At 39.8% G+C, this 288,358-nt stretch overlaps 3 protein-coding genes across 3 annotated transcripts; all 3 read right to left on the bottom strand.

The window, feature by feature from the left end:
• Positions 1-144,470: 144,470 nt before the first annotated feature.
• Positions 144,471-244,228, bottom strand: COL12A1 (collagen type XII alpha 1 chain; the record flags this gene model as incomplete). The annotated part of the gene is made up of 65 exons (XM_082480976.1): positions 144,471-144,687; positions 147,054-147,224; positions 148,274-148,342; positions 149,438-149,626; positions 151,228-151,294; positions 151,404-151,439; positions 157,926-157,997; positions 158,786-158,839; positions 160,174-160,227; positions 161,657-161,710; positions 163,693-163,788; positions 164,308-164,361; positions 165,208-165,294; positions 165,917-165,994; positions 167,178-167,327; positions 172,310-172,419; positions 172,805-172,947; positions 175,112-175,250; positions 175,342-175,380; positions 176,248-176,412; positions 178,972-179,115; positions 179,303-179,426; positions 181,409-181,548; positions 182,097-182,171; positions 182,640-182,786; positions 183,253-183,369; positions 184,174-184,320; positions 184,939-185,058; positions 185,251-185,380; positions 186,919-187,061; positions 187,995-188,124; positions 189,136-189,278; positions 189,970-190,099; positions 191,251-191,390; positions 192,289-192,418; positions 195,641-195,783; positions 196,087-196,113; positions 196,215-196,347; positions 196,628-196,767; positions 198,144-198,273; positions 199,034-199,173; positions 200,024-200,153; positions 200,423-200,568; positions 201,630-201,759; positions 202,964-203,103; positions 203,729-203,875; positions 204,066-204,230; positions 204,784-204,903; positions 204,991-205,140; positions 207,832-207,953; positions 208,673-208,865; positions 211,218-211,484; positions 213,369-213,638; positions 224,651-224,923; positions 225,858-226,130; positions 228,431-228,703; positions 230,055-230,657; positions 230,877-231,167; positions 232,012-232,185; positions 232,624-232,788; positions 232,902-233,165; positions 233,819-233,875; positions 234,784-234,927; positions 235,684-235,800; positions 244,156-244,228. 65 exons carry the CDS (start codon positions 244,226-244,228, stop codon positions 144,506-144,508), a joined length of 9,369 nt encoding a protein of 3,122 aa, XP_082337102.1. The 3' UTR covers positions 144,471-144,505.
• Positions 244,229-263,808: 19,580 nt separating this feature from the next.
• COX7A2 (cytochrome c oxidase subunit 7A2) lies at positions 263,809-267,812 on the bottom strand. The gene is made up of 4 exons (XM_082481147.1): positions 267,757-267,812; positions 266,418-266,507; positions 264,890-264,974; positions 263,809-264,015 (listed from the first exon to the last, which is right to left on the bottom strand). The coding sequence occupies exons 1-4, from the start codon at positions 267,772-267,774 to the stop codon at positions 263,957-263,959; spliced, it is 252 nt and encodes an 83-aa protein (XP_082337273.1). The 5' UTR covers positions 267,775-267,812; the 3' UTR covers positions 263,809-263,956.
• A 5,440-nt stretch (positions 267,813-273,252) lies between these two features.
• Positions 273,253-286,526, bottom strand: TMEM30A (transmembrane protein 30A; the record flags this gene model as incomplete). Its single annotated transcript, XM_082481610.1, has 7 exons — positions 273,253-275,333; positions 276,259-276,465; positions 277,873-278,016; positions 278,493-278,580; positions 279,661-279,768; positions 280,427-280,543; positions 286,245-286,526. 7 exons carry the CDS (start codon positions 286,524-286,526, stop codon positions 275,140-275,142), a joined length of 1,140 nt encoding a protein of 379 aa, XP_082337736.1. The 3' UTR covers positions 273,253-275,139.
• Positions 286,527-288,358: the final 1,832 nt, after the last annotated feature.

The raw sequence follows: 288,358 nt of genomic DNA, 5'->3' as shown, positions 1-288,358 counted from the left end.
TTTTTTCCAAGAGTGCACTGCATAGTTTATGCCTGAATGCTTAAAGATAACTGTTTTATAGATTTACTGGTCACACAGGAGCTAAGAGACCTTCATTTTATATGGCAGAGCTGCTGGATGGATGTTGTTTATGCGATAGTTTCTGTTTTGGTATTTGTTTCTGACATCTTTTCAATAGATGTACTAACTTTCCAGGCATGCTGCAAATTGTTTCTATTCTCACAGAATTTTCTGAAAGAAAGAAGAAAAAGTATTGAAGAATCAGTTTATGAGATTTGATGCAATGGGAAGAAAAATTGTATCTAATTGTCCCCACCTCTGTCCCACCCTTCCTTGGAAAGATGAGTGCAGAGCAGCCTTAAGGGAGCGGAAAAACAGGTCATTTTAGACACTACTAAACTGGCATAAGAAAGTCTTGCAATTTGCATGTTGTTACAAGTCAAGGAGCAAGGCAAGTCTCTGCTTTTTAGTCTCTTCTCACAAGAATGAAGCACACAAAAATCAACTTCCCTCTCATGCACAGTATTTCAGTGTAAATTTGCAATTTTAATTTACAAATTCTGCACATCGCTTACAAAACCTGTTCATTCTGCCTCCACCCAAGCAGTGGACTTCACCCAGAATTTGCTTTCTCTTCATATTTTGATGCTTCTACTACTCTTCCTCTTAACCTAGCCAATTGCAAAAACAATACTTCATCTGAAAAAGCTAAAACATTTAAGCTGTTTTTTTAAGGTTAGTTACTGCTTTTCATTTTAAACATTCTCTTCCCTGTCTTTTTCTTAACATCAGAAGAAATGGCTAAAGACAAACTTGTAAACGTCAAACTGTTATGGAAAATAAGTTATATATTTGAGAGATCAATGACTTACTCCAGCATGGCCAGCAGAATTGTACTTAAAGTGAAGGCAGATGCAATTCCACTAACACAGAAGAATTAGAATTTCCTTATAGCCTTTCCCATGCACATGAAGACAAAAAACATGGATTTCAGGTGATACTAATACATGAAATAAAACAAAAGAATGCAAGTAACTTAATGTCCAGGTAGATGAGAGCAGAAAATAAAACGGACCGGTTCTTTTTGATTCACCCATAATATAAAGTGAGATTACTTCAGGCACTGTCAGGAAAATACGTAAAACTCATGTTAAGGACTGAATAGCTGTGTTATATACCAGCTTAGGAGAAAAGGAAGCAAGGATGTAAAGCCTATCCCAAATCTTGACTCAATGAGATAGAATGCTCTCCAGCTCTTTCTCTTAGTTATCTGCCTACAGGTTAGAGTATGTCTATGAGGTGGGTAAAAAGCTGAAAATTATTTGGAGGGTATTACTGTAGCTTTATGATACCCGTAGCGCAGCTTGTCAGGGCATTCAGTGCCAATTTCACGTAGGCGTAATACTTCAGTGGAACTTGTAATGAGTCTCTGCTCAATGACATTCATCTTTTATATCGGTAATGAAAAGTACAGGTTTGTGCAATGAAACATAGGTAACCAAGTATCATACTTCCGGATGAAACCAGGTCATTGCACTAGATTAGTTTTACACGGAGTTGCCTGCTTTTCTATTGATTTTGCAATCTGCTGAGCCTGGTTTAGTACATCAGGTTTTAGCAAGTGTTTTAGCAGTGAATTACCTGTGAATCATAGTTTAGATGAAAGCTAAGTGGCTCTGTCCCTGGACCTTGATATTCCTAAGCTTATGGGGATCTAGGCTGAAAAGCTGTATTGGGTTTATGCGACAAGGTTTTGGTAGCGGAGAGCTGCAGGGGTCACCTCTGTGAGAAGAGGCCAGGAGCTTCTCCCATGTCAGATAGAGCCCATTTCAGCCAGCTCGAAGATGGACCCACCTCTGGCCAAAGCGGGGCTCATCAGCGACACTGGTGGCACCTCTGTGATAACATACTTAAGAAAGGACAAAAAAAGCTGTGCGGATGTGTGAGACAGAAGAGTGAGAGAATGTGAGAAAAACAATCCTGTAGACAAATAAGTTAGGGGTGAGGAGGTGGAGAGGGAAGAAGGAGGGGGAAGAGGTTCTCTAGGCACCTGAGCAGAGATTTTCCTGCAGCCCGGGGTGAAGAACACGGTGAAGCAGGTTGTCTCCATGCAACCCATGGAGGACAACAATGGAGCAGATATACCCACACATTAGTGTGTGGAGGACTCCATGCTGCAGTAGGTGGATATGCCCTGAAGGAAGCCACAGCTCATGGAGAGTCCATGCTGGAGCAGGCTCCTGGCAGGAGCTGTGGGCTTGGTTGGCACCTGGCATACAGTCAAAATTAACCCACCACAAAAGCACAGACTGATTGGTAATTTGATTGGTTGTCATATATCATGACTTGTGGCAATAATTTAATGGAGGTAACTTAGTTGGGTTTTAAGGCAGAGGAGGCTGAAATCTGCCTAGACTAGAATGTAAGTGCAATTGTCTGAATGCGTCCCTGAAGCACTTTAGGAGTCTACAAAAATTACTCGGGCACTCTAAAACAGATGTAGGCAGGACTTGTTCTTCATAAACTACTAATGCAAAAAAATTGTAAGGTTTCAGAGAAGTTTCAAGTAGACCTTGGGTGGAGCAGTTTTTTCAGTGCCAGGATGAAATTTCCAGCTAAATCCAGAGAGATGCATGATAACCACTCTGCTCATCTTTGTTAGCTGGAACAGGAAAAGCAATGACTTTAACGGATGCATCTATGCCCAGTATACCTTTAAAAAAAAATCTACAGATTTGGGGAAGCATATGACTTGCTTTTATAGATCCTGAAGCATCTTAAAGTAAAGAGGGTTACATTCCTATAGAGGTTGGCATCTAGAAGTTATTTGTCTAAGCCTGTTTTTCTAGTCAAGAGAGAAAACATTTCAGAGGGCTATTAATTTTACCTTAGCATAATGTGAATTAATTAAACATTGCAAAGGGAGTTTAGAATAATGTGGATGGAAATGACTACCTTTCGGCTACTTTGGAGTAGGTGAATTAAATCCCATCCTAAAAAACTTAAGATAAGGATTTCTTAAGTTTAATCTAGAATGTGAAATTCCAAATTCTAAACCCAGACAAACAGAAAGATCTGAAAAATAATCAGTTTTCTTCCAGGTTTCTGTGTAGTATAACATTCCTTTCTCTTACAAGGATAATCTTATTGAAATCACTGTATCTTCTGTGTGTCAAATTCAACTCTGGCTCAACTTTGCTAGTAATTAAAAAAAAAAATATTACCTTTTATAGGGGTTTTTACTGTCTGTTAATTCAATAAAAATGAACAGGATACAGAAAGTAAATTTTCTTATTCTAGTGCAATTCTCTTTGCTCCATAATCTAACGCCAAATAATATTATTAAATATTTTAGTATATGCATTCATCAGTGCCTTACAAAATGGCTCAACCTCAATAGGGATAAGCAATTGCCAGAATGGTAAATTCTGAATACATTTATTCTCTGATACGAATACATATATTCTCTGATATGAATACATATTCAGTAGAAGAGAAAGTTTATTCAGTGGAAACAGGTGGAAATTTTCTGGATGGGCAAATCTATACTCAGTTAAAAATGTTTTCCATTTTGATTTACACAAATATATGGTACAAAGTGGACAGAATGACTAGGACATCAACACAATGAGCTTGTTGAACCATAGTACCATACGTCCTGGTTTGAGGTAAAATAGAACCAATTTTGTTCAGTAACTTTGTTTCTTAGCTGGGCCTCTCTAACTACAGAAATTAACTGCGTATTGTGCAGACAGTGTTCACTCTCTCAGAGTGATAAGACCTATGTTTATAGCTGATGCCCAGGCATGGGGTGCAGAGAGGCTCTTGCTGATCCTTATTGCTCTAACCCCCAAGGCCAACCAACTTTGGTATTTGCCCCGTTGGAGGGTCGGAAGCGGAAAAGCATAGTGGGGTCCCACCTTCAGGGAGGAGAGGACAGGACAGGTGACCCAAAACTGACCAACAGGGTATTCCATCCCATCTGCCTCATGCTCAGTATAAAAGCTGAGGGATCAAAGGGTCAGAGCCTCTTCCTTCAATGGCCGACATCTGAGCAGGACTCTGTTCGTCTGTCTGTGATCCCGATCCTGAATGCAGATCTGGAATCCAGTTCCTGTCCCTCACTGAGTCCAGCCTGGGACTGCCCCGGTGCCAGCCGGTGTCGTGATTGTCATCTCGGGAGCTTGATAGGGTTTTGTATATATTTCATTATTTCTTTTTATTTTATTATTAATATTTCATTAAAGTAGTTTAGTTCCTTCTAAACTCATAAGTCTCTTTTTCCTCCTCTGCCTCTCTCTTTGAAGGGGGGTAGAGGGGAGCATCTGTCTGTCCCGTCTGGGGTCCCCCATGTCCCCAGTCACGGATTTTGGCCTAAACCACGACACCATAGTATAAAAACACAGACTTGTTACCTGAAATACCATAATACCTTCCAAATTTGGTTAAAGAATAGACTTTTCATCATTTAAAAAGGCAGCGCCAGATATTCTCCATCAAGGTATTACAGACCACAAGAATGTGCTCTTGTCTGAGGTCCTGAAGGGTTTGTATGTGTCATCCTTGACACTCAGCGTGTATGAAATGACACAAAGACAGGAAGGTGATTCTGGCTGTAGAGCTACAAGTATGTAAAAGATACCCAACTGATAACTGGTCTTTTAACCTAGCCCATACAGAAGGATGCTTGATGTTTCATACTGCTTTTGAAAGATGAGGATTAAGAGAACAGTGTCCAAGGTTCTGTCTGGAGAAGGCAAAAGCAAAGCTAGTAGAGAGGGTACTGGAAAAAAAGATAGCACTCTTTTGTCCTACTAATAAATTGGTAGTCCAGGTTAAATATGCAAATGTCTGTATTTCAGGTATGTTCTTAGTCCTCTATCTTACTCTTCCCCTCCAATTGGAAAACAGGGTGATACTGCTGTTAAATGTGTTTTTTTCCTGTGCAGCTAAACAGGCACACTCACATTTTTCTTTCCCACCCAGGCCCAGGCTTCCTAAAGCCCTGGGTGAGGCTGTTCCCGAAGGCCATTCACAGCGAATAGTCACCAGGCCTGCACAAACTTCACACTTGAGACTTGAGCTACAGTTTTAGATTTATAAAGCTGTATGAGCATTTCTGTACAAAATGAGTGCCACAAGGTTCTCTCCCAGCTCCGGGTGTTAATTAATCTATCTGGGGTGGCGTGCTAATGAATTACGTTACCACTCATACTCAAAGCAGATTTGATCTCCCATAGTGATGTATCACAACGTGTTCTTATCTCTTGTAACCTACCTGACTATTAGTGACACCATCTTTCTTTTCATGCGTCCTGACAGTTTGTTCCAGCTGCAGATGTCAAGCTAAATGTCAACACAATTAAATATTTAGCCTGCTGGTTCATTTTCTCAGCAAAAGGCCCACTGCACTGCAATATGTATCCCCTGGGGCTGCAGTACAAAGCCCATTTCTTTGTTCAAGATGATTAGATGGGGTAATGAAGTTTTGAGATATATAACTTCCCTTCTTAGAGAACAGATTACAAATGGAAATGTATATGTCTGACTACTAAGAAATTTAGTCTGAAATATAAATAATAAGCATCTTTAAAATGTGAAATTATAGTCCAATATTTTCATGTCAAAAATAGTAGATGCTTATTTGCTGTTATTTCACTGCATTGTATCAGGATGAAATATAAAAATCTTGACCAACCTTCACAGTAAAAGTAATCTTTTTAAAACAACTCGGGCAATCAAAAGTTTTACATACTATGTACTTTATTTAATCTGTTACTATAATTACCTTGCTTTTAGAAGAAAATGCTACCTCAAATGAGGAAGCCAGGATGCATTATTTATCAAAAGGTCAATCAAAATATTGATATCTTTTAAACTTTTTCTGTTTATAATTGAGAAATTTGGTGACACTCACTTTTCTCAGGAACACTTGTTTTTTCAGACACCAATACTTCTTGAAAATGCCTCAGCTGACCAAATAGTCCTGACCAGAGATAAAATTTTTCCACACTGTCAGTAAAGACTGATTTGAGTTTTCTCCTACTTATATCTTTTTTAAACAGTGATTATAATTAGATATTCAATCTTTTTTTGGTCTTCTTTCTCACACAACATGAAAAGAGAGAGAGCTGTTTTCTATTACTGGCTTCCATATGACATGTGTGACAAAGTATTCGTTTTTTATTTCCTGTCATGATAGTCCACCATTTTCCAGTTCCTTTAGTTTGACTTACATCACATACAACATGGTTACATTTTCATTATTTGAATAACATCTTTGATTTTCTTCTGTCCTTAAATGACATAAATTATAAACAAATGATATTACAAGCACAGCTGTGTGGCTCTCTTTCTTTTTCTTTAAATAGATGCTTTTTAGCTTTTCTATCATTTAGCAGAATCTTTTATAAGGATTTTGATTAAATCCCTACAGTTAAGTATACTACCGATGTTTTTTCTGACCCCATGCTCCTTTATTGATAGTAATAAGTAACAGCTTTTTCATGCAATATTTTCTACTAATAACACAAAAAGTCCAGATTTAAAAAAGAAAAAAGTTAGATAACCATAGACAGGGTAATACAGTTGCTGCACAAAAATATACAAAACATGAAAAAGGAAGTGAAGAAGGCTTTCTTTTGCACTGTTCCTCTTCTGCAGACTTAATAAAAGCAGACAGTAAAAAACTACTAATTTAGAATTAAATACAGTTCAAACCTGCCTACAATTCTGTAGAGGAGCTGTGTTCTTCTCTGGGAAATGAATAACTACAAAAAATGTGTTTGAATTTATGAAAGTACACAAAGGCTTATAATGGAGAAAAGCTACCAAGTCTTTATTTAATATTATGGTTAAAATGGGCTTTGGCCAACTTCCAGATCCCAGATTATAGTCTACTAAATTTAACTGGTGCATGCTGGATAAAACTCATTAGCTCAACAGAATTATAAATGCTTCAATTTATTCCTTGTTGAAGTATAAGTATGTCCTTTCCCCCTTGATGTGCTTTCAGAGTGTGCATCCTGGAGATCCCCTTTTATTTGAGCTGTATTTTTACTAAAATCATCTCAAGCCCTTAACAGGTAACTGAGTGAAAAATAAAGTGGCTCTCAAATTTTTCAAAGAATGGTAACTTTAAATATTTGGAACAGATGTTGGATTAAATGGTGCTGTAAAATTAATTATAGAAACCAATATCAAACAGCCTCCATCTTTGTTCTTTATGTTCCACATTCCTCCTTTTCTCTTTCATGTTTTATAAAAGCTCTCATTAAATATCTTTTTCTAAGACAGCAAAGGACATGAGCAGCCAATTTTAGTTAAATTATACTTCAGAGACTTCTTGCTCTCGTTTTATATTTATAGGTTCATAAACATTGACACAGCACAATACTGTATTCAACACTAAACTAATTTACATTATAGGGAAACTTCTCTTCTGAAGTACATTTTCAGTACAGTAAGTGAAATATTAGTTGTCACACTTTACAAACTTCTTTTATCTATATTAATATTGATTACTATGAATAAAGTCCAGAATTATGTGTTCGGTTATGTGCTAAAAGGTTCATCTCCACTCAGACACAAGAGCACAGAGGTACAACGGTGGGCAGGGGATCACCAATAACCCCATCAGAGACAAGAGCCCCCTACCCGGTCTTCCCCAGGATGTCCCAGGAGATCTGTCGTCTAAGTTGAAATCCAGTATCTTGAAAAACATCAAATATGGACTTTGTAAAATACATCTATTTTTCCTTATCGTGAGTTGCCATCTTTTTATGCTACGCATGAGCTATTTTGACTAAGATGAATGACTTCAAGGATTTTTATCTCTAGACTGCTGCTATGTTTATTTCTGTGGTTTCTGTGCAATAGCAAATGTCCTTTTATTTGCCATTACATTTTTGCAATGTGTGAAAGATATTCCATCCACAGTCTGAACACTGTGTCATTGACACAAGTACTGTTAAAGTTATGGCATGAACAACATGCTTCCTCTGTTTTGTTTCATACTCTTTTGACTTTTATGTACATTTCTAGATTTACTAAAATAAAGTGACCACATTTCTCTCCTCCTTATTCTGTATTACAGTTGAAAAGAATACACCAATCTGCCCTCCCAGCAGGTGTTTCTCAGTTGCACTCTGCTTTTCTGCTCTGCACTTATTCTCCCTTCTCCCAAGCACATTACCTTTCCAATAAATGTTAATCTGATGTGCCCAAGCCTTCGCTGCATACCTGCCTTCTAAAGCTATGTAAGTTTGCTCTTTTGCTGTTGCGTTCAACCTCCCAATGCGCATCAACCTAGTTTTTGACCACACCTCTTTGTTTTACCGCGTGCCTAGTGCAACTTTCATCTGCCCTTCAGATGTCACATATGCCCTAGCTAATAGTTTTTCCAAAGTCAAATTGCCTGTATTTAGTCATTTTTCTTGTAGCTATTTTGAGCTAAATCATATGAAGAACCATTCCCTCAACTTGCCAACTCCATCAATGAATACAGTGTTCTCTTATGAACTGTATAGAGGTTACCTATTCCTCAGACGTTTCATCTCAGAATGTCTTTCTATGGAGTTATTTTTCCCACATCCTGAAATCAAAAGTCTCAAGTAACCTGTCTAGAATTTTTTTGTGGGCTTCCTCAAATATTTTTTCTTTGGGATTCAACTTTGCATCTGTTTTAGGTCACAGAAGGAGGAATTTGGTTAACTTTATTCACCAGTCTCATTCTTGCAGTGTTTCCAGTATTTAATTCCATAGGCTGATTGCTTCTGGTGTCAGTCTGAAGATAAGACATGCCACCAGTGCCTGTCTTGTACTAGACTGATGGCAGGAATGGGGACCCACAGAGGAAAAAGTAAAGTAAACAGGATCTGATTAAGACTCTCTTAAAGCATGTACTAATCTCAGTTCAGTTAAGCAGGAAACTATCTTAGATTTAACTCCCTCACCTATTTTAAAGGCATAGATCATTACTCACTTCACCATTCATGACACTATGCAAATACTACGTAGCTGACACATTGGACATATTTATCAGATAATTATAATCTAAACATTTATTCTTGAGTCTTACTCATTTTCCAGTCCTAATGAAAATTTCATGCCTTTTGATCTGCTTATGTGATGCAGTCAAGGAAAGGAAATATTTTAGATTTAATTTTCATAATGAATACAAGTATAATAACCTGCTTTTCTTGCTAAAAATACTGTGAACAACATTATTAATCATATTAAAATAAATCTCCTATTTTAAATTTCTTAATTTTCTAGTATTTTATTTTCAAATTCTTCATTCTACCTATGACCCTTGCATTGAATGGAGATACTGTGGAGATTAGTTAGATCCACCACTTCTAACTATTCTGTCTCAACATACATGTTCCATGCATACTGTTTAATTTACAGGAAATAGAAAGCTGCATAAACTGTACTGACTTTCAGGTTCTAGAAAGGTATTTAGGAAATTGAAATTTTATATGGTTAGAGGTTTTGTGTGAGTAACAGATCATGAGTAACTGATTCTGATAGGAGGGGGAATGGCTTTAAACTGGAAGAGGGCAGGTTCAGATTAAACAATAGGAAGAAGTTTTTCACTTTGAGGGTGGTAAGGCACTGGAACAGGTTGCCCAGGGAGGTTGTTGAGGCCCCAACCCTAAAGGTGTTCAAGGCCAGGCGGCCTTGGGCAACCTAGTCTAGTGGGAGGTGTCCCTGCCTATGGCAGGGGTGTTGGAACTTGATCTTCAAGGTCCTTTCCAACATAAACCATTCTATGATTCTATGATCTATGATTCTATGATCTTCAAGAATATTCTATTGAAAATATGAAAATGAAGTGTGCATACTTTACAGTGGATTAATAAAAAAAATTTCTTTTGCTTTTTGATGTCTTTTATATTTGAATTTTATTTGCATACACTTCCATTTAAATGAAACTTACCCTGAAAATTATTATTTTTCTGTGAGGAAAAAATAGTTTTACATTTAGTTAACAAGACTGTAACTCAGACTCTAGTGCCATGTAATTGCCGTCAGTTCATTACTAAATGAAACCAAATGTTAGACTATACATACACATTTCCAACTGATCAATTCTTACTAACAAAGCATCCTGTTATCACCTTTCAGAGTTCTCTTGAACAGCACTTTTGTACATGCTTCAAGTAGATTCTACCATCTGAATCCAATTCTGTACCATGAACTTTGGCGAGCTGGTGAAAATTGAAGATTAGGTTTCTTTCTCCCCAGGTGTAATATAATTCTCCCTGCTTTGAACCATTTTCTTTTTGGACTACTAAAATTGCATGTTTACTCTTGCCAAAACTCTACTGGAAAGGGGAAAATAAAGAGGGACATGATAATCATGCAGATTATAACAAACATGAAGCTAATATTTGCAGACACTAGCAAGCTAACAAGAAGGGTTGCACTTCTTTGCCAGTTTAGATGAACAGCAAGATTTGCACTGGGGAAAGTAAGCAGGGAATTCTAGGACCTCTAGTAGTTCCCAGAAGGCATGAGCACACTGGCAGTATTACAAATCACACTTACCAGCTCACTTCAGTGAATATTCTCTCAGTAAGGGTACTACTTACCTCCATTTGGCCCTGGTCAAGCAAAATCTATTGTTCTAGTCTCCAGTTTCTACCTGGCAAGCTCTCCCTCATGAATAATTATTCTTTTTAGGATCATATGACTCAGTGCTGAATTCAGTCTCCCCTTTATTTTACCTTTCCATCCATGCTTCCCTTTGCCGTTTGCCTTTACTCTCCTCCACCTTCACCTCTGCATACTTTGTCTTTTGCTCCTGATCCAGTCTCACCATCCTGTTATCTTCGAGTGTCTTCACTAGGGACATAAATAGGGTGGTTTATCTTCTTAAATTCTGACAGAATATCCCATCATTCTGTCATGGATTTCAGGTGAAAAAGGGTACACAAATGAGATTTCGGGGAAATTATGTGAACAAAAGACTTCCGTCAAAGACCCGTGATCCCTGTCCTCTAAATTAGTACGTGTGTGGTCTTGTGCTGCTTAAACAACTGTGATTCCAGTTATAAATAGAAATTCAAGCAATACTCAGCCTCATTAAAGGTGTCGGTTAGTGCAATGGTAACATCAAATCAGGACGTTACTTGCTGGATGGCCTGCAAATAATGTTGAACCAAAAAAAAATAGGACTGCACACTGCAGAAATTTGAAACTTGGGTGCCTTTAATTAAATGATAACATGGTTTGTCTAGCCCAGGAAGAGGGGGAGCACAAACTGCCATTAAGTTTTCCCTTGACAACATTTTTCAAGTTGATTCAGAATATTTGGGGTTTGAAATCAGGAAAATCTAGGAAGTCATGTGACCTTTCCAGAAACTTTCTTTTTTCCGTCAAGCCAGACAAAAATGCCTTGAAATTGAAAACTAAATTATACTTCTTCCTACCATTTTTCCAAGTTTTGAAAGTCTGTATTAGATTTATTTCGAAGGAAAACTGGAGTCACCTTAACTTTTACTCAGTTTTTCCATCTGATGAGTCAAGACCAGTTCAGGTTACGAACTGAACAAGCCTTGTGGTTTGATTAATTCCTGTTTCCCTGTGATCAGTTTAAAAACCCACCACACTATTCATAAGAGTCAGTCAATGAAAACTACATGCCAGAATTAACTGTATGGATATTGTTTGTCAGACTACATTGACTTATCAACCTGCACTTTACCTTATCTACATAAGTGGGATAAGGGGCTCACATTCACATCCATTAACACAAATTAAAACCATAATTTGCAAGTTATTTGTCAAAAGAGTTGTGTGTGTTTGGTTTAATTGGCTGTATTTGTCTGTGTAGTTTAAATACAGCCATAAGTCAAAGACACTTTTTACTGCCTTAAAGGAAAACTGCATATGACTTAATGCAAGCAGAATACTTTTAGTGATATTCAGAAAACAAATCATCTGCACTGTTGAACAAGAGCCAGGAGCATGTAGGGTACATGGCATTTCAACAGAGAATTACCAACTGCTCCCACTTAGGCACTACCATTGCCAGCTTCTCACACAGGCTATCCTAAAACAAATGCCTGGGTTATTCTTCTTCCAGATGCCTCCCTGGTACACACAACCCTATCCAAGCACGTGTGAAAAGTGACACGTGTTGAATCTCATTCACAAAAGGCCCTCCACACTTGTACTGGAACACTTCACCGAACATGGGTTTTCATTTCTAACACTCATTTTGCTCTCCAGGGAATCATGCTGTTATATTTCAGGCCTGGTTTATATCACTATAGTCATAATCAAAATTATTGCTTCAGTCTGAGAGTTTAAAACATTTGTTAAACATAGCTAATGGTGCATGACTGCATGAAAGCTGGATTCTTCATATCATATTTCAGGTGGAGAATCTGAAAACCTATTTCAGTAACAGTCCCAACGCCAACACACACATCATAAAATCTTTCTGCTTACTGCTAACAACAGTGGTTTTAGAGAGTCATCTTTCTCCCACCAAATTCACAAACAGGAGAATTTTTGGCTTTAGTGATCCATGGTGATCCCAGTTCCTAAATAAAAAAATCTACTTCTCTTTGGACTTAAATAGGATTGAGAGAGTGAGAGAATGAGAGAGCAAAAACATGAGTGAGAGTCAGAGAAATTACCTGCTTTTTTTTTTATTTGTGGACCAACAAACAAGAGGCTAGTACAAAGGGCATGACGAAAATTAAGAGGAGAAGGTTTACTTCCTGGCTTAGACTGGTATTTCTTTAAAACTTGGGGAACTTTGAATCTCAGGTCCTTTTCTGAATTCCCATCTCCTAGTGCGGTGCTGGGAGAATAAATTTCCCTGAGGCTGGATAGGACCATGTGGAAACCAGTAAGGAAAATCTCCACCCTTACAAAGATGAGCACACTTGAAGCCAATAACTTCCAAACAATCAATCCCCAGTGAACAACCACAAAGGCAAACAATGGGGTAAAGATACTTCTTCCCCAAATCCATCATAAAAGTGGCAAGTACCTCTCAGTTTATAAATAACCATTTGCATGTTTAGAAATCTTTATGAGCACGAACAAGGGATTATAGGCAGTCTAGGAGATCACAGTAGAGAACAGTGGTGCTGAGAGGAGCAAATGATGGGTCTAAGGACTTGCCTAAACCCTTATTTCTTACAAGGGGATTAAAATGATGTTATTATAATTGTGCCTAAAATGCAGTCATCTTATTTATACTGGTTGCTCAGCGTGCCTGTTCAGTGGATAGATACAGTCATCTTCAAATGGCAATGTACCTTGTCTTGAGACAGATGTCAAAAGCCTGCAGGCTAAGCCATCTGGTGGACATGGTTGTCTCTCCATTCACAACAGGCAGAGCTTAGGCAACCAGCTAAGAGTGCATGCCCTAGCTTTTAGGTGGCTTGTGTTTAATGAGATGAACCTTGACCCTGATCACCATTTTGCAAGCTTCCAAAAGCACAAAAAGCACAAAAGCTTGCTGAGCTTTTTTTTTTTTTTTTTTGTAGTCTAATTTGAACCCTTCACTAACAGTATCTTGTTGTTCAGCACCTGACTACCAAAATGTAAAGCTTCACCATTTATGGCCATCAGACGAGGATCTGACTTTAAGATCAATAAAGCTGACATTAATCAAAGATTTTATGATTTATCTGTTGTCCACTTGACTAGTATAGTGTATAAAAGACATGGTATGGCACAAAACAGAAACAGTGTGAATACTCAGCTTAAAGGTTTGTTAGAAATTTGAAACTGAACCTTTTTGAGAAAACCTGAACCAAGAGATGGCTCAGGTTTAAGAGGCGCACCACCAGCACTGTATATGGAAACACAATGCTGCACAACAACATGGAAGATTATATGGTTTGCACCACTCCTTTTTAGTAAGAATTCTATTTAACTTGAAGTCTGGACAGTTTTATTATTATTACTATCAACATCCGATAACAAAGAGAAGCAGCATACTCCTAAACAAAACTCCCATCCCTATCTCTTCTAAGAGAAAATTTAGAGAACCAAAATTAAAATATAAGGCAAGAAAGATTTTGGCTTTATTTTCACATGAAAACGATACCCTATTTAGAGCTGCTACTGCTTCTTCTGGCTTCTAGCCAAGCCCTTAAAATGATGAGCAGCTATATTTATATTTTATGGCTCTTTAGTACTACAGCATTGTACATTACTACCAGAAAGTCAGAAAACACAGAGTTACAAATCATGAAGTGGAGGGGGTTGTGAAGCCTGCACCATACCTTATTTAGGTATTCAGCAGCAAAGGGAACAGTGTAAGATCTATAGCTGCTGACCTCAGGCAGACACCAGTTGCCTTCATCAGGTTTTTAATGAATAGAAAAAGGGCTTTACATTTGACATCCTTGTTGAACTTTAGCATTGCAGAGGTGTCAGAGAGAGGGAGAAGACGTATTATCAAAAGGTAAAGTACTTCTGGGTCAAAGTCAACATTTTAAACTTGATAGGTAGCTCCCAGTATAGCCTACTCATACTAATGATAGGTAACTCCAGTATAGCCCACTCCCACCGTATTCAGCTTTAGTGCAGCCTCACCTTGATACTATGTGCAGTTCTGGGTCCCACAACTTCAAATGATGTAAATGTCCTTGAATGTGTCCTGATGAGGGCAACAAAACTGGTGAAGGGGCTGGAAGGAATGTCCTATAAGGAGCAGCAAAGGACTTTGGGCTTGTCTAGTTTGGAGAAAAGGAGGCTGAGGGGCGACCTCATTCATCTCTACATCTTCCCGAGGAGGGGGAGAGGGAGGTGCTGAGCTCTTCTCCCTGGTATCCAGTGAGAGGACACATGGGAATAGTTCAAAGCCGCACTAGGGGAGGTCCAGACTGGACATTAGGAAGCATTTCTTTACTGAGAGGGTGGTCAAACACTGGAACAGACTTCATAGAGAGGTGGTTGATATCCTAAGGCTGTCAGTGTTTAAGAGGCATTTGGACAATGCCCTTAATAACATGCTTTAACTTTTGGTCAGCCCTGAAGTGGTCAGGCAGTTGGACTAGATCATCATTGTAGGTCCCTTTCAACTGAAATTATTCTATTCTATTCTATTCTATTCTATTCTATTCTATTCTATCCTATCCTATCCTATCCTATCCTATCCTATCCTAAGAAGACTAGGGAAAATGTAGGCCCACTGATGAATGAAACAGGTGCCCTAGTGGTGGAGGACGCAGAGAAGGCAGAGTTACTGAATGCCTTCTTTTCTTCGGTCTTCACTGCTAAAGCTGTCCCTCATGAATCCCACCCTCTGAAGGCAAAAGGGGAGGTCTGGAGAGTGGAAGATTTTCCCTCAGTTGAAGAGGACCGGGTCAGAGACCACTTGGCCAAGCTGGACATTCATAAGTCCATGGGCCCTGATGGCATGCATCCGCGAGTGCTGAGAGAGCTGGCGGATGTTATTGCTAGACCACTCTCCATCGTCTTTGAACGGTCATGGAGAACAGGAGAGGTGCCTGAGGACTGGAGGAAGGCCGACATCACTCCAATCTTCAAAAAAGGCAAGAAGGAGGACCCAGGGAACTACAGACCGGTTAGTCTCACCTCTGTCCCTGGGAAGGTATTGGAGCGACTCATTCTGGATGTCATCTCCAATCACGTTGAGGAACAGGAAGTTATTGGAAGTGGTCAACATGGATTTACCAAGGGTAAATCGTGCTTGACCAATCTGATAGCTTTCTATGATGTTATAACTGGTTGGCTGGATGAGGGGAAAGTCGTGGATGTCATCTACCTTGACTTTAGCAAGGCTTTTGACACTGTCTCCCATGACATCCTCATTAGGAAGATGAGGAAGTATGGGCTAGATGAGGTGACAGTGAGGTGGATTGAGAGTTGGCTGCGGGACAGGACTCAGAGGGTTGTGATCAGTGGCACAGAGTCTAGTTGGAGGCCTGTAACCAGTGGAGTCCCCCAGGGGTCAATACTTGGTCCTATTTTGTTTAATATATTCATTAATGACCTGGATGAGGGGACAGAGTGTATCCTCAGCAAGTTTGCTGATGATACCAAACTGGGTGGGGTGGCTGACACCCCAGAGGGCCATGCTGCCATCCAGCGTGACCTGGACAGGCTGGAGAGCTGGGCAGAGAAGAACCTAATGAGGTTCAACAAAACCAAGTGCAAGGTCCTGCACCTGGGGAGGAAGAATGCTAGGCACCAGTACAGGTTAGGGCTGACCTGCTGGGAGATAGCTTGGAGGAGAAGGATCTGGGGGTTGTGGTAGACAGTAAATTATCCATGGCCCAGCAATGTGCCCTTGTCGCCAAAAAGGCCAATGGAATCCTGGGCTGCATAGGGAAGAGTGTGGCCAGTAGGTCGAGGGAGGTCATTCTCCCCCTCTACTCGGCACTGGTGAGGCCACAACTGGAATACTGTGTCCAGTTTTGGGCTCCCCAGTTCAAGAGGGACAGGGAACTGCTGGAGCGAGTCCAGCGAAGGGCAACTAAGATGATTAAGGGCTTGGAGCACCTCCCTTATGAGGAAAGGCTGAGAGAGCTGGGACTCTTTAGCCTGGAGAAGAGAAGGCTGAGGGGAGACCTGATTATGGCATACAAATATCTAAAGGGTGGGTTGAAGGAGGATGGAGCCAGGCTCTTTTCATTGGTTCCAAGTGACAGGACGAGGGGCAATGGGCACAAGTTAGAACACAGGAAGTTCCGTTCAAATACACGGAAACAGTTCTTTACGGTTCGGGTGACAGAGCACTGGAACAGGCTGCCCAGGGAGGTTGTGGAGTCCCCTTCCCTGGAGATTTTCAAGACCCGCCTGGATGCAGTCCTGAGTAATGTGCTCTAGGCAATCCTGCTTTAGCAGGAGAGTTGGACTAGATGATCTCTAGAGGTCCCTTCCAACTCTGATAATTCTGTGATTCTAATGGAGTGAGATAGGGAAATGTTCTCCTGTGGTATATAGGACATTAACTGCATTGAGTCTGGAGATGAAAAGCAGCATCAAGGATTCGGATTACAAGCTCAGGAGGGATCTCCATGAAAAATAGATAATTACAGTATTATATTCTGTTAGAGATACAGGAACTCACATTCTGCACCAAGTTGCTGAAGATATTCAAGTGTATGCCCTGGACAGAACATTTAAATGCTGCAAGCATAAAGGCACATGATGAGTTTACCTTGGCTGGATGCCAGGTGCCCACCAAGCCCCTCTATCACTCCACTTCCTCAGCTGGACAGGGGAGACAAAATATAACAAAAGGCTGGTGGGTGGAGATAAGGACAGGGAGAGATTACTCAGCAATTACCATCACTGGCAAAACAGACTCGACCTGGGGAAATTAATTTAATTTATTGCCAATTAGAAGCCAGAGTAGGGTAATAAGGAAAAAAACCCAAATCTTAAAACACCTCCTCTCACCCCTGCCTTCTTCCCGGGCTCAGCTTCACTCATGATTTCTCTACCTCCTCCCCACAGCGGTGCAGGGGGATGGAGAATGGGGAATGGGGGTTATGGTCAGTTCATCACACAATGCTTCTGCTGCTCCTTCCTCCTCAGTGGGAGGACTCCTCACACTCTTTCCCTGCTTCAGATGGGGTCCCTCCCACTGGAGACAGTTCTCCATGAACTTTTCCAATGTAAATCCTTCCCACAGGCTGCAGTTCTTCACAAACTGCTCCAGCACGGGCTTCCCACAGGGTCACAGCCTCCTTCAAGCATCCACCTGCTCTGCCATGGGGTCCCACAGATGGATATCTGCTCCACTGTTAAGTTCCATGGGCTGCAGGTGGACAGCCTGCCTCACCATGTTCTTCACCGCGAGCTGGAGGGCAATATCTGTTGTGGCAGCTGGAGCACCTCCTCCCCCTCCTTCTTCACCGACCTTGGTGTCTGCCGAGGTAATTCTCTCACTTTTCTCTCCTGGTTGTTGTCGCGCATTTTGGTGGGTCTTTTTCCCACCTTAAATATATTGTCACAGAGGTTCTACCACCACCGCTGATGGGCTCAGTCTCGGCCAGCTGCAGGTCTGTCTTGGAGCATTGGCGCTGTCAGACATGGGGGAAGCTTCTAGCAGCTTCTCAGAGAAGTCACCTCTGTAGCCTCCCCGCTGCCAAACCTTGCCACGCAAACCCAGTACAAGGCAAGGTGGCAATACGTGCTTTGATCTCTTCTGCTTCACTCCATTGCCCCACATATTAAAGACTGTACTACAGAAAATTTTGAACAAGTGATCACTCTCAGACTGACAGTAATTTGACAGCCTGTAAAATACAGGGAAGCTGTCAATTGATCTTAGATGCTCCTTTGATTTCTATGTATTTACACAATGAGATATAGATTCTCTTGGTCACTCCCTTTTTCCTAAATATTTGTGAGCTAGTCAGGGACCTGAGAACATCTCAAAGTGAAAAGTGACACTAACATCTCAGGAGAAGTGTTTAAGGCACAGGCAAGTTCTCTGTTGGACTCAAAAAGTGATCTATATCATATGGTTTAAGCCATAGAAGTACCATTTTATTCTTTCTATAATTTCTTTCAAAAGCAGTCGAATGTGAATCACTGCTGTGAATGAAAATGGCATTCACAGTATAAGTGACAAGCCATAGTTTTCCTCTGTCTATGTAAAACCTTTGTATTTGTTCACTCTTCCACCTCGATTCCCCTTGTACAAAAATAGTCCAATCTGGTTTGTTGCTTGTTTGTGCAAAAAAATTTATCAAGACTGATAAACTGAGAAGTGTTCAATGATTCTAAATTAAACTCCTTGTTCCAAATGCTCCACAGTTTGGCAAGATGTCAGCTGATGTCCATTTCTCCATCTGAACTTTGACTCTGATGATGAGCTTTTGCAGATCCCAAAACTAACAATGATACAAACATTTGATGTTGTCTTTACAGATAAACTCATAAATGCACTACATTGCCACCTAATTAATCTCTTTTTTTTTGTTGTTTAAATAAATGCTGAAAAATAATTGCTATTTCTATTGAAAGCATCTTAAAGACAATTCATAAAATTTTCTTCCTATCCATGCAGCTACATTTATTGGATGTGGGAAAAAAACACAAAGGTAAGATTTTCTTACATCTGTCATAAGAACACTGAAAATAGGAAAACAGTTACTGTGATTAGATAAGGAGCATAAAGCAAACAAAAGGTAAAAGAAAAAAATGTGGATTTTTTTCTCTTTCTACAGCATTTTTAGTTTCATTTTACCCAGGGACACAGCCAATAACAACTTGTCTCATCTGGCAGATCAGAGTGTTTTGTCCAGCCATCCATTTGGTCTCTGGGGAAAAAAAGGATCAGCTAATTTTCCATACTTGGATGAAGCTATTTGTGATAACCTAGTTAGTCATGGGAGTTGCCTAGCATTTTTTCAGTGAGTCTGAGAAACTATATCCAGTTCCAGATATCTCACTGAAGAAATAGAAGTATCATTTGGTGTTTTGCTGTGACTCTCAGGTCCAGATTGTACCATGGAGTCAAGTCAACATCACATCCCGAAAGCATGGAATGAACATTATTGGGAATGCGCCACAAGGATAACTCTGTGCTTTAACCTAATTCTAACCTGCTTCATCATCACTCATTTGACGGTAAATGGTGGGTTGGAATTTTTATTAATAGATATAGTTACACATGAAACTTACATACAAAAATTTCCAGATGTTAAGTATGTAATTTTCATAAAGAACTGTGTTTACAGAAAAATGACAGTGAAGTCCAAAGTTGCACATACTCTTCTTGACAACATTCATGTTTTCAAAAAATTGGCTTATAGTCTATTTCTTTTATGCTCTGTTTAATAGAGTCCTAAATTTGATATATACCACAATTTAGAATTACTCATTAACACATTTAATGAGGTATTAAGATTTATTCTTTCCAAAGTTTATATTTTATTCTTTGCCCAACTTCTTCAGATAAAAACTGGTTTGCATAATTTTAACTGCATGCATATTTAGCCGTTTGCCCAATTCTATATGCAGTTTACTCATAGAAAGTAAAATCTGAAGAAGGAATAGGTGGACACTAAGCAAGTGGAGAGACTAACTTTTTGTGTGTATCGAAATGAAGGAATTAGTCATTATATTAGTCCCAGTTTCTTTTTTATGGTATTTAAAGAACACAATGTTGAAGAGATTCCCTCTGTTACTAAGTCACACCCCATGTTATTGCAGGTAGTTGGACCACCTAATCCTTTTCATAGGCTGATGAAGCCACAGGGTACGGCCGCCGTTCTACCTATGCTTTCTCAGTCCTTATTCCTACTGCAGCAGGTGCAGGAATATGGTGAATGTATGACAAGAGGAATGAAACAGACATCACTTATTTCCGTTGGCCTTCAAAAAAGAGCATAGTCTGGAGTTCCTGGGGTTTAAGAGATGCCTCCACTTCTGTAAAATACAGTCCCACATATACATTTACATTAAACTGTTACTTTGTTCTAAATTTTTGCTCTGTAAGATGGCATTTTTGGCTCTGCATCACTGGATCCCAGTTGCCTTCCAGCACAAACATACTCGCTTTGCAAGTAAAAATATTTTTCCAGTTGCTAGGATGGCAAACAGCGTAGGAACTGAAAACTCAGGCTATTGCAGACATACTGTGGCTAGCGTGATGAAAAGATTCACTTTATTTCCTTTTTCCAAAGCTTCTTACCTCCTGCTTAACTGTCCCCTTGTGGCCACTGAACACCAGATCTTAGAGTTCTGAAAAGGTTGTGGTGACAAAACCCGAGTCAGGACTTCCATTAACGAAGAACATACGACAGGATGAAATATCAGTACAAAGTAAATATAAATGACCATATAAAGAATAGGAAGTGTTGCCTCTGACAAAAATCCATTCTGCCCTTTTTAGAAATTCAGCAGCTACTCTTTCAGCTTTCTTGAATTAGCAAGATCACATGTAATCCTTCAGGAATTCAGGAGGCTGTCTTCCTTAGCTTTCGTTCTACAGAGAGAGAATCTCGTGGAAACACTGGTGATTCTTACATTCAGATGTTTGGTTTTTATTAAATATAGAATTTATTAAAGATCCACCTGTTGATATAACGAGATAAAGTCCATTCTAAGAGGTAATTCCTGGTCTTTTATCACCAGAATACTTTTGAAAGTTTCTTGTTCAAATCTCAGTCTGTGTCTTTTGGTGCCCCCCATGGATGGGATCAAATGACCCCCCTGGGCTTTCCTGTGTTCAGTACTTTGGCAGTTTGGCTCAGTGCTTCCAGTCAAAATCTCAGTTCCAATCTTCTTAATTCAGGAGGTCTTGCCACTTAGGAATAAAAGCTCCTAGATGAGCAGAAGCGCTTGAGGTAACAGACTTCATACTATTTACAGCCTGCTATTGGAAGAATTGAGCCTAGTTTCTTGAGGCATTCATCAATTTACCAATCACAAATTACATGGCTATAAGCATTTGGGAGGGAAAAAATAATTTTATTATTTTTGTCACACATACTGCTTTACCACACTTTCTGTTTGTCTAAGCACAATTGCACCTCCTCAAAATCACATTAGACTTCTGACATGATGTATCTATGTAGTTCCTATTTAACTCTACAAAAATTATTAATCTAAAAAGATGTTGAAGTGGGGATAATGTCTTCCCGAGATCTCTTGTATAAATTTTGTTACCAGTGTGTTTTTGCCTCTAACCAGAAATCTGCTTACGCCACACAAATGATGCTGGAAATCAGATGCTGCTGAGAGTCATCAGATGGAGCTATTTCTACCTTTCGTTTCTGATGTTTCCCACACCCTTGTCCATATGAGCTTTTTGTTGTCTTTGTGTCAAATATGGCCCTTCAAGTAAGAAAACATTGCTGCTATGGACTTAACCTGAATTTCTTTATGATGTATGTTAATCAACTACCTGCAAATCTATTGTGTTCCTGAATTTCCACAGTGCTTCTCTTTGGGTCGCTTGTGTGCTGGAACCAGGTTTCACATTATTTTGCTGCTTGCTCTTGTCAGTTTTCTAGCAGGGTCAAATGGCTTGCTTGTCTGGTTGCCCCTCCCCTTTCACATTTCTGCAAGGAAGATGTTAGTTTATTGGATTTTTATTCAAATGAAATTTTTAGGTGCCTGAGGTTATAGAACCACAATCTCTTAGGCTGAGACAAAGCCTAACACCAACTCAGATGTAATAGCCTAAAACCATTAAAAAAGAAATGGGCAAATATAGCAAGGCTCAAAGAAATTCAATTTTACGACACTCTTGCCTTCTCATTACATGTCCTATCACATGTTTATTACACATCCTGTTACATTAAATAATCAATCTGAGCAGTCACACCTAATATCTGAAAACAAAGATTTTCTGACTTGTGCATCACTGAAGCGGGACAAAGATCCAGCAGGACATATTGTGCCACTGGCTTCATGTACCAGCTCTGTTATTTTCAAATTCTGCTTTTTGTCAGGGTTTTGTGACACCCGGTTCCAATGAGCTCCACAAGCGCAGCCAAGAAGAATGGGTCCCTTTGGGAGCTTAGTCGGCTTTTTGGTGTGGTAAATGTAATAAAGGAACTCACTCAGATTTCCCAAGATATGTTTGAGAGCCAAATACTAAACATTGGCTTTTGTCATTCAGACAAAACCAACAAGCTACATATAAGAGGTAACCTCATAGGGTCGCTTTTTGAATAAAGTACGCTTTCTGTGGAAGGCATTCTTTTTCCTAATATATCTTTTTGATACTTTGTGTGATTTATAATGTAAATGTTTGTTTTTCACATTAGCAATATCAGTGTGAAACATGTACTGCAAAGAAAAAAACTTTTTTCCAAGATTTTCATCTGAGCAGCTTTCGTAACAATACCATCATTTTTGTCTTATATGTACAATACCAGTAACCATCCCCCACATAAAAACAAATTACATGATTTTTAACAGAATATCACAGTATCACAGTATCACAGTATGCTAGGGATTGGAAGGGACCTCAAAAGATCATCTAGTCCAATCCCCCTGTTGGAGCAGGAACACCTAGATGAGGTTGCACAGGAAGGCGTCCAGGCGAGTTTTGAATGTCTCCAGAGAAGGAGACTCCACAACCTCCCTGGGCAGCCTGTTCCAGTGCTCTGTCACCCTCACTGAGAAGTTTCTTCTCAAATTTAAGTGGAACCTCTTGTGTTCCAGCTTGAATCCATTACCCCTTGTCCTATCATTGGTCGCTACTGAGAAGAGCCTGGCTCCATCCTCATGACATTCCCCCTTTATATATTTATAAACGCTAATAAGATCACCAATATATATATAAGATCACCAAATATAGTTTGAGTTTCATTTTAACTTTTTACCTTCAAAATTATATAAACAATAAATATCTCCAGTCTCTTTCAGAGGCTGATAAAAACTCTGAAGTTCCTCCCCATACTTGTTTTATCCTCTCTTTCTTCTGGTATATTTGCGATCAGTGCTCCTCAGCATAACATGAGATATATAACAGGTATAGAATGAGCAGCACGCCAATATGCAGAGGAGGAACAGCAAACAGCAAATGTTTTTTACCTTCTTGAAGGTCTTATAAGATCCATAAAATTTCAATTGGAGAAATGTGGTGACAATAACGTTTGCTATTCATGCCTACAGCAAATATTTCTAGCTCACAACTTGTAAAATAAAAAGAAAATTTCAGCATTGGATGAAGCATCAGAAAATATGGCATGTGCTCTCAAGAGATGATCTCTCTTAATTGTGATATATCTTAAAAGAAAATACAGAACTCTTATGGGATTCAAAATACTTTCCTGAAAACAGTCATATCAGAAGAGCAGAGAAATTGTGGAGACATATTATCAGGAGTAGACACTGAAACATTGCAACACTTTCAACCACGCTTTTCAGCAAGACTCATAGACTGATAGAGGATAATTTGTTCACTTCCTAAAATGTCTCCATTTTCTGCATGGGTCTTTCCTGTTGGCCTTGCTTAAGACCAAAGTTAAGAAAAAACATGGTTTCCACAAACAACAAAAATGTGGTGAAAAGAAATTTTGGTATTTTATTTTTTCTAGATGTAGCCAATACCATCACAAATATGTCCAAGTGCCAGCTAGATATCTGTACCCAAATAAACAACTGCCTGTTCCACAAGGGACCAGCCAACACTGAAGACACTCTTCAGTGGAAAAAGATACAGTATTCAAGAAGGTTGCTGAGAAACCTCTTGTTACACCTTGAATCATCAATAAGTCATTGCCAATGCAGAGAAGGGTACTGCTTTAAATTGGATGCCACAAAAAGCCCATGGATAGATCACGTCAGATTGTTTTACAAGAGAAGAAATTATTCTCTGTTCAAGCAGAATACAAAATAGAACTACAAATTTCAATAGAACAAATTATATCCTATTTCATAAGTACCCACTCACCTTCTGAATGAACTTTAAGATTTATTCAGTCTTACCTGAAGTGTAAATTCATATATCTGTTCCATCTTAGCCTCACTGGGAAATGGAAGTAAAAACTAATTCTTTTTACTGAAATGAGACAAATTAATTTCAAATAATAGAACAAACTTTATTTTAGCAATGACCTGAGATAATTAAATGGTGATGCGAAAATATTTGGTTTACCTCCTTTGAGTCTGTTTTCTCTTAACCATATCAGCCAACTCTGTGGCATCAGAAAATTAACATATTTTCTTAAAAAGCCAAAGGAATGTGACACAAATATGCAAATAACAAAAGTCAAAACTACATCGCTTGGACAGTATTTTAAGAACCAGGCATTATAATGATGAGAAGGAAGCAGGAGCTGGGAAAGGTCAACAAGGCAAAACTTGAGCAAATCTTTCTATAGCCACCACAGACGTGAAGTAACTTGTAAATAAGCTAGTGTCAAACTAATTGGGTTACATATGACTTACAGTCCAATGCAGTAACAAGCATGCTGTGAGCTAGTTTGTTATTTCTCAAGCAGCTTTAACAACTTATTTTAAGATTTTTGTTACTGTAAGTAGCTTGCAGTATCTACCTGAGCTTTGTCAGTGTAAGGCTTGGATATCTTTACATTCAGCTGTAAATACACTAATGGAGAAATGAAGCTGAAAAATCCATTTGAATGGGAGAGCTGGATCGATGTTTCAGATTAAAAAAAAGATGCAAAGGGAGCAAATATTAAGAAAGGTAATCACTTGAAATGGGTGTTTTCAACCAGGAGGGTGGAAAATTCTTAGGATGAGAAGAATGAGAAGCAAGAGGCAAAATCATTCAGGAAATACTTATGGAAGAAAAGATGATAGATGTTGGATAACAGCGTCAGATGAGATGGTATTGAAAAGAGGAAGAACAGAGCAGATGGGATGACTGGAAATTGTACTAATAAGGAAGAAGCAGCCCAATACTTCCACTAGTATGACATTCCAGAGTTGGAGTATGAGAACAAAAGAGGCTTCCCTCACAGAAGCGAGCTACATGGGCACTATCAGGAAGCGTGATACAGGTTCTGATCTGTTCCCTAATTTTGGTTTACTAACAGTACAACGTATTAGCAAGTGATACAGCTTCATCGAGGTACTATGAAAATCAGTTAAACAATGTCTTTAATTACGCAAATCTCTTTTATCTTCAGCCATTGGGCCTGGTCTTCATATTTTAAATACAGAAATTGTAAATAAAATAAGCACTGAATTAAAGCATACCAATTAGCATGTTAATCCTTTCATTTGGCATTTCAAATTGTAATCCATTAATTTCCTAGAACACAGCAATTAGAAAGAAGAAATAACTGAACTGCTTCTATAAACATTTTTGCTTATGAGGTTGCAAATATAAATGCATAGTTTGGTAGCAAGTCTAGGAATCAAAAGTTCTTGCCCCCATTTCTAGCTGTGATATGTCTCCTTTGTAACTTTAGCAAATTATTTGTGCCTCAGCTTTCGTGCTTGGTACTTGTGATAATAAATAATCTGGTCACATCATTTATGAGAGTCATAACAGTGGGAGGGAGTGGTCTCCATGACATTCCAAAGTGAGAATGAGGAGGCTGCAGCTGTTTCTGAGGAGTCAAGCAGGAGCAGACACTGGTGAAGAGAAATTGATGCAATTTTATACTGGGACGTCATCGTTCACCTCAAAATGTAATCCCAGCTAAGTGCTCTGTTTATACATTCTCATGATGCTTAAAAATTGCCTAAGTAGAAAACCTCTGGTGACCTTCACTGACAAGATCCATGCATATAAATTCACAAAAAGTATATATGGTCCTGCCTAGTCTCCCTCTGTCCAGACATTGGATCACGGCACTATGCCTCTACTGCCCGGCCCCAAGTTTACCCAGGTAACAAGTGGGGCATGCGGCAGAGAGAGGAGCGGGAAGGCAGGCCTCAATCCTACAATTCACGTAGAGCTATTTTAACCAAAAAGAATAATTCATCATTCTCTTATTACTCAGAGACTTGGGAAGCTGCCATTTTGTCTGGCACACAAGTAAATTCAAAAGCTGAAACAGAAAAAGATAAACGCAGCTGATGAAAACTTCTGCTGTCATTTACTTGAAATTTTCATTTACTTAAGAAACTTAACATTCTCCGCTGAGTGGAGTAATTCCTGGCTTATCCAAGTTAAATGAGAGAAGAACTGGACCTCGTGAGACTAGCTGGAAATGTTTTACGGATGTATGTTTCAAAAAGGTACACACTCAAAACAAACAGCCCCAGATGCTCTTCTTGATACCAAGGAAAGTTAAACTTTGTGATCATTTGTTTAATTTGGTTCACTCAAGCAAAAAGAAAATAGAGGATTAATCCTTCAGTCATAGTCTTAGTCATCATTGTTTGTCATACGCATCCAAAAAACCAAGCAAAAAGACCAGAAAATTAAGCAAAGCAATACCAAAGATAGAAAACAGATAAATTCAAAATGCGGTCACAGCAGAATCCTATGGTATCTAAGTTTCTTGGGGTTTTGTTGTTTGTTGTTTTTGTTTGTTTGTTTGTTTTTAATTTGTGCAGATGTTTTCAGTGTGCAGCAGATTGGCTCATGGTTTGTTTGCAGAAAACTATCAGTCTTGTAATGCTCTCTTAAGCAATAGGGAAAGTTACACCTAATAAAGGAAATTATTATTAGCAACTTAATCTTGCTTTAGTGAAGAAGGGAAGGGAAGGGAAGGGAAGGGAAGGGAAGGGAAGGGAAGGGAAGGGAAGGGAAGGGAAGGGAAGGGAAGGGAAGGGAAGGGAAGGGAAGGGAAGGGAAGGGAAGGGAAGGGAAGGGAAGGGAAGGGAAGGGAAGGGAAGGGAAGGGAAGGGAAGGGAAGGGAAGGGAAGGGAAGGGAAGGGAAGGGAAGGGAAGGGAAGGGAAGGGAAGGGAAGGGAAGGGAAGGGAAGGGAAGGGAAGGGAAGGGAAGGGAAGGGAAGGGAAGGGAAGGGAAGGGAAGGGAAGGGAAGGGAAGGGAAGGGAAGGGAAGGGAAGGGAAGGGAAGGGAAGGGAAGGGAAGGGAAGGGAAGGGAAGGGAAGGGAAGGGAAGGGAAGGGAAGGGAAGGGAAGGGAAGGGAAGGGAAGGGAAGGGAAGGGAAGGGAAGGGAAGGGAAGGGAAGGGAAGGGAAGGGAAGGGAAGGGTCTATTTGCATTCCTAATATATAAAATAACAGAAAATTGATGTATTTTAGGGCTGGAACACTATTGCTGGACTTGATTCTCCTTTTATTTTGACCTACATATGCAGAGCTATCACTTCATACAGAACTCAGAACCAATACCCTTCACAACCAGAACTCTAAATTTCAAGACTCCATTTCTGTGGTTTGTCTTAAAATATTTTCCTCTATTTGTTACATCAGGACCAAAGGATTTTACAAAATTATGTGCTGGATGTTAAAGAAGAAAAATGTATCCAAGAGACAAACATCTTGTGTTTCATTGCTTTATGTTTAGTTTTCTATAAAAATGTGCATTTGAGCTGCTAAATAGCTCTCCTGAAAGATTTCACATGATATAAAACGAGTAAGATACATATTATCTCATGAGATAATAATGAACTGAACAGTCCTTGTCAGTTCTTTCTCATACTTATTTTACAGGCTGCTAATTTTTTTTATCTGTGTGGTTTATGTGCACGCAAATCATCAGCAATCAGTGTATGAATCTATGGAGTTATAAACTCCAATATATTTCCAATATGTCAAGGCTTAATGCCAGCAAGGAGATTCTTTACTAGTAGGTGTCTAAAAAGCAGACTGCAAGGCAATATGCCTTCCAGAAGAAGACTTCCAGACCGAAAGGCAAAATGCCAGCATGAAAATCAAGTCGATACTGGTTCTTAACATAGTTCCCCATCATCCAGACTCCCACTCCTCCCTCTGCTGTGCTAACATCTCTCCAGAAGGGAATACAATTTTAAAAATCCAGCATACAATTGCATGTAGAGAAATGTCTGCATTTGACATGAACACACTAGATCACATACCATTGGTACCATATCAGTAACTGTAAAGTTCCTGTGTTAAAATATGCCACTCAGACAATCAAGATAAGCATAAACAAGCAGGATAACTCAGGAATGCTATTAAAGAAGTAGACTTTATCTGTGTTTGTACGCAGTGTGCAAAACCAGCTATTTAGCATTATGGACAATATTCCCAGCTAAGTGAAGTGAAACCAGTGGAGTTTTTAGTCCAGAAAACTGCTGGAATGTCTCAGCTCATTCCTGAGGCAACACATGCTTCCACATTCCTCTTCCACCTTCCTTCTCTCTCCCCTACCCTAGTGAGATCCTGGGGCTTTCTACCACGCAGAGCAATGAAAGACCAGTAAGCCCCATTTCAGCCCTCTATTAAAGTGAAGATTAGTGTGAAGGGTAAACTGATGAGGGCCTTAAGGTGCTTCTTCTTGGACTGTAGATTAACCAACGTCATTGGTGCCAGAAACATCTGACAGAGGTTTTCACACCAGGGTATGAGGCAGGCAGGGGTGGGATTTTACCCATTGATGCTTGACCTTGTGGGACTGGTGATGTTTATAATGGCATGTATGGAAAGATACAGTGACGCAGAGCAGCAGCAAACTGCATTTGCCAGAGACCATTTGCCTGTACTAGAAACGTGGAAACATTGCTGACTGCAGCAGCAGCAGCTGCCAGTTGGCAGAGTGGAACATCTTGGAACAGCAGAGGCATTTGTGTCCCTTTCTGCTCTACCATTTCAGCTCTAACCCCTATCCATCTCCCCCATCCCCAAAACAGGAGTTTCTTGGTGGTAGAATTTAAATCTTGCTTCCAATGCTGAGAAACTCTGAGCTGCTCTGCTGGCGAGATGGTTTTCTGTGGGACTGCCTAGCAACTAGAAGCCAAATGATGCTATCTCTTTTATTGCATTTGCCAAGTTCAAGATGAAAGCTGGAAGAATTATTTTGGGGGGGATTTATTGCAATAATAATACCACACTGAATTTGGTTGGCATACGACTTTTTAAACTGTAGAAGAGTTCTAAACCCTATAAAATGATGGTAATAATGGAAACGATGAAGGCTGCCATGATATGCCAATTCTCTTTGGAACTGATACTTATTCTTAAACAGCCTCAGTGTTCCACCGTAGCGACCCTGCTCGGTTAGGCCATTCCAGACAGGGCTCCTGTAAAGTATGTGACTCCTTGACGTCTGTTTCAAATTTATTTTTATTTTCTGAGTAGGCTGAGCGAGTGTCTGTTCAGATTAAAATAGCAACCAGAGCAGGTTTTACCTACATTTAGTCTTACAATTCTGACAGCTTAATCCCCTAAAGTTTTGGAGGGTTTTTTAACTGGTTTACTTTGGAGGACTGAGAACAGGTAATCTATCTGGAATCAGGAAACGATTATCTGAAATTGTAACAGGAAGCATACTTATAAGAGAGTTTCCTCTGAATTGACAAAAAAAGAAATGAAAACCTAAATATTATTTGTTTTCTTCTTTAAATATGGATCCAAGTGCATAAATTTCCATTGTCTTTTCTTGTAACATTGTATGTAATTAATTGTGCAATGATTAGAAGGCAGTCTTCTATTTCAGCTGTGCATAAAATCACACAATCACTTTTTTCCACTTTATTGGAAATTATTTAAAAATACTCTTCAAAAAAAAGTATTACAGTTGCAAATCTGAAAATCAAAATTTTAAAAATGCTGAAGTTAATTTTGCTCAATCATCCTTAACTTATTCCAGTAATATATGCATGCAGTATCTTCTGTTTAGTCTCCATTAACGAGAGCTTGCCCAAAATCTTCTAAGAGCTTTGCAGCAGTGAGTTTGTAAGATGAAGACAGGAGGGTCAAGAAGCCACTGTGAAGATGGAAGCAATGAAAGGAATCCATCTCCTGGTCTTCTGGAGGCCAGCACAGGGCCATTGTTGCCCTGAAAAGAGTTGCAGTGGTTGAGGCAAAAGGTTTTTTGATTCACAGTCCCCTTCTACAGGTCTCATTAGACTTCTACACCTTTGTGACACCAGTTATGATCAAAGAGCTGTTTCTCATCTTTAGAAGGGTCAGATAGAAACAGCATGGGCCCTTTTACAAGGTGAGCACATCTTGCATTGTCCCTAACATGTGGATTTACATGGGGCTGTGAACGCAAACCGATTACAAACTGTTTCTTTGTTACTGGGACACAGACTCTCCTAGACACAGGCCCCAAGTGAGAGTGGAATTAGGAGCTGTGGTCTTTTACATAACACACACCTTTCCTGAATCTGCTTGCTTGTTTGAAGCAAAATTATATCAACATGCTGAAGAATTTTAAATAAAAATTCAGAAAGAAGTATAATTGCTAAAACCACAGAGCAATAAGAGGCACTAAATTCCAGGTTGTTACAGAATATATTTCAATCTTTCTAGTGTCCAGAGACAAAAGAAGGCTTCCAAGAAATAGAGCCCATCCTCTCCCAAATATTCATGCAGCGCTCCAGAATTAAACTAATGTTGGGTTTCAGTGGACAAGTTGTATCATCCCCAGTTTGCCTTTATCCCTAGGCTATAGGTTTTACAATCTTTGCCCGACACCTGCTTCTAACTTAATCATTTATTATCCAGCATTTTTCCCATGTAACCATATGCACTGTTTATTTTTCCAAACTTTTCTCCAAACAGTTTAAATTGCTTTCCGAGTATCAGTCTATACTTTCAGAGCTGGGATGTTGGGTTTTTTTCCAGCTGAACTAAGAAACACCAAGAACACTTTTTTTCTCCTTCCCTCCTTTTCTCTGTTCCTGGTTAGAAATCGAAGCACAGAACGGGTCTTTCTACAAAACCCTACCCAAAGATTTAGAGGCTGATAGGCCATCCAGCCCAGCTCCTTGCACTGTGGTTTAACAGGTTAAGTATTCCTTTCTGGATTACTCATTATTAAAGCCACCAATTACTCATTATTAAAGCCACCAATTAAATAAAGAAAGGGTTTTTGAACCATTTGTTTGGTCTGTGCAAAGAAGACCAGCATTCATCTAGCTTGTGGACTATGTTTATTAGGACCTCTTCCGCACACCCCTAGTGGTAACTGTCCTGCCATCTACGTGCCACTTTTTGCAAGGAGGATGGGATTTTGCCGCTGCTGGGCACAGCTCCCATCCTATGGAGGTTCTGTGTTCTCACAGAACTAATGAAACTCCCTTATTTTTCCAAGTGCCATAGAAGAGGTGCTGCAGATATGGTTCTGAAGGTAGAATTTGCTCTCAGAAGAACCTTCTCTTGACTGATTTGATTGCAGCCTTGGATAAAGTCTAATGTGGGGGGAAAAAAAAAAAAAAAACTGTTCGGTTTTGTATACGTTTGTCCTGTTGGGCTTGGGGAGAATCTGGAGTTTGAAAGGCTGCTGCACAGCTTGCCATCATCACTAAAGTGTCAGAAGTAATTACAGGATCCTTTAAAATAGCTAAAGATGGACTAAATATAATAAGATCCTCTGACCATTTCTTCCACGTCATCAGTAACCCTAACTATTCTTTCCTTTTTGTTAGAGTAGTTCTTTCCATTCTTTCCTCACCTGTATCCAACACAGACCACAATTCAGATTTTTCCTAAGGAGCTTCCAGTCTAGCCATTTTTCTATAAAATCTGGCTGTAATTTATTTATTCTTCTCCTAAGGCCTCATTTCCTGCCTTTTCTCACTACCGCATTGTGCAAAAGATGATGTAACATGTCTATTCTTAACCTCAGCTATGTCTGTGACACAGTTCTTTTTTTCATGCTAGGGGACTTAGCTACGTATGTTAGCTTTTTCCAGACATAAGTCTATTTCTTTTCCTTCTTCTGCCCCTCAGTATTTTCTCAGAAACTAGGAATGTGGCCTAAATGCCATTTATTTTTTTCTTGTCCTTACTGAACTGTTGCCACATTAAACTATTTGCTATTATAGATATTACAGTAAGCCTCAGGAGCTCACTGAAATATAGTCTCTACAATGCTTTGTTTTGTACAAATGCAGTTCCTTCTCTAACAGGCTTTTCCCACTGCATAGACAAGAGACAAAGGGAAGGGAAAGGGACAGAATATGCAGAAGACTGAGACCAGTGATGGTACGCAAACAGGTGCATTAGCTCCTTTTCTTTGCTAACTTCAGATGTGTCTTCATTAGAAGGGCAATTAGTTAACAAGCAAATGGAAGACAAGACAAGGCAAAGGCAAGGCAAGGCAAGGCAAGGCAAGGCAGAGAGATCTTCAGGTGAAAAGTGCCTGTTGGGGATTTTATTCCAGGGAATCTGAAGGGATTGTACACATACTGAATCTCAGAATAGGTACAACAGTGCCTTTTAAGACTTAAAATAGCATCCGAGTTCGCATTTTCAGCCGTGTATGTGTACGCTGCTTCCATTCTGATGTAATCAGAATAATCTTTTCTCAAAAGGGAGACGATCTACAAGGGATACAAGGTTCAGCTGAATTTTGCATTAAAAATTCTGCATGCTTACAAATTGCAATCTGGCTGCCAGCAGCAGGGCTAATTTTCCAGTAATTGGTTTTAACAGAAGTTGTTCAGGAGATAATAATGGCTACAAAGGGACTGTGACGTAGCCATAACCAGCATTTGCTAGTAAATCAAGCATGCTGGTCTCACACACTGAAATTTCTATACACAGGCTCTGTGCACTGGTCTGGCTCTAGAACTTGCCCTACTCCCTCTTCACCAAAATTAACAAACCAAGATCATCAACTGACTTTACAAAAATGCACAGCAAATTACTACTAAAGTGTTCATGACTGAGTACAAATCAGCGTTACCCTATTTTGTTTCTTCTCCAGCATCCTCTCCAAATGTGCTTGAGCACTCCCAGCACATGGACACCTCTGAGCACCTAACTGGGAGGAAAAGCACAGTCCCCCCTCAGAGCCAAGCAGAATCCTCAGTTCTTGGGTACAGGCCCAAGAGAAGAGCAGAAGGGCATGCCTACTGTAAAGCATATGATCAGTCCCATGAAAATCAGTGGTGCTTAAAGTTAATCGTAGTTTCGAGTTCTTTGCTGGACCAAGTGTTAAGCCAGGGATTTGTCAGTTCAAATATCTAAGCTGATCTCCACTACCAGTGTCTCAGGAAATAAGAAGTGACTTCTCAGCGAAGACCACACAAAGTCAAATTTAAAGTGCAGACAAGAGAGTGCAAAAAGACAACCTACAGAAGAATGTGACCAGATATAAATGAAGTTAAGACAAATTTTGAACTCTTACATCAACACAAACATAATTTCTTTTTTTTTTTTTTTGAAGCATTTAATCCAATTTTTTTAGGGTGAAAAGTTATTTTTACTTGTTTATAAATTTCTGTTTACCAAAAGCCAGCTATATAATCAACGAAATAGAAGTCCTCTGCAACTGCAAATAAATAAATAAAGTTAAATTAAACAAACACATAAATAAAAGCAACAATGAAAGCTAAATGAGCAACCTGAAGCCATTCCAACTCTAAGTCATACTAACATTTTCACCAAAAGCAAATTTTAAAGAACAGACCCATTTTATAAAGGGACCCAACTGCCAACTTTGTAAATGAAGCAAATGAAGTTGGAATGAAATATTGTGCATTTAATCTTTCTGAGAGAAAAATCATCTAAAGTACAGCTGGAATTTCTCCAGCCATGAAATATCTATGCTGTCCTTAATCCAGTAGAGTAATTTTCCCAACAATAAATACAGTATATGAGTAAACATGGTCTTTTACGTGTCTTCAACTTCAGTGTTTCATGAGCGGCTAAAAGGAATATTCAGAATAACTATGATTAATATAGAATAGTGCAACTCAGCCAGTGTAACGAGATGAGGGTCTGTTGTTGGGAACACTTGGAGAAAAGGTGAGACAAGAGCTGAATGTTCCACAACGCTTCTATGAGGTTTACTTTATAGACAAATACACCAGCAAACACGGCTATGTGTTTGCCATACACGAGCCGATGAAAATAAAAACAGAGCATTGGACTGAAGAAGGAAGAAGAGAGTACATTTTTTAATTCATGTATGTATCTGAATGTTCCTCAAGATTAAATCACCTGTCCTGTTAGGATTTCAATGCCTGGACATGGCTTCCTGGAGGACTTTCTCCACAACATGTTACAGGTGCTGAGGTGAAGCTGACTGGTCTGTAGTTCCTGATTTCTCCTTCTCTGAAGATGATTCATGCCTTTTGGAAGATGGGTGCAATGTTTGCCTTGCCATTGTTCATCAGCAGCGGAGACCAGCCTTGCAAGGACCTCAACCATTTCACCATGTGGCACCCCAACTGGTCCCATGGACTTAAATATGTTCAGTTTACTCAAGCTGTGCCAGCACTATCCTCTTTTACCACAGGTAGTGTCTCCCACCCCCCAGTTTTGCTACCAAGCAGAGACCTGTGAGGCCCCAGACTAACTATAGTGCCTTGTGTTCATTCCTGTAGCTGCATTACCTTTCCAGTCCTCAGTGGCAGAGCAAACTTTGTCAGTGTATATAAATAAAGCTTCTTCCTTTCTGAAGGTCATCATTCATAAGATTCCTTCTTCCTTTTATCCACTATACATCTTCTCTCTTTCCTATGCACCTTTAGACAAAGGGAATTTTCCTGATTATCCTGTCAAAAGAGCTAGTCTGTGTTAGATGTGATATATGAATATCAACTTCAGTGTCAGTAACTGAAAACCTATTCAAAACATAATAAATATCTCACATTGGGGATTCCTCATGTCTTATTGCTAGACAATCGCTTATTTTCAATGTTATATTCTGTCCTATTTGAATTAATATCACAGGTGTTGAAGCAGCATAATATTTTCATGCTCTAATAGTAGTTTGCCTATTCATTTTTAAGAAGTTATTTTTTAATTTTTTGGAGAATAAAAAATTGTAGTTTGATATGGAAAACCAAGGAAAAAAAAACTTGCTTCGTTACCTGATACAGAAATTAAATAAAATGTTTTCTTTTTAAAAATCAATAATAATTTTCTGCTGCTTATTAAACAGCAGAAACCCACCTGTAACTAAGGAGAAAATATATTCCCAAAGAGGTTCTAAATGTCATAGAAAAGAAACTGAGCAGAACTCTCCTAACCTCTTCTACATTATATATGGGTTGCACCAGGGTGCATATGTTATTGCATGCACCTGCAATACCTGTCTCAAAAATAAGATTAGACAAATTACACCCCATGCAGCAATAACACTGGTCTTCGTTTTACAGTACTCCATATATTTCCTCTTTGTAGCCAACTTATTCTTTGTGAGATGGAGTTAGATCATCAATGCACTCTTGTTTGCATCTGTGAATATGTCAAACTGTCCATTCTGAAAGAGTGAAGATGGCATACTAAGGTCGTTATACAAGTCTTAAGACATTATCATACCGAACAACATATTTCTGAGAAGTGATTTTTTAAAAGCTTTTTACTACACAAACCACACCAGTTGGGAGTAAAAAAAATAAAAAGTATAAGTATATAGTCTGTGGTTAAATGCTTGACTGCAGATTTTGTTCATGATCTCATGATCTTCACACGTGCACACTTAGGGTGAGCTCCTGGCTGTAAAGAGCCAAATTTTTACCATCATTTTCTTCACATTTGTCATGCAATGACAAGCGCTTTTCATGCCCAAAATAAGTTACTATGTCATGAGTCAGGGGTGATAAACATCAGGTTTTTATGCCTGCTTATCCATTGAACCTGCCAAACTGCAGAGGTCATTCTGTTAAAACATACAGTGTTCTAGCATGAACTAATAGACTTATGCAAGTTTCATACTTACAGCAGTTTTGTTGGTTTAGAGTATCTGTACTTAATCAGATAGGAAAAGTGAGCTTGTACGAGCCTGCCAGTTTAGAAGCTGTGTATGGTAATATTTTTGGATGATCTATTAGACATCTACCAGAGCCATCACCTAAATTTGAAAATTACCTATACTACCACCTGGACAAGCAACTGGGTAGGAAGCTGATGAAATAGTCCTCTGGTATTCTCAGAAATCCCTTCTGTTCCATGAGTAAAAGAAGAAAAAAAGGCAGTATCTACTACAAATGAAAATTTGATTTATGTGAGTAGAGAGAGAAATGTGTAGTTTGGGCAGAAGTGTATCATTTGCCAGAAAGAGATCATCGTACAAATCAGATGGTTCTTTTCTCTGCAGCAAAGATTAGCCAGAAAGGTTTTGAAGCTACCTAAACAGAGCAGAATAATAGCATTGTCATTACTGGGTCACAACAATCCCATGCAGTGTTACAGGCTTGGGGCGGAGTGGCTGGAATGCTGCCCGGCAGGAAGGGACCTGGGGGTGTTGGTGGACAGATAGCTGAATATGAGCCAGCAGTGTGCCCAGGTGGCCAAGAAGGCCAACAGCATCCTGGCCTGCATCAGGAATAGTGTGCTGAGCAGATCTAGGGAAGTGATCATCCCCCTGTACTCGGCACTGGTGAGGCCCCACCTCGAGTACTGCGTTCAGTTTTGGGCCCCTCACTACATTGAGGTGTTGGAGTGTGTCCAGTGAAGGGCTACAAAGCTGGTGAGGGGTCTGGAGGACAAATCTTATGAGGAACAACTGAGGGAATTGGGGTTGTTTAGCCTGAGGAAGAGGAGGCTGAGGGGAGATATCACCCTCTACAAGTACCTAAAAGGAGGTTGTAGAGAGGTGGGGGCTGACCTCTTCTCCATGGTGACAAGTAATAGGACAAGAGGAAATGAGTTCAAGTTATGTCACGGGAGGTTTAGATTGGATATTAGGAAACATTTTTTCACTTAAAGGGTTATTAAACCTTGGAATAGGCTGCTCAGGGAGGTGGTGGATTCGCCATCCCTGGAGGTGTTTAAAAAAAGGGTAGATGTTGTACTTTGGGACATGGTTTAGAAGTGTTTTTTGTCAGGATAGGTTAATGGTTGGACTTGATGATCTTAAAGGTCCTTTCAAACCTCAGCAATTGTATGATTCTATGATTGTAGTACACCAAGCTATAGACAAGGAATTTGTGACCTCATAATAAGAACAGGAGGAAGACATAGAAACATAGAACCACAGAATGGTTTAGCTTGGAAAGAACCTTGAAGATCATAGAGTTCCAACCACCCTGCCATAGGTAGGGACATCTCCCACTAGACCAGGTTGCACGAGGCCACATCCAGACTGGCCTTGGACACCTCCAGGGATGGGGCCTCAACAGCCTCTCTGGGCAACCTCTTCCAGTGCCTTACCACACTCAAAAGCGAAAAACTTCTTCCTAATGTTCAATCTGAACCTGCCCTCTTCCAGTTTAAAGCCATTCACCCTCGTCCTATCGCTACATGCCCTAGTAAACAGTCCTTCCCCAGCTCTCCTGTAGGCCCCCTTTAGGTACTGGAAGGCCACAATAAGAACTCCCTGGAGCCTTCTCTTCTCCAGGCTCAACAGCCCCAACTCTTTCAGCTTCTCCTCATAGCAGAGGTGCTCCAGCCCTCGGATCATCCTCAAGGCTCTCCTCTGGACCCACTCCAACAGGTCCACATCCTTCTTGTGCTGAGCATTCCAAAGCTGGATGCAGTGCTCCAGGTAGGGTCTCATGAGAGCAGAGTAGAGGGGCAGAATCACCTCCTTTGACCTGCTGGCCACACTTCTTTTGATGCAGCCCAGGATACAGTTGGCCTTCTGGGCTGCGATCACACACTACTGGCTCATGTTGAGTTTCTCGTCATCAGCACCCCCAGGTCCTTCTCCTCAGGGCTACTCTCCAGCCATTCCCTGCCCAGCCTGTATTTGTGCTTGGGATTTCCCCGACCCAGATGTAAGACCTTGCACTTGGCCTTGTTGAACTGCATGAAGTTGGCTTGGGCCCACCTCTCCAGCGTGTCCAGGTCCTTCTGGATGGCATCACTCCCCTCCGGCGTGTCTACCTCACCAAACAGCTTGGTATCATCGGCAAACTGCTGAGGGTGCACTCAACCCCACTGTCCATGTCGCCGACAAAGATGTTGAACAGTACAGGTCCCAGTACCAACCCCTGAGGAACACCACTCGTCACCGCTCTCTACTTGGACATCGAGCTGTTGACCGCAACTCTTTGAGTGCAACTGTCCGGCCAGTTCTTCATCCACCAAGTGGTCCATTTGTCGAATCCACGTCTCTTCAGTTTAGAGACCAGGATATCATGTGGGACGTTGTCAAACACTTTACACAAGTCCAAGTAGATGACATCAGTTGGTCTTCCCGTGTCCACTGCCACTGTAACCCCTTTGTAGAAGGCCACCAAATTTGTCAGGCATGACCTGCCCTTGGTGAAGCCATTCTGGCTGTCACCAATCACCTCCTTGTTTTCTACGTGCCTCAGCAGAGTTTCCAGGAGGATCTGCTCCATGACCTTGCCAGGCACAGAGGTGAGACTGACTGGCCTGTAGTTCCCTGGGTCTTCCTTCTTTAACATCTATACACCAGTGCTGGGAGTCTAGGCTGTTGCCATGATGAATGGCACAGAGATGTCCATGTGTGGGAAGGACTACAGAGCAGGTAGTGCTGCAAATGCCAAGAGGAATCTTATTGCATGAATATTGTGACTAATACTGTAATTTGCCTTTAGAAAATAGAATGACTGGAAGGATGAGGGAGAGGAAGTAACAGTTCACACCAAAGATCCTGCAGCCACAGACAACTCCAAACACTACACTATGAAAGTTTATGAACAGAAGTTCTAATTAACAAAACTAAAGAAGGCACCGTTCTGTTACAATCTTAATCTTTCATGCACTGTGCAAAGTGCTCCTTAAACCACAGCTGAGATGCAGTGGGAAGAAAACCAGTGTTACCAAGAGTGACTTCAACTCAAGGAGTCTTTGCTGGACATGTTGAGTAGCCAAGAGCAGACAGCATGCGGTAACTTGGTATTTGGGCGTTATTCTTACTGGCAGAGATGGGGCAATTACTTACCTAAAAAAAGATGCCAGTGATCTTAACCTAGTCAGATTTCTGTTACAAGAACAGAACACAGCACTAACCCATTATCAGGATACCTGGACCCTGAAGTGGTCACTTTTACCAAATTTGAAGCAACTGATGATAACTGACAAAGCATATGTTTTTAATGTGGTGTGTTTTAATAAAACCCAGAAATTGTTCATGGATATCCTATTGGGTATCCCATAAACCACAATCCCAAGGACATGGAAAAAGGTTATTCTGGATAGAAGGGCAGCGTAGTTAAAAGGAGATGTTGAAGGCCTGATAAAACAGAAGGAAAGCTAATATTGAGAGGACTGGATTACAGGTACACGTCCATCTAAATGGCTCTGGCAAAAAAAAATGAATTACAATGCAGAAATGACCAAAAGAAGCACGAGGTTGTATGTATCCCAGATGCTGTTGCTGCTGTAATAGCAAGTTTACCATGTGTAGCAAAGAAAGAAGTAAAGGAACATCTGTTGAAATTAAACATTTGCAAATCAACAGGCCCAGATAACTGACACCCAAGAGCCCTAAGAAAACCAGCTGGGAGCTTTCAGAACAACTCATGCAATATTTAACAAGTCCTGGGAAACTGAAGAAATTCCAAGTGATTGGGTAACTATAAATGCAGTTCCACTATTTAAACAGGGTAAAATGAATAATCCTGTGATTTACAAACCAGTTAGCCTAACTTATAGGAAGCTTAAAGTAAAGAAATTTAAATAGATTCATAGATATGTGCAAATAAACACAAAACATGGAATTTAAATAAGCCAACATTGTTCACAGACAAAAGACTTGTCAGAAATAAATTTGTGGTTGTTATTGACAGCAGTACAAATCTGGTTTCCAAAAGCAATGTCACTGACATAGTATATTTGGAAGATAACAAATTCCAATGTTTTACAGTCAGTATTTGACTTATTACTATATGACATTTTCAATATTGCATTATACACTAATAGCAGGACAAAAATTAAATTAATTGAAAGCTGTCTTGTTGACAGAACTCAACATACAGTTTTCAAAGATAATATGTAAAAGAGAAAGGATTGTGAATAAGAAAAGTTCTTGGATCAGGCTGGCAAGTATTTTTATCTTATCAAATCTTTCTGGTAACAATAAAAATTAAAAAAAATTGGCATGGCAGTAAGTAATGAGCACAAGTAACTGACACAAACTATTCTAGATAATTTTCTGAAATTGTTAGAATACAACCAGATGTGTTCAATACAACTGAACAAAATGTATTATCTCTGGGAACATACCATGGAAGCTATGGAGCAGGGTGCAATTTTTTCAGAGTAGAAAACAATGATGCAAAGTGAGATGTATGGTACTGCCACGTTGGAAAATGCTTAGTTCACCTACTTTAAACAAATCAGGATGGAAGTAGTTTATTGATTTATTAGTGACGCGTAATTTGCCAGTCATCAGTGAACTATGTATCAGCATCAGCTATACAGCGTAAACCGCCTGACCTTCACGTGGAGATGTGGGTGCTCCAGCTGTGCATGCAGCCCTGCTGCTGCCAGTACCCCACTAAGGCCCCACTGTGGGCAGGTGTTCCATGTACACCCCAAAGAGTGGTTCCCCCATGCCACCCCTGTGCTGTGGGTCCCTAGCTGGGTGTAGGCTGTCCCTGTGCTCCACATGCTGTGGGGTAATGTATGGCTGTGCCCACCAGGGTCACTGCTCCTCCTCCCACTCCAAGGCTTCTCCCAATACCCCATTACAGGCGTTAATGCTCCTGTGACACTGATTCTTGAGTTGTGAAGACTTTGTTTCCAAAGTCTCTGAAATTCACTGAATATTCTTTAATTGGTTTATTTTCATCTTTTTCTTTAACATAATCGGTTTGGGGCAAACTCTCTCTCAGTTTTGGGTGTCCCATCGCGTACGCCGTTACCCTCCCATACCAGGCATTGTTATCAGGCAATTTTGTCCTGGATTTTGTCAAAGATTTCAAGAGTGCCATAAAAATGGTCTAGAGTTGTAAAAGATCTTTTGCCATGTGTGCTTGAGGCAGCCTAACAGCAGACGTGGAATTAAACGCTGACAGAGTTGTCCAAGGGTCACAGTGGAGAGACATTTGGTTGGAATTTTTGAGGAAAAAATGACTGTAATGTTTTAAAAAACATGGTTTGTTTTCTGCCTGCTTCAGGTGAAGGCAGAGTCGAGATGTTTGGCTAGGACAACCCTTTCTAGCACTACAGTGTAGCATTCATGTCTTCATAGCCTAATAATATAAATTCTTAGGTTCAGAGGGTCAGTAGTAATTATATAAGATGACTCATAAATGAGGAGAATTTGGATTAAATATTTTTTCTCTTTCTCTACAGCATCAGACATTGATCACAGAGTGCTAACCTTAGAGCTGAAGACTGCAGCATCTTGAAAAAGACAGATCTGTGTTCAGCTGTGCATCCAGAAACCTCCCAGGTGCCTGACTGAAGTATGCTGCACAAATTTTATACTGGTGACTGGTTCTCTTTTTTTGGAAGGAGATTTTTTTTCCCTTAGCAAGCTTTCCCCTCCTTCTGTAGCCTGACTTACCATTCAGTGATCATCTGGAATCTCATATCTGACTCACTGACACCATTTATATTAATCTCAGCTATTTTGTCACTATCGATAGAATATTGGTCTCTTCTGTTGTTTTTTTTTTTAATGTCTACTGAAGCTTTACCAAAAAGAGTGGAGCATTTGGGTGGAATTACTTGGTCTGTAATATATATATATTAAATTTAGGAAACTTTGGAGTTCTTCTTAATATTAATATTTGTGAAAATTTCTATGAAAGCATCAATCAGTCTTAAAATCAGAAAATAATTAAAAGGCTTGATGAAAAATAGGCAATGGTTCTGATGTCACAAAATAAAGAATTTGGGAAGCCTGGAATATAAATCAGAAGAAGAAACTACTCGGTTTCACTTAAATGAGCACAGATGGTCAAAGCGAGCACTACTCTGTAAGAAAAGCTTTGCCAGAAAAAATAGTGATAAAATACTGTTTACACTACGATAGCGGGTGGCGGGGTTTTTTAATTCTGCAAGCGCATATCCTCATCTGAGACATAACCAACAGCCCATAAAGAATTAGAGGCTTTGGATCAGTCTCAAAATCATTGGGCATAAATGACAATATTCATTATTAACTGTGTAATATTATTCCGTATTTGAGTAACGAGAGTTGAACAGGGAAATGCCAAGAAGAAACCAGAGATCTCATCAGCCATATGATTATAGTGATTTGTGACATGGAGGGGAATTGCAGTAAACAGCAGGCAACAAAGAACAGGATGTGCTAGCGAAACAGTGGGACAAACAAAATATTTGAAACTAGAAAAATAGCAAAAGAAGAAATCAGAAGGAAAAAAACAGTTTTTACAAGTCAATAAGCAATGCTGGAGTGAATTTGTCTAAAATTCTGAATTTTAGTCTCAGATTTTTGGCTGGGTTTGGATATTTCATACCTGAAAGTGTTCATTTTAAATTTTCCTCTAAAGAAAAATAACTTATATGAGTAGCCGTTGTGTATTAGTTAACACTATCAGTGCTATTATATGCTTAGTCTATGGGAACCTAGCGATTTGAGAACATTTAATCTTAAGAAACAGAGCCTCAGGGCCATCGTTGAAATATTTCACATCAGAAGTATCATCTATTGAATTCCTCCTGTTAGATCCTAAAAGCATTGATAAGTAACTGATGGAGGATTTCTTCCTATTCATTTACCTTTCACTGAAAATCACTAAGGTTTTTCCTTGTTCTAACTTCATGTTTAAAAGCAACTTTACTATCTTTTGCTCAATCAATCATCAGTATGACATCACATTCCTTATTAATTACCTTATAAATTCACTTTAATTCATATTTTTTGATATTTACATCTCTTTTCCTTATTCTTCAGGTACTCTTTCTTCATATTCTCCTTGTCTCTTTTTAGAAGGATGGCTGCTCACCTGAAGTAAATTTTTGCAGTTCTCGTTTTGGGGTATTTTGTAGGATAAAATGGAAGAGATTTTGGTTTTCAATGCTGTTCCCTATTTTAAGTTTGAAAACTCAATTGTTTGTGCTATATTCTGTGCTATAGTCTATAAGCAGCCAATATAGAGTTTCCCCTGAAAATTTTACAGTTTGGTGCTGTTGGCAGCTTTTTAGAGCCTTTCTCTGCAAGGCACACAAGAGGGAATCTAAGGCTGCCCCTACCCTGATGTGGAGTCCCAACACTGACCACAGTGTATTAGCTGACTTCTACATTGGTGAAGCCAAGGGATACTGATGGTAGGCTGCCTGCATCCATTCAACCTGCCCAGAGGATCTCACAGCCCCTTGATAACTATTCTAGATGGTTTTCCCCCTCTGCAATGCTCCTTGCTTCAACTTAGGCGACTCTACAACTACAATTCAAATTCAACCCAGCAACCCTGACCTCCTGTTCTACATGATCTGAACGGACTTTCTGTGTGTGGCTGATTTGCCTGGCGTGATAAGGCTTACACCTTTTGTCACCACTCAGGTCACTTGTACCCAACGGAGCCAGGCAATCAAGCCGTTCTTGACCAATATACTGAGAAAAGGCAGGGTTGTCCAAGCAGCAACATTTCACCTTCCCACTCAGGTGTTGGTTGCAATTTTATGTCAGAGAGAGAGAAGCATTGCAGGCAGGATTACATCATCCTGTAGAAATGAGATGACCAGGAATGGGTCCAAAACATCTGGCTATCCTCAACTGTATCCCCGAGGTCATAAAAGAGTTCAGTAACTGCAGCAGGGCAACAGGCAGGATATGCATTGTCTGACACACGGTGCATATGGCTGCCTGAAACGCAAGGATACTCATTCATACTCCAAGTCTCTGTTAATCATCATGAAAATTTCTTACACCATGATAGGTTACACTGGCTGAGTACCTGACACCTGTTTCCGGAACCAAGGTGACTTCACTACCACCAATGCAACTTTCTTTCATTATGAACATCTTCATCTACATGTACACTTCAATTTTAAGTGCTTAGTTAAAATATTCCTGGCAGATACCTGTTTAACCAATCCTTAAAAGGCTCTAACAATGTAGACAAGTATTACACAACCTTTTTAAGCAATCTATCTCGGTATTTCACTATCCTTAGAAAGTTTTTCCTAATGTCTAGCCTAAGTCTCCTTTGCTGTAGTTTAAGCCAATTATTTCTTACTCTATCCACTACTGATATATTCCCTTTCATTTGGAATTTTTAATATCTGAAGTCTGTTATCATGTTTCACATCAGTCTTCCCTTCTCTAGACCAAACTGAAATGTTTACATCTTTCCTCATCCATTATATTATATAGCCTCCAACTATTCTCACTGCTCTTCTTTTTCAAACCGACCTACACCTGTCTTAAAGTATAGTTCCCTAAGTGGAGGCAGTGGTCCAGCTAAGGTGGTGCTAATGCTACACTGAGCAGAAGAATTTCTTCATATGTTTTACAAAAAACATGACTATACAGTCTGGTATTCAGCTTGCCTTCCCTACTACATGCTGTGATTTTGTTGATTCATCTCCAGCTATGATCCACTACAACCTTGGGATCCTTCTCTGCAGAACCATTAGGCAGCCAGTTGTTTCACATCCTCCGCTTACGAAGCTGACAATTCCTGGCTAAATATAGAGCTCTTTTGCTTATCCTTACTGAATCACATCCTATTTTTCTCATATCTCCTCTTCACTTTGTCAAGGTCCTGGCTATATTCTAACCTTGTCCTCTACTGTGCTATTCCAGCTTGCTGTTGTCTGCAAATGTAATAAAGATGTTCTTTCTTCCATCATTCATGTCATTAATGAAAATATTGACTAGTGCCAGAAAAGTTGTATAGTCCTGGACACAGGACAAAACTTCTTTCTTTATTTAAGTGGATTGACAGTCAGCTTCTTTTGCTCTCTGTCTAGGATCAATCACTGAGATAAACAGTCTAAATATTGTCTGTATTGACTATGTCATTAGCAGTAAACCATACAAATTCTCCTAGGAATAATTTTATTTTATACTTGCTTAGCGCTTGCATTATATCTTAGCACTGAGGCCTCTGAACTAAAACTTTTTGCCTTTCTTAGACCCATTATCAAGATTTGCATACCACACCAGTTGGACGTCTTTTCCATTCTTCAGATTTGAATTCCTGTGTGTCTAGTTTGGACATCTAGACTAGACACTCAAATTTAGTTGCCTATATTTCAAGGGAATATTTCCACTGCTTACTTTTCTTCTGAGGCATGCCTCAACATACCTAAACATTCATGTAAATAATTGTGTACTTTTGTGTATTAGTTTTTCTCCAGTTACGCTACTTTTCCTCAACAAGTTCACAGGTTTCTTCAACTTATTGCTCCACAGATTAAACTACCTTTCAAAACTAATCCAAGCAGATTCAGCTGCTTTGCATTTGGTCTGCTCTTCTTTAGATCAAAATGTCATCTATTCAGACATTACAATCCTCTATGGCATAAAAAAAAAAAAAATATATGTATTTTGTAATTAAAGAATCCAGGGCCAAAAGGAATTCCAGTAGGATCTTTAGGAAAGAGTGAATTCTAATTTTCTAAGAACAGCTCTCAGAAGGCTCAAGTAAAAGTAGAATCATAGAACCATAGAACCACAGAATGGTTTAGGTTGGAAAGAACCTTGAAGATCATAGAGTTCCAACCACCCTGCCATAGGTAGGGACATCTCCCACTAGACCAGGTTGCACGAGACCACATCCAGACTGGCCTTGGACACCTCCAGGGATGGGGCCTCAACAGCCTCTCTGGGCAACCTCTTCCAGTGCCTTACCACACTCAAAAGTGAAAAACTTCTTCCTAATGTTTAGTCTCAACCTGCCCTCTTCCGGTTTAAAGCCATTCACCCTCGTCCTATTGCTACATGCCATAGTAAAAAGTCTTTCCCCAGCTCTCCTGTAGGCCCCCTTTAGGTACTGGAAGGCCACAATAAGAACTCCCTGGAGCCTTCTCTTCTCCAGGCTCAACAGCCCCAACTCTTTCAGCTTCTCCTCATAGCAGAGGTGCTCCAGCCCTCGGGATCATCCTCAAGGCTCTCCTCTGGACCCACTCCAACAGGTCCACATCCTTCTTGTGCTGAGCATTCCAAAGCTGGATGCAGTGCTCCAGGTAGGGTCCCAAGAGAGCAGAGGGGCAGAATCACCTCCTTTGACCTGCTGGCCATGCTTCTTCTGATGCAGTCCAGGATACAGTTGGCCTTCTGGGCTGCGATCACACATTGCTGGCTCATGTTGAGCTTCTCGTCAATCAGCACCCCCAGGTCCTTCTCCTCAGGGCTGCTCTACAGCCATTCCCTGCCCAGCCTGTATTTGTGCTTGGGATTTCCCCGACCCAGATGTAAGACCTTGCACTTGGCCTTGTTGAACTGCATGAAGTTGGCTTGGGCCCACCTCTCCAGCGTGTCCAGGTCCTTCTGGATGGCATCCCTCCCCTCCAGCGTGTCTACCTCGCCAAACAGCTTGGTATCATCGGCAAACTGCTGAGGGTGCACTCGACCCCACTGCATGTCACCGACAAAGATTTTGAACAGTACAGGTCCCAGTACCAACCCCTGAGGAACACCACTCGTCACCGCTCTCCACTTGGACATCGAGCCGTTGACCGCAACTCTTTGAGTGTGACTGTCCAGCCAGTTCTTTCAAGTGGTCCATTTGTCGAATCCACGTCTCTTCAGTTTAGAGACCAGGATATCATGTGGGACGTTGTCAAACACTTTACACAAGTCCAAGTAGATGACATCAGTTGGTCTTCCCTTGTCCCTGCCGTTGTAACCCCTTTGTAGAAGGCCACCAAATTTGTCAAATATTTGTCACTGACCATCTAACTAGATATTCATTCTCCTTTTTCTATTGCAAAGATTTACATTCTTTATATTTTATTGGTATTTTGAAGTGAATGTATGTGTCTGTACAAATACATAGTCAAAGACTTCTGTCTTTTTTTTAAATAGTTCCCACCAAGTTTATCGACACTGTGGGTCTCATGCATTTCTCTCTGTCAATATATGGTTTCACCCCTTGTATTAGTTGAAATTTCATAAAATTATTTTTCATTTACATACTGCAGAACATCATCAAACTTTCCCAGTCATTCTGGTTCCACACCACTACTTCTCCCAGCCTGCCAATGAGTCAGAAATTGATCTAAATAACAGGAACCCTTTCTCCTGCTACGACGATAAATTTATTTTTTCTCATTTGCTATTCTCAGCCTGTTTAGCTGATAGTGACAATTGTGCTATTGTGAGATGATGACATTCATGTCAAGATTTGTGCAGCTCTGAAAAAATCATGCAGCTTCAAAAAGTACATACCAAACCACCAGAGGATAATCCCAAAGCATAATCAGCAGCTCAGACTACAGCAAGAGCTGGCTTCATGATGAAACAGGATGTTAAAATTTTCAACTGCAAGTTTATGTCCCGGAAGAGCAAACGTCCAAGATTTTCATCCTACTGAAAGAAGGGCTTTACCATGATCTGATGCAAATAGGATAGGTGACTTGCTATTCAGAACCTGGCTGTGCACCAAATCATGATAAGATGGAAGAGACATATGATACTCAGCAGCACATAAAAGTGTAAGCAGAGCTTTTTACAGCAGATGGGTTTGGTGCTGAAAGATTCAGAAAAGAAAGGAAGTTTTAAAACAATTAATGACTCCTTCCACTCGTCACAACTTAAAATGACAAGGAATCCATAATGAGATCAACCACACAGGAGTGCAAAGAAACCTGGAGCTGGCTAGAGATTTATTTTATTGGCCTCGAGCCGTGTGAGCGGTAGAGAGGAAATGTCAGACAAGTGAGGATTGTTTCAGAAGAAAGGCTAAAAGTGAGATGGCTGCCAAGCCGTTCCACAAGGGAGATCAAAAGTGGAATTGTTGGAGGGGGTTCATACAGGTGGGGTAATCCCACAAGTGATGACTAGCGTTCAAAAAAAGAAAATTCTTTTCTTGATTTGAGTTCGCAAACTTAGATGGAGAACTTTGAAACTCAAAGAGCATGCTTCAAAATCACAGGAAAAAAACAGTATAGCATCTTCTGAAATGATACCTCTGTGACATTTCTTGCACGTTCACTAGTTCTTACCACAAAGTCCAAGATAGCCATTACAGGCAAACACGCTGGATACCAGAAAAGAGGAACTGCTTAATGTAAACCATTTGGAGTACTCTGAGCTCTATTCAGACTAGCTCCTGCACCTACAATGGAGTGGATTATACAGTTGGAATTTAAACTTAAGAGAGTATTAGCTGCCATCCAGGGCTGCTAGACCCTACTTTTCATACTGAAAAATTCTTCAGTGGCTGTAATACAGGAACCAGGCATTCTCAGTTTTAAACCCCTGCAGGAAAGGACTTCTAAAAGTCCAATATTGCCTTCATTTCTAGGAAAATGCCCAATTCATCAGACTGTTCAGAAGCATAGCTGGTGAAGAAGTTGGAGCTACGGGAGACTCACTATCTCCACTGCAGAAACTGTGTCACTCTGCAGAAATAAATACAGAGTGTGTGCAAGAACCAGAGATACAAAATGGAAACAGAAGAGTACTCAATGATGAGAATACTCCCTGGGAATTCCTGAGTTTTTATGCCATGAGCTTTGCATCAAAGACTCAGAAAATAAAAGTCTTGAAGGACACAGACTAAGAGGGAAACAAGAGTATCACTTTACAAAGTTGTACAGTGTTCAAGGCACATACTGAAGTCCTGTGCCCTAATACACAGCAGAAGTGTTATTTAACGCAAATACTGGCACAGCCCCTCCTCTTTCTTACATCCTGTGACTCGTCAATAGCCGGGAGCTTCAAAGGGAAACTCCAGGTTGGTTTCTTTACTTACCGATGCTGGCTCCCTTCCGACACACTGCTGAAACTAACAGATTTTCTGCCCGGAGGCAAATTACATTTAGCTGCTAGCAGAAAATATCTGTGCCAAAGAGGACAGTGTTTTGAAATAGTAGAAAGTCAACAGGAAGACAATTAGGCTATTGTGATTATATTGAAGGGTTCTGGATAGACAGAATACGGCCTACCTATAGGTGTTTATGTGAAATGCATGTTGTGTTTCTGTTCTGTGTTTATAATACTATGACTGATTTCAATTAATGCTGGCAACATGAAGACAATTTATTCATGTTTATGTGGAGTTTCATGTTGCCTGCCAAGTTCCTTTTCTTTTTTCTTTTTTTTTTTTAATTTACCTTTAAATACATTCCTTAAAATTTGCTGTTCAAAAGATACAAAATTAAAAAGACATCGTGATTTATCTAAGATGGTTACAACCCAAACATTAATACTGAAACCTTTAAACAACATATTTTTCTTCATGAGTTCCTGTACACTGGTGTTTGTTTGACCTTTGTTAGTATGTTTTATGGGCTGAAAAACACTATGACCAACTATATTCCCCTTTCTAAGTCATGTTAATTTCAATAAGAGATTGATAAGTAAATAATTCAGCAAGGTTGAATTTGTATAGCTCACAAGTTGGATTTAGCATTCCAAAATATTCTTTCTTGACCTATTCCAGGTCAAATTTGCTACATCGGTGCTATTAAAAAAAAAGAAAATAAAATTTAAAAAATCCAAAGCCAACAACAAAATAAAACACATTTAAAAAACAAAACCACAGAAAATCAGCATTATATATTATCTAATGCATTTCCATCCACTACTTTTACATGAATTCAAGGTTACCCAAGTTAACTATGAAAGTTCACTATCAAAGTTCAGTTTTCTAGTTATTTTTATTAATTTCTTTCCTGACAGTTTGCTAAATAGCGTATCAGGCACAGACACAGATATTTCTTATATTTGACAAGATCTTGAGATGCCAGCGATAGCAATTGTACCTCTCATGGGCAAATTCTTACTGTAAAGACACAGATTGTAGGGAATGATTGTACTACAGCTAAAGGTAGTTTCATTTAAGTCCTGCAGAAAGTAATAGGAACCATCGTACTTGAGGAAGATTTCATTAGGTTTGAAGCAATAAATCAGAGATCATGTGAGATTCAGAAAAACTCTCAACCAAATCTCGTAAGACATGTAATAAAATAACTAGTTGGCAACAACCTTGATCCATCTCATAAACTTTAGATAAATATGAACAGCTGTAGATAGTGTAATTAAATAGATTGGGGAGTTTATTTCCCAAGAAATCATTCTGAGAATCAGAATTATATACAGACCCCTTGAAATCTAATTGATTTTTGAAACAATTAAAAAATACTTTAAAGCTTTTTCTCCTCTGAGGTTTTTCTAAGTATACCTTCCTGTTCTGAAATATTTTTCACTCTCTTATGACTATATGAAATATTAATTTTACAATTATAAAGGAGAATAGCTTTTCTAAAGAGTAAACAGTGAAGCTGAGTATAAACAGAGTCCTATCCAAAATATCGGTGGAAATTTCCCTAAAAATAAGAGAAATAAAATCGTCCTTTAATCACTTTCAGTTACAGCAACTTTAACTGTGACTCAGGGCAATAGGTGGTTAAAAGTCCAGAACTTTTTAAGAAAGAGAAGTTAAAGGTGTAATAAAGAATTAAAAGAGAAGAGAACCAGAGAAAATCAGGAACACACTGTTGAAGCCACTGGAGCCATTTTCTGAAGTCTGCTGTGCTATTGAGATTATCTTCACAGGGATCTGGAGGCCATACATTTTTAGGAACAGAAAATAATCCGAAGACAAGTTATTGTAGCATTGTGTAATGTCAAAAGTTGGGAATATTCCTTTACTTAGCTATTCCAGCAGTTCGGTCATCCTAAGTAAAATGTTACGAAATAAAACATGCTTTTAGCATTTTTCATATGCTTACCTCTTTCATGTGTTTTTGATGCATTTTTTTTCTAAAATTGTGCTTCTACAAAAACAGAACTACACAAATAGAATTTCATTAAAACATGGGTTAGAAAATACATAGCTGTCTGTCGGCTTCCCATATGAGCTAAAAGGCTCATCTTGGGCCAATAAAGAAAATTTTTAAAGGGTGAAAAATTATGGAGATTTCCTTTCCTCCAATGTTTCTGTGCTAGAACAGACAAACATGAGTTTTGTCCTCAGCTGGGCTGAAATATATCAGACAAATGACTAACATAAAAAGAAGCTGCCCATCCATTGGAACACCTCTGAAGTCTGAAGTCTAAAACAAAGATTCATGGCAACTACATGAAATCACTTCAAGAACTGGCAAAGGTGCTGATCCTCAGTCAGGGTTATTCAAAAGTAATGGAATTTAGGAAAGGCTGTCTATTCTGGGAAGCTGGAAGAAGATCTAGAGAGCATTTTAGTGCTCCAAGAATAATCTTGTTGTCTAAATTCAAAGTACTCGTCAATTGAAAGTTCATGTTTGGGGGGATCTTTTAATTATCTTTTAGTCCATCTAGCGCACTTATGTACTTGAGACACCCTGCACACCTGTAGCCTTATCTAGTTGACTTGTCATGCATTAATGTCTTTTGCAATTATTTGAACTCCCTCTCCAACACGAAGCTGCAACCCAGAAAGTCATTACTGCAACTGTGTCTCTTGTACATCCTTACACGTGAGGTGTGTTTATAGCATATTTCTCTGAGATGAGGTGAAAAAATGATGATAAGTTACCACCTTTCAGGTGGCATGGACAGCTGATCTTCTTTTACGACTTTCTTTTTGCGTATGTGTTCTATTTTGCCTGAACTACTAAACAACAGATTGTGCTGGAAAAACATTCACTTTCCATACCTCTTGTTGATGCTGGAACCATGGACAGTCAAAACCACAGTGGCAATGGGTGTTTAACTTAATATTGTAATGACTCAGGAACTTTGCTGGAAAGTCAGAGAGGTGCAGTTCCAGTCATTGTTCTCTTCAGTGTTTCTGTTTTTATCCAGTGATGGTCTGAAGTAAAACACACAAACAGTTCTGGGCAAGTGGCCCAGGAGCCAAGCTTTTCCAAAAGCGAAGTGAGTTCTCTAACCACTAAGTTACAAAGCTAGTCTGTTCTCCTTGTGCATTCCTGTCTGTACCATAGCCCAGCATCACCCAGAGTGAGGACTGCTTGTCATGCAAAATGTTGGGTAACTGGTACATTTCCTGGTCTGAAAGCCAGGTCTCCTGCTTCCTGGACAAGTACTCTAGTTGTCAGACCAGCGGCTAAAAGCTCTTAATTAGATACTGGGATGTGGTCACCTAAATCCTGTAAGTGGTTTCACCCTCTGATGTGTAGTTTTGCTAAGATGCCAAAGTTCATACCAAAAATGAGTTTCAGGTACACCCCTTTTGGGATTTGGGGGGGGGGGGGGGCTGACCTGACATACTAAAACACAATAAAAATTAAGGGGGTGATTTCCTCAGGTGTAGGAATTAGGCCCCTAATTCATGACAGGTTACAAGAAAAATTACCACACCTAGGGACACTTCTCGGTTTAGGAATTTCTGTATATCCCTATAACCACTAGAGTTCATGTCTTAACAATACCACCCTGCAAAACCACATGTGCCATTTTCACAAGCTTTCCCTCAAAAAAAGTTTTTTTCCGGAGATATAACAATAAAACCATACTTGAGAAAGCAGCGTAACCACTGGAGAAATGAAAATTAGTGTTTATTCACTTGGAACGAATGCCATTTTTCTAGTTTATGTGGCAGCCAGGTACAATGGCAATACCTTTGAATATAAAAGGTGCTACATAGCTAGCTTTTACCATAATTCAAATGCAAATTCATACGTCAGTGTGAATAAAGAAACTTCACATATTCATCTCTCCTATGAATTATGTCATCATTCATTACTGTACCTATGTTATGACAAAAACTGATTGAATAGTTATGTTAATTGATATTGTTGGCTAGACTCTTCTTTTAACCAGACTTTTCATCTATATCTCCGACACTCCATTTTCCACTTGCACATAGTGAGGCTCTGACCCTAGGAGAATCTATTTGTGCCTGTGGTTATGTGGTTGCCACACCTAAGCGAAAGAAACATATAAAAAATTTCCTGGATCCATACCAACAATTTTCTTTTGAGAATGTCTGGAAATGGTAATTAAGAGTAGGCCAGAAAAGAATCTTTCATTGTAACAAGTCTAAATTTCACTGTTTCAAATTAAAAAAACCTGCTGGAGACCGCAATCACGTCCTTCCAGTAACACTAAAGGAAGGAACGATTAAATGCCCCTTGTTGAGCAAAACAAGGATATAATGAAAGCCATGGCCCAAACCAAACTGAAGGAAAATACAGGGGCCAGGAATTAATTAGTAAAGCTATTTGTAGTCATTTGTCAAAAGGAGTTGAGAAGCATCCAGTGGACAGGAAGAAACTGAGGAGGCTTCAAAACAACCAGTGAGAGTGTAAACTTGAAAGAAAAGAAGACAAAGTGGGAAAAGGAGTTTCTGGGGTAGAGCACTTGGGTAGAAATTTAGGCTGAGAAAGCAAAGCAAAGGAATTCCCCTAGGTGTCTTTTTCTTACCGTGTTATGGAAAACAGAATTTTGTGTATGGGATTTGGTAAATTATTGCATGAAAGAAACCAATAATTCTAACATAAATTTGTCTTAATAAAAACAATAAACAAAGCCCCAAGTATTGGCCAGTTTCTTGGGCCAAGTAAATGACTGCAATTTAGTTCTTCAGGGAGTTTACATTGTATTTCCTCTCCTGATTCCTCAACCCAATGTGATTGTACAATCTCAGAGTAACTTTTTGACAAGCGTGTGACTCATGCGTATGCACTTCTGTCATCGTTGCACAGTTGAAGAAAGTGGAGCCACAATACTCTTCTCATCTCCTCTGCTTCAGCTCCCAGGGAGAAGGTGTGGAACAGAGCTTTAAACTATGTAGTTGCATCAGCCTGAAGTGAAAAATGACAAAATGCAACTTGGACAAAGGAGACAGATAGTTACAGAAAAGGTTTCTCTGTACATCTGTTATTAAGAGAGGAAAGGAGTGAACACGAACTTTTCCACTTAATGTTTTCGCTTCAGGAGACTGAAATGAAGATGAGTCCTTCTTTCCATTCTTAAATAATATGAGCAGTTAAAGTCTTCCTCCTGCTCCCATCAAATTTATGAAGCTCCCATAGAATTCAGTTGTTGAAGATCAAGTTATCAGTGCCTGACAAGACCCAGAATTTGGAAAATTGCCATTTATCAAGACATGAAATGCCACTGATGATGATGAATTGCATCTAGGGGAGCAGCCCAGTAGCTGGAGTTTGTCCTTTTTGTGCCTAGCACTTTATCTTGTCCTTGAAAAAGCTTCAACCCCTCCTAGGCAACTGTTAGCCATACATAGATGGAGTTACTTTGCATCCATAACTATAAATATAGTTGGTGATTTTCCCACATTAAAATGTTCCTAGACAATTCATATTTCACAATGTACTAACGATAACTGCTTTTGCCAACACTGGGCATCCAGTTTACAGTAATGTCATGCAGACCATATTTCACTAATTTGTGTGTGAGATGTCATTCTTGTATGAGGCTGTTGAAAAGTTTGTTTGACCATCCTATTGTCCCCATTCTCTATACAAATGAACTTGTCAAAGGATCATTTACTTGGGTGTGACTTGTTAGCAATAGAACTATACTAGCTGGTTTTTGGAATCTTGTTGTACTGTAAGATCATCTCAGTGTTCAGAAATCAGCTGCACCAACATCCTTCTGGACAATGAAGTTTAGAAAATCAACCAGGATCTTCTTGTCCTATTTCTGAAGTCCTATATCTGCCCTCCTCAGTTCTCAGGATCTACTCCATCATTCTCTAATTCTTAAGAGATTGCCTTAGGTAGTCCTTTAAATGCTATTTGTCTTTAATTTATCTCATCATATCTATAAAATTTTTTGTCAAAATGCACATTGACTAAATTGAAACACACCAAATTATATTGTAAATGTTGCAGACGAGGATTTGGAAGGGAGGGTGACAGTGACTGTGACAAGAACAGAACCCTCTGGGAGTAATGACCTGCACCAGTCATCACCACCATTAGCAGACTTATTACTTGCTTCAGTTATTTGTGCTCCCTATAATTAAAAAAAATAATAGTTTATTGCAGAAGCATAAGGCACTGCCCTTGTATATGCTATTTTTGTAAAAAAAAAAAAAAAAAGCTAATTTTGAAAAAGGTGTAAGTTTCTTATAATATTCAACTCCGGTGTTGGTTCTGTTTAAAGAGTTGTGGCCTATTATATAATTTCTATTTCTTAATTATTATTGTCACAATTATTAAATTGAGGATGTTAGGTTGTGGGCCTGTATAAGTAGGAATACAGTGGTGTGACACAATAATGGAAGCTAGGAAGGCCTCGAGCAGAATATAATCATTTCAGCTGGTATTTAGTTTGGTGGTTTGGTAGTAATATGCCCATGCTGATGATGGTGTTTACTACTTCATGGACAATTAGGAATTCCTGATCAAAGTCCATACCACACAAATATGATTGCTTGCATCTCAGCTGAGATGATAGACAGTTCATTTTATTAAGCTGCTTTTTGCTTTTCATCCAACAACAAATTAAATTTGGTTTTAATAATTATAGGTTCCTGCAGATCATTTATCTTGGTATGCTGTGAAAATGATCCTTTGATGGTAAGTTAATTCATTTACCTGCTTAGCAAGCATTCAGGCAACATTTTCTTCCAACTTGTTCTCGCTTGTGATCCAGAGGAAACCCATCAGGGTTAAATTTGAAGATTTATGTGCTGATTACTCTTTCAACCAAAGGAGTGGATTTATTAAGAATCCTCTTTCTTTCTCTGTACAAAAGCAACATTTTTCCATTCAAACAAAAGCACATGTGATCAAGTCTCAGTTGATACAAATTCTTTTTATACCATAAACTTCCCCTAAGTTTTGGCCATGAGTCAGAGTATTTGTTGTTGAACTGAGTTTGGTGTAGAAGTCAGTTTATTCTATTATTTCATTAGATAAAGGTAACTCCACGAAACTTTTATACAATGGGCTTTTTTATCTCTGCCTGTCTGGTAAAATTCTAAATGATCATACCAGCCAAAAAGGAAAGCACTTTTCCTGGGGGTAGCACTGCTTTTCTTCGTACATCTTCAAATGTAACTGGCTGATTACCTCTAAGACAAAGATGAGAAATCAGTCCCCACATCTTGAAAGTAGGATACAATTTATTTTATTCTTTTCCTTATTGCCTACCATTTAATTTCTCTTGGGCCAAAGGCAAAGACCTGTATACTGATAAAGAGTTGAATATCTCTTGCTGGAGCCCTCCTCTTCAATGGCCACTCAAGCAGGATTCAGCCATGCCACCTCTGCATCTAATGCCATTTTAGACCACCAGAAATGTCCCATTTAGCAACCAGCTCCACTCCAGAAGGACACAAGCATCCCCTCTACCCAACTATGTCATAGAGGCTAGCTCCGTCTCTCTTACAGCAGTACTGGTGGTCAGAAATTGAGTTGGATACAACACGCAAAGTTAAAATACGGCATCTAGTCCATCTAACCTGAGAACCTAATTTGTGTCTTAATCTAGGCAGAAAATACCTATATTTCCTATTCAGGCAATAGAGGTAGATGAGCTCTTGAAGGACAACATTATTACTGTTTATCTCTACATAGGCACCTAAGTTACAGAGGCTGCAATCTACCCTAAGTTTATAAAATAAGACCATTTTCTCACATCAGGACACTGGGAAGCAGACAGAGGCAACAGTATCTTTTTTAAAATGTCACAAATTCAAAACATTTATGTGAAAAGCAGTTGTTGGCTTTCTTTCACTTGAGGGAATATGTCCTCCTGTAGTGACCTCGAACTGTTAAAGACGTCTTAAAGGACAGAATACATAAAAGTCAAGCTTCTGCTATAGGCATTTGAGGAATAGTTTCCCCAAAAAACATATTTTCACAAAGTGTGAAGTAGAATAGCATTGTCCAATATTCATTTCATTCTCATTCTGGCCACATCAGTATCAAATGAAGTCTTTAAATAACACAGAGAAGTGAAATGTCTTTTTGTGCATATATAATGCAGAATTTTATCTTCCATTTTATTGATGCATGTGACTTTTAATTTTCTTTGTTGCACAGGGTTTTTTTTTCACCAGGTATTCAGCAATTCAGCTATGGCTCCTAGTGAAATGATAACACATCAGAAAATTCCTACAGTCTAATTTTGTAACTCTGTAGCAATGTTTTTTTTTATCTTGATCAGTTCTATTTCCATCAAGTGAGAGAATAGGCACCCAAGAAAAAACAGCCTCATCTGATGGAAGTGTATTACTTCCACCAGCAAGTACTCAAAAATTAGACCTTAATCGAAGAAACAGTCACAGAATTTTTTAAAAAACCTTAAAAAAATTCCATACTGTGTGAAATTTGAATGTACTAGAACGTAAATACATGGCTCTGAACCCAGACATCCAGATTTAGCAAAGTACTTGTTTCTCTCTGCTGGCCAAAACTCTAATGCCTCTTTAGTGCCAATAATTGTTAAAGTGCATTCTTTTACATTTTAAAGTAGGAAACCATTATCCTTCTTCCCCCTGTCTCTGAGTTATCCCATATCCAATAAATAATCAATTTCTGTTAAAATTTTGCTTTAAATTAAAAAAAAAAAAAAAGTACAGATCATCATTTTATAGTGAAAAAAAAAAGCTTATAAGCCAAAATAGTCTTCCCATTAAAATGTCTCAGATGTTTGCTACTGCCTAGACAGTCATGGATTTTTTGCAATATAATGAATTTCTGCTAGAAAAACATCAGTGATCAGAAAGTATTGCATTTGCCCCATAATTACTGACTCTTGTCAAAAGTTTGGTATTCATTTAAAGCTTACAGCACATCATTTAGAAAACAGGTTCTTTCAGAGATACTTTTCCATTTCACGGAGCCTGTTTGGCATTGTATCACAGTGTCCCTCAAATTTTTATCTGACAAGACCCATATGTGCCATCACCATCATTTAACCAATGGGTTGTTGTGGCATAAGCAGCCCTTGGGCACAGCACAGATCTGAGTCGTGGTCTGACAGTGATATCCCAGGTATATTGGTATCCTGCCCTCTGCCTGGACAAATTACAACCACATTGTAGTTTTAGATTCATAGAAATGTGCATATACAGACATTTTTTCAGACTTATTTTGTGAGGATGTGCTATATAGCTTGCACTAATTCTCAGGGATCAGTCTTTTTACTACGTCCAAGGAGCAAATTCTGTACCTCTCTTACTCTTCCCAGGGCTGCGTTTTGAAGAAGTTTAATGAACTCATGCATTCTAATAGAGTTTTAAAGATAAAATACTACTATAAAGAATAAATAAATCACAAACAAAAAGAACAACAGAGAAAAAAAATACAGAAATTATGAGCTTATGCAGAGCTGGCTCATACTCAAAAAAGCCAGTATTCCCAATGGTTGAGATTTCACTCCAGAAACTCTTGCAATCACATCCTTGATTTCTTATATCCTTGAAAGGATGATGGAAAGAGGCAGGTTATTAAATACAGGAGCATTTCTGTTGAAACACGTCTAGGCAGACCTTTAAAGCTATAGAGATGACAGAGAAAATAGGTAAGAGGCAGTAGCACTAACTTTACACCAATTAATTGCTGCCACATTTCCAGTTCTGTGAACTCAACAACAAAGGAATTATATTGTGTAGGAATTTGTTACACTTTTTTATTAAAGGTGTGTTCATTTATTTCTTTTTGTTAATAACTACATATAGATTTCTTTTGCATTTGCAAAAACAGCTCTTAGGTGTTCAAAATGCACCTTTAACAAAATACTTGATGGCAATGGCCCATCAGAAAAATTTTGTGCTATCATGTTCTTTCCTCAAAAGGTGCTTTATGTTTGTGGTTGCAATTATCCTACTCCTTAGTTATCTTCATTTCTAAGGATGGATAGTTGACAATGTTTTTCACTGCAGGGCTTCATTTTTGTGGTGGCTATACTTTGTACAGCAACTTTGCATCTTTTCAGATCAGTGTAGTTAGAGAAACAGCACTAAGCTCAGTGTATATATCCAGAAAAGGGAGGTTGTTTTTTTTTTTTAAAGTAATTTTACAGATAAATAAACCAATGTGAAAAAAAAAATAACAAGCCTAAGTCACAGAACAAACTGAAGTGGATGTCTTCTCTGGTAACAGGTCCTTAACTGCTGGAACCACAGAAATCTCAGGGACTATTATCAATGACCCTATCAGAGTCTATCTGCTATGAGCACTCCGAGTGCTGTAACGATCAAACTAATCCATCTCCTTCACTCCAGCTGAGCTGCAGAGAACCCTCTAGGGCATGTAAGACCCTACATGTTCAGGTATGTGAAGCCGTGCAGGCTGTATGAGGTGTGCACTAGATGCCTGCAAGGCATTCATGAGTCAGAAGACAGTGATTTATTGATATGAGACTTGCCAAGATGTCTTACTCTGGTGCAGACATTGCCAAAGGTTATAAAAGCCCTTCCATATCTAGCTGCTGTCTACACACCTCCTGTCTACACAACTCTATACATTAGTCCCTCCCTTATTCCCAGTGGAGTGGAGGAAATGAGAGCTGAAATGCAGCATCAAGAGGTGGCCAAGTTGGTAGCTCAAGAGAGAGACCCAGAAAACTCCTAAGAGAGGAATAATTTAAATTATCTCTTATTTTTAACACGTGAAAATCTTCAAAAGTTGGAATAACTACTGCTCTGAATATAGTGGCTTCTGCAGGGAAGCAAAATACACTGCTCATTAGTATGCATGAAACCACGAAATTTTTTATTTGCTGGTGAAAAGGCAAAGATGGGTCAATACTGCTGTAGTTGACATTGATATTTGAGTGCAATAGGTGAATTGCTACTGGAAGTCTTATCAATAATGTTTACCAGTCTGGGATTGCTTACAGAATTCATAACCTCATAGAATCAGAATAGTTAGAGTTGGAATGGACCTTAAAGATCATCTAGTTCCAACACCCCTGCCATGGGCAAGAGCACCTCCCACTAGACCAGGTTGCCCAAAACCCATCCAAACTGGCCTTGAACATTTCCAGGCATAGGACATCCACAACCTCTCTGGGCAACCTGTTCCAGTGTCTCGCCACCCTCAGAGTAAAGAATTTCTTCCTAATACCTAATCTAAATCTACCGTCTTTCAGTTTAAAACCTTTACCCCTCATCCTATCACTACACTCCCTGATAAAGAGTCCCTCCCCATCTTTGCTGTAGACCCCCTTTAGGTACTGGAAGGCCACTATAAGGTCTCCCCAGGGCCTTCTCTTCTCCAGGCTGAACAACCCCAACTCTCTCATTCTGTCTTCATAGGAGAGGTGCTTTAGGCCTCTGATCATCTTTGTGGCCCTCCGATCATCTTTGTGGCCCTCCTCTGGACTTGCTCCAACAGGTCCATGTCAATTCAGCCTATTGTGTTAGGAAAATTAAATACCATTTATCCCTATATATCCCTGTCCATTTTCAGTGTAAATGGCACATTTCCTGGGTCTGCAAGGCACATCTCAGTAAGTATATGTGATATACTTACATGATACGCCACCTGGCATATCCTCAGAGGGCTTAGGATAAAAATAGCATGCTGTCTGGATGTGGTCCTGAGCAACTGACTCTAGGTAGCCCTGCTTGAGCAGTTGAGTTGGATAAGGTGACTTCCAGAAGTCCCTTCCAATCTCAACCATTCTGTGATTCTGTGAACGTCTCAAAAGTTATCACTTTCAGCTTTGTAGAACTTGAAGGGTTATTACTAAAACTAAGTATGATTTATTTACCATCGTACAATGACCAAAGAGATTTGCTTTGCTAAGGTCGCCTGAGTAAGGGTGTAGACATGAGAAAATAAGCAATATCCATCAGTTGAGTTTTTGTATTTGGCTTGGGCAACTTTACTCTTTCCTGGGTACACTGATTATGTAGCCAACACTGTTATCACTGCCTTGGGAAGAACAAAGGGAGGTCTGAGAAGGAGAGGCCACAGAAAATAGGACCTATGGGGACCTCAAGAAATCATCTAGTTCATTTGTCTTCTCTAAAGGAGGATCAACAATACAGTATCATCCTTAAATGGAGTTCACCCATTCTCTTTTTAGACCTTGAAGCTACCACAACCTCCCTGTGCTCTATTCAACAGTATATCACTGTTGTTTCCTTTTCTCTCCCTGATATCAACTTAAATCTTTGTCTTTAGAGTTTACCTCACCACCTCTTGTCCTAACCCATCTGGCATGAGGAACAGTCTACTCCCTACCTTATATTAGTGATCATCTAGCCTTTGCCTCTCTAAACATCCCACATTCCATCAATTCTTCTTCATAGGCCATGGCTTTTCAGATGTTTTATCATTTTCACTGCTTTCTTCTGGGATTTCTTGAGCTTATCTACCTCTTTCTTGAAGCGCAAGGGCCAGAAGTGAACGTGGTGTTCCAGTAGAGACTCTTGTGCTGCCTATATAGCAGAAGGATCACTTCACATTTTATATATCCAATATTACTGCTCATACCTTCCTGCTTGGTATTTGCTTTTTCCAGATCTGCATGATATTGCAGATTCATAGTCAATGCATGGTGGTTATTTTCTAAATTCAGTATTTTCCACTTGTTCTAACCACAACAGCAAACTCTTTTTTGCTAATTTCCCAACTTCTAGAGGACTTTTGGGATGTTGACTCTCTTTGACTGGATTAGACTGCATCCCAAACTGTTACATAAGTTTAGATGTTTAGATGAGATGAACATAGTTAAACTCTTTGCAATTATCCCTAGTGAACAACATCCTTTTTCAGAAAGTATCTCTAATATCAGTTATTTCTGAGTTCTCACCCTGTCCTACAGTTCTTTAGCTTCTCTCATTTTGGCACAATTTCTGGTTTTAATAAACATATATGTTATTCAAACACAAAACTGTTCAGTAAGTAATGAAATGTGAATAGCTTTGAGGACAGGAAATACTCAGTCCATCCATCCTTCCATTTTGACATTGGACCATTGACAGCTGTTCTATGTGTGTTTCTTCCAGCCAATTTTGCACCACTTTCTGATTATTTCCTATTGACCACACTTCCTTCATTGCTTAAGAAAATATTATGAAACAGTGTGAAAACCGTTAATAAAGCTGGGTAATATCACACTTACCTCATCTCCTATCCACAAAGTTTATTATCCCTTCCCAGAATGACTTTAAATGGATTTAAAATATCTTGTTCTTCATACATCTATTTTGGTTCTAGTATTGATTCAAGGCTTAAATAACTGAGACACCATGCCTTGTGTTTCCAGTTCAAAATGGTCACAATTGGTGTAAGGGGTCCAATACTAGATATATCAAACTTACAGCCCAGCTGTATCTGCATCTCGCTGCAGATACAGTATCCTCCACTGCACCCGTACTATGAAGTCTGGAGGGCTCCCACCTCTGTGTCTCTCTCCAACCACTTTCTGCATATGACATCCCCAGCTTTTTTTTCCTGCCTCTCCATGCCTGCCTCCATGCAAAGGCAAGGCAGGATCCTGGTTGGAAAGGGGCTGGAGTGTGGTCCAGTAGGTGCCCTACCCTTACAGACTGGGGGACTGGCACAGTGTAGTTTCTCACACCAGCAATCCTCTCTTGTTGGCAGACACAGTCACTGCTCACAGGGTGCAGGTCCCCTTGGTGACTACTCAGTCATTCTGACTCATTGAGCTTCCCTGGTATGTGTGGCACTGCACACCTGCAGAAATCATGACCAGGGCCTCTGGATTTCTCACTATGTCCTGGTGCCACATATTCATCATCTTTTTATCTTCTAAGTGTTTGTATCCAGAAATAAAAGCTTTTATGACTGGTCTATAGTTCTTTGGGGTTTTCCACATATTTCTCTTCTTTAAGAAAGGCATCACAAGATCCTTTCTGCAGCTTTGTATAATTTCAACCTCTTTTCACAATTTTTCAAAGGAAATCATTAATGCCTGCGCAGTCATGGATCTCACCTGGTGCAAGAATGCCAATTTGGAAACTCCTAAGGCAGGAAGAAACAGCATAGATTTATCATAAGCAATGTCATTATAAATAATTCCTTAGAGCAAGCACACCATCTGCTTTTCTGTGCCCCGCCAGCTTTCATAGCTCTGATGGGAGAGGCTGCCAAGACAAATCTTGGCAGGCCCCACCGGTACCTGGTAGGGTGCCAGCCAACTAAGTTTGTCAGCTCAATTGAATTTCTTTCTTTGATGGGATAACTGGTTTATAGGGTAGGATAACTGGCTTATAGGGTAGACAGGAAGCAGTAGATATGCTATGCTATGCTATGTTATGCTATGCTATGCTATGATGTGATGTGATGTGATGTGATATGTCTGGTTATAATACGCTTGTGATAGAGACATCCTCATAAACAAACAGTGGAAATACAGTCTCGAGTGGTTGTTCACAAACTAGAGTCAGAACCCCACTGAGAGTCAGGACTGTCATTAGACTGCAAGCTCAACCAAAATGCAGTTGTTTAAGCAAGTATTTGGGTTGCACAAAATTATCAGTCTGTAAGTAGTCTCTGACAACCAGAATAAGTTTGCACATCACCAGCCAAAACAAAGTCACTATAGATTAAGTAAAGAAGCAGTTGAAAAACTAAATTGAAATAGTAGTTGTCAAGGGCTCACTATCAAACCAAAAGAACTTAGCAAGTGTGGTTCAAAAAAGGTTTTACCTAACTAGGTCAAATCTTATCATTATACAATATATTATAACTTAGTATTGAAATAGAATTAAAATTTAGTGTGTGTTGTTATTTATTATGCGCTATTATATATTGTTATACATAATATTCATTATTTACGAGTGGCTTGAATACCAAGGCAGATAATTCATTTATGAACAAGACTGTTGCAAACAAAGTACACAAGGATCATTAACCAGCGTCATACATAAGATAGACAAGGTAATGATACTACTCTAGGCTTTGAATCTTTGTATTCAGAATTTTCATTCAATTATTTATTGCACACATTGTAGCAGTCTTCCAAATAGTTGCAAAAACTGCACTAGTTTGAAGCAGCAGCCCCTTAGTCAAATGCATTTAGAGCTTAAAAACTAAATAAAATCATGGTAAGATAAGGAAAGGCAATGGAAAAAAGAGAAGTAAAGGAGGGACTGAAGAAAGGGACACACAATTAAAATGAATTCCCTTAACATTTTCTCTCACTTTTTTCTCTTGAGATAAGGAAACAGCATGTTGACAAATAGCCACCATGTAGGATGTCTCTAAATTGTAGTGTGCATATTTATTCCTTATTCATATATATATTTCACTAAATGACCTTCATGCCTTTAACTTTTTAAATGCAGGAAATAAGTGCACAAACCAGAAGACAGAGAGAGAGTAGCTTTAACTATTAAAAAAATTAAAAACTTTACCTTCCTAGAGATTATCAAACTTTTCTGTGGTATTCATAATTCAACTAAGGCATTGTTCACCTGACGGATATTTACAAATTTTATTTCCTCAGGTCCCTTCTTTCGGTAGTCTTTGGATACCTGCCACAATTGCTCTTTCATAGCAGCATGATCTGGCACCGCTTTCTCATCCTCATATCTATTCTCTTCAAGCACAGGTGCTTTCCCAAGTCCCATTCATGCCATCAGTCTGCTTGCGCGCCATCAGCAAACAATGAGGCAATTCAGAAAGAGAGTAGGATTTGGACACCTGACTGTGTTAAACGTTTCCACTTATCTAACAAGCAAGTCACAACAATTCATTGATGAATATACAGCTTGAAGTTTTTCCAGTGATAAATGGCGGCCTACATTACTGGTATTCTTGCAGTTCTTGTCTCGGTAACATCATAAGGCAAACAGGACAATGAGCAAATAAAAGACATAATGGTAGAAATAAGCCCTCAGTTTTGAGAGCTCTGTAAAATAAATACTCCATTTACCTGTTCTGTGATGGCCTCTTAATGTCTCCAGAAAAAAAATATTGCTCAAAAATGCACCTCAATAAATTAATCCTAGAGACCAGTCAGGAAAGGATTGTGTTTGTCCAGAAACTACCAGAGAAATCAATGTACTGTAAAAGACAAAGATTAAATAATTTACTAGGTCTTTATATTCACCGCTTTCCATCATACTTTTCTCCAGTATATTATTTAACAGTCAGTTGGTATTACAAGACAAGGCCATAAATTATCCCAAATATTTTGTAGAAATACTGTTATTTTCCGGAAATAAAACACCCTCCACATTTCAAATCCAATTTGAGTAAATTTGTTAATATTGAGGAATAAATATGAGTACACTTTGTACCAGCTCAGGCATCCTGCTTTGGAAAATATATCCAGGGACATAAATTTTAAAGCTCCCATATTTTGTGAATATAGCTCTGTAAACCATTTGGCATGGTTGGCATGCCAGACAAAGGTCAAAAGTTACAAGTCTAAACATAAAAACTAACAAGAAAGCCTATAGACTTCATTAAAAGCCAATCCTATCCCTGTACACAGGATCAAATATTTGCTTTTTTTAGTTGTTTTATTGAATGAGAAAACGCATTTCTCATAACCATAACAATTATTTTTAACATGAGTCAAAGTACCAAGCACTTCCACATATGAGCTCATACTAAATAAAGATGAGGCACAAAATAAAGCTGTTTCTATTCTTCCTTTTTAGATTACCTCTAGCTACACAGGCCTGTCCCTCGTGCTTCAGCAGTGCTGATGCTACCAGCTCTCAGGCGGAGGGAAGTGATCCTTGGCAGACCAAATTCTTCCCTTGATTTCATATTCTGGGGCTGTCACCTCAAGAGTCTGGGCAGGTCTCTTACACAAAAATGATGTCTCTCAGGACCCTCTTTAACCTATGTTTTGATGCCAAAGAGGTTACCATCTCTGCCTGAAAATAATGCAGTCAGGTCACAGCACTCTTTCTAGCCAATTTGGCTGTGGCAGAAGTGACAAGAAAGCATGAAAAAGTCAATTTAAGGAAGAGCGCTGAGCCCAGATATACACTGAGTGTGAGCTCTGACAATATAAAAAAAAAACCCACACACACAAAAAAATAATTAAAGAGAGCTTCTGGAGGAAAAAAAAAGGTAGGAAAATTACCAAAGTCAAAAAATCTGAGTTCTGAAAACAGAAAAACAAAGCAAACATACGTGAAGGGCTTAGCATGGTAAGGACATCCATCCCCCTGATGAAGAAAGGACCCAGGCGTAGAAGAGAAAAGGACAGGGAGAAGATTTCCCCGATAGGTTTGTAGTTTGTTTGTTTTCATATAGAAAATGACTAAGGACATTTTCTGTGGAAGAAAATACATCTTTACGCTATTCTAAATAATTTCCCAGGAATATTTCCACCATTTTAGCTACTGATCATTCAACACTTAGACAGATAATACTTGGCGTATCCCATCGACATGCCTGGGAATTGATAGTTTAGCTGGCTAGTTTAGGCAGAGACACGTGACTTAGCAGGGACTGCAGAGCAAGATTAAGAGCTGTACAGTTATGCTGCTACTGTTTTTTCTTGTCCATACAAAATCTTAGGATGCTCTGAAAGCTCTGAAACACTTTGATAAGTGTTGCCAAACTTAGCTGTTATTTACTGGATGCTCTGCATCCAGACATGCTTTAATAAAAATCACAATGCTGGTGATTGAAGATGTCCCTGCTCATTGCAGGGGGTTTGGACTAGCTGACCTTTACAAGTCCTTTCCAACCCAAACTAGTAACAAATATTTCTATCTTTCTTTACCTAAAAAGTGTATGGTAGACGCAAAGAAGGCATATGGTAGACGCAAAGAAGGCATATAATAGACAGAAATCTGTTGCATATATTTCAATATGAAATAGCATCTAGATAACATAAGTCTAGTTCTCCTATCAAAGAGTGAGAAGTACTAAGTTTCAGCCTCTTTGGAGTATTTCTGGATCAAAGAGACCATTTTATCACCTTTGGTAAATTAAGTGGAGAAGAATGACAAATGAGTCATCAGTGAAAGGATGTCTGTGGTCATGTCCCCTCTGTTCCCATTACAGATTAGCCCAGGCACAGCCGTGCAGTTGGACCCTGTTCCTAGGAAGAGCACCAAAGCTCCAGCTGGGCCCTGGGGCAGATCGGCACACCCTGCACTTTGTAAGGAGGTGCTTTCAGGGATACACAACGGCATTCCCATTGCATGTGCTGCTGGCAACAGAAATCAGCCATTAGCTGCTCCTTGTTTGGTTGAGGTTGCTTTGTTGAGAAGAGGGAAAAAGGAAGTAGGCACCTGTCTGAACAAGAGACAGCTCAGGATGTAGCAAGGAGACCAGGAAAAAAAGAAAAAAAGAAAAAGACAAATGATTGAAAGGAACTATTTGCTGCTAGCAACAAAATAAAAGATTCTCTTCCAAATCCGTTTCCAGCAGAGCAAGCCCGAGTTGGCAACGTGACTTATATTCATAGAAGTTGGATGTGATTTTCTGCTTTTTGGTCTAAAAGCATCCCCCTCCCAGTTTTCAGAAAGCCATATGAGGGGATCCACAAATCCCATGAGGTGGTGCTGCCAGTCATCAGGCCCCATGTACGTGAAACCAACCTGCTCAGAGATTAGGTACAAAATGTTCTTTCAGAAAAAGCTGTGCATAGCCAAAGGCAAAGAGAAGAAAATTGCATGGAAAGAAGTCAAGAGAAAACAAGTTAAATAAATAAATACATAAATGTATAGCTCCAGAGGAGAAGAATGTGCTTGAGACTGAAAACAATGAAATGCATTTGGGCTGTGTTGTAGAAAAAAAGACATAGAGATTTTCAGACACAAACATTTCCTACACGCAGTGTGTGAATATTTACTTATTTCCCCCCTCCCTCCTCTTTTACAGTGGGTATTTCACAGTTTTTTGGACCACCAAGCAACAGCAGCAAAGATAGTAGTGAATGACTCACACCAGACATTTCTAACCTATTAGTCAGATATCTGTTACTGGAATAAGTATTGATTCTGTGCCTGCTTAAATGAAAGATGTGTCTGATGGCTCACGAGGGAAGGTATGCGATATTCAAGGATAGTGGTTTTCTCCAGTAAATGTACGTGTCTTTCCAGGCAGAGGTTCCCAGACTGTGCTGTATGTACTGCTAGTGGTGTTGGAAAAGTTTCAGACCAGTTCTGCACATGATGATTCCCGAATCAATTAAATTTAGGAATCCTGCTTTAGATGGAATCACTACAGCTTGCTGGTGGCAGGCAGGGGAGCAGGTCTTCTAGCTCTGTCTGTCCATGGCAATATGTTCACACCAGAATTTAACGACTGATCAGTAATTCCCTATGTGGAGGTAGCTGTGAGAGCCACAGAGCAATTGGCTATCTAGGTCACCGATGGGTAGTCGGGTAGTACTTGCCTGTGTGGAGATACTCCCATTATAATTCAGGGAAGAGGTGAGAGGAGGTGAGGATAGCTCTGGTTTAGGAAAGCAGAACGTGAGACAGACCAGAGAAGAAACCAGGCATGCTAAAGGCAGGGAGGGGAAGATCCCAAAAGAATGAAAGAGGCTGAAAACACCCCACCGCTGAGTATGCACACCACCTGGCAGAGAGCCACGAGCCATCGCTGTGGAGGAGGTACTCAAGTGAATAAATGGCAAACTCCCATTTTGAGGCTCTGACCCCAATTAACTTTTTTCCATTTACTTCAAAAGCACCAGTCACATGCTCGGAATTAAGTAAAGGCTGAATTGTTTTCCTGGATCAGGACCCAAAGTGCTAAATGGTTAATATGTGTTTATAGTTTTACTGTACTGTATTATTTAATTATTGGCTCACTCACTGACTAGCAGAGTCGTGTATATTCAGTCCTATGTGCTATTAACATCCCTTTGTGACTCTTGGATTTGTTCTTTCCACAGCTGAGACTGTGGAATTCAGACTCAGCTGAAATCTTTGCTATAAGGCTGTAAAGTCTGCTTAGCCATTTGCACTTATTGGAGGAATTTAGTCTTCTTTTAGGACTTATAGGGGATTGCTACTGGAACATCAGGAACCATTACCCTGAGAAGACAGAGTTTGGGGTGTTACGTTTTTTCTTTTACAATGCTTTAATTATTATAGTAAGTATTATTAGGTTTTATATAGCTTTTTTTTTTTTTGCTAAGTGAAAAAAATCTGTGTATGTGTGCACAAAGAAGGAGAGCTTGATAAAGAACAAGTACGGCCTATTTATTCTAATTGCAATTTTCTCCTCTCTCCAGCATTTATTATGTGCTCGATTCAATGTTCTTCATAAAATCAATTCAAATTAATAGCATTCACAATGTTACTCTAATAAATTTGGAACCTAAAACCAGAAGAATGGGAATCCAATCATGCCGGATACTCTGAGTTGGATAGGTCTGGACTCTTTCTTTGGAAGATGTTCATCTATTTGCAGCTACATAAAGAACAAAATGTACGTGTGCTAAGGTAGAAAACAAACAGCAACATCTAAGCACAAGTTTACACAATGACAATCTTTGTCTGGTTCCTGCAATCTGCAGATGCAAGCTATAACTCTGGAAGGTAAAGCTGAGATCACCTTAATGTTAAAAAAAAGTCTTTTCTATCGCTAATTTGACATTTTCACTTGTTTCTTTCAGCATTTGTCTCTCCTGGGTACCTTTGGGGTGCCACTGGTTGCTGCTCCATCTGCTTGCAGGATCCTCTGCACATGCATTACGAAAACCATGTTCTGATGTGTTAGACTTTTATTTCAAGCGACACGAACATTGACACCACACCTGTCTCGAGAGGCAGACCACTATTTAGCGCAAACAAGCCTTCCCTGATGGTTTGAAGACACTCTGCACTGCGAGGGAGGCCAGGCTTTGCATCCCCCAGCCAATTCACACGGGTGAATTACCTCATGGACAACATGTTGCTAAACAAAGTGAGGAATCGACCCAGAGGATGAAATCTTGCACTCTTCTTTCCTGGGAAGAAAAAGAAGAGCAGAGCAAACTCCCAGGGAGGAATAAAGGACTAGAAGAGATTACATGAATCATTGAGTCCATCCCCTGTCCACAACCAGGTAACATACTGCTGGATCAAAGAACTCTACTCTTTCCCACACTGCAAAACCCTCAGAGTATTTCCCAACATCTTATAATAATTTCCAGACCTTTACTACAAAAAGATCTGTGGACTATATTCTTGGCATCTCCCCACATCAGAGATTTCGTACTTTCAATAAAAATGCAAATACGCTTCCTAATCAGAGCTTGGGGAAAATTCTTTCCTGAAGCGATCATGATGATCAGTCTAACTCTGGTTACAGCAGCAGGAGACAACAGGCAGGCCTGAGAGAAATGTCTTCAGCCCTAGCTGCCCCAGATCAGTGCGAGGGAATGAGGGGCGAAGGAGAGAAAAGAAATCTGTCCTTCTACCCACCAGGTGCCAGTGGGAGGCGAGACAGAGATAGGCTTTTTGCCTCTTTGCTCTTCATGTTGGAGGGAAAAAACCTCACATGCCCTATTAAAACCGTTTCCTACATTTCCAAGGAGTATTTCTCCCTTCTCGGCACAGGGCACATAATAGTTTTGGTCTCATGCAGTTCTCAGTAAGATCTGATCTTCCTGACATCTTGTGTGTTGCTCTATATTTATCACTGCAGCTATACTTCACAGTGCCAATGAGAAAATCAATGTACCAGACCCTTCAGCTACAGTCACCAATGCCAAGTTCAGCCAGCCCACCCCAGAGCTACTCCAAGAGCCCAAAGAAATGGTTAAAAGCTGTCCCAGACCCACTAGATGGCACTGTGTATGGCTGTTACCGGTACTTGGAAACCTGAGGCAGAGTTTAGGGTGAGCCCGGCAGCTTCAATCTCAGCTGCGTGGCTTTGATTTCCAGCACAAGTACCTCAGCCTGGAACCTCACCCACGGCTGTTCCACCCGTTCAGCAACTTTTGGGTTCCCTCAGTCACTCTAAATTAGTGGTCTTTCAAATAATTACCAGTTTGTTTTTTTTTTTTTTTCTCAAGAAGCTCCACGATTATATTTTTCCAGTTCCTGGATCTTGCCCAAAACATTCCAGAGGTTTCAAGAAATATTTAGAAAGTCAGTAAGTCTGAGTATCCTGTCTGGCTGGTGTGCAGTGCGTATGTGAGTGGAAGGGTACAGACCAAGCCTCCCAGAAATGCTGCAGATTACAGGAATTTTGACGTGACCCTAACTTTCCATCTTCATCTCACCAGTTCTGCTCTACAGGCTCAGTCTGGATCCCAGTGAAATCAGTTGGGAAGGAGGGTTTCCACTGGGATCACTGAGAGTTGGATAGGGGCCTCTGTCAGGTTTCCAAACACTGGAAATGACTGTGATGACATTTGGTAAATCTTTCCCCCTCTTCTGATCAGGGTTTCTACCCTTACTGCATTTGCTGGTTTACGGTCACGGTGAAAACTGATGGGGCTGTTGGGAAAACTGATGTGACTGACTGCCATTTTCAGTCTGCAGAGCAGCACTTTTGCCAAGTGCATTTTTCTAACTGAAATGGGAGTTAAAAATCTTCTTTCTCTGCTTCTATACACTATTTTCTCATAACCCGCTCTCTCTGGCTTTTAAAAGTTTCACTTGTGTTGCAGCTTCAACACCAGCCTAAGCAGAGCTTTAAGACTTTTTTTTCAGTCTTTGGAACACTTCTTTGTGTCTACCCAAGTAAAAGCGTGATTTGAAACATCTCTTCTTTGTCCTCTCGCATCATTATTTACTCTAATAAAGTGCATTAGGCATTTTCCAACTGTGCCATTCAAGATTCTGCCACAAACTGATCTATAAGCCGTATGCAAACAAATATCAACAATTCCTGGGCCTTGCAAATTTGTAGCAGTCTCTCAGAGAAAGCCTCCACGACTAGGCAGCGCAAGTCAGCAAAGCCCTGTGAGGAAGGGCAAATATGCTCATCAAGCCCTAAGTTGCTCGTTATTGTCCCTCATCTGAAAGCTACTGTCTCCAGACATGGCAGACACAGTAAGTGAGTGTATGAGGGTTCTTAAACCTCTCTCATGTGGATGCCATGGCCCAGAAGCAGGAGATAAGCCAGACATCCCTCCATAAGGAGGTATCCCTCTGCTTATCAAGGGTTTATCTGGAGATATCCCTACAGATAAATCCTGGATAAAAGATGCAAGTTGGAGAGCAAGTGAGAAGCAACTGTGTGAGATTGGGAGTTCTGTACCCAAGTCACAAGGTGACTGTAGGAAAAAACCCCCAAAAAGGGGGGAGAAAGAGAAAAATACTCTGAATGCTCTGAACCCCTCTCTTTTATTTTCTTTTTTTTGTTGTTTGTTTGCTTGTTTGTTTTATATCTGACTGCCCCCAGGTGTGCCTGGAGCCTGCACAAAATCCAACAGTGTCCTGAGAAGCTCCAGGAATTTAGAAGTGTATCTGGACATAAATTTTAGGGTTATGACTGGTTCAGTGCAGTACTATGTCACAGTTTTACAGATGATTAAAATTGGCATTTCTCTTTGCTGGGCAACAAGGTATTAAAAATAAATAAATAAATAAACCAACCAAAAAACAAACAACCTAAAATCCCGGTGTAATTAGTCAGGTTTCCAAATGAAGAATGGTTTGCTGTAGATGGTTTCATCAAGTAGACCTCAGACCTGGGCATGATGAGGCTTTGTAAGCTCAACTGAGCTGTACTCACTGTAGGACCTTGAGAAGCAATCCTTTGGACAGTTTCATCTCCAAATCTAGGTTAAAGTAGCTTTAACTTGCACAGACTTGTAATAAAGTCAAGAGAGCACTACACAATAATATATTCTGGCTTTTACCTATCCCATAGGGTAGGATTTACTGTAGTGGTGCAGAAGCCAAAACTTGATCCCTATATCTTCCACTACATCCATGTAACAATTTCTTCCCGGTTATGAACCTACTCACTCCATAGTTGATGGGCACATCTTGATTCCGTATTTTCTCTACACCAGACGGAAATCATTTTGATGGTAATTTGTTTATCAGCCTTTGCAACTGCCAGATAATTCCTGGCATCTCTGAATATAATTTTTTGAGAACTCTGGGTCAGAAAACAAGGTCAAAATAGTCTGCCTCAGCATTCCTTTAGATCATGAACTTATGTCTTCTTGTAGTATTGTATGGTCTGGTTCATAAGCTTGTTTCATAAGTTTGTTTGGTTCTTAAGAGAAAAAGGTATTTTGGAAAAAAAAAGAAGGAACCAAAAATATAAAAAACATTGCCATAACATTAACTAGGCCTTTAAAGAAAACTTTTCACAGATGCTGACAGCTGTGTAAGAATAGTTTGTCCTCAAAGACAGAAAAACTAAACAAATATTATGAAAATTGAAGCTGTGAAACATCAGTGGTGGTTTTCCATAAGATAACTAATTGCATGCCTGCGTGTTCATGTTTTGTTTGGTGTCCTTTTCCACTATTAATGACTCATATTTAAACAGCGTAGAGAATATATATTCACTTCTCTTGTAAATTCTTGTTTGGTCCCCTAATGAAGTAATTAACGTGAGCATGTGATATTACCAGGAAAGTTGGCAAATACAAATCAAATGGGTTTTTGATGGTAAGCCTGCAGGAATCCTCCCCAAGCTCAATGTGTGCAGGGAGGTTTTATAAGCAATTAAATGCTATCCCTGAAAATCCTACCTTTAAAGCTTTTGAATCACCTGTAGGGTTTTATGATCAGCTGCAATTAATGACAGTGTAGAAGCTTGTAGGAAAAGCTCAAGCAACAGAATGGAACATGAAAGAAGTAAGTTCAAATACACTTAATCTCTTCCCTGCTAGAGTGTTACTTTTCATTCTGTATCGACGCTGCTTTAAACAGATGCTGCATTTGAAAGTTATTGGCAGGACTAGGATGCAGCACAGAAGGTGCTTTGTCACTTCCCGTGATGCCGCGAAAAAGCACTAAACTTTAAGAAATATGACAAATGGTACAAAATATTCTACAATGGAACAAGGTCTCCATGGGATGGAACCACTGGAAATCTTTTTTCAAACACTACAATATTTAGGCAGTGGCTTTAAGTAGTAAAAGACATTAGCCATGCTTCTGTGTGTGCGCTGCAACCTGACACAATATCCATCACTGTCCTCTTCCAGCTTTGGCTCGCAGCAGTACAGACAGCCCCAAGCTTCCTCTGCTCCTTCTTGTGTGAAGTCTTGTATTATTGCCCTCCATGGTCCCCCCGCCCCCTAGAAAGGTCCAGTGACGTTACTTGCTGACAGTAAGAGGACAAATGAGTTGCAGCCTCCTGTTGTCATTGCCTGCTAGAATGCGTGTTTTGTAAAGTATGACAGGGCGTGTCTGTTCCCCATTACTATTGTGGTTGAATGACCTGATGGCCATTGAACTGGGAGAGGTAGGACACTGGGAAGCTGCCTCTGCCCATTTGCCATTGTATGCCTGGACATGGGATCACACAGAAATCACGTGGAAAGGCCACCCTGTGTGGGGAAGGAGTGTTTTGCATCCTTATTTGCCCCTGTGCAGGCACAGAGCCCAAACCATGGGCTAACCTGTTGCCCTTTAAGTACAGACTGTCCTCGATTAAACCTGCCAAGACACCGCAGATCTAGCTGTTCTTTCCTTTACAGCAGCGTAACACTGCTGAGTTCAACAGATCAAGTGAGAAAAATCAGATCCAGTTTGTCAACACTATTATTTGCCCATGTCTACAAACCACAAGTGGCTGCAGGTTGCATCTGTCAGCACGTAAACATGACTTCAGCTGGTGTTTGTCACGGCAATGTGGCTTGTTTAAAGAGTTATGTATATCACAATTACCGTTGAACCACCACAAAGATGCTGGTGGCGATACAGGCTTGACAGCAGCAATTACGTTCTTTGCCTCTGGAGAGACAACAGGGTGGGCAGCAGTCTCTTCTGAGCTGCTGGCTGCGGTTTCCCTTTAGGTGGACCAGGGGAAGGTGTTGCAGAGGAGATTTTTGCAGCCGTGCTTTGTGCGTCCTGTCCCAACCACAAGCAAAGCAAACACATGTTTTTCACAGCACCGCTAGCCTGCTCCGAGAGCACCGACAACCATCACTGCTTAACCAGTAGGAGAATACATCACTGCTGAGCCAGCTGCCTGGAAATGTTAATGCTGCTCTGTGGTTTCTTCAGGACTCTGGGCCAGCATTTACCTCATCAGATGTATCTTTCCTTTGCTGCCCTATCCCAGCCTGCGCTCTATTCTCGGTGCAATCTGTTTTCCATGAATGACAAGCCTGGGGGTCCCCAAAGGTAGTTAAAGGAAAGCAGGATGCAAAATGAAATACACAGAGTATATGGGAAGAAAGGGGGGGAAGAAACAAGAAAGAAACTCACTGCTGACATGAGAAATCCTGGCCCCGGGGGAGGAGAACAGACACAGGGGCCGTGAGAGGAGCACAGCAGGCCCAAGGAGGAGGCCTGGTGGGGTGAAGAGGCAAAGATCGCAATTCCAGCTGAAGCTGATGAGACTGCAGAGGAACTGAAGTTGAAAAAATTACAGAATCTACAGAAGCAAAAATATAGTCCTGTAGCCATCTTTTTTCCACAGAGACACTATTATCATCTTTGTTTCGCAAGTAGAGAAATAAAATGTTTAAGTGATTTGCCTTTGGCAGGTTTGGAGCCCAGGTTCCTCCAGCCCTCAGGCACAGACCTAACCAGGCGATTTCTGTTTTGTGTATTACCTTCAGGTGACTTGTAGAACATTGATTAAAGTGACTTTAACCATGCAAGACTCAAAATTCAGATACCAGATGCGTGGGAAGGTCTCCTCGGATCAAACCTTGGCTCTGACCTCCACCTTGCTTTCTTTGCTTCCTTAAACAAAACAAAACAAAACAAAATACAGTGTTAAAAATGTATGAAAGGAAGCAGGAGAAGGCTATTCTTGGCTATTTCCCTGTACATATGTAGTTTTTGGCCTAGCGTTTTTAAGCCCATCCTGTGAATCTGTTGAAGGGTCAATCGATCACTGGGATTACATGCATGTTACCCCAACTACTTACCATAGCCATCAGCGTCTCCTTTGCCTTCAGCAATGAAAACACCTGGGGCTAGTGCTCAATCCGTCAGCCTGACTCTCCTGTTTGGTCAGAGGGTCTGTGATGCTTGCACATGACAGCTTGCCCCTCCATGGTGTATCACCCACCGCCTGTTCCTTTGTGACAATACACGTGTTGGTAATAAACTTCTCGTTCATAATCCAGCACAACCATTTGATGTGGCTAATCAGCTGACTAACCTTTTCCATTTCTAATTTTTCAGAGTCTGTGGGTGGGTGCTGCACAAGTTCCTGTCTCCCTTTCCCCCACCTCACAAACAGGGAATAATCCAGTGTAAATAGACAGGTAGCGTCAGAAATGTAACAAAGAAGATAAGAGAGATGCTGCATACGGTCTGAGGCAAACGCCGTCTCACTGCCTTTCCAGTATATGCTCATGCCTTTGTGCTACTGTAATGGTGCCTTGAAAACAGACCTTAATTTCATAATGATATATGGCAACAGTTCTTTCCTGACAAGCAACCATGACTGTGGTTGGTAAGCATCTATTTGAAAACGGAAAAGATAAATAGTCCTTACAATAATTAAGTCTCAAAAGGTTTTCTCTTCCTACTGCAGCTCCAAAAGAGAATCAGCTTCAAAACACATCTTAAATATTTCAACTGTGTATTAGTAAGGGTATTTCTCAGTAAGGGCTGAGGATTCAGAGTACGGGGATATCGATTACATCCTCTTTTAGCTTTCCACAGGAGGTTTCCAAGGAGGTGGCTAACTAGAACTGAATAGACAACCACATTTGTGCTGAATAGCTAGAAAGCAAAGGAAACCCATTATGTGGTTTCTAAAAAGTTTTGTGAATTGTGGAAAAGATATGCAATGTTTCTGCTGAAAAAAAATGCCATCATAACTATCTATATGTTCTTTATTTCATTCCAAGTGTTTTCAACAATGAATGTCTTTCTTGGGACCTTCATAAATAAATAACTGGCAGCATCACTATCATGAAATACATTTATAAATAAGCTTACTACTACACAGCTGCTCTGAACACTGCATGTATTACATGTAAATAATTAATTTTCCACCTCTGACCTGCAGGGTTATAAAAATGATTAAAATAAATAATGTTGTTTTGAGGGGCTTTTGGGGTTTTGTCTTTTTTTGGAGAGAATCACACTAAACCATTCCACAGACACCTTTGGGCTTGCATAACATACAGTCCCATATGTGTTCACTTTTCAGAATTACTTCCAGACACAGAAAAGAACAGATGTGGAGTGGCCATTGCTTTGGGATTTTGACCTGCAGCATAGGCACCTCATTCTTATCCTTTGCTTTCTACTGATCATGCGTCAGTTCCCTTTACATCTTCTGTTTTCTTACACATGCCTATTCATGTCAGAACTGATTCTCTTTGGTAATTACATTCATCTTCAGATTCCCTTCAAGATCAGAAAAACATTTGCTTTACTTTTGCTTTTCAGTTCACTGCCTGCTTTGGATAAAGCTGGGTATGGAAGTATTAAAATACCAGGGGAAAGCCTGCTGTCACAATGAGTTTGATCCAAAGTCCTTTGAAGTCATTCATAAACAGTGGTTCCCAATTATTGCTTTTGGGCTTTGGATCCACCCATGGCTTTCTTCTCCAACAAGAAGCATAAGTATTAAAAACTTTTCAAAAGATTCATCTGATGGGATTACCAGTTTGATTTCCTGAATAATGTTCTCTGAAGATTCAGATAAGCGTGTTACCACTTGAAAACTCTCCCTGTCACCTCAGGCCAGAATTAAAGCTCCGTTGCAGTCACGGTACTCAAAGTTTCACAAACAGTGGATAATTTCAGCCTTACAAATGAGCTGCTTTTTGGTCTCTCCTGGCTGAGAAAGGATACACTTTCTTGATTCTAATGCCAGAACCATCTTTTGCTCTTGAAAACATAGTCTTCATTATTGGAATGACTTGAATTCTGGTGCAATATTACTGGAACAGTTTTGGCATCATTCTGTGCTGCAAAGAGGGTTCTTGGACAATTGTTCGTTATTGGCGTCTGCTCTTTCTAAACCAGTGTGTTTCTTCCCAGTAGTCACATAGTTTACATTTGAAAGGTGTCATCTTAATGGAGGTCCTAAATTTTGTATCCAGTCATGGACAGCAGTGACAGGTGTAGCAGGTAGATACACACACATATATACCATGCAACTGGTTGTTTATACACCTAGTTTCTTTTCCCATTAAGTTTATACCCCCTAAGATATTTGGCTTTAAATACTTGGATTGTCTTTGGAATATTTGACAAAGGACTAGAGGATTCAGTAGACAATTCTTTAATATTTGGTCCTGAATCTGAAAGGCTGCTACTATCTGAGGAACGTTTTGGTTTTGTTGGTCAAAATCTGCACGTCTTCCCTCATGGCTCAGTCTGCCAAATTCAAGTACAGTGCCCTACAATGATGCAGTCTGTATCATGTTCCCTTTTAAAACTAAACCCTAGGAAACACTGCACTAAGTCTGCATGGCATGCAGGAATATGTTGCAATGAACTGAGTAGGATATTTAGTAATGGCAGAGAATTTTAAAATTTTAACCCGTGTGCGTTGCTAAACTGATGCAGTCAAGGAACTTCTTCTTCCAGCTCTAGCTGAACACTGTTCTTGGATTTTGCTGGTTTATCTTCCTTCTTTTGTAAGTCCTTTTCTTTGAGAATACGCAGAGTAACCAGAGCCATTGATGGGGCAGAGCAAGAAGGCAGGATCCCTGGGCAGTCCTCTGAGCAATACCAAATGTGCGTATAGTGTAGATTCGGCCAGTTGCTGCCATCAGCTGGGACTTTGAATAAGCCAGAATGCAAAATAAAATTACAGTTTGATTGAAAAGATTACTTAGATGTTCTGTATATCCTGATTCTGTTGGGAAAGAAAAGTGACACATCTCCCAAAGGCACATGACAGCTTGGGACAGACTTCTTGTTCTGCTTTTGCATTTGGGGGGTTGGCCTTTATGCATGCATGTGTACACAAAGCAAGGCAAGCCTCTGGTCTCTGCACAGACAGGCACACAGCCACAGGCACACGAGGGCTATTCAGCTCTCCAAGGAGATCGGCTCTTCAAATAGCTGCTCCCGTCCTCTCCAAAAGAAAGGTGGGAACTGGACGGGAGCACCCTATAGGCTGGAACCAACCAGGTTGGAATTCCAGGTGGAATATCATCTGGTGGTATTCATCTAGTCTTTACAATTTTGCCTTAGTGTCAATGATTAAAAGTTATGCCTATAAATCTGATACAATACCCTAAAATAGGCAGCACGTTTTATAGATTCACACAAAAAATAGATACTGGGCTTTTTTATGCTACTGAGAGATTCATCAGGTTATAAAAATAAGCATGAAAGAGTTTCTAAAATATTTTCATTTTAAATGGCAGGAAGCTTTGCTCAGTCTACTGTTTTGATTAATAATTGAAGAGTTTCCACAAAAGAAAAAGATAATTGAATGAGCTGCACTGCGGTCTTTTCCTTATCTTATCTTATCTTGGAAATAGAAAGCTACAGAGGAACAATTAAGTTCTGGTTGGCTGGAGCTGTCTGTTTGCCACCTTCATATAACCATTCATATATCCCCATCACTCAGTGAATACAATGAAAAAAGGAGGTATTTTTAATGTCTCCAAGCAATTATGGGTCCCTTAGTAAAGCACAGGTTAAGTTCAGCGTCACAGAAGTCACGTTCTTTTTTCCCATGATATAAACATTTTTTCCTATGAAATGTATTATTCTTAGCATTCTCAGTATTTCTTTCTTTGAACACAGTAAAAGACCCTGTATAATCAGCAGGATCAAACAGGGTTTCTTTCTCCTCCACCCTCAATGGCATTGCTAATTAGCTTTTTGAGTTATTCCTCTGCTTGAAATTACTTCAGAAAATCTTTACTTGTCCTTTTAACCAATAGCACAGAAAATAAATATCACCTGACCCAATCTGTTGCCTCAAAGAAACAGAGCAAACAGTTGTTAGCTAATGACATTGGGGAGTGATCCATCAAAGAAGCAGAACTTACACCCATGCCTTGTCTTGATTAGGGTGTTGAAGTTTAATTCAGCATGCCACTATTTCCTGCTGGCTGTTCTTCTTCATCAGTAACAAACCCTCCTTAGAAGCTGTTGATACTGAACACATGGACCCAATTAAATCTGTAATGAAATTTACTTATTTGCAGTTTCAGCCCTGATGTGGTCTCCGATTCATTCACCAAAAGGTTTCCATTTACTGAAGGAGACTTTTTCATTTGTGGTGGAACCCTGAGGTGCAGAACTGAATGTGCGTTCAGCCAGTTACTGGCACACATCACGAAGTGGACAAATTAGGCACTGAACTCTTTTGATGGAGAGCCCCATTTTGCATTTTCAGGCACTTAAGCAAACTATAACCATACTAGTTATAAAGCTGTAACCTGTTCTGGTCAGTCTTGAGTCACAGGTTAGAATAAGAACATTCGTTAAATACTACTATATGTGTAATATTTGATATTAAATATGCATACACAGAATGTGTAATACATATAACGCTGACCAAAGCTATACTAACCAAAGCACCAGAGAAGATAAACTACCAAAATAGAAAGCAACTAAAAAAATCTGATCACTTAATTCCTCTGCAGTTCAAAGTCACAACAATGAAATACAGGTGATCTGTTCACACCTTGTAGTCTGCCAGAAAACGTTATTATCACCATCACAGTTCATTTGGTTAGCCTTCTGCCTCTAGTTCCAATGTAGCTGCCCGAGATAGTTAATTTTCATCATAGTAGCTGGTATGGTGGTGTTGTGGATTTGTGATGGAAACTGCATCGATAACACAGGGGTGTTTTAGTTACTGCTGAGCAGTTCTTACGCCACATCAAGTTCTTTTCTGTTTCTCACACTGCCCCAACAGAGAGTAGGCTGAGGTGGGCAAGAAGATGGGAGGGGACGCAGCTGAGACAGCTGACCCAAACCAACTGTTATGGTTTGGCCTCAGCCAGCAACAAAGAACCACGCAGCCGCTCACCCGACTCCCACAGCCGTGGGGAAAAATCGGCAGAAAAGGGCAAAATTCGTGGGTTGAAATAATATAATTTAACAGAACAGGCAAAGGGAAGAAGAAAGAAAAACAATAACATCGATAAAGGAATATAAGAACGTGATTATAGTACCACCGCGCAGCGCACCGACCGGACCCACACCACCACAGCCCACCCCCATAGTGGCAACTACCTTTCTCTCCCCGGCTAGCTCCTCATATAGCTGGGCATGGGTCACGTGGTATGGAATACTTGCCTCCCCTGCCGGCTCCTTGGGGAAATTAACCCCATCCTTGCCGAAACCAGGACACCAACAAAAAGATGTTCTATACTGTATGACATGGTGCTCAGCAATAAAAACTGGAGGGGCGGTTTGCCGGGGCTGCCATTGCTTGAGGACTGACTGGGCATCGGTCAGCTGGTGGTGAGCAATTGTGGTTTGGGTTTTTTTTGCATCGTTTGTTTTTCTTTGAGTTTTTTAGGGGGGGGGGGGGGTGGTGTTTGTTTTGTTTGTTACTTATTAAACTGTGTTTATATCAGTCCATAAGTTTTCTCACTTTTATCCTTCCAATTCTGTCCCCCATGCCATCGCGCGGGAGTGAGGGAGTGGCTGCATGGCGCTGAGCTGCCACAACAACTGCTCACACACCAAATAACTAGTTTTTGTTGTTGCGGTTGCTGTAGCATCTTGCCATGAACCAGAACTTTGTTGCACTCATAAACACCTTAAAAATGGGAAGTCGGCTTTCATATTGCTCTTTAAGGAGAGGGGCAACAGTGGAAATAAATAGATGAGAGATCACGAGGAGCTAAAACTGGTTGATGTTAATATAATTGGAAGAGGTGTTGGCAAACACACTACGCTTGTGGAGGCAGACACTTAACTGTGGCAGCAACAAGCCCTGCTGATGCAATGGCAGCAGTCTTCCTGGACTCAACAGCACACACAGCGCTCAGACGAGGAGCTGTGTTCTCCAAGCCCACTTGCAGGTTGCTAATGCCCTATTCCCTCTCTTCGGAATCAACCCCTCCCCCCAAAATGGTAATAGAAATCAAAGCACATGAAGAAACTTAGAGAAAGCTTCCAAGGATTAAAAAAAAAAACAAAAAAAACCCAAACAACTTTACAGTTTATAGCTGATATAAGTTTATATCTGATTAAAAGACAACTGTACATATTTCATCCAAATAGTGACAGGAGACAGAGAGAGGAGAAGAGCAATATGGTACATACAGGTTTTTCACTAGTTTAACTTCAGGTTTCAGAAGAAAAGAAGGGATAGTTAGATTTTAGCATTTATCCATAGCCTTGAGGAAAGAAAAAGCTATGGATTAGGGCAAAAGTCATAAATCATAAATATACCTATCCAGGGAAGCCTTTGCCAAAACAGAATTTGAAGAAGAGCTAAACCACATCAGAAGAATAATTAACAAGGGCAATGAATTTCAGGTTACATAGACCATTCTTACCTCCTGAAAGGGCAGTGACAGGCCTCCTCTTGTATCAGCTTCTGCAGGCCGTGATACCTACAACTGGAGCAGGCGAAGAGGGCACCAAAATGAGCTGCATCAGGAGACAGTACACGAGGAGGTGGCAAGAAATCAAAGCTCCAGCAGGGAGACATGGAACTTCATTTCTAATAATGCCTTACTGGTAATCACAACAAGCTGGTCCTACTTACTGCCTGGGATGCAGCTGAGATGTCACCGGCCTGCACTGCACACCGTTGAAAAGGGAAAGTTCTACTGCACCCAAGAGGGTGCATCCCAGATGGTGATAATCACCCATAACCTTGAGGATATGCAATAGCTTTAAAAGGTGTGATGTAGAAGAAAGTTATTTAATGAATAAGCAGCTGAAGGTTGGAAGGGAATTCGATTTTTTCTTTTTTACCCCTTAGATTCTTGATACTGCAGAGTGCTATTATACTGCAATAGCTCATATGGCCATACCTACCTGGAGACCATCTTTAATTCACAGTCAAAAACAAGAGCACCTGCCTACTAACAAATTAATTGATCCATGGTAAAACACCACCCAATATAACAAATTTTACTAAGAACATCCAATAGAATGACTCCTCCCATTGAATTTTTCATGCTCTTTCTTCACACATTTGTGTATTTTTGTCTCTCGGCTCCTGAGAGTAAGGTCCTTCCTGCCTGTGCTTCTGTGTTTTGTAGACCATCCAACTGAGGCTAAGCAAATGAAAATAGGAAAAGAACCTTTTAATTCAGGTTGGAAGCTGCTATGAGAGAACTGATGGATTTCATTCTTTTTATGCTATTTATGTAGCCCCTCAGCCTCTGAAGAAGCATCCTTTACCAACAGCCTGGCACAAAGTGTAAGCTAGTTATAAGTTTGTTTTCCCATTATCGTGACTATCTTCTTTGCTTTCCTGAATAGGGTGTTGCATTCTGGGGCCAGAGAGAGTTTTTCCAGTTATTTTTATTCTGGGTGGAAAAAAGCCATGGCTTTGTTTGCTGACTTTTGTCACTACTGTTTTATATGGTTGTACTGAATGGTTTTGCCAGTGATTCAGGATGGCAGTCTATGGGGTGTCCGTAACGGATACTCCTTACTAGCCTGTACACTCTTAATCTTTCATCTGCAAGCCAAGCACAGAACACAAGAAGAATAAGCTGGAAATGCTGTGGATCTCCAGCACGGGAATGTTCATCTTTGCTGCAGGCAGCTTGCAAAATCATATTTGTTTATATGTTTATACTTGCCTTGTTCTTTTTCTTTCCCTTTTTCTTTAATGTTCCATTAAAAAAGGAAGCTACAACAGCCACCCAGCCCACGCGTGCTTCCTGGTCAAGGCTCTCAACTTTCATGTCTCCTAACCCTGACACCAAAGATAGGATTTTAGTAGCTGCCTAATGGCATCATAGATGCCTTAGAGAGTCCTGCCCATCTGACACACCCCAGCAGCACATCAAGAAACATCCTTCTGCATGTCCTGTGTTGTATGTGCCAGCCCCATGCAGATGTGCCTCAGATACTACAGAACAGTTAAAATGGCTCTATGTTTAAGAACCTAAATCTTTTTCCAAAAATAAACCTTTCTAATATAACAATGGGGGGAGGGAAGAGGGGGGAGGGGGGAGCGGACAAAAAAAAAAAAGAAAAGGAAAGAATAGTATGGAAAGAAAAGCATGTGAAAGTGTTAAAACCCAAAGTAAACTGAGCTGGCTCCATCTTCCTTGGAAATATAGCCTATTCTGAACAGAGGTTTTAAACCAAAGTTACTTCAAATAGCTTTCATAAAATCCTGTTATGAGGTCCTAGAGAATCCTTTCCAAAACAGGAATAGGTGTTATGTCTTCACAGGCAGAATTTGGGGATCTCTGAGAAGCAGAAATTTAATAATTTTGCAAAGAGGTGTCACCTTGTATTTTTTTTTTCAGCCAAGGAAGGAAAGAGAGCCAAGAGGCTGGAGTTTGCAGCTCCTCAAGTTGATGGCATCCTGTCAGCTCCTCCTTGCAGGCATACTCATGCCAGAAGTGCTTAAGCATAAATGGCATGTAAAACAGAAACACTTGTCATTATTGTGATCTGTGAGTGTGGACGGATGGATAAGAACGGGGAACTTTGTGAAAAAAGTGTGTTCTCCTGCTCAAATAATGTAATGAAGAGTTTTACTGCGTTGGACAGTATGGTTGGAGCAGTTACGCTGGTTTTATCAACAGTTGGCCTCAGAGGCACCCAGAGGGGCATTGCTCAGCCCTCCCTGGAAGGCACTAGCACACCTGGACCTCCCTGTCTTCTCCTAGCTGCCTTTTCACACCCACCTCACCCCTGTTTACCCTTGTGCATCAGTCATAGAAGATGGCTACACTGTAATGAGGCTCATCTAAAAACTTTTCCTTTCATTTCAGGAGTAGTAAGTCCATCACTTAGACTATACATACAGAATTTTCAGCGATAATTCACCACCTTCCCTTCTGTCTTCATCAGCAAGCAGTAAAGCTCTGCTGAGACCCTGACAGCAGTTTTGCAAAGGGCATTTGTACTCTGATTTTGTGTTAACACACATGAAGCCAACCCAGCAGGTACATACTGCTTTGCAAGCGAGCAACAACTCGGGCTTTACAGCTCTTTTATCCATGTTATATTAGAGTACCTCAGTACATGTGTCAAGGAACTGCTCTTCTGATTAGGGGACGCCTGCCTCTAGATGAGGCGATCTTTGATTTCAGTATGGCCATAGGCAGGGACACTTCCCACTAGACCAGGTTGCTCAAAGCCCCAACACAACTCCTCTGGGCAACCTGGCAGCCTCACCACCCTCATAGTGAAAAATATCTTCCTAATATTTATTCTAAATCTACCTTCTTCCAGTTTGAAGCCATTACCACTTGTCCTATCACTACATGCCCTTGTAAAAAGTCCCTCCCCAGCTCTCCTGTAGGCCCCCTTTAGGTACTGGAAGGCCACTATAATGTGTCCCTGGAGCCTTCTTTTCTCCAGGCTGAGCAACCCCAAGTCTCTCAGTCTGTACTCACAGGAGAGGTGCTCCAGCCCTCTGATCATCTTTATGGCCCTCCTCTGGACGTGCTCCAACAGATCCATGTCTTTCTTATGTTGGGGGCTTCAGAGCTGGACGCAGGACTCCAGGTGGGGTCTCACCAGAGTAGAGTAGAGGGGCAGAATCACCTCCTTTGATCTGCTGGACACACTTCTGATGCAGCCCAGGATGTGGTTGGCTTTCTGGGCTGTGATCGCCCATTGCTGGCTCATGTTGAACTTCTCATCAATCAGCACACCCAGGTCCTTCTCCTCAGGGCTGCTCTCAATCCATTCTTGGCCAAACCTGTACTTGTGCTTGGGATTGCTCCGACCCAGATGTAAGACCTTGCGCTTGGCCTTGTTGAACTGCATGAAGTTGGCTTGGGCCAACCTCTCCAGCGTGTCCAGGTCCCTCTGAATGGCATCACTCCCCTCCAGCGTGTATACCTTGCCACACAGCTTGGTGTTGTGGCAAAGTTGCTGAGGGTTCACTCAATCCCACTGTCCATGTCACCAGCAAAGACGTTGAACAGCACAGGTCCCAGTTTTGACCCCTGAGGAACACCACTTGTAACTGGTCTCCACTTGAACATCGAGCCGTTGACCACAACTCTTTGAGTGTGACCATCCATCCAGTTCCTTATTCACCGAGTTGTCCATCTGTAGAATCCATGTCTCTCCAATTTAGAGACCAGGATATTGTGTGGGAGTGTTAAACGCTTTGCATAAGTCCAGGTAGATGACATCAGTTGCTCTTCCCTTGTCCACTACTGCTGTAACCCCCTCATAGAAGGCCACCAGATTTGTCAGGCATGACTTGCCTGTGTTGAAGCCACGTTGGCTGCTACTAGTCACCTCCTCTTTTTCCATGTGCCTTAACAGAGTTTCTAGGAGGATCTGCTCCATGATCTTGCCAGGCACAGAGGTAAGACTGACTGGCCTGTAGTTCCCTGGATCTTCCTTTTTTCTCTTTTTGAAAATAGCTGTTATGTTTCCCCTTTTCCAGTCAGCAGAGACCTCACCAGACTGCTATGACTTCTTAAATATGATGGCTAGTGGCTTAGCAACTTCGTCTGCCATTTCCCTCAAGACCCGTGGATGTATCTCGTCAGGTTCCATGGACTTCTGCACCTTCAGGTTCCTCAGCTGGTCTCGTCCTTTATCGTCGGCTACTGCCGTTATTCATTTTCTTAGTCCTTGCCTTTGCCTTCTGCATCATGGGTAGTGTGGCTGCAGTCTTTGCCAGTGAAGACTGAGGCAAAAAAGTCGTTTAGTACCTCAGCTTTGTCTCTATCCCAGGTGAGCAGGTCTTCTGTTTCCTTCCAGAAGATGGTTTTGAAGAGTGATTTCACACCATATAGACGTGTCCAGGCTATATTAGACTTCCCAAGCCCAGTGCTCTCGGACTCACTAGCAGAGCAGAGTTTGGGTTGTGACTCAGACTTTTAGCAACCTGGAAACCAGTAGAACTTTTCATATTTGAAAAGTAACCTAGGAGTTCAGATGAAAGAGCAGTGGCCAGGGACTACTTACCACTTGGAGTGGACTGTTGGGAAATGACAGGGATTGGTCTCTGGTAAATTTTGAAATTTAAATAGTTGCGCATGCCGTGCTAAATTTTCCTTAATAAGGTTGTTTATTGCAGTCTTCCCACAATTTTTTAGAGTGGACCAAAATATGCAGCAGCAGGGTTTCATTTGTTGGGTTGATTGACTTTTAAAGTTGGTTAAAGTAGAAGACCCACTATTTAGAGCCAATTTTTAATGACCCTGCATGAAAGAAAAGAGGTTGTGCTTGGCTGCAATGAGTAGTAGGTTGGGGTTTTTTGTAAGTCTTAAAATTCTGCCTAGCTTTCTAGCTCTTAGACTAAATAAAAATGGTCTGCCATGCTTGATGCCAGCCCATAAAGTGCCTCTGAGTCCTGGCCCGCAGGAAATGCCAATAAAAGAGACTGCTAACTCCCTACAATGGCCTATCCACAAGTTTCATTCATAGAGTTGTTCTCAGCTTCATGAATGAAGACAGTTGTACAGAAATATATGTACTTTTATACACACTTTATACATGAAACCAGTTTCTCTGTTTTTTTCCAGAATTTCTTTTTAATTTGAGAGTGAACCAATTGGAGATGTTGATGCTTTTGCTTTCATTCCTGTTGCTGCAGAATACTTTCCCAAGTGGTTAGGAATTGAATCATATTTTAGAAATATCCTTAAAATTATTTGATCTCACATAGTAACTCCTTAGTTTTTATCAGAATTCCAGATAAAAGTGTATCATCCTGAAACATCTTAGGGCTGCATCTCAGTCTTCATCTGGAGATAATGGGCCACATACCGATCCAGCTGTTCATATGCAGGTCAATTCTGCAGGTTTTCTGTAAAATCAATTTTCATTTAAATTTGCATATTGAAGTCTGAATCAGATCAATTTCTCTCAGCAAGTTCATAGAAATTGCAAAGAACTTCAGACATTACCAAATTCAGGGCTCAGATATTTAAAAGTCACACAGTATCAGTACGAGTTTCACCCAGCAAGATTTTTGCCCAAATAAACTGGACAATAAAGAAACATGTGAAGTAATAATTAGTGAATTTTTGATAATTATTTTTCTAAGAGGAGCCATATACAAATACATATCCAAGAATCATACCTAGCCAATCATCTAGGCCTGGAGAAGGTGACAAACAAAATCTATTACTGGGAAAACTATTGAGCACTGAATGCCAATGTAAAACAAACAAAAGGACACAGATTTCCACAGACGGTACAGCTGAATAGTGAAACTGACTTCTAAAGGATTTTTTGAGTGCCATGGTTGTGAGTGGGTTTCAAGCATGGACAGACAAACTCATAGTTGTATTGGCAGCTGTTAAACATGATGGGCAGCATACCATCGGTCTCCTGCTGTGGCAGCCTCCCAGTCTCTGAGTCCCATGGGCATGAATGAGCCGACATTGACAAGGTGCTTTGCTCTTAAGTGCTTTCTTTCATCATCCAGCAGTGGCTGGACGGTGGGCAGAAGAGCTAGACAGAGGTTTAGTCTGACCCTCTTTAACTGCTATTTTGTGGATGGTAGGAGGAATGGGGAAAATAGGCTAGGACCCTCCCATAAAGAGCTGGAGCTTTCTTCTGTTATCCAGCATCATGCTTTGGACATCCCATGTCCTATCCTGTGTCTCTCTTTACCAGCAAGAGAATAGGGATAATACTTCTTCACCTCACACAGGTAAGATGGCAGTAAATCCTGTTGGTAACTGTGGTGGGGGCAATGATGACTATATAGTGCACAGTGGCAGAAAATCTGTTTGTGGGTATCTAAGTATCCACCAAACTCCAAGGAACCCACGGAAAAGGACAAAGAACCTATACACTGAACTAGAAAATCCCAGAAAAAGTTTAGGGGTCTACAAATTGAAGACAACTGAGAAAGCAACAGAATAGTGTTTTCCCTTTCCATCACCATGTCCACACTACCTAACAAAAATGACAGGCAAATAAACCAAGTCACATTTGCTCATTGTCTAGAAGCTTAGGAGAGGTATCTCCTTCCTGGCTCCATAAATGCATATCATAATCATTATAATTACGTAAATATATTTGTGCAGTCACAGTGAAAAGTATGGTGACTTCTCATGGGCCAGCATCTTGAAAATATCACAGCATAAAAGGCCTTATTTTAAATTATTTCACTTTGAAAAAACAGTTCCATGTCTTGAGTTACCTAATAGAAAAAATGAGAAATACCCAGAGATGATTAAGCAAATAGCTTAGACTTTAGGTGATTTTTATCTTTCATTGTTCACGTAAGTAGAATTGATGGCAGTAGAAATTCCACTCTTGGAGAGACGTAGCTTCTGCCAGTTACCATCACTGAAAATTCCATCTATAATCTGTACAGAAGTCAGAGTAAAAAGCAGATTTTATTTCTCTCATACCACAGTAAGTGAAAATACTGAGAATTTGTAAGAGGAAAGTTAGACAAGGAATCAAAATCAGGAAAGAAGTCTCATATTTGTTAATCTAAAGATCATGGGTGAAAAGTGAAGTTCTGCTTACAATGGAATCCAACACCAGTTAAGAACCAGAACAGGTTCCTTTAGGGGAAGGTGTTCAGATAACTCCACTCTTTCAAAACTGAGGGCTTTTTTAAAGAGAGGTCTATGAAGGAATGTTTCAACATTTTTTTATTTATAAGCATGAGGTAATAATAACTGGAAAGATAAGAGACCAACCTAAAAATAGTCTTTGTGGTAAGTAAAGTGTTCATTTTCCATGTAGTTCCAAGGTAGAAGAAGAAACTGAATGTCCATTTTCCAGGCTGATGCTTCAGCCACTTGGCTCTTTGTTAATACCTGTGGACTGCGACTTTCTCTGATAAAAAATCTCATTCTGGAGCCAAGCAGATTCCCCAGCACAACTCTTGTCAAGGCCTGCAAGAAATACTTGTTTCAGCAGGGGAAAGTGGGGGGAAATTGTCTGGCTACAAATCATGGTCTAACAACAATAGCTTGATACACACTGTATTAGTACTAAATGTTGAGCATGATAAAATGGAGTTGATTCATTTCTTCTGATTAAGAATTTAGTAGATGAGGATTTATGGTATTTACAATCATAGAGTAATACAGATTGGAAGAAACCTCTGGAGGTCAGCTAGTTCAGCTTCCCTGCACAAAGCAAGGCCAACTTCAAAGTTAGATCAGGTTGCTCAGGTCTAGTAGAGTTTTGAAAATCTCCCAAGGATGTAGTTTTCATAATATCTCTGGGGAAGCTGTTCTACCACTTATCCACTCTCACGTCATAATTTTCCTTGTTGCAACTTGTGGCCATTGCCTCTCATACTTTTGTTTTATACTTACAAGGAAAGTCTGACTCCCTCTTAACCTACCCTTGGGTAGTTAGAGACAACGATTAAATTCCTGTTTAGCCTGCACTTCTTCAAGTTAAACAAACCAAACCCCTCAGCCTCCTTTCATTTCTTGCATGTTCAAGCCCCCAACTATCTTGGTGGCCCTCCACTGGATGCAGTCACTTGCTAATATCCCTCTTGTTAGTAGGGAGCTGAAAATTGGGCATGGTATTACAGGTACGGACTCACAAAGGCTGAGTACAGTGGACTAATAACTTTCCTGGACCAATTAGTTACATCTTGCTACTGCAGTCCAGGAAGTGATGAGCCTTTGTCACTGCAAGGGCACCCTGTGGACTCTTGTTCAACTTTTTGTCCACCAGAACCACCAGGTCTTCTACAAATTTCCTCTCTAGCCAGTCAGATCCCGGCCTGGGGTCATTCCCTCCCAGGTGCAGGACTTTGCATTTGTCTTTGTTAAATTTCTTGAGATACTTGTCAGCCTGTGTATCAAGGTCCTTCAATGGCAGTCCTATCCTTCAGTAAATCAACAATTTCAGAGAAGAATTCATTGATATTACTGTATGAAATCCACTTTAATAGTTACCACTTATTCCTAGAACTAATTCACACAATGCATTGTGGTTTAGCAGTATTCTGTGAAGTTGTGTATGTCTCAAGGATCAAGATTAACGCTACCTTCCGTTAAAGCTACCTTTTCTACAAAATTCACAATTTCTTATTGTTTCCTCATTGTTCAAATTAATGAATAAGAAGCAAAAACTTTCTTCTGCTCTGGTCTGCTAGCTCAGGAACAACAATAGGGCCAAATGAAGTCTTTCCACTCACTGGGTTTCCATTGTCATATATTTGCCAAGTGTTCAGCCACAGTTTCTTGGCTTGTGTTTATAGCACCCGAGACTCCCAGGTGGTCTCTCCATCCAATTACCCACCAGGCTGGGATTAGTTTCTGTGACAAGCTGGAGGTGTCTTCAGTCTGGCGAAGCCACAGGCAAAATGCACTAATATGAAACATTCTATTTCAACAGTATGTTAAGCAATACATGTTTCCCAACTTCCTTTTTGCACTGCCAAATAATTTCTGGAATAAGAAATTTATTAGAACTTGGGTTTAGTTTTGTCAAGACTCAAACTCAAAGTTTTATCTCCATCAGAACTGCATCTGTGATCTTCATTGGAATATTCTATTTATAGTCTAAAAAAAAATCCTATAAACCAGCAGAACAAGAATAAAAATTGCTCTCAGTTTCCACTGTGATGTTACTTTCATCCTTAGTAATATTCTGCAGCTTCCTTTTCTTTCTGTACCACTTACAGCAGAGGTTTCCAAATTTCTTTCAAAATGGTATGTAGTGGCAGGAGAGAGACAAGTTGCAGAAAATTCAGCCAGGTCAGTTTAGGGAGGAGAGAATGTGTGCCAGAAGGATGAAGGAGAAAGAGCTAAGGCATAAGTCTTTCATCGTGTACATGTGGACGACTACAGAGACAGGAGCTGCTGCTGCTGGCACCATCACTGAAAACATCTACCCATCTGCACAATGGCAGGACCCAAATGAGAAAATTTGAGAAGCTCTGACCTAGAGAACAAAGACACCAGAAAACTTGTTTAAATCATAGAGTGGTCATAATAGCTGACATAAAGGCTGATCAGAGAGCAAGACCAGTAGGGTAAATAAAGGACACAACATTATCGTTACATGACTTCCACTCTCTGGAACAGAGCCACTTACTTCTCAGGCAACCTTAGCAAACTGCATAATAAACTCTAAACCAGGGCTATTTCATAGTCAGTAAATTCAAAGAAATAATATGCTTTCACAAAGAACTAGTGATGAACTGCTTGCATTGTGCAGATTATTCCCAATTTGCCAAGAAATCAACAGTATTGGAATTCCCAGTTTTAATCCGTTTCACTAGTAGAATTTCAGGAATCTGTAGGGGTCTGTAACCAGGAGACTCCACCCTGAAATTATGCTGAAGGACACACAGCTGCCAGATTTGTTGGAGCCTCTTTGGAGCCTCTTTGGAGGTTGCTGTTGGCTCACCACAATGAACCACTGCAGGTCTAAGATTCCTCTACATGCTGGTGTTACAAACCCTGTGGGCAAGTAACTGGGGAAAAGGACTGCTTTCTATCCCTCACTTTTCTTAAGAAAAATTCAAGAAGGGACTATTACCTGTATTTTACTACTGACTTAGAGTAGAGGAAGTTGAGTATCCTCTTGTTTACTTGCTTTGGCTCCTCAATGAGACAAAAAATTCATAAACTACTAATTTTATTTGCATTTGAACTGAGATTAAAAAAAGGCTCTCTTCCTATATTTAGGACTGAACTGTGATGCCAAGATTCTTTTTTTTTGTATTCTTGGTACAGCCCAGTACCTCCTCGTGATGCGTTTGCAAAGTTACATCCTTGTTCGCAATGCAAGTTTTTTCCAGTAAAATGGTGTGATGTATTGTAAGCAAGAAGTTGAATACTCCTAAATATGTATTTTTGACCCTTCTGTATGTGTTTTGGTGCAATTTATATCACCATCATAGTCTTTAGACTTAGTAGATTGTGCCAGAAGTACTAGTCTGCAGTATCTTAGCCAATAAAATGAGCAGTGGGTTTAGATGTTCAGACTAGTACGGCAATAGAAAAGAATGTTGCTTGCTCAAGTAAAAAACATGTAGTGGCTCTTTGTTCACAAAAATGGCAGGCTTTTTTCATTAATAAGTTTAATAGCATTGTAATCGAGAGAAGAAAATAATGTAATCCTTACCACATTTACTGTTGCTGATTTTCTTATTGGGCCTGCAACATGACAAGCGGGTTAACCAGTAAACCAGGAAAAGAATAAAAGCCTGTCCTAGTGGGTTCACTTGAATTCTTCTGTTTCCTCTGGGATGACAGGGATTCACAGACAGAAGACACAGTCATTCTTATATGGTTTTTTCCCATGTTGGAATTGAAAACTGAGCTGGTGTCCTGTGGGGTACCTGACAAGAAATAGTCAAACACTAGTGCAAAAGATTTCCAAAGGGCTTTAGTCAAGCTGCATGCACAAGTGGAAGAGGAAAGTCTAAAGCAGGGAGAGTTAGAAGAAAGCTAGGAGACAGGGGGCTTTAGAATACAGCAGCGATATTAGGAAGCATTTCTTTGCCGGGAGGGTGGTCAAACACTGTAATAGGCTTCCTAATGAGGTGATCGATGCCCCAAGCCTGTCAGTGTTTAAGAGACATTTGGACAAAGCCCTAAATAACATGCTTTAACTTGGTCAGCCCTGAATTGGGCAGAGAGTTGGACTAGATGATCGTTGTAGGTCCCCTCCAATTGAAATATTCTATTCTATTCTATTCTATTCTATTCTATTCTATTCTATTCTATTCTATTCTATTCTATTCTATTCTATTCTATTGCCAGGTGCATAGGAATAAGAAGAACGAAGTAAAGTTCTGTTGCAGAAATACAGTTGCTTCTTTTTCTTACCTGCTTCAAAACATTCCTCAAATTAATGAAAAACACTTCTAAAAATTTCTAGTGACAACACTCTGTCTACCCAAAAAGCAACTACTTATTGGTACATTCCTAACTTGCAAAATAAAATAAAAGACAACTTTCACAATTACCCTAGCACTGCATAAAGGGAAAGAGAGTTTTACCCTCTGGGCATCACTAATAAGGAGGCTGTCCAGATCTTGGGCTAAAAATTGCAACAAGAGCCTCAATCTATTTGTCACAGTTCCTTAATTGAGGCAGACTGTAGGCTGTGCACCATTTGCCTTTATTAGAAGTTGTACAGAAGTCAGGTAATCAGACATTCTGCCCATTTTCTCTGGGCAGTCTGTAATCAGACAGGCTGCCCAGAGAGGTTGTGGAGTCTCCTTCTCTGGAGATATTCAAAACCCATCTGGATGTGTTTCTGTCCAACCTGCTCTAGGTGAACCTGCTTTGGCAGGAGGCTTGGAATAGATGATCTCCGAAGGTCCCTTCCAACTCCTACCATTCTGTGATATGTCTGCGGCATATCTTGGTTGTTGCAGACAGACGATCGCATCTATCCAGGTAGTTATGCTATAAAAGTACCATGATGGCCTAGTTCCTAGTTTGAGCTCTCTCCAAGCAGTTTCTTCCTTTCTTAACCCCTAGGTAAAGGACGTTTTTTCCCCAAGAGTCTTATAAAAGCCTGTATTTTACATCATCATAATCCTTGAAACAGGACTATTTTCTCAACTAGATTTCCTTGAAAAACATCTCATGGTTTTCCCGGAGCAGGGTTCTAATACGATACAGATGAAAGAAAGTGAACACACTGCTCAGGCCTTGATCTCCCACTTATGTGCATACTTAATTTGACAGGCAAAATTATTCCCCTTGATTTAGGACTCTTTGCAAGCAAAATATGCAATGCATATGTATCTGTAAAACTGGGGTCCATACATTATCACAAATACCCAACCATTTGGTGTTGCTGTTGGAGAAATATTGAAGACCTGGAGATTTGATTATAAGAAGAGAAAGAAATCATTATAATTTATAGAGTGGGAGCCATTTCTAGGCTCAAGAAGAATCACAAAATAATGGTTTTCTGGCTATCAGAAAACTGTTAATTGACACACAGGCTTTATGCTTTGCCAGGTCACCTCTTCAACAACATTGGTTAATGCAAAACATTTTGAAATGTCTCATTCCTTAAATTACTCCAATCTAAACGTATCAGTGATTAACTTTATATCCACATTCCAAATGGCATAGTCCTCCAAGTTTCTACTTAAGCTTTGTCTTTGCAAAGGAGTTCTTATTTGTTTTTATTGCAATGTGACATTACTTTTGTTTTAAAACTGAGTACTATTTAAGTACTTAAAAATTAACCTGATGTTTGGAACAAGAGGACTAAAGGCTTTGGAAACTCTCAATCCCTTTGTCTGACTCCAGTAAACAACATAGAGCATAACACTTAAAAAAAATCCAACTGATTAGCTCAAAACAGCTGTCAGTTTCCTGGCAAAAACTTCATTGAAATAAATGCATTGAATAAAACTTGCATAACGAGAACAATTAAAATTCTGCTATTGTGTCAGAGCTCTGAGCAAACAGCTATGCTTTCGTTTTGCCTTTGCAGGAATAACACAACTCATAACTTCAATGTCCACTTTTCAGTACAAAGAACAAGTTGTTTAACGCTGTCGACCACACCAAGTTCCTCTCTGCTATCCAATCTGCATTATTGGCTGCTCATTCAAAATAAGGAATACCAAGCATGAAGTCTTCTTCCCTACTTGTACCAAGAGCCAGAACCAGAGTTAAAAGAAATAGAGTCCTTTTTTTCCTATATGTACTTTTCTTGGTTGCAAATGAGGTCCTAATGCCAGGAGAATGTATTCATGTATAAATGTGACACATAAAAGAGCACATCCTTGATCAAAAAACATTTGAGGTGAACAAGCATGAATCTATTGAATACAGATTAACATAAGTATACTAACAACATAACTAAGCTATTATAAACTAAAATATAGCCTTGTTTCTCTAATGAGACTTCCATCCATACTAGCAACAAAAATTATAAGGCATAAATTAATGGGTTTTGTTACATTGCTTGAAACTTCTGGATTCTTTCACAATCACTTGCTGTGCTTCACTAAATTGCCAATGAGGCTCATTGGGAAATTTGTTTTAATACCACTGCATCGGCATCCACCAGAAGAGAGGTCAAATAACCAGGAATCTCAGTCCTCAGTAGTTGCCACTACACCAATAGTCCTTACTATCAACTTCTTGAGGTTTATCAGCATTTCCAAGAAAATATACTCTTCCGACCATCTTTCATTTTAGAACACTAACCTCTGTGAAATGTGGTGACAATGCAATGAAGAAATAGTAACAACAGGCTTTTCTGCCTTCTCTGAACAGAATGGTTACTAATCCTGACTCGTTTTTAGCTACTCTAAGGTACATGGTTTCATTTCTAGCTAAAGAGAACTATAGAAATGAAGCAGGAAGGTCATCATTGTGTGAATCGCTACAGCCAAGTGCAAATTAAAAAAAGGAGGATTCCATTCTTCTTGGCGGTTATCAGTGGAAAGGGTTGTTCATTCCAGCTGTGCCTCCTTGAGTGCTGAAAAGGAACGATGATTTCTGGTGAACAGCACGGTTTATTGGTCTGAGGGCTTCTTGCCTAACAGCATTGGATCACAGAATCAGAAATGTTCCTGAAATGAACCTCTGCAGGTCTCAAAACCCCACTTGGAGAGGAACAATTGCCAGTACTAGATCAGGTCTGCCACAGCTTTGTCTAGCCAAGTCTTGAAAACCTCCAAGAACCGAAAGTCCATTAGCTCTCTGGGTGACTTATTCCTATGCTTCTCTACCTTCCCGATTAAAAATTTTTTCCTAATGTCCAACCTCTCAAACTGCACTTTGTGCTGTTGTGTCATATTATATCATCTGCCACTACTGCAAAAAGTTAAGCCCCATACCCTTTACAACGGCCATTCAAGGATTTGTAGGCTACTGCCAGACTTAGCTTCCTCTTTGTCATGCTGAATAAGCCCGGCTTCCCCAACCCCTCTGCAAAGGCCATCTGTTCAAAATCCCTGACCGTTGAAGAAAGCCTCCGTTGGACTCTCCCCATTTTTCAACATGCACTTGAAAAGAGGACTTAAAACAGGTTGCAGCATTCCAGAGCCATGCAGAGGTTCATAATAAATTCCTCCAATCTGCTGGCCACACCTTCCTAATGTATGCAGTAGCCCATTATGCACTTTTCCTCATTCATAATGGCAGAGCACTTTCGGCTCATATTCAAGCAGCTTTGCAGAAAAGCCCCTGGTGTCCTTGTGGAAAAGCAGCTGAAAATGAGTCAGTAGTTTAGACATGCAGCAAAGAAAGGCAGGCAACCAGCTTTTGGGCTGTATTTAAAGAGTTTAGCCAACAGTCAACAGAAGTGACTCTTCCCTCTTTCCAGCTCTTGGGATACCACATGTTCTGTATCCATTTTTGGGCTCACTCCAGTACAAGAAAGATATTGGCCTGTGGGCTCACTCCAGTATGAGACTCACCAAGGTAGTCAGGGGCCTGAACCACAGGATGTTCAAGGAGAGACTGAGGGAGTTGAGTTTAGTCAGTATGGAGAAAGAAGGCTGTGGAGAGATACTATTGCTACCTACAACAATGTACTGGGAGGATGTAGAGAGGACAGAGTCATTCTTCTCAGAGGTGCAGAAAGGACAACAGGCAACAAATACAAGTCGGAACATGGAAAATTCAAACTCAATATAATGAAAAATTCCCAATATGAGGGTAGATAACACCTATATCAGGTTGAGGTTGTAGAGTCTCCATCCTTGGAGATATTCAAAACAACTGGAAAAAGCTGTAAGTAACCTAATCTAATGGCAGAAGGTTCAACAAGACAACTTCCAGAGACCTTTCCAACCAACACGAACCTGTAACTCTTTTTGCCCTCCACTGTATTCCCAATATCCTCTGAAGCAAGGCTGCTACTCACCTAACCTGTTCCCAGTCTCCCAGGCACAGATATGTACCCTTTTGATTGAAATTCATGCTGGGCCAATCCTCAAGATTCTCAAGGTCAATGTGGATAGTGTATCAGCAGCTAGTACCTAATTTAATTACATGTGCAAATTTGCTGAACACTGCTTTCTGTTTTATTATACAGGTTACTGATAAAAATACTGACGAACATGAGCTCCATCATCAACCCAGGAATACTTTGCTTGTTACTGGCTGCCAGCTGGGCACAGAGCCATTGAGTACTACAGTTTGGGCCTGTCAGCCCAGCCACTTTTCAGTCCACCCAATGGTCTGATCATCCAGCCCATACCTTCTCAGCTTCCAGATGAGAGCTCTGGGGCCAGAAACCTTACTAAAGGCACATCCACCTCCCTCCCCTCATTCCCATAACCAGTCATTTCACTACACAAGGCAATCAGGATGACTGTTTCTCATTACCTCCTTGTCCTGTTTGAGTTTAGAAATGGGTTCCAAGAGAAGATCATGCACATTGGTCTTTGCAGGGACTGAGGTGAGCCAGCAGCTGACAGTGTTCCAGATCCTCTTTTCTGCCATTCTTGAATATGACTGTAATTTTTGCTTTTTCCATTCATCACAATTTTTCACAGACAATACACAGGAGCCCTGCAATCACAGCAGCCAACAAGGCAACTCCAGCAGCCAACTTTGTCAGCACCTTTAGGTCAGTCCCGGAGATATGAATACGTCCAGATGAAGTAGTTTCTAACTTGTTCACCCAGTGCCGGCCCCTTCCCAAACTGTTCTGATACTTGCAGGGGTCAGGGAGGAGGTTCTGCCTGTGATGAGCAAGGTGAAAAAGGCCCTGAGTACTTCAGCCTTTTCCACATAATCCACACTGTGTTGTCTCTTACGCATCAGCAGCCTCACATCTTCCCGTTACAGCTTGTGCCTATGGCTCAATTTAATGCAGTTATTTTTAGCTTTATCTGGGTTTTGACTTTCTTGATTTTGTCCTTAACTACCTTAGTGATCCTTTTCTATTTTTCCTTTGTTGCCTGATTTTCTTTCCACGTCAAACATGTTCAGTTTGTACTTTAGCTCATCACGAAGCTCCCTTTCAGTCAAGCTGGCCTTGTGCTGAAACTTCTAGTTTTCCCACACAAAAGTATGGCTTGTTCCTGGTCCCTCAGTGAGTTCATTTTGAAGGAGTCATCCAGCTCTGTTGGGCACCCTGCCCTTGCATGACTGCTTCCCAGAGGATTTTGCTTAGCAATTCATTAAATAACCAAGGCTGTTCTCTGAAAGTCTAAAGCCCTAGCTCTGCATTTTTATTTCCAGCCTTCCTCCAGATCCTGCACTCCATTGCCTTACTCTCCCTGCACCCTAGGATGCCATCAGCGACTGCATTTTTCATCAGTCTTTCTCAGTCTGTGAACAGTAAGTCCTACAAAGCAGCAGCCCTGGCCGCTCTCTCTAATGTTTGCATTGGAAATGTGTCACCCCACACAAGCTAACCTTGGGTTATTTGCATGAAGTCACATTGCCCTCACAGCAGTCACCTGTGGACAGTTGAGGCTACCCATAACCATAGGTGCCTGCAGGTGGGAGATTTTCAGTAGTTTTTTGGAGAAGGCCTCTTCCTCTGTTTCCTATCAGTCAGGAAGTCTGTAGCAGATTCCCAAGACATACCCGGTGTTACTTCCCCCTCTGAAGCTGATGCAGAAGCTCCCAATAGACACATCTCCAGTATTGCCCTCTAGAGCTCTGTGAAATCAAGGAGATCCTTAATATAAAAGATGACCCACTCATCTTCCCTGCATATCACTCCTCAACGGCCTGTTTGCTCCATGGATTCCCTTCCCAGCATATTCTGTTCCATGTGAACAGCCTCTTATTAGAAGACCGGCTTTACTTTTTGTCTCCACAACTCTTTATTTCCTGGTTCATCAGGAGACGCCATTCGAGGCACCGGATGCATCAAAGGCAGTGAATCATTCCAGATATTGCTCACTTATCTCCTCTTTGGCAGCGCTGCCCATTGGATTGATTCGGATGTTCTGGTGAAACATAAATAAATTGCTTGGTGCTTTTCTCTGAATCTCTCAGCACTGTATCTCATTGCTTGCAATATCCTAGTGTATTAGCAGTATTCACTCTAATGATTCATCAGGCAATACGGACTAAGGAGAACACTAAAAATATCCTTGGGCAAATCTGTCTCTAAAATAGAGTCCATACAGGAAACAGAACAGGAAGAACAAATTTGCACAAAATACATAAATTTCAACGAAGGCATATAAAAGTTGTAATCAGTGAATAGCTTATGCACACTTACTCTTAGGAGCAAACAGCATTTTTAAGGTGTATTAAAACATCTGATATTTGCATATAGTTACATATCGATCTAAGCTGCAGAGGCACATTAAATCATTCAGCTTGGAATCTTAAAGGTAGTTTTGTACTTTTAGCCCTTGAATTTCTAACATGACTTCAGGACTTGCATTCCTTGTGCTACAGTTTTAAGGTTCATGCAAGCAACAGCTAAAGTGGCATGCCACGATCTTAAGTCCTTGTTCTATTAAATTCTACTAGTTTACTCTGGAGTAAGAGTTACTTTACATCTTTTCTTTGTCTTAGCTGCTGTGGATCTTTCAACTGGCAGGTTCTCTGCATTTGCTTTAAACATTATTCATAACACTAAGCATTTGTATGAGTACCCATTTATTGAGTATCTTACAGACAGTAACTAGTTTTATTCACAACAACTAATGTAAAGTTGTTCTCAATTTGGTTTAAAATATTTGTCTTTTCCTCCCGTTATTATATTATCCATTACAACTGCTGAGAAAACAAGCTGTACAGTAAAAATTGTAAGTCATATTAAAATGCACTGGCTTCCTAAATGTAATGTAAAACATTTGGACTTCATTTTCTTCCAGACACATTAAGTTTTTATGACTTCATTTTTGAAAGATTGTCCTGTGCTCCATCATTCCTATTTGTTTCTGCTGTGGCACATTATTCATTTACTAATAAATTTACTATAAGGTGGAGTTTGGAATCCTTGTATCTTGTGATTTTTAAAATTCTTTTCTGAGTTCACTTAGAAATTCGCATTAATGTCTTAGTCAAATATAAGCTTGTCTGGAAGTCAACCCAAAAATAAGTGTTCAACTGTAAACATAGTGCACTATTTAACTCTTCTTTGGTGCTGAAAGAGTATAGTAACAGCAGAAATATCAATATCAACAGTATCAATATGTCAATTTTTCTTTTATTTCATTCTATGTTTGAAAAACAGTATTATGACTTCAACAAAAAAATTATCTCCATCAGTCCTTTCTAGCAACAAAACTTCGGTGTCATTCAATCCTGTACAAAATATTTTTAGATTTACATAAAGTCACTATTTTATGTACAAAAAAAATTTGCAGAAAACTAAATGATAGTTTCTGTCATATGAAAAAACACCATTTATTTTCTCATAAAATTCTGCTTTTTTAGAGGTAGCTGAAGGCAACTTCCGTTAGAAGCACTGGCATTTACCACCATGAACCTCATCACACAGCTGTAACCTTCAGTATGCTTTGATACTCTTGACCATGTGTGGTTTACAGCTAGCCTCCAGCTTCTAGAATTAAGGTTGCTGTCAGAACAAATAGTGTCAGAAAGCTTTGTTCTTAAAGGCCAAAAACGGTGTTAGTGTAAGCTGATTCTAAAGAGTCCTGCTCCTTCATCTGCCACCAGCACTCCTTGGGACTCTGGGCAAGTCACATTCCTCACTTATATTTTCTGGATAATAATGCTCTTTTGTCTGCCTATTTCCAGTGCATCCTCTTTATGGCTGTCTCTTCCATGGTGTAAGAATGTGCCCTGTGCATGAAACAGCTTGCTGATCCCCAGTCAGGCAGGAATTTGACAGAATAAGTACAACACTTCTTTCTTTCAGACCCATGTTGGATACAAGATCCAAATTGTAAAACTTCAAAAAACTGTGTCGATGGGTAAATTTAAGCCATATCAAATTAGATATTTTCCAGCTCCTGACCCTGAACCTTTTCTTAAAACTTGAACTCTGCAAACCATATTATTTTTAGCTTCAAAACCCTTGACTAATTTATTTTCATTTTGCTTCAGTTTTGTATGCCTTCGTGCTTCCGGTTTCTGGCAACATCTGTGAGTAAGAATGCCAAAGTCCTCTATTCAAATCATATGCTTCGCCAAATGAAAAGGGGAAAACACTCAAAATCAGGCAAGACAGTCCTTTCTCATAAGTCTTCTGTTCTCATGAACTTTGTAGGCCAATTTCAGAAATGCAAAAGTTCATAATTTAAGAGACATCAGATAACGAACCAAACTTCTGGGATTCACCCATTTGTCACTAACTCCTCTTCCTTCTGGCAATAAAGCAAGAAGTCTGAAGGGAGGAAAAAACAACAAGGAAGGGAGAAACGTGCATAAATTTTAAAAACTTGAATGAGAATATCCTTCAACAGATTCAAAAGAAAGTCCTGGAGAAGGAAAAAAAAAAAAAGATGACAATAGGATGGAGGGAACTGCCTTCAGAAGGTGAAGTATGGAGACATAAAAGGGAATAAATGACTAAGATGGTCATCCAAGTGGACAGATGTCTGTGCTTTGTCTTAGAAGCCAAAGCAGCTACCTTAGACTGAGTACCTCAGTTCAGACAGCTAAAGCTGAGGTGAATGTTACCAAAAATATTTACTTTCTTATCACCTTCTTTATTTTTTATATATCAGTAATTATTTTGTTCAGCAATATTGGATCCTAATTTTTATACACAAGTATTGTATACATACTGTGATGGAGTATTTATAATAGGTCTCTATAATTGTGATACATGCCCATCAAAACTCTTGATTGCAATAAAACTGACTATTACTATTTGCAGACAAACACTGCGTATTCGAGTACTGTACTCCAACGTATAAGAACTTAATGTAGTTGCATAAAGATCCTGTGTGGGAAAAAAAGGAAAAAAACTGGTCGGGTTTGCCTGCTTCACTTACATTCATACATCTGTACATCTGTCTACCCATGCACTGCAGTCTTCTGTGAACTCGCACCATGCCATCTGCACTCCTCTAGCTGCTTAAATTCTCTTGATATAAAGAGTCTTATAAATTTCCATTGTCTTGGAACTTGGAATTACAAACCCTTTAGTCATATGGTTCTCATGTCATCTGATCAAATGATCCTAATCTTCTGAATTTTCACAGCTTTACACAACCTTTAACCACATGACTTTCATCACATTTGGTGGATGTCAGGAGGCTTAAACCTCACACATCACTTTGAAAATGTAGTCCTTTAAAGTGCTATTGTTAATCATGTTCATAGGTGCCTGCTGGGATTCCTTGCAGTGCTTTCTTAGGCTCACAGCTGGTTTTGATTTCTGTGGACGATGCAAAACTGCTTTTCTCACCCACCAGACACTAACCATACTTCCTTTGCTGAAGTCTCAAGTCTGCAAAATCTGCATTTTTTTCACTGAAGGAACCCTTTTTATGATTAACCTGATATTATTTTAGTTAGTGTTTGGCAGAAATCCATTTCATTTTTATTCTTCAGTTCTAAAAACAACAGAACAATAGTAATTAATGGAAGAAACCTCTTAATAGCAATCATATATACAATAATATGCATCAGTGTATGGTATATATAGATGTCTATATAGAAACATACTTGTAAATGCTGCATATGGAAAAGAGTATAAGTAGGCAGAGGTATGAAAAATATGTATTACTAAGGTCTGATGAAAATTAAGTCTAATCTTAGATTTAACTTGACGCAACCACACAAAATACGTCTGTCTGGTTCTCAGCATTGGTTGTGATCTCTAACATTTATATTGAGTAGTACACAAAAGGCTCAGATAATCATGGCTCAGAGTGCCCCACAATTATTGGGCAAAAAGTAAATGGCACTGCCTGCTTCAAACGTCACTCTGTCTAGGAGCAGCCACTTCCAGCCTGAGACTCTCTCTCCCCTTCTTTCTTAAAAGACTGATCTCTCTTTTGAAAAACAAGACAAGTTCCAGCCTACTATTGCATAGTGACCACAAAGCAGCTCTTAAGATTAGCTAGGAAGTTCTCCTATCAGCATTATCCTATCTTTAACAAAGAGCAACAGCAAGCATTGTTCCAAGACTCATTTATAGGGTTCTCTGTTACCAGCCCATCTTTCTTTCCTTTAGGAAGTATTTATACAGGAAACTCAGCCTCCCAAAGCTGCTGGGAGGAGCCCAGGAGTCCTGTCCTCACACATAGAGCTCCACACATTCAGCTCTTTTCTCTTGTTCCTCTGCAATAACTTTCAAATGAGGGAAGAGGAGAACATTACAACCATCATTTAATATTTGAAATGTTTCCCCTCCATTGTAAACAGCCTTCTCTCTGCTGTAAAACAGAACGTTGCACTGTTTGCTGGCATGTGCAGAAATGGTCCTTTATAAGAGATTCCTGATCTGTGTTGCAGAAATACAGAATGCTGGATGAGAGTCAAGTGTCCTGGATCCAGTAATCCTAACAGGGTCTTTATATTGTTGCACCAATGTAACACAATTTACAATAAGAAAAAACCTATCACTGACCACCTTCATTTTCAGCCTGCCATAAGCTTGTGCACTTTAAGGAAGGCATTTGAATTTCTGCCCTCTTGGAGACAGATTCACCCACTCAGGTGCTGGGAATTTAACTAATGGCAAACAAGGTGCTGGGATGGTCAGCGGGAGCGACAGGCCTGCCCCACTCTGGCCCTCCAGCCAACCTCTCCTGTGCCTGGCGAATCATTCCTAGGGGAAAGTTTCCACTAAACATACACTTTTTCAGTGAAATACAGTTAGGAAAGGTTATTCCTCCCCTTAATTACTTCAGCTTTATGCCTAATGCTCAGTGGGATGTTCCAGGCCTTGCTGACTCCGAAAGGCTCACGAGCCAGCCGCTACTTTGAGGTGCATCTGTCTGCACTAACAGGGAGAGTGCCAAAAATAGCAAAGGTTTAGCTCTCCACAGCCAAGATTTCTGAAAACAGAGACCAAAACACAGTAATTTTTGACATCAGAATGAGTCAACTCCAACAGATGAGACAGATTAAAATAAAAGGTTAGAAAACAAAACTGCCCTTTGGCATGCAGGTCCTTTTCACCAGTCTTTTCTCAGGCCAACAGCTTTCTCCTGGCGCCCTGGGTTGCAACAAACACTGGGCAGCCTGCGTGGGGTCCACTGGGAAGGTCTTCTTCCCATCACCTCCAAGACGTGCATTTGTTCCCTAAGCTGCTCAGAAAACTTCCAGTGTCAGTGCTGCAGGGTCCTGCCTGCTGGCTCCCTTGTGCTCTCACACTGACCGTCCCATCTTCTACTCCAGATGTGCATGCCTACATAGTCCAAGAGAAATCTCCTCCTCCCAGGAGCTTCATCTGACCCAGAGAGTCGCAGCCAGGACAAGGCTAGCAGGGGTCTTCTTTCTAGCAGAAGACATCTACAGCAAGTAGCAAGCACATCAAGTGAATGTGCTATCTATCACCACCACTGTTATGTTGCCTCCATGAAAGGCCAAAATCAATCTCACAGCAGAGGAATGCTTCTTATGAACAAGGCAACCACTTCAATTCGCTCACATTGGAGCTTCCCAGCTATAGCAAAAGCAGAGGTCTCAGTATCGCCAGCTGGAACTGAGGATCACCTTTGTCTCCCTTTGTCATTCACGGGTTATTACTAACAATTTTTAGCAGGACTGAAAGCACTTTTTTTTTTATAAACATGATAAGAGGAAGTTGGTAAGTTTGCTGTTGAGGCCCCATCCCTGGAGGTGTTTAAGGCCAGGCTGGATGTGGCCTTGGGCAACCTGGTCTAGTGGGAGGTGTCCCTGCCTATGGCAGGGGGGTTGGAACTCGATGATCTTCAAGGTCCCTTCCAACCTAAACCATTTTATGATTCTATGATTCTGTTTGCTGACAGGTATTTGAAAAAAAGATTAGCCTTTGATTTTGCTAGAGGAAATGGATGACTTGTGTTCAACTAGATTACTCCATGTAGGTTTGTTCAATGGATTGAGACTTGATTTTTTTTCCTGGGCTTTTTGACTTCAAGGATAGCCAGACCGTCAAATGCTGTTTCCGTGTTCAAAACTTCCAATCAAAAGGTCTACGTCATCTGGTTTGCCATAACTGAACGCTTAGATAAGTTTCATAAAATGGTAAACTTTGATGTCATAGACACGTAAAAATTTTAAGTCACCTATCTACATAAAGACAATGAGGTCTGTACAAACACATTAATTCTCTTCCCTTTTCCCCATGTTTCCTCCCTCAGTTTCTCTTATCTTCAAAGATTACAACTCTGTTTGAGAAAAAGCTTTCCTCTCTCCCCAAACTGAGGAATGTTTTCTGTTTACTAGTCTTTGTGATATATGTTCACAGATACTCCTCTGACTTTTCTAAACTCAATTGAAAAGCTTGCAGTCTTCTTTTACCACAATCATACATGTCTTCAATTTGACACTTATATGTAATGTTTCTTTTTGTTTCATCATCTCTTGATATACATGAATCCTGACATACCTCAAAGTTTTTATCTTTGTTACTTCTGATAACCAACTGTTGTTTTTCTTACACACATCTGTCCCAATTTACTCTAAATTTCTTACATGCTGTCTCTGGTTATAAATCTAAAATCAGTGCATGCTTACAAAATTGACCTGTTCACATTTGGGGACTAAAGCAGATTATTTTATTTTAAGTTTCAGGACTGGTTCAAAATGCTGCAAATAAATATTCATTCAGAACGGGCCAACATCTCAGTTCTGTTCTCACAATCCCTTTCCAAATTCAACAGCACTGTCTTTTAGGTTTCCCTCCTGGTCAATGTGAAGCATTCTTCTGTCCCCTGGCTATAGAGGGAGCTCCAACGACAAGTCTAGACCCATCTAGAGTGCGATTGAATTGCCCTTAACACATTGGTGTTAAGTGCCTTTTGAATGCCCAGGAGTACACATGGCATCCACAGGGGATGGGCAGATGTGCCACAAGGCCTATGGAGGACTGATACCTTCCCTAAGCAGCATCTAGAGGACAGGAAATATTGCCTAAGACATCTCAAAAGGTATTGCCTAAATATCCACCAGAGTGTCTAAATGAAGATGTTGTCACCATAAACTGAATTCCACTTCTTGCACAAGTTTTAGTGCCAACTGCTGTTTCTGGCTTTGTCGGGCGTGCAGCTGCCACATCCAAAGAATGCCTTACCTAGCATATTTGCCAGCCTTATGTTGCAAAGAAATAGGTGCTCCAGGGTATTTAAGACTTCTGCAGCACAGCTCCTATGGGATGCTTCATTACCAAAAATGCACCATCTTCACAGTCATTTCTCCCACACAGGATTCTTATAAAATCTTTACAACTGTAAAAGATTTTCCAGTGGAAGCTCGAACAGAGCAAAGTAGGTTAAAGCAAAAGCTAGAAAACTTTCTTCTGCTTCTCTACTGGGGATCACGGAATTCATTCTCAAAAAAAAAAAAAAAGAGCCTGGATCCTGTCACAGTTGGATTAATGAACTCTTTTCCTCATTTGTGATGATTCAGCTGATTACTCATTCATCAACTTAATATTGCTCTATTCTCAGTGTTCCCTGTTCCCTGTAAAAGTGTCCTAAGAGTAAATTAACACAAAGTAATAATTTAGTAACACAAATATATGTCATTACTTCAAGGCTACCACAGAGAGTACAGTTCCTCTTCTCAGACGTAAGAGTTTTTTCCTCTGATTAGCTAATCTTGGCCAAGAATTGAAAGAAAATGTGCACAGCAGCACTTGCATTTTGCAGTGAAATAACTACTTACCAGATATGGCACTGCGTACTTATTACTAATTGCCATAGTCATAAGCATTAATGAGGGGGTTAGCAAGTAACAGTTTCACACAGTCTTTCTTTCTGTCCCACCTGGAGAGTCTGCCTATGTGGTTTTTGTATCATGCTGTTCTCCCCGTCCAATTCTTTTCCTCTTTGACACAGGCATGGACCTTCCCTTGGTCTGATTAGAGGACCCAGGCCCTTCATTTCTTGCGCAAAGAACTTTGCCTCCAGTGTTTCACTTCCCACAGCTGGGCTAGGCCCTTTGCTTCTGCAAATTTTTCCCTGTGATCAGCTCTGATTACAGGAAAACAGTTTAAAATCCCTGTAAAGCATCATGCAGACATGTGATAATACATTACTACGTGCCTAATCATCACAAGTCACTCAAAGCTGAGAATGAACAGGACAACATAGTGTAAATAATATTAGCAGTTGTGCAACAAGAGTGATGTAGTGTGTGAGTCTTGCTGTAATTGAACTGAAAGACTGTGCTTTCACTCATACTGGTGCTCTTTTGCTGCCTATTTGTTCCTAACAGCTTAAAAGAGTCGGCTGGCAGGTTACATACAATCCAATAAACCTTCAATGTCCCTGAGATGTCTTTCTCAGAAGACATGCTTCCTTCTTCTGTGTCTCGGCTCTTTGCATGGGAGCTATGTCAGCCATGGCACTATACACTAACAGGTTCTCAGGAGCTGTTTTACAGTCCACTCCAAAGGCTGCACTGGAGCACAGCTTATCACAAAAACAAAACCATATCTGGACTTGACTGATTATACAGTCTATTCTGAATCCTTTTCGTCCCCAGGAGTGATGATCATCCCTGCTATTAAAAATTGTACAACTAATGTGTCAATGGAAGTTAAGCACTCTTCTGTTTACACTGTGATAATCTCATTCATCATCAATATCTCAGGGGCCATTAACCATTTCCACAGAAGCTCATGTTTCACCTTAGAGAGATTTAATCTTTGGAAGGTCTCTCTGACCTACTGATCCAAAAGACATTGAGGTGCTAGAGTGTGTCCAAAGAAGAGCCACAAAGCTGGTGAGGGGTCTCGAGCCAAGTCTTATGAGGAGCGGCTGAGGGAAACAGCGTGGTTTAGGCTGGAGAAAAGGAGGCTCAGGGGGGACCTTATTGCTCTCTGCAACTACCTAAAAGGAGGTTATAGCAATTTGGGTGTCAGTTTGTTCTCCCAGGTAACAAGTGATGGGACAAGAGGAAACAGCCTCAGGTTGTGTCAGGAGAGGTTTACACAGGATATTAGGAAAAATTTCTTCACCAAAAGGGTTATCAAACATTGGAACAGGCTGCCCAGGGAAGTGGTTCAGTCACCACCCCGGAAGTTTGTAAAAGACATGCATGTAGATGTGGTGCTTAGGGACATGGTTTAGCAGTGGACTTGGCAGTGTTAGGTTAACTGTTGGACTCCATGATCTTAAAGGTCCTTTCCAACCTAAATGATTCTATGATTCTATGATCAATTCTTATCACAGTTTTAAACAAATTACGAAGTCTTCTTGTCTAGTAACAATCTTATCTCTTTAAGTTAAACATGCAAGGTCTGGGGCAAATGCATAACATTTGTTAAAACACATCCCCCTGTTCTACATAATTGCTTTGGGCAGTTCACATGGTGAAGTACCAAGATGTGCGCTGTTGCACAAACAATGTTGAAACAGGTTTACATACACAGAGCTTTGTTAGCAAGACCCATAGCTCAAGGACCCTAACTGTCAACGTGCATTGGCTTTAATGGTGAAAGTTACCTTTGGGGAAAACAAAAACAAGGAGAGAGAGAAAACAAAAAAGGAAAACTCTCCCTAGGGGTCAGCAGGAAAGAGCAGTGACGGGGTCCCACAGGGACTTCCTTGGATGGTGCTGTCCAGTGCAGCTGGTGTGACTGTGACAAAGAATTTTCACAGAGCTTTTTTTAGGGAGTACTTCTCACTAGTACACACTCAGGCTTCCTGATGGTTGTTCCTGTCGGGATGCTCCTCTCACTGAGTGGAATATGCTTGGCATGGCACAAGTGTTGCATGCGATCGATTGCAAAGCTTCCATCCATATATATTTAATATTGGGTAACATAAGATATTTAAATTACCACTCGCTACTTTGCCATACAATAATTTTTAGTTTAATATAAATGAAAACTTACAAAATAAAGGGTGAATAGGGTAAGGAGGATAAAGAAGGTAAGGAAGTGAAAGGTAAGGAAGACGGAGATTCCCACACCAGTGGCAGGTCCTTCCCATGAGAATGGTCATACCGGTGTCAGAGTTCCCTGGTGCAAGGCCTTGAACGCAGCAGCACAAAAATGACTGCATGAAAACAAGGGAAAAATAGTGGCCCAAAGGCTTTCAAAAGACATTCCCACAAGAGTTCATGTGAGAGATTACAGAGCTGCTAGGGAAAGGCAGGCCGGAGCCTTGCAAATGGAAGGCCCTAAGCATTGCAAAAGCTAAGACACCTAAGGCACCACGCAACAATATTTACCTCACACACCAGCGTGTCTGTGGTGCGCTATTCTTTTCTGAAAAATTAAAGTTGAATCTAACTTTGAAAGCTGATTTTCTAAAACTACCGTCTAGTCAAGGGAATGATAGTGTGTAATAGAAGAGCAGCTTCTGTACAAGACCCTGAGCACATCCCTTGCTTTTCTGGCACAGGATTTATCAACCTAGGATATGATTCATGTAAAATGTATCTATCTGTAATTAAAAGAATGGTTTGTATTACCCAGTCTTTGGCAACTCTTAAGTCTAGAAATGTCTAAAGCACATTTGATGCCTCTGGTAGTCCTGAATGTCCTGTAAGCACCTGAAACAAGTATTTGAGAAATGCTGGATTTGGCAGCAGCTCTTTGGGAATGAGCTGGAAGTTTTGGTGGTTCCTAACCTGAAACAATCAACTATGCTCTGCTGCTGAAGGAAACAAAACAATCCCATTTAGATGTAGAAACAGGAGCCTTATCTGCAAGGAACATGCTTAGGATGACAAGAGTCTAGCTGGAGTATTTTGTCTAGTTAAAGGCGCTGCAGTTTGAGAAACCTGTGGATCAATTAGGGAAACTCCAGATGAGAACAACAAGAAAGTCTAGAAAAGGATAACTGACAGGAAAAAATTGAAAGACACTGGAAAATTTATGCAGTGCAGATAAGAGCAGAGAGAAATAAGGCCCTTTCTTTGGGATGATTTCTGTTCATCTGCTCTGTCCTACCTATAAAAATCCTAAGGTCACCCTGTGCAGACTGTCTATTTTAAAGTGTTTCCACAACAAACTGAGTTCCTAAATACCTTAGAACAAATGACAGGATGTAAGAATTCAGCTTCCTTCCTTACTTTATGCTATCCCGAGCAATAGATCTAGTAATAGCTAGTAATCCCTAGTAACAGCTGACTTTAAAAAAGACAATATTCTTTGGCATCTGCTCAGGATTAAAGGATGATGACCTCAAGAATTAATTTTCCACTGCTGTTCTGTTTCTTTGTAAATAGAATAATCTGCCAACTGGTACATTTGCATTCCTTGACAAGTGAAGAAGATGTCACTTTTCAAATATGTCATTGCTTATTGCTTGGCTTTTGATGGCTTTATCACTAGCCAGATAGTATGTGAGATTTTTTCCAGTTACGCAGTTCACATCAAAACAGTAAGAAATAGCCATATTGCCAGGATGGAGCTGATGGAGACACTAATAATGTAAATTTTACCCCTGAAATCTTATTTAGGGAGGATTTTGGATACTTTTCCAAAGTGAGTAGGTCTGTGTCAACGCATGTCATTGATATCCAGAGGGAAGAGGCATTTCTAACATGTTGTTTTCCAAAAATCACTTTGAGCTAGTAGGTGGTCCGAGATGTCCAGACTATTACAAACACGGAAGCTTTTATTCTAGGCTTTAAATACATTCTGTCGCCCTGACACCACATAACATATGGGCACTAAATAGAAAGATTTCAAATTTGGTCACAGGCATTTCTAGGTTAGATAAGCATCTTGCATGACTGAGACTCCATGTGCACTGGTTTACATTGCACTCTTATTGGAGCTGACACCCTGTAGAATGAGTCCTACTTCACTGAGTCTTTGAGAGGTTATTATCCTAACTAATGAAGTACATTAACTGCCTCTCACACTCTCACATCTAACGCTGCTCCCGTGTATGTCATACCATCTTTCTTCTGTTTCCTGAGTTTTAATTCTACCTGTGTAAGAGCATGAGATACAGATATCATCTGTGTAAAGAGTTTCTAGTAGGGCCTGAATAATTGTAAAGAAAAATTGTTCCTTGAGACCGGTGGCTACTCAGAACATATAGTAAATCTGAATATAAGATGAAATGCTCGTTAATTTCAGTTATTTGACTTAAATGTCAATGACAATTTAAGGAGTTGGGAAAAGGAGGGAAAAGCTCAATATCACAAGCTGACCACAATTAAAAAGAAAGAGCCCACAACATATATCTTCCTTCTAGGATATTCCACTTCTCTTGTCATCTAAGCCAATCACAAAGAAGCGTCTAAGGACAGTGTCTTTTAACAAATCAGTTCCTAGAAAAAGTACAGTAACTTACATGTCCATAAGCCAAAAATTCACAGTAGGATTTACCCTAACCAAAGCATTAATGTAGCTCTGTCTTTGTAGAATTTTTGTTTATTTGTGGGAAATAGTACTGTAGTGGATAGTAGTAATTTTGGAAGTGTAAACAGCCTTTAGGGAAAAGATAAAAATTATCCCAAAAGCTAAACATTTAAAAAATGCTTCAGTTGCCATTTTGTTTTGATTACCTTTTTTCCCTTGAGGTCTGTATTCAAATTTTTCAGTCTCAGCCAATCACCCCACCAGTCTTTCTTGTTTTACGCTCAGCTGAACGTACCCCAAAAAGTCTCATGCTAAGACTATCTCTATAAAAATTACTTTTGTTTATCATATACCTTTTTGTTCAGGTACAGATGTACATGCAGTGGGCTGTGGCAGGGAAGATCACATGTATTTTATTTCCTTGATTAACACTGAACAGGTTGCTAATGTCAGGAGCTTGATTCAGCTTTCCACACACAAGCATCCAATGCCTTTTGTGGTGCTCTAGAGTACTCTACCGAGACTCCAGCAGCAGGTCTCAAAGGTCATGGTTCTTCACCCATCTATTCTGGCCCACTGAGGATGTCTAAAATTCATAAACTTAAACATCTAGAAACATTTTAGACAGCCAAACATAACTGAAACACTACCAGCAGCATGTTTACAGTAGGGTGAAGTTGTTCTCTGGTCTGGGCTCAGAGCAATGGCAACAGACTCAGCTAGGCACATCTAAGACATCCTGAAAAAGTCAGAAGAAAAACAAATGGCATAGGAAAGAAAAAAAGAGCTAGACTGTGATACTGAGCAACAGAGCAAAACCAAAGCCTGGAAGTGCTTCTACTCCAGTGACAAATACCTAAAATTTAGGGCAGGGGAAACACTGGGCAGGTGCTGATTGGTCACCTTAGTACAGCATCACATCAGAGGCCTCCTGGAAGGACGACGATCCATGCGATGCACTGTTTGTAGGTTACCAGCTTTAGAGGGGCAGGATGCACAGGTGAAGGAGTAGTGCTGTACATGAAGTACAGCAGCTCAAGTATCACAAGAATGAAGGCACACTGAAATATCTGTTAATAGAAATCCCATGTTGTAAAGCAAAAGTGTAATACTGACCCCATTTTGGAATGATGATAATGATCAGGAAAAGTTCAACAACACTAGAGAAGCTGTGAGTTTTCAAGATGTAGTAACAATGAGAGATTTCAGCTGCCCAATAAAGGACTGTTTCCTCAACCAGCCAGCTGCAGGACCCACAAGAAATTATACTGTTCAGATGTGGCCTTAAGGGGTCCACAAGGCCTAGTTCAAAAGATATTAATGGGAAAGCTGTTGTGCAATCACATTCACAATACAATTGGTTTCAAAGCTGTAGTAGCAGACAGTAAGGTAAATCAATGCATGACAGGAATTTCAAGAAAGACAACTCTCTAAAATCAGATAATAAGAAGAAAAAAAAAGAGAAAAAGCCCACAAAACATGAAAACAAAAAAAAACCACACCAAAGCCAAATAAAATACCAGACAAAAAGCAAAATGCCTACAAGCAGCCTGGAGGCTGTTCGGACACACCAGGATACTCAGCTAACCTCAATGCTGCAATTCAGAAAGAAGATAAAGCCATCCAATCAAAAAATTACGGATAGTAAAAAATACACAAGGCTGGTTGATACTCACCCAAGTGCTCTGAGTAACTCTAATATGAAATTGCAGAGCTACTGGCCAAGGTATGTAACCTGTCATGCAAACAGTCACGATGCCAAAAGGCTGATGATATAATTGCCATTCAGTGAAGATGCTTTGCATGGCCCCAAAGACTAATGAGATAGATTTCCAGCCCTGGTGAGATGATAGAGTCTATAATGAGGAACAACACCACAAAACATGTAAGTAAATCAAGTCCATCACAAAAGAGTCAGTGTGACTTCTGCAAAGGGAAAATGCTACCTCACTAACCTGCTGGCCACAGATATAATACATCTGGATTTTTAAAAAACCTTTAAAAGACTCTACACTAAAGTTACTACTGCCAGAAAGCAGCAGGAGTAGGGCTTCTCCATGATGGGGCAAGCCAGGAGCCAAGGGTGACCCCAGAACAAGCAGTGCCCTCATCCTTGGGCACTGTCCCACAGCACCTGAGCAGGACCAGGGTGGTGACTGTAATAGGCATCATCAACTGCTCAGCAATCACCAGGTAGGGTAAAGTCAGGTTCTGAGTCAGGTCCAGGGTCAATCCAGAAAGTCCTACCAGGAAGAACAGGAGATAGAGCAGGAGATTACCTACAGCATAGGTCCAACCATGAGACAGGGCTAGAGATAAGGCTACACCAGCAATGCAATAAAATCTCAGCCAGTAAGTCAGGGCAGCAGGACAAAAGGCCAAGAACAAGATAACCTACAGTGTGGTTCAGGCTCAGGGCCAGTGCTGAAATGGAACCCCTGCGCCCACAGACAGAAGTGTGGATGTGTCCCAAAGGTGAAACTGGTCAAGGCAATAAAGGCTTATTCATGCCCTCAGGCCCTGACAATTACAGAAGATAAGTCACCGTTGGACTGGAGTGAAGGTCCTTTTGCAGAATTAAAATTGGTTAGAGGAGAAAAAGCAGTTTCACTAGTGGAGTCCCTTCGCAGTTGCTGCTGGGACTGGTTATAATCAACATCTTCGTCAGTGACCTGATGAGAGGAACATCTAGTGAAATCTCCAAGTCTGGCAATCATACTAAGGCCTTTCAGGTTGTCAAATGCTGAGTGTGTGAGCAAAAAGTGGCAAATGAATTTCAGTGTAGAAAAACAGAAGGTGACACACATAAGTAGAAATTATGTATATCACATCTACGGATGCAGCTGTCAGGTCTGAGTTCAGCAACTCGATGTGCAACTCAAGCATTTGGAGCCGTCTCAGCTCTCTGAAATCACTGGCTCGGTGTGCAGCAGCAGCCTGAAGAGAGTCACTGTAGTGCTCTGTGTCACCAGAAAGGGTATGGAGAACATGGTGGGCATCATTTTGCCACTATTGAAAACTTTGTTTCACCTGCATTTGGTATACTGTGTGTTAGTCCTGGTCTTCACATCTAAACAGTGCAGGGGAGGTAAACAACATGCAGAGAAAGGCACTTAAAATGATCAAGAGGATGAAGCAGCTGCCATACAGTAAGTAACTAAAAACCCTAGGACATTTAAATTTGGAGAGAAGAAGGTTGGATGGAATATTCATGAGGTTCACAAAGTCATAATAGTCATGGTTAAAAAAAGAACACTAAACTGTTTTTCATCATAATCCACAAAACTGTAACAGCAGGCCCTCACTGAATTAGTAGAGGATTAGTATGAAACAGCTAAAATGAAGAACATTTTTTACACAAAGGGTGGTGAACTTCTGGAACTTGTTGACACAGGAATTTGTGGAGGCAGACTATCAGCAAGCTTAAAAGGGGATTAAACAAATTCAAGGGCAGCAGATTCACGAACAGATACTATTGGACTACAAATTGTTCTCAGAGTAGGAAATGGTTCTTTCTATACTGTTCTGTACAGTATTCTGATGGTTTATCCTTGAAGCGTTGTTGTTGGTCAGGCTTTTATAATTGGCAGTCTTACAGTTATCAGCAGTGTACGTACATTTGCTCAAACTGCTGTCATTGTTAATGCCAGTTGGGTTCAAAACCCAAAAACAGCTTTACAAAGCAATAGAGGGTGGAGAGTTTGGAAGCTAAGTACACTATCTGCAATGGTATAAAGACTGTTGAGGAGATGTATTTTATGTAGGCACTGACCTCCAAAAACCCCTAAACTGCTGGATCCACATCGTATGTACCTTGCTCTGTTGGCAGCCTTATTTCAGAAGAGAGTCTTCAAATTACTATGGTACAGCACGATATTTGTCTCAGGAAATTCCCTGAGCTGAAATAGCTGGAGGCCAGAAGAGTACTTAGGGGCAATCCCTCACATGGTTGCCCCCTAAGCTTCTCCTGTTGTAAAAGGTTATTGGGCTAGGCAGACACTTGATTTGAGTTGGCATGGCTGTTTCTACCTTGACCAGTGATACTGCCTTAATTTGTGTATTGACTACAGCAACGGAACGTGCTAATATTAACTTCATAATGAAAGCTACTGATCTGTTGAAGCCACCCAACGGCTGATTATATTCCTTTGCACCAGTCGGCTCAACCAGTTGAGGGTATTGAGTTTAACATTTTGAAGCAATTTGTGGAAGAGGATGTACATGTATAAACCTCACTCATTGTCTACCAGCAAATAAAATTGGGTCACTTTTTGGAGGTGTTACGTGGTAGCTTGAAAAATGCAACAGTTATTCTGTTCATTGCTATTTTGATCTTCTAAAAGCCATGTTCTGACTTGCTTATGTATTGTTATTTTTAGAATATTTTAAATTGGCCAATTTTCTTCTGAATGTCTTTGTGCTTATATAACATGCTGAATGTAGCATTTTGTGGCTGATTAAAGCACATTCAAATAACATTTTCTTTTAAATCACACAGTTAAATGGCTGGCAGACCTCTCTATAATTACATGAGTTCACTTCTGTCTTACATCAAGCCCCACTATTTCAGACACCAGGTCTTGACAAAGTTTAAGAAAGGAGAAGTGTTGACTCAACATACAGATGGACAGCCAAAGCCTGGAGACACTACGTGACTTGCTCAAAGTTACTCACAGAGCCACAGAGGAGCTAAATTAGTGCTAGATCTCTTGGGTCCTGAACCACAACCACAACACTGCCTTTACTGTTCTCACCACTTCTATTTAAGCCACAGCTTCCCATATTAATCTTCTACAACTACATTCCTAGGGAAACCCAAGGGAATCTGTCTTTTTTGGGCCTTCCTTCTGTGTGTAGGTGTGCTGACAGATGAGCGGGCGGCTTTCAGATGCCATACATCTGACTGGGTGAGATCGTGCGGTAAGCAGAGAGCGTGGCTGTCCAGCTGCTCCCTGCAGACAAGGTTCGGAGCCTGCACATATCCAACAAATGTCCAAATGAGGATGTTGACAGAGAAACTTCTGTAGCAAGAGACGTGTATGTGGCTCCTCCACTTCCTTACGCCACCACGATGACTTTTCATGGTAAACCAAACTTGGAACGAGACAGAAACACTGGACACATGTAAGAACGCAGTTTTATCCACAAGAGTGTTTTCCAGACTTCCTCTGGGTTCAACGCAATGTTTGCTTGCTCCGAACAACATTGCTTCTAACAATACAGTCATTGTTTGAACAATACAGGCGCACACTGAACAATTGCTCTTAACAATGCAGGCACTTAAACTTGTCAGCAATGCACTGCTGGAGAGGACAGCAGAGTTAATGAAAGCAGAAAACTCTGCCATCTCTGACTATTTGCTTAGGAGTGAAACGAGGTGGTAAAAGATGTATTTCCAAAAGCTAATTTTCATCCACTAACCCCAGAATCCTTCTGAACAAGAGACAAGGGTCTGAAAGTAGTAACCTGAATTGCAACAAATAGGTTGCTGGAGGAAACCATCTCCCTTTGCTTGTAGAGATGACCATATGGGGAAAGCAGCTCCCCACATGTAACATAAGGCTTTGGATGTAATTTCAGGCCTTCAGGCCTTCATGAAGGAACTGCACAAACTCCAGAGGGACCCCTGGGACCATGAGCCCTCTGGATTCCCACACAGAAAAGGGGTTATCCCACCATCTTTGCAGAAGATATGGTGAGCCGTCTCGCTCGCTGGCTTGAACCTTTTTCCCACTCACATGGTGCTCTCAAGTCCATTATCCTTCCACATCAGGGCACATCATGTGGGATACATTAGATATTAACTAACTATATGTCACACATTCTTCTTTGTCAAATCCATAGATCATATGGGTGACTGCAAGTTCACATAAAGTGCCATTAGACACAAAAAAAAAAAAAAAAAAAAAAATCATAGCAAATGTAATAGCTCCTATTTACCTTACAGTTTACCAAGAAGCTTGGAAAATCTGAGCCAGAACAGAGACTCATTTACCCCTTCTTCTTTCATTACTATAGAATCATAGAATCATAGAATCATAGAATCATAGAATCATAGAATCATAGAATCATAGGGTTGGAAGGGACCTCTGGAGATCATCTAGTCCAAGCCCCCTGCCAGAGCAGGGCCACCTTAGAGCAGGTTGCACAGGAACGCGTCCAGGCGGGTTTTGAATGTCTCTAGAGATGGAGACTCCACCACCTCCCAGGGCAGCCTGTTCCAGTGCTCTGCCACCCTCAAGGTAAAGAAGTTCCTCCTCACGTTTAGGTGGAACTTCCTATATTCAAGTTTGTGCCCGTTACCTCTTGTCCTGTCACTGGGCACCACCGAAAAGAGCCTGGCCCCATCCTCCTGGCACCCACCCTTTAAGTATTTATAAGCATGGATCAGGTCCCCCCTCAACCATCTTTTTTCCAGACTAAAGAGACCCAATTCCCTCAGTCTTTCTTCATGAGAGGTGTTCTAGTCCCCTAACCATCTTGGTAGCCTTATGCTGCACCCTCTCCAGCAGTTCCCTGTCCTTCTTGAGCTGGGGAGCCCAGAACTGGAGACAGTACTCCAGGTGCGGCCTCACCATGGCAGAGTAGAGGGGGAGGATGACCTCCCTTGACCTGCTGGCCACACTCTTCTTGATGCACCCCATCTATTCTGCTCATGGATCTTCATTGAGTGACTCTCAAAAACAGGTGATATAGTTTCAAAGGGCACACGGCTTTTACTTAAGGATTTAAATTGTGATGGATTACACATCCTTAGTTATAGCATTTTAATAGTTAATTACCTTCACTGTCAATAGTGCCACCTGGGTTTACTTGGCTTTAATTTCCAACTGCTGGACCTTTTGTTTGCTTTTTTAAGCTGCTTTGCTTTTTAATGATATTTATCTGCCTATGGAGAAGTCTGGGGAAGTATTTCAATAAATGATGGGACATGAACATATGTTAGTTACTGGGTAATGTTCTTTAGCCTGTAGGAGGTGATCTGAACAATAGCACTGTGAGCTGTTTCTAGGTTTCAGCCTACATAATTATGCAAAACAACAGTGCCCAGTGGTGTTAATATGGTAGTTTATGTAGTTTTGTGTTGTTTTTGAGGTGAGCTTCAGCTCAGACACTCTGGGAGACAAGATTACTTTTAAAAAGTAGAATGTAAATTACCATGCAAAAGGAGAACCATAGCTGAGGACAGTCAAACCTTATCCCTCACTGCCTTTTGAAAACCACATCCTGTGATAATTTTGTGTTTGAACAATAACTACATTTTTACAAGAATTCTTAGCTCAGCAGCTCCAAGTTTTTGTTAATTATCTGTTGTTAGTTATAAAATAAAAGGTCCTTTCAGTGTATATGTATATGCACACATATATTTGTATAAAAATATAGTGTGCATGTGTATGTATGTATTTCTGTGTGGAGAGAGAGAGAGAACATAATAGCTTTTTTAAGACACAGGACTGAAATTTTAATTTAGAAGATGTCTACCCAATTCTAGAAAACTCCCCAAATATCTCAAGGGCCCTGTTTGATACCTGTTTCTATTAAACAGAAATACGTCTCACCTGCTGGATTTACACATCACTTTTATCTCACCTTTCGCAAAGAACCTGTGCCCTATCTGCCACAGCCTACTTAAATCCACGTTAAATCCAGATGTTAGATTCATCTCCCTTTCCCGCAGACACAATCCCTTTTCTATCCGGCATGGGGCACAGGATGGATTACACAATTCATTCCCTGGCATTGGAGAACTGTCTTAGGCTTACAGAATAGACACGATTGTCACTATTGATCTTCATTGATTATTTGCTTTGCAGTGATGCTCCTGTGTGTCAGTCGTGGTCCAGGACCCTCGTGCACTGCACAATCACAGAACCAAAAATTGATCCAATTTGTGTAGAAGAAGAGGCAATAGTTAGATCTACATAGATGGACAGTACTTATTCTGATAGGCAACTCTCAGCATATCACCAACTAGCGTTCAGTTTCTCAGGTACAATAGAAAAGACATATGCTAAAATATGTGTAGTTATTTGATTTATTAGTATATATAGAAAGGTTCCTCTCTCATGAGAAGACCATCTTGGGAAAATGCATGAAGATGTTTCTCATAAATTGATAGGAGGATGGTGACGACTTATACTGTATTGTTTAGAGCTGACATGTTGGCAACAAATGGATGATACAACTGCTTCTCACTGCAATTAGAGAGGACAAGGACTTGCAGAAGCATTCCAAGATAGAAGCCAGGATATGTGGCATGCTATTTTAGGTCAGGTGGTAAATAATATAGTGTGCTAATATGAAGCCAAGCTGAAATCACAAAGGAGGAAACTAACCCTGTTCTTTATCCCACCACATATCTTGAATACTGGCTCTACATGGCTTAAATTTCTGTTAAGAAAAAGGCTTCATCACAGGATCCCTTCTTCCAACTTACATGTCTTCCCAGCTACACATTCTGCTCTCAGGAGCTGATAGACCACTGCTGCTGGGCAGCCTAGAGATTCGAGGTAGCAGGAATTGAGGAGTGACCGCTGGGCCTTTCTCCTCCCAAGGACACCAGTTCATTGCTTAGCTGCACCTGGGGCAGCAATTGCTCAAAAATGTTTACCCTAGCTGGAGAGTCTGAGGACTTCTGCAGCAGACTGGACTGCCAAAAAATACGGTGGAGAAAACAGAGAAGTGGAGTCCAGGCTCAGGGGTGAGCCCTGGCTCACCTCCCTGCAGAGAAGCAGCCTTGTTGCAAGCTAAGGAGGAACCTCTGATGAGGTCCGACAAACCAGTGCAACAGACTTCAAAGTAGTCCCACAGAAGTCATAGTCTGCAGCTGTCAGCAGAATTAACCAATATTAAAAAAGCACTAATGTACTAACCGAAGCAGAATTTTGAATACTCAAAACTAAGCCTCAGGGTCCTTAATTAGTGGCTCTGATTTGAGGCTTATGCTAAAAATGGTGAGGAACAAATCCCTAACCCTTCTTTATGCTTTGTCTTGACTCTTGCACGCTAAAAGTAGCCATAAGCTTGTGTTTAATATGACCCAGATTTGCCAAGAAGAGCACCCCTATTTATTCCTTCATTTTTAGGTAGCAAAAAAGGAGGTTCAGGAAGCTCTCAAGTAGTAAGCACCTGCTCTGCATGCATTAGTGTTCTGGTACGTACAAAAAATCTGGTGCCAAAAGAAAGACATGCTAACCTGAGAACTGTTGGGTTTGGTGCACGCATCCTAAAACTCTTCATGACTGTGTGGTCCTGACTGCTTCCAGTTGCTGGCAGGAGAGAAGGGCAATGGAAATCCTTAAATTGCCTACATGACAGATTAAACAGTCTGGTCTCACAGTAGCATTAAGAAACTTGCTTGCAGACCTTGAGATCACAAGGCTGAGCAGGAAAGCAGGACTTTGCTTGCATCATATCACCATTAAATATGTACAGTGATATTGACAAAAGCCAGACATCCAAAAATTGCCTACATTTCCTTCAGGCAATCCACTCCAGATGCCGTCAAGTGACTTTTAGCGGTGCCCTGCTCGGAAAGAGGGATTAGCTGGATCATTCCTGCAAGGGCCCCAACTCATTTCAACATAAAAACTGTCACAAGGACAATATATAATAATTATTTCCATTTCAAAAGTATCTTAAACTACATGGCTTCAGAATTTAAGAAATATAGCCTGGGAAACCCCAGCAGTGATGATGTGATTTGATCAGAACACTAATACGTTGTACAGCAGGAAGGAATTACTAAAAATGCTGCCATGCATATAAAGCTTTGCTTCTACTGAGTAATTGCCTCTTTCTTGCTGGTATATGTCCAGAGAGCTTCCAAAAATAAATTCAATTAGGTTTAAAAAATACACACTTCAGATTATACTTCTGTACCTGAAAGGTTGTTGGAAGTCATATGTCTAGAATAGGAAATTCGAAATCCGGCTATTAAACAGGACAGATTTTTGCAAGGAACTTATAGTCCAAATTGAGGTAGATATAGATTTAGTAGCCAAATATCGTTCATTTCAAAGTGTCATTGTGATTTTAAGCAACACCAATTGCAAAAAGATGGACAATTTCATGCCTGGGCATAGTTAGAGAAAAACCTCCCCAAGGTTTGGGGGTGGTTGAAGCTAATGCTCTAGACCTCCTTGCCTTCCTTCTCTTCTGGTTTTCACACAATTAGTACCTCAGGGGCATGAATGTATCAAAGATAGGATAATGCTGTGAAGAATAAGGAAAAATATGTTTTTTCCCCAAATGGACATCTATTTTTCTGCTGCTCCTGGCCATGAAGAAATGGAAGGGCAAGTCGTACGGCAGGACAAAGGTGCTGGTACCTATAGAGAATCCAAAGAGAGGGAGATAACTACCAGCAGGAATAGATCAGTGTATGCCTTTTCACTGTCCCATAGCTGGCGTCTCATGCATTAGCCGCACTGTTCTCTCCTTCTCTTTACCCACACTCAACCCTGGCTACAGCAAACACTTCTTTCACAACAGCTAGACAACATGAGTGCAGGGATCAGATAAATTGGAAACTTCCTCCTGTCCCTAAAGCTGTGCCGAAATTCAGATTGCACCCACACAGAAAAGGGAAAAGGGGTTTGTGTGGGGGAGAAATAGCCCAAAGGAAATCTGTGGTGTGGAACAGAAACGAGTCGGGATGTGTACCAAGAGATGTGAAAGAAAGGTAAAAAGACTACAGCCTTATCATGAAGCAGACTTTTTCTGTGGATCCAGTGGCAGCACACACAGAGCACAGGACCAGAAAAGCCACAGGGAGGATGCTGGCAAGCCTGACATCATTTTCTCCCAGGAACGTCAACATGTGCCAGGCCTAGCTGCATCGTTTGCTCAACCAAGGTCACAAACACAAGGCTGCATCCTGAGCACCCGCGTCAAAAGGCTACTCTGTCTCTACAGGTTTGATATCTGCCCTAGACAGTGCCAAAGGAGGCAGCGCCACCCAGAAATCAGGATAGTGTTCAAGCCACGTTACACCTGGAAGCAAAGCCCACACACTCGCTGTGCTACTCTGCCACAGTCTGCTGCATGCTGAGAAGAGGGGCTTCCTGCCAGGTCACCATAGCACAAGGTCTCAGTAATTATTCAGAAAGGGACAAACACAGAATGAGCATATATTAAACTCTACTTTTTTAGTTGTTTGTATAATTGATAAACATGAAGAGCAGCACCACCAACAACAACATCCTGGCCTACGTAGCAAAAAAAGTTTCATGATAGCTGTGGTCATAACATAGGAAATTTTAATTTGATAATTCTGTACAGAGGGAGTCACCCTCCAGCAACAAAGAAGCTCTTCTGAGTGAGAAGGTAAAAGGACCCTACCAAGGGACTGTAGCATGCAGCTGAGGTAAGATTGTGCTGGGCTGCGGAATGAGAAATGTCACCTAGCTGACCTCTGCATAGTTGCTTTGGCCCATCTTGACTCCCAGGAAAAGCTCTAAGGCTGCACACACTGCTTCAGTTAGTCAGTGTCCAGTGAAGCTCTTCTAACTCTTTGTATGACACATGGGAAGAAAATCCTGACCCCAGGGGACTGCTTTGACTGGAATTCAAGGTCCAAAGCTGAGAACACAAGATAGGATTTGACTCCACACCATTGAAAACTATGCCTGTCATGCAAGAACACTCAAAGTACTACCATTTATACGGATGTTAATTTGTACAAACTCCATCTACCTGGATTGTGCAATTGGATTGGGCAACAACTTTTCTGACTAGGGGAAGACAGCGGTTGCTCTGATTCCATTCTCCCAGGACTTATGGTGTCCTAAACTGACTCTGAAAAGGGCACAAGCTCCCGTTTCCTGCTTTTGCTGCACACTAAAAAGAGCTCCTAGAGCTCAGCCCAGTGCAACTGGGCTTGTTTTGAACTGTGGCTTTAAGGCTCATTTGAGATTCATGAGGTTAGGGTTTATATGTGGGAAAAAAGCTGTTTCTCACCCCCACATTCATTCTATGCTCACATATATTCCGAATCATCCATAAAAGGTCTGCAACATAATCATTACGCTGGTCAAATATGAAAGGCAGCTTTGCAAAATTTTACTCACCCACACTGCCTGTGTGAGTCACCTTTTTATAAGTAAGTAAAGCATTGTGTGTTGCTGTCACCAGTGATGGAAGAAGGGATGAATAGATTTTCTGTGACTGTAAGGCATATTCTCTTTCAGTGCTACTTTTATCATGGTGTTTTTGCAAGTCTGAAGTCAAAATGTTTCATTCTGATCCTATTTTCAGGGGTTTTCTCAAAATCTGCGTGCTTGCTAGATATGAAGAACACCCAGTGCAAACACAAAGCCTCATAATTTAATTTATCTGCAATTTTACTTTTCAGGATTTAATTAAAAAGTGATGATGGCCAGCTACGCTTCTGGAGAATTCTCCACGAATCCCCTGAAAAATGAATAATTGTCAAACAGACGTTGCCCTCTGTGACACGTTCAGGTGTTGATACACAACGTCTAGCACTCCTCTCAGCAGCAACGGACACAGTGGTAACAACCCGAGTTTTAAACTCTTCTGTCATATTTGGAAAGGTGCAGTAAAGCTGGAAATTGTCCCTGTATTCCTAAAGCTGAAATTGATAAACCAGTTCAGATTCTAAGACTCCCTTTGAAGAAGGTCATTGTTAATCGTTGTCAGGGCACTTATAAGAAGGAGCAACAAGTTTCCCATCTTCTCACCCCTGTTTATTATACACACTAGACCTCTTGGCAATATCTGAAGCGTTGCCAGCAGTGATTTTTATTTTCTGAGCTAACATGAGTAAGAGGTTACAGATGCTGAATGCAGTTTACATCCTACTTAACTGTGCCATTGATTACACTTACCTGGAGTTGGAAATGGATCCTCCTCAGGATTACACAGGGAGAACTAGTTTCAAGTATCGCAAACAGCTGTCCTCTAGACCACCGTTTCTCAAGAAAAGGTCAACAAATTCTTAATTCTTTGGGGGTTTTTTTATGCAATGATTTCTGAAGGCCTTTTCCATCTGTGCATGTAAAGGTTCCCTGCAAATATTTTACCAATAGTGTAGTTTGCTCCAGTGAACAAATTCTTCAGGTCATTTTTTTTTTTTATGGGAAGATGGGAAATTCAAGTTCAAAGCACTCTTTATTTCTTAAATATTGCACATAAAATCAACATGAGGTGTAACTCTTAATTCGAGATCCATGCTAGTTCTTCAGTGCAATATGTTGCACTTGAATAGATTATTTCAGTAGCTAATGCAGGTGCATAGAAAATATCCTGTGTGGTTTTTGCAGCTCCCTCAGTACCTGCATACTTTATGGTCTTCAGTGTATTTATCATAGTATTCACTGAGGCTAGTCCCCACAATGGCAGGCACTGAACCATGTAATCCCTTCCTAACGCACTCTACGGCTACCAACTTTGCCAGGATAAAAATGCTCCCGTAAGATTCCCCTCCCTACACTTAGACTTCATCTCAAAACTCACTGCATTTGTGGGTTTACTTCTACCGGAGGTCTGGTTCAGAAAGTATCTGTATTCCTAATTTCCAGCCCAACTATGTTTATGACCATTTTCAGAATGACTCTTCCCCTTCGCTGAGATTACCAGTTCCTGCCCAATACACTTCTAGCCAGCAAATTTTTTTGTTACTTTTTTAATAGCTGAGGAGTTGGATCACAGGGAAACTCAGCACTCTGGAGGACTGCAACAGGTTGGATCATGGCATCTTTCTTTTTGTCTGTGTGACTTGGAATTGAAAAAGCTGAAGCTTTGAACTCTGGCCCATCCCCTGCATTTCCTAGTAACTACAACAGACATGGACCATTTGTGAACAGCTCAGACCTTTGGACGCCACTTACATACACAAAACTTAATCCAAAATCCAGTACAGTCAATGGAAAGACTTCTGGTTGACTTCCATTCTCTCTGGACCAGGAATACTTCATGGGTCTAGAACATACATGCTGTCTTTTGCTGCTTTTTCTCCACGTAGTAGCACATACATATTGCCTCTGCAAATCTTTTCCAATTAGTGGTCCAAAATAAAGACCCAAGTGCTTTAGCACAGTTTCCTTCTTCATAGCAAACTTCCAAAGAAGCACAAAGAGCCACTGTGAGTCACCACACCCCAAATGACAAACCAGTAAGTAGCAAATGTTTAGTAAATGTAATACAGTATCTATATTGTGCAGCAAAACAAACAAACAGAAAAGCTTTGAAACAAGATTCCCACTATGAAGATGGGAGTTTGTAGAAACGCTGATCCATTTATGAAACTTTGCAGCAATCAGAATTGCCAGGGGAAATAAGATGAGACTTTACCCCAGACACAATATTTTTGTTTGTATAATGAAAAATAAATTATTTATACCAATCTGTAGTGGGAGTCATTGATTGTTTTCACTGAGAAAAATTCTTGTTACGTTGCCAAAATTATAAAATAATCATTGTTTTTAATAGTAATAGAACAGCTTGCCAAGACACAATCTCCAAATAGCACCTCAGGACACCAGGACCAGAGGAGATGAGCTGCCTTCCCCACATGCCTAGCCACGTGGACACTTGGTAGCCCTGGGAGCCAGGCACCGGACATGAAGCCACTTGTGCCACCTCTCGCCATTGTTGCTCCCCACTGAGGAAGACCTGGCTCTCGCTGCAGGAGCAGGGTGTGGAGGCTCAGGCCGTGTCAACAGTTTTTCAGGACAAGGACGAGTGTCTCTGCTAGTCAGCCTAAGACACAAATTGAGCAGATCCTACTGTGAAACAAACGTGTGTATGTGTGCATGTGTGTGTGCGCACATGCATATGTGTGCAATTTCTTTAAGTTTGTGACATGCTGGCCCCACTAGCCTGGCACTGCTTTGGTTATGCCTGACCTGGCCAAGCTCTGGCTAACCTTACCGTGCTTTGCAAGGAGTTTTACAGCCCAGATTTATTTCTATGTTACGTGCCTCTGGACTGGTCCCGAACAGTCTTACTGTGGATGTCTTTCAGCAACACAGGTCATGACACCAACCTGACTTACTGCAGTGCCTTTCTGCAAGGCATTCTTCAAGCAGGCTCAGAGACACAAATCTATCTCACCTAAGCAAACTAGGGAAAAGGTACAGTGAGAAATAACAGCTGAGCTGAAAACTGATATCCACATGCATGTCAAAATCCTCCCTCAATAAGAATGGTCTTAGTTCTCCAGCCCAAGGTGGTGCCATGAAAACAGCTTATTTATTGTGTCCTTCCTCTTATGAGGCTGCTGCCGACTTTGAAGGTAGGGCAAAGTCTTTCAGTTCATGACTTTCCAAAACACATGATCTGAAGTAGCACCCCAAAATCGTATTTTTTAAAACCATCTAAATTTGTAACCAGTGTTCATCATAAATCTGAACACATACAAACCAAAGTTTCTGAGCTCTTCGGGGATGCAAAAATAAGAACAGGATAGGAAAATATAAGAAACAACCTAGTTTTCCAGTCACAGTGACAACACTGAGCGCTCCAGACCATTGATCAATCCAGAGCAACACTGGATTAGTGCCAAGGAGGATTATATCACACCAGAAAGGTTAAGATGATAAATAAAAGATCAAGAGAGATGTCTACAGATTAAAAGATAATGTTTGTTTGTCTTTTCAGAAGTATTTCTTGGGAACCCAACACTCTGCAAGAACAGACTGTACTGGCACGGGCAAACAAAAAGCAATGGGAAAACCCAGTAAGTCCACTTTCAACCACATAAACAAACTTGTCTCTAGGCATGACATCACAGCCCATAAAAGCCTTCAGTGCCAGGGTTTCATTCTGCTTTAAGAGCATCATGAGCATTAATTTTAGACTTGGCATGGTGAATAACCCCAGGGGAAAAAATGAAAACAAGGAATCAAGACTCTCCTCTATTCATCAAAGATCTGAAGGCAGTGTTTCCCACCAGCTGACACAACGTATTTCAGCATTTTTCCTGAAGAGCAACATAGCTAGAAAGAGCTATGGGGCATGGATAGTCCTCCTGGCAGTGATGTGAACTGCTGGTTTATCTTCTAAAGGAAGAACTGTGTGTTGACAGTACATTGAATGTAGCAGAACCAAGGGGATCCATTTAGATAAAGACATATAATTCATCCCTCCCTGAAGCCTTGCGGTTGTGTTTCTGATAGATCCTGGCAATAAACCAAGCTCTGACTGAAAGGCCTGAATCTACTTCTCCAGAAAGAACAATTCACCGAAAATGTCAAAATAGTATGTTGCATTTGAACAGATCTGCCACAGAGTGACAAACCACTGAAAGACAGCTGTCAGTGATCTTCCCCGGATCATTGCCGTTGAGAGGATAATCCTCTAACAAACACTTCTTTTAATGGGTAAGAAGCCACTGGTGTTCCAGTTAGCACCGGGGTCCATGCCCCAAAGCTTTCACTGGATGGCAGGTAATGATTAATTTAAAAGCAGAGCATTTCAGCCAGGGAGAAGGTTGGTCCCCCATTGCTTTTAGTCCCTTACAATGAGGGAGGAGAACAAAATAGGGAGAGAAAGAGCTGAATTCATTGTTACCACACTTTTTTAGTCTAAAAAAAGATCTCGTAAAAATCTTGTTTCCCATGCTGACTACCAATATTTATTTTGCAAGGTGCCAGGAAAAGGTTAAGAGCAGGAATTAGATGAGCACAGTCAGAAATCAGCTATTTTATGACCTCCCCATACCACTGCCCTTCATCAGTTCTAGGACAGCTTTTTCCCTAAAAGCTTTTCCATAGGATTAGTTGCCTTAATTTTCAATTCTACATATGAACCAAATTACTGTTCTGGTCCAGACCCAGGTATGCCTGAAAGCAGCTCATAACTGCAGTTTTTCAAACCATGGTAGAAGTTGGCCTCTGAAGCAAAGCACATAGTTCTGCTGTATGTGGGATCAGAGCTATGACGTGCTGGATGACCTGGGGTGGGAAATTATGCTGGCCCTAGTACACCACTAGGTCATGGAAGACCCAGCAGAGATGCTCAGAAGCCACCTCTGCACACATCAGGCTCCCATCCTCTTCCAAAACTGCAGACGCTCTTTAGTGCTTTGTCACTTGTTTACATAAAAATGTTGTCCTCTCTAAGGATTCACTTCTGAAAATAAGCCTCTGTTTTAAATGCTTTGACAGTGACTGCATAAATTTACATGACTCATGTCACAATACTTGGAAACTTGCTATGCTAATGATGGATACTCAACATTTCTTTGAGATAAGTTTGCAGTGGGAGCTGCGGGGGAAGGCTACACTGGCAAGATCTCAAAATCTGAGGAGATCATAAAACATTGCTAATGACATCGTCATGCTTTATCTCAACAACTATTTTTACAGCATGAGAAATTGTGCCAGAAATTCAAATTACATTCATTTTATTACACTTGCCCAAGTGTTTTGCAGGCAGGTATGATCCACTTTGCATTGCAGGAATTAAGGAAGAGCCAATTACTGAATCACAGAATCACAGAACTGTTGAGGCTGAAAGGCACCTCTGGAGGTCATCTTGTCCAATCTCCCTGCTCAGTCAGGGCCACCTAAAGCCAGTTGCCCAGGACTATGTCCAGACAGTTTTTGAACGTATCTCCAAGGATGGAGACTCCACAGCCTCTCTGCAAAACCCGTACCCGTGCTCAGTCATCCTCACAGTGAAATACTTTTTCCTGATGCTCAGATGGAGCCTTCTGTGTTTCAGTTTGTGCCTATTGCTTTGGTTCTGTCACTGGGCACCACGGAGAAGACCCTGGCTCTGTCTTTACTCCCCCCATTGGGTATTTATACACATTGATGAGATCCACAAGACCTTTCTCTTCTCGAGGCTGAAAAGTCCCAGCTCTCTCAGCCATTCCTCATAGGAGAGATGCTCTGGTACCTTAATCATTTTAGTGGCCCTCTGCTGGATTTTCTCCAATCTTATACTGGGGAGCCCAGAACTGGAAACAGTACTCCAGGTGTCACCACACCATTACTGATTAAAGGGGAAGGATCACCTTCCTTGACCTGCTGGCAACACTCTTTCTAATGCAGCCCAGGATACCATTAGCCGCCTTCGCTGCAGGGGCACACTGCTGGTTCGTTTTCAACTTGATATCTGCCAGGACCCCCAGCTACTTTTCTGCAAAGCTTCTTTCCATTTGGGTGGCCCCCAGCATGTACTGGTGCATGAGGTTGTTCCTCCCCAGGTACAGGTCTCGTAATGACCTCAGCCAACTCCCACAACACCCACGATCCCATCAAGGCTCATGGACTTATGTATGTTCAGTTTGCTTAAGTATTCCCTGGCCCAACCATCTTCCACCAAGGGTGTGTCTTCCTTGCTCCAGACTTTCCCTCTGCTCTCTGGGACCTGGGATTCCTGAAGGCTAAACTTGCTAGTAAAGATTGAAGCAAGGAAGGCTTCCAGGACCTCATTCGTTTCCATGTCCCATGTCACCAGGGTCCCTGTACCATTCAGCAGCAGGCCCACTTTTTTCCTACTCTTTTGCTCCTTACAGAAGTCCTCCTTGCTTTCTTTGACATTCCTGGCCAGATTCAAGTCCAGGTGGGCTTTGGCTTTCCTCACTGCATCTTTGCGTGCTCAGACAGTGTTTCTGTATTCCTCCCAGGTTACCCATCCCTGCTTCTGCCTTTTGTATATTCCCTTTTAATGTTTGAGTTTTACCAAGAGCTCCGTGGAAGCCTCTTGGCATCTTTGCTTGACATCCTGCTCATTGGGATGGATTGTTCCTAAGCTTGGAGGAGGTGATCCTTGAATATCAACCTTGAATATCAAGTTGGGCCCCTCTTCACCCCAGCACTTTCTCCCATGGAATGTTTTCAAGCAGATCCCTGAAAAGGTCAAATTCTGCTCTCCTGCAGTCCAGGGTTATGAGCTTGCTTTTTACCATCGTCCCTCCTCTCAGAATTTTAAACTCCACCATCTCATCGTCACTGCAGCCAAGGCTGCTGTTGACCTTCACATCCCCAGTGAGCCCGTCCTTGTTGGGAAGTATGAGATCCAGCAGAGCATGTCTCCTTGGTTCCTTTATCATTTGTGTGAAGAAGTTTTCAATACAATCCAGGAACCTCCTGGATTGCTATGTCCTGCTGCGTTGTCCCTCCAGAAGTTATGTCAGCAGTTAAAGTCCTCATAAGGGTCATGGCCTGTAAATATGAGGCTACTTCTAGCTGTCTGTAGAAGACCTCATCCACTTGTTCTTCCCAGTCAGCCAGCCTATAGCAGACACACACTACAATTTCACCCATACTGGTCTACTCCAGCAAAATGTGGAGGTGAGGAGTGAGTGAAAAATGATCAATTTGTAATAAGCTGACTGACAGCACCACAAAGATTTGCCTTATTTTTCAATATCCATGAAATCATGATTGGATAGGAAGAAACCTATAAAAATGTAAATGTTTTTAAAGTGCAAGAGAAAGCAGACAGAGATAAATTGTTGTGTTTTTTTATTTTTATTTGTCCTTGTGCAACTACCTACATTTTATTTAAATACATATGATGACAGAAAGACTTATAGGAATCACAAAGCTAATTTCATTTTTATTCATCATTTGTTAAAACAATTAGGCTTTTATGTAACCTAGTTCATATGCTTCTGTTCAGTGGCAGATATTTTTAACAGATGTGCCTTTTGTGTGTCCTACCTATTAGGAGAGATGGATGGATATTTTTAATATGGGAGAGACAATTCTTTTCTCTACTTTCTTTCTCCTTGGAGCATTTTCTAGTTTCTACTCTAAAAATAGCCCACAAGAAGATTATTCTGCATTTTACTTTTATACAATATTAATAGCATACTTAGCTGAGAGATCCAAGTTCACCCACCCAGAGATGATATTTTCCCAGTCTCATGCTTGGTGAAGTTCAACAGGGAATGAGGTCCCAAAACGCAGAACATAATTTAGGTATGGCACCCCTACCATGGAGCACTCGCCATACAGTCTTCTCCTAAATGTCCTGGTCGGCTACCCAGGGAAGAAAAGTTTTTAGCAAAAGACTTCATACTTTTTGTCTTGACTGTCTACCTACTAGGCACCTACTGCTTCCTCATGGAAAGCACTGGGTCACTTAGTAGTATGGGTTCATGATCTAAAGTGAATGAGCTTACTGTATCTACAGGCAAAATGCAGACCTTCATTGGCTGATCCTATAGAGAACACATCGGGATTCCCAGGGTGCATTATAGCTGAGCAGTACCTGGGTGCAGCTCCTGTTTTCCTTCTGTTTCCTCCTTCTTCGCCCTACTCCTGGAAATGCCATCCCACCGCCTCCCTTGAGCTACCACCCTGAACCAATTCCACCCTCTCATCTGGCCTTCAATCTATACACTTTGGGTGCCAAGGACACTACCTAACACTTTTTTCTCTGATTTTCTTCTGACACTATCTTCTACATTCATGTTCACTGAAGCCAGACAACAAATTCTTACATACTAGATGTTCTTGGAAACATGATAATTTCATTTAGATTGAGGCTGTGTAGTCACTTCAAGACAGGCATATGTAAACTCTACCTGCCTTTGAAGATGGGTTGTTACAAGCCACCTCCAGCTCAAGAGCTAGTAGATATGCTAGTTTGGCATTGAACCTCAGCAAAAAGTGCATCCTCTCAGCAGATCTTCTAGCTAGGGCTGAGCACCATGACAGCGTGGCTAACCAGCCTCCTTTAAAAAGTTGGTTCACATCTGAAGCCAGAGGGTAACTAGACTCAATGCCTAAACAGAAGCTGAACTTTCTGGAAAAAAAAAAAAAAAAAACAAAAAAACCCAACCAAAAACAAACCTAGGTTTAACTCAGATTACTAAGACTTATTGAAAATCTGTCCACAACTCATGAAATTCCATACTGATCCATTTCCAAAGGGTTTATTAAAGGCAAAACCCAATTGGTTTGGAAGGAACTATTTCTTCCTCCAGTGGAATTTCCACCACACTGAGATGTGGCTTTTCCCACAGCACAATGCTGCTAATGTTACAGGATAACCATAGCCCAATGTGATGTGCCAAAAGTCCACATACTAAGAAAGCGAGAAATGCTGGCTGTAAATTTTGACTGCCAAAACTGAGTTGATTCATGCAGCTTTAGAAATATGTAGAACTTTGCAGAATGTTGTGTAAGCGGTGATCCTGGGGAAAGGATAGCAAGAATAAAGTCAGATGTAGCAGATAAAGTTGAGTGAAATTTAAACTGGAACAAAATATCATACTCTTTTGGTATCACAGTGAGAACTTCCCAGATGTTGTAGGTGGAGCCATTCTTCAAGCTGCAAAAAAAAAAAAAAATAGATTAAATAATAGATGAAATACGTATCACATCAAGACATGACAATGAATATGCGTCTTATGAGTCACAGAACACATTTTATCATAATGTACCTCATTCTATTCCCTGTGTTTACACAGAACGCAAAGCGATGAAAAAAAAAAAGTCATTCTACATGGGAAATATAAGCTATTTTGATTTTTTAGGGTTCCAAAAGCACAGTTGACTGGACTTTCTTAATTGACCATGTAGTATAGTACCTAGGTATCCCAGGAACATTCTTTCATACTGAAAAATATTTTTATGAAACTTTTGATGTTGTAAGTTACCGTAAAACCAATGTGCTCTGTTCTACCTTACATACATTTGTGAAGCATTACAATCCATGCAGAAATTCTAATAAAGACTGTTAGCAGGGAATAAAAATAAGGGAGCTCTGTCTCTACTGAGCATTTCTGGGTAAGATCTATACCTTAATCTGAAATGAAACTGTCCTTGCATACCTATCCGGATACTTTTTCCTCTTTATCGTTTCTAACTTAATATTGAACCCTGCCATATTTTATAAGGCCATCTTAGAAATGCTTCTAAGAAGGGCTAGGTAATAAGTTTTTCTTTGAGACATCATGAACTCTTCATTTACTCTAAAATACAAGATGGATCTATTAAAAATGCACGATATCACTATGCAGAAAATAGAAAAAGCTGTTCTTGTGATACTTAGCCATACAAGGCTGTAATATTACCCATTCAGCTTTGAATAAAAGTCACAGTATGACTCAGACATGTGAAAGGAGAATTTTTCATTTAAGGTAGGAATTTAAAATTATAAGTTGATAGTCTGTGTAATGCAGTTAGACTGAAGTTGAGACATATCGCAGATGAACTGAGTCAGAATCACACAACTGATTGAATTCTCTCATGCAGGATTGTTGGAGAAAACCTTTCTTTCGGGAAATCTGTAATATTGCCTCTGACAAGGCCAGTGCTTGGCTGAAAGATTATTGTCTATGTCTCCTTTCAATGTCTTTCCATCTAGAGCTAAATTCCAAAGAGAATTGCCTAAAATATCTATTTATAAATAACTGGCTGTATCTCATATTCATTCTACATGTCTAGTTACTGTTTCTATATACTAGCGCATAAAGCAGGATACAGCAATCGTTATTTACATTTCTGAACATACTCCCTTTTGAAAAAAATGTCAATCACCTCCAGCTTCAGATGACTGCATTTTTAATATATGCAGAAATTGTATCTGTGTATCTTCTGCCAGAAAGGGATGATGTGTAAATTCATTCAAAAGTACAGGCCCCTTATTTTCTGGTTTTATATTCCTGTAGACCATCAGCTACAATCTTCATCATTTTTTCCCCAGTAGATCTCAGTGAATAGCAGTAAATAGCATTGCCTTGAATATGAGCATGAGGATTTGGGAGCAAAACTGTGGATTTTCTTAAATTTTACATCTGTTCCAGTGTCCTTAGTCCAACTGTTACATACCTAATGCCTTGGTTCTTAATTTATTCCACCTCTCTGTTTTCAGCAGAGGCTTCATTCTCATCTTTATTTAGTGACAACACTCACTCTCGTCCATCACTCCAGCATGCTGCATTGAGTCATCTTCTAATGTGAGCAGCCATTGCCCCTCACAGCACATCTCCAGCCTTAGGAGGAACAGTCCGTATAGTCCTCAAAAGGGACAGGTTTTGTACAATTTTACCATTGAGCCTGGTGAAGCAGTAGCCCCAGGGATGACCATTTAAGGATTTCCCAAACTATATATTGCAAAATACTTTACGAGCAGAAAATAATCTTTTCAGAGACCTGATGGCAGTGCTAGGCCTGACGGTCTCTGCCAAATTCCCATTGGGCGTCCCCACCCTGCCTAATGTCCCAGGATGCCATTTCAGCCCAGCCTGGGGCCATCAGCCCCTGCCCCAGCGACACCGCAGCAGGGCCACCCTCCAGCCGTTAAGACAGTTACTTATGCAGCTGGACAACACAGAGGTCTTGCTTTTTTCCTCATGCTGGGCAACATGAGACGTTTGGTTACTCTAATACGCTGATCTTCCAAGCCAAGAGGCTTCTCTTGTGTGCACAGATCCCCAAGTTTAGGTTCTTATATTGCACTAACTGGATGCACTTCTAGAGGCTTCCTAAGGACTGTGCGCCTTTATGTGACTTTATAGGCAACTCTGATACTTATTTTAAAGTGTGTCACTAAAAAACTAAAATTTTAGTTCACGAGCTGAAGGATGAAGTGCTTAATAAAAGGGGTTGGGTCCCAAACTACTTTGATTTCTGGGATGACTACAAATAGATGGAGTCTGAATGAGGACACCTACTATGCAAGAGCTCTTGCAACTTTCTGTATCAAAGGAAGAATGGCAAGTTGTATTTCTCTTTCCCTCCTCAGTAAAGAGTGAGCTTTCTTCCACCCTTGAAGACTAGCCTTTGCTCCCAGCCTACTCTAGGAGAAAATGCAGCCACCACACTACACCGACTGGTGACTGCAGTTGGATGTTTCCCTGTGCGTTTTCCCCTTTGCTGCTTCACATTTGATGTTTGGTTTAGTTCCTGATTCTGAAACTTTCAGGTTCACAGATATATGCCAGTCCAGTAACTCACACTGAGGAGAGTGGTTAGAAATTTGTTGGACCAGGGCGTTGGGAGTCACACCTGGCGAATGCTTCCTCCTCTCCCTGATTTCATCTATCTGAGCAAGAAGAAGTTAGGAACTGGCTCCAACTTCAGCTGGAGAAAAAGGATGTATCTTAAAGGAATTTAATAAAGGCAAAGTCCAGGTAAGATGGATATGGCCTTTAGGAAGTCTCTTTTTCTTGAAATTCCTTATTGTTGTGGCTCAGTGACAATGCACTCACTGCAGTGATGATAGGTCAGTGTTTGGGCCCACGCTAATTAGTCTCTTGCAGTGAGGAAACTGTTGGGAATCTCATTAGTGTTGCTTTCCCCTTCCTGTCTTTTTAATCACCTCTAATATCTCAGATTCAGGAAGAAATGGGAGCAACCTGTGACCCTTGTGGTAGTACACAGTTTTTGTGCAAGATGGTCTCTCTACCTGGTTTCCTTGACCTGTGGGTGGGAACTTGCAGTGGTCCAGCACTGTTCTGAATCATGGAAACACTTTAATTTCGTGCCGCTGTCTAAAGTAAAGCTTTTAATCTTTACCAGACATTTAAAACTTTCTCTTCAAATTTCTGAAAGCTTCACCTATTTCACTAGCAAATTTCTTGGCTCGTTTTTGGGGGAATAAAGTGCTGTAGAGGGAAAACACATCTTTCAGACATGTCTTTGAGAAATGGGACAGATACATGAAATGTTTGGTGCTGTTTTGACTTCTGTTGCTACTGAAAAGAGATCAGCGAGGGAGATTGAGAAATATAACCTCAGGATACTACCTTGGAGGATGCGCTGGCTGGGATTTTACAATCTACAGGCGTTTTCTGTCAGATATACTGTACACAAGGGCATTGCCAAATAACAACACAGAGTATTCATGGTATTCCAAGGAATTGCCAAAGAAAACAAGTCTGCAGATTACCCTTTATTTGATGTTATGCTGACATTTCTCACATCAACAGAGTTTCTAGAACTTAAAACTTAAGGATAAATATCTAAGGATGGATACTGGGCCAGGCTTTTTAGGGACAAATACTAAATACATTGAAGTCATCCAAAATTCACTAATTATAAAAAAAAGACCTCGGGCTTTGAATAAAAAAACCCTTTTCTTATCTGTAAGTGGGTGTGTGTACACATGACATATTTATATAATTTTTCAGATTTTTTTTTTAATGTCAAAACTTGATTACCGTTTCATATCTTTGTTTTTTTACCCGTGATGTAAATTAAAGTTAAAATTAAAAGCCATTGTAGTTAAAAGAGTATTTTTTTCACTGTATTCCAGAGCACAGAAAAGTACTTGTTTTGTTTCTTGTAATTATGTAGAAGAAATAGATTTGGGATAAAAACATGTCTTGAACCATGTCCCCTGGTAATTGACACCTGTAGCTATGCATAAGAAGATAATAATAAAAAGATAATATGTATAAGAAGATAATAATGAAAAAGATAATTCCTGTTTGTTAATTTATTCCAACAGTTGTATAGAAGCAGGAAGAGGACTAACAGTTCAAAAAGATACAGGAAGACTTGAAAAGGATAGTACTTATAAAAGTGTCAACAGTAAGGAACCCTAAAACTCTTTTCCTAAAACCCTACTTGATAGTTTTGGATGCAAGACAGGCAATAACAAGTCACACAGAGTGCCTGATCCAGGAATCCTGGGAACTTTGTTAATCTTTCGTTTGTATACTGCCATCAAAATAAAATGAGAACAAGTTTTTGGCATAGCAGGAAAGCAAAGGTACTTGAAGACGTTTCTTTGCTAGGCTAAACAAGCCCAACTCTTGTACTCACCAGGCGCTCCAGCCCCTGGACCACCTTGGTGATCCTCAGCTGGACTTGCTCCAACATGTTCTTGTCCCTGAGGAGCCCGGAGCTGCGCAGGCAGGAGGGGTGGATAGAGGGGAATAGCACATGACCTTCAGTAAGGAAAGAGGGCAAGGAAGAAGGGGAGGAACACTGTGCAGGACATGACGTGTTGGCATAACTGATAAAGACAAAACTGTTACTGTACAGTGTACAGTAATTTTAATTAATTTGTTCTGTTCTTTGTCACGAACGGAGCCCAAAGCTGCAAACATTAAATAACGTGTTGCAACTTTCCAGTGGTGGTTGCTATGAGACATACACAGCAGGACATTATAACTGATAAAGGTCTCGCATTTGCTTCAGTTTGGCAGCTGTAAAAACAGTATTACTCAAGGTATTTTTAAGTCTTGTATACTTCTGCTTACTCAGGAACACTATTGTCGTGATCAATACTGGGATTCTGGTAACGTATAAATGTCTTTATTTTGCTCAGAGGCCAAGTATTCTGATGAAGTTTATGGCAGAAGACTCTGGATAGGTGCCCTCCCTAATGGAAAAAGATACAGCTTTTGTTTTCTGCTTTCTGGTATTTCCTGAGCATCTGAAGCTTTTCTACTTTCATTCTAGCTGGAGGAAGAAAATCCGTCTCTTTCAGCATTTTTAACTTAAGAATTTTGCAGGAATAACATGCTATGAAAATGAGAGACAGAAGATATCTTATTTCTTCCCTGTCCTAATTTTATTGGGTTTTTTTTCCAACATTTAATATTATACAAATAATCTTGGTAGTGACTTAGAAGACAATGTGAGGCTGGTTAAAGAAGTCAAGTTATTAGAGGCATGTTGCCTTCTGAAACTAAGAGATAAATTAGTGTCTCAAAGTGAGCACCCAGAAATGTCATGTTCCCAAACCTTTAGCAACTCTTGACAATCCAATGAGTAGCTTGCATCACTCCAGGGAGGAATAAATATGGGTTGCACAAAGAAAAGGTACAGTGGTTGTGAACTAAACCTTCAAGACATCCTGGACTATCTATAAAGGAATGAAAGACAGTGGAAGTCAAACTAGGCACTATTCTGGAAAAAATGTCCAGAAACAAGCAGCGGTTTTCAAGGATGAAGAAATTCACAGCAACAAAGCTGACCCAGAAATGAAACTGAGAGCAGCATCTGGGTGAGAGCTCCGAATGGTCTTTTTCCTCTTAAAAAAACCAACCAAACAAACAAACAAAAAAATTTATTGCTAAGGGCTTTCTAGATCTCCAAGCTTACAGAACAGGTTTGTTGAGTGAAAGCAAGACTATAAATTCAACCTCACTAAATTCAGTGGTAAAATGTATCTGATCTTACAGGAGGCAGGATTTCACTTTGCATTTCAGAATCACTCTCTGAGGTGCAGTTTGTCACAATTAGCTCAATGATCTCATGCACGACACAAAAGAACAAAAACAATGAGGTGGGAGCATATTAAACAGCACAGGAAAATAACTCAATGAAAATGCAACTGAGCATTTCTTTTCAGAGGCCAACAGTGTATCAGCACTAAAATCCTGTCTGAGCCTATTCTTTTTAACTGAATGTCATCTAAGAAATGTTCAGATCTGGAAAAACCTTCAGGAGAATTTCCTTTCATTCCCATCCCTTTTTCTGGAGCATTAAAGTGACGCTGTGCATCTCTTAACTAGCTGATCAAAGCAAAAGTTTGAGGTCCTGTGCAGAGTATTGAAGGAAGAAAAACCTTTATTAGAAGCTGTATTTTCTTGATGGCTATAAGCTGGTCTGATCTTTTTGACTTTGAAGACCAGAAATACAACTGGCTTCATAATCAGTATGTTCAGTGAGGCATCTCAAGTTAAATCACAGAATCACAGAATTATCAGAGTTGGAAGGGACCTCTAGAGATCATCTAGTCCAACTCCCCTGCTAAAGCAGGATTTCCCAGAGCACATTGCTCAGGACTGCATCCAGGCGCGTCTTGAAAATCTCCAGGGAAGGGGACTCCACAACCTCCCTGGGCAGCCTGTGCCAGTGCTCTGTCACCCTCACCCTAAAGAACTGTTTCCGTGTATTTGAACGGAACTTCCTGTGTTCTAACTTGTGCCCATTGCTCCTCGTCCTGTCACTTGGAACCAATGAAAAGAGCCTGGCTCCATCCTCCTTCAACCCACCCTTTAGATACTTGTATGCCATAATAAGGTCTCCCCTCAGCCTTCTCTTCTCCAGGCTAAAGAGTCCCAGCTCTCTCAGCCTTTCCTCATAAGGCAGATGCTCCAAGCCCTTAATCATCTTAGTTGCTCTAATGACACAAAAGGTATGCATTCTTATATTAAAAAGCTGACATGAAAATAGTTAATGATTTCACAGTACAATATCTTCCCAAAATGTTTTCCCATTTGTGACTTTGGTCTGAGTTACAGTCAAAGAAAATCAACACAGTACTTCACTTCATAAAGGTAGAGGACAACCTCAAGGTCTATGTGACTCATTTAATGTGTTTTCCTCAGTGGAATTTATTTTGGAAACTTGCTAATGTGAATTATTGCCTTTAAGATCTATGTAGCTTGATCAAGCTATCACTAATATACCTTTTTTGTGTATCAAAAGGGGCTCTCATGGGAACAAAGATCAACCGCTTATATTGCTGGTTGAAACTCTTCATGTCTGGCAAAATCAGTCACTGTCCCTTTATCTTCCTCTTTTGAAACATCTCCGCGCGGTCACTGCTAGGACATTCAAAAGACTGTTGCAAAACCACAACAGAAATAAAAATGAAGGGAGGTACTTTTGCAAATAAGGCTCTTTACATGCTGTCCTTCATGAGGTTTTGCCTATTATTGTACAGAGATCTCAGCAGTGATGCATTACACTAATATTTAACCTTCATAAAACAGTAACACTGTCTGGGTATGTGCGCAGTTTTCTTATCCATACTATCAGGAACGCAATGAGCGTGCTCTCCGAGCAAAAGTTTGCAAGACATGGAAAGCTTGTCTTCGTTAAGGCCCTCTCTGCAATGCTCAGTCCTAATTTCAAACCAGCAGCAGCCCTTTCCCACCTGGTTGTTCACATCCAGTTTTTGCCAAAACAAAAGAAAATGAGTACACAATTAAAACTGAGCTTTTAAACAACTTCCTTCTTCAAAACCGCCAGACTATGTAAACTGTTCAGTTGTGCATATTCAGGAACTCAGTTTTGTTTGTAGTTGTTTTGCATCTGTATTTCTCCAGGATTTGCTTGGCTCAGCTTTGCAACAGCTTTCCCAGAAGCGTCATCAGTAGCCCCACTGCTCCCCAAGAGTCATTCCTCTGAGAATGCCTGGAAATGAGTTGTTCTTCCTTGTTGGCCTCCATCAGTAAACACTCATTTACTCGCTGTCCAAACATTTCAAGTATTTTCTCTAGATTTTGGATGAGCCAGTGAAAGTCCTTTCTACTTCAAAATGCACTGTCAGAAGAAGGATGCCTCTGTCAAACATTGTGGCACAGGTGAAAGAAATGTTACCCAGGTTTGGGGATTATGGAGGTTTTTTGATGAAATACAAATGTTTATTTCAATTTCAGAGACGGTCATGACTCATACTTTGTAATTCTGTGCCTGCAGGAAGTACACATCCCGGAGCTGGTATCCATCCTGCAGAGCCATGAGCAGAATTTTGTCATTAGAATGTACTGACTAACGGTAAGTTTAAGTTTTATTGAATGTTTAAATATGTCAGGCCACCAGATAATCAAATAGCAGCTTCTCTGTTAAGATTGGTATTAATAAAGAACACAAAGCATACAAGTCATGGTTGGCAGGCGTTGGGTGTATCGTGTGAAGAAATAGAAAAAACATTTAAAATATGTGCCTTAAATACGGTAAAACTTTCTGCTTGGAGAACAGAAGGGAATCTTTTTTATGAAGATGTGGGCATCTGGTTAAGCTTGTCCTAGGGACACGCATAATGATAGGAAAAGACAGATGGGAGATCAATGCAAGAAGTCGTTATTTTTAAATACAATTCAGAGAAACATTTTAATAATTTCTCCGAATTTCTATCAGCAAGTTTTTTTCTACCAGACACACGCATTTCTTTATTGTACATCAAACTGCAGGACATGTTTTTGTTACTTAACTCTCCGCAGTTAGAAGAAAACATAAAGAATCAATGACTTTGATTCTCTTTTAAATGTTCCTCGGTTCAGCCCAGAATTATTCTCTTCCAGTCTAAAAGGCGTATGTCTATAATCAGGATCACTCTTTGAAAGGCCATTTGTTTGGATTTCATTTCACTGATAACCGATCGGGCAGTCTATCGAGCTGTTATATAATTTCCATTTGTGGACACTAAAATTTGTCGTGCAGCTTCCAGTGCAGAGTAAAATTCAGTGACCAGGAAGCCAGCCTGCACGTCTAGCTTCACTTCTGTGGCAGATGTCTTGCATGATCTTAAGAAATGGCATTCTAGTTTTCCCAATGACATCAAAAGGCTTTGCTCCAGGTCCTACGGCAAAAGTCATTTCTATTTCTAAGACAGACCTTGGTTAAGGTAGCATGGATAGGAAGGATCATCACCAGTCCACTCTTTCCTCCTCAGTTAGCAGGTGATTCCTCTGCAGTTTTGTTGTTCTTTTCCAAATCATCCTTGTCACCCTCTGTAGGTAAAGCTGCATCACGGCCGTCACTGTGATCAAAGCTTGTGCAAGTACAGATGACCTCCCGAGAAGATCGTAGTCAGCTCACGTATGGTCCCAGCAGGATGTAGCTCAGCAAAGACCAGACACCCACTTTCTCAAGGGAATTATTTGCCAATACTGCACGCAGTGCTGCCACGGCTACAACTCTCACAGCACATGAGGGATTAAAAGTTCCTGTGGCTTTAGATACTCACTGCAGTCCAAGTAGTTCCTCAGGTGGAAAGAGTCTTTCTCTCTCCAACAGATGTCCACCAGAACCCCCCAAAAAAACAGCAACTGAAGCTCAGAGCCTCTCTTTTGCTTTCTTCACCAAAAGCCTTGCAGACTGAATTTGTTAAAAGTCTTATGCCTCAGACAGAGGAAGCTTCTCCTGCTTTCACCCACCCACATCTAGACACCGTAGCCCATAGACCTATTTTAAGACTATTCCTATTCTAGTTGACTTTGGGTACCCAGAATTTACAAACAATTGAGTAAATAATACTAATGGAACACGCACACATCAGTCTCACCATGCCTTTCAAAAAAACAAATATACAAATATAAATTTTCAGTAGTTTTATTGAAAAATGCCTCTTTCATTTCAGAAATAAATAATATAAGGCAGTGAAATTCACAATTTGCAGTTAAAATATAAAAGCAGCAATTCTATATCCATAGTCTTGCAAACAATTTCCAACTGCTTTTGATAACTAAGAAACATTGTATTCTGAAAAAAAAAAAAAAATCCATACTAAATATACAACATAAACATGCAATTCCATCTCTGCAGGATTGACTGCAATTTGGCATAAATGTTACTGTGTCTACAAACAAGGAGATTTCAGGCATTATTAAACTGTATCCAGTTGATACAATGATTTCAGCTACTTAATGTTTGTGGTGTTTAAAGGAGATGTATAAGAGAAGTATATGCTCTGCAAAGTGTAACTAAGAATAGAAGAAAATGACAATTATATTGGAAGGAGAGGGAATTTTTTCTTTCTTTTTTAACTAGATAATGCAGACCTGTGATCTGACTGAACTGCAAACATGCATTTGAAAAAGAAGAAAAATGTAGAGCTAAAGCAGACAGTCCTTAGAAAATTTGCAGCAGCTCTGTGGTTGTTTTTGTTTTGTTTTTTTGGTTTTGTTTTGTTTCGGTTTTTTAATTCATTTGTTTTTACATTATTTTAATGAAAATGCAGCACTGGGATAACTGAATGCACATATTAACCTGTACGCAGCCACTATAAGCAAAAGTATTTTACAAGCATTTCCAGAGCAATATGAAGTCTCTAGGTACAAACATTGCTATCCCCACATAAGCAAGATACAAAACAGGGATGCGTCCGATATGCAATGACCGGAAAGCTACATTGCGAAACAAATGATGCACTCGCCCTGTGTGTATCTGCAAATGCAAGTATAGCAAAACCACCAACCAAAAAAACCAAAACAAGACACAGATCTTTTATGGTTCTGGTTTTGTTTTTCTTGACAGTGATCTTTTCCAGCGCATGTGCTCAGGGTATTCTGGTGAATGCATTTCAACTCCATAGTCCTCATACTCGTCCTCTCTCCTTTCTGACTCCATAGGTACTATAAAGGGTTCACCTTCAGGTTGATAGGGTCCACTTTCAGGCACGTATGGTTCTGGTTGAAAATAGTTGTCCGATTGAACATAATAGTTATCGCATGTCTTTGAATCCACAAATACAACGAAAGTTAGTTTGTCTACATAATGTTAGTCCAACCTTATTTCCATATAATAAATATATAAATTAATAGTTCACTGGGGGTATTTTTCAGTTTTGCTCATCAATACTTTTTGGCAGGAAAATAATAAAAAATTTAAAACTCATTTTGAAAGGCTCTGTATTTATAATACACAAAATATTGCAGAAAGTCTTAAATTATGCAAGGAACCAATTATTGTAAAAGAACAAAAACAACAAAGCAAATCAAATAAAAATATTATTTTACAACTACTTCAGTAAATCCAAGCACTGGACTTTATTTTAAACTACATAATTAATAGAAGACATGGAGCAGGTAAAATGAACAGGTGGGTTGGCATATACTAATTTTCTCTGAGAATGGGAAAGTGAGTGTAGACATAACTATCACCAGCGGCAATATACAGTACATGTCATTTTCTCGTGCTGTTCCTCGTAACAAACCGAGTTACAGCTGGTGCTTCAGGAACACCAAAAACTACAGCAAAACAGAAGAAAAATAATTATAAAACTTTGGTATTTATAACTGCAGTTACAGAATCCAACAAGATTACATATAAAAAAAGGCACATGCCCCGATTCAGACACATTGGTAACGAGCAACAGACAGGTAGGTTTCATAAGTTGTCAAAAGATGTTATTCCGGCATATAGCAAGCAGCAGCAGGCTTTTATGCAAAAGCATCACGTAGAGTTGTTAACAGATTTTAGTGGATACAGTCCCATACAAATCATTTACAAGCCACAATTAGTTTACTATTTACATAAGTCATTTCTCATTTACCAGGTTAAATCTGTCTCTTCTAATGGCATTACCTTTGCTGGTTAGTAGTTTTAAAAGCCTCCTTCACCACTGAGGCTTTTGATGGTCTGGATCTTTTTTTAAAAAAGAAAGACTGTCTATTTTATTATTGAAATGCACCAGGCTTAATGAATTGACATCGCTGTCCTTTATCTCATTCATGAGTTGGGTTAGTAAAAAGAATCTCCCCATTCTATGAGGCCAACATGGTTCAAAAACCATATCCGTGGTGAAATATCCATACGGACTCATTTTCTAATAAGCACGTGCGCAAACATCTCAGAAACAGGATTTTCATGTATTCAAACTGTAAGCAGCACTGGCGACTTAGAAAATGTGTTAGCCGAAACCTGAAACAGGTCAAAGATGATGTTAGTCTTTTAAAAGTCCATCTGATGTGCAAAAACATACTTTCATTCAGCTAAATACATAACAGTTAAGTCATAGGCATATATTTATATATGTATACATAGTTGCTTACTAGAAAGGAGAACACTGCTGAATCACAGGTACAATTTTCTTTCTTTTTCATTTAAATAAGAATTTTGAGTGAGAAACGCACAATCACCTGGCTTTTTAACCAGCAGCACTGAGTCTGCAAGTGTGTACATATATATATATATCTCTTTTCTTTTATTTTCTTTTCATGGGTACATGCACAATACACTAACAGCAAACCATATCCAATAGTAGTATCACATACACTAATTTTGAGATGTCACGATGCATACATATTAATTTGTTAACAGTACTGTGGTCCTGCAGGATCCCTACGTTAAAATACATTAGAATCTTTCCAGTCAGAAATTGGTGGCCGCTGTGGCCCTTTATTTTGATTCCAGAAGCAGCCTACTGTTTTGAGCTACATCACAGAGTGGAAGGCTGATATGACCCAGGGCTAATCAGAGACTCCATGTTGTTTAATTCAGTAGAAATTGTAAAACAGTGGTGTTTTTCAGTTGTCTGCACTGTATCACCAAATGGATTTCCTTTGCGGAAAATTTTTATTTCAGCTAGCAATTTTGTATAAATAATCCTGACATCGCTCAAAAAGAGACACACGGAAATTGCCAAACACAGCATTCTTTTTATTTTTCAAGAGAAACATGGAGAATTCAACCTTGTTCTGAAGACGGTTGGAAGGGGTGGGGATGGAGGGGAAAAAAGAAGAAGAAGAAAATGGTCACTTAAATCCTATGAGCAACATTATCAACTACTAACTGTCTACATTTAAAAAAAGACTAAAACATTTAATTACTACTTCCTATTTAAAGTAAACCACACATAACATCAAGTAAACCTGCATCAAAGTCCAAATGACTGCTCATATACCTGCACATTACAATGAGGCAGACCTGCTCATTGCAACCATATCCTCCTGATTCATTATGTCCAGGGTAGCAGGACTGTCTCATGTAAAGCAGCTCAATATGAACAGCCACATCTGCAAAGGCTATTTAAGGAAAGTTGTTCATAACTTACCTGGGAATCCTTGGCCGTTGTAAGGGATGCTAGCACACTGGGATGAATCACAATATCCTGGTGGCCCTGGGGGACCTCGAATACCCGCATTTCCAGGACGACCTGGCGGCCCTGGTGGTCCTCGTGATCCTGTGGAGCCTGGTGGACCAGTTCTAGATTCTCCTTGTGGACCTAATTTTAGAATTGAAAGGTTAGGGGTTTGTTTTCTTTAAGAGCTAGCTTGATAAAACAGCTAACATTACTGCTGTCTAGACTACACAGTCTAGGCTAAGTCTTTGGTGAGAAAACACTTGCACTTTGTTGCTAAATGAGGGTCAACAGAAAGAAAAACAAAAGAAAACTAGAAATGTGACTCATCATCAGTTGCTTCCCTGTGTGTGGCTTACTTAAGGATTTATTCACAGAAACTGAGTTGGTAAAATTTGAGCCAAGTAAGAAACATCAATGAATTCTCTGGTTTATTTCCCCTCTGCGTAAGATATGAAGATCTCAAGGGAACCTACTAGATTAGACAAGCACACTGGATTTCAATTAAAATAGAGGAGTACATTAATTCTGCTACCCTGTAGCCCCAGGACAGATGAGGTAATGTTTTTTTTGGAACCAGTCTTCTTATGGTTAGTAGAAAAGTAAAGCTTCAAGAAACTGAGGCTACAATTTGCTGCAAGCATCTTATGGGTCCTGTAACAAAAAACCATGTTTAGCCTAGTAAACTACAAAAAGAAACAAATGATGCAGCTGATTTCTGCCAAGGGATCAGTGAACAAAATTGCATGACACAAACCAACGGTCAAATCATCTGACTCTATCATCCGGTAATTCTGCATGTGGGAATATTTTGTAGTCCAGGGACTACTTGTAGTTCTGTAATCACAAGTGAAAAATGGAACTAGATACTGCAAAAGTATAATCTGATAACACTTATGAAAATATCCATCAAATATTGGGACAATGTATTTTTATGAAATGCATTTTCACACAAGCAAGCATGCCAGAAGAGTAAATTACAAGATAAAGATAAATACCTATTAGCCACATCCAAAAATCTTTCTAAATTACCTTTTTTTGTAGGGGTTTCTGGTAAACTCTAACACATGTCAAAAACATGAATTGGACAGAGTAAAGCATGTTCATTCACCATATGTAGCCTGGTTGCCTATGACGAAATGTTGTCTTTTTTTCCTACTTTTCTATATTCTGAGCGAACAAGAAATATTTACCAGGTGGGCCCGGCAAACCTCGTGGTCCTTGAGATCCGGTCCCTCTTTCGCCTTTCTCTCCAGGCATTCCTTCAAAATAAGAAAAAAAAAAGTCAATAAAAACCAAAGGAAGGAAACCACATCAACAAATATTTCTTCATGCTCTCTCTTTGATATTAATATTTAGTTCCCATTATTTAATGTAACAAGGCTGGTCAAACCTTAATTTGTACAGATGTCCAAATGAGCATTTGGGAAAATAATTTGGATATAAATATACTAACCTAAAAATAAAGTAGGATGCAGAGGTAATTTAGTGTGAATAAACTTTCTCAAACATAAAAAAGTCTTTGAGATATTTAAAACACCACAAAACCTAGTCATTTTAAACTACACACAGGAAGGTATTTTCAAGCTTGCATACTTCTGTTATAAACGATGTTTTACACTTTCTTAGAAACAATTATGATTAAGTAAGTAAGAGAGAGCAGAATTCAGAAATTCTTTCTTCCTTGATTTTTTTCCTAGTCTGTTTTAAAGATTATACTAAAATATATGCTAGAAAACACAGCATTGAGTCTATGCTACAGTAGACTAGCTGGAATAAGCAAAGGCCACAACATAGTACAGCACAGATGCTCCACATCATTGCAGTGATCCAAGCTAGCCAAAAAATAGGTTTACCCGTATGCTCAAACTCAGTTCAGAGTTGCTTCCCTCCCTCAGAGTACTGCAAAGAGCCAAGGACACGGACCTAATTCTTTCAACTCCTACTTTCTATTCTTGGTAATGACTCATTTTCTCTCTTAATCAGAGTTCTGTTCTGCAAAGAGTTGTGTTACTCCAAACAGCCTTTCAAGATGTAGCTGTTTTGTTTAGTGCCAGAAGAGTTCTGAGAATATTCACTTTCTTGGGATATCCTGTGGAAGCCTGAGACAGCAGCCAAAACGTTATACCAACTTGTGTTTCATGAAACATGAGCAAGGGAGAGACAGAGGAAAGAACTGATGTAACTAACCTTGTTCTCCAGAACATCAATGTCCCTCAGGCAATCCAACTGACTTAACGGGTTACTGCTAGGTGGGGACTTCCTAGTCTGCCATGGTAAAGGGACCAGGCTGTTCCTCTGGCAGCCTCTGTGCTATGTCCACTGTGAAATATATAGCTGCCTTGGAATTTACTCACCTCTTTCACCAGGTGGTCCTTGGACCCCCGGAGGTCCTGGGAATCCTGGTCTTCCTCCAGGTCCAGGCTCTCCTCTTGTCCCAGCAGCTCCTGGGGGACCAGGTGGTCCTGGTGGCCCTGGCTGGTTACGGTTTGAATAATAATCGTTCGGAATTTGATTCAGCATTTGATTGAACCGGCTCATTTGACCTTCAAAAGGAAAGAAAAATGGTTCAATAAACCATGAGAAATGAGTGAAAGTCTTTCATCAGAGTGGGAAGGAATAACAAATTATCTTTCTTCCTTAAATCCTATCCTTGTTCTCATTCAATAAATTAGCAGTGAACTGGTACAGATGAATTAGGAAGCCTTAAGATGAATGTCTGATAAGAAGGCTGAACATAAATGGAGGAGGGAGGAAAGACAGGTAAGGGGAATTCTGGAAGTCAATAACATTAACAAAAATTAATTTTAAAACAATTAAAGTCACAAAATAAGCATTTGTTTACAATATTCTTGCCAACACAGCTCTAATTAGAGTTTCTAGTCTGAACAACAGAAAGGACTTGTAACACTTCAAAAGGTGGAATATCACATTCCTATGTACTTTCAGAGCTCTGAGGCTGCCACAAGCACAGTATAAATTTTTCACATGTTGAGCTAGCAGCACACAGTCTATGAAGTTGCTTTCTTAAGCCTGTAGGATGCAGAGGCCTGTACCTATAAGCCTTCTGCATATAGGCAAATTTCATTTCCAAAGAAAGGTGTCTGAACAAAAGCAACAGCATTGTGTCACTACGCAGAAAGGAGCCTTTAATGGGGGGACACATCTAACCCTACCTCATTAGTGTAATGTGCCAGTCCCAGCATAACCCTGAAGAGATGAGCTGAACATGAAAAAAGTTAGGGCAGGGATGTTCAAAAAAGAGATGCTAAAAGATCTCAGATAACACCTCCTTATTCATAAGCCTAGTACTTTCACAAATGTACTTTCCTTCCTCTGTGACAGCTAATAGACACATTTTAAATAGCAGCCACCACAGACATTTTAAAGGACATACTGTCCCCCCTCCTGTACACAAGCGCTCTTAATGATCCAGAAGGTATATCTGTTTACCTCAACCAGCACTTGCCCTTGTCATAGAAATAATATTAAGAAAAATTTATAGGCACATTTGTCTCTGTGCTCCTCAGCAGTTCTACAGCAAAAGCACTGCCTTGAGGACAGAGAGAAAGCCTCTGTAGAGAACACGATCACGGGCTGCAGAGCTGCACCATGTGGCAGCAGAGGACTGAAATTCAATTTGGAATCCTTATCCAAATAAATATCATTTTTACTTGCATAGCACAGCTGATTCTGTGCACAGTATTTACCCAACAGTCATCTGCCTTTTTCTGCTAGCAAAGTACCTGCAGTGAGCATCCTTTTTCTCATCAATTCCCTCCTCCTGAAGATAAGGCATGTTTAACGAGAAAATGTATACTGATTTTATGACAAAGATGCAGTAATTTTGGACCAGACTGACAAAAGGAAAGTCACTTTCCTTGTACAGAGCATTAGACTTGCATGTGTATTTCCAAAGGTCACAGATTAGTTCACGATCAAGCTAGCCATCTGGATCTGGCAAAAAATTTAGCGCTACGTTTTTTTCCACCAACTCATAGGCATCGGACAGCTCTCAGATCACTCAAGCTCTTGTTATGCTCTGTGGCCAGTATCTCTCACCTTAAATTTAAACCACTGTTTTCTCTTTTAGCAAACAAGGTAATAAATTACTAGTATGAGAAACGAAGCAAGCAACACTGTTTACCATTTATCAGTTGTTCACAAACTTGTCTTGCAACAGCTCGCATCATATTCTGAGAAGCAATGTCACCCTAAATAATCAAAACCAAAATAAGTGTTTTATTAGCAAGTATCTGTGCTTTTAAAGACATAGCATATACTTAAAAAATCTAAGAAAGAATGGCTTTAAAACAGACTTACTCTGTCACCTTTTTCTCCCTTCATTCCAGGTGCACCCTAAAACAAATACAGTAAAAATAAAACAACTGAAAGATTATGTTATTCCACCACATCTATACTTTTGAGACACGCAGTTTTAGAAAACCTTTTGACTCCTTCAAGAAGACGGACCTGGTTCTCCTTGAACTTTACATTTCAGAGATGCCAAAGCAGGTGCCAGAACAGCCTGAACAAGCAGTGATCTTTTGTGTATAATCAAACACTGACAGATGCAGAAGAAAAAGATCTGAAGGAAAAATTCAGACTAGGGCCAAAAAAGCTGACGTATTCTGACACTGGGAGCATACTGGCAATTTGAAAGTTGAATTTCTAGCATCACATTTCTGTAAATGGTAAATAGTCTTGTGTGAATGATATACGACTGTTTAATTTTGTCTTAAGCCAACTCATCATTAAAGAAGGTAAGCTAGGAAGAATAGCACATGTCTAGGAAGGGTAGCTGCCTCCTTGACCCACAAGAAACAGACCCTGTGTTAAGCAAACAAGGGCAATACAGAGATGACACATAAGATGAAGTGATGCCATTAAGTGCTTATTGTATTTATAATGACAGCTTCCCTGCTAATTCTCAACCATTTCTAGTCTTACAATAGCCTCATAGAAGTCTTAGCTTATGCTGCTTTATAATTATTGACATTTGCCAAGAGCTAACTTTTGTCTAACAGGAACTTCCATTTGCCTTTGAATACTCTAGTGGTTGTTTTGGGCTTTTTGGTTTTCAAGAATACTACTATATAAGAAGCCAACCAGAAGCACTGATTCTAGTTTTTATAAACGTATGTGTCTATGGCTAGAAAAACATCAAGTATACTGTAAAGATATTTTTTGATGCTGAACTGAAGATATGCATGCACAATCTACTCTGCAAACAATTTTTTTTGTGTGCACCTGTCACACAGCATTTTGAGAATTTAGCCTTATGTTTGCATTCCACCACTTGCAAAGAAAAGCATCAAGACAGAGCAAATCATAATTTCCAAAGAAAATGTAATTACAATGCTTGGTATGATGGATTTTTAAAGATTTTCAAAATAGAGAGCAATGATCTCAGAAGGATGTTTATAACTTGCTTGGGTCTATTTGAGATTATTTTGGCCACAGTGAAAATTGCAGATACCCATTTTAAATAAGTAGAGAATTAGATTCACAGTCATTTGGTTTAGCCACTAGGTCACCTTTGAAAAATCTAAAAATCTGCAAAGTGTTTTGAAACTATTCTTTTAATTTTGACATCAAAATACAAAAAAAAAAAAAAAAAAAAAAAAAAAAACAAAACTGCATTTACTGCAAGATCTACTTAGGAAGCCATCATGAATAGCTCTTTCAATGCTCTTGAATATTCGCTGTGACAGATGCCACGTATACCAAATTCCAGAGCAGCACAGACAAAACTTTGCCCTAAACTATGGCTCCTGAAGTGGCCAGTGTGAGGTTTACAGGTGGCTGCAGTGGATGCAGAGCTAGGCCACAGCTGAGGCCTTCTAAAAATCTATTATAAATTCACCTGCCAGAATGTGTTCAAAGAGCACAGGAGCTTTGTTAGTGAAGCCAAAGGGGGCTAATATGAGTTCAAATAGATTTTTACTTGTAGCCTAAAATACTATTTGAACGTAAGGCATATTTCAAAGGTGAAAGACCACTTTGGTCATCTGCTGCCCTGCATGGCTCTCCACATAGTTACACATACATCCTAAGCATTACTGCTTTTTACATTGTAGTATGTCTTTAAGGAGCCTGTTTATCACCATTAACAAAGCAAAGGCTAAGTGTGGGCCACAGCTGTTTTTCATAACATTCCCACAGTACCCGCAATTAATTTCAACAACACACGACAACAAATCATTCCACTGAGGTCACAGCAGACACAGTTCGAATGTGGTGGCACTGTTTCATAGACTTTCATCAAGGTTTGGGGCAAATAAATTCCCATGGTCTATGTCGGGGTCCAAACTTAGTATGCTATCTGAGCTTCTCTGCAGCAGTGTTGCATACACCTACCCCATGACATGCCACAGAAAATATGAGGCAGCTCATCCATCAGTGAGTTAAGTAGTTGGCATACGGTACATTTGCATCAGGCATAACAGACCATTCATGCAAAATTAATTGTACAGACTCAAATGAAAGATTTAGAATGGTGACAACATAAATCTGCCACTGCAATAAATCATGACACCAATGAGACAGTTACTAATATGTAAATAATATACCCATCAAACTGACAAATTTTCTTTCCCCTCTGTCCTTCACTCTTTCATCTATATCTTTTCTTACTCTATGAAGTCCACAGGGAAATCGTCTGTCTTGTAGTTTTAGCTTAGCACAGCCATGTGCTGAAACAGACCATGGACTTGTAAATGCCATAACAACATAGCTAAGCACTAACAATTAAAACCATCAGGAAAATATGACATTTCTATCTTCCATTCTCTAATAATTAATATTGTGGTAAATGTTGATGTACTGAAGAGTTGTAATTTGACTCTCAATTCAGACATTAGCATCTCAGTCATAAACTACCACTTCTATCTGAAATATCCATTGAATAGAATTGCAGTGTTTTCACTTGCACTAGTCTATAACATGGAAATCTGGGGGGAAAAATATTAACAAATTATTTGGTGCTTCTCTTTCTGTTTGATATTTGGCAACTTTTTGCTATTTTCTGAAGGCATATTCATTTGAAATTATCTGCTGAGTACATATTTATAATACCTGCTCATTCTAATTCTCATTCTTACTAAGACTTTTATGGTACAACCTTGTATTGTTTTGACTGCAAGCAAATCATGCAGTATGATTTCTTTATTGTTCACTAGGAAAATGCAAGCATTAGAAATCAAATTTCTTGTCTACTGTCCAACCAGTACTCTAATAATTACTTAGAAAGCCTTGTTCCAATGCATTCACTTGCTAGCACATTCACACATCAGAACTACACACAGAAGAGAAAAAAAAAAATTAAGCAAACTTAAAATATTCAACTCCTATATACTGGTTTTTGGCAATATTTTTGCTGACCAGTCAAGAAAAGTTCTTCAGGCAGCCTTCAGCCACAAGCTGTGTTGGTAAGACAGGAAGGTGCTCTAGTAACAAAAGCACAATATTGCTCCAAAGTACTGACAAAAAAGATCCCCCAGCTAGAAAAATGCTACGGTCGTTCCTTAATTACAAGTAATACATAGTCAACTTTGCAATTCACTGAACTCAAATGAACCTCATTCTTCAATTTGTGACCTTGCAAAGATACACTGATTCAGCCTTATGATTGGAAATCTATAGGCTATTCTGAACTAATTTTAAAGTTTGAAAATTAGAGGCTGACTAGCTATGTTAACAGCAAAGTTCATGTTCCACCTGGATGTTTTAGAAATACGATATCCAAAAAATAATTACAACTGCAATTACTGAGTTGCTATTTGCATCTTCTTCCCACTTGGTTATATTCTTCTTAAATTTCAGTTTATTTTCTTTTAATAGACAAAAACGTGCAATTTAGCCAACTGCTTGCCAGCATTTTGAGAAGCAGCAGCTGCTGCTGACATTCTGTTTTGTTGATATCCTGCAATGAGGGAGTCACTTGGGGTCAGCGTGCGGAAAAGCTAGTTTATGCTGCATGTGGGATTTTTCTGAGCTGTGGGATGAAGGCTGGGGCTGCAGCAAAGTTCTACAGCTGAAGGAGGACAAAACAAAGGAAGTTTTGCTATTTTTACTTTGAAAGATAATGTGCTCAATTGTTTTTCCCAAAAGAATGTTTGGCCCCCACAAGAACCACCAGTTCACTGCTCCCAAAGCAGTGTCTTTTTGAGACTCCATCTAGGACGTCTGCATAGACAGATGCAAGACCAGTAAACACATGGAAGCAGAGAATGGAAAATGCTCAAAACCTGCATTTAACTCACAACAAATATCTCCCTTATGTGCTTGGGATTAACCTCTAAATGTTTTCACAGTCTATTTGGTCTTAGAGGCATCAGTCTAATACCACCTTATATATAAAACATGAATGCCTTGCGCTATTTCCTGGGGACCTTCTAGATCAACAAAGTCAAAGTTGCCACAGAGTCTGTTTTATAAACAAGACAGCTCTGCCTTAAGACAACTTAGTCTGCCTACCCATCCATTACCATTTTCACTCTCACACCTATAAAACAACAGTACTGCAACTTTTCTTCTCTGATACTACAAGATCTTCTATTTCCCATTACATTTATTCACAGGAAACATATCCCTTTCTTCCTGAGCGAATATCCTCTCTTAGATGAATGACTCTTACCCTTGCTGGTTGTTACCCTATGATATATGTATGGACTACTACCGAATTCACACTCTCTGTTGGACAATACAGCCAGAGGACAGATATTTCAGTCTCCTCTAGGATAGCCAGTGCTCAATTCTCAATAGATTACTGACTTATTTGTGTTCTTACTGTTCCTTTTTCCATCATTTTGTTACTACACTGAAAAAACACCTAAGTCTCTTGGAAGTACTTATAAGCCGATTATGAAGTCAAATTTCCTACTGCCATGAAAATTTCAGTAGTTAGAAGAGGCCTAGCTAAGCAGTGAAGTTACTGAACAAAATTGGTTCTCTTTTATCTCAAACCAGGACAACACTTCAAGTATCAACTTGTTCTAGTATATGTACACACTGAGGTAGACAAATGTTTACAGCCACATTCTTAGTGTGGTCTGCCTCAGTTTAGCACATTAGTGTTATTTAATTAATCAGAAAAGAGCTCCAATTGACTGCATCACTGGGAGTGTCTTCACAACACCAAGGCTCTTCATAATTTGCATGTAGCTGCGTATCTTTTGCCTGGGATGTAAAATTTCTTGCTTTGTAGGGGTCTTTCACCTGACTTGCGCTGCATAGTACCAGCAATACAGATTGTTCTGGTAGAAGAAAAAATTGAAGGATCTGGTTGAAAATTATTTACTCTTTGTATTTACTAGAGTCAATGTGAAGCCTCATTATCTTTCTCCAGGAAAGGAAATAACAAATTTAGGCAGGCCTGAACTATGATTCATGACGCTGCAAGTTGCATTTGGCCATTAGGCTGCACCTTTGGCAATTCTAATACTAGGCATAAAGGAAAGCATTGAAATTCTGTCCACCGGGAATCTGATAAAACATCTGTGCAAGGTGCAAGCCAGAATTCCTGCTGGGATCTGTTCTAGAAACAAAAGAAGTGGTAAATATGATGCACAGTGTCACATTACAAGAAAGTGCAATAACTGGAAAAAAAATGTATTTCTAACTGAAAGGAACTCTTAAGATTAGAGTGTAGGAGAACTTACACGTGGTGCTTGGACAGGAGTTGACTTCCTTGCTTAGCAAAAGCACTGAAACTGGGCTTGTAGCCACATTTTCTTCTATGCGCATTATTCACCTGCAGAAGATCTTTGCTGCTCAACTGGGCCAGTTATCCAGGGTCCCAGGTGAAGGAAAACTTGGGTAACACCTGGTAGTTTGAAGCTCACATGTGAACAAACCACAGCACCTTGTGCCCCGGATCTGTCTATCAAGCATCTGACCTGGCAGGAATATCACATTAGCAATGTATGTCTAAAGGCAGGAAAGCTTCAGTGCTTTCCTAAGACACTCCATGTCTTCTACTGCAAGGAGAAATGGGATTTACAGGCTGGCAAATGCAGATTGAATTCAACATATGTATGAGAAAATGACCCAGTTTCCATGTCCTCCTGGGGACTTCCACTTCATAACCATCAAGCTGTTCAGCCTACTATATATTCTTCCAAATTATCCAGCTGTCGTATACACAATGACATTGAAGGGGGATGGAAGGGGCTCATTGCCAGACATTAAGGTACAAGTTATAAATGACTTCCCATTTCAATTGCTGTCTCCACTCGTAACTCAAACGTAGCTTCTCAGAGATCCTATAAAGGACTGAATTCAAATTTCTGCTGAAACTGTTGGTGGGAGGCAGCACCTCCTGCTCTTTCTCCCTATTCAGAATGCACTTTAACTTTAAAGGTTTGGCTAGAACACACAGAAACTACCCCCAAATAATTCTGAAATCGCTTTATAAAAAACATAAAACATTTGCAAAACATAAGTGATTATGTAATATTACCAAAGATTGTCCACCTTAGCAGTGTACCACTTTTTTACTACACACACACACACACACACAAATATAAAGACTTTCCACTCATTTTGCTGACCCACTTCTTCATGCTTATGGAGTGTAGGAATATATGTTTTGGCATGTAATAGCCTACGATCTTTTTAGTGGAAACCAGAGACCACAATTTCCAGCCTCAACTATTAAACTCAGCAAAATGACATGCTGTAAAAATAAAACCCTTTGAAAAAAAGGTTTGCGGTCTTAGGTCAGCTCCATTGTATTAACCACTGTCATAAGTGCAAGACAAGAATTTAAAGCAAGGAGAAGTCTCATATTCATCAACAGACTGTAATTTTAAATTTGATACTATAAGTGTATCATTATCTTACTGGTGTCCCACGATCTCCTGGTTTCCCTGGTTTTCCACTTGGGCCAGCAACTCCTGGAACTCCTGGGGCACCCTACAGCAGAAGACATAAAATGGACAGAAAGTCCATAAAAGTCATCCTAGTGATACTAGATAAATATGAAGAAATAAAAGACCAGTGTTAGGTTATGTGATAAAAGCTCTTCTGCATACCCAACAACGAGCACCAGAAAAACAATCGTGGGGGAACAGGGCAGCCCAAATAATACCCTGCCCTAGCAACTCCTGTCTATATAAATATACATGGTCTAAATGTGTGCTCTCTGTGTATGTGTGCCTACTGGGAATACATCTTCCACCTCGCTACTGGTTGGATGGGGTAACATGAAGCTGCAGCAACTTGCCCACCTCAGGCTGTCTGATTCAGCATAATATGTTTTTTCTCTAACAACCAGCACCTTTTCTAACATGATCCCACAAAACACAATGAAGTAGCTTTTTAAGCAAAAACCAATCCTCAAATACTCTTGCAAAGAAAAACTTGCATTAATAGCATTTTTTTCACCAGACTACAAGTAATAAGCTGATTGGTTTCAGTAGATCTAGCTATGCATTTAAAGATCATGACTAAAGGACCAGGTAAAGTGGTTCTTCCTTATTTACACTGGCAGAAATCAGTTTCAAAACATCTCTTTTGAGCATTTGTGAAGACATGCTTTGTGCAGCTGTCTGCTCACCTTTTACTGAAAGTTTCACAGATCCATTTAGGATATTAAACAAAGGATCCATTTCATATTTGACAAAAACTGAAAATGTCAGTGTGGCTCTCTCTGGGCTCATGTCCCTTATTTCAGAGTGTGTCAAAGACAAAATTATATTTACCGCTGGTCCTGGTGGGCCTCTGGGACCTGTGGGACCGTCTTTTCCTGTGAAACCCTATTCAAAAGCAAAAGCATGGTTAGAGATTAATTTAAGATTGTAGCCTGATTAAAATGGCCTTTAAGATTAGGTAATTGCAATACTCCTGATTACTACTAGCATGTATTTTAAAACCTATCCACAATGTAAGTTATAAAAATAGCTATCACAACTAATGCTGGAGAAGGCTATGGGACAATGAGCTTCAGCCAATTTAGAAGATGTTCAGTTGTTGATTAACTGAAGATGGAATGAGCCTCTCAACATTTTTAAGAAAAGGAATCGTTGCTCTATCCCAGAGGAGCAAGATCTCCCTTTTTGCTGTTCTCTTACTCACGGATTAGCTGGAAAATCTGAGGTTTCTACTTAAATGAAGAACAAACTCCCTCTCAGATACTTCTCCTGCAAGAAGAGATGCTGAGAAATCCCATTTCAATAATCTAACATAGCACTCACAAATTAACATTGAGAGTCCATGGCCCACTAATGACCCACCAATACTTTGGCAACTGGCTATCACACAGTGGCCTGTTTTCATTTCCATCTATCAACTCCCACTAAAGGATAACTATAAATGCATATATCATGCATTAATTTTGACTGTAAAGTCATTGCTTCAGTCATCTCAAAGGTGATATGCCACTGTGAAGACAAAAGAGATTTGCTTAGTTGACCCAAAATTAGAAGAAAGGGATTGCAACAGCTCCACAATGAATTACCTGTGTGCATGCCCTTCATTATGAAGACATTTCAGAATCCCTCATCCAAAGAAAAGTTCTTAGCTCCAGATAGTCAAAGGTTAAGGAGCAAACTTGACCTTCACAGTAAGAATGGCATAGACAGATTCTTTACAGATATGTCATCTCTCAGACATCAAGACAAGCAGAGTTTCAAAGAGATCCCCTGCAGCAGCAACAGTGTGTGGAAGACAGCAGGGCGGAGTACCTCAGCAGAGCCCTGCTCGGTGGACACACTGCTCTACGGGTACAGCCATCTGAGAACCCGGTCAGGAGAGAGTGAGCCCCTTCAAGGCCAGGTTGGATGGGGCTTTGAGCAACCTGGTCTAGTGGAAAGTGTCCCTGCCCATGGCAGGGGGTTGGAACTAGACAATCTTTAAGGTCCCTTCCAACTTAAACCATTCTATGCCTCTATGAATTTTTACAGAACCTATCTGACTACCCTATGGCTATCTGGGGAGGTTTTCATCCCTAGCTTTTTCCAGTCTTTCCACGTTTACCTCGCCAGGTTGGATACCAATAAAAGGACAGAAAGATATCATAGAATCATAAACGGGGGGGGGAGCGCAACTACCCACCACATTACTTGGTCTTTTTAAACTGAGGAAACCTTACCCTTTCTCCTGGAGGTCCCATTGGGCCAGGTGGACCAGGTAAACCTGGCGTTCCCTAGAGGGAAAAGGAGTGATAAACCATATCCATGCCAGAACAAACATTGCTGCTATGATAATCATTCCAGTATATATGCACACATGTAAATAGTTAACTGTCTTCAATGTTGCTTTTTGGCATTTACAAAAATAAACCAAACCTTTAGGAGAAACCATTTATTTCATACACATGATACAAGAGTCTTTACCCTCACTCTACTTTTTACTTCAATTTCCTTATCAGCCCATAATTCAACTTCAAAAATCATTTTCAGTACTGTTCCTATAAAATAGATATATCTGGTTTATTGTCTTCACAAGCATGACTTACAGATGTCAGCTAATCCTTTAACACCTGATGCCTAGCTGCAGTCATCAATCAGAGTGTATCTAAAGACACAAAAATTTTTTAACATTCTGCTGCTTTATTTTGCACATTCTAAATTCTCTATTTCTGTTCCTTGTAGCTTCTGGGTAGAGAATAAACCCTGAAATTAAACAGGCAGGCTACATTAGAGGACACTCAGGAATAATTTATGTAGGAAACTCTTGTAGGAACTGGATATTGAACAGCCTTGTATCATGTTGTCATGTTCTTCCCCCTTTTCTGTCTAATCTCACCATACACCAACAATGTAGCATTGCTTTCTACAGGACATTATTCCTGCCTAAATGTATGTTACTTAGGGTTATAAGGATTAATAAAACAGGTAAAGAAAACAAGGCCCTTGCTCCATGACTGACCTTACCCAATACATGAAACTAAATCCACAACACCATTTAAATATCTCCCACATAGTCCTTATATTCCCAGCAAAATCAAGGACAATATAGTAACTAAAGAATATTAGTTATATCAATGCACGTGCAGATCAATGACCTTAGAATATCCAAATCTGTCTGATTATCCAAAAAAAACCTTATTTTTTCTCCTCAAAACCTAATCTTGGTTTACAATATAGAAACCTTCAAGTAAGTGAAATTTAATACTGCTTTTTTTCTTTCAGAAAGCATACAATTAATGTCCCAAGACCATTTGACTTCCAAAAGCAGAAAGCAATTTGATAACATTGCTGAAGAGGGGTTCTGCAACATTTATTTTAAAAAGACACTTAACTGCAGGTGTTCAGAAGTTGAGGGACCTTCCTGGGGAGTTATCAGTGTACTTTTCCTAATGCAATGGTCCGTCCCTGTGCATTCACAACTGTCCAGACAGACATTTGGCTTGACTCAGTACAGCTGTTCTTTCACTCTTGCCATTTTGAATGTTTTACTATTTCTTACATTTCAAATTCCTAAGTATAAGATAGTTATGTTTCCAAAACTATTGCTTAGGAAGGCGTGAGAAGAGCCCATGACTCCTAGCGATGTCAAAGACATCTATCCAGCTGCCAACCTACGTCAGGAATAGCGTGAAATGACGTTATCTTGTCTAAGCGTCGACTTACCGATCGCCCTGGTAGTCCAGGCTGGCCAGCATCACCTTTCATTCCTTGACGACCCTATAATTTTCATAAATGATTGTTAGAGATTCTGAATTACAGAATAGATCAGCAAAATAATTAATTTGTTCAAATATTGCAGGAAACAAAATATTTCCTGCAAGAAACCTAAAATAAGGAATCCATAAGCCAACTATGTATTATGGAATAAATCAAGATACAGATACCTCTTAAAAGAATCGATACTAATCACCTCGCAAACATTTGCAAATTCAGGATGACTGGCTGACATTATATTAAAAACATGGGCAAGCAGACATTTGAAGGCGGCACATATTTTGATAAGGAAGTGACATGGACTTTTCAGTAAGAGAGACAGATACCAATGTCTTCACAAGCAGGAAAGCAGGGAAGTGTTACACGTTTCCTCCCAACCTCCCTTATCTTTCTCAACTGGTGAATGGAGCTGTCTACACTTACAAAAGGTAAACACCCAGTCTTTTTACAGTATCACTATTTTTCTCTAACCCATGGTCTAAAAGGCATTACACACTTCCAGGACTCAAGATGTAGGAGCATATAAAGAAGCAATGTCTCGACTTTCACAACTAGCCTGCATTCCACATACACTACGCATTGTAGCATAAATGCACAGTCTAAACCCACATGAGCTAAATTTGATAATACAATATCTATTTTCCACAGTGGCTTGTGTGATAATCAGCTTTAATAACTGTTGATGACACACGAATAATCAAACAAATGGTAAACATAGCCTACCAATACATATTGCAATTGATAAGAAAAATGAAATTACATGATGCAAAAGTGGAGCTCTAACTTATTGTTAACTAACAAGCAGTTCCACCGGTGTTGGTGTTTTCATTCTTCAGAGATTTCAAACTGAATGTGACAAATAAATGTATTTATTGTGTTCCACATGTAAAAGGAATGTGTTTGGCCTTTCTTGCTGTTTGGCACTTCTAGGTCATCTTGATGAAGTTTTTCCTCCCGGTATGCAACAAAAAACTGAAAAGCACCTACTCTGGTTAACAAAATCTTTCTACTTTGTCCTTACAAAACAGAAGGTGTACCTAATGTCTATCTTAAAGCATATTTTGTTTTCCAACAGAAGGTCTACCTAATGTCTATCTTAAAGCATATTTTGTTTTCCATCTTCCAAATTACGTTACAGACTGAGAAGGTAACCTGGTTTCAAATGCAAAATGAGACAGTGTACAATCAGACACCAATTCTTTATTTTTTGCATAAACTTTATATTTTAATGGAAGACTTCATACAGAAAGTCCCTGATTATATTAAAATTCAAGCTAATCCTAAACAGGAAACATCAACATTATATTCCTGCTTTTGGGGTGATTACTTATTAAAATATGGCAAAAGCAGTCTTAATGCATTCAGAATGTAGACCTATCTGCTATAAAAAGCAGAATCTGGTGAAACTTCATCAGTTTTAATAGAGTTACTCTGGCTTTGAAGGCATGTACATGAAATCATAAGTAGCTACTCACTAAAATATCCTTGCTTTTGCCAAGAAAGCCCCCTAGGAATGAAGGGCTTGTTTGTATGCCTAGCTCTAGGCACCCATTGCCTCTCTGAACTTTCAGCTACTGATTTAAGCTCAGAAAACAGAAGTTGGACATGCAAATCTGTGAGAAAGTCTTCAAAGTAATATTGCATGCTTAATTTTCCTGCACCAGCTTGATAGTTTTGAGTCCTAGAACTTGAAGGCCTAGCAACTCTACAGAAAGACTAGAAATGGAGTAGCACAATGTTCATTACAACACTTAGACTCTGTCCCTTCATAGGCATCCCACAAGCACATGGACCATTCAGGATAGAAATTGCTATTGTATTGAAAGAGACTTGTTTCAGAAAATGACTAGTTTTATGAAACTACTGTGTTGCAGGGAAAAACAAAAGTTAGGGCAAAGCTGTCATCCTTCTTCCCAAGACCACCACCCCCATGGACAGCTCTGACTCCACACACATTGCCACCCGCGCTCAGAAAGGCTACTCACCGGTTCACCTGGGATTGAAAGCCCATTGGGGCCCTGCGGACCCGGGGGACCTTGAGGGCCAGGAGGACCTGTCTCACCACGAGGACCAGGTGGCCCCTTAAAGCAGAAAATTAAAACAAGATTGTAAATTACAACCCCTTCTTAGATCTGTAACTGCAAAGTCCTTTGCGTTAGACACTTAAGGTCAGAAGCCTGGAGACACATTTAATACTTCAGAATAACTGTGGAAACAGTTATCCAAGTGGTATATCCTTTCATAAACTATTCTCTGATTCATGTTGGTGGTCTCAGGCCAACACATTCCTTCTGGCAGCGTCAATTAGAAGTATAGTTGTCTCCTCAGTAAAGAACGAACAATGCTGCAGAGTGCGTATTAACACCCTGATGCACGTACTCTAGTTTCCTGATGTGCAGTCAATGCCTTTGAGGCTGCATATATACATAGGTTATGTATTTAAAGTCTCAAATAGGTAGGCTGTACATAAATAACATATAGGCATATTTCCAAGCAGATTTTTAATCTCCATTCTTAGCTCAGCATAGAACTAAGCATACACGTTTTCATACAGGTAAGCGTGTAGCAACATTATAGATGCATTCCAGAAAGATACTTACAGATGATCCAGTCAAACCCCTTTCACCTCTGGGACCTTTAGCACCTGGGCCACCCTAAATTGAATATTTGGAAAGAAAATGTATTTTATACAGGGAAAGCAAGGGTACATCATACTGGTGGATGATGGCATAGTCTTTATCAAATACCTATGTGAAAGCCCAAAGTTTTGAAGTGTGTAGATCACACTGCTAAAACGAGGACTAGAATAAAAGATGCATCAGAAACTCAGGTAAACGACATCAGCTTCGGCCTTGCTGATTCAGCCCATGAAAAATTATTGTCTCTGCAAATATAAAATTCTTCAATTTATGTTGATCAAAATGTCTGGATAACCTCTCTAGTAGACTGCCAGACAACTTAACTGGGCTTCAGATTCCTCATGTAGCATTTTTGCTAGCTTCAAAATACAGGTCTGAGTACAACTCCCTTATATTCAAAGCTATTGGTAGGAGCATATCCATTCCATAGATTACTATCTCTCCACATAAAAAATAATTTATTTCCCTGACGGAGTAAAGAATCTTTCCTTGGAGTGAAATCCTGACTCTGTATTTAGGAAAAATATTTGCACAGTCCATTAAAAATATCTTGCACATGAAGTGCAAGACAGCTGAGATTGAGCCAGATTTTTTCAACCTATCAAACTGAGGGGCTAATCACAGTGATCACATTGGAAATATGGGGAAATGATTATTATATAAACAAGTAGAGGTGTTAGGAGCTGCCCACCTGTGTTTTAAACTGAGATGAAAGGGGAACAGATTACCATAAAGTTAAGGACATGTTGATAGAATCTGTCTCTCTGACAGACCTTTGTTTCACAAAACCACAGATCAACGCAAAACTACCTCCATAAATTTAAAAATCAGAAAATCTGTCTATTGCGAATAATTCCTTACAGCCGGTCCAGGGGGTCCCGGAGGTCCCACGCTGTCTTGGGTGCAGGTACAAGCATTTGGAAGAGCTGGGCATTTTGCTTCATCTCTCTGAAAATTCAATCACAACTATTACTGTCCTTTTAAAAAGAAGTGCTTGGTGGCAGCATACTTTTCCAAAACAATAACAGCAAGATTCTGTATTATCCTGTTTTCAAGTACAACTAAAACTCACAGCTAAACAGTAGTTTCCAAATGTTTCTACAAGACCTTTCATATTTTTAGCAAGTTTTCTCTGTGAGATATACTAACAACAGAGGCACAAGCAAAATCAAATTCATATGCAATTTCTGTTGTTCTGATATTTATGTCATTAGACAATCGGCTTGCACTGACAAAGAATAAACTAGTTACTTCTTGAATGCCAATCTAAGAACAGATTAAATAAAAAAATAATATAGCTATTCCATTCATAATACCTAGGATCTTAAATATCACTGAAATAATACAAATTATAACTGACATTTTTTCCACCATTCCTAAGGGACTCAATTCTAGCACAGTATAATCTTTGTCCCTCAGACACAAAACTTTGAAATGCAGTGTTGGTTCACTGGCTGCTCTGACTACTGTGATTTAGATGTGTTGTCAGCATGAGGTATTATACTAGGCTAATATTAAATTTGCTGTTAATAAAAATTTTCTGAATAGCCTCTGGTTCATTTGTACTTACCATAGAAGGAAGATCACAGCATCTGTCCCTGCTAGTCCAAACTGGACTGCATACAATGTCAAAATTCTGGATTTCTAACTGTAAAAGAAAGGAGGACTCTTGAAAGATACGAGTGATTTAAGAAATCTAGTGGTATCATCATTAAAAATGACTCCTCAAGCAATTCATTTCTAAGGCAGTTAATGTCATTCAGACTTTCACTTCTTTTTTTGACACTGACAGAAAAATTATTTAAAAATAATAAAAAAATAAAACCAAGCCTACAGAAGGCTACAAGAACTTCAAGCACTGATGCTTGCTCTTGCTCTGAGGCAAAAGGCAACCATATAAAAAGACTCAAGAAATATTTTGCAGTACTTAATGAATAATAGCAATAAACTTCTACATCGGCTGAGTGCCTGTATACTTCAACATGAAACCTGGCTGAAAAACTTTTGGATCAGCTGTAAGTACTGCAGTCCTTGGGTCATATATTAATTCAGATTCATGTATGGAACTTGTCACTGACATTAGCAGGAAAAAGTTCTGCAGAAAGGCTGAAGTGGGAACCTTAGGTAGACTACGGTAAAAGCAGTTTCCTCTCTTTTTTTCACTCCAAGAGCTATGACCCTGTAGTTTGATACATGCATCCAAATATTGGTGTTGAGCACCAGGAATCTTCTTCAGGTTTTCGGGTTTGCACACATGGGTCAGATTGCAGACTTAAATCTTCTAATATGAAGCCCAGATAACAGCATTGATTACATATTAAGTACAGTTTATCCATCAAGATAATTGATGTGCCCTTCATAGCAGCAGCCACTTTTTCATTTATAGATCATAAAGCCACTGGGGATTACTCTGATCACTCAAGACAAGATGGACCATAGGAGTTGCCAGAATTAAAACCTGTTCATTAGAGTATGTCTTTTAGAGAATCAAAACAATCTTCATTTAAAGATTTCAAATGATAGAGAATCCACAGTAAATGGTTCCAATGACTAACTGCTCTCCCTATTAAAACAAAAACATTTCTGTTCTTGTTTGAATTTACCTGACTGCAACTTTCAGGTATTAGATTTTTGTTCTTGCAATTCTGCTAGAATGGGAAGCTATCAAGACCAAACTGAGAAGTTTGGTCTTGACAGCTTCTCATTCTAGCAGAAACACTTGAAAGCTTTAGATGCAATACTGGTTTCTAAGCAATCCTTAATCTCTAATCTCTTTCCTCAGAAAGTTTCAAGGGCTTGCATTAACGAATGGATTAATGTTTGTTGCTTACCGTTGCTGATCTCCGGTCACCTTTCAGAAGTTTCCCAAGTATTTCATAGCCATCAGTTGTGATGTTCCCAGCCTCCTTTATTGGTTTTTCCAGTATTTCACTGCAGTCAATGTAAATCTTAACATTTGATGAAGTTACAACAATATGGACCTGAAAAAAAGTTTAACATAATATTTAGAAAAGGCACACAAGCATATTTAATACTTTAACAGTATTTCACTGTTTTGGTAACACTGTTTTAAATTTTCTTCCTAGTAATCCTGCTTTGCTTTCAACTGGTGGGAAAATTCAAACTCAAGGAAAGCCTATGACATCAGTAACCTCTTTAAAACATGTTGAAGGTCAGTAAGATGAACACACAAGCACAGCTAAGTACTATTTAATATAATGGTTGAACTACAATGATCTATTTAAAAAAGCTAGCCTGAAAACTGCTTTAAGATGGCATAAAAGTAAAAAAAAAAAAAAAAAAATGAGAGGAAGTGAATATAAGCTTTTCTTGTCCTCTTCTGATGGCTGGGACCACACAAGAGGTTTAGGAGTCTGTGACTGCCCATTGGCTAATAGACTTTGTCTGTAGTTCAGAGAGAAGATTGTTTCAGATCCAAAGATCCAGGGTTCAGTTTCCACAGATGACTCAACCAGAGGCATTAGTTGCATTGAGATACAGGAAGTGAGCAGAGAAGCCTGCCCAGAAAAAGAAAAAAAAAAAAAAAAAAAAAATCGAAGATGCAAGAGAGAAATTTCCATGGGAGAAATTTGGCTACAAAAACATGTGCCAAAATAAAAAAAAACAGGGAAGAGGAAGAGATTAATTATTGGAAATAAGGGAAACTTAGGAGGGAGAAAAGAATGACTATAACAAAGGGAGAGCAGGTTTACCAGGAGAAGAGAATGAGGTGTTTGGGGGAAACACAATAAGCCTTGTAACAGAAGAACAAACAAAATTGAAGCAAAGGTTACCATTCCAAAAATTTATAGTACACATGGCAAATGTTATGCAAGTGAATTTCCTACATATGTTTGAAAACAGAAGACATTCAGGAGTATCCAAGAAAGAAACAAGGGTCTGACATTTTACTAACTCTAGTATGCAGTTGATGGAAGAACATCTTAAGGCAAAATAAAGGTTTCAGTGGCTTTATGTACCTTACATACTGCATATATTTTATACACAACATTATAACATCTATGTAATTGTTAAAATATCAGCACAGTAAGATCAGCAATAAAGAATCCTTGAAGTATGTATTTGTTTTAAAGCTTCTGTTATCACAGTACATAACCCTTCAGAAATATATTGCTATTTGATGACTGCTTAAAAAAATGGCATAAAGTTGAAACAGAGATTCCCTTAAATGTCCTGAGTCAACAAATGCCAGAACAGTCTCCTGAGAATTTGTTCTTTTTTTCCATATTAAATATTTTCCCATGTGGAGTAGTCTCCAAGGCATCAACATAGCTTATCTAAAACTTTTTAAACATTATGTGCTTATGCTTTATATAATTGGAATTAAGACTTTTGAAACTGCCCTCATTCTTTGTCATCTGCAATTCAGTTGGCATCAAAGTTTAATTCTCAGTGCTGTGTATACAAGTGTTTTTATAATTAACATTCCCAACATTGTTCATTGACCAAATAATAAAATAGTAGAAAGATAACTGAGTGTGTCCAAAGTATATTTTGGTATTATATACCAAACTTTCAAAAAAAAAGAAAATAAACATAATGCCAAAACTTTAAATTCATTATCACTTATATATCATATACTCAGTCATTTGATTATAGGACTAAATTTTACAGGTTCACTAATGCATCAAACAGTTTAAACTCATTGCAGATGTAATTTACTAATTCTTAAATGTACCTAACATGCAAATCCTTCTAGTGCAATGTTAAGTATTTGTCACAAATTAAAAAAAGGAAATGATGTCTGCGTAGTGAACACTTATTTTCATTTGCACACAAAACTTAGGAGAGATGAATCTACATCAGAATGCTGAATGGGATCATCAATTTGAAAATGTTCAAACAGCAATGACTGCTGAGCATTGTCTATTTATCCAAAGAAGAAGCGACCCCAGCAGTCAAAAATAAGCAGGGCTCCCCCAGGTCATTGACTCAGCTCACTGCTGATTTAACGCCAGCTCTGAATTCCAGCCTGTATCTCATGGCCCAAGCATAAATCTAATAAAAGTATGCATCTAGTGTTTACAGTAAATAAAATATCTCTGTATTCAATCCTGCTACATTATGTTTTCAACAAAATGTTAACAGAAACATTCTCTTCAATTTTTAACACACCAACATAAAGCAACACGTCTGACCACTTCCAGTGCCAGAAGGCACTGAGGTTTTAAGAAAGAAAACATACTTTAATCTTTCTCTCTGGACCCCTTCTAAGACAAAGTTTGATGGTGTTCTGATCTACTGCTAAATGAACCACATCAATAAGCTAAGCAAATTATTATCCCATATGTACATCAGCAGAAAGACATACAATCATTATCAAATTTCCTGTGGCTAACTACTGCAAAACTGCAATCTAAAAGGAAGTCCAGCATGGTAAGAATAAGAAAGTAGAAGTCATCTGTCTCTCCAAAACTTTCGGTTATAAATTTAATGACTGTCTCAGGCAGTCGGGATTTTTCCTATGAGACTTGCCAGATTCAACAGCTTTCACCATAGCTATGCTACGCAAAGCGTTCGAGTATGCCAAAGTAAATTTCCCTGCACAGTTAGGTGTAGTTAACTGTCCTTCACTGAATGATCCAGTAAGTCATCATATGAAAACCACAAAAATGTTTGATATTTTGGAAAACATCTCGCATTCTAAAGATTTGTCATTTCTTTGAAACTGGAAAGCTGGAGAAATTGCAAAAGTACCTTTTGAAATGTGTTAATCTTACTTTCCTTCCTTCATCGAGCTGAAACTACTGCTACCCTTTATTAGGAGCTAATCAACATGGCTGATACATAAGGCTTTCCCAGCACGTGAGCTGGGGAATCCCGTGATGCCATTAACAGCCTGACTCATATAACAATCTCAGTAATCATCCTGGAGACAATCCAGAGGAGTCAGCTCAGTTACACAGTGAAAAATCCCAGCTTTAGTTCTTCAAATCGCGGCTACTCCAGTTACTTTAAATACTGTTGAAATCTGCACTTTTGTTTCCTGCACTAAATAACTGATACATTGTTCATTTTGTCTCATAAGCAAGAATTCATAGTTCCAGACCTTAAAGCTTTGCAAATGGTAGTTACTCCTGTACATCATTTGGCATCTTAGGATTTCTTTCTGTTCATATGTATGAGCGTATTTAACTTTTAAAATAATACCAAATGCTGGATTTTTATTTCCCCTGTAACTGTTTTTTCACCAGTAAGCATAACAAACAGTTATACATAACTGTTAGTGTTGCTGGGGTTGTAGGTTGTTCCCCATTTGCTTTGATAAATAAGCAGAGACTCGCTGTAAGAGCTGTCAGATAATTCTGCTCAGCTCTGTCACACTTAGAGGAACTGCAAGGAAAAATACGACTCTGAATGTCGATTAAATTAGCAGCAGACACTTAAAACAGACTTCTGGCAGTACAGCATGTAGAGAGCTTCACACCACTGACCTGGAGAAGGGAAGTCTCAACTCTCACACCGATATCTAAAAAGAGGCATGCTACCTGCTATTCTGTGTTTTAACAGTACTTCTTGGTGATGACTCAACTTTTACATTTCCTTAGAATTCAGTTGTCCTACTAAGCTATCAAAAAAAAAAAAAAAGAAAGGCAAAAAGCCAAATGCGAAGGACAAAATAGAGGCTGCCTAATGCAGGTGTGATCCAATCCAAGCATTCTTACAAGTATCAGTCACACAACCATCTCTTCATATATGCAAAAATAATTAGCCGTTAAATAAATCACAAACACAAGAATAATTGGACATGACATAGAAGCAGTTTAGGAAATTATCCTCTGTCAAATTCTGAGGATACCAACAGCTTTTATAGTACTGCCTGATTATTGTTGTCATCCATGTTTTAAATAGATGAAGTCACAAAACATAATGTTGGCATCGGCTAGCTTTCCCTGCTTTCAGCCTAGCAGAGCTAGGTGGACAATGTGGCCTCCAGTATCAGCAAGTAGACAGAGGCAACCTCTTATCTGTATCCTCAAAGGAATTCTGGTAGTGACTAGTCATGCAGGAGAGAGTATCATAAAGAAAACAAATGTTATTTCCTTTCCTTTTTTTTTTTTCCAGTTTATCTTTTATCCTTCCTCTTTCATGTCCCAGGAATCAGGCTATGATATCTTGTTCAGATATATCCCTGCACTTACACAATCTTGACAAATTCTTGACAAGACCCTGACAAATCTCTTACATTAGTTCAAAGTAGGCCTTTAACTCAAATAAAAAAAAAAAAAAAAAAAGAATCATAGAATGGTTTAAGTTGGAAGGGACATTAAAGATCATCTAGTTCCAATCCCCCTGTAATGGGCAGAGACACCTTCCACTAGACCAGGTTACTCAAATCCCCATCCAACCTGGTCCTGAACACTTCCAGGGATGGCTCATCCATAACTTCTCACACCAGAAGTACTTGTGAACCAGAGATTGACTGTCTCTGGTCTACCCAGATCTTAAAATCAGTGATGATTTCATGTTGTTCAAGGTCTTTCTTCTTTACATGCCGTGGGGTAGGACAGTGTTTGCCTCTGTCACTGCAATGTGGCGGTGCTGACTCAGTTTGCACTCACCATCAGGTCAAATGTTTGATGTGCCTGGGAATTCCTCTGTTTTTTTCAAGCTAAAGCAGTTGGCCTAATAAAAGGCATGTTCCCTCTCTACAAATCTTGCTTAAGATCAGCCTTGAAGTCTTTCAGGCAATGTTTATCCCACATCAACGCTGCATGCACAGATTATTGCTTCTAGAAGGAGCGAGACGGGAACTGGGCAGGACATATTAAACACCAGATAATGAAGAGCTATAACTTCAGAGATCTTGTTTTATATGATCTGTAAGTCCCTATGTCAACATACAGTACTGTACAAAGACGATATAACTGACAGTGACTTCTGCTTCCTTTTGTTTCAAAGAACACTTCAGAAAGCAACATTCATAATTTCAATCCTTTACCTTGTGGAAGCTTCCATAAAAGATTTTCTTTACTTCATCATTATCAAAAGTTACAGTTTGAACCTCGCCCCTTGTATCCTTGTTAAAGAATGACAGCACTTTGCTGGCAGCTGCAATAAATGAAAATAATACATTTCATTTTATATGTACTATTAAAACCACCATCCTAAGATACACTTATGGATAAAATGTAGTATACCACTGAAACAGCTAAACACATATATAGATGGTCTTACTGACCCATAACTATGTAGATGTACATTCCTTTGGTTTAAGAAGTAATACCAAAGTTGAAACATAGCTTAGTTGAATTATTCTTAGTTGAAAAAAATAACTGATGTACAAAGTAAAAAAAAAAAAAAAAAAAAAAAAAACTAAAAACGTATAATCCTTTTACCACGTAAGAATGCTTTGGTTTTGGAAATATTTGGGAAGAATGCATGCAAAGCAATGTAATATATAAATTCTCTGCACAATAAGCAAAATCATCCTTACGATCAAGCACAACTCCAACTTGTGGTTTGTAATCTCTGTCTGTAATCTGCCAAATTGCAAAAGGCTCGTTGGGGGATTCAGGCAGAAGACGGAATAACAGAATGATAGTGTATGCCTGTGGCAATCCCTCTGGGTGAATCTCCCTGTTAAAACAATATGAGGACATTTTTTCACATGGAAACGCATGAGGAAATTAAGATCTTCATCATTTGCTCTTTTTCAAAGAAAAGACATGAAAGTAACAGGGAAACCACAGTCTTCAATGGAATTGAGCATTTTAACTACTCTCTCAAATAGAAAAGAACTTTGTGACAAAAATCATTGTGTGATTTGTTAAGATGAACTCACAGCCTGTCTTCAATTGGTCTAGGCACCGTGGTTATGGAGGAAGCCAGAATGTGACCAAGAACTCTTGAAGATGTATTCCTGTGGCAAGATTCTGCATAAACTACACATATTTTAAATTCCTTGAGATAAGTACAGAAAATAGGATCATAGCTTTATTCTTTTTTCATCTGGCCTGTTTTAGACAGGCAACAGAAACCAGCACTTAACTATTGCTGTCCTTCAGGCACAGATACAATGAAGGATGTATTTAATGTATTCCTTGCAATTGGTGATGTATTTGGGCTCCACTTCATTCATCAGTGGCTTAGATTTGTGATGTTCATACTGTTAGGCATTAAAAAAAAAAAACAAAGTAAAAAGTAAATAAAAACATGCATTAAAATGGCCTCCAGCATTTTCTGAAGGATAAGGGAGAGAATGCAGGAAGGGATCTATACGAAAGGAGATAGCTTCTGCTTCTCCTTAACCATTATAATGGAGCTGAGAAGGGGATTTGGCCTCCTGAAGATAAACACAGAAACCTTAAAATGAAAAGAGAAGATACTCTGTATTCTATGCAAAGTTTGTGTACCCATACAATTATGGACACTCTGCAATAAAAGCACAATTACTGAGTAAACACGACACAACACAGTGAAAAAAAAAAAAAAAAAAAAAAACAAACAAAAAAAAAATTAAAGTAGATATAGCAACACTATTTGTAACTCGGATACCAAGTTATCTCAAATATGGAAACAACTTTGCCACCAGGATCTCAATGCTTTTATTGCTTTGCTGACTCAGTCTAAAGTGAGTTTTATTTTTCTGGCTTCTTAGGAAAAATAAATGCTCAGAATACTCTGGCAAGTCTACTCCACCTCTTACAGCAGACAACAGACAATGTATCGCAACATTCTAAAAAAAAAAACCTAAATAAATAGGAAGTCTATTTATCAACTTATCCTGCTAAATGCAAGTTTAATCTTAATGTAGGAGAGTTGCAAAACAAGATCCCAGTGACTGAGATTATCTGTACTTCCCAAGATCATAAAAATCCAGGCTGTTGGAGATCTACCACCCCCATAGCTATAAAGGCACGTCACTGAATTCAAAAAGTCCTCAAGTCCTCAAGTTTTAAAGTTGTGAGCTGAGAAGTCTGGCAAAAAGAAATTACTTCTTCATGCACCTCAGCTCCGGTGCCTGTGACCTGATCTTTACCCAATCTGGTAGGACTGCAGAAGATTTCAAGGGCTTGTACGAAAAGAAGATTAAATTTCCTTAAATTTAATAGGAATAACGGGCTATCTTTAGGCATCTCCTCTGACTCAGCATGACTTTTTTAAAACTCATTTAAACAGATAGCAGAGGAACAAATGCAAAAAGAAAAAGAGAGGTAGTGTTCTCCTCTTAAAACTAATTCCCAACTTACATTTTTTTGTGAAAAAATGTTGGAAAGAATGACCATGTATTACCCCGCCATAACCAAGCTCTAAGACCACGGGCCCTTGAAAACTCCACTCCATTTGCCAAATACAGCAACTTAAGTAGAGAAGAAACTACCCTAACTCAATGGCCTCAATGTGCTGCCTACTGCAGCATGAATGATGTTCCTGCAAAAAGTGGTGCTTATCCCTCCCTATTGAAACCATTTCCCTTTGGCAATGTGGAGCTCCTACTAAGGAGGCTGTTGTTCAACTGCCTAAGGACAAACTGTGGATTATATGCAATTTGAATGGTTAAGAAGCATAATGTCCAAAAAAGAACAATAAGCAACTGATTAATAGTGAGCAGATCACAACGGAAGAAATAGATCAGCATTTAATGATAAGAATGATTGATGTTCTTTGGACTATATTTTCTGGAGTTCAGTAAAAAGAACATCAAATAAATGCATCTTCCATAAGATACTAATGCTATCATCTATATATTAATCCTTCCTTACCTGCTTGCCCTAAATAGGAGTCTTTCAGGTGTACTTACCGTATTGGCTGGCTGACAAAGGCATTTTTGTGGAGTCTATATGCTACATAGCTTGGGAAAGAGCCTGATTCCAGTGATACACCTTGTACAGAAGCAAAATGCTTCTCTGTTAGATTATATGATTCCAGCATCTTGAAACCTTCATATCCAGAGAGAAAATAAAAAATAAAAACACTGTAGAGCTGTAAAAGACAAATGCATCTATGCCAAAATATTAGATGGCTACTTACCAGGTGAAGTGTATCCCTCCAAGTAAATAAGAGGACAAGCTAAAAGACATGAAAAAACATATAATTCAAAACTCTAAAACCTAACAGGATATGAATATATATATATTTCAGAAAGTTTTATTACCAAAAAGTCTGTGCTATTATTAATTACCAGCCAACTTTTGTTACATTTGTCATACTGTGTTCTGCTCTGTGGTAGATGTACTGTTAAAATCTTTACTCGTTACTTTTAGTAGGATATTTCTACTGTGATAAATTGTATGGAACAACAAATGAAGCCCCCAAATATTTTAAGAGTCTAATTCATAAGAGAGGAGCACAATGACACAGTCTTTCCATGAATATTTAAGGCATGAGTCAGGCTGCATAATAACTGTCAGATTCACAAGGAAAAACTGCAGATTTAAATGGCTCCTCGGGAGCTAGCAGATGAGGCAGTGAGGGAGTACACAGTTGCACATGACAGGCCTGAGAATTTCTCATTTTTGCCATAGAAGGATTTCACTTGAGTAAACAACTGAACTTTCTTTAGATAATTTTAAAACATCATCACACTCTATAGCTGCACCTCTTTAGCACCCCTAGACCAGTGGTAAATAAGAGACCTGTTGTGCCCCCCCAGTTCACATTAGGCATCATTCTACTTCTTCTTAAAGAGCAGTAGTTCTCACTGACTGTTACTCTCTTTTTGTTAAACCAGTACTTTTGAAATGTGAGACAAAATTATATAAAATATAATACCCACTTCAAAATCTTGAGTAACTTGCTCCCTTTAACTATGTCCAGTCATTATGAAACCTAACCTTTATATATGAACATTTCTTTTGATGTACCTTAAATGTGAGGGCAACCATAGCAGTATATAAGCAAATGTATTAATTTGGGAAAACAATGCCTTCTACTCACTTGAGGTAGCTGTCTCACACACAAAGGTGACGAGGTTATCTTGAATCTTTTCAAAGGCATCAAAGTCATCAACAATAAATACATGACGCTCACTGGGCTTGCTGGCAATCTTGGCCAGCTCATTGTAATCTACATCAGCCACACCAACCACAAAGACACTGAAGCCTGTAAAAATAACACTTGTTACTTGAAATACAGTAAACATACTTTACCATTTTTCAGGTCAATATTTCACAAACCATCTCTATCATTGATTTCTCAGGCTCTATCTAGTCTTTCATCTGGTATACATTATAAGCATACATTCTGGACATCCTTTCACCCTATTAAAGCTCAGGAGGGATTAAACCGTTTTTTTTGCATCTTTCTTTCAAAATTTTATCCTTCCTTCATTGATTTTTGTTGGGCATTATCCAATCTCATATTATGTAGCCAAGGCTACATAATCCCTTCACTCTTTCATGCAAAATGTACGATCCTCTCAAGTCTACAGTATCTTATGTCTGTTCTATGTCCAAAATCTCTGTGCAGACTATTAGTTATCCAGTTCTCTATCTGTTGCCATCTCCTGCATTTCATGCTTCTCAGTTTCACTTTCTTTGGGTGGTATTCTTCTCACCAATTTTTACTTTCCAAGTTAGGAACAAGTCCAAGATAGTTGTCTAGTCTCTATAATCAACAGACAGACGTGGGAAGATTCACAACACAATTCATCTCACCTCCCTAAGATGCCAATTTCAAGATAGAGGAAGCCATGGTCTGTAGATGCCTATCTGTTGCTCTCTTCACTGGCCATAAATGACCCTACACGATGAACTTAGATTAGACATTTAATTGTTAGATGTGTTAAGTCAAATGAGAAGAACCCAGACCCTATGTTGTGTAACAGCATAATCTCCTTCTTTGTCAGGGTGATTTTCCTCCTCAAATCCTTAAATTTGTGCCTCCTTGCCTTCTGTGTCAAGTTTTTGTCTCCTGCTATCTTCTAGCCTTTACATAATTCTGTCTCTGACTCATTTCTTCCTTTCCCTTCTCCCACCTAAGCCTCCATGTGATAATTTGACCTCCCTTTCCCATACCAGAAAACAAGGAAGAAAAAAAAAAAAAAAAATCACTACACAAATTCAGCACTGTACAGAAAAAAAATCTCACACAAAATTTCATCGGCAAGAAACTGCACAGACATTGGAAATGTTGGTTGGAGGCTGAAAGGAGAATTCACTCTTATTGCAAACGATAAAGCTATCTTTATTTACATTTTTAATTTTTCAAAAAGAAGATAATTATTCCTCTGTAGCCAATTCTGGTAAAGCATTGCCGGAAATACTCTGTCCAGCTTTGAGTAAAACATTTAAGATGCAAAGAAACCAAAACAAGTAGACAGGAGACCAAAAATGATAAGAGGTTTGGAAAACATGATCAACAGGAGGTTCAAGGAAATGGGTTTGTTTACTCTAGAAAAGAGAAGACAGAAAGAGGAAATGACAACAGGCTTCAAATATGAAGGCCAGTTACAGTGGACAGTGATCAACTGCTTTCCTAGCCAACTAGGTAAATTAGAAGACAAGAGTTTCATTAGCCTGAAGTTAACAGGCAAATTGTGAGACAAAGCTTTCCAACTATTAGGATAGTTAAGCAGTGAATCATAGAATCATAGAATGCTTTAGGTTGGAAAGGACCTTGAAGATCAGCGAGTTCCAACTCCCTTGCCATAGACAGGGACACCTCCCATTACACCAGGTTGCCCAAGACCATGTCCAACCTGGCCTTGAACACCTCCAGGGATTGGGCCTCAACAATCTCTCTGGGCAACCTGTTCCAGTGCCTTACCACCCTCAAAGTAAAAAATTTCTTCCTAATGTTCAATGTGAACCTGCCCTCTTCCAGTTTAAAGCCATTCCCCCTCGTCCTATCACTACATGCCCTAGTAAAAAGTCCTTCCGCAGCTCTCCTGTAGGCCCCCTTTAGGTAGTGGAAGACTGTAGAGTTTTTTATGAATCAGGTAGCCAAACTTCTTTAGAAACCATCTAGACAGAGCTGATTCCTTCAGATCACAGAGGCAGAGCAGATGACCTCTTGTGGTTTACATGCCAGTGATTTCCATAAAGTCCAGCATGTCCTTACTCAGGGAACAGAAGTCCAGGTGGTTCATGCATGAAAACACAAAACTGCTGAGTGCAGGGACAGGAACAGATTATTAGACGCACATAAGCCACATGTAGCAAATCTGAAGAGGAAATACAACGCTTCTCAGCTCCAAAGGCAATGAAGGAGTCGGTTCAGACCCAGCTGCACCAAAAGCAGTTACTTTAACTGGGGATCCACTGGTTTATTCCAAGTAAAACATAAAACTCAAAAAGCCAGGCCTACTACATCAAAAGCAGTAGAATAGACTACACTGCACAATGATCCCTGTGGTCCTCACAGCACGGAGAGAAAGAAGCAAGCCAAAGTTATGTCTATGAAGTGATATGCATGAGGAATTACTTGAAAGTCTTGGGAAGATACATCCTTCACCAGAGAGAAGGATAGAAAAAGAAAAAGTAAGTCTGGCCCAGAGAGTCTAAATTCTTTAAATAGTTTTGAGTTTTTCCCAAATACTCAGAACACATTTCTGAGTCCATAAGTGATGAGTAAAGGATTCCCAGTTAATTGAAGCACCACTTATAATTGCATTGTTTAACACGTAAGGAAATGAAACAGCCAGTACTGTGAATTGCTTACCAGAGTGCTGTATGACCGTTGCTGCTTTCCTCACCTCATCCTGAGACCGACCATCTGTGACAACAACAAGTACCTTGGGAACACCTCGCCTCATGCCACTCTCCCAAGTCAAAACCTTTTCTTTGATAAATGTTAGGGCTTTGCCTGCAAAGTGCACAATGAACAAGGAGTCAGCCACATTATCCACAAGAGAAGAAATCTCTTAGTAAACTTTGAAAGGCCAACAGCCACAAGATAAAAACCTAATTCTTTAGCCATGCAATATTAGGATAATAAGGCAGTTTCTGAAAACATTTTATATTAAAGAAACATGATTACTGCTCAGAATTACCTGTCCTTGTGTTTCCTCCTCTGTACTGAATATTTTGAAGAGCTCCCAGGGCCTGGGCCTTGTCATCAAATGTATTAAGTTTAAATTCAGATTTTGCCTCATCACTGTACTGCACAAATGAAACCTGAAATGGAATATATCACAGTGTTAAGTCTCATACCTCCACATTCAGACCAACTCTCTCCATTGAAATATGCATTGTGGTATATTAGTAAGAATTAAATAACTGAAAAATCTTTTTCATATACGTATGATTATGCACACGTACATATTTACATACGCAGATATCATCATAGCAATGTGCACACAACACTTTTCCTTTCTCCTTTGTGTTTGAAATGTGATGTGACCTTAAATACGTACAATTAAATGATTGCTATTACTATGATGCAGTATATATAGTACCTATTCTCTGCTTCTGAGAAGATGTACACTATCTACAAAACTTCTTCCAGCTTTTTTAGGAAATACAAAAAGAATTTGGCAACAGAATGTCAATAAAGGCAGGTATATACAAAATTGTGTACTCTCTTGCCTTAAATACTAGAATACAATCACTGAATGTTTATTCTGAAATAATCTTTAAATATTATATATATATTTCATTTTAATATTCTGTAAAATTGTAATATTATAGTATGCTAATTCAATGCTGAATAGATATCTCTCTGTATGTATATATACACATTTATTGAAGTAAATTCCCCCTTCTAAATTATTAATAACCAATTCAAAACCTGACATTGTTGTAACTCTCACAAAAGGTAGGTGACAAATATTTTACTAACCATTAGCATTTACATGTCTCTGTCACCTGTATTAATTAGGCTTTCTCTATATCTAGGCTGGGGATCCATATATATTTGCAGGAAAAAGAAAATATTATAAAACAGACAAACGAATGGAAAGGAAAGCTACCTGGTATAGATTAGAGCTAAGAAGGATGAAGAATGACTGAGACAAAAGAAAGTATGAGAGGTATCTTTTCCTTAAAAATGTCTAGAAAGTTAAAGCTAGTGAATGAAAAACCTAAAATTATGCCTAAAAAGATGAAAGGCAGTTCATGAGTAATGTAAATAGTTTTTATATTTACTGGGGAAAATCACTCCCACAATCTCCCATGAAAAAAACTGCCTTGTAACCAAGGAAGATGCATTGCACCTGCAGATCATTGCAATGCTCAAAAAATACCTTGCATGAAACTCTCTCACATCTTATGTCATTCACTTCACCTAGTGAAAGAGAAATGGTTATGGGAACCTAGGCAGTGATCTCATCCAGCTTCCCATAAGCAGAAGAAACACAGTAATGGTACAAGGCTTACAATAAGAAGACTGGCAGGAAATGTCTTTGCCATAACTATGATCAGCCCCCAAATCCATAAAGTCCATTCCTCATTAGCTATTACTCTTTACCCTTTAAAGATCAATTAATTCATTAAGAGGACTAATTTTTCACCTTTTTATACTTTCACTATGCCCACTGTGGAGCAGACCCATGTTACCTATCTTTAGGATGGGTTGAAGAGACTTCTGCAAGTGCCTCTCTTGAAGGGATTCTGCCTACTTACTGCAGAGGCATTCTAGGGAGCTTGGCAAGACAAGGCTAACGGCAAGCCAGCTGGACTCTACATGCACAAGACTCCTTTCTTGCACTGAGAAATTAAAATGTCACCCACGCTCAACAGTCAGATTGTGCCCAAAACAGATTTCTGATATGACACAAACAAAACCTAGTGCATAACAACAAGGCAGTATGCCAGTTGTCAATGCCCTATACAAAGAAACAAAAATACAAAACTAACCATATATTGACCATACATCACCCCAGTTTCTCTGCCTGGAGGATTCCCACACACTACAACTTTTGTCTTTCAGAATAGTAACCTTTCAGGACAGACTGGATTCCCTTTGTATTTACAAAATGACCAATATATTTCATAAATAATTATATGCACACACACATACACATGCATTGTCCAACAATCCAATAAAAAAAAAAATGACAGCATTCTGAAAGAAAGAAAAAAATCAAATGTAACTTTAGTAATTCAGCTTCATCATCAGTTTCCCTCCAAAATGTACCCAGTGGAAATAACAAACCTACCTGGATTCCAGCAGGATTAATTAAGTCAAAGGCTCCTACTGTATTAAAAACAAATTTCACCACTTTGTTGAAGTTATCATCACCAATACTCCAGGAAGCATCAGTCAAGAACACTATATCTGCTTTGGCACCTCTGCATACTGAAAGACCAAGAAAAGGAACACTTAAAACACATCAATCATATCACTGTGAAATAATGAACATATTGCTTCTAAATCTGAAAATTCAAGAATGACAAGTACTCAGCAAGTTTCTATTACCATGCAGTCAGCCTGGCAGATGGCTAATGCTCAACACAAAAACATTTATTAAAAATTTTCAAACAAAAGTTCAAGAAATGAGGAAGAGCTCAAGAATCAAATGTAAATGCTTTAAATGACTTTTTTTTTTTCTGAGCAGCTACCATAAACATAAATTATCTGCTGAGGGCAGGCAGACTCACAGACTTGCTGCAGAGCTATAGAATATAATGATTTTTTTTTCCCAAATACATGCACCTTGGTGTTCTAAACCAGTCTAGTAAAGCTCAACAGCAAATGGATGGCATTAGGAAATTAGTCTCAAAATTCATTTCCTTAAAATGCTGGGATAGCTTTAAATCTATTTACATTTATGAAAAATAGAAATAAACTCTGAAGCAGTGCAACAACTACATAAAAATACAGAATAATTCTACAAATGAACATACCATCCCGAGCTGGAGGGATCGTGGGAGGTGGGGGAGGTGTAGGTGGCGGAGTTGGTGCCTCTGTAGGTTTGAGGACTGAAATGAAAAAATAATTTTTTGACTCCATATAAATTATTTCATCCAAACTCTAGATTACGTACTATATTACCACACAGAAAGATTCTAATCTTTTCTCACTAACCAAAAGAACGTATAATTGTCAAGGAAAAATTTCTTGTGTTACAAGAATAATGAGATTATAGCTATTGTTAAAACAAAGATATGTGATTTCATTATAACAGGAGCACTTTTACATGAGCTGAGTAACACTGCACTCTAATAATGCATCTGTTTTTCATGCAAATGCTAGGAAATACTTGGTTTGCAGAAGAGCATAAGAATGTCTCTTTCCCTTATAAACTCCAGTTGACATTACACTGAGAGAAAGAGGAAAGATCACTTAAAAGAGGGATTGAAAGCAATTTAGGAGCAAGACAAGTTCCACAGCTGAAATGAGACAAGTTCTATAGCCAAAACTTAAGGTTCACAGTATCTATTACCTACCTGTACGCTCCCTCATAGAGACTGGAGGCCCCTCAAGGTTAGGGGTCTGAACAAAGACGGTAGCATTGTATTCTGTGTCTGGTGAGAGGCCAGTAAAACAATGGCTTGTTTCTGATCCACGTACTGTGATTTCCTGTCCTCTGGAACCTGTCAAAAAAAGCCCAATGGGAAGAAAGTTAGAACCCACTATTTCCCTTTTAATATGTGTACAAATAGCGTAGAAATTAGAGACCTCTTGAGAGGAGGTTGAAGCAGAGGGGACAGGAGTCTTATTCTTGTCCCATAAAAGCTTTTCTAGACCCATGTTATGAGGTGATTATGCACCCTGGAGCATACTGGAAAGTAACGTTGCAGTGTACATGTAAAACCCTGGTAACTAGCAGATGCCCACTAACGAAAGTTAACTTGACAATAAGCAGCACTCCCTCTTTGCAGCTTTTTCACCACTCTAGAAAAACAGGTTGTGTTCAAAGTTTTAAAGCTCAACCAGGTGCATCATGGCTTCTGGTGGGTGCTTACCACCATCCCAAATAAGTGGTGCTGTCATTGAAATAAAATAATTATGTTTCAAAAAAATGCACAAAATAAAATGCACAAAATAAAATGCACTTACCATCAGCTGGGTTCAACTTCAGTCTGTAGGAAGTTGCTGACCGATGAGGTGACCATCGGATACAGAAAGTATCCCAACCCACTTTATAACTTGTTAGGTCAGTGACATTCAAATATACTGTGAACAGAGAAAGAGATAAATTGTTCTCTGGAAAATAGTATGTAATGGGTGAAGCACATCCAAATGAAAATTATATTAGCAATGCTGGTCCAGAACTTAATTTTTTAAAATACTCACAGAAGGAATGAGCAGTTCCAGTCAAATCTCTTCATTTTCTGTTACACCCTAGAAATCCCAGCCTAGCTATTTACAAAAGTCTGATACCCTTTCTGCAGTGGGTAACAGCCTGCTTTATGAGTTTTCACGTGAAAGATGAGTTCTTTATAAGATAAAAAACTTCCAAAAATCCTAATCTGACTCATATATATGGCAATATGAAAAGAATGTACTGAGTCAACGAAACTCAGGATGCTTGTTTCATCTTAACTGAAGAAATTTTTTAAAGTCTCTTAGCTGAGGCCATCAACAAAATCATCTCCTTCAAAAAGCTGAAGTTGCAATCACTGGAGATTCCTGTGAGATAAAAGCAGAGTAGCAAAAAAGCCTAGACCTGCTTAGCAGGTTAGATTCTGTAGTACCCTGGCAACAGGTAAAGATTGACCCCCAACTACAGCTGAATAAAATTTTAGGGAGCAGACTAGAAAATTTTATATCATCAAATCATTAATTCAAACTATATTTCCATTACTGTTCCCAAGATTAGTGTTTTTAAGGTCTACATCATGGACAGACGATTAGTATTCTCCATGAGAGGATATTCTGACTGTCTAACAACCAGCTTTAAAAATCATCTCTTAATGAACATTCTGTCAGATCAGCATATGTATCTAGCATGACTACAACAAAATTATTTGGACTTACGTGTAGTGCCTTGATCTGTCAAAGGTATGCTCATTCCAGAATCATACTGGGCATAAACATTTACATCGTAAGTAGTACTGGGAGACAGATTATGCAAGGTGTAGGAAGTCACTTCTCCCACAAAAACCTCCATGGGCTCATTTGAACCTTGAATTGAAAGGAAGTACAGAGAGAGAAAGATTCGTGATGAGGTGAGCTACAAAACTATCTACTGTCTTTTCCATGTCATTCAGTGTCAACCTCATTTTTTCTGAAACAAAACATATTAATTTCTTAAATTTTAGCGTATTAAACTGTTGCAAACAGAACATATACATAGCTTTACAAGCTATTGTGCAACATTTGTGTTTAATTTAACTTATAGAAACATATGCATATTATTTCACTGTCACATAAAACAAAGGTTCTGAAGGATATTAGTACCTAAATACCTGTCCAATGCTTATCTCAGATACACCAGTTCACATCCGCAGAAGGACAAGAGGTATTAAAGAGAGGAAAACAAAGTCTGGTCCAGGAGTTTATCTAGTCACTGTATTAAATTTTAATGATACAATTCAATCTCTGTAATTGAATGTATGTAACACAGTGTTTGATAGTTTATGGTTCTTATAAAACACTGATAAGACTTAAGCTTCCATCAAAATCAGTAAACAAAGGAAATAAAACCTTTAACACAAATATTTCATGATACATATGATTTCTATTCTGATCCCCCATTAGCCACTCACTATTCTGAAAGGCAGAATGAACAGGTTTTCTTACCCACAGGTTTGTATACAATTTTATAGCCAAGAACAGGGGATGGTGAAGGATCCCAGGAAACTCTGAATCGTGTATACCATTCATCAGTTATATACATATTTTGAGGAGGAAGCAGGCCAACTAAAAAGAAAGAAAACACAATAATTAGACAAATGACTGTTTTTCAACCTCTAGAAACTTACATTGTAGCTCTGTTGAGTACTAATCACGTCAAAGATGTAATTAACATAACGAAACCTTAACAATGTTGGAGTGCTTAAGGAATATGTGTCTTAAATTTAAAAAAGAATACACAACATTAAAACTAATTACCAGTTCTGCCATTTCCAGTCAGTTGTCCACCATCTCCATCTTCGTACACAGCCACAACAGTAATTTTATATGGTGTATCTGATTGCAGTGGTTGTAGTATCACATTATTTCTTATCCCAGGAACTGTTGTCTAGAACACAAAAGAAATGGAGGTAAATAATCTCCCAGTCCTGTAACTGATCAATAATGACAGTAACTAGAACTAAAAATCTGGTTTGACACTTGGCGCACTTGTTTTATGTCCACTGTAGATAAAGTGATTTGGGAAATCTTAAAGGTTATAGCCTATAAACAATTACTAGTATTTGTTATTTTAACTTATAAAACACTGTGGTCAGCACAAAAAAAGATAAAACAAATTGACTCTTCAGTCCCTACCCTCACATCAGACTAAGATGACGCAGTTCCTCACCAAGATTTCAGTACTGTTCCTTCATAGAAAGGAAAAAGTTATGATGATGTGTTTGGAGACAGAAAAAGAGAGGAAAAAAGCTCCTAAAATGAAGATGGAAGTCAAAGGCATTCACACTACTCATCAGTTTCATTTCCACCTTTTAATTGTCCTCATCTTAGAATATCATTTTCTTGGCAGAAACAAGTTAGTCTGAGAAGGAAGCTCTAAATATTTTGATATGTGCTTATTTATGCATCCCACAATCTCCTCAATTTCCTGATGCAGCAACGCACTATTGCTTCCTTCCAATGAAAAGGTAGGTATAATCCAAAAAGTGACACCTCTCCATGAAGTGGCCATAAAGCACTGAAACAACGGAGTCACTTGAGATGTCTATCTCAAAAGCATATCCCTCACAGTCAACATTTTCCATTATGACTTGATAAAAATTTTCAGTTGTTTGAGACTTGTTATTTTTATGAAATGTCCAATATTTTCTGTAAAGTAGATATGTGTGTTGAAAAATATGTGTGTCCTGATTAACAGGTCCAGTAGGGAATTTTCAAACAATGAATTTTCAGCATGCTCTATGCAATAGTATATAAGCAGTACTATCATTTAAATAGCACTCTTATACATGTTCTGGCTGGTGGCAGTCAGCAGGAATTCTGCCGTTGACCTCTATAGGATCTGAGTTTGGCTTTGCTATAAACACTCAAAGAATTTTATAAGCATCAGATTAACTTGTGCTATCATTAAGCTGCAGGAAATTAAAGACAAACACTTACAACTCATACCAAACCTTACAAAAGCAAGTTAGTTGCTGAATCAAAGTTACCATTGCTTTCTTATTAAACTCTGCCAACTCTCTTCAATTTATAAAATGCAGACTTATGTTTATTCTGTGTCTTAGCACACTGACTTTATAATGAATAGAGTATGAAGTAATAGATGGCTATTCACTGTTGCACAATGTTTGCACTAAATGTCAGGAAGTAGGTTCTGCTCAGAATCTTCTGATTAGTATGTGACGCATATTTAACCTTATTTTACACACAAGTTGGTTCATTAAACTGTATACGTTCTGTGACTTTGTGAAAAAAAAAAAAAAAAGTTTCATACAAAACATGGCTTCTCAGCATTGACAACAATGACTAAAGAACCCACAGAGCACACAAAGTGTACCACACGTAAAACAAGTGTCTTTGTTTTTCTGTAGTCTACAGAATTAACTGAGAACATCTTGGTGCTTACTAAGAAATTACAGAACTTACATATTCATCTATAGGGTCTCCCACAGTGGGTGAATAAATGATTCTGTACTGCTGGACTGGTCCATCAGCATGGTCCCATTGTACAGAAAGGCTGTTTGTGGTCTCATCGAACACTCTCACATTCCTTGGACCACTGCGAGGCACTAAAGAAAGAAAATACAGAAGGTGGTACGGAGCATGATTCTTCCAGTCCATTGTTGCTCTCACTGATTAAAATGCTGCTCTGAAGCCAAAGTTAAGGGCCCTCCCTAAAACCCTGAATAAACATATACAGGTAGATTTAGTCCATGATAATACAGCAGTGCCTGAAGCTCTTAAATAGAAACAGTGACTCAACAGGAGGCACTGGAGCAGTAAGGAAGGGAGAGAACATCAGATGGACATGCAAAGTCACCATCTACATACATTCTGCTTCTCAGCCACTTGCGGACAATTATAACTATAGCCTGTCACATCTGCAACTTTTAGATGAATATAGGGATTTAATAGAGAAAGCATAGAAACAGCAAAAGAGAGGTGACTTATTATTGCCATAGACAGTTTCTTTACATATTTCTAAAACGAATTTTAAAGAAGACAAGCATAAGCCAACTGAGATCCCACAAGCTAAGTTGCAACAAGGCAGTTTTCATGTTTAGGCATCTCCAACAAAACCCAAACATCTGAGGAGGCTGACATATACAATTATCATGTAAGACACAAAACATGAAGCACATTTTTTTTCTATTGACAGCAAATTCTATATATCTTAATGTGCTATTTTCCAAAAAGAAAAATTGCTATTTATCTGCAATCACATTTTAAAGAACAGATTTTAAACTCTTAAATATTCAAATTAGGCTTATTTCACAAGTGAAAATTACTTTGGTGATTTTGCATATACCACAACTGCCAGACAACATAGCAAAAGCTCCCTTCTGTGGAGGCCTGTAATTGCTTTAGCCATAATTCAGATGCACTGATCTCAGAGTTGCACTGAATGGCTTACACTATTCATGGAGGCAATCAATTTTATAAATTCTTCATACACCAATTTTTACATATATTTCACACAGCAAATACCGACTGCCTCTTACATGTTCTTCCCTGTGCTTGGCTTGGATTTCCTTCTCCATCTGAATAGAGAGCTATAACATTTATTGAGTAAGCAGTGTCAGGAGTCAAGCGTTCCAGCATCACATCACGAGTGTTGCCTGGTACCACAATCTAAAACAGAAACAAAAGGCACATATATAAAAAAAGCTTCAAATTATACCTTGTCTTTTTAGAATGAACAATTTGAATGAAATATAGAAAAATTGGGAACATGAACAGACTGCAAATTTTCCAAGAAAGGTAATATAAGTTTAATAATGTTGATAAACATTCAAGAGCAGGTGCAAAAAAGAAAAAAAAAAAGATAAATATATTTTAGGAGCTCTCATTCTGCAAATGGAATTGTTATTTTTTACATTTTACATAAAAATAGTTCAGAAAAAAAAGAAAAGCAGAAACATGCAGGAACAGAAACCAAAAAGGTATATTCTGTCATGGTTTACTGACATATAAAGGATATTTTCTAACAGCCACTACTAATAGACTCATGTGAAGTAATATGCAGTTTCACTTTACAGATGCAAATGATTCATTAAAAATTTTACACTTCCTTACATAAAAAGATATTCATCTGTACGTGTACAATATGGGTGTACATTTTGTGTGAGTACATAGCTTAGCTCTAAAACTACATCTATTTCTACAAAAATCCAAGAACTCTTACTTCACATCTGGAGGGCAAATTTTTACCCGTATCCAGACTTCACTGCTCACCAAGAACTGCTTAAACGCTAATGATTTGGGGTGAGCAGATGGTTTAGTGGTAAGATCACATAAACTTGGCATCTAGATTCATAATTAAACATTTTCTAACAAATATTTGTTGTTTCCTTCTGTATTTAAAAAAAAAAAAAAAAATATTTTAATTCATCTTTACCTGCAATATGATAAAGGATACTCAATTCTCAATATTCAGTTTTAAATGGGAGAGTCTTATTTTTTACATTTCCCCAAATTAAGCATTTATTTACAATGGAATACACTCCTGTACACAATGTTTTCAGCAGGGACACCCCCGGGCAGACAGTTGGCCTGAGTTTATTACTATTGTTCTACACTCATTGAAGGAAGCAATATCCTCCACACACTTTTAAGGAATAGTATAAAAACTAAATTACTTACAGATTCTGATGGCCTTGGGCCAGATAGTGGAGAGTAATTAATTCTATATTGTTGCACTGGACCTGGAGCAGGTTCCCATCGGACATTCATGCTGTTTGGTGTGGGATTGTAAACCTGAATGTTCCTTGGTGTTCCTCTCTCCACTAGATCAAGGATAATTTAAATTAAGTTTTACAAAATTGCTTACATAAGTTCTAGTTCTACTTGAATTTATAACAGTGCTTAAAGGAAGCTGAAAAGCGCATCAGCCCAAGATAAACACATTACTTTTGTTGCCCCAAAATCTACAAATCTAAGAATCTCAGTTATTAGTCTTCACAAACATCCCTGCCAGGCAGCAAAGTCCATATGTTTATGCTGCAAATTGAAGGTATGATCACTTTGACCAGACAGGTATGAAAAGTAGCCACAAACTACACATTTTAGCTCATGCTGACATCAGGAGCTTAAACTCCCTGGAAAATGTTAAGAACATGGTACGGACATGAGCATGGATTAACACCAATATTTGCCATTTGTTCACCAGTATTGCTACTGGTACTACAATTAAAATTTTACTATTGTGTGGAAGTAAATAGTAAGTTTGCTGCACAACATAAGAGCTAAGTTTGGTTAAGATAAGTGGACTGAAAGTCTCCACCTGAATAAGCAAACAAAACGGAATAAGTTACAGAGCTGCGACCATATCCAAGCAGGTAAACAGAGTTTCTTAGACTTAGGTTTTAGCTTTGGGGAAAATAAACTTCCACATTTGATGTAAAATCAATTTCTAATGATCTGAGCTGCTCACACAAAAAATCCTAACATTTTCTTGAAAAGGGGTATTTTACTTACAAGTTCTTCCAGTGTCAGAGACACGACCACCATCCCCCTCTGGGAAAACTGGAATCACAGTTACAGTGTAAGGGGTGTTGGGTTCAAGAGTCCTCAGGATGACATAGTTTGTGTTTCCTGGTACTGTGGTCTACAAATTTAAAAGAAAAGGTAGGGGAATGACATTTACCTAAGTAGCAAAAAGTTTAAGCTTTTTTGTATCTCCCTTATGCCCCCACCACATCTCATTTCTCAACTGGATGCGATAGAATCTTTACAAAAGGTGAAGTCTGAAGTAACAGGGTTCATGGTATCTTCTGGAATTGCATTTCAAGAAGGTTCTGTCTTGGACTTAACAAAAAAAGGTTGTTACTAAAGTGCTTTCCTATACAATCCCTTACAGCTATGTTCACTTTTGGGTTCACATCCTGTTCTACTAGTAACAGTAGCAGAATATGCAGTCATCTCTTTAATGACTACTATTTAGCAGCTCAGAGGCACTAAAAAGTCACTTTCTAAATAAAACAAACCCAAACATTACATAACACTACAACATACTGACAACAAGAACTAATGAGCAGCTCATATTAGAAAGCAAAACTCCACAGCATTTAAGAATATTTATCTTCAGTAGTTCTCTAGATGCTATTGAAACAGTGGCGGTTCATGTACTCCTCACTTGACAGGCACATCAAACGCACAGATGTGGAAAAATAAACGCACAGATGTGGAAAAATAAACGCACAGATGTGGAAAAATAAACGCACAGATGTGGAAAAATAAACACAAATGGGAAAGAATAATATTTTCTCAGTCTGCAACAAGGGTTCCCATTTTCAAGATTGTTTTAGCTCTTTAGCAATTAAGTAATTCTAGGAGATTAGAATAAGACACCTATATGGACATTTCTACTTTCACAAATATCATCCCAGCCGCCTCCCTACAGTCACAGGACTTCTTAGCAGTAAAAATGGGTAGACTGCTGACTTTATAGCCTCTTGTACACCCTGAAGTCAGCTTTACATTCACATGCACTACTCTAAGAATAAACAAACAAAAGATTGTGTGTGGTATTAAATCCCTGTGTTAAGAACTAGCCACTGAAGGTCTACTATATAAAAACGATAATCTGTAATACATATGGGAATAACTGACTTTCATGGAGGTGGTCCACATTTTCTCCAGAGTAGCTATGAACAGAAGAGAAGCCAGTGCATGGGCAAACAAGCGGTATTTCTCTCACTAGCACCATGAGCTGCAATTTATCTGAGACAGTTAGTGAGATCCACACAAAGTATTTACCATTTCTTCTGCACCTCCAGATGTAGGTCCATAAAACACTTTGTACTGGCGAGGATTTCCTTCTGCATGATCCCATCGAACGTTCAGAGTACTGGTGGTTGGGTCATAAACTAGCAAGTTCTTCACAGTAGTGAGAGGTTCTGAAACAGACCAATGAGCTGTCAGAAATGTGGCACCACGTTCTCTCACCTGTGCTGTCAGATCATGCCTATGTAATGTATCACTAGGAAATTTTAAAAACAGCAGGTTTAATAGTTCATGTTAAATGTTATTTGTCTTCATTAATCAGAACACATCAGCCTCATGCAGCAGCATAAGCAATGCTAAATATAGTAAGAAGAATTTCTTCCTGGACATTATTGTAGAATTATATGATGGGTTCATTAAGGTTGTTTTCTTCATTCCTCACCAAACACATTGCTCTGTCTGACTTTCCATTCCAGGCTCAAAAGTAAACTAAGTACAAATGAATTAATAAATTTGTTAATAAATTTATAGTTAAATAATTAATTAATTAAAAATAGTGAATTGGGGTTCATACCTGAAGTGCCTCTGATAGCAAATCACTCAGTGCTTCCCATAGCAGGACCAAAAAAATGCTATCAACATAAAATGACAGAGTCTCAAGGAACACCCTGTAAAGGTCAGCCTCTGAACTGAAGGTGCTGACAGAAAAATTGTAAACTTACACTTAACAGCACACATGTGAGACTCATATGCCTTCAGATGCTGTAAGGTGTTTACTAAATTGTGGCATAAGACAATTAAACAGATGAAAATGATGAAGAAGTTCCATAGTAGCATTAGGGTTTCTCTCAGCCTTAAAAGCTGGGCTTCCAGTCTAAGGTAGTGGTCCAAGGTTTCTCTACAGCCAGCAGACTGACAGGTCTTCTTACTTTAGAAACTTGAAACCCACAAAAGGACAAATGACAAATCCAGATGGGATGAATTTCACAAGAAATTTTTCCCAGCTAATTTGAAAAGCAATACATCAATATTGTTTCACACCTAATAAGAAGAGCTCAAGAAGTTACTTACTGGTTCTGCCTCGTCCTGTCATTCGTCCCCCCTCACCATCTGCATACATTGATGACACAGTAATAGCATATGGTGTGTCAGGCTGCAGCTTCTGTATCACCACACTGTTCTGCCGCCCTCCAACCATAGTCTGCAGTAAAACAAAAGAAAAAGATTAAAATCCCTTTTATGCTACCCCTTTTATGCTTACTGTTACAGTGAAGAATGTAAGCCTTTGACGCAGAGGGGAAACCATATTCTGCAATGCTTTTGTGACTGACACTGATGGTAGACATTGAATAATTGAATAATCGACTAATATTTAGTACATATTCATTTTAGCAAGTTTAGACAGAGTCCAATGACACAAAGCCAGTATTCTTTAAGACCTCCAAACTTGCATATAACCACTATTATATATCAACTGCCAGTTCTGTGCCAGCACAGAGCTGTTTTTCTGCATTGCCTCTGACTATATCATATTGAAATCAATGAGAGTCTTGTATTCATTTTGACAGACTTTGAATCGGGCTCTTTATGCTCCGCTCTCAGGTAAAATGCAAGCACAGAAAAAATTACAACACTCTGTAGATCTTTAATGTACATTTGATACAATAACAACATCGTCTCTCCTTGATTTCAAAAATTTTACAGCATGATATTCTAAAATATCTTTGTTAAGAGTCTAAAATCATTATAGATCTTTTGTTTCAATTTTTCTTTTACATACCATCCTCTGATCATAATCATCAAGTAAGAGATTTACAGTGCGCTGAGAATAATACTTATATCTTCAGCATTTGGGAATCATGAGGTTTTTGGGTTTTAATTGTGTGAAATTGCACTTGGTCAAGAGCATCCTTTGTACTTTTAAGACTATCTGCACATCTTCAAAGCCTATTCAGCTAATATGTTTGTCATAATACTTAAAAGCTTCTGATGAGGAGGAACTGATAATAAGCAAGCATTTATGCATCTTCACATTTCATAGAAGTAGACTATTTTAATTTACAAGGAAACTTTTTATTTGTACTCTAGTCTAAAAAGCTCAGTTCAAATCAGAAATGCTTTTAGCATCCCATCATGGCTACCTCCATATTTTAGTATCTATTTGCTTTTCAAAATCTGATCCTAAATGATCATGATGGTCTCTGGAGTTTGACGTACAGTTTTTGCAGAGTTGTCTTCAAATCACCTGTGTTCTTTCTTGGTGCTGAGGCCATAAAATGTCACAGAGCAATAAAAAAAACTTCTAGAAATTATATTTTAAATATTTCAATGGGGATACTGCTACTGCCTACCCATCAACTGCAGTTTAACCAAATATCATAGTAACAAAGAAACCAGACATGGAATTACTATCGTATGACCGAGAACTATTTGCAGACAGACATTAAAACGCCATAAACAGAGCATGAGTGTTCTGTGTGCTTTCCTCAAAAAGAGGTGTCTTCTCCAACTGCCACTGCTGGACTCTATCCAGTTCTGAATAATTAAGTCTACTAAGTTCATTGTTGCCACAAATTTCAACAGAATGCCCATATTTCTTTTTTTTTATTCCAGTACCAGCAATTAATTACAGATATTAATTAACATTACTGTTGTTCTTTATTCTTCTTGTGATTTCTCACTAAACTTGCATTCAACTACTCAATTCATTAAATAGTTCAATTACGTCACCTCAAATGCATGTTGCTCAGAAGAGAGTAAAAATGGGTGCATAAGTATCCAACTGACTCTAAAGTAAACATTCCTAGATACGCCTCTGAACATGTGTGATCTCTGACTACAGGAACAAGCTAAATGAGTGCGGTTTTCATCTGAGACTGTTCCTCTGAGTCATTTGGCAGTAACCACAACAGCCTCCTGCTGCAGAGTAGGGCATTTTTAAGTAGCACACATTTCTGATAAACAGGCTGACTGAATTACCATTCCCAGACTGTGTTGCATAGGCTGCAGTAGTCAACACAGGTCTTGCTGATGACGCAGGGAAAGCTGGCTGATCATACGGTACTGGCTCTCCCTATCATTACAGTCCCTCAATCATATTAAAAGACACTAAAATACCTGAAAAACTTCCCTAGCATAATGGGGAATAACCCCATGCAGCAGTACAGGTTGGGAGCTGACCTGCTGGAGAGCAGCTCTGTAGAAAGAGACCTGGGAGTCCTGGTGGACAACAGGATGACCATGAGCCAGCAATGTGCCCTTGTGGCCAAGAAAGCCAATGGCATCCTGGGGTGCATCAAGAAGAGTGCGGCCAGCAGGTCAAGGGAGGTCATCCCCCCCTCTACTCTGCCTTGGTGAGGCTGCACCTGGAGTACTGTGTCCAGTTCTGGGCTCCCCAGCTCAAGAAGGACAGGGAACTGCTGGAGAGGGTGCAGCATAGGGCTACCAAGATGATTAGGGGACTGGAACACCTCTTTTATGAAGAAAGACTGAGGGAATTGGGTCTCTTTAGTCTGGAAAAAAGATGGTTGAGGGGGGACCTGATCCATGCTTATAAATACTTAAAGGGTGGGTGCCAGGAGGATGGGGCCAGGCTCTTTTCGGTGGTGCCCAGTGACAGGACAAGAGGTAACGGGCACAAAATTGAGTATAGGAAGTTCCACCTAAACATGAGGAGGAACTTCTTTACCTTGAGGGTGGCAGAGCACTGGAACAGGCTGCCCTGGGAGGTGGTGGAGTCTCCATCTCTAGAGACATTCAAAACCCGCCTGGACATGTTCCTGTGCAACCTGCTCTAAGGTGGCCCTGCTCTGGCAGGGGGGTTGGACTAGATGATCTCCAGAGGTCCCTTCCAACCCTATGATTCTATGATTCTATATGTTTTGCGTGGATTCATTTTTGCAGCTGCAGCTTCTGGGTGGTTACCCGAGCGGAGTAAGAGACAGTCTCAACTGCCCACGGTATGTTCCACAGTATGTTCCACAGCAAAGTCCCTCTGATAGAACATGAACCATGCTATGAAAACAATGGAAAACTCTGGATTTTGGAAGTAGTCATGGTAGTTCCTATTATTATTGCTTTTTGTGATAACTATGTATCTGTGACTTGTAGTCCCGTGTGCTGACTGATTTGTTTCTCAGTACGTTTCAACTTCATTCTAGTCATATTTATAGATTATCTGATTTTCAAGAAAACAGGCTGTATCCAAAATTATTTTTGCTCCTTAAAGAGCATTCTATCTTGGATTTAAAAAGGGAGAAAGAAAAAGGTAGGAATAGATGCTTATTCACTATAAATATTAATCTTCACCTAAAAGGTGACTAATATGTACACTGTTGTGCTTTGAAAATAAATTATTCTAACGGACTAATTAGCAGAAATATCCTTTAAGGTTGAATAACTATAGCACTTCAAAATTACTTACCGACTGTTCAGGGCCATCTCCACTGATAGGCTGGTAAATGATCCTGTATCTCTGCACTCGACCGCTGGCAGGATCCCACTTCACAGTCAAACTGTGTGAAGTTGCATTGTACACCTGAAGGTTTCTTGGGCCACTCTTTGGGGCTGAGAAATGTAATAAAGAAAAGAATAATTCAAGCAAAAAGCAGGTACAAACACTTCATTCATACTTTTAGGGCTTCATGAATGCCTGACCAAGAGCAGAATGTATTAAGTACAAGATAACATAAACTGTGATGTTTGTAAAATAATAAACATGTGGTAATCTAGTGTTTAGTATACTTCCAAATACACACTAATATTTATTAAATGATCTCAGCTTTTTAATGTCAGCATTCCTCACAGTTTAGAAAAAGACAGCTATGAGTTTTCTTTAATGATACCATACCTGGAAATTCAGATTCTTACCTTGTGTGGTGATAGGTACCAAAGGTACTAGAAAAAAGTAGAGAGAAGTTTTCAGAATTCTTGTATGTGTATGCTTTCTGATTTAATAACTATGAATAACAACATGCAGCAACCTGTTATTTACTTACATGTTCGTTCACTGCCAATGAGGTCGTCACTTTCTGATTCATCAGGATAGATGGCAGTAACTGAGATGTCATATAATGTATCTGGATTCAAATTTTCAAAGACCAAACTATTCTCATCCCCATTTAAGATAGTCTTGTGGAGAAATGTTTAAAAAGAAAAAATAAATAATAAATAAAAACAAAACAAACAAAACAGACAAACAGAGAGTGGAATATAACTGAGTAACTTTTTACACAGCAAGATCGCTACAAGTGGCTGTAACAATGTGTTCTACACCTTCTCACTGAATTTTCATTGAGCACAACAGGAGGGCTTGCAAGTTTTAGGCCATTTATTAATTACATTTCTAATTATAAAAATATACTCTCTGAGAGACTGCCCACAAAACTTTATGGTGACTATCTATTCTCACCTCCTGTTTTTCTGATCTTCCATAGGGTCCCCAGGTTATTCTATATAGAGAGACATCTGGAGCTCCATGATCCCAAGTTCCTCTGAAACCATTTGTGGTTACATCTGTGATTCTGAGATTGACTGGTGCTGGCACAGGCTCTATTATGAGAAAAAGAGAAATAGCCCACAAAATGTAACTACAAAATAAATACAGTTAAACCACTGAATTACTCAGACAAAGAAATTAGCTCTCGGTTACCATGCTTCTAATGACTACAGTAAAATGCTGTAGTATAACAGGGCACACCTACCCTAAACAAATTGTTCTTCTTAAGGTCACATCACCAGGTCATCACCTGATAGCTCTACTGACCTCAGTAGAGGTCAAAACTCACACGCACACACACAGCAACTGAAGTCCTAGCTCTTACATTCTGGAGTTAGGAGGAGTGATTCTGAACTCCCACACGCAGAGCTCCTGCATGAGTTTCTCCCAGATCTTAAAATTCTTTATATAAGCCAAATAAGTCATGACTGAATTACACCACTTACTTAGAAAGAATTCACAGAGGTTAACTGTAGGTTAAGGAGGCAAAATATTGTAGCCACTAGGAAGAAATTAGTAAATAGGTAAAACCATAGAATTAAACTGAAAGTAATTTTTTGGCAGTACTTTCCTCTTTTTCTTTACACGTTGTGAACACACGTTCACAAAAAAAAAAAAAAAAAAAAAAAAAAAAACAGCTTTAGAAGAAAGGCTCACACAAAAGCAAGCAAAAAATCTCACAAAAATTTTTAAATACACTAGGCTACAAAATTAAAAATTCAAAAGAAAAAAAGAGAGCGCACATGCATGTTTTTTCTTTTTTTCTTTTTTTTTGAGGGGCAGTGATAAGGTCATTTCTATTCTAGCTCTTCTGGATAGCTGTTGTCTTAAATCATAAGGATGAGGGCTTCCCTAATATTAGCTTTCTCCTTTCATTCTGTCACCTCTCTTGTATGGAGATTGGCTCTTCCCATTTGTGCAACAACGTTTCCTTGCCTCTGTTTCTTGAGATTACACAAATGCTGCCTTTATGATTCTCTAAAAGTAAAGACTGTTAGCATTCCATGGTACAAAAACTCTCTTTGATCAGAAGCAAGATCACATCTCCCTAATCCTCTAGCATATGCCTCAGATTCCTACTCACTTTCCTAGATTTCTGCATAACCTGCTAAACCTTTCCTCTGCCTTCATATTTTCTTACTAATTCTACCCCTACATTTCTCCTTCAGCCTCTAAACGCAAATACTTTTGCTTCAGTTGCTGGCCTGTCACCTCTCTGCAGACTGCAAGCTCAGTGTTTACTGCAATAAGACACTGAACTCATCTAAAATTCCCAGGGATTATTATGTTGCAAATACTGCTACAAATGCAAGTAAAATATTTCTCAGGTAGATTAAATTCATCCCAACTCAGTAATATATTGCAGCACACAACTTATATAGAACATGAGACAAAAATAACCAGAAGAAGGGTTATTAGGAAAACTTACGAGTGACAGCTTCTGCATTTATCGGTAGGGATTCCCCTTCATCATATACAGCAACAACTTTTACATTATACAGTGTTTGGGAGGAAAGGTCAGAGAGAGTAGTGCTGGTTTTGAGTCTGTCGATTTCCACCTAAGAATAAAAATAGTGACTTAAGAACTGTAAATTGCTCTATTTCTGACTCTGCATTTGATTAAATCACAGAAATTCCTGTGTTGAAAAACAGAGAAGTATTCTGCACTAAATTTTGGCATTTGCCCCTAAATTTACACCTGAATATTGAGTGCTATCTACTAACTCCCTTGCAAAGCATATTGTCTCAGAAACTAGTACCACTTGTGGATCTTTCACTGCTTCATTGTTTTGGAAACGAGGATGCAGAGTGTATCTCCAGAAAATTCTCACTCCCTTACAAAAACACATTTAATTCTCCAAGAGCTGATTCATGATTAGCAGTGCAATTATGGAAAGCTTGCACATATCTCAAAGACTTCTCTAACAACGCTCACACATGCTCTAACAGTGGGCAAAGGGGTTAACATACCTTTATTCCACAATCCTGTCCTCCTAATTGTAAACTGTTCTTAGAGCTTGGCAAGATAACGCTTAGGCAGAGAATAGAAATGGCTATTTATCAAAGCACAGGAAAATTCTCGAGTCAGTTTGAGGATTTTTCCTCTCTGGAGGAGGAGGGAGAGGGAAGTACACAATGAAATCTTTTTCGTGCTTATTCAGTTTCCAAGAAATCAGTACCCTTTCCTGACTGCAACCACCATGACTGATGTTCTTTATTCTCAACGGTTAATAAAGCTACTTTTACTATTATTTTAGTAACCTAGCTCCTCAAAATAAAACTGTCTTTAGTAATTTCAAAAGTGTTCCAGTCATTTACCTCCTTTACATCAGCTTCATCAGCTATTTTGTATCTCAGGATGTATTTTCGAACTTTCCCTGGAGCAGGATCCCAAAGAACATTCATGCTGCTGTGAGTAACATCCTGAATTGTTAAGCCTCTGGGTCCAGGCAAAGGTACTGTAAAAATAATGACAGTAGTAAGTGAAAATGCTATTCACGGCAGAGGTATATGTCTTTCACAGTAGGAATTAAATTCTTTTCATGCATTTCCTTGAAATGGAGGCAACAACTTTCTGGGAAGTTCATTGCTCTGGCCATTAGATGAGACAGCTTAAGAGCTTATTGTCCCAGCAATGAGCAAAATAGCTATACAATTACAAAAAAAAATAGCTATAAATTACAGTAGCTTCACCTTTGTAACTTATGAGCACAACGCTTTTAGAAGTATCAGTGCTTAAGATCAACTTAAGTGACAACTTTTGGTGACAACAGTCACTTTTCATGTACAGTTAAGGGTTTAACCTTTTTTAAGAACATAAGAATAACCATACTGTCTGCATCTGGCCCAGAAACATGCCTCTGCCAGTAGGAAATGTTTAAGGAAAGAGGTTTAATGAAAGGTTTAAAAAAGGAAGCCATGTTTAGATCAATGTTTTTCTTGGTATGGCATGTTTCCTTGGATTTTCTATACTTAAGAAAATGTCTGAACTCAGGAACAAGGTTTCTAAGTTAATGCAAGAAAAATTGAGACCTTTTAAAAACACTGTAACCTCAAGACTGTCAAGACAACTCCCTTCATTATTCAAGGAAAAAAAAAACTTTTGTTCCTCTCTTAATAGTTGGTCCCTTTTCATTGATATTGCCTTTAAGATTTTTCGGAAATGTATGAGTGTTAGAAAATGCATAAAACATGGAAAAGGTGGTCATCTAACCAAAGGAGAATATATAAAAACTGTTGCATGAAATAAAATGTAAGTTAAATGTTGCTGAAGCAATAACAACAAAGCAAAAATCAAGATGTCCATACATGTCACTTCCTGGGTGGTGAGTGGATCACTGGTCATATCACCAAATGATACGTAAGCTGTTAAAGTGTATTCAGTATTGGGGATGAGATCTACCAGCTGAACCTCATTCACTGATGGTCCAACACGCATCTGCACATGAAAAATAACACACCATGTTTAAAAACTTAAGAAAGCAATGGCAGAATAGCAAGCAATGATTTAACTTCAAGGGAATTTTGTTTGTGAGATTCACGGTATATTTACAGCTTCCTGACTGATGTCATTGTATACAATATCCCAGTAAGTTCACTGCACTTCGAGAAGTGCATGCCAGTCTCTCTTGAATACTACAATATATCAAGAAAATCTGGTTTTCTTAGTTTATTTTTGGTAGGGGAAGTGAAGACAAATTCTCTTACCTCTTTCTCTGTGCTTGGGACTGTGGCATTCACAGGTTCATATGTTAACAAATAACCAGTAGCTCCACTGAGAGGTTCCCATCTCACTCTCATGGAAGTTGATCCAATGTCATAAACATTCAGGTTTCTAACTGAAGAGATTGGTACTGCCAAATAAAAAATATATTTTAATTCATTTCCTTAACCTCCTTCACCTTTCATATTTCATGTATGGTAGTGGTAGTGCCACTGAGAATATTGCACAATGGGTATTAGGGCACATTATGGTTAGTAGAAAGGTGATCTGAAAGTAGTGGTATTTTAAGCGGTGCTTAGTTTAAGAATGAGGTAATGGTCATATTTTGTATGTGCTACAGGTTTGCTACACACAGTTAAAACTATCTTACAAGTCTGCAATGGAACACTTGAATGTTCTAAAAACCAACATTAACTCACATGAATGCTCTAATATGAAACAGAACATGACTGGTTTGGGATCTGTACTTATAAAAGGATTTTTGTACTTTCTTCTTTTTTTGTATATTTCTCAAATTATTAAATAAACATGAAAAATTACCACAGACTTCATAAAAATCACGTACATACTTTGAGGCTTTATGACAAGCCTAATACAAAACAATCAAACAAGTTAAATGAACACCTAATATTCAATATACTTAAAGAGGCACAAAAGTCACCCTATGTTGCATTCCACATAAATATACCTAAAATCAATCATGTAGAAAGCTAATAGTAGAAACATAATGGCTAAGTTATGTCTCATAGAAGTGATGTAATTGTGTTGAACTGGCTTTTTGTTAATTTTATAAAATTAGAATGAATTTCTATAGAATTCTGGGTGGTAGTAGCAGGAATTAATTATCTAGCATAAAAATAAAGGAGTACACATTTGTATATGATCAGATTTCAGGAATTTATAAACTCTGTCTTGTAATTCATGTCTGTTGCTCTAGTCTTGTACAGCAATGCTTTATGAGACTGGAAAGAATCTGGGACAAGCATTTTTTACCACAATGCAGTTTCACTTTGCTTAAGTTTTTCAGCCAAGGTCTGAACAAACAGTGCAAAACAACACAATTTGGTCATTCAAATGAAAAATTTTGTTTCCTCTAAGAAGAAAGTCCGTAGCGCTAAAAGTTCTACTGGACAGCTTCCCATATGCCAAAATAGCTGTTAACATGTTATTCAAGTTGCATTTCTAACTTACAAGTTGTTTCCCTGCCGATTAGAGGTTCACTGCTTTCATCTTCTACCACAGAAAACACGTTAACAACATATTCTGTTTCAGGTCTCAGATCTTTCAGAACTGTTGTCGTTTCCATTCTACTAACATAAAACTACATAAAAGAGAAGCCATGTTAACCACTGTACAATAAATGCATTTGTAATCTTATCTCTATAAAAAAAAATCATTCCTTGTGAAACTCTTCAGAAATCAATGGTATGGAATTAAAAATAAGTATGGTCTTTATCTTCTATGTATTTTGTCCGACAGTATACCATTATTTTTGCAAAGGAAGCTGTAGGGAAACCTCAGACAGACTCTTGTTTTCAATAGAGCTGAATATATCTAGCAGTACTTCCTGTGCATCCTGCTTTCACACATGGCTTACACTTTCATATTACTCAGCAAAATAAAGTGCCAGAGATACATGCTACCCCTCTGGAAAAAAGTTTTAAACACCCAGGACCATCTATACGGTTACAGCACGTGGCATTAGCAATGCCTTGTGGAACAGAAATGCTAACAAGCAGTCAAGCGTAAAGTTAGTGTGCACTGGAATGGCTGCTCCAACCATAATCAAAGGCCAAATCCTGAGGTCATAATTTATTAAGATTAAATTCTCTATGAGTCAAATATGAGTTAAGATTTAAAATCCACATTCAGAGATGGGAAGTTCAGAATTAGGTACGCGGAGGTGCCTAACTTCATTCTCCAAAATACTATTCTGTCTGGTTGAAGAGAGTGATGAGCAGTTCAGATTGCCTGGAATCAAGGGCTGCTGATTACTGGCTCTCTGTGTAGAGAGTAACGACAAGATGAGTTTGACCCTGTGCATTAAACAGTTTGGAGGATATGCTTAAGCACACATTCAAAGTACCATCATACAATGTTAATCTAAGCACTACCTCACAACCTGTACCACCACTGTCCTTTTTTCTATTAACAAGAAAACGTACTAAAAGGACAGTGATCCTACCCATGAGTATGCTCAGAAAGTTTCTACTACAGATTTCTTTAAAGCAATATATGACAATGGAGTATGAACAGAAAGGAATTACTAGAAATACCAGTCAACTGTTTTTAAGAAATATATTTTACTCCTGGATTCATGATTTTAAAATAACCAAAGTCATCTCTATGCTCCTACTTGTTGTAATTTCACGTATCATTTAACAAAGCATGATATTCTCAACCTTGGAAGCCTTTTCTCATTTATTGTTAGACCATACACAGTGAAAACTTCAGAATGACATTACTGTGATGTGGAAGTCCAAGGTTATTACAGACAATGTCAGAGACGAACATATAGTACTAACCTGTTGAGGGCTACCTCCAGAGGTAGGGTAATATTCAACTCTGTACCTATCAACACTCTCAGGAGGCGGACTCCATCTCAGTCTGAAAGAACGGGGTGTCACTTCTGAAATGACTAGGTTAGAGGGAGGTGGTAAATCACCTACAAGTGGAAGGAAATTTAAAAGAATAAAAACATGAGACAGAAAAATTACTTAGGAAAAAAAAAAAAACACTTTAGGTATTTGTTTATGTTTCTGTTTCCTCGGGAGTTCTTAAAGCAAGTCTGTGAAGAGATAGCTCACCATCACACCCTCAAGACCAAATAAGTTCCCTATCATTCCTACTCCGCCTTCAATACCAGTGTTTCACTGGGGAACCATCACCTAACATTACTGTTTTTCCATGCTCAGCTTTGCTTTTGGGCTGTCAGAAATCGATACTGGAAAAGAGCAAGGCTGCTGAAATTTTCCTTATTGGATGAGTATCATCAAAGAACCTGCCATAACTAGCAAAAAGGTGACACGCTGAGCCACATAATTCCTGACGCTGGGAGAAAAGAAGGCACGTCCAGCCATGTCGTGCTGTGTTAGGTATAACAGAGTCATTGTTGAAAGGAAAGGAAGAACCCCTGCAGGGTAGTCCAGGTGGTCTGCGTGACTTCCTCACACCAGCAGCTGAAAAAACAGCCCAGGGCTACACAGTGTTCCAAATAAGTAATATAAAGGAATTAGCAGTGCAAGCACATAAATGGAAAAAGGATGAATTAGACTGAAAATATGATGTACCTGGACCTTTCACACTGTTACACAGATTCGTGGTTACATCATCAACAATGCTAGCCAGGAAGGAGAAATCTGCAACATTGTAAGCATGGATGTCATCTGGATCCGTTGCAATCTGCTTCAATTCATTTTCATCTGCATTTTTAATACCTTACAGAGAAAACATGAAAACAAAACTTCTCAGAAATGATGGCCATGAAACATAATGCCATGAACTTAAGTCCCAAAACACATTCTTTTAATACCCTTTTAGGCACTTATCTATGTAGCCACTTCTCTGTGCATTTAGCATATGGGCAGGAGGGGGTTGGCACAGGCCACCTCTTCATATAATACTTACCAATTGCATAAAGTTCCACTCCCTCATCTCTCAGTCTTCTTGAAGGGGTGACTACATCATCTTGTGATTTGCCATCAGTGATGAGAACACCAATTTTGCGAGCTCTGGGCCTTAAGCCTGCATCTTGTTTGAAATTGTTTTTTAAGATGAAATCCAAGGCCATGCCTAGCACGACAAAAGAAGGTAACCATCACTATAAACTATTTCCATATAGTAGTCATGGTAAAGGACAGTATTTCACCCTAGTGATTTCACTCTGACAAGATCATTCCACAATTTGCTTTCTTCTAGAAGTTCTCAGAATCTAGTTGCAGCCCATCATCTAGACTTATCTGCAACTGATACTATTTCAGCCCTCTGAAAGTCTCTAATCTCTTAGCTTTTATGCATTACCCTCCTATCTGATCTCCTCTGGCTTCCCTGCTGGGTCCTTAGTTTGCCTTCATTCCAGCCCTGACGTGGAACTCCCAGTTTTTCTTCTTCTATGCTCAACAGCAATCCAAGCTCTTCGTCGTCTAAGCTCTCCTCCATGGCTTTTCTCCAGATTTCCACTGAGTTTACGTGTATACATGCTATGCTTGTTCTCTGAGAAACATACCAAATTGAACTGTAAGGCCCTTTCATCATGGACAAATTTGAGATCACTGAATAATACTGGGGTCAGCTACTAGAATTGTTTTTATTGGAGCTTAAGGAAAATGCTGGCAGCATGACATACCTGTTAGAGTATTGCCTCCTTTGTATGGTAAGTTGGCTACAGCATCTAGCAAAGCCTGTTTGGTACGGTAAGCGTTGAGATTCCATTCTGTCCTGGGATCTCCACTATACTGTGCAAGACCTGGAAAAAAAAAAACATAATTACTCAGTTATTATGTGGCTGTGTAGTAGTTACACCTCATTCTCCCTCCAACATATAAGGACTTACCAATCTGTACTTTGTCAGGACCAATATCAAAAACTTCAACAATACGGGCAATGAAGCTCCTGATAGTTTTAAAATTTGGCCGCCCAATACTCCACGAGCCGTCCACCAGCAGCACGATATCAGCTTCTGCTCTGGTTCTGCATTCTAAACCTGCCGTGTCAACCAGAAAAATATAAGCTTACCATGACAGCTTTCAACCAGAAAAATATAGCCTTAGCATGATAGCTTTCTTTCTCCATCCTTTTATATGACATATGTCATGAGTTAACTTCCAAAATAGCGCTAGTTTATTCACTGGCACTGTGTCAAGTATGACCTCTTTGTGAACTTTATTCACACTAGTCACTGGTTCCATGGCAAAAGCTGTATAAATTTCTTCATGTATGTTTCCTTTTATAAATAAGCCTTCACAAATGTCAAGGCCAGTGCTCTTCTCTATTGTCACGACATTATCTGGTTTGGTCTTTAAGGATGGTTGATAACTTGATTTCAGAGGTTTTGTAAAAGAATGCCAAGCTAACCACTGGCACGGCAGTGAGCATTATCAGATTATCCAAATTTACAGTATTTCGGTCTGTCATGGTTAGCTAAACTACTGCTTAATTTGCAATTATGTAACAGTGGAAATAATAGCATATATTACAACTTCTTTCAAATAAATATTTCTGAAATTTCAGGGAAAAGAGACATAGTAATACAGGTGGTATAGAAGTTTGCACATCCAGGAAAGAAACAACACAATTTAAAGAAGATACACAAACATAAACATGGGTGAAGAAATAGAGAAGGGACAAGAACAAACATTTATATAAAGTTGCAATGTTCTGAAAAGGTAGGAAGTTATTTCAGGTATCTTCATTTTACAAATTACAGAATAAAATACGCATCATATTGTTTTCATCACAAGGAAAATCACAAATATTTATACAAAATAGACAGACACAATGTTTTTATCCACAGCCATTTGCAAAAAAAAAATAAAAATAATAATAAAAAAATAAATCCTTGCTCTCTCTCTTTTCCTGTAGATTGTGTTACCAGCTGCAAATTTTCTGGCTTCCTGCCATCAGAGCTTCTGGTCTTTATATGGAAGAAATCCCATTGAGAAAAATCAGCCACACTCATCACAGTTGAAAGATATTGTGATTTCATATATGTTCCACATAATTGATCCAACACTGTAGACTCATGAATATAACTATTCCATGTACCTGGGAGTTAAAAGCATGATCCTCTTCTGCATAGAAAATATAGATCTAGTCTTTAGTCAGGACAATAAAATCAGTTGGGAGTAGGGTTTAAGTAAAACCATGTTAGTTCAAAAAATTGCATGCATAACTTTAATATGGAAGTTAAAGTTAGCTTCATGTACAATATAAAAAGTCAAAGTATTTTGACTTTTATTTTTCTTCCAATTACCATAGTTCCCCACGGAAAATTCTAGCAAAGGCACCAGACCCAGGGTGATTATTTTTTTTTCTCCCATTAATAAATAATGTACTATTACATTTACAGTCCCAGATATAAAATTCATTTTTCACATTAACCATGACTCAAATCCATGCATTAGTAAAACTAATTAGCTTAAAGAATATAATACTGAAGACAGAAATGACAGCTGCTGTAATAAAAAATAACAAACCACTCTTGGTGCAATTATTTTTCTGCCAGACTTATTACAGCTTTACTCTAATGTCACTGACAGCCTGTTATGTAGTTTTTCTCAGTTTTACCCTCTTGTATTAGACAGAGTGGGACAGCAACTAATTAAGAAGTTTCTAAAAGTGTCATCAACAAAGTTACATGAGGTGAATATTTTTTACAAAGCCCAGTGTGGAAACAAAGCATCAAAGAGGTTAAGTGAAAAGAGCATAGACTCAACTGTCAGAAACATTTTTTTCTTTATTTAACTCTGAAAGGCCTTTGCAGCTAGGTCCTTCCTCCTCACCAAATTCTCTCTGATGTTTATGCAAGTCTTGTAATGGCAAAGGAGAAAAGTCTGTACTTCTGCATGTATACTTGGCTATTAAGAAGCGGAGACCTGCTTCTTTATGCTTTCCATGAAGGAGGACTGAGCCCTGAAACTCTCTTCATCCAATATTAATTGACAGTATGGTGGGCACAAGGCACAGCTCTTAGCTTGCAGAGGCCCATTAACCACACCAAAGGAGCTGCTGTCATAACATTCATAAAAATTTTGACTGGAAGGTATAGCTACACAGGGAGAAACTCCCAAACAGATACTGGAGAGCACTCAGCGATTGCATTTCTGAACTAAGCCTCCTCCTTCTATGGTAAAAAAAATGACTAAATAATGGTTATGTTGCATATAAACTTAAATAATACACAGTAACGTTGGGACATTCCCAACTATCAGATCTTCATTCATTATACCATCTCAGTCTTTAAAGGAAAAGTCACCATATAAGGACAAGCAAAGGGCTAAAGATCTGCGTAAAATTCCTTGTTCTACTCCTGCGAACACCCCTGTAGATGAACCATGATCTCTATTCAAGAATTTGACCTTATGTGATTTAACACAGATGTGGATGACTTGAAAATGGAACGCAGATGGCTTTGAGTAATCAGCAAAACATGGGTTGTCTGAGTTATCATCTTTGTAAGATCATCTAAAGGGTGTAGAGGACTAGAATCGGGACCTGGGGCATACTTAGTGGTCACTACAGGCCAGAGGCTATGTCATCAGGGTAGGGAATATACTGAATCCTGTAAATAAATATTTATGTGCATTAGAAAAATGATAAGGAAACACTGGTAAACTTTCAGCGTGTTTTTATCCATAAGCCAAGACTGCCTTTTCTTCAATTCGATCATGTTTACCTCTAGACAAAAATGGCTCCGAAGTAGTATCTGAAAGGGTGGTCATCTCTTGTCCAACCAGGGGGCTGCTCTCTCCTCCTTCAAACATTCCAAAAACATTTACCTTATAGGTAGTTCCTGCCCTGCAATAATTAAACAAATGTACTGTAACTAAATTCACTTGGCTAGCTAAATGCTGACACTTCATTTACGAAATCTTCACACAAAAAAATCCCCCATGGAAAGGGTGCTAAAATGTGAAGCCCGAAGACTAGCTCTTCCACAAGACAGTGGAGTTTTGACAATTTAAAAGCTGATCCTAGATTCTATACTTAAATTTATAGCCTACTTCACTGAAGTAATTATAGACTAATAAAGACTAACATCATAATTAATTAATGATCCTATTTTTAATGTATTTAATATATTTGCATAACAGATTTTTACATGGTCTGAAGCCTAATTTATAAATCCAGGCCTCTGAGAAAATAAATCAAGACCTAAACTAGGCTTTTTTTAACATGAGGTAAGAAACTTTTGGGAAGAAACTTTAGAAATCCCAAATTTCTCCAACATCCCATTAGCTTTCTCATATGCGAAATGCAGAACACATCCTCTGCCCACATCTTTGCCTCCTTCAGTTCCTGTGAGAATACCATAAGTGATGTGAATAACCTCAGAAAGAGCCCTGCCAGGTGCCTTTCAGAGACTGCATAACAAGACCCTCATAGCTAATTGACATAATTACTTTCTTACTTACCGTAGATTTGCCAGGCATTTCAATCCCAGATCATGATTAAATACAACTCTAACTTAGAGTTATTAAAAAAAAAAAAAAAAGAACATGAACTGTTATCCATACCTGAGCTCTTCCAATACCACTGTGCTGTCGTATGGCCCCACTATTAACTCTCCAAGACTCCCATCATCTTCAGTAGGGTGGAAAGTTACTTTGTACCCCTTCACTCGCCCAGGGGCTGGCTCCCAGGTTACTCGGAAACTTGACATAGTTGAATCAGAAGTTCTCAAATTTCGAGGTGGCTTAAAGGGAGAGGCTGCAAGGATGAAAAAAAGGATTTCAATCAGGTCTGGTTATGACAAAAAATCAACAAGTATGCTTTTATGTAAAAATCTATATGCAAATAGATATATTATATATTATATCTTATAATCCAGTATTTATATATTATATTATAATATCCAGCAGCTCTAAACTCTTTGTGCCTTTCCTTTTACATAAAGACAAATATCAAGAGACAATAAGCATGAATCACTTCACCTAATTTTAGCTATCTAACCAGTAGGTATATGGGCTAAGTTTGTTATCAAGGCTCCCTCTACAGTCAATGGACAATAGCAATTCATCTCACCTATCTTAAACATCCATCTGATCTTACAATAAATGTTGACAATAGGTAGACTAACCACTGTCAGTCTTTCTCTTTATTAATTATGGAGAAAGACTAGATGACCAGCTTAGACTAGCCCTCTCTATTATAAATGGCAACAAGTAGGTGAGCCGAAAGAGAGAAATGGAAGCAGCCTTCTCTCAAACCAACACTGGAAGAAACAGAATTTACTGCAGGCAAAAGTCACACCTAACTAGTACTCAGTCACCAACATCCCTTCTCAAGCTGCTTCCTCAGAGCTCTGGGTCCCACAGGTCAGAGCATGGAGAAGGTGGAAGCAAGGACCCTTTTGTAGAAAAGGTCCTGCCAACAGTCCGCTCCCTTTATGCGCTCAGGGCCTGGCACCTCAAGCAACTTCAGCAACCACAGGTACGGCAGTATGTCAAAAAATAATTTTTCAGAGGAGTGCCAGTCAAGAGCAACTTCCTCTGAAGACTAATGGCTACCCAGTGCAGGTCAGTACTCACAGACAGACAGAGTGGTTAACAATCCTGCTGCTACCTTCTGCATCACTTTTGCTTTGTGTATATCTAAAGCACAGTTGTAGAAAATACTGCAGCAGTGTAATCTCTGTTGCAAAAGTTGCAAAAATGGGAATTAGAGTAAACAGAAAGTCGCCACTATAGCTTGAGTGAAAAGATGGAGGGGAAAAAAAAAAAAAAAAGAGTTTGTCTTATCCCTGTGCCTATGCAATTGTCTAATATAGCTGAAAGATCATAAATGTCCTCAGATTGTGAATTCTGCTGAGAAACAGTAGATACAATCTCACTCACAAGGAAAATACAGCCCCTCTGTCCCATGTCCCATGATATTCCTTCCTAAATTACCACGACAGCTTCAACTAACAATATCACTCAGGCTCTGCTTGCTTCCAAAGAGTGATTGCCACCACAATTGTTTACACTGAAAGCACAGAGGCATATCCATATCAAGATGAACGGGTCAAAAATGAAAAGCAGCTGGATGGTCTGACATTTATCTCAGTATAATTTTCAAGGTGTTGGTCAAGAGCTGATCAAGTTTTCAAGACCCCTCTACATCAATGGCATTTTAATTTTAAAAGAAATCTTCCTTCAGTAACTGAGGTGCCAATATCTCCACTGTTAGACTTGTTTCTCACTCCCTGTCATCATTCAATATGACATATGTTCAGAGAACACAGAATGGCATGAAGTATTTCCAGTGTATATCTAGGCGAATGACATTAGTCCCACACGGGCAGAAACAACTTGGAAAAAAAAAATCTCTTTTGGTAATAGCTCTCTATCTATGGAAGCAAAAAACTGATTCTAAACCTGGTTGACTTGATCTGGATAGATTTTTTTCATCTCCTTACAAAATGAAAGACTAGCATCAGATATATACTAAAGGCCGAGTAGAAAATGAGTTTTGCTTTTACCACAAAAATACCCTCACCGGGACTTAATAAACATTTTAGAGTTTCAGCTTCTGAAAGAATAGACAGCTTGTCCAAAAGACCGTGGTCTCTGAGGTCAGGCTTCCACTGATGACTCTTCAAAATCATCTACTCCCCCTTTCTATTACCTCAGGTTTTCCACAGAAAACATGGTGACCAAAGAAGACAAATCTAAGTAACAGGATGCTGGGTAGCTATTTAATCAATACCCAGGACCCAAAGGCCAAATATGAAACAATTGACAACATGCAATTAAGTAGTCTGTTGAGACACTGTCTTCCCCACAAAGCACCTTGTTTTCACTTCTGATGACAGTGTTTCAAAACAAGTCCAGTATTTTCAACCAGATTTTGCACCATATTTAAACTCTCAATATCAACAGCAAAAAGCTGTGCTCATGCTATGCTATAGTGGAGTTTCCAACAAATCAAACTTTTTTTTCAACCTCTAACATTTTCTTCAATTTGCTTATTAATTCATGATCTTGGCAGACTCCACCATACTTTTCCTACGTATTGTGATCATTAATTTTAAACACAAAACTTTAATTATCAAATCCTGTACAAGCTTGTGATACATACCTGTTGTTCCTTCTGCTTTTCTTGATTTTCCTTGTCCAAAATCATAAATTGGAACAACACTGAGGTCATATGTAGTTCGTGGCTTAAGTCGCTTTAACACTATGCTTGTAGCAGGAGCATTTACTCTTCCAAACATCTGCCTTCCTCCACTGCGTGGTCGGTAGTATACACGATAGGACAAGACTTTCCCAGGTGAAGGTTGCCATGTAACTCTCATTGTATTTTCTGTCTCGTTGTCTACTGTCACAGTCCTGGCATTTGGTGACACTTTTCAGTGTAAAAATATGGATAAATGTTTACTTTGTCACACAAATATATGTTTAAATGCATGTCTATACAATTCATTCTGCTGTATTTAAAAAAAAAATATTGCTCTCTTTAAAGTCACAGTAGTTGATTGTGGGGAAGACACAGGGGAATCTCATGGGCCATTGTTAAATTATTTTCTAAGTGTAATGGACTGAACAAACATAGGTGTGCTTTCCACTACAGAGAAAAAAAGAGGGAAGTATAAATTGCACGATGACACAGCATAATTGGGACTTTCATTTAGTCACGCTTTTCAGTAATCTGTTAAGTAACGGACTCAACACTCTCAAGTTATAAAGCCTTTTTTTATGAACACAATGTCCTATGGAGTTAAGATTTTCTAAGTTTTGAGTTTACAGATCTGAGAAGGAACTGGTAAATAACTAAACTGCCGGGTGCTGGGCTTCACACAAGCTATCCTGCAAACAGTGGTGAGTGACTTTCCAAACGCTTGGAAAATCACTCACCACTCTTTGCAGGATATTATACGTGCTGAAATAAGCACATGGACTAATAAAGCATTTTCTCTACAAATTGCAGCACTCGGCTTCTAAGAGATATTTTCCAGACTGTACAAATGTTACAAATGATCTGAAGTGAACTGAAAGGTATGTAATGCTGGCTGTCAGCCGGAATAAGCCATCTAGGTTTTGGCAAAACAGAACCTTCCTGGCATGCCAGAATCGGTCAGTATTTCATCACACGGTAAGGTAGGCTTTGCAGACTACAGTACCCTCTTCCAGTCCTAGGAACTTAAAATTTCTAATGGTGCTTGCAACAGAAAGATGCAATGTTAGTCTCAGGTCTGGGCCTATTGATAGGCCGGACAGCAAGTTCCCGCAGGCAGCACATTGTGAGAAGCAACAAACGATACAGCTAAGCTGCCGACTTAACCTAGAAAAAGCTGGACAGGTAATGCTGTTGTTCTTGAAGAAGGATGTGGGAGAGCAGTCTGCTTTGACTCTGGGGAGTCAGCTCTTAGCAATGGCAGCAATCACTACTCTTGGGAGACCTTAAGAGCAATGGTACTGGGTCAAGGACAAAGGTTAATGTAGTTCAGCAGCCTGTCTCCAACAGTAGTCAAAACAGCTGCTTAGGAAAGAGTACAAGAACATGTAAACACACATGATGCGCTCCCAGAACACTCCCTCAGGCTTTGTCTTCACATGGTGCCTTTAGGCAAACAACAGAGGGCATCCCTTCATTCATTCTGTATCCTCTACTTGCCAGTTCTTGCCATACAGCAACAAGCTATCCCCGGCCTCTCAGTGGTTTTTACTTTGCCTACACCACAGGAGAGGCTTGAGCCCGCTTTGACTAATAGTATGTAATGTTTATCAAATAAGAAAAAAGAAGAGCCTCAGGAAAGGTAAATAATGAACATCAAAATCCCCCAGTGAGGCTCAGTTTGAGGACTGTGAAGACTGGAAAGGGCAACAGCTTGGAAAGGCAATTCATTGATTCTGTGGGAATTTACCCCACCTTTCCTCCATACTCTATCCATAACATTTCTTCCACCTGATTTCAAACAGTCACACCAAACCCATGAAAGGCTGGCTTTCATAGAAAAGAGTAATTTGCAGACAAAATCACATCTTAAGGTGGAAGTAATTCTTACTGAATCCAAACCTCCATGACATAGAAGAGATTTTCCTTTTTTAAAATGTTCAAAAAAAAAAAAAGCCAAAATTGACTGATCTGAGGGGGCACTTTGGTTTGGGGGGGCTTTTTAGAAAAAAAAAAAAAAAAGGTGAAGAAAAATAAAGTCCGTTTTCTTTAAAATATGATAATTTCATCAAGAACAGAATGCTACAAATGGTGGTAATATTGTACTACACTCACCATCAGTAAAAGCCTCTCCTTCTACTGGGTCTCCTTCTCCACTGCTGTAGGTTGCATATACTGAAATCCTGTACTTAGTCTCAGGCTCCAAGCCTTCTAGTACAGCATCCACTGTATTTCCAGGGACTCTCTTCTCTCCCATTGTATCATCATAAAGTGATTTCCATACTATCCTATAATCATTAACTGTTCCTGGAGCTGGTGTCCATGATAATCCAACTGTAGTGTCAGTTATGTCTGTGGTAACTAAATTACGTGGGGAACCACGTTCTGCAAGAGAGAAAACAGCAAATATAGTAAAAGTTAGCAAAGTACAAATGGAAAAGTAAAATGATCGCTAGAGCAAAATAAAACTTTTCCCATCAATATTAGTTTTAATAACATACATTTGTAGTTCCAAGAGAAAATTAATAGGTTTTTCAACAAAATGCTTAAAGGTAACTTTAGATTACAAATGATCCTATCTTACCATGCAAGATACTTAGCAGTTATGCTTTAGAATATGCAAAATAAAAATGCCATTAATCGAAGACTTGGTATGAAGCCAGGGCTTAAATGTGCTGCAGCTTATTTAGGTAGGATTTAACTCTCAAGTAAACAATTTTATTTCATTCATTCATCTTCATCTGTGTAATAACTTTTTTCCTGGGGGCTAAATAAAGGAGACTTTTACCTGAGTGAAACAGTCCTTTCCCTGAAAACCTTATCTTCTTATTTAATAGTACCATTCTTATCTCCCAGAGTACCTCTTACCAGATCTATCAGCTATTTTATTTTATGTTTACAACTAAGTTCCAGTGTGTCTACTTCATGCCGCAGTTACAGTAGAAAACAGTCTCCATCTTTCCACTCATAAGACTTGTACCTCTTTCCTCCCTGTAGTTTGTTCCAGCCAGCTTGGAATGAAGGAAACAGCTCGTTAGTCTGTGAAATCCAGTTGTCAGCTGGATGCATGAGTTTCACCTCACGCACCAGAGTAGTTCCACTGCTTAAAAATGAAGCTCATTGGTCTAAAGCGGTGCAGTGAAAGCAGTGCCTCTGTTTAATATTTAACATACATTTATAACATATGTTCCATTTTCCTGTTGCAGGGCTGGCTTTTGTTGGCAGGAAAGGAGCGCTGACTGCTGGGTTTAATGCAATGGCCTCACTATAGCAAAATCTGCAAAAGGGATCTACAAAACCATACCCACATACACACAGAAGCGCTTGGTTCTGTGGTGTGTATTCTCTGTGGCCTACAGAACATTCCTGAGAGACTGCTCAGCAAGATGACTTAAACATTTGAGGTGGCCTCATGGCATCACAGTTAAGTTTTACTTGCACCGATAAAAATATATCCGTGTATTATACCACAGCAACCACAGGACCAGAGTCAAAATTCTTTGAACACAGAGAAATTCAGTAACTATCCAATTTCCCCTGCTTAGGCTCATTGCAAGAACAGACCTGCCTGTTTTCAGAAGCCTAAAGCAGTTTCAGTTCAAGACTAAACAACAAGTTGCTCAAAGTCATATACTGTGGTTTTGCTGTGCATATTCCTTTGTCTTTCACTTCCACCACAAATCTGCAACGTTTCCAAACATAACCCCACAGGAGCAAACACAACTACCTGTAGACAGGCTTCATTTTGGAAATATCTCATTGCCAGCACAACTTCATTAAAACTTAGCCAATGAGTCCCACTTGGCTTAATGATGAATGGAAATTAATACAACTATCTGAAAAAAATGCTTACAGTATAATAAAGATTCATCGGCTACACAGATTACAGAATCAGAAGGTACCTCTCCAATCACAAAGCTGACTCTCAAATATAGCTAGTAGAGCAAGTAACAGAATTCTTTCTCATTGTGGTTTTTTTCTGATTCTAATTCACGGTCTTGGAACATCCCATCATGTTCTTCTGGAGGCAATTCTTTTTCCATCCCAGCTCTCCATCAGTTCTTACAATTTTACTCTTCAAACCAATTTTTAGCCTAACAATATAAATCACCACAATCTATGGCATCTTCTCTTTAAAAAAATATTAAGATACAGAGGTTTTGGTAAAGTTCACCTGTTTATCATTTCAGAACAACAGCAGTTGCATATACTGAAAAAGTTATAGTGAAAAGGCCTGATTCAGCTTATGCTTCGTGCAATCTCACTGAATTCAGTGACTGCATTAAATAAAAGCCAGGGCAGAATCTAAACTCCAAAGACTAATTTTCCTGGAAGCCTGAAAAAAAGATTTGCCTTCAAAAGTAAATTACACCAATTTTTCTGTCTGCTCTTAAGCTTCTACTCCCAAATCTTGGCTTTTTCATACAATAAAAAAAAATATTAAGTCAATCCAAATGGAAAAAATATGGAAAACCTAACTTGATAGAATGCACAGATGTCTCACAATAAAACCTTTTCTTTCCATATTTTAATGTAATATAAATATACAAGTCACTTTATTTTGGCTACTTTAAAACATGGCTCTGCCACAACATGATTTCAGTATTAAAGTATCTGCTACCGCAGCACAATTTTTTTGCAAGTCTACTCTTGGACGCTACAGCTAATGATATATGTTGGAAACACTGCAAAAATAACTGCATATTTAAAACCATTATTGATTAAGTCATTATTGAAGTCATTAAATAACAGAGGAAAATAATTTGTTTGGAATGGACTGTAATGAACACCAGTTACTGTAATACGTTGGTTCTGAAAGAAATATCCTTTGGAACTAAAAGTCTTTTTTATAAGGCAAGGTAAGAGAGGGAAAAGGGACTGGGATTCCTACCAAACCACTAGAACTAAATGGAAAATTTTTACTTCAAATAGTTGGAAACTGCTGACAAGACAACTTACCTACTAAAGGAAATTAGACTTTTTATATGTTACACTGCAACCGAGAACATTTCTTTAACATAACACACTAACTTGATTTGCACCTCATGTGTGAGGTGGAAGTTCACTGACAGCTTTTTTTTGCCTCACTGGATCTCCCACAAGTGTTTTTATATTAGGGGAGCAGCTGTGTTTAAGATGCAGTCCACTGTAAGTCTTAAATTATTAGGATTCCACCAAGTATTATCTAAGCTGCTACACTCAGAGTCAAGAAACGTATTTATGCTCCACAATAACACTGGTATAATGTAGCAACTAGCAAACATACGATTAGACCTATGAGATATTTTTTTCCCCTGGATTAAAACAAAATACCTAGTTACCTTGCTTATGTTTCACAAAAAAGAAAAAAACAACTACAGCTCTAACATGTAAGCAGTCATTCTGTTCTTTGGTCCACGTGTTCAGAAATGCTTGTTGAACATCTGCTTCTTGCCTGCTTGTTTAAACGGGATGGATAAGGAGCATGGAAAGATGATGCACACTGTAAGAAAGAAAAGTGCTGGCTGGCTGGCTCACAAGTGGTTAAGTCAAAAGACTCCTGCTTTTTCCTGACTTGAAATGGAAGTTAAAGTATGCCCATCACTTCACGCAGCCTCCAAGTCATCAGCAAGTGAGGAAGCAGTTGGTTTTTGAAAATTATCCCCTAACAGCCATTAGGTCCTATGATGCTCTGGAGTACCAGACCAGCTGGTGTAAGCACAGCTGTAAGCCGTGGTGAATATGTGCACATTAAAATAAGTGCTTCCACGGACAGGTCAAACCCCTACCTGGGAGAGCAAGCCAGTCATCAGTTTCAGGCAATCAGATTCTCTTCAGTAGTCTTTAGCTCGGAGCTGAAGTCTGCCTACAGTCCCTTGTACATCTCTACCATCACTCAGTGCAGACACACTCTCAAAAATTAACTTGGTTACTTTCAGTCAGGTGCTTTTACACCCAGTTCTGGACTTCTGAAATGTCCAGTTTCCATATTAAGTTTTTCCACTGTAGTATGCCAGAGACACAACATAATATTAAAGCAGTTTCCCCATGTCCATTTGGCTTGCTTCCCATAGGTCTCCAGCAGTCACTGTTGTTATTGAACATAAGACTGTGAATCAGCTAAAATTAAAACACTGACATTCATAAAAATCAAATGGCCTTATTCAAATGGCCTTACCCCTCAGAAACATTTACACAGTTCCAGCTGATTTCAGTGGGAATTTCTCATGCAGTTTGGGCTCAAAGTGTAAACAATTTTCTGTATGTGCCCTTAAAACCAGCTTTCAAAATCAACCTGCAGCAGTAAATTTCACGCAGAGTCATGTTTCATTTAAGTTAAACATGGGATTGATCTAAAAGCACCCTAAAAAGTCAGAATCAACTAAATAAATGAGCCTTCTCTTGCAGAGGCATATACCAAATTTTTATGGCCTGAGTCCTGCCTTGTTTACAATGGGATACATCATGAGCATCCCATTAAGTCAGCGGGCTGGGTCGCCGCAGCCAGGGATTTGAGTGAGCACATCAAATGAGATGGTAGCAGAAGCACTTTAAGATTCTACTCTAATGGTCAAACTCTCCTCTGCATTGTAGGAGGCAGACACTTTGGTCAGCTGATATCCTTCCCTCCGAGCCACACAGTCGTTGGTTATTCCTGGAGTACCAGCCCTCAGGCACGTAGAGAGGGGATGTGAACGTGCAGAGGAGAGTCAAGGACTTGCTACACAACAGGAATGCTCACTTGACCCTGTTAGAGCAGGTTTCTTGCTCTTCTGCTTCTGGGAATGCAGAAAGGTGAGAAGATGCAAACCAGGAGAGTTTTGACCCAAAACAAAGGGACTTTGGCCAGAGCACTCCTGAGTCCCTGCTCTAGGATAAAGCCAACAGGAATCCACACTCAGTCCCTTTAATATTTTATCTGTCTTTTCCAATGGTTAATCAACTAATGCTACTCTCAACTGTCTAGAAATATCTTTTTATTATTCATTCAGCCTTCCTATGTGTTGATTTTTTTTTGATACATATTTCATTTCCCATATAAAACTAAGATAATTTTCCACAGATTAGCAAAAGTCAATTTCAAATGTCAGACTCAAAAATCTTGGAATGTATAATTTTAAAAATGCATGAAACGGCATTAAATCTCCCGAGGACACTAAGTCCTTGTTTCTGTCGAGACGGAAACAGCACTACGCAGCCTGAACATTACGTTAAGTCCCTGTGATATGCTAAAAACCTCATTGTAAGAAAATGTCACTTGAATTTTTATTATTCTGCCTGTAGGAGGTCATTCATTTCCAAAGCATTCTTATGTTACCACAGAAACAACAAAAAGAAATTATTTATTTACCAAAGAACTACTATCCATTTTCTGACAAATAAAAGAGCCGCCCCCCCGCAAAATCCCTAGACCTAAGCTCTAAGACATGTATACAACAGAATATAACTTAAAACTGAAAAGTGACAGTCATGACAACTTTATTATATTGCTTTAGTACAGCCTAATTCTCACAGCACAAATAGCACCCGTCAAATGGGATGGCTGGATTGGGCCCTATCTCACTGAAACATAAAGATTCTCTTTCTAAAGTGGAAGAGACTATGACATAATTCTCTCAAATTTATCTCCTGAATATAATATCCTACACCTCTTGTTGTTTATTCTAAAATGTACAAAAGTAAGAAATATAATGGATTGACATCTCTGCTAATGTAGAAATACATTAAAATTTATCAGCACAAGCAAGATGGGAATTTGACCAGTAAATATTTTTCTGAAAAAAAAAAAAAAAGCTTTTATCCTAAATTTCTCTGAAACTTGTATTTAAAAGTGTAATGACTGCTTAGAGTCAGTAACTGAAATATTCTTAAAGCTGTTCTGAAAAATATGTAACAGCCAGAAAAAGGACACTCATAAAATAGATCTGCAGCTTTCAAACTTTTCAGACATTCATTAGGATTAAACATTTCCGTGTAGATTGCTTAAACTAGCAATGAATTTGTTTCTTTTTAAAACAACTGCAAATTATGGAAGTTAATCTATTTAGCGGCTAATGTACAGTATGTTCTTTTCATCTGACAGCATGCCTTTGGGCAGAAAATCGAATTCTTGCCAGACTTGCAACCACCTCTCTTATTAAAAAAAAAAAAAGGTTAGAAAAACAGTAGCTCTCACAAAATGCTTCCCGTCTGTTGCATTTACAGTCACCACCCTCACCGTGTTTATCAATGTATTTTATTTCTAGTGTACTATGACTTGGGTAAGATCATATGATCCCCCAAAAAATTCAAAGCCAAATGGTTTGTTTGGGGATAAGAGGGATACTTTTCCCTAAGGCATTTCTGTGGGTGTTTCATGCTTGTTCTTCAATCTGCATTATGTATCATCAAATATAATCATCAGTGCTAATTTGTTTAGTTCCCCCAGTTGCCACAAGCCTTCTTCCACCACATGGGAAATGGCAGTCTGCGTTGATTTAATTTACTTTAGCAGTTTCAACTACTTCATGTGAGCTGAGGGGAATCACAGCCAACCAAATGTGTCTGAGGAAAATTTTTCCATGGCACCTTTATAGAAGGGCTCCAACCAAAGCTGCCTAGTGATGGATCACCGTGCACTTTTGAAAGCGAGAGGATAAAAGTTGAGAGTTTTCTACAGCACATATTTTGCACGTGCACTTATGTTTAATGCAGTATGAAATATAAAGTTCCAGAACTTTCACCTCTGGATAGTACTTCATAACTGCGGACAAAATCAGCCAGTGACTGAAAGCAGCTGTATAAGAGATCAGAGCACTATAAATTTCCTAAAATCTGGATTACTGAAGAAGGAAAACACACTCCTTCAACAAAGGGGAAAAACACAGCTTCCCTTGTCCCGCTCCACAGACACAAAAAAGAGATAAACCCATTCTCTCTGAATAACAGTTACCTGTACGGTATGGAACAGCACCCTCAGAAAAGAGTAATTTGCAAATTACTCATTTGCTAAACTCTCTGTACTGTGTTGTCTGTGAACAGTTCATAAAATTCTGATCCTCTGGCAAGTGTTTATCTTTGGGCTGGACCAGATAGCTATGCTATAGTTTATAGAAAAGATTATCTACAGTTACTTGGGGGAATATTTGCGCTCTCTGGTTTATGCAGAGAAACAATAAAGGCAAGCATATACTTAGCAAAAAGAAAAACAAAAAAGGAGAAGCAGAGATTACCCAGATGGCAAATGATGATAAGTACACAGAATGATTGCTGGGTTTGTATGGATTGATCTTCCCGAGTACCCCAAAACAAACAAGTCACTTGAAAACACTGAAAAACTGTCATGCAGAGCAAAGCAGAGGAACAGGAGGAGATTCCATGAGTAATTTGTAACTGCTCCAAAATACTTTGGGTATAACATACATAACTGAAGGACCTTCAATGAATACCTGGGCAGACATGTTCTTGCAAATCATGTTAGAGCCGTCTAAAAAATTATTTTTTCTCTCTCTGCTGAAAGCTACCCTGGCAACTGAGATACAGTAACTGCCCATGTGAGTTCTCCTGCTATCTGTAGAGCAAAATAAATCAGTACTGAAGGCAGTAAGAATGTTTGTCTACACACTTAGTCACAGGGGACCATTTAGTGACTCAGTAAAATTCCAAAAACATCCGAGAGCTGGATTTTTCATTTCCTGCCACTTGAGTATACAATCGCTGGAGAAGCTACTGTATCCAGCTCCTCTTTTCTCACTTTCCTGTTAGTGCTGAAATGTTCACTACAATCAAACTGATTTCTCTTAGACTATGTATCAATACCATAAACTAACAACTGCCTCATTTTGAAAGGCAATCTCAAGCCTCGCTCTTGATATGATGATGAACTGAAGCGGCCAGCAACTATGGCATCACTGACTGAATAGGTTTGGTGAGAATTCATATGGTGAAGACATCAAGTAAGGTCCACTGGGATTCCTGATACAGGAAAATACTTAGGTGCTCAGTACTTCAGTGCTGTTGGCAATGAAAAACACACGACGCACTATTTTGTTTCTCAGACACTACGGCTCACGGAAAAACTAACTGAAATACTCACCACTTTTTTTTATACTTCCTTTCACAGCTTTTTTGTCATTACTGTTGATAAGTTTATTTCTCCAGGAGTTAAGATCTGTCCCATTTCCAACCGCAGTCAGACAAGTTATTTCAGCTAATAGTTAGTCAAGTATTCACTTCACTGACCTGTGTAACTTTTCAGCCAAGTTCAACCATATTTATTTTAGCTTCACAGAGAGCATAATTTCTTTTTTGAAGTAAACTTCTATACTAAGCTTTGAAGTTTGGATGTTACCTTTCATTTCCAAATTGCAACCCTTTGTTCTTAATTGTCTGTTTTTCCTCAAAGGTTTTGTCTTTTTATCCTTCAATGAGGTAAGACAGTACCAGACAGTGAAATATTGTCTTCTATGTACTTCAACAGATATTCTGAGAACCTTTCATACCATTAGTCAGAGAGTCTTTTAAATATCTATGGACCATGTCCAAAGAGTTTTGGCCTAATTCAAGCATTTTTATTACCTCATGAAACTGCAGATATGCTGATTACTAAAATACATGGTGGATGTTCCATGAGGAAACACCACGATTTAGGCCTCTGCTGTCATGCAAACAGAAATTTGTATTCTGTTCTTTACCTTTGATCACCCAGTAATGACTGACATCTGTATATGCTCTCACTAACATTTTATCTAACCAAGAAAAAATTAATAGACAGCTTTAATGTGAAAAGTAATGTTTTCTGGAGCGCACCCTGATGGGATTTTCAAACCCAGCTGAATCTTCAAAGGATATGCATTTAAGTCACAAAGCTATACCCATCAAAATTATAAAAGCAGTTTTTAATTTGGTTTTCTCCCAGCTGAGGAACTGAATAAAAAGTAATTCAGTTAAGTGACAGGATGCTCATTTATTCATATTTATCACAAGACAAAATCTGTCACAGAATTACAGAATTTTTTGACATAAGGTTTTAATTCAGTTGCTTAGAGTAAAACGTCTTACAGGAATGCTTCTGTGTCCTTTTAAGTGTGACATCCATTTTAAACTGCGCCTAGTTACATATAAACCCATTCCCAAGATATAGCCAATTACCCTTTTAAATTCTTGGCTCTTATTGACAATTTATCACTGCAGAAATTCCAAATTGGAATCAGAGCCCTCCGGTGGCGGGGGAACACTGGAAGGACAAGACAGTCTACCCGAGACTGAATTCTGGTTTTCTGACAATTCTGTCTTTTTAATTCTGCTGTATTTCATTCACTGCTCTCTCTATTTAGAATGTGTTTTAACTGAAGCTCCAGGCAATATCTTAAAAGACTTTTCTATTGCTCAAGTTTTACGATAGGGTAAAAAACTAAGCTTATTTTATGAATTTGAAACACATTTGATCTCTCCAGGGCTCCATGTTAATAGAGGGCCTCTCACGGATTTACTACAAAGATACTCAATGAAAACTTTTCCACCAAATGTAAACAGTTAACTTGGTCAACCCTTCCCTAAAACTTTAAGCATCTCCATAAGGAATTCAGTCTGCTTAACAGAAAGATAGAGGCCTCTCAAGATTTGCAAAGGAAGACCAGGGTGTTCCTCTTCCCACTGACAGCACAGAGAAAAAAGCAGGGATGTCAGGCTCCTCTGTCCACTTGGGATCCAGTCTGCTCTCATTCTGAGAGTGAAATTTGCATTCCTGGGCATACAGTGGCTCAGGTTCAACAGAAAGAGTAAAGGAGGCTCTTGCCCAGCATACACTACAGCATTGTGAATCTGCTGGGGTGTGGTGATGCGAGTTCAAACTCTGCCATACTGAGTAAGGCCTACACCTGCACACTCCTTTCCCCCCTAAAAAAGTGTTAGACCTAGTGAATACCATACAAAAGGAAGTGGCAGCACCACCACCAACAGGAAGTTTCACCAAGTCCTAATCATCTCTGGCTTTTCTGGAGGATATGGGCAGAATCCAGCTAACTTTTCTCCCTTACCTGGATCTCAGCCATGTTCTGGGCAGAAGAGAGGTCCTTTTCTCCCACAAAAGCAGCATTTTGGATCTTGCATGGGTAGTGAAAGCAAGGGAGTGAGGGAACTTGCAGCAAGAATTGCAAGGTGCCTGATACGCTGAGACAGCGTGCAGCCATCAGAGAAAGTAGGTGTATTGGATCATCGCCTGAGACTTAGGAAGAGGGGCTGGGAGGGGGTTGGTGCCTAGTTCTCAGTTGCTCCTTCTATAGTCAATGGACAGAGAAATGTTCCTCTGAAGGAAAAATGAGATCTCAGATGGACTACCTGCCTTCTGGAAGCATCTGCCTTTCTTCATTAATCTCAGAAGAATCCTAGAGACTCCACACTGCAAACTGCAGTGTTCAAATAAGTGTCTAAATTTTTGTGGGATGAAATCAGTGCATTGCTGAATCATTGGAACTGAATTTTTTTAACAGTTTCCTATTTAAAATAGGTTTTCTGGTCTGTTTCCTAACCTATGTCATAAACAAAAAGTTACACTGATAGAGAAACTGAGATCCAAGTATGTCCCTACTATTACTCCATTAGCGTCAATGGACGGTTTTTAATTCCACATAATTCATCTGTAAGATGTTTTCAAGTGCCATGCCTACAAAGCTGCAGTGCCAGACTTTAGCAATACATACCTGGCCAGCACAGAACACAGTCACACTTCCTTTCATGGCCTAGGAGGCAGCTTTCCCTATCCTCTGACAATTAACAGACGACACTGAGAATGCTCACAGAGATCAAGTCTGAGAAATTCTCTGCTCAAAGGCAGAGTGAGAGCAGCCTCCCCTCCTTATAAGAAAGTCTTTGGCTCCGACGTACGCTTTTGCCAGCATTCTGTTAATGCTGAGCTCAAGGTTCTTACTGCTATTAGTTAAAAGCAAGATGTGATTCATTATTTCTCTGCCCAGACTAGATGTTGCTTATGTAAAGCAAAAATGGTCCCTGAACATCTTCCAGTCTCATTACAGTAGAAACACTGAAAATTTTCAAATGGATGAGATTCTCTAACCCCATTAATTAAACCTGTCCCACTAAGAACAATCTGCCACTGAAACTGCTCAGAAGTTCAGAGTTATAAGACAAAACATTTCATTGAGGCTGGTGTGGAAGTAACAGTCAGTTTTGGTTGGTGCTCCTGGCAGTATCTTTTTCAAGAGACCCGGATACCCCTCCACAGCCAGTGATTTGACCCCACTGTTTTCTCTGATGGACAGTAGGTTTGAAAAATCCCTGTAAAGTAAGAGAATGTCTTTATGCCTATTTTTCATTCACAAATTTACTTCTACAGAAAACTCAGGAAGAAAGTACAATTTAGGACACCTTAAACATCAATCAAATGAATGAATGACTGTACAGAAACAATAAGTAGTTACCTTCAAGTGTTTCTCCCTCTCCAGAAAGAGCTTCTCCTGCTCCAGAGGCATACAAGGCAGACACAGTCAATGCATACCTAGTGGCTTGGTCTAAGCCTTTCAGCACTTTAGAGGTAGTGTCACCTTTCACAGTCACTTCCTTAGTTTCACCTCCTGCGACTGGAGTGTATGTTATAAAGTACTGTTGCACTTTGCCAGGAGCAGCACCCCAAGACAGCTTCATTGTTGATGTTGTAGCATCAGAAACTCTCAAATTTCTTGGATTTCCTCGGACTGCACATGTCAAAAGATGTTGAAAACAAGCTGAAGCAAGCTTCATTTCTTGGTTTATTTTTTAGGTTACCAGAACATAGGACTTGGTGCTGAAAAAATAATTCCTGAATAGCCTACAGTATAACTTTTCTGTAATCGGGACTGTACAATTCCATCCCCGCCCTCCTTAGGCAAAAATGCCCAATAAAGTCTTTGTGCCCCTATTTTTTCCTGTTAAAACAGGCTCAATCCTGGAACACTTATACATACTAGCACTAGGCCACTATGTACATACTAGCTCAATTTCAACATGCCAAGATACATGTTGAAGTCACTGTCTGCAGAATCAAGTCAAAGATCACCAATAAAATGTGCAATTAACACATCATGTTTTCCTACAGAGTTATTTTTGATTATAGTTTTTCTGGTTTCTAATATTTAAAAACTCAGTGAAGTTTCACCAGTGATCGGGACATTCATATTGTCTCTAATATGCAGATTTTGTTTAATAAGGCATGATACCTGTTAAAGGTTCATACATTTTCATACAAGTTAAGGCTACAGTGATAACTTTACTAAATTAAATGCTTCATTCATTCCTTGATAGCCATTCAGAACAAAGTTCAAGCAGGGTGTGAATTTGCTGACAAGAAATATAATTTATATCACTGACAATATGAAGAATCACGAGGACAATTAATTAAACATACAGGTATATTCTTCACCCAAGTTACCTTGCCATAGTAGGTGTTGCAGGTTCGATGGACTATATTCTTAAATGAAATATTACAGTTTTGATAAATTATATGGTCTCAAATTACCTCTCAACTAGACTTGAATAATTTTATAATTTTCTGTCCATACATAAGGCCAATATGGGTTATTCTCTTTTCAGTATAAACACGTCAGCATGCATAGAGTCCTTATCAAGCTTACTACATTCACAGCATTGTACCTTCATCAGTTTTTGCATATCCATTCAGGGAATTCCCAGGCCCAGACTGATACTCAGGAATAACAGACACTTCATATCTTGTATCGTGGATCAAGTTCTGCAGAGTAGTTGATCTTTCATTTGCTGAGACTGTCACTTGTCTCCTTTCTCCTCCAGTAAGTGGTCTGTACACAAGCCTGTACCGTAGGACATTTCCTGGAGCTGGAGTCCAGCCAACTACAAAGCTATCGGTAGTTTCATCTGTTATCCTTAAGTTTCGAGGAGCACCTTTAACTACAAAAAATATGCACATATAATTTCTAAATATTTGCTTTTAATTAAGTAGTATCTGAAGTGAAACCATTCCAACCATTCTGTTAGCTCATCCAGTTTACCAAAACAACAGCTTATATTGCCCTCCCATTATTTTAAGGTACACAAACCATTAGTCATTTCTGAAAATTTAGGGCCAGAGTTACAATCAGCAGTGTAACAAAGTTGTCCCCAAAACTACATTATTCCCAGATTATACAACCACTTCTGAAAGTTAAGACAGTCTGACTGTGTTTAGCGGCTACAGTAGAACTGAAGTATGTAAGGGACATTTGGGCATAGTGGGGAAATTTCTTAACAAAACAAATCACATGGGTTTCTTTGCTGTGGCCGTTTGTTTCTGCACCACCTCCATGAACACATAGTTGTCAGATACACCTGACTACACACAGGCAACTGTCCTATTTTAAAGAAATGGCCAAGGTAAATGCAACAGGAAAAAAACCACCACAACAATTCTGTTTCCTTAAGTTACATTTTCACAACAAAAAATACATTCATTATGAGTGGCATCTAATATTTTTAAAAGGCTTCTGATTTAAGTCTCAAAACTCAAGGACAAGAAATAGTTTGTTATTGCAGAAATTAAGGGAAAACTGTGGTGAACCATTTAACCTAGCCTGCTCCTTGACATAAGATAAAGCAGCTCAGGTCATTTCATATGAACTCAGTGGGCACACCAAAGGAAAACTTGACTCTTCCAACATGCATTAAGATCTACTGTACTGCAGGTTGCCTAGCAGTACATAGCGTTGTCATTTAGGAAAAAAAAAAAAAAAAAGTATTGCTTTTTGTTGTTCACCCTCTAAAGTATAATTCAGCTAGAACTTTATATGCCAAAAATTCTTCAGTGTTAAATTACAGAGTGGAGCAATTAATAATCCCAGTTTTAAAGAAACGACTTGTTTTCTACTAATCAGAAACACAATACACAATTTCAAATTCTTTAAAAGCCTGAAACCAAAGTTAGTTGCCAAGAAAGCCGTCTGGCGCAAATTGTTAGCTAGATCTGAATGGAGAGCTGCTGACGTTTACATGATTGCAGAACTCTAACTCCTCAGAAGACAGGGATTTCATCAGATCAAGATTCTGACAATTATTTAACTGTATGTTGCAGTATCAGTTGCAACATGGGGACACTGATTATTTTTATTAAAGCTATTCATTCTCCTGTCCCTTATGCTCACAAGCTACATATTCTATCAGCCAAGAGTTTGTCTATTTTCCTAAGGGAAAGTTATGTGTGGCCAAAACATTCTGACTGGTACAGTCATGGAAATATGCACACCAACAGTGAAACCTGTATCTTCCAAACTTAACATCCAAACTAAACTATTTTTAAAGTGTGTATTTCTATCAGTCCTAAGAGGAAAGAGCAATTAACAAATTTCCATGCTGTTTCTTTTGCTCCCTTGGAACCATTTACGTCACCAAAGGTCACAAATGACAACATGGAATAATAAAAAAGAGTGGATCAATATTTTTAAAAGCATGATTTAGACTAGACTGAGTATTCAACTACTGGAATAGAAAATCAAATTTACTGTTGTCCTTCTCCTTTAAATCAGTTGAAATGCATCAGGGCAACTCTATCAACAAAAAGTACAGCTACCATGCTTAGATTTACAGCCATCAATCACATAAACTCATACTGACGTTAATGCAAGTTTTGAATCGGTAAGAGTTATTGGATCAGACCCATGAAGTTCTGATGGGAAACAGCCAACAAAAAACTGAGCCCCCTTTAAGCTTATAGTACATAAAACAAAATTTCTTTTAATGTAAGTTAGATGTAGACACAGCAAATTATATAGGTACATGTTTGACTTTAAATGTATTAAAGTCAACATGCATCCCTGTATCAGAGTCATAATTACTAAACAGAAGGGAATAGTTCAGTTGGGAGGGACTTACAATGATCATCTAGTCCAACTTAAGTGTATAATAAGATTATTACATGCCAGTTAATTTATTATTGACAACTCACCACTTCATTCAAAAATAGGCCACTGCACAGAAACACAGCATCCATTCAAATTGCAGAGAAAATAAAATCCAACCTTAACAATTTAATGTTGGCCTATTATTAGAATTTTATATCTTTACCAAACGCATTGAGAGACAATAATGTTTATTCTCATCCTGCACACCAGTACAGCTTCTCAGCCTTAGCTGGCTGTTCCACATACACCCATTCTCTCAAAGCAAATTCTTATTTGAACATACGACTCTTTTGTGTCTGAGAATAATGGGAAGCCTACCTTCTAAGGTCGTTTCCTCTCCATCCAAGGGAGGGCCATCACCATCTTCATATTCAGAAATAACACTGACTGTGTAAGTAGTTTCAGGGAGCAAGTTGGTGAGAACTGAGCTAGTACTTGAAGCTGGTACTGAAACAATGAATTCATCTCCGCCAACTGCTACTTTATATTTAATGAGATAGGACAAAACCTCAGATCCAGCTGGAGACCAGCTCACTTTGAAACTGTCAGATGTTACATCAGAAAAGACCATATTCTTTGCAGGTACATAAGCTGTACAGAAATAAAAACGCACAGATGAGGCATACTTGCTAGAATGCTTTTAAACACAAATTCTCTAAAATAAATTTAAAATGTCCTTCAATAATTTGATTTATTCTAATTGAACAGATATTTTGTTTTCTGTACTTGCTTATAGCTATCACTTCATGAAGACCATGTCTAGGTTGTCTCAAGTCACACAACAATGAGTAGAAGCACCAACACAGTGATTTCTACATCAAATGAGAACAGTCCATCTAAAAAAATGTACTTATGAAAACTTAAGTTAGAATCTGATGATCAAGTTGGGTTCCCTCTTTCACATGTCCCATGAATAGCAGTAACGTTGTGCCCTCAATGGGAACTAAGAATCCTTGGGGTATTTTCAGATGTAGGTTAGAAATAGGACAAAATAAATCCCAGTATTTTTTCAGGAATGGAGTCAAAGGGGAAACAAGGAACTTGACATGAGGCACAAACACAAACCTGACATCCTGGGCTTGTTTTGGTTGGCCTAGTCAGCCTAACAGTGGGGATGTTAAGACTGCTTGAGCCCTCTAAAACAAAGGCTGTTTTGCTGGTTTGTTCCTCAAAGCTATCCTGAAACAAAAGGCTTATTTTTAAAGAGAGTGGGGTTTTCAATACTGGGGACTATTCAATGTTAGTGTTCTACTAAACATAGGTAGGGACACTGAGGGTGCAACTAATTGTAAGTAACTTTAGCTGACCAAAAGTTGGTCATTTAGAAATCTTTTAAATATTAAACATTATCCAAGCTTGCCAAATTTGGATGTGTGTGAAGATTTTCATGTGCTATTTCATTTCAGTTCTTACAGTTAGACTGAGCATCTGCTGTCTCAAATTGTCTTGCCTAAGCCCATTTAGAGGATCTTTCATTATACTCTAAAAATTAATCAAATCACCCTCTGGAGGTGTCGGCATTGCTCCATTGCCTTTGAAATTCTAAAAGGCAAGCTTAGACTAGCTACCTCATTTTGGACAGCTCAAGAAGAATGGCCCTAGTAAGTAAAGGTTTTACGCAAGACATTCAACGTAAAAGCAGACACATCCACTAAGGTCATTCCAGATAGAAACACACTTTAATAGCTTCCTAGGTACCAAAGAGGGGAGGGAAAAAAATACTTCTCCAATAATTTTTTCATGTCCATTGTTCCATTAATTTCCCCCATTGCTTTTAATATGTTTGAAAATGAGAACCAAATCCCCAGTTATTAAAATTATCATTTGTATATGGACAACTTCATCAGTATAAATTCTTTAGCTAACTACAAACACAAAACATTGGTTCAGATCTTTTTTCATCGCATTTTCTACATTTCTCTAAGTAATAGTAGTTACTTACATTTTTTCCTTATAGCAGCCAGTTCCTGCTCAATCCGTAGGCAAACAGATTGTGTAAGTTCAAACGATATTCTTTGAAAAGCATCAAAGTCTTCCACTGTGTAAACATGGGTTTCAGCAGGAGGTGATGCAATTGCTTCTAACTCTGTACGCACTGCATCCTTCACACCAACTGCAAATATTTCTACATCTGCATCCCTCAGCTTTATTGCAGGTTCTTTAAAAGCATCTGACGATTTTCCATCAGTAATAAGAATCATGACTCTCGGCACATTTGGTCTTGATCCTTTGCTGGTAACAAATACTTTCTCCCTCACATATGTCATCGCTTTGCCTGTGTTTGTAGATCCACCTCTGTAGGGGAAGGTGTTAATAGCCTGAATTATGTCTTCCACTCTGTTGTATCTGTTCAAAGAAAACTCCATATGGGGATCTCTGCTGTACTGGACAAGACTTATCTGTACTTTTCGAGGCGATATCTCAAAGCTTTTAACTAACACTTCCAAAAAGGCTCTTACTTTAACAAAATTGGCGATACCAATGCTGTAGGAACCATCCACTAAAAACACAACATCAGCTTTTACATCCACACCACGTGAGCATTCTGTAAAGAAAAAGAATCATCACTATAAACAGATATTCAATAGCCACAGCATTACAATCGTATCTGCAGGCCGTGTATCATACCCAGTTAAAAAGGAAATAAATCATTCTAAGTAAAGCTGTTTCTCATAAATAATGAAGATATGATATTAAAACAAGCATCAGGGGTTTAAACAACAAAAAGCTACTGTGTGAAATAACACAGTAGTTCCTAACTCACCCACTTGAACTTTTACTTGTTGTGTTTTTTCCATTATCGTTATTGGCTCACTGGGGGTCAGTCCTTTCATTGCATAAACATTAATTTGATACTCTGTGTCTGGAGAGAGATCTTTAACATTCAGAGCAGTAGTCTGAGGACCCACACTCAGTACATGTTGTTTTCCACCAGCTATCATTGGAATGAACTGCAGCCGATAGCCAGTTATTTGGCTTGTGGATGGATCCCAAGTGATCCTAACAGATTTTGAGGAGACCTGAGTAGCCACCAGATTTGAGGGAGGCTCCACCACTGAAAGAAATCAAAAGCAAACACAAAATATTAATTACAATTATAAACAGATTTTCTTCCATGTTTTCATTTCTGGAATAAACTGAGTCATCTTTGCTTAATCTTTACTAAAAATCACTTCCTTTTTTTTTTTGGCATAAATAAACACAACTGAATTACAGAACAGTCCAAATGAGGCATCAATGAGAGGGCAGAAACATGAACAATGCATTTGTGGTCCCCCAAGTGTAGCAGAAGTTCCAGGAGTAATGCCGCCTTGCTTTAATACTGTTTTCAACCAGAAGTGAAAGCTACACCCACAGAAACACAGAGGAGAGTGTGAACAAATGCAGATCTGAGCAGCGCGTTATGATCGGGAGTGGAGAGTGGAGTCAGCTCTGCTGCCATTTTGGTCAAAGAATAACTAGTTACTTAGAATCTTACAGGGCCAGAAGCTGCAATGATACATCTTGACATCTGTGTTTTCTTGGCATTCTCCAGTTTTCATTCCTTAGTTCTTAACCTATTACATATTCTGCCCCTTCACCAAGCAGGTTTTTTCCCTTTAGTACATTTTTCCATAGAAGTGATGCCTATGTCCAAATTGACTGTATGAGACTCTGATAACTGCACATCATTGTGTTGCCCTTGAAAACATAGAATAATGGAGCTCTTCTAAACCTACTAGGTCACACGTTCTGTTCTCCTGTATTTAAATGCACAAAGCTGAGACCTTTTTTCCACACTTGCCAAATGAGACAATGGATCAAACTCCAGAAATAAAGTAAAGGAAGAAGGGATAGCCTCTTAAACACGCATATGAATAAATTGTAGTCATTAAATACATTTATATAAAGTATCTCACCTTCTTCTCCACTAACCAGTTCACCTAGTTGTTCATCAACACCAGAGCACACTTGTAAGATAATTTCATTCTGTATATCTACAATTCCATCAAAATTAGCCACGTTGAACACATGCTTCAGTGAAGGCTGAGACGCAATTAGCTTGAGTTCCTTTGCATCTGCTGCTTTGATTCCTAGAAGTTGCAATAGACAGGACTGTGTTAAGTGGCTGTAAAATAGACACCTTTGAGCATATTCATAAAGTATCAGAACATCCTGGGGTAAAGCTGAGTTTAATTCAGTTCTGTCTTCTGTCACCATCAATAATCAAACTACAAAATAATGCAATGAGGTGACATACTCAATTTTCAACCTGAGAAAATAATGTGGAATCTTCAATAAGGCCAATGTTGAAACTATGCTTGTCAGTCATCTTAATCTCAATGTAGGACCTACAGAATTACTGTCAAATTATCACAAATGGTATGCTCCACTCTGGAGGTTGCAAATGACCCATTTCAAGGCATACACACGGAAACAGTGACATCACAAAATTCGTGAAACACGGAATCTGTAAGACATAACTTCTTTAGAAATGTTAATCCTTCAATCATCAGAAAAACTCAACATACCCAAAGAAAAAACTTCAACTCCTATGTTGCGAAGCTCTCTTGCAGGAATTTCAACTTCATCTTGAGCTTTTCCATCCGTAATGACAATTGCTACTTTGGGAAAGCCTTTTCTTGCTCCAGCAGACTCAGTGAAGGTGTTTTGAACCAGGTAATCAATAGCCTCACCTAAAAACCACACCACAAGTTGTGTTTTATTAGGCTTGAATGAACTAAGATTTGAAGCAAATTTGAATTATAAAATGAAATGCTGAATAAACACATATGTGGGAAATCTATACCTGTCATTGTGTTGCCACCTTTGTAAGGTATCCTTTTAATTGCATCAATAAGATCATTTCTTCTGAAATACTGATTTAAATTGAACTCTGTTCTTGTATCTGAACTGTACTGAACAACTCCAACTCTTGTCTTTTCTTCCCCAATGTCAAAAGCTGATACAAGAGCAACCATGAAGTCCAGAATATATCCGAAGTTATTTCTCCCCACACTCCATGAACCATCTATCAGGAAAACTAAATCTGTCATTGCACTTATGGAGCATCCTGGAACACAGGGAAAAAAAAAAAAAGAAAACAACCAACATCTCTGTTAGCAAATGAGCAATTGCATTCTTATAAATCAGTGAGAAATGTCCGACAGAAACTTAGTAGGTAAAAGCCAAAACAAACAGATATTTAATAGACTGATATTCTTACCTGGAATATCTTACTTAGGCAAGCATTATTCACGTAAGTGAACACCCATACGAGCCTTCTAGCTGCCATTAGCAAAAGGGAACTGTCACCTAGATACTCAGTTTTGAGACACTTCTCACATTATGCCACAAGATCTGTTACGCCATTTCTTTTTTTTACCATTCCTGCTTTGCATCTTTATCTCTGCATAATAGCTGCACAGGTTCTTCTGCAATGCCTTTTATCCACAGCACAATGTCTTTGGTTAATAAGAATAAGACACTCATGGACTTGCTTGGTTTAGTTGCGTAAAATTCCTACTTTCAGTACCAACTTTGCACCTTATTCTTTCAATGCAGCTATAAATTCCTTCCATCCCAGTCGCTTCCCAAGTTTTGCTAACTCTGGACAATTTCACAAGTTAATTTCATTGCTAGGTAACACAGGAACTTTATGAGGCCCTCGAGCTAGACCTCACTTATCTCTAAAATGTCAGAATGTTGAAAGACAAAACATCTTACTTTGTAACTGAGCCTCAACCTTCTTTTCCTCTGGTACCCCTGGACCACCTGTCTGAACTGCACAAAGCACAAAATAGAGACAATTAATGGAGGAAACCATGTTAAATTTGTAAACATCAAAGAAAAGCATGTAGGGAATTAGGGACGCAAATCTGGCAAGCCTCAACATAAAAAATTAAGTGCAAGTTATGTATACATCACCTGTACTTACAGAATTGACAACATAGCATTCAAGTCAATACAAGATACAGAAAATGCAAATAATTAAGAATCCTCTGTATTTGTACATCTGGTACAGTAATTTCCTGAAAATTAACTGCAACATCCCTGGATGAAATACCAGTATTACCGCTCTCTAACACATAGGGGAACTCATAGTAAGTAATTTTCCTGTGGTTGTTTGGGAAACCTGAGACACAAGACAAAATGCGTCATAGAAGATAGTCTGCTACACTTAACATTTTTATTTAATTAAATTTATTTTATGCTTTATTTAATTATTAAATATAAGTTATAAACATTTACATTCCATATTTTATTATGCATATAGATATAAAGTGTCATATTTCATTGTTTGATTAAGGTAGTTGGCTGTTCTTTTTTTTCTCCCCACACAAGAAGCCAGTCAGATTCATTTGTCACTGAGGTCAATGACAGTCTTAGCCTTGGCTTCAGCAGACACAGTTTACAAGTAGGTTTAGTTCAAAAGAGCCAGTGGCCTTCTGCAAAGAATTCTATGGGGTCGTCAGGCATGATATATCCATGTTAGTCTCCTCTTATCTGTTGCAAATTATCTCTGCTTTTACTAGGAATTACGTGTAATGGAAAAAGGCTGCTCAGACAGCTACATCTGATCCAAGTTTAGGTATGGGGCAATTTTGTTGAGGAACTGGAACAAAGCCAAGTTTTGTGAATGACAACTGAGTTATCTTACTCCGTTTTCTAATTGTATTACAGGTACTTACTTGTCAGTTGGCCAAAAACAGGTAGACTCTCCTCTCTTTCATCATATGAAGCTATTGATACAACATACTCTATATCAGGTATAAGATCTGATAAGACAGTTTGGGTAGTGCTAGGTGAAAGAGTAAATTCTTTAGTAGGCCCATCTGCAATAAATATATAAAACAGTTAATGCAGCCTTTAAATACAGTAATATCAATGACAAGTTGATCATTTAAAAAAAAATGCAACAGAGAATAATCTATCTATCTAAAATCCAATGATAATTTTAGAACAATACACTTTCTTTCTTCCTGAATTATGACTTTTGAAACGTGAAACTTCAAACTAACCTGTTTTCAATAGTGAACAAAATTTCTGAAGTGTTTAAGAAATTCCAGGAAATTTGAAACTTAACATAGACTATCATCTAATAAATCACGATCCAGTTCTGATTCAATTTCTCTTTTACACTGATTATCTCTCAAAGTGAAATAGAATAATGGGTGTCTTACACCATCATTATCAGGAAGTCATATGGCGTCACTGCATCATCGCCTGACACATGCTACATTTCCCCTGGGAGAAAGTCTTGAATGAAGTACAATACAATTCCCTAACTTTAAGGTAAAAGCATAGAAGAGGAGCAGAGTGATAATTCTGCCTTCTTTTTGGTCCTTGCAAAGGAAAGGCATCCAAAACTTATTACTTGCAGTTCCCAAAGGGGTAAATGCTATGGTAAGAAAAACTCGAACCTGGAACAATCCCTGCTCCTTCCTGTATGCTCTGTGCTGCTACCCAATCTCGATTACAAACTTCAGAAAGATGTTAATAGCTACTCTCACACTTAATTTAGATATAAGTGAAAACAAACCCAAGTTTTCAAAAAATTTAATGACATAACAAACTTTTACAGAACTCACCATTTGTTGGAACCACAGTTATCCTGTAACCCACTATTGCATCTGGTGGCCTTTTCCATGACATTTGAACATTATGTTCATCTATAATTGTAAAATTCAAGTCTGATGGTGGATTAACTGCAAAAGAATTATACCAGGTGGATGTTTAAAAGTTTGAACAAGTTTTGGCAAATGAATAAATAAAATAATGTTGAGCAAAGCTTACTAAAATTGTCTTTGCATAAATTTGTTTCCAACAAATATAAAGATATGTTGTTGGAAAAAGAGTAAAATAAAAGCTGACAAAATATGACAAAACATCAAAGAGTATATGCATTACAGAGGACAGCACAGAACATATGTTTCTTGAGTTGCCAAGACATTCAAGAATGGCCAGCAAAATCAAGCACAATAGAAAACACATTTGGATACATGTACAATGAAGTCACAGATAATCACCACATATGCAAACATTTCACATAACAATTAAAGGAATTTTTTTTTTTACATGCTGGGTGCAATCCGTACAAGCATGCCAAATCACAACCTGCTTACAATATCATGAGATCATTTAGGACATTGAGAACGCAGTACTCTTCTTAATTGGACATCAGAGAATTGATCAGCTTTTTAATATACTCTCTGCATAGTCATAATTCTTATCAATTTCACTGAATTGAGAAACTTGGCAGAGAAAAAAAAAAGATATTTAAAGAATACAGGAAAAGATTGTGCATTTAATGATCAGTAAAACAATTTCTGTTAGGGTCTAGATACGAATATACATGTAAAATGTATATCAGTAATAATGATATACTGATGTATCATTTTATTTCAAAATATGGACAGCTCCACCCCTTTGTTCCTAGAAGCCACTGAAGTGATATACTTTGCATGTGGCTGCAAAGGACTCAGGAACTAAGGGGATAATAAATGGGGTTAGCAATGGTTGCAATTTGCTGAAATATTTGAGCTGATGCAAAAGTTCACAAAAAATGATTCTATCTGTTTACACCAGACTACTGTACAATTTCAAAGGTGTAAACTATTGTTTTCATGTTCCCTTTGCAGCAGGTGTACCCATACTAGTAGTGGCATTTTAACATAAAATGCCAGTATGGTTCCAAACAACACAATGGTTAATTATGAAAAGACAACATCAAAGTATATTTATGGACATTTATTTTACAGAATTTATAGAAAACAGCAAAGAGGGCACCAGTGATCTGAACAAATGACTGCAAATAAAACTTGTAGGAGCTGATGACAGAAGTAATTGAACAGTACAGAAAGAAATAGTTTACATACGCTATTTTGCAGCATCATGCATATGTAAATGAAATGTTGATTATTATTTTTTTTAGCTTCCCATGATGGACAAAAGCCTCCATGTACAAGGTTCATTACACAAAGACGTTTCGTAAATATTTTATAATGATATTCTCTTTGTAAAATGTCATGCTTATTCATGCAGTATTTTACTGACTCACTGTCAGTGCATGGTAGGTGTATTATATATTATTATTTAAATAGGTGTACAAAGTAAGATTAGATTCAGCCATACTTTCCTTAACTACTTATGAGACCGTTTTGCAGGATTTTTTAATAGACAGATCTTTTGTTTCATGGAAGGTCTCCATCATATGTCAGATTTTGTTTCAGTTTTGAACACAAAGAGCGGATAAAGAAATAAATGCTAGAATGTATACTTATGAAAAAACATTGTCCAATTGCAATAAGTAGTACTAAGCTCAAAAAAACTGGCAACCAATTGTGTAGGCATTTTTTTTTTCCTCTTAATTTACTCTAATTTCCAACCATAGGATAATATGGCTTTGCAATACTGATATAATAGGTACGCTAGTATTGAAGTAAATGTTATTTTTCCTGTTGTCCATACACAGGCAGTGAGATTAGACCATTAACCTGCATGCACAGTTTATTCATCATTCAGTTTATGAGTATCACAATGCTAGAGACAGCAGGGTAGTTACTTAGTATCAAAATCATGCAACACGTGTTAATAGTAAAATACATTTAGGTGATAAGAATATCATTATAAAATATTGTTTCAGTAGCAATGGCTCAGGACAAATTTAATGCAAAGGCAGAGACAACTGACCTGAGCATGCTTTTTAAAAAAAATTCAGTACATGGAAAAAATAGCACCACCAACCTTGCAAGTAAATTGGCATGTTGCAGCAGAGACTTTAGGCTTTAACTGCTGAAGGACAGCAGCAGCCCAACTTGTTGATATCCAAATGACCGGATTCCAGATAAACTGAAAAAACTGACTGTGAGGAAAAGTCTTTAACATTTTAAAGGATTTTAATCCATTTTATGAAAATTCAGTTGTGGATCTTGGCAGGTAACAGGAATAGTACATCGAGACATAAGTGACGTATCCGTTCATCCAGGTGTTCGCAGCCTTTTAGAACAGCGTTGCAGGGGACCTCAGAAAGTCCCCTCGTCCATCCCACGGCCAAGACATGATCAGCCAGCCCATGTCATTTCTGACATGTTTGCTTAGATCATTCTTAAAGACCTCCACTGTTAGCAAGACTGCCAGCTTCCCACAGAAATTACTCCAATGTCTCACTCCCTTTATCATCATAAAGTTATTCCCAACACCTAACCCCAGTCTTCGTGGTCACACTTTAAATCCGTTCATTCTCAACCTGTGGGTGGCTTATCAAACTCAAGCACTGAATACTTCTCCCATTGAAATCCAAAAAGGAACCTCTCCTGAGTGAAAAAAAAAGCCAGTTTGGATCCAATGTCATCTAAATGTCTTCCAGATGGCCTGTGAGCTTTAGATACTCAAACAGAACCTCTGAAACATCCATGGACCTTCACATGCGTCAGGTTTCACCCATGTGAAACCAGCCGCGGGCTGAAGACAAAACCATGGTCATATGACTGAGAGCGGTAAGTCAATCTGAAGTACGACAAAATGTTTAGATGATATAAACCTCATTGCGATAATCAAACAGGGCAACTATTACACCACCTTATTGAAATTTCTCTTCCAGAAGGGAATTCACCAGTAAGAAAATAATACATTTGCAAAATGGAATCAGACCAGACTTCTAGGATCAAAATGCCCCTGGTTGTGGCGAGAGTTTGTCCCATTACACGGACAAACCTTAAAACTCCACTCTACATAGGCTTAAGTGTGGATGCAGCTTTACTCAAGCAAGCAGTCTTGATGTGGAGCTATTTGCGTAAGTGAAGTTACACATATGCTGACAGAGTAGTGACACTGCTGATCAGTCTGATCCCATACCCATCAAAATCCATGCCAAGCCTCTCACGGACTCGTCAAGGTACAGGATCATGATCATAATATGTAATGGTATTGTAGTATTGCCTTAATACAGTGATTCCACTGTTGATACACAGAAATATATGACTCCCCTATAGGTTTCCAGTGTAGTAAAAAACCATCTTGCTGTACAACAATAATGTTTACATAGTGTTAATTTCCACCACTCTTAGAACTATGATATAACTTCCTTGATCAAATATCCTACCTTATGCACCACAAAAGAAAAAAAAAAAAAAATCAGACATATTATACTTAATTCATTGCCACTCCTCGTGTCATATACATGTATAACAACAGTATATTTTCTGAAACAAAAAATATAGAACAAGGCATTTTTCTCATGTTATGTATGTCTTATACTAGCTTGTATTACTCAATAGGTAGTACAAACCTAGTATACAAAGTCTGCAGCTTTTTACAGATAACACAATGTGACTGCTAGAGGATCCCATGAACATCTTAACAAGAGAGAAGTAGAATATAATCAGAAGATCAAGCAATTTATATCTAGAACCAGACTTAAAAGTGATACAACTTGGAAGTAGCTGCCATCCACAATCCCTATGTGAAACAAAATCTGTAATTCCATCACTGGAGAAGACTCACTATAATTAGCATGTGAAATAACATGTTAGCCCATGTTAAAATAACATACAGGCCACGGAAGCTGAAGAATAAGCCCAGCCTTGCTCTTACTGAGATAAGCCCTGCTGAGGCTGGAAGCGGCCAAAACTCCCCATTTACTGTTTTCTTTATATATGGTGTGGATTTGACACAACTAACTGGATCACAAGCCCAGTCAAGCTCCTTTGAAGTCAGTGTTGCCATTGTGAATGGGAGAAAGACGAGCTATAGACTAGCAATGTAGTAAAGAGCAGCTTCTCAGCTTTGTTAGATATTCATTGCCAATCACAACACCGAAACATTGCCACCTGTATGTTTCCCTTTTTTATTTTATACATGTATATGAATTTCTTCAAAATACAAGATATATAGCTCATAACTGTATTTCGAAAAAAATGTAAATATATATACCTATACATATAAAGATGTATGTAACTAAACATAATTACTTATATATACGCACACTGCATGCATGAATATTTACCAAATTTTATGCATGCTTGTGCATATATATGTATGTGCATGTGTGTACTTACATACACACATACACTTTGCTTCTAATTAGCAGTAGGAAAACCAGGGAGTTACAATAACCTTCACATATATATGAATTTCAATTTCACACATCAATCTACATGGTTCTCCCTTTAGGAACTTGGAAATCAACAGCTAGTTTCTTGAAAGACAGAAATCAAACATCAAAAGGTAATAAAATAACGGTCCCACCAACCAGTTCCAAAGCTGAAGAGGTGGCTAACTGTAAAAGTTTCAGCTATCCCGGATCATGTCTAAAACATTCAATCAACGAAGATCAATGTACTCAACACAAGCTTTATTACATGAGAAACTTTCTAATCCTCTGTAACTGCTGTGCTGCAATTATTTGTCATTTACTCTATTGCATGTCCTGGAGAGACATTTTTCACCTGACAAACCTTTTTCTGCATGACACAAAGGTCCCACGCTTGGCTCCTTCCCTACCTCCAGCCTAGAAACCAGACGTTTTTAGGTCTGAACCAGTTCCTGAAATATTAAAAAGTCAGCACCTTCATATGCTCAGTGAGATCACATAGGACCAATTATTTCCTCATTCCTTTCCTGTGCCTTTGAAAATCCCTCTGTATTAGGAAACGCAACACATTACACAAGCCATGACATCCTCACAGCACTACCTGGAGATTATAATTTACAGGTTATTTGCATACTAATCTACTTGTCTTAACTATGACTGAAATAATGAAAAAAAAAATCCTTATTTTGCAAAAGGAAATAGATTGCCCCCTGACTCTTTGTGATCACAGATGGAAAAAATACTGTGAGAGAAAGAAATCTTGACAGGAGGACACACAGGGAATGCACCGGCGTATTTCAGTGCTGGACTAAAAAGGCAAGAAACAACTTAAACAGAGCATAAAGTGTAGCATTACACACAAGAGTTTTAAGCTGAGAGAGAGACGTCAGAAGGACTGCAAAATAAAACAAGAATTTCACCGTAAAAGAAAAAAGCAGAAATGCCGACCATGAAAACAGATTTGCTCCCTTGTCCAGGGTAAACAAACAACTTCCCCAGTGAAATGCCATGAATGCATTTAGACTATATGTTAGTTTTACCCCCTCTACTGCTACGGTGATTGTCCTAGAAACCTCTGTGGTGCTGAACCTCTGTAGAAAAGCTCTAACATCATTACTGCAGCTCACTCCCTTGCCAACAGCAACAGAGCACGGCTCTCACGAAGGACTCACAGAGCAGCTGTGATGCTGACGAAGAACCAGTTTCATCCTGGAAGATTTAGGAATCTATGACCAGCAGTATCAGATAAACAGCAGATCTACTCCCAGGGGAGACTGAAAAATGAAAGCTGAAGGAAGGCAGAAAAATAGAACTAAGCTTTTGCTTTCCCCTGCTTTCACTCCATCTTACCACCCCATATCAACAATCTTTACCGCATCAAATGGCCCTCTCCCTTATCCTCCTCTCACTTTTTCATCCCACCAAGTGTCTACCCACACCTCAGGAAAATAAAATTCTCTTCACTCTTGTGAACAACACAGGGAGAGCCAAAGGAACAAAACCAACCAAACAAACAAGCAAAAAAAAGAGAGGACTGACTGGTGGAGGGACAGCTTTGCCACAATGTGATCTGAAAGCTGGAAATATAGACTAAAGGACAGATATCCACAGGAGAAGGTCAGTTCAGCAGACAGGATTTAAGCTGTAATGATACCAGAACTAAAGTAAGATCCAACATGCAATTTACAAGATGATGCAAAATTGAAGCACAAAACTAAAACAGTGCAGGATGGCCGGTATAACACAAACAAAAAACACACTGCAAAAAGCTCTACGAAAGTAATTCCCACCAGAGCAAGTCTGAAGGTACTCCGAGCTTTGAACTTCCATTTTCAGCACCACTATTTCTCACTGCACTACCTACTCAAGACACTTTTCTGCTCTTACTTCAAAACCCTGGAGCTAGGAAAAGTTTCTCGCAGAAACCTGGCCACTGTAAACTAGTTATTTTATTTAATACACATTTCTGAATGCAGAGTAACGTAAGTCCTGTCCAGGAGTGCTCTACAACTCAAAAGATTAGGCTTTGTCCACTCTTTTGTTTAGCAATGGCACATACTTCAACATGAGTTCTGAACAAGCTTGGCCAGCTTGTCTGGGAATGCACCTAGTTTCACCGTTACAAAGTAACTGTGTGCTTCTCTAAATACATTTTTTTAGCTTTCATTAACAGTACTCAAGCTAAAACTGGTTTAGACCACACTATAGCTAAATAAAACACCTTTGCGTACATTTTGAAATAACCTACTCCATACATGTAATCAGTGGTGTGGGACAACAGCAACATCACTCCTGCTCCAAGCGAGCGAGCTCCTAAGATGGGGAAGAATGCACAAACACATCCACTCCCTTCCTCCATCAAAACTGTATGCTTTCTCTGGCACGGCGGTCCCCCATTTCAAATGCAACCCTGAAATGACTTCAAATGACCTTTTTCGGTTCCTCAGCCAACAACAACGCAGAGCAAGAGGGAGGCAGCAGGCTGATTCTCTCCTAGGGTGACCAGATGTTGCACTACTGGCAGAAATGTCATCTTTTTCCAGAAAGCCAGTGTACTTTACATCTGTGTGCCCCAAGCAAGCACCGTTGCTGGGGGGGCAAATACCCCATAGGCATCTTTGACACACCATGCTTTTAGTAGCCATCGGCCAAGGTGACCAGGTCCAGACACAAGAGCTTGCAAAAGGCCACAATCCGAGAAATTGTTTCCGTTTAATACAGAAAGAGAAGGAAGGGAATAAAAAAAAATACTGAATTAACAGACACTGGCTTCTGATTTTTTTCCAGTAAATCCAGGGGAGTTCACACACAGCAGTTCAGTTCACCCTATGATGGAGTCAGGTCCCAGAGGTCAGGTCAAGTCATTTCACTGCAGGACATTCAGCATCTCTATTTCCCCTGGCAGCCACTGCTGGCAGAAATATCGTTATCACGACCAAAGCCACACAGCTCACAGAGAGGGCAACAGGGGAGGTTGCCCCCACAATTGCTCTTAACCTGCCAGGGAGGCAAATGCACCAGGGCCAGGCCATTTTGAGCCACTCTGTGGCAAGTGTGGTGGCCCCGATGGCTCTCCCCAGGTCTTCATCCTTATAGCTGGAGGCAGGACACTGCCATGGGCTGACAAGGACCTCAACCTCCAGAGGCACTGGGCCAGGGCCCTGCAAGGAGGAGGAGGGGGAGAAGAAAGGCCTCATTGGGGGTGATGGCACCACATACATGCCAGAGCCTTGGGGGCCTGGCCCCCACAGCAAGGCCTGGCCCAGGTCCAGCAGTGCCTCATGGTGGCAGCAGCATCTCCCCAGGGGTATCCCCCAGGTCAGAGCCACCACGGAAGCTGAAGCATCCCTGAGGGAGGATCCAGCCACCCCAGGGCTGGGCTGGGGGTTGCCCAGCCGAGCCGGAGAGGCCAGTGTGCCGGCAGGCCGGCGGGGCGGAGGAGAGGGGTCCAGCCGGGACAAAACACACAGGCGCAGAGAGCCAGACTCTGTTGGAGCATTTTATTTCAAAGCTGTGGGTTGTTGGGTGGTGGGTTTTTCGTTTCCTCTCTCAACACAACTAAATGAGAATTTACAGCACAGACACCAGCCATTCTTGGTCTGTCAGTGGGGCAGCACCACAGGCCCCAGCCGTGCTGGGCTGCCTGCCGCCGGCAGCCATGGCAGCAGGCTCCTCAGGGCCCTGTGCCCGGGCGGCCATGCCAGCCGGCCGGTGTGTGTCCTGTCTGCGGGGTGGTGTGGACAGCACACCGGAGAGACAGAGAGAAGGAGCTACGGTCCGGCTGAGTAGCCGGGAGAAACAGAGCACAGAAGGAGCTGGGTAAGGAAGGAGAGGCGTTTCTCTGAAGGAGAGAAAGAGAGAAGGCGAAGTAGTTACACTCAAAAACGGAGAGGGAGAGAGCCGGTAGCTCAAGGCTGGTTGGGAGGTTAGATGGGCAGCGGGGGCAAGGGGACAGGGAGGGGAAGGTTACCTTCAGCCTCGATGGAGGAGAGGAGGGCGGCTGCACACAGAGCAGCGACTGCCGAGCACAGCGCTGTCTTCATTTCTGCCCTTTCAGATCACAACAACATGAATGGATCTGCAGTGGTGGGGAGGGGGAGGAAAAAAAAAAAAAAAAAAAAAACGGAGAAAGGAGAAGGAAATGATACGCGTGGATTAGAGGATTGTGTGGGTGTATTCATGAAACATAAAAAAGACGAACCGTGGATTTCACTTTGTTCCCTTATCCCCAGCCACCACCCACGGGACCAGGTTGAAACCTCTAGACTTGAAAGCCGTCCAAGATGATGGCAGATCTGCATGACTAACTGGAGAGTCTCGTCTCGCAATAATGTGCCTTTTGTTGCTGAACCCTTTCCAATCACAGTAAGCACACGCGGCTTTAACCTATTTGGGGTTAATTTGATCAGGGAAGCACGGTGAAGATCCGTGCCTCCGCACAGGCAGGAGCCAGGAGGGAGCTCCATGACTTCATCACTGAGTGTGATGATAGCTAATTCAGAGGTCAGTCCTGCCTTGGATCAACCAAATGTCTCTTTCAGCTGGGGATTTTATTCGGCTCCTTTTTCATAACTGTTGAAGCACTTAGTTAGCTGTGTTTTAGTGGTCTCAAGGCCGCTTGGAAACTGTAATAAAACTTTTTTTGAGGGGTTCTGCCTACAAATATGCTATTCTTCACTTCTTGAAGGTCTGAAATAGATTATACAGAAGTGTGTGTAACACACAACTGAAACCTGACACGTCTGTCTAGCCATGATGTTTCAACATCTGATAATTCATTTACACGTCCTGAGAGAAAATAGATTTAAAATACGCTGTAAAAAGCAGGCAAGCGAGTCTCACAGCCACTGCAGGTTGACTAGCAAAATAGGTGGGACTAGGCCAAGTTAGTGGTTTCTAATTGCAAGCAGCTACACCTTCCTAACTATATGCTCTAAATCACATCAAATTACTCCCAATTACTGCAGCAAAACTTCCAAATCATTTCCTTGTCTAAGTAAAGGCTAATATGAACAGTCCTCACCCCATACGCATGTAAGTGTTTCTAAAGTTTGGGGTTTTCTACCTCAGGAAGTAGGGGAGGGGGGATTTGTTTGAATAAAGTCATAAATGCATCATATATCATAATTAGCCCAGAGGAAAGAGAATTCCAAAAGCAATTAGGCAGCAGATTTTATCGGAAAGGTGCCAGAGCAAAACAAAAGAAAAATACATAAATCATCAGTCTGCAGAAACAGCTGAAGGGGAAAATAATATTCTTCTGCCATCTAGAGAACTAACCAGCAAGGCACATTTAGTGGGTAGATGCTATGGAGATCCAGGAATTTCCCAGTTACTGACACTGAACTTAACAAGCTTCTGCTGGGCAGCTGTATATACTCGCCTTAGCCAAATGCCTTTATTGCACATAAAAATACCAGGAGCTTGAAGAAAAACTAAGCAATGGTTTCAGTCCAATGATACCTCCAGTGGGTAAACAGAAGAGTAATACTGACCGTAACAAATCCCTGCCACTAACACAAGAAAGACCAAGGTTAGCATTAAATTGTCCTGAAAGCTCCAAAACCGTATTACTGCTCTGTGTGGGAAACGGCCTGTTCCTGAGTGCATCTACCACATTCTGCATTCTGCAGCAAGTTCAAGGATCACCTAAATTCCACATAAATAGACTTTTGTCCCAGAAACCTTGTGTGGGCTTGGAGTGCCATCTTTTGATCCTTTTCAAGAGCAACAGAAATTAATCATCACACAAAGGTATCTAGTTCACTACTGCTGCAGGTCTACCATTCCCGATACACTTTTTTTTTTTTTTTTCCATGAAACAAAATGTCTCAGCCAAAGCATTAATTTGCCCACCTAGAAACACTCTTTTTCCTTCTGGCAAACAGGCATGTGAAAGAAAGCCTGGAGGTACTGGAGGAAAGGTTTTCTTGCTGGCTCAGCAGAATTTGTCAGGGCTAAAGGTTTTCTCATTGATCTTTAGAGATCACTTTAAAAAAAAGCGGGCTTTCACCAGCGCCAGTCCAATCTCACGCTAATTCAATCTACAAAAGCTTAGCCAAAGCATTTCCAAACCGCGCAGGGCAGGACATTTACCACTTTCAAAGAGAAAAAAATCACCTAAACGAAAAAAAAAAAAAAAAAAAACAACCACAGAAAGAAAAAAAAAAAAGCACTACCTATCAAAGGGCATAAAAAACTGGAAACGGGAGAAAGCATCACCGGCAGCTGCACACACAAGGGAGGGAAGCCAGAGCTGCTGCCAAAGCCGCAGCGGTAGCCCGCCTGCAGGCGCGCTGGGCGCTGACACCGGGTTCCGCCTGCAGCCTCCGGCCGCAGGGAGGAACCCACCGCGGTCGGGACACCCCACCGCCGCCGGGACACCCCACCGCCGCCTCCCCCTGCACTTCTGCCCGGGCAGCCGGAGTCCTGCCGGGCTCCCCCGTACCTCCCCCGGGGCCAGACAGCCGGCAGCCCTCGGGGGGGCTCTCCGCTCCGCCACCCTCTCGGCCTCACTCACGCCGCCTGCAAGCCGGCTCGGACGTGCCCAACACGCACAGACAGACAACATGCTCTGTCCCCCTCCCTATGTCAGCCTTCAGCCCAGCGCTGCTAATCTCAGCCTGGGGTGCATCAGAAGGGGGTGCGCACCCGGTGCGTACGGACGGGCACGGGGGAGAAGGGGGTCGGCCGAGGGGAGGGCAGGAGGTCCCCGCTCCTGCGCGGGCACAGACCTTCAGCGGCGGCCGCAGGGTGCCGGGGTCGGTGGCGGGGCAGCTCCTCCGGCGGTGCCTGCAGCAAGCAGCCGCTAGCCGTCGGACCTGGATAAAGGGAGGAGGAGAAAGGATGAAGCTCCGGAGGCACCTTGTGGAGGGAGCAGCAAGTAGCAGCGGCGGCGAAGGAGGAGCAGAAGCAGCGGCAACAGCTGAGCGCAGAGGAGGCGCCTCGATTACTGTAGCTCCCGATGCGAGGGGTCCGTCTGGGAAGACTTGCCTTCTCCAAGTGGGAAGAGCCTCTTCTCAATCTGCTACTTAATAGAGGGCTGTTCCCAACTCTCAATTTACCCTCGTAAGCGGTTACGAAACTGCAGGGAAGGTGGACCGCTGCCACCGGGTGATATATGCGCTGCTCTGCTCCAGCAAGGAAGGGGATCCACTTCTGGAAACTGGCGCATACCTCCGCGCATTCCTGCGGCATGAGGCGGGCGGCCGCCGCGGCAGTGCGCCCGGGGGCAGGGGCCCGGCCCGCCGCCCCCTCCCTCCCCTCGGCTTCCCAAACGGGGGGGGAGGGAGAGGGGGATACGGGAGGGCAGTGGAAAAACCGGGTCCCCGGGCACGGCTTCGAGGGACGGCGGTGCGGAGGGTGTCCCCGCGCGAGGGTTTCCACGCAGTCGTCCCCGTCCGTCCCCCCCGCCCAAGCTGACGGCCCGCTCGCCCTCCCGGGGCCGGGGCTGGCCCCCGGTGCAGCCTCGCAGAGGGGCGCGGACAGCCGCGGTGCCGCGACCGGGAGCCTCGAGGGCAAAGAGAATACGGTCATTTTAACACAATTCAGGTGTGTCTGGCCTCCACCCTGTGTAGCCTACATACATTAAACCACCTCCCCCGTCACATGTGGGTTTTGCTTCGCGTACAAAGCGCCGCCGGCAGAGGGGACGGGGCGCGGCGCACGGTCCCCTGCCGCCTCCTCCCTCGCCCCCTGCGGGCAAACCCGCGTCCGTGGCCCCTGTCTGAAACCCTGTGCCTCCAAAAGAAACTGCACCTCCCAAAATCGGGCAGCCCGCTGGCGGCGAAAGGCCCCGCGTGGGTTTCCCGTCGCGAGTGTCCCAGCGTGCCTTGCCAGAGGGTGACACGGTGGGACGTATCGCCCCTTCCCTGCCCGGGGGAAGCAGGTAGTCCCCCCCCAGCCGGGGCCAGACTGGGCTTCCCGGGGCTGCCGCCGGCTCTGCGCCGCAGCGACGTATGCTCCCGCACCCGTGGGGAAGGGCAGCCCCGGTAACGTTCTCAGAACAGTCTCCTTCGGGCTAAAATACGGGATGTCAGCCGTCCCCGCGGAGCGGGTCCGCAAACTCGGGAGGGGGAAAGGGAACCGAGATCGTCGAGGAGCGGGGGCAAACATGGAGAGAGAAGGGCTGTGGGTGTCTTAGCCGCGGCCCCGCTCCTCTCGCTCCCCCAGCGTCGCAGCACCGCGGCCCCGCCGCCCCCGCCGGACCGGGGCCATTCGCGGTGCGCGGGCGCCCCCCGGCGGCGGCGGCGGGCAGGGGCGGGCGACTGACCGACCGTCCCCCCAGGCCAAGGCTCCCGCGGAGCGCCCTGGGGCCACTGCCGTTAGAAAGCAACTTAGAACGGGAAGGGACAGGAATCATAGAATCATAGAATGGTTTAGGCTGGAAGGGACCTTAAAGATCATCGAGTTCCAACCCCCCTGCCATGGGCAGGGACACGTCCCACTAGATCAGGTTGCTCAAAGCCCTGTCCAGCCTGGCCTTGAACACCTCCGGGGATGGGGCCTCACCACCCTCAAAATGAAAAATTTCTTCCTAGTAACTAATCTAAATCTCCGCTCTTCCAGTTTGAAGCCATTACCCCTCGTCCTATCACTACTTGCCTTTGTAAAAAGTCCCTCTCCAGCTTTCATGTAGGCCCCCTTCAGATACTGGAAAGCTGCTATAAGGTCTCCCAGGAGCCTTCTCTTCTCCAGGCTGAACAACCCCAACTCTCTCAGCCTGTCTTCATAGGGGAGGTGCTCCAGCCCTCTGATCATCTTCGTGGCTCTCCTCTGGACCCGCTCTGACAGGTCCACATTCTGCTTATGTTGAGGGCTCCAGAGCTGGACGCAGTACTCCAGGTATGGTCTCACAAGAGCAGAGTAGAGGGAAGGAAAACAAAAGGCTGGGAAGGGCGGGGAGAGGGCGAGAGGGAGTTTGGGAGAGGTTGGTAACAATTCAGGGCATATTGGCCTCACATCAGCTTTTTGCACAGATGTGAATTTCAGAGCAATCAGGACAAGTTCCAGCCAGGGTGGCAGTGCCTGATAGTGGAGATTAATAGTTTATAGGGGAGGGGGGGGGGTGTCTGGGCACTTTTCTGCAGGGTCAAGGACATGTCGACAGGAGGACTTGTCTCTCCTGACCTGAAATGGATTGTCTTCATTTCTGTAATACTCCCAATTATCTGCATGAGAACCCAAACGCTGAAAAGAAAGTGATAACCAGAAGACATGCGCTGACATTTCCAGACACTTTGGAAGTGAGTCAGCTACACTTAGGGACACGCCACAGCTTCAGCTGTCTGGTATTGATAAAAAGCACTTTCCAAAAGCAACATCTCTGCTGATAAATTTTAAAAAACTCTTGACCTATTAACCCCTTTGCCTAGCTGTTGCGTTTGATTTTAGCTTTTGGCATTTTGGCATGAGGAATTTAATTTCTTCCTATTTAGATCTGATATGTAAAAGCAATATTTATAAGAAATAATATTTTTAAAAAATTTTTAATTTAATTTCCAGAGCCAACAAGCCAAGAACACCAGTATAAATGTGGCATGAAAAATAGTTTCAGAGGAATGGATATCAGGAATTACAATGAAATAGGAAGTGAATTAGTGCAAATGAGGTATTGTTGTCACTTGTGCACTGAGAAGGTATTTTTTACAATGTACTGTGGATTTTTTCATCATAGGATAACCAAGATTTTATTTTAATAGTTAAAATCAATTAATGCAAAAAAAATGAGAATGGAAGAAAATATGTATTATTCTATTTAAAAGCTAAATCACTCAGAACAATTATTTTTAAATATTTAAATAATTTGGTACTAATTCTACAAGTGGATTTGCATGAGTGGAGACTTTGAAACCAGTGGGTCTCTCAGAGGTGCAAGAATCTCATAGACTCTCCCTCCCAGACTTAGGTGCTGCTGTGGGGACTATCTCCCATTTCTCTCAGCTGACCAGCTTTGCTTAATTTCTTGGCTTGAAGTAAGACTCAGAGCTGGCAAAAGCAAATAATTCATTGACTCCAAGGGCAGTAGGATTTCATTCTTATCTTTAACTCTTTGTTCTAACCATTCTCACCACGTTCCTCCTAAGATCTCTTACATGTAACATACACTAATGAATTACGTTCAAGCTGTGTGCTTCCATACATCAGAGTAATTAAATGGGTTGTTTTTAATCAGCTCTGTTGCTATGTACGTTCATAGTCTGAATACATAGTATGTGATGCAGAAGGCATTTCTGAAATGCATAAACATTTACTAACACTCTCCTGTCTGCTTGTTTCTTAGACAAGTGTTAAACACATTAAGGCCATGCACTCCAGCTCTGCAATTTCCTTTGCTATCTAAGCTGAATAAATTGAAACAGTGACAAATTCAAATACAAAACTCAAGATTTGAATTCATATTTATGCTTTTAATAACGTTGCCCATTACATGATGGTAATACTGCAGGTAACCAGGAATTTCTTAGAAATTTTGAACTGGATTTGGGTCTACAGTAATTCAAGATACTTTGTGCTCCTGGCACCTTTTTTTGTTTCCTCAGGCTGCATTGCCAGGGCAGAATAAAACAGGACGTTCTGCATTTCAGCACTCTAAACCTTGAGTATCATTTTCCGTGTGGATATCACACTAGATTTGGCCTCTGGGGTTTCCTGACGGTTGGTTGCATCTGCTTTGCATATGAATATGGTAAATGCCTTATTCAGATGTGTGTATATATATATTGTGTATATGCTTTGCACAGAGGAAGAATCAAAAAAAGTGTCAGCTCTTTGAACGTTAAACAATAGATAGACTCAGCATGAAATGTTGTCATGCAGGCAAAACTGTGCTACTACCAGTGACTTACCTACATCTACCTGGGAACTACTTTGCTGGTCACTCTATCACTGAATCGGTCACTACAGGGTATCTAAATTAGACGTTGTCTTAGTGAAGTCATTTAGGAGGCCCATTCATTCCTTACAGCACAAAGGATAACCTTTCCAATGTATTTTTTATTCCCTATTAAATAAGTCATAACGCTAATATTGCACAGTATATAATGCAGATATAATCTGCATCCACAAAATGCGGAAGGACAAAATACAGCAAACCGCTTCCTCCAGGCCCGCCCTTCTCTGAGAGATTTCCATTCAATGGCATGAGAAGAACTCAGTCTGGTGTTTATTTCTTCGGATAATTTCATTTCAGAGCTGGTATTCAGAGAGCGGTATTAGTCTGACCTCTCATAATGAGGAATGGCTTCTTATATTAGCAGTGTTCAGAGAGGACTGGTTCTATCTGAAATCTGCTCATTTGGTGGAACAACTATGGAAACAGCGTCCCTGGAGAGTATTACAGCCATGAAATAATTATCTACCTCACCAGGTATGTTTTCCTTTGCGACTATTTATTTCTTTAATTTCTCTAACTGATTTTTCCCATCATGTAATGCTCTGAAAGTAAGAAATTATTGTGGTTCCAAATAAGTAGAACTGGAAAAGTAAATAAATCATTCAAAAACAGAGGTATAAATAGAAAGGAACTGGCCGCCTAATGCAATTTGGGAGTCTTGTAAAAGCCAGTTAATTTGTTGGCAGTAATTTTTAAAAAATATCAGATCTTTAATACTGAGACTGGAAAAAATTAGATGCAACAAGCTTATAGTCCCTTCCATATATATGCATACGTGCTTTATATTAAAACATTCCTAAATTAAGTTGCTTTGTTTCAAAGGAGCTGGTTCATTATTTCACAACAGAAACCTGATCTATTCAGGAAGCATTCCCCAATGAAGCCAGTACAAATCTTGCTTGATTAAAGAGGGCTAGAAAATAAATTAACTGAGAACAGTGACCCTTTATATTTGTCAGGTATCACATTATGTCTTAACGTGACCGTTCCTGTCACAGCAATGGACTAGCCACAAAGACTTGCGAATGCAGATCTAGGCATCCTTCTTCTCCATGTGGCTGAGGGGTCCTCAGTGAAAGAATGAAGTTCCACTGAGGAAACACATAATTTTAAAAAAATCAAAACTCTTCTAAAAATCACTAGCCGCTAGCTGCTACTTGCAGAACATTATAACACAATGTTCTCTGAATACCTAATTGGATTCAACATATGATGAAAGGTTAATTACCAGGAGTTCCCCTACGTTTGGTAACCCTTCAACACTTTCAATGTAGTCAGTCCCTGCAGAGAAGCACAGAATATGCTGTTAAGACAACAAAGTCTTAAATGGTGTGATGCCAAGCTCTGAATAGGAACATTTTGCTAATTCGTATCATTACTTCTGTATCAAAAAACAGCTATATATTGTGACAGCAGGGTCTGTGTAGGTGGTATGGGAAAGATAAGCTTGCACCTGAGTGGACAAGGTATTCAAAGGTATTGAAAGTTCAACTTGTGTTAGCTGGTGAATGACCTGATCCAATTGCTGCGGACAGTGGAATAATTAATATATTGGGGAAATTTTAAGACCAAATACCTTGTCATTAGGCCAGCTGCTGATGCTGTCCTTCTCTCCCCAAGAGGCACAAAAGGCATTGAGTACGGAGGGATGCTGCGATGCACCTGCCTGATGCAGGTGCCTGATGCACCAGGTCAGAGGGAAGTTGTCGATATGTAGCTGCTGCTGTGCCCTCTTCCAATACTCATCTTTCCAAGAAGGTTTAGAGGATGTAAAGGTCAGCCCCAAAGTTCCTGTCAGTTCAGGGGGACAAACATTCAAAGTCTTAAACACTCTAACAAACGAATCTGATATGAATGCACAGAACCAGAACCATAGTAAATGAGGCTGGAAAAGATCCTGAGAGGCCATTTAGTTCATCCCCTGTTATTTAAAGTACATTAGGACTTCAAAGAGAAATCATCCATACCATACTTAGTACTAACAGCACACTTTGGGGAGCTATTTCCTAGTGGCTGGTAATAGATAATAACTTGTTTTAGGTGGGTCGCATGTTGTCTATAGTTGGACTATGAGCACAGCAGTCAGAAATAAGTTGGATCGACAGAGTAAAAGCCTACTCTGAAGTGAAAGGAAAAATTATTTAGGGGAAAAAAAAAACCCTACGCCAGAGAAGCCTGTGTCTTTGGATGATTCCACAAAAATAGTCAGTTTAATATGAAAAATTAACTGTCTGCTTCACTGGTATCTCCACAAACTCTCAGCCTGTGAGCAAAAAAACAGGAGTGGGAGATTCATTCCTGCATGTGACTGCCAGAGGTACAGACCTCACCAGTCTTGCTAAAAAATCCTTTTGCTGCCGCAGTATGTCTATACTTAAAAGTTATGTCATTTTTTGACCAATGGTCATCGTGTGCCCTCTTTTTCTCCTCTCTCCCTGTCTTCACAATCTCAGTGCCTTGATATCCATGCTGGCAGGTTGTGGCATTCGCCACAGCTCTTTCATCTCAAAAGAAAAGAACAGCATGCACAAGAGACAAAACTCAGGCCAGGACATGGCCAGGGAATACACCAGGCCCAAGGAGCCCGGTAGTCCAGGTTATACATACTTCCACGAGAACTATGGGGCTGTCACTTATCACAGGTGATGATGGACATGGAAATTCCATCCATGAGGGTTTTGTGGGAAAAAAGAGGCAAGAGCTTAACTTGCAGGCATTAAAAGCACTGTCTAGGTGTCACCTGTCAGGACATTTATGAACCCCACATGAGTTAACTTTAAAGAAGAAATGTGTTTCTTTTGCACAAGTCATATTTGTCTAAAGGGGAAAATACACAGAGCAAAATAATGCAGATTTAAATCGGTGTTTCTTAATGCAGCCTTGTGGCTGCTGCTTCCCAATATGTTGCATGCTGAGAGTTCCAAATACCAGAACATAAGATTTATTTGGATTATAAATAGATGTTGCCCTGTGCTTCAGTATCAGAAGCATTCTGTTGTGTAAACAGAACACTATTGTATTTTGTTTCAGCTTTTAAAGGCTACTTGAAAGCTCCTACCCAACCTTTGCTGGCAGCCTTTTTCACCTGTTGGAGTTCAGTGTCTCTCTCGTGTATCAACACCTCTGGAGCCTGCAGAGAGACTTCACAGGAAGCTGTTAAAATGTCTCCTCTCATAATGCCCTTTCCTCTGCTTTCCCGGATGCTTTCCAGCTGGACTCACTACTCTGTTAGTTTTTAGCCACTCCAGTTTATTGAACATGTCTTGCTTTTGGCATTGTCCTGATTTCTGTTATAACATATTATTTTCTGGAGAAATGTGCTTGCTACTAGCTCCAGTGCCTCTTATTTGTATTTTTTTTGTTTGGTTGGTTTTGGTTTTGTGTTTGTTTTTTGTTTTTTTTTTTTAAGTATTAAAAAATCCTCTACTTAGGATTTTTAAACAAATAGTTCTTTAAGCACAAATTACATTCTGAAACACCACCCAGCTTCTTTACATCCTTTGCTATTACATTTTCTAGGGTGTAAATGTTCAGCTGGTACATCTGACCTGTTACTCCTTTACCCTCTGCCCTGCACTCTTTGAAATGTAGTTAGGTGATGGGCTGCTTAAGGCACATCGCAACATGGGGCTTTACTACATCATGACCTTCTTCCCCAGTTAAGACCACCCACAGCTGCAATATGAAGTCCCTTTCTTTATGCTAGGAGTAGCTGTTGGGACCTTATTTTCTAATAAAAACTACAAAATCTTCTTCTTTAACCTCCAGAGAAGCCGAGAAGGCAGACAAGGGTTGTGGTCCTTGACACATGCCCCACCATCGTAGCTTTGCTGCTTGAGCACATCAGCTGCACCCATTGCTCTGTCCTGAATGGTCACTTCAAGTGGCATTTGGCTCTAGGTTAAGATACATTAGGTGCCTCCATGTGAGCCCAGCATCTAAACTTCTGCAATGGCTGATGAAGACCTAGTTAATGAACTCAGCAGTGCCTGAGCAGTCTGGTCACCCACCGTCCATGGGGCTTGGCCCAGCTTCTTTCACATTGGACTATAGAGCCATTTGCGTGCCCTGCAGCATCTGAGACCTCTTGTGGAGCTGCCAGCTACAGCCCAGGACCCACATATGGGGGCACATCTCAAACTGTGCTAGACCACTGAGGAGGCAGAGGTGAGCCAGCAGTGCCATTTTGGGTGCCACAGGCATCCTGCCAAGCCCTCAGCTGCTGTACCATGAGCATGTGAGTCTTCTGCAGGCACAATGCACTATGTTGTGTTTACCAGCCCCACACAAATGCCTCAAATACAGCCTGAGATCGTGCTGGACACCCAAGATTAGGCAACTGTTTTGAGCACTTTTACTTTTCATCCCTGGTGTTTTTCGCAGGCAAGTCTTCTGCTGGTGCCAAGCTTTGTAGTCTGCTCAGGTAAATACCTATTTACTGGGAACCAGAATGAGACCAGCAAGTGTGCCTGATGTTGATCAGAAGATGTTTTGATGGTAGTGATTTCCAGTCTCTACCCAGCTGCTTTCAGGCCACACAACAAAGCAGAGAGATAAAGATTGTGATAGAGGTTCCTGCCTAACTCTGCAAAATGCATCATATGCGGCTTTTACTGCCTAGCCATACAGTTGACGTCTTTCCTGCACCAGTACCAAATTTTGTGACTTCCTTTCAGAAACTGCATTTAGACCCCAACATTAATTAAGCTGGGGTAACCAAAAGTTGTGATTCCCCTCTTCTTTTCCCAAAAATTTGGCTGTATATTTGAGTACTATTTCCAGAAATAACAAAATCCTTTCTTGTTGTTGTAAGAGTTTTTCTATTTTATGATTTTAATAGAAGAGACTTTCTTGGTATTGCTCTTCTGAAAACTCAGGCTATTTATGTAAATGCCTGAGTATGGATTTAGGAGTCTAAGTTTAGGCACTCATTTCTGAAAATCTCAGGCAAAAGGAGAAGGTGTACCAACCTCCCGGTGCACTGTGCTCCGGCTCTGTGGCACAGCGGTCCCAGTGCAATGCTCCGCACAGCACATATTAGCACACCCCACTATATTTAGCAAAATGTGCCCTACTGCTCCTGAGAGATGACTGAATAAACCTTGATAACAAAGTTGGCCTGGCTCCTTTGGGACTTGTAACTTCCCACTGAGCAATAGAGATCATTAAAATGTTTTAATTATATAATTCCCTTTTGCATAGTGTTATGACAGATAAGATTGCATGTGTGTGTCAGCCTTTCCATTATAAACTTCAGGTCTCAGGGCATTAGTCAGCCAACTAAGTATTCATGTTGAGATGAAACAATGTGGAACCGTTTTAAAATTAAATAAACATATATAACTCAATTAGTTGAAGAACACATTTGTACCTTAAAGTTCCTGATGGAATCACAGGCTCCTCCTTGCACCCCTGCAGGAACAGAAGCTGCCCACAGTTGGATGGCACAAACTGTCTCAACAGGTGAGACAAGTTCTATGAGCATCGAATCTCCCTTTTATTCCAAAAACCATCTCTGAATATGTATGTGTAACATTAAGGTCACATTGATGAGAATGATACCAGGACATTTAGAGGAATCTTAATTTGGGAGTAAGAACATTTGGGGCAGATCGCATAGTTCAGATCCTGAGCAGCCCAGTTTTCTTGGTTAAAAGGGAAAACTTCTGCAGAAAATTAAAGACAGCCATCTACAAATATTTAGATTTTTTTGCTGCTGTTTCAGATATTGTTAGAACTGGACAGACAAACATGTTTCTTTTGTCCCTAGGAAGTCCTCTACAAAATATTTAACCCAAAGAAATTAAGAGGCAGTTCAAGTTGTTTCTGGAGCCTTGTGGCAGCTGAAACGCTTTTGAATTATCACTTATAAAGTATCTCAATTAAACATCTTACTGTTTTTTTCAGGGAAAACAATCTGCTGCTGGTCCTGGTGAAATTACAGGGAACAGCATCTCTAGGTGAACTTCACAGACAGCCTCAAGGAGAGAGTTATTCCTCAATACCCCTCTAATGGTAAGGGTACCATTTTATTAGCCTGACATATCACAAGACACTATACTCTTGTTTTACACCTCCGGTAGCAGTCAAATGCGTATTGGTCATAGAGGAAAGAGAGCACCTATACTACAATATTCTCCTAAAGCAATGACCTTGCTCATTTCATACTTAGTTTGTAACAATTCTATTTAGGAAGTCTTAATTTAGGTAGCTCTAAACCTCTAAGCCTCCTGCGGTCTTTTCTGTTGTAGCTCCTTCTGTGTTCTGGTATATGTAAAGCTTAAATATTAATGGATCTTACCTGATCAGACCTTTCCAATTTATTTCCACACCCACCAGACAGCATCTTGCCTTTTCTGCAGCCACCAAAGACCCAACAAGACAAGGGACAGACAGTTTCACCAATGAAAATACCAAAGCTGGTAACATAACCATAAAACAATAAAATATTGGGGAGGGAGAGGAAGGATAATTACATGCAATGCATAAACCAGACAGAGGAGAGGAAAGATCCTTACGTTTCAGAAAGTTCAAATTAGTGGATTGGGAACTCAAAGAAAGAAACACATTAGCAAAGGACAAATTCATCCCTCTCCAGCAGTTTTCTCTAGGACATAGCAGGCTATATGCAATGGAAGCAAATATTTTGTGAGCTGAGTGAACTGTACACAGACACTGGTATTCCCCAAGGAGCTAAACCCAGGACTGCCTGCCTGGGGACTCAGTGGGGTAACACCCTTCTCTTAAATACCTCCCCAACCCCTGCGAGTGAATTTAGCTCGGCACAACTTTTATAAACAGGAATCCCAGCCAATTACTTCTTTTTACGAGGATCTATCTTTTTGAGAAAAGCTTTACATGTGTTTTGGGGAAGGCTGTGATCAGTTAGTCTCATAGAAAACCTGTGAATCATAAGAGCAACTCTTGAGAAGCATTGAGACAAGACCAAAACACAGATCACAGACTGCATGCACTGCCCATGAAGTTCGGAGACTCGAACACTCACATTCAGAAGAAGAACAGTACAGCCAAGAAATTCTCCTCAGATTGTGTTTCTGGACAAGCCAATATTTATACAGCAGAATTGACTGAGTACTGAAAAAATAAGTGGAAAGACTCAGGCAAGTTAGGCTACAGAAGGTGGTGTTATTATTAAAAGGAACTTATTTAAAAAAATAATCGCACAAGCATGCACATGAAAAGATACGTTGATTCTGACTTACTCATCACCTAAATACCTTATTTAGGGTCACGTCAGGTTGATCAGATTGATTTTGTCTTTGAAAGTCTGATTCACTCTAGCAACTATGAAGGTCAACCTCCAGCTCTTTGATATGTAACAGAATTGGGAAAGAACAGGGGAGTGAGGAACGACAGCTTAATATGACAGATGCCAACAAAAAAAAATTCATCGTGCTTTCTCCTAGTTCAGAGCAGCGTTAGCCAAGGTGAGCAGCATTAGAAAAGTGGTATTTTTAGTCTGGGATCTCGAAAAAGAAAAAAAGTACAGGTAAGATCATACACCTAGAGATCTCTCTGGTGTTTTTACTTCTGAGAGTTTCTGATTTTTTTTCATGGTGTCTTTTAGGAAGCTGATGCTGCGATATTGTGTATTATTAGTCCTCATACATTTACTGGGGAAATTTTTGTGTGTGTCAGCCTAATTGGATCTATCCATATATTCAGCAGCCAAGAAAATGTAGCCCAGGGCACAGTTCTACGAGTAGATAGTTCTGAGCTACCTTCCCAGTGGAGAAAGTAAAACATGGTCTGTACATCTGGAGTCTCAGAAAGGATTGGGTAACCTAGAACTGCAATACTGAGGGTTTAATTTTTGTCTGTTTCATCTGTCTGATTATTGTTGGAATAGTCATTTCTCTTACAGTAGCATGAACATTTTTTTTTTCTTTCTGCCAAAGCTAGCACACTACTAAGCTTTCTTTGTTAACCTTAAAACCCTGTGAGTTTAAATGTTTAAATAATGAAAAATAGGGTGGTGAGGGAGGTGGAAGAGATGGAGTATTCATTGTCCATCTAGCAGAAAATGTCCTCTGTATTTTCAGGGTGACATTTAGAACAATACAGCTCAGTGGAAGCCAGGACAGAATTCCCATGTCCTCAGCACCAAGAGGCTTTCCCATCCTTTAAAGCAAAATATAAAAAATCATAGCTATCATTTCTAATTACAGTAACTGAAAAATAAAGTTTATATGAACCTGAAATAGAAAAGAAAGTTTACCTGAACGTGAAATCTCTGTTTGGAAAAGATACTATGTCTATTGCCTAAACACAAATCAAAAATAGGAATGCAGTAAGGTAGTAATATTTACATCAATATAATACCTAACTCAAAAAAAAAAAAAATTATTTAAGGATGGTAGTTAAGAACTACAGTAATAGAATCAGACAAGAAAAGCACATAATTGGAGTACATCCCCTGCTAGCAATCTAAGACTTCGTATTACAGACCATTTTCTTTTTTAAAATTTATAACTTCTCACATTAACAAGGAGTCATAGAAGTTGCTTTTTTTTAATTTATTCTACTCATAAAATACCCACAAGGACATTGAAGGTAGGATCTTGAGGTATTTCCAAAACCTTCCCATTAATTTTAACCTTAAGAGAAGATGCATATCTCTCTTCTTGCATTTTCCTAGGGAAAGACAGTATAGGCAGTATAGGCACCCAGTTTACATCTTCTGGCAGCTTGTGATGTGGCTATGCCTGCAACAAATTACCCGTACAGACTGAACAGGGGATGCGAACTTCCCTCTTAGCTTTACAACGCGGTCCCAGAAAACAATGCTGAGCAGCTGCCCGCGGCTCTTGTTTGGTTTCACCCTCCTCCAGCTCCAGCAGCAGAGAAAAACCCCGAAGCGCTGGCAGAGCCACGGCTTGCGCACGCCACCCCGCGAGCGCTCGGCCACCGCACAGCGCAGCCCTGGCCGTGCCAAACGCTCTCCCGCCTGCCTCCAGCAGTGACACGTTTTGGGGTTACCAGACCCACCTCTGCCAGAACAAGTTTTTGCCATTCGTTTAAATAACATTTCAAGGCTCTGTGTGATCGCTGTGTAGGAGGAAGATCTTCTTCCTGGCTTGCATTGACCCCACATGCCCTCCCACCACAAGCTGCCATCGTTCCTGAGACAGCAGAGACAGCAGACTCTGAGATGCAGTTGATTGTGAGAACAAGAACGGCTGCATGTTCTGCTTCGGTTGCACACAGAAACGCACACTTACCACCTAGCTCATCACAGGATTTTTACAATTTAGACTATTTAAACATTTGTCCTACTTTCAACATTCTTCATAATTCCTGTGGGTAGGAAATGATGTGAGCTTTTTAAAGATTTTGATCTTTCCTTATGCTGCCTTCCAGATGCCCACTGCTTGGTCTGCATCTTGGTAGCAACCCTGGGCACATGGTAGCAGCAGCAGCCTTACCAGTGTCGAAGAGAGCAGACCGATTCCTTCGCCTGCTGTGAAGTACAGTTCACTGTGCTGTGAGGTTTCTCTTCCTTGTCGGCATCGATGTTCATCTCAAGATAAGCTGTACCCCATTTCCCAAACCTTCTTCTGAGACATCCATTCAGGCATTTCTTACTCTTAGTCATGCAGTTGGCCAAACCCCCCTCCGCAGAGAGACTACCATCAAAGGGTATTCCCCCACTCTCCTTTTTTAAGATTTTTGGTTCTATTAGAGAGTGCCGAGTACAGTGGCCCCTCTCTTCCAGTTTGCCTCAAGTTTAACAAACATACTCTGGTTCTCCAGGGTAGCAATAACAAATTCTAAACACACTTAATCCACAAAAGGCTTAAAATAGCACCGTAGTGGGAAGCTAGGGTCTTGTGCTCATTTTTACATTTTGGAAAACCCACTGTTTCCTTGAGAAGAGAAACAAAAGGATTATTTTGATGGTTTGGCTGGGTTTTTTGTTTGTTTTTTTAGAAGCTGTATTTGTTACCGAGTCAACACCAGACTTTCAGCATAACAAACCACAAGTAGCAACTTGACAGGAAGGCTACAAAGGCACAAATTGTGTTAGGAACATAAAACCTGACGAGGGTTGCACAGCTACTACTGGTTCCCAGAGATGTTCTTCCCCAGTAATTGCAATAGTCAAGCTAGTGAGAGGTATCAGGGTAGGCTGTAGGCAATTGTCATACTCACCAACTTAAAGATGCTTCCTAGAAGCAGTTTTCACAGAGCAGACATTTTCACTGACAACACTGGCTGCTTTGGATATAAGGCTTGTTCCTCAATACACAGTAGCAGCTAATAGGGTATCCCTGCCCAATTTGAAACCACAATGAAATTTTTCTCCCCCCAAGACAACAATGGATCTCCAGTTGCACTTGTGGTTGTCCATGCCACAGCAAGCTGGTAAACACCACCTCAGCCACTGAAAGAGGACAACTTCAGAAAGGATCATGGTCAAACCATTAGCTTCATAAGCCGTTTTTTGTGTCTCTACATGTAGAGCTGTCATACAGTTCTGCTGGTGAAACAGAGCAGGTGAGCACTTCTCAACCATGTTACTGCTAAGGCACATAACCTAGCTTAAGGCAAGTAGTTCAAATTGCTGCAAGAAAGTTTGGAGTGACACAGTAGAAATGACATTGGAGCAGAGCTGACAGCTCTCTCAGAAATCATAGCGTTGACTGAGCTTTGGAAGCAGCAGCTACTGACACCCTGACACGAAGGAGTAGCAGCAACCTAAAAGTCGGCCATGCCTACAGCTTTTGCCTCATTTTTTGTAAGAGTCTTAACATAAGACATTGCAAGATACCTGCTTTCCCATTTGAGTTTGTAAAATTTGTGGTCTTCTAGGTGGAAGTAGTCAAGTGCAATTGTGCCTTCCTTTAGAACTGCGTTACAGAAATGCTAACAACCATACTTTAACCACATGTATTCCTGTATCCCAGAAAAGGCAAAGACACCCTTCAGAAAAAGGACAGTGAAACCCTGGAACAGCTTGCAGAGAGGCTGTAGAATCCCCATCCTTGGAGATACTCCCTGTGTGACAGGCCAAGGCCCTGGGCAACCCAATGGAACTCTGAAGTGGCACTGCTCTAAGCAGAAGACCAGACCAATCGACCTCCAGAGGTCCCTCCCAACCCATATTATGCTACAGTTGTTTGAAACTTAACCCACTTAACCTGGTGTGTGCTTACAAACTAGATCTGCTCCCGCCCTACATACATGGGGCCATCCTATTCCCAAACCACAGAAGAGTACAATTCGTAGAGACAGAAGGCAGTCTCTCTAAGCATTTAGTGTATCCTCAAAGTTACAGAGCATGCTGGAGGAATTCTTCCAAAAGAGCCTTAAAAACTGATAAAAATTATGAATAAGAATTTGAAGCTTTTCTATGCAGTGCCTTCAATAGCTTCAGTTTTTCTGGCTTAATAGTGTCCAGTTCAGCCTAGATCAAATTAGCAACCAACTGCCTGAATATCTAATTAAGTCACTTAAGTAAACCTTTTTAATCAGTAGAGAAATTCTAGCACTGCACTAGTACAGTTAGTATTAACATCTATTGTGCCCCTCCTCCACTTTACTATTTGCTCTAGAATACCCTCAAATTCTCTAATAAACTTTTTTTTTATTTTATGCTAAAGAACTGATTGCTTTACTTACCCTAATGACTGAGAACAAGCATGCTTTAGTCACCTGAAACATGAGGCAATCATAGAATAGTTTAGGTTGGAAAGGACCTTGAAGATCATTGAGTCCAACCCCCCTGCCGTAGACAGGGACACCTCCCACTAGACCAGGTTGCCCAAGACCACGTCCAGACTGGCCTTGAACACCTCCAGGGATGGGGCCTCAACAACCTCTCTGGGCAACGTCTTCCAGTGCCTTACCACCCTCAAAATGAAAAACTTTCTTCCTAATGTTTAATCTGAACCTGCCCTCTTCCAGTTTAAAGCCATTCCCCCTCATCCTATCATTACATGCCCTAGGAAAACATCCTTCCCCAGCTCTCCTGTAGGCCCCCTTTAGGTACTGGAAGGCCACAGTAAGATCTCCTCAGAGCCTTGTCTTCTCCAGGCTGAACAGACCCAACTCTTTCAGCCTCTCCCCACAGGGGAGGTGCTCCAGCCCTCAGATCATCCTCGTGGCTCTCCTCTGGACATGCTCCAGCAGGTCCATGTCGTTCTTATGTTGGAGACTCCAGAGCTGGATGCAGTACTCCAGGTGGGGTCTCACGAGCTGTAGCAGAGAAAAGCCAGTGAAAAAAAATCTACCAGATGAAGGTGCTGAGTGCAACTGAGACTACTTCTAAGCCCCTGACACTGCAGAGGACAGTGTTATCACCTCTACATAGTAAAAACTGTCACCTTTGAATGGTGATCAGGAATCAGATTTCCTCTATTTCTAGATGTATTCCAGCAGTTGACAGCAAAGATACAGCATAATCATCAAGTCCTCAACATTCACTTCCACACAGGTTTAATCTAATCCTAATAATGTATTATAAGGTTAATTTGCTCCACTGAAGCAAGAAGAGGAAATTACTATAATAAAGACAAGATATCACTTTCTTATAAGGATTCAGGGCAGTTAACTCACCTTTGAAGTACTAACATAAACCACATACAAAGAGAAGAGGCTCACAATTCAAAGATCTGCATATTGATGAACTCAATGTACATTTACTGGAAGTAAAAAGCACTCTAATGTAGAACACATAATACAGTCCAGAACACCACAATGCAACGTAAAAACTGCTTTATTGACTGCAGTTAACATGTTACAATTAAATTATGATTCCAAGCATTAAGCCAACTGCTTTTAAGTATAAGCTGCCATCATAGTCACATGGAATTGGACGAAGAGATGCTAGTCACTGAGACATCTTGAACTGGAATCACTTCTGCTTCTTGGGCATTGAAGCAACAAGCAGCTCATAAACAACATAGGCTGTTCCTGAATTAAGAGATAGAAAAGATATTTTCAGAATGGTAAACAGAATTTCTTTCAAGTCCGCATTCCCTTTCCTAGTTTATTCCAGAACAAATATTGACAATAAGCAGCTGCGATTCAGACACAACACATTTCCATAGCCACATCTCAATGATTTTTTTTTGGCACTTCATATTTTAGAGAAATAATGAAAAAAAAAAAATCCTTAAATACCTCTCCATAGACTGCATAAAAATAAAGAAACAGCAAAAAAAAGGGGAGAGGCATGTTTGTGGAACCTACACAGATAACCATACAGTAATGGTTACTCATTCTTCAAGTAACTGAACTGAAAATCCATTATGTCAACACATTTAAGTTAGAGACTATTACAAAACCATGTAACAAGCAACGTAAAGGTTAAATATATATATTATCATAAAGCTTGGATATATTCTGCTAGTTTTCACAGCATGTGAAACCTCAGCACATCACCTAGCACTACAGAGATTCAGGCTAGTGAGAAAACTGGTATGTGTATGTGCTATAATTACATTTTACTCCTTTTCAGAATAAGCTTTCTAAGCAGTTCTAGTTTATGATCATACATGAATTCTAAAGGAGTATTCAGCCCATAGTACTTGGCTATGTCAGGGGAAAAGAAGCCATCTGAAAAGCTAAGTTTGAGAAAGCACAAATAAATACATAGTATGTCCAAATGTTTTCTTCCCCTGTCTACATGCATTTTGCATGTTCTAAAGAAGAGACTGAAGAAACTGCATAACTAATTTATAGAGGAAATGCCAGTCATGTTGGAGACTGTACCAAAGGAAAAGTATTTTAACATTAGCACGTTGGAAATTGTACCAAAGCATAAATATTTTAGTATTAGTCTTACCAAAAACTGTAAGACCCATGGTGACTTTATACAACAGTGAATCCATCACACCACCTTTAAGATGCACTGGGATGCCATTATCCTCCTAATGGAAACAAGTGACAAACAGAAACTATTTAAATACAGTTCTTGCAATACTGTGTCAATATAACTAGAATCAGCCCGAACAAGAATTGCTTCCCCAAATTATCTTCCCAAGTCCCAAAAGACACTAAACCTTATTTAGATCCCACTTTGTCTTTCAAGCTTTCACTCTGGTGTCAGGTGATGACTCACTAAGGAAATACAGTAAATGATGTGCACATTCATTTCTAGAGATGTGATTGGCAGATGCCTAAACACTTCTGAAAGCAGCAGCCAGCCCCCTTGGGTGCACAGGATATGATTATCACCCCTAGAAACTTCCAATCCGTCTCCAACATAATCATTCCCTGCTATAGGGAGTGGCAAGGGGAGGAGCCTCTACTGTCACCCGGTGTCATACAGGAAAATGTTTTGCTCCACCTGAAGTAGAACTCCTAGACACCAGATCCATGTGATCTTTACCCTTGTCAGGGAGTTCACACTGCTCTGGAATTGAAGCCTGCCTCCGGTGCTGGCGACCTGCAACCCAGCCCAGCTTAACTTGTTGCCCCACAAGAAAGGAATGGGAGGAGGAATAGATACGCTTAAAGATCTCTGTCAGCAGAAACAGAATCTCTGACCTCACCCACCACCAACATCCCGCTTTCCCTTGGCTCACAAGGAACACTGTGCTCCTTAGACAGTGTCCGAACAAAACTGGCTTTCTCTTTCAGAGAAAAGGAAAGAAACGAGACACAAGAACTATTAAACTGGGGCTTGTAATGTACTTTTTTCCCTTTTACATTACTGAAACCCAGTCTACTCTATCCTCAGAACAAAGGTACCGCTCCAGGTTATGGCTCTTGAGTATCCACTGTTTTAGCATTTGAAGAACCACTAGCTCTCACTAGGTGGCCCTATCAGTCAGGAAGAGATTCATTCAGAATTGCTTTTAAAGATTCAATAGTTTTCTAGGAGTGAATCCAATCCTTTAAGACTTTACTGTTTTAATAACAGAGAAGTACAGTACCATCATGTCCTCATTAAGAATTACAGGGCTTATCTATGAGCTATGGATATAGCTGTGAGATAGGAGGTTAAACTTTTCACTGTACTTATGTTCTCTCACAACTATTTCTTCTCATGACATACTCCCCCATCTCAGTCCATTTCCGAATACTTTGTCTATATCTTTGTACAGTGCCCACTACTCATAAGAAACTCAGACACAAATAATTTCACAGGGTAAAAAACCCTAAGGAGCCAGCAAGTCAAATGATCTTAGTATCTGCAGAAAATAACTACTTATTTCAAATACTGTAGTCATACAACTGATTTCAAGAAGTCACCTCAGATGTAAAGAGGGCTTTCACCAGTTCTTTATAAACAAAATGTATGCAATTATGATCTACTAAAACCTTGTCATTCTACCAACGTTATTCTACTACCAGTGCTCACTCAATACCTGAAAAAGCTTCTGCTTCTCAGGAACTCTATTTTCAAACTGCCTCCGTGAAGCAGTGCTTATGGTCCTCTGGGAAATGTGGCGAAGGCCCTGAAATGAAAGATAAAACAGTGTTTTAAAAACAGTTAAATTTTTCAGCTATATCCACACTGGAAAAGAAATACTTTCTTTTAGGAGCAAGATGGAAGTGGGAAGGACAAGGAAAAAAGAAAGGCTTAAAAAATAAACCCCACAAAAACTAGAACAAAACTTCACCACAACCCATTTTTTAATTCAATCAATCTTTCAACAGACATAAAAGGATGACTGACTGGTTACCCAAGAAGAGAAAACTCAAGATAATTACTTTTGTTAAGATACAACAGATTTATGGATCTGCAGCATAACCTTCATAATTAGCATCCTTTTGGGGGAAATCCCAACCTCAGCCCCTCAGAGGTCTGGTTTAGGCACAGATTTTTTTGTGTCTGACTCTAGTGATAGGGGCAATAATATTTAAGACAAACATGTTTGTGCAGATGAGGATCTTCTCCCAGCTGCAGTTCACCCGCTAGCCATCTGCACAGGAGTTAACCTTCACAGAGCTGAAGGAGGCACACACACTCCCCTTTAAGAGACACACACACATAGAGTTTAAAGACATCCTGCTGGATCTTATGCCAGAATCGGTTTCTGTACTCAGCTCACATAGGTGCTCATTAGCACAGGTCAGGCAAAGAAAATCGGCATCTACAATTCTTCCAATGGCTCGAAGTCCACCTCCATTAACATGTCAAGTCCCAAAGTGAAGAACCAGCTTTATCTCTAAGCTGCCAACAATCTCCTTCAAGCAACATTGACCTTCCCCCGCAAAATTACCACCGCTAAAAACGCAGCCACGGGGCAAACACCCAGATGATGCTGATTGCACGTAAGGGAACCACACACCTCCTCCCCTCACCCACCCCAAATAACCAGACTATAAAATTTGTCTCCTTAGAGCCTTATTATGGGAATGACCAAGGCCCACCGACTCCCACCCCTTCAAGTACCCAAAGCTCAGCGCTAGGTGGAGCGAGTGGGCCCGGCCCCGAAATGTAACACTTTCTTCCCCGTCCGCAGCAGTTCCTACAGCAGCTCCCGGCATTGCCGCGACCGGCAGGGAGGCGACCAGGCGGCCGAGCCCCGCAGCCCGGGCGGGCGCCGACAACCCCTGAAGGAGCCCCCCCATCCTCCCATCCCTCCCGGGCCGCGCCAGGCTCGGCTGCCCGCGCCTCCCCAGGAGCGACAGCCCCGCGCGGGGCTGACACAGACGGTAGCGGGCTGCTCCCCCCGCTTCGGCCCGACCCGGCGGCCTTACCAGCAGGTTCCGCCACATCGCGGCTCTTGGTCCCGTCACCTCCCGCCGGCAACAAGGGCAGCGGAAGCGGAAGCGACTCCCGATGGTACCACAGAGGCAGCCGCGCCGCGCGCCCAGAGCGCCGCCGCAGAGCCTAGAGCGCCGCCCCGACCCGCCCGCCGTGGCAGTCCTCCGGGGGGGGGGGGGGGGGGGGGGGGAGGCGGGTGCAAGCGGGAGAAGGTGGCGGCGGACGCGCCCGGCTGCGGCGCGGGGGCTTGAGGAGGAGCGGGCCGGTGTGCTGAGCGCGCCCCGGCTGTTTCCAGGCTGCTCTGAGAAAGGCTATTCCCCTCCTCACCCCGCCCGCGACAGCCTTTCCCCAGTAAAACAACGACGGCGGGGGATGCTGCGGGGCAGAAGGGGGAGGCCTGAGGTGGGGGAGGCCTGAGGTGGGGGAGGCCTGAGGTGGGGGAGGCCTGAGGTGGGGGAGGCCTGAGGTGGGGGAGGCCTGAGGTGGGGGCAGCCCCGTGCTAGGCACGAATGGCCGGGATGTCTGTCCCATTTCAGGGCCCGGGAACAGGAGATGAGCCCCGCAACACCGAGAGCGGGACAGGGAAGGCGAGGCAGGAGCGGTACCGTCTCCAGCAACCAGCAGCACAGGGCAGCAAAGGCGGGCAGCTGGGCGCGGGTTGAAGGCAGGAGTTGTTTGACCAGCGTACAGCGTAAACCGAGGAACTTCGTTTGCACAGGATGCTGTGGCTGCCGGCCGCAGGATAGCAAATACATGAAAAACATCCTTCAGAGCTGCTACGTACAGACTATAAAAATCACCTACCATTAAAAAGTTTCAGCCATGCCGAGGGCTGGAAGCATGGCCCAGGAGAGTACTGCCACAGGCTGCTTCTGTTCCTAGGGATGCCCTCGACACCCCATTGGGCTGTCACTGCAGGCAGGACACCGAGCTAGGCAGAGCCCGGGTCTGACCCAGCCGAGTGGGACTCACACCCTTGGGATAGATGCAGGAACCCTTGTTGAGCCACTACACACAGGAAAAAAAAAAAACCAAAACTAAATCATGTATCTGCCCACTGCCTCAAACTTCATCAGCAGGGATAGAGAGTATTGTGCACGTGAAAAAAGAAAACCCAACTTCAGCTTCACATTTCACAATATATAATTACAGACAGCAAAGCAATGCCAGATTTGTATGAAATGCAAGCCTATTTGAAGAATCTATTTGCCCTTCAAGAAAGTGCTCCGAGAAGCCTGTGTTTTTTTCTGCATTGCAGATCTAGCCCTGTAATTGCATCTTCTCATGCTTCAACCTTACACTGAAATACAATGCTGTCAGGAACACAATTTCCTGGCTTTGCTGCAGTACACTCAGTTTTTGGCATTCCACTGCTTTTGCACTGGTGCCAAACCTCATGATGAATAATTTGTGTCAAACAGAGCAAATTAGTGTTCAATCTAGTATGGAAATAACAAGGATCATATCTCAAAGCACAGCACTTCTCAATCTGATGAGCTGCCCAAGAACAAAACTAAAAACACAGAGATTATGAAGTATTTATAGGTATAGTCTTAGCTGAGTAGAATATTAAAAATACAATTTAGAAAGCATATAGTCAGAGAAATGTGTTGTAACAAAGGAGGAAATTGGATGCATTATTTAACAAATAATTTTCGAACACTCAAGTGCTATTATAGACTAACACTTAGAATACATTACTACTACTGCAAGATAGATTTCCATTCATTCCTCTTGTGATCTTTCATCTTGTGAGCGTATATAATATTTGTATTCTGATTTTTATGTACTCAGTTGCATTTCAGTAGTGGTAAAAGGATCATAATCCCCAGAGAAATTATTATTGCTTAATTGCTGCTGTGTGGACCATTTCCTGGTATGTCTGAATATTGTCTGTCAAAGTACACTTTCGGACAGAGAGGCCATGCTTAAAGCTTGGCATGTGGGTTACGTACCAATCCAAGCTACAAGATGACTGCTCAGAGCAAGCATAGCTGGTGTCTTCAGTGTTGACTAATTTATGAAGAAATGAAAACTTGAGGGAAAGAGAAACGGCAACTTGCCGCCTCAGGGTGTAAGGATATTTCCCTAGAAGCAAACCCAGACTGCTTTTTTTCTGACAGGACAGAGTAACTTTCCCATGTATTGTATTGAAGAATAATAAAATTGCTAATCAGAACTAATTGCTAAACAGTTTTGTGTAAGCCAGAATGAAAACAGGGCTGGCTGTTAATCTATCTGCTAATAAGCATTCATCACAAAAAAAAAAAATGTTTTACCTCTTAAAACCAATAATAGAAATGTATGTAAACCCTGCCAGAGATAGCACACAAACAATCGAGTTAACATTCTACCCAATTGTGGAAGTGGAAACACCTGGTTACAGCAGGACAGCTGAAAATGATAGTTTTTTTAAACCTCCTCCAGAGTATTGCCTGCCCACCGGTTTAATTTTTTTTTCTTGCAAACAAAATAACTGACCAATTCAGTTAAAAGCTACATTGTGTATGAAGAGACAAAACACACTGTATTCTATTGTGGTATAATCATTTTCCAAGTTACCTGGAGTTGTATAATACACTAAAATTTCATTGCTGACAGAACAAAGGTTTGTTCCGAAGCTTACAAGCATTTGTTGTGAAGCATACACTGACTTCAACCACCCAACACCAGACCTCAGGGGGCAAGCCTGGAGACAAGTGCATTTTCATTTCCTCCAAGAATATCACCATCCAAACTTTCCCATTTTAGTAACAGAATTGATGAGGTCATTAATTACTTTCCTGGCCCTCTAATAGTACTTAAAACACCTCACCATTTTATTTTGCAAAATTTGAGCACAAACCACTTGCTCAGGTGCAAATTCAATTAAATGTGTTCGCAATTCTGGTATTCAGTTTGTTTGAATTGTTTATTTTATGTCATCTTTATCTGAAATAGGGAGAGAACTCCACCTACTGTTTTTCAGTTGTTGGTTTTTTTTTAAACTTCTTGAGCCTCATTAATTATTGACTTACACTTTTATTCCTCTTTATTGCATTCCCAACAGGAAATGAGAAAGATAATTTTCCAACTTCAGACTCTGTAGCAGCAGTTGGTTTAACTCATGTGAGGGACAGCATTACTTTATTTCCAAACACAGGCTGAGCATTTTTGGAACGGCAGGAAGGCAGTTTCTTATTTGAGACTTGGGTCGTACAATGACCTGCTAATTCTTATCAGGCCATTTCGTAATGGACTTTGGTCTTAATTGAAACCGTCGAGACCAGACTTCACATTTGGCCATAGAAGGCAATACAGTGATCAGAACAGATACCGTGGGCTAGAACGTAGGGTATTTTTACATGAAAATACTTCTGCTGATCTGAGGAAAATTTACTACTACTATTAAAAAAAAAACCCTTTTGTAACTGGGGCTTTCTACCTCAGAGCCCATTTTCACACTGCTAGACGCAGCCTCTTCCATAGCCCACCCAAGTTGCTAAGAAGAAAGCTGGAATAAAATTGGCTTAGATTTTCACATTTTTTCCTCCTACTTTGAAATGAGAATTGCTGGGAGGCTGTTCAATACAGACAATATTCAGTATGTGCAACATTTTGGGGTGTTGGGCTTTGTGTTTGGTTTTGTGGGTGTTATTTTTGCTGTTTTTTTAAACTCACTGAGTAGGTCAATACAAAACCCTGATGGGACTGGCTTGATTTTAATATTGGTAGTGCAATCCTTCCTGAAGGCTTTTGCTTTGTTGCCCTTTTCATTCCTAACTCATCACAGCTAGTTAGTTCAGTTACAGGGAACAACCCAAGGTAACACAAATATTGAACTTCTGTAAGACAAAAAAAAAAAAAAAAAACAAAAACAAAAACAAAAAACCCCAAAAACAACACACAACTGCTTATGTAGTAGCAAGGGTAGACCACAAATTTTCAGACATGATCAGAAACCATATTCATGTCTTGTCAACTCTGAAGATCAGAATCGTTTGCAGTGCTTCCAGATTACTTGATGGTTACGCCTTGTTTTTTGTTTTCCATGGTTGCATTCTACTTGGTAACTTTTTTTTTTTTAAGTAACTGTAGGTACATTCTACTTTAGAGTTAGTCACATTTTTCCACCAGACACTCACTTCAACTTAGTCTTGGACATCTGCCTACAGACATGGTAACCCTTGTTTTCCCACTACAAGCAGAGCATCTGAGAGAAAGATGCAGTCAATAATGCCTCCCATGAATCCAATCCAAACGTCATCCACATTCAATGCTCTGTTTGATGGATTCAAGCTTGCATACGCTTGCAGATGTTATTTGACTCTAGATGGTCATGGCCTTTCCTTCCTTTCTATAAATAAAGACAAGTCTTGCATCCTTCAAGGTTTAATGTTCATAATTAAAGCAAAACCATGCTGCTGAGAACCAAGTTTCAGTTCCAGTGTGACCTTGGGAGACAGACTGTGAAGGATCCTTCATGCTCCAGTTACAAGCTGGTAACTCTTCCCTGTGACTCAGCAAAGCACAATCGACAACTCCCCTAACAGCCTGATGCAGTAAAAAAAAAAAACCAAAAAACAAACAAACAAAAAAAACCCCTGAGGTAACAATCTGCTTTGTTACAGTGATGTAGATTTTGACAAGAAACCAGAAGGAAGTCAGTCTTGCACAAGTGAATCTGTTTGGAGAGCTCCTGCGTAAGACAGGGACATATCCTAGTTTCCCAAATTACTCTTTCTAGGAAAGAGTCGTTCATAAGCAGACCCTCCTAACAGCAGCAGCCCCCAGAAAGCTTATCATCTCTCACCCTTTGAGCACTGCCTCAGGCAGGTGAGGCTCGAGAATTGCCCAACTGGCACACGGAGAGCAGAGGCACTGCTCTTTGGATTTCTGAACAGTGGTAGCAAATAACTCTGAAGAATGCCACTGAAGAACTGGGCCACAGTTGGTCAAATCCAAATACAACACATGACACTGAACACCAGGACAGCAACACTGCCCTCAGAAGTGTCAGACAGGGAGGCTGTGGGTTCCTCTCTGAACACGTGACATACGAGCAACTTGCAAAAAATATAAAATCCAAGGATCTCCATAGTTACCAACACGACATCTAGACAAACAAGCATGAATAAAGGAAGAGTTTACAAATTTCACCTAATGTTTTAAGCTCTTGCAAACATTTTAAGCTCCTCAGGCACACTGTCTGTCAGGCATAGGGTCTGACAAGTATTTACTGCTACAGGCTCTCAGAGAAAAAGCTTAATTGTACCAGAAACCAGACAGCAATTCTCATCCTGGTGCGCTTCATTAAGAAGATCAAAGCAATACTGACAGTTATAGTCAGTAGAAAAAGGTAAGGCATTGAAAATTATTTCAAGGTAAAGACAGAAAACTACTTTGCATTCAATTTCGAACACAGCCAAAAGCAGCATTTCCTACTTGGGAAGAGACAGGGATTATGAGGGAGGCAGAATATATTTGCATTTCAAGTGACAAACACAAAGTTGAAAAATCAAAATATTTTAATAACCAGTAATTGGGACACACCCCCTTACTTGCTTACTATATTCTGGACTAGCAGCTAGCCTACAGATGAAAGCCAGTTTAACATTTTGTGTGAGTTTTTTGCCTTGCAACATACAAAGGTACATACCCTTATTCTATAATTCCAGCAACAGAGACGCAACATTTTAAATAAAATCTTAAAAGTCTTTTGACTATTTAAAGTCCTGTGCTGCCACACTGTACTATGCAAAGAAATTATATGGAGTTACAGAAAGCTAGCACACTGGAAATGTTGCCTCGTTCCATAATTTATACTGAATTACACACTTAAACTGCCAGCTTAAAAAGATGACACAAGTAATTCAGTAAAAACAGTCATGTGTTTATGTGATAAATTAATAGTGTTGTTTAAAGCTGGCTACAGATTAAGCTATTGGACCATGAATAAACAACATTTGTAGCAAATATGCAATCCCAGAAATACAACTCACTTAAACTGCATTCACAATTACTGAGAATCAATGAAAATAAATGTATGTCCAAGAACAAAATAAAATCTCTTATTAAATGGTTTGCAGAATGTATTAGGTCTTCTTTAATATACTCAATACTTTATCAAGCTGGTTGCATATAAAGTGATCTCCACCATATACATTACAATTTCTGTGCAGCATCTGAAAAAAGTCACCAAAAAGTAGTATTTTACAGGCTATACTTAACTTTTAATTAACCTAAAAGTGAACCCTTCTGTAATTTCATTTAAAACACTAACCCACACATTGCTTCTAACTGCAGTATTTAAATTAGTTTTCACAGCAAGCTCAACCTGCATTTCAGCAAAAGGAGGTTACTGCCATCTCAACTTTTGAATTTCTATAGTTTACTATCTTAACACCGCAAAAAATGAATGCGGTGTTCATTCCAAATAAGGAAAAAGTATACGACAATTCCTTTACAACAAAGCCTGCTCAGAATACATATGTCTCAAGAAAATTAGGAAACTCCTCCAGTAAAAGGAATTCACCCAAATTTGAATGAAAAAAATGTTTTAGGTTCTTCTTAATTAATGCTTGGAGCTGCTCATAAAAAGCAAAACCAGCAAGCACAATAGGTAAACCAGTATTGGATATGACTTAAAGCAAAGAAAATTAGGAAAAAGCAGACTGTACCTGCAACAAACATTTCCCAATTTAGAACAAACTTTAAAAGGGACTCACACCAATAATTAACAAATAGGTTTTCTGGTATCTTCATAGGATGCTAGTTTACTGGCCAGGCACATACATTGTAAATATACAAAGAATCCAGAGTGCTGAAATTTACACAGCACTTAAATCCTTTAACATAACAGAGGTGGGTAGACACAGGAAAAATATTTAACAACTTATATAAATATATTAAAATCTCAGCAAGAAATGTAAGAGCCCATGCACACAAGACAGTAAACTGAAAAAACATTTAAGACTTGACTTTTTCTTTCAACAGCACTGACACCTGAATTCCAGGAAGTTAACAGTTTACGGTATCTTATAACAGCCTTTCTCCACACAATCTATATGTACTGAATCATACCGACATTACACAGCACATGAACAAGCAGCAGATGCATCAAGGGAACAGGAGCTATATGCATCACGTGGCCTGCCTAGTTAGAGGCAAGTATCAGAAAAATTGTTTCTGACACAGGCAGAGATACAATCAATATAGCTAATTGTATACCCGTCATTTTCAAGAGTTAATCCACAGTATGGGAAAGGGGAGCTTTAGATCAAAATTATGTACCCAGTCTCAGAAGTGACAGAAACAGAGATTTAGCTTTCAAAAACTGGGTCCATTCTGGACTGGCCTTGATGCACATGCAGTACATTTGTTTTCAGAATGCAAGATTAATTGGGAATGTCTGCACTGGTGTTTCGATTTCCATATTTGTGATGGATGATCAGCAATACAACTCCTAAGAAGAAGCATATGGACCCAACAGTGATGTAAGCAATTCCCAGGAAGGGATTTTTGCCTCCCATCCACGAGATGGTGCTTAGGATCATTCTTTTTCGTCCATCAAAACTGTGTACAGGATAATCTGAAAAACATTTAGGAAAATAAGCAGCATGTTTCTGAATTCAACTTTATGTGTCAGGCACATTAAAATTCTGGGTCGTTTCACTCAGGTTCCAAATACAAATTGCTGCCTTTGAATACTGAAGTGCAGATATGAAACATTTAGCTGTTCTTTTAGGCTAAAACTAACCTGGGCAGTTTCAGCTACTCTAAGAAAAATGCCACATTAAGAGATGGTAACTCCTTTTTAAGGGAAGAGTAAATGTATGATTTTGTGCGTTTTTGCAAGCAGCTTCAATAAAATGAGGGAAATCTAAATTTTAATTCTTGAATATATTCTAGTACAAAATTTTTCTTTATGTTTCTTCAGTTTTACATGCACTCCCCACAGTTTTGCAGCAAAGGAAAATACTGCAGTAGCTATTTTTAAATGATCATTAGGTGTTTTTGAATTTTAAGAATTCAGTAACTATAGCAACCCTCCTGCACTTCTACCTAGTCTTTAGCTTGTCCAAAACAGAATGACAGACCTCCATCTGATCCACAGCTCTGGCATTTTTCTGACTTCCAAAGTCAGTCTGCCCTTGATTACATATTGTCATTACACCTTGAAGTTTAAGTTCTCAAGTTTCTAGGCTATCAGCAACCTCTGTTCTTTCCTTTTTCCTATGCTTCTCTCACTTCCTTTACAGCACCCTAGCAATCTGATTTCCCTCTCACTATGAAGTGACTAGTTCTATAAAAACTTGTACAGAAGTAAGAGATGGTAATATTCTACCTAGTTCTCACTACCAGTTTTCATCCACAGCTCAAACTCATCATCTTTGTTTTTAGAGATGGTAAAAAAAAAAAAAAGAAAGCCTAGTTCAATTTGAACTTGTACAAATATATGCCCATGTAATCCAGCTAAGGCCCTTAGCCAATTCCAAAGATTTTCCAAAGGATACTGTATGCAATTTCCAAAGAATATTTTCCAGCCTGTAAGGTAGGCTGTAAGTTATTCTTCCTTTCAATGAGGCGATACAGCTTGCGAAATGTTGGCAGAGCAGCAGTACGCATCCACACAATGAAGTCTTCATTGATAAAGCCATTGTTGTCAGGGTCCGAGTCCAGCATATACACTGGCTTGGGCCAGTTTACAGGTTTTGTTGTGCCTAGGATTAAACAAAAATAGTAACCATAAAATATAGGACTAAATAACACACTGGATCTTCAAAATTCATTCCAATATTACAAAAAAACCTGCTACTATTCACTCCCTACTATTGCAAGACACTGGGCTGTTTAAGAACTTTTTATTTTGCAGCTTAAATAGTACTGCATATCCATTTATTCTCATGCCAGCACTGTCCATTTGTTTAAACAAATTTGCCTCCCCTACACATTTATATAGCTAGGAAGTCCTGTCTCAGAACATTACCTTAGTGAAATAGTTCTCCATTATGATGATAGCTCCTCTGCTCAATTGTTAAGAGTTTGACTACCACTTCCTGGACCGTAAGCAAATAAAATTACGTACAGTATTTTGGATGATGCCAGACTAATGCTTTTGCTAATTTTATTGGAAATACCTTATCCTAATACGGTGTAGAATTGTATCTGCTCTTCCAAAGGTAGCATCACATTAGTCACAGCCAAATTACACGTTACCAAGCAAAAAACCCACATCAGGTTAAACCTGAAATTATTGTATACCTTGAATAAACACAAACACACACACACACATCCCCCTCAGAGCCCTGAGGAACATTATTTTCAGACACTGGTAGCCAAAGAAAACTTTGATTTACGAAACTGTATTTAACCTAATAAATGAGAGACATCAGTCACTTCGAATCACAAAAAAGAATCAGGTTTTTCAAAAACTTCGCAATCTAGCAGTAGAAACATTTAAATGAAAACTCTGTATGAAGGGTTTAATCAAACAACTGCAGCATTTCTTTTCAAATTAAATCCAAGCATTATAGCAGTTGTACTGGTTTTGGCTGGTATTGTGTTAGATTTCTTCATAGTAGCTTGTATCCTGCTATGTTTTGGATTTGTGATGAAAACAAACAGTGTTGATTACACACTGATGTTTTATTTACTGCTGAACAGTGCTTACACAGCCTCAAGGCCTTTCGGCTCCTCAGACTGCCCTCCCAACAAGTAGGATGGGGGTGCACAAGAGGCTGGGAGGGGACACAGCTGGGACAGCTGACCCCAAATGACCACAGGGATATTCCATACTATATGATGTCATGCTCGGCAATAAAACTGGGTGGGTAGAGGTAGACAGGGGCTACCATTGCTTGGGGACCTGGCTGGTGATGAGCAATTATTTTCTTTTGCATCACTTGTTTTTCTTGGGTTTTATTTTCCTCCTTTGTTGTATATTTTTTTCCCCCTTACAATTTTTCTCATTTATTATTGAACCGTCTTTATCTCAACCCATGAGTTTTCTCACTTTTACCCTTCCCATTCTCTCCCCCTTTACATTCAGTAAAATGTCATCAGTGAGGTAAATTAAAGTGTGTTTGAAGTGTTTTGTTATTCTTAAAATTTCACATCTTCTATTTTACCTTGGAAAAGGGCGGTTAAGTTATTTCCATCTCCTGTAGGATTCCTGAATTTTACATTTTTATCTGTCCACCATGCAATGCCTTTTTTAATCAAAGTAATAGGAGTCCTTGTGTCATTATCTATGCGGTATAATTCCAATGTATCTAAGGAGAAAATCGAATTAGAAAACCAGCTGAAGAAACTTTCATCAGGCAGAGATACTGATAGGCAGTGAAACAATTACCCCCAAGAGAAACAAAGCAAAAAAAAAAAAAAAAAAAAAAAAAGGACAAGGCATTTATTATCTGCCTGACACAATCACAAGCTGGTCTGTAAGAATCAATGTGTATTAGATAGCAGTGCGTTATCCATATATATCTATGTGTCTACTCCACAGCACTAACAACTTCTCACAACAGGCATTTCCATCCTTTGTACACTATCAGATTAAATTAATTCTGATAGCAATTTCAAAAAAAGCAACAGCAGTACAATGCAAGATATATTCTGAACAATGAAAATGTGTTAATTCAAAACAAAAAAGCCCACGATGTCTTTACTCAGAATATTTTGCAATACAACACAAACATACACGAGATCACAAAAACATCTAAGAGAGAACTTAAAGGTGTTATCATACCATTAAACATACTGTTGGCAATAGCTCCACAAGGAGCAATGGGTTTGTCCTCATTTGTGCGGTAAGGCTCACATTCCTTACTCGGATTCTGATAGTTACAAAGAAAAAAGGCAGATGAGTCTGTGCCAGCTTATCCAACTAACCCGTTTTTTTACTACAGTACCTCAATAATGTGCGCATCTTAAATGTACCACAAAATAATCTTTTCACAAGTCAGCATTCAATACTAGTTAGCATGATTGATTTTTCTTTTACAAACAGGAATAAAATCTAAATAAAACATAAGCAAACTCAGAATCCCATCACAGTCATACTAAAAATAAGGCTTTTCTTGGATGCTATTACAACTTTTTTTCTTTTATCTTTTAATAGAAACATTTTTCCAACATGTAGTACTCAATTATTCTTTCATTAAAGTTGTGGGTTTTTTTTTTAAGTATGCATCAATGTTATAGAAAATAGGCTATAATAAGAAACCAAGCATAACTTAAAATGCAAAAGGTTGTCAGGACTCCAACAGCATGACAAAAATGAAAGCAGAAAAAGTCCCCCCAAATCCTGTGACAGTCATCAGATGTAGCTCCCTGAAACTCTCCCCTTTTTTAAAGTTTACAAGTGAAAAGAGAGAATCATTCCTGCTGGAGCAAGAACCCATCTGTATTTCCACCCCTTACAAAAATTAGGAAAAGAAGAAGTCTGGCCCTAAACATTACACAGTGGCTTGAACAGAATAAACAGTACTGATATATTCCAATGTCACTGATGTTCAATATTGAACCAGCCTATACAAACAGATGCATTTAGCGACACTATCCAAACCAAGTGCTAGGTAACCAAATATTATTTTATACTGAAAATAAAAACTTCAGACAGAATGGATACAGATAGATACTGCTGACTGAGAATAACAAGACAGTTTAAAACTATTCAAATTTGAGAAGTGATCGAAGTACTGCATTGCTGTCCGCTTAATGAAGAGACTGACATGCAATTTTACAGTATTTTACAGTTATTTTCTATAAATAAAATATGAATTCCTTACAGTTTTCTTGTGTTATGCAAAAAAAAAAAATCTAGTATCTCATATATATATACTCTGCTACATGGTGATTTGTGCAATAGTCAGAAGTTAGTTGCTTATTATTATTATTCAAGCATAAATACCTACAAGTAGTGAACTGTTATCTCCATTTAATTGGCTGTCATCTCGAGATTTCACGTAACGACGATGGTTTTGATAGAAGTTGGAAAGTCCATAATACATGAATACATTGCTCTACAGGAAGCAAGATGGGGCAAGAGGGTTTTTCATTCACACAAAGAACAGATCAGTAAAACATACGAACACAGTCATTATCATAACATTTAAATTTTAGCCTTTTAAACTCTGTGTTTACTCTACATTCATAAAGTAGGAGCCTCAAGCCTGTCTTCACACTGATTACATAAGAGTACTATCCTAGTATAAGCTGGCACTCTGAAATCAAACAGTAACACCATGCCATAAACTCCCAGAATGATGTTCACCAGCACAAATTCCCAACACCTATCTTGTATGACGTTAAGCACATAAGCCTCATTATTTGCCTCCAATTTGTCAGAAAGCACTTATCTGGTATTTCCAGTTCTTGTTGAGCTGAGTTTTTGCATAGCTGATCTACTCGCCAGCTATATCACACATAGGCTAAATCTAAATGTGTGAAACACAAGTATTCCATTTAATGCTGTACATTTCCAGATAAACAGAAGCATTTAAAAACATCTCATCTGTGCTACCAAAAAGGCACACAAAAAAGTTCTGAAAATGAGTTCTACGAAAACTAGAAATAATCCTTTAAAAATAGAAAAAAAAAATAGGACTTAAGCTTTTCTATTGATTATGAAATAAACCATATAAACAGATCTAACTTCACTTTGCATACAGGGTAGCATACCTCAAATGAATGTTCCAGAGTGAAATTGATGGTGCAAGTACAAGGTGGCGTGCTGTCCCAGGACACATTTAAACATTTGTTGCAGGGACTAGAAGGCTCTGTTCCTGTATAGTCAATCTATAACAGAAAAAAAGAGTCATTAATTTACAATAGGAGAGTAAAAAAAAAAAAAAACCAAACGATTAATAAACCAGAGAGTTAACACAGCATTTATTTTGCTATCTTAATTACACTTTTAACTCCAAAAGCCCAGTCAGGTCTATTTGATGATCTCAAAAGGTCCCTTCCAACAATGATTTTGTGATTTTGTCAATAGGCTATGACTTCAGCCTCAAACAAATTTAACTCTGAGATGGCCTATTAGTGCTGGGGGAAAATAAAACAAAACAAAACCCTCAAACAAACAAAACAAAAACCCATACACCTAAACACAAAGAGCAGATACTCCAGACAACACTATGTTTCCAAACACACTCATACTATATGACAAGCAGACCTGAGCTTTTGCGTGCTTTCCAGAGGTTAAATTTTTAGAAGCCTAGATATTTAATAAAAGACGTTTTCATTAGAAAACTTGCTTTGCTGACCATTTTTAGCCATCTAAGTGATCAGAACATTAAAAGAATTTATGAAAAAAAAAAAAAAAAAATCACTGAATATCCAAGAACTCTCCTAAAATAGGGAAGATGAAGACATTAATATTTTTTTGCCAGGAGAGGTAAAATAGGATAAAGATCACCAGTGTTAATCTGGTTTATACAATATTATCCATCTTTAATAGTGTAGCTCAAAAAAAGCCAGTATTTGAAATCTGTACATACAGGCTACCTGGACAGTATGCATAACATATCCTGAGTGGCCACGAGCTCACCCTACGGCCAAGTAAAGTCACTTGACCACATCAGTTCTTCTATGTATAGCTCCAGCATATGAATGGTACAAAATAATTAACTTGGGCTCAGCAGGCTAGCTATAAGTGCAGCAGGAGAAAGCTTCCATCTGCCTATAAACTATGTATTTCTATTCTTATTATGAACTTCCTATTTAGAATTTAGACTCAGATTGGTGCAACATATACCAAGTTATGGCAACAAACTGTTTAACAGCAGTATCGTTTAAACTACAACATCAATATAGTTTTATGAAAGGCTGCTGCAAATGGTTTGCCCTGATTTATGCTTGTAGGGAAACGCATTATCAAGAATTAGAGTGATTTATGATTTGTCCTAATACCTGTATTAAGGTCAGCTAAAACACACACATAGTTTCAAGGTTCAGGGAACAACTGAAGCCTATTTTCCTCTGGATATTCTTCAAGGTCTCTCTTCCTGCAATTTCTTTGATATCTATTAAGCTGCAGCCCTTCCCTCAGCTATTTTATTGGCAGCTGCTCTGCTGCCAGGTTTCTGACAGATGAGACCTACACCCTAACGAGCCTAGCTGAAACAAGTCAGCTTCAGAAGCTATTAGCTGGCAGAGAGAGAGAGAGGATCACATAATCTTTGCTTCCTTTGCTGAACAAGATATTGAGTTTATGCTGATCTAGAAATAGCACTACTGCAGCAGTCCTGAAGAGCTCTGTTTAGCTACAGCAGACAGACAGACCACCTCTGCTCTCAACAAACAATGCATGTCATTAGTTCAAGGCTAATTTGGTGTTGGGTTTTTTTTCCTGCTCAAGTAATTTTAAATAAGCATTTCCTTTAGAAAGAACTTAAACCTCCATATCCTGAGCTAGTTCTTCAGTGCGTGGAGAAGTTTAGGATCGAGAACAAAACTCAAGTACTCCAAGGTTGCAAAAGATCTAAAGACTTCACTTTTAAAAATATAATTGAATAAATTCTCTGGAGAACAAAATTGATGTATGTTGAAACAGAATCATGCTTTTGACCACTGCTATCAGCTTCAAGCTATCCAAGAGCCCTCCTGTACAGTAAACAAGGGGTTTTTTTCCTGCATCCACATTTACGGGGTACATTCAACAGATCCCTTAATTAAAGGGATAGAGGATCCATCTTCATCTCTTGACAAAATAATGAAACCACGACTTTGAAAACTGAAGGACCAACTTTGGGGTCCATAGCAGGAACCCACCTGACCCACCATTCTGTCCCCAGGGACTGGCCAGCAGCTGAATATGCAAACCCACGGAGTGAGCCCTTCCCAACAACCCCTGATCTAAGGACACTGGGTATATCCAAGCAATCTGGCACCAATGGCTTTTCAGGCTGTTGATGTCCTTCTCCGTTGACTTGCACTTTTGCAGTATAGAAATAACATAACTATTGCACATACATGTTCTCCAGAACATTTATGATTTTGTAGACTTCATATGCTGTCACATATTTATCCTGCTTTGCTTGGCCACTTCTTGCATAAAAGGCACCCCATAACTCTGGTCTTCTTTGCTAATCCCTCTTTGTAGGATTTTTTATTAAGTTTTGTACCATTTTTGAGGGCTACTGGAACTGCACACAACACTGACAATGTATGCAACAGTAATCTGCTTTCTTTCAGTTCTTCATTCCTAGTCATGCCTTAAAGTCTACTTGGGTTTTTAACTACGATTATGCATTTCACAGCAGCAGTCACAACACAAAGATCTCTTTCCTATATAATTAAGGTTTTGGATATTCCTCAATTTTTATCACATTTGAATATGCTGTCAATGCCTCTCAGGCATTCTAAAAATAAAAATAAAAATAATTTTTTAAAAAAAATCAGGAAAAAGTACTCTTTCACCTTTTAATAACAGGGAAAAAAGACACTCACACAGCTGATTCTTATTTTCCACCCAAATGAACTATTTTCATGATAGACCCAAGATAAATGGCTGTTTATACCCTTTAAAACAGTAAGAAAATGCTAGAGACCAACCAACACAAAAAAACAATAATAATTTTAGTATACTCAAGCTGTTGGAAATCTTCCACAATTGAATTCAAGAGAGCTTATAAAGGAAATCAATGGAAAAGCTACATTTTGCTGCTCAGTCCCTGCACCTGTAGGAGAACAGCACAGTTCACAGAGATACTAATGGCTGCAATATCTAGTTCCAGGAAAGGGTTATTTGAACAGTACATAACTATGTATTCAGGGGCATAAATTATACATCTTATTCAATTCCAATAGACTAAGTTTACAGACACCTATATATATATATATATACACACACACACTTAACAAGCATGCTATTGTCTAGGAGGTGGGTGTAAACAACTACCTTTGCTTCCTGTCCCGATTACATTTTTAAAAGAGCTTAGTCACTCCACCTAGCTTCTAGATGTCTTGTCTCCCAGAGCTAAATTTACAGCTATTTGTGAACAACACTTGGCAGTTACTAACCAAACAGCACACTAAGCAGGGACGTATCTCAGCTAAGCAGGGACGTATCTCAGCTAAGCAGGGACGTATCTCAGCTAAGCATACGGGTGACAGCAGTGTCTTAAACTGCATCCCCCACTGGTGTTCAGAGCCCACATGCTGGTCTGTAAACTCCTTTGTCTATGTCTTGCTGCAGCAACTGTAAAGCCTTTTTTGATTTAAACTTTTTTCCAAAAAAAAAATCAGCTGCCTTTAGAATGATAATCTGACTTACAGAATTTCTGCATTGTAACACTTGATAAAAAACACACAAGGATTGGAGAACAGAACCCAAGTTTTCCCATTCTCACTTGCATACCCCAACTACCTGATCATGCTCTCAGCAGCCACAAACTCAGTCCCTCCTGTCCTGATGAAAACCTAATGATCTGTCTTGGGAGAGCTTTATGTGAGGTGGATAATACAAGTCTGAACCCACACAGTAAACCAAACAAACCAACCCAAACCCTTTCTAATCTTGAGTATCTTTAAATTAGAAAGGGTGGAAGGCCGGCACCTGCCAAGTGGTTTCCAAATATAAATGGCTGCTACTGCTTTATATATGCAATCTGATTGCATAAGGGAGCATCAGTCATGCTCTCAGCTCACCTATGGATTTTTGTACAGCACATTATGTGGGAACATCTAGTTTTTGGCTCCTACTGGAACTTATCAGGAGTACATGACTGAGCTGCTAAGCAACAATAGTGCATAAAAACTCTGTATGTGCATACCGCAGCAATATAGGCACAAGGAGTTGCTTACATTTTTGGACTAATGAAATTCCTGTCCCTATAGATCAATGCAGATCTAGTCATAATGAAAAAAACAAAGGACATCTATTTACCCAATTATATTTACTTTACAGTCATTATGATCTAAGACTCTGTATTGCTTTATTATAGAAATAGCTATTTTAAATGTAATTGTCAAAAAAATTATCCTTGCTAACTGATTTTTTACTTCTCTCCATTGAGTGTCCTGTTGAAAACATGTCATGTTATAGTCATATTTAAGGTAAATATAATCACAATTTAAAAGTCTACATGCCCAAGATAACTTGGCAATGTTCTCTGAAGCACTTGTGTCAATTTTCAGATGTTCTGTATACCCTCAAATCTTGACAGAAACCAAAATTGCTTTTCAAAAATATGCTTACATACAACATTTGGTCACTGTAAAATACACTTCACCTTTGGTTATTTTCACTTCTGCTTTTCTCCTTGATGGGAATTTTAATTCTAAACATAAAATGAAAGCAAACCTTAAATTGGTTTTATTTTAATGTTGTTTGCATTTTAACAGAAATATGAAAATATAATACCATTCACTGTCTGCCACAAGATTTCTTTAGTTAATTGGGCTTCACTGATACATTGCTACCACAAGCCAAGCCACCATCTCAAATCCTACTTATTTGAAAGTCACAGCTTACTCTGATAACTGGAACAATTTGATCCACAAAAATTCATATTGTCAAATATAGCAATCCAACAAACAACTACACTTTTTTTTTCCTATAATGAATCTTTGTCGAATCAGCTCACTGAAACTAATCATAGTTGTCAATTTCCTTTTCAAGGTTGTCTCTGAGCCTTTTGGGTTGTTTCCTTACAACACAAAGTGATTCTGTTATCAAATAGACCTAACTGTGATACACAGCTTAGTTTTCGGTTAACTCTCAGCAACTTTTCACAGCAGTGGTGTGGTTAATTATCAGATGTAAATGACTCGTTTCTGTAAGTATAATTAGAAAAAAAAAAAAAAAAAAACACACTCTTACATCTTTGTTTCTAAGTATACTCCAGACACCCTGGTCTCCCATAGAGCATCTAAAACATTAAATCATTAGAGCACAGCATTATAGCAGTGCATTCACCACAGAGTTTTGTCTTGAAACTACAATTACTTGGGACACTGAAAGACATATAAACCCTTGCCACAAGCCATCCCAGGAACGACGCACATATTTCCCGTGCGACTGAGAACAGAACTTGCTCTGGGCTGTGTTGATTAACTACGGGCATTAACTTCCCTGGGAGCTCACTCGGGAGCCCTGGCAAGGCTGACAGGAGGGGCTACGATCCATGCGGAGGGCACTCCGCAAGATCAACTCCGGGTAATTAATTAATTAATGGATGGTTTGCTAAAGAGTACAAGCGTTAAAGTGCACCGGAACAGCCGAGGCGAGGCGAGGCGTGCCCGCTCAGCACAGAAACCACGTACGCCGCCTCTACACCCCGCCGGGTATCGGCGGGAACAGACGGCGGCAGATTTCGCAAGGAGGCCCGGGGGCCTACGGGCGGGCGGTCCCCAACACCACAGGCCCGGCCCGGCGCCCGCCGAGCGGCCTCCGGGGGCTTCCGAACCACCGCCAGACCCGGGCGGGAGGAGCCTGTGTCCCCGCCCGCGTCGTGTCCGTTCCCCCTCCGTCCCCCCGTGCTCCTCCCCGCACCTCGTACTCGCGGATGTTGTTGGAGGTGACGAAGATGCCGATGCCGATAGGGATGAAGATGAGGCCGATGATGAAGAAGGCCGGCAGCACCGTGCCCGCCGTCAGGATGGGCTGCCAGGCCGGCAGCCGCTGCTGCTTGAACGCCGTGTTATCGGGCTTGCGAGTCTTCACCGCTCCCCCGCCGCTGCCTCCGCCACCCGCCACCGCCCCGCCACCCGGTACTCCGACACCGCCCGAGGGGTGCCCGTCCACCTCCTCCTTCGCGCTGTAGTTCACCGCCATGATGGCGTCGCGCGCTGCCACCGGCGCCGCCGGCGACACCCGCAACCCCGCGTCACCGCCCCAGCCCGGCACGTGACGCGGAGGCCGCCGCACCTGCGCGCTGGGCGACGGCGGCAGAAGCCAGGGGGCGGGCGGGCGGGCGGGCGCGCGGCTGATGACGCTACCCCCGGCCACGCCCCACTGCTCCTGGTGGCAGCAGAGCGGCGCATGCGCAAGAGCTAGGTGGCGCGGGACAGTGGGGAGGGCGAGCTACGGGCGCATGCGCAATGGTGCTCGGCGCGCTGCCGCCGCAGGGGTGAAGTGGGGAGGCGTTTCCCGTTCCTGCTGCGCTGCGCCCCGGGCAGCCGGTGCCGCTGAGGGGCCGAGGCATGCCCTGCTGCCAGCTCCCGCGCCGGTGACGCGGGCGGTGCTGTCAGGCCTGCCTCGCTGCGTCATGTACTGCGTCACCTTCTAGTTCCCTCGTCCTCTTCCGGCGGTGAGGCTGTTAGATCGCAGGCGGCCTACAGGCCTCTCTCCGAGGGGGGCGGCCTGTCCTTGTGTTCCCTCGGGAGGGTCCTTGCGGCCTTCCGGTCTCCTTGTGCCCCGGGGCCGGGGCGAGGCCAGCCCGGCTGGCGGCGGCCACCTGTGAGCAGAGCAGGGCCGGGCCTGCGGCCTTGTCTCAGGAGGAACTACCTCCAACCCCCCCCCCCCCCCCCCCCATTTCTCTTCTTCCCACAGCATCAGATGAGGGTTGGTGGGAAAAGGCAGCAACTGTTAGATGAAAATGGAGAAGTTAACTGAAGTTTCCTGCTCTCGTAAACAGGAACAGCGTCAGCGCCGCTGCAGAGGTGTAATAGGATAGGTCATTTCTCAACAAAGCTGTAAGAACTTATCTGAATTAAACCATTCGTGCTAACCATCACTTCCGGGAGTTGTTTTGTGCCATATTTCTGCTGTGGTGGTAGGAGGTGTGTGGGTGAATCAGAGTGCAGTGAATGCAGATAGGGATGTTGCTGTCAGAGTTGTTACTTTTTTTTTCCTGTTAGAGATAATCCACCTTCATTTCATTAAATAGTCGCCTTGTGGAAAGCAGTTTTGGAGTACATATTTGTATCCCAGAATACGTGCTTTATAGGCGTTGCTGATTGGCAACACTGAAAGTCCATATTTCTCACTTTATTGGCAATTTTACATTGAAGTTTTTTTTGCGAGAGCTGTGTAGGGAGGGTGTAGCCAAAATCCACTTTCAGCAAGTATTTATTTATTTATTTGCTTGATTTTAGGGAAAAAAAAATTAAAACTATTTAATTAAGTAATTTTATAAGCATGTAATCCAATCTAAGTTTTTTTAGCTGCCTATGGAACAGTTTCTGTAAAAGAAATGCCTTTTCGTTCTCTGAAGTATCGAAAATATCAACAAAGACCACTGGGGGGAGCAAATGACTTGTGCAAATGTGGTCTCTCTGTGGACATTCAAAAGACTTCTCGGCGGACAGCATAGGAAGTTCGGACACTTAGGCATCTAAAATTTAAGAATTAATTTGGTGCCTAAATAATTATTTAAGGTTCAAAAAATAATCGTATTGCTTGTGGCATCTGTACTAAAGCTATATGTCATTTCTAATTTCTTTTCCATTATCTTGTGTGCCCTACATTTTGCTTTCATTCCCCTTAGCTAAGCCCCTTGTCCCCATTATCACCCTCTTTTTTAAATATCTTTGGTTTTCAATTATCAGCTTCAGCTATTTTATAGTCCCTCAGCCTCACAGAAAATCCAGTGAAGTGCAACCTGAGATCCCAAGGGAACAAGGCTGCTGGTAAACCTGTGCTGTGAGATGGCGAGAAATTTCCCT

This window comes from Vanellus vanellus (genome assembly GCF_965231255.1).
Source record: "Vanellus vanellus genome assembly, chromosome: 3".
NCBI lineage: Eukaryota > Metazoa > Chordata > Aves > Charadriiformes > Charadriidae > Vanellus > Vanellus vanellus.
This window is presented reverse-complemented; position numbering and strand designations above follow the sequence as displayed.

Excerpts from the sequence above, each read along its gene's own strand:
- COX7A2 (XM_082481147.1), bottom strand. Across the intron at positions 264,975-266,417 it reads AGAAGCAGAAGCTTTTTCAG|GAGGATAATGGCATCCCAGT; the intron begins GTATTGAGTGAG and ends TGTTTCCATTAG. Across the intron at positions 264,016-264,889 it reads CATGGGTCTTACAGTTTTTG|GAACAGCCTATGTTGTTTAT; the intron begins GTAAGACTAATA and ends CTCTTAATTCAG.